The sequence below is a fragment of the Mesocricetus auratus genome, unplaced genomic scaffold (genome assembly GCF_017639785.1).
Source record: "Mesocricetus auratus isolate SY011 unplaced genomic scaffold, BCM_Maur_2.0 Super-Scaffold_100676, whole genome shotgun sequence".
NCBI lineage: Eukaryota > Metazoa > Chordata > Mammalia > Rodentia > Cricetidae > Mesocricetus > Mesocricetus auratus.
This window is the reverse complement of record NW_024429266.1, coordinates 148,634,370-148,922,727: the sequence shown is the minus strand read 5'-3', so window position 1 is coordinate 148,922,727 and position 288,358 is coordinate 148,634,370. Positions and strand designations below refer to the sequence as shown.

Sequence of the window (288,358 nt, the reverse complement as noted above, 5' to 3'; positions counted from 1 at the left end):
TTGACCAAACCTCATTTTCACTCACCCAGTGTCTACAAAAGCACAATTGGTAAATAAGAAAGAACCAGTTTCTCTATATCCACAGCCTCTATCATCAATATCATATTCTTTCTACAAGTACCATATGACTGTAGGGTTAGCTTGCTGACTCATTTAAAGATCTGAAGTGTAGGAATAACAATTTGAAATTTGTACATCACTTGTCATGAAGACACAGTCACAACAAGATGAACTGTTAGCTGTGTTCTGTGCACTTCCTGGGGTCTTATCATGGCTCATTAAACACAAAGAAGCATTAGAAGAATCTCATAAATACAGTACCATTCTATCAGAACACTACTTAAATGAAGTCACAATTGGAAACTTACTCAGAGTTTGATAGAAACTAACCCAGAATTTGGATGAACCACAAACCCCACATTTCTAATTTCTTTTTATTGTTTTCACCATTTTTGATCTAAGGAAAAGCTGACAAATTTTTATCAACCCCAGATAGAAATCAAGTCCTGTCTAGAAAGTAGCAGACAAGATAGAGCAACAGATCAACATTTACGTTTTTGTTTTGTTTTGTTTTGTTTTTTATATACTCAGTGTCCAGATTAAAACACTATCAAGAACCAGTTCTGATGCCAGAATGAACCATGGGCATTTTGTGGTTTTTTTCCTAAATAGACATTTTATAGCATTTTTGAATTCTAGAATGGCCAGGTGGAACAGTTGCTGTTCTGTGTCTGAACCACGCATTTCCATGAATTCGTTCTCTCCTATATCATCTCCACATAGATGTTTACTAACTGCTTCTTGAGAAAAAGCAAAGCCAACGTCTCATAGGTGAAAACACAAGCCAGCTTACCTTCATTCTTGAAGCTCCGGATGATGTTAGCAGATGGCATGGAGGTCCGGTCCGTGGCGAATTTGTTGTAGAGTTCTAGCATGTACTCTGGCGGATCCACTTTGGCTGTGTCCTGCTGGGGAATGTCGGACAGGTTCAATGTCTTGAGAAACTCGTCTTTCATACTCTGCAGCAGTGTATTGAAGTCCATACCGTCTTGCTCCGTGAAGACATCATCGAAGAAGGGCATGTCTTCTTCCAGGGGAGACTGCTCAAGGCCCATGATGGGGCTGCCAGAAACCGAGCGAGCCATCAGGCAGAAGACAGCGCTCAGCTGCAGGACCAGAGAACCCATGACTCTGCTCAGCTCCCCAGCTCAACCTAGGAAGGCTTAACTCCTCTGGGCTCTAAGTGGCAGTTTTATCTTGTGGAGTGTAAATGTCTTATGTCACTGGACACGACACAAGTATGGAAACTCTTCCTCTCTCTTCCCCTCCCCCTGCACTATTCCCCACCCCCCACCAAAAGTCAGGTTGCAGTAATTGAATAGCAAAATCCCCTATAGGGCCTAGCCTCTTCTTATCTCCCTAGTGTAAACTTGTACACCAGATTTCATTTTTATCTTGCAACCCCTCTTGCTTTTAATGAGCATTTTGTAAACACTTCCACATTCTGACACTGGTGAAGGATAAGACAATTTTCTCTTCACAAAGGCTCTGCTACTCTTTCTCTCACTTGACTTCCTTTTGCTAGGAATGTCTGGATTCTGGCCTTATGAGATTCAGTTTTGCACGTGTGTATGGCAGATATTAAAAATCAACAGAATGCGTATTGATTCAAATGATAGGGGCTTTCATGTCTAAAGATGGACTAAATATCCAAAGACTTCAAGTTAAGTAGATGTAAATGACTCAGAAACAAAATTTGAAGGGTTTGCTTCTAGAAAAAGGAAAGACTAAAAGTCACAGTCATTTTCCTACAGACTTGATCAGGCTGAAGTAAAGCCAGCGCCTGATCATAATGAGGTTTGGAGTGTAGCATTGTGAGGAGCTTTGCAAAATCATATGTGTCTCATCTAATAACTCCGTTTTCATTCCTGTCGTGTGTGTGGACTCCTGAAGTCATAGTTGGTCAGAAGTCACTGAACTGTGTGTGCAGTTGGGAAGCCCCAGGTGAAGCCCAGGCCTTCTGATTACTGTGGAATAGAAACTGACCAACTTTGTAACCAAGATTCCACTAGAACAGGAATTGGGGGTGATAGCCACTTGACTCTAGCCCAGCCTTGGGTAGGCAATGAGAAGGCAGGTAGCTAGGTGTGGATTCGGGTCCTATGCTTGTGGTACCAGATATATACATGACCAAGATCTCTGTCAAGTTCACCTCTAAGACTAAGTCCAAAACTCTATCAGCTTTGCCAATAGCATTACTAAACAGATAAAAAATGCCAAGTATTTTGGTAAGGGGGTGGCGGGGCTGGTATAATTGATTGTGTGTCCACTTTAGGAATAATAAGCCAGGCTGACCATACAGTCCACACTAATTGGTGGTAGCAGGAGTCATAGTGCTGTCACAGTGGCTCTGTAGACAGCTCCAAGGGGTGATTTCCTGCAGGGACAATTATAATGGAATCTCTTCTCCTTGCTCGGTTTGTTCCCTATGCAACTATACAGGCAGCCTTCGGTTCGTTCTGAGGACACTAAGATACCGTCTTAGCTTCTTGGTTAGGTTTTTCTACACTTTTTCTAATAGGCCAGCTATAGTATCCCCATTTACCATTCTTACTGGTTCCCTAAGCTTCTAATCACCTTTTGATTCTATCGCCTCCTTCCTCGTTCTTTCTGAGTTGTCTTAGGAAGAGTCTTATCTTCTTAGCTGCTCATTGTCCACTTGTCTGGTAGTTGATTGAAATCCAATGTTTGATCAATATTTCTGCTTTTGTAGCAAAATGGCAACTGCGGATTAGAAATAGATTGCACCTGAGCAGGCCCACAAACAAGTGTGTCCTAAAGTCGTGGCCCACTCTACCCTGGTTAGTCTTAACCTGAGGTTCCTGTATCATGTGCTGACCAGAACAAGCACCCAGTTATCTTCACACACACACAGAAGCACACACAGACACACACACTCTTACACACACTCACACAGAGCTGTGTAGATATGGGAAAATTAGATGGGAGACTTGTGCCAAACATTAATATCTATCAAAACTCAATGACATTAATAACAGCCTCACATTGAAGGAATAGATCAAAATACAGAAAGAGCCTAGGAAAAGATTCACAAATAAGAAAATTAGTTAAAAAGTAGCTGATATCATGGCTCAATGAGGAAACAACAAACATTTCATAAACGACAAGGGATCACTTACTGGAAATATCGATTGTCTATGTCATTCTTTACACAAAAATATCAAATTCAGATTGGTGGATGATTTTTATAAAAGAGAAATTTTGAATACTCTGGAGAAGTCCCTTTTGCCCTCACATCTGAGGCCACTTCAACCATAGAGGAGAGCAAAGACAGGAATGATTTTCCCAGTCGGCTTAGAAAACGAAGAAAAGAAAGGTCACCTTTAGAGAAAAAGGTGCACAAGAACTCCAAACCTCTGACAGGGAGGATGTCCCTTGGGACAGTGAGCGGGACCCTCCCTGTTGACTATGCTTGCCATCCTTCCAGAAGCGCACGCACAGCCTACGATGAGGCAACCTTCACATGTGACAGGAGGTTTCATTACCTGTAGTTTAAAAGATACTTTTGCTGTTCTTAGAGCAAACACTCATTTTTCAAGTATGCTTTTTAAGTAAAAATATGCTAAAAATGAAAATGCCCACTGATCTAGGATATCCTGGGAGTGAAATGGACAGCCCATCAGGGTGCTCTTCCCACACTAGAGGTGTTTGACAGCTGCACCGAGCGACAGCACAGAGAGCAGTGACAAGGATGCAGGGCGCTCTGCCACCATAGGAGATAAGCCAAGCCCTTTAACACCAGGGACCGCTAAGGGCTTATTCCACACTCCCAGCGGCCAGATAAGCTGCCGTTCGTGCCTTGCAGTACACCCCAGTCAGGAACGCAGCTCAGAGAAAATCTAAGAGAGGCAACTAGGCACAGGCAATCATTTTAGGGATGGAAATAAGCAAACTTCAAGTTGTTTGGCTTTTAGTTGCTTGAGGATCTGTCAAGAGCCTGTACTTCAGAAAGACTGGTGTGGAAGCATGTCATCACCACAGGCCTTACCCAGAGCCTGCCTGCCAGGTACTTTCCACTCAGTCCAAGTCCCAGTGCCTCAAAGGCAGTTTGTTTTCTCATTTTGCACAAGCACCCGAAGCCCAAATGGTTAGATGAAGTGGCTAGGTGATACAAGTTTGGAGAAAGTTGGAGTCACACTTGCCACTAATTCCTCCTGGTTCTCTGACCCACTTTCATTAGGCTGATAGCTCTTAGGGCTGTTCTGATTATACACCTGGGTTGGATACATTAGAGGACTCTCTGTGCTGTCTGCTAAGCTAATTTCCTGGAGGCTAAAGAACCCTCTGTTCGCCGGGCATTGGTGGTGTATGCCTTTAATCCCAGCACTCGGGAAGCAGAGACAGGCCTGGTCTACAAGAACGAGTTCCAGGACAGCCTCTAAAACAATACAGAGAAATCCTGTCTCAAAAAAACAAAAAAAAGAAGAAAGAAAGAAAGAAAGAAAGAAAGAAAGAAAGAAAGAAAGAAAGAAAGAAAAAGAACCCTCTGATCTTCTTGCTCCTCCTCATTCAGATTCAGTTCCAAGTGCACCCTCTCTACTTCAGAACAAGTCGGATTTGAGTCTACTCCCACACCCCTTTCTTTTCTTTCTTTCTTACAAAACATACTGACATTGTCTGTATAATTCAGTGAAAACAAATTTTGGAAGAGCAGCGTGCATCTTGACTTAGAGGAATCATCAGCAGGACCCTGTCCACAGAGCCACAAGGTCAAGACTAGCCACCCTTATTATTACAGAAAGAAAAGACTAGTGGCCTTGTAAAGAGATTCAGTCCAAGTGGATCCGCCTGTGGATGTCAGCGCCGCTGCCTGAGACTGTATCATGGTAGAGGGCATCACAAAGTAGCCTCCACTCCCCATTTCCACATCCCCTGGGCAATAATGTGATTAGAAAGCTTTAGGCTTTGAACGCTGGAAGGAAAAGGAGAGGTCCACCTGGCTAGCCTCTAGCCCCGCACAGGAAGAGGGAAGCAGTAGGAGAAATGAACGGGACCTGCCTTATCAGTTTGAATGCAGACGGAAGAGATGAGGTGGATTATAGATGAGGCTCTTCAAGTAACCTAGTTTTGATCTACCTTATATTGTATGTGTCCAGAAAATCAAAATCACGAATTTGATCATCCACAGGTACTCCCAAATTATTAGCAAATGGTCTATCATGGCTATGTTTAAGACTCATCATTAATTATTTCTGGGACTTGGAAGGGTTGGTATTGATAACAGTACCTAAGAGGAATTCTAGTGAGTGATAACAGCAGAGCTCCTTATATAGACAGCCAGGCAGTGAAACCGTGCTGAGTCACTCCATAATGTGTGTGTGGTAGGGGTCGACTCTTATTCACGAAGATTTCTGCCGTTGCCTTGATCCTTCTATCTTGCTACTCGGCAGTTGTTGGCTTAGTAAGATGAAACCTCCCAGTGCAGTGTGTAGTAGAGCCAAATGGCCAGATCTGTGATAAAAATGATTCCAAATTTTGCTCCCAATCTATTATTCCAGACATGAGAGTGACCCTTGTGTTGCGTGGTTGACATAGTTCTGAGTTGTGTCAGCTTCCACACGATAAGGTTAGAATGTCCGTCTTCTCAAATAACACAGACAACTTGAGGGCAGGAGTGTTTCCATTCATGTATCCCTGGAACCCGTTAAGGAGGCTGGCACACAGAGGATGCTGTGTGGTCAGTAAACACAGATGTTGCGATGCAATACTGTCACTTGATGATTTGCTCTTTGTTCTGTAAAGTGCCTTTGGAACCATCAACATTCCGTTCTGGCTGTTTCTCTTTAGACAGTGTTTTAGGAACACTGGCCAAAACTTGTTTCATGGGATTCCTGGTCATTCGAGTTACTGATGTGACAAGAAGGGTAGAAGAGCACATTCCCTTATCCAAGGTTCCCTCTGAACCGCTTATTTCTTTCCGTGCTTACTCTAACCTCTGTCTTCTTAATTGGACAAAGTACTAGTCTGAAGAAAAGAACCATGGAGATAGCTGCTGCCTTGGTTCTAAGCCTTGAAGTTGCTTCCAGCCAGAATGTAGTTGTTCTACTGTGTGGTCTGGTCCAGGTTACCAGGGGACCACATGTTTGGGGAAAACTTCATAGTAACACAATGACTGCCCAGAGCACCCACTCCGTCATAATGCGTGCTCTGTGAAACCATGATGAGGTGAAGTAGCCCCAAGAAGGTCAGGAATCTTGAGCCTCAGTCAGAGGCGACCTTATCATAGCCAACAGTTTGCCATTCACCGCCACCACTGAACAAATGTTCATTAAGCACCTGCACTATGTAGTGCACAGGGCCACGGGGCTGCCAGGGAAGATGCTCCAATGCCAGCCAGTGTAACAATAGAAAGTCTTCCATTTATTCAGGTCTGCTTTATGCCAGACACCGGAGCTTAGGCTTTGTGTCTGATGCCTCATCCAGTTCTCCTCCAAACCTACGACTTTACGATTAGCATCATCAGAAGGGGATGCTGTAGGAAAGTCAGGAAGGTGAAGAAAGAAGATTTACCAACCCTAAAGGGTTATTCTGTGGAAGGGAGCAGAGCGGAGGGAATGGTTTGGAGGGGGAGAGTGAGTATAGAAAGTGACTCTCTATGGACCTTTGAAGCGATAAGAGAAACTGAGAAACTTCCTTTCTAGTGCCCTGAGCTCTGTGTAGGAAGTAAGACAACTCAGCCCATCTATTGAAAAAAGCAAGTGCAGAAATGTGGAGAAGGAACAGTGGAATCACAGGATGATGACGACAAGAAGTATCAAGCACATGTGCTTGGCTGTGCACTGAACTATTTCCATGTATGTCCTATTAATCCTCACGGTTTCTTGAGGTCAATACTATTCTGCATCCAGGGAAAGTGAGGCTCAATGAAGACCATAAGATGTCCAATGTAGAACACATAATCTGACTAAGATTCTGACTCAGAGACCCAGGGCTTGCTGGGGGGCAGAGAAGGTGCTCAGAGGTGTGGAAACATGGTCCCTAGCTGACTCTTTACTTAACGGGTAAGAACTGGAAAACCCGTGGTCTAAGGAGTGGTTGGTGGGGAAGTTTTGAGTTTGGACCATTAGAGCGGAAATGAGAGAGAGGGAACAAAAAGTCAAGAGGCAGAAATGCAGAAAGTGAGGCTCAAGAAACTGGGTGCAGAACTTGAACAGTAAGAATAATCAACTTAGTGAGAAATGCAGACATGTCACCACTTACAGGTGGTCCTAAAACATAACTTCCCCCAAGCAAATTCAGTACCATATAGCAAATAAATATAGCGTGGGAAGCAGTGACTGCCTGCAATGAGGTTCTCCCTGTGAGTGAAGCAGAGGCCTGGGAGAAGTAGTGTGTTCTCAGAAGAGAAGGTGGGTGTCTGCTCCTCTCAGAATTGCTTGCCTCCAGAGAAGGGAGTGTCTTCCTCTCACTGCCGAGTTGCTTCTAAGGACAATGCTACTCACTGAAATGTCTCAAGTTTGATGAATATCTCGAGATCGCTGGGGAAAGTCTGTAACCCCATCTTCACCATTCTTTAGTTAGCTTTCTAGACTTCTACCCATTCCTCTCCAGGATGCCAATCAAAGTCTGTAACCCCATCTTCACCATCCTTTAGTTAGCTTTCTAGACTTCTACCCATTCCTCTCCAGGATACCAATCAAAGTCTGTAACCTCATCTTCACCATCCTTTAGTTAGCTTTCTAGACTTCTACCCATTCCTCTCCAGGATGCCAATCAAAGTCTGTAACCTCATCTTCACCATCCTTTAGTTAGCATTCCTCAAACTTCTACCTCTTCCTCACCAGGATGTCAATCAAATTCCATTCTCTCCCAGCCCCATGATCTGGCTACTCACCTACAGGACACACATTCCCCGATCCATAGGAGGGCACATCCACAAGGACTGAACTTCAGGTCTCTCAATCAGAGGTCCACTGGTGGGAGCAGGGTGGGTCCTCTAGAGTATCTTTAATGTTCACTGTTCAGGTAGAAAGTGACATTCCCACTTCAGCTGGAAATTGAATGTGTAGATAAATTTCTATTCATTTGCCCCCCAGTAAATAACATGAAACAAGCAAACATAAAATCAGTTTAACAGTATCAAATAAAACCTATTGCCAGAATTTGATGGCCCAACTTAGGGCTCTCCACTGTTTGGATTGTAGCCCTATGGCTAGGATACTGGATCCTTGCTCCAATAGAGTGATTACTTAAAGCTTTCAAAGCCTTCATTCTGTCACCTATAAAGAGGGGTGACATTACTTAACATACATAATGTTTGACTCTGAATACTTCTTACAAAAGCAGAGATCTAGTCAGCTTTGGGTTTTGAAAGTATTCATTTTCCCTTCAGGAGAAGTTTTCTTTTTAAGTTTAATGCCTTCTATATGTTTTGTCATGTTTTAACCCGTGATTCAAAAGGATTTGAAAACTGCTTAGAACTTTAAAAAGAACAATGGTTGAATGACTACGCAGTGAAGTCTCACTCGGCGAGAGGGTCAAAAGGATTTGAAAACTGCTTAGAACTTTGAAAAGAACAATGGTTGAATGACTACACAGTGAAGTCTCACTCGGTGAGAGGGTCCTATTCCTTGGCACAGTCCACTCACTCACACTGACGTGCCATTTTGAGAGAGGGAATCTTCATTAGCTGTGTCCACAAGGGGGAAGACATGAAAACAGGAATTTGAGAAACGTGGAGATACTCAATACCCACCTGCCTGTCTTTTCATGGATGTGAAGACGTGAGTGAAACAACCAGTGTAGAAAGAGGAAAGTGGGAAAGGGCCCAGGAAACTCCCAACACCGATGATAGGGGTTTCCAACAGTCTAATCCGCAAGTCCCACGAATTAATTGTGCCCAGAGAAGGTTTACCAGACACTCCTTCCTAACAGTGGTTGGGGAAATGGCTGGAGCCTGATGGTTAAACCAGGTCTCAGATAGTGAGGAAGTCAGGCAAGAGGTTGTTTTCAAAGGAGCAATGTCCTGGGTTATACTGTAATGACAAAGCCAGTATTTGGTTAATGGGTTTAAAAGTTTCTGATGCCTGGGTCTGGAGAGATGGCTCAGCAGTTAAGAGCTTTGGCTGCTCTTGCAGAGGACTCAGGTTCAGTTACCAGCACCCATGTGGTAGCTCACAACCATCTGTAACACCAGTCTCAGAGGATCTAATGCCCTCTTCTGACCTCTGAGGGTACTGTATATACATGGTGTGCTTTCATCCTTACAGGCAAGACTCACACATAAAATAATAAGTGAAAATCTTTAAAAATAATTTCAGATGGTCAATAGACTGCAGAGTGTTTCCTAATAGTTTGAGAAGCTGAAATCAATAGCTCAAGCAAAGCTAGGTATGGTGTCTCTTGCCTGGAATCCCAGCATCCAAGAGACAGGTGCTGGAGGATGGCCATGAGTTCAAAGCTAACCTGGTTATTGACACTAAAAAGAAGGTTATCAGAACAGCAGCGGAGCTGGGACATTGTTAAGTCTCAGGCACAGAGTTCTTACAAACATCCTGTCTACATCTGGACCTCGGTGCAGCAGCTTCTGGACAGCTCTATAGCTGGGGGAGAGTTTTACATTTTGCTTCTAACATTAAACTCTGACCTTCTGTGGGGCTGCTGATGTGTGGTAATAGAAAGGGTGGAGGACTCCAATTTGGGAAGGAAATCAGCTTGCAGAGCACGCCTGTGCATTTGCAGCATGGCTTTACAAGGCCAGGTGGCAGACTGTTCTTCAGTATATGGCCATGGTCCTCTCTGGTTTCTTCCTGGTAGTGGTGACAAGATTCCACAGTGTCTGTTTGGAGAGTTCCACATTCATTCACCATCAGAATTTCAGGGCAGTTGACATTTAGACCTCTGGTTGGAGATTCTTTCAGAATGGACCATGTATGGGAAAAACTGTGTATGGTTCCAGAGAAGGAAGAAATGAGATGTCAGATTGGAAACTAATTTTAGTCACGATGCACATGCCGGTCCCTGTCACACTCCTACTATCTCCTCTCACTGGGCACACGGTGTCTGATAGCAGTGATGGGCAGCTTCATGATGCTCTTCCAGAATGCTTTGGAAGGACTTAGCATCACCCGGCAGTACCCATGATTTACAAGAATGACTTGTGTCATTCCATTGCCCAAAGGGCAATGACAGATGTCAGGATTCCAAGATAGCTTCAGAAGCAGTTGCCAACACACATTTTCCATTCAAAACTTACAGCATGATGAGTTATAATGTCAGAACTTTGGGAAAGGGTATTTGTCACAAGATGTGGTCAAGGAATCACATGCTGGGATTTTGTCATCTGGTGACTATTGTTGGTAAACCCAAAGTACCTTACCAGACAGAACCCCTTACAGACTGTCTGAATAGATGCATGACAAGAATTCTTACTAGAAAATATTGGGCCATAACCTATACCAGGGCTTCTTATTCCATTTTTTTCAAGTTAATATCTTCAGTAGCTGATGGTGGATAGGACACTATGAGGTCCTGTTAGAAAGAAAGGGATGTAAGAGGGAATTGAGGGGTGTGTTCAGCAAGGTAAAGGTTCCAGGTAGAAATTACTTGATGAACTGAAGGTGAGTTAAGCAGAGGGGACAGCTTCCTAGAACTTGCAAATACAGAAACAGCTTTGAGTCCAGTGAGACTTGTCACAACATACAGGTGATGGGCCTGCCTTTCCTGGATATAAAAGGAAGACACAGAAAGTGTTTCATGGTGATGTGCCTAGTCATTCACCATTTCTTCTGCAAAGGGTCTCAGTGATAAGATCACAGTATTAAGATCATAGGTATACCATATTTGAACTTTACAGAATAATCTCTATTTTAAATTTGGGTTTTTTTTATTGGTTACAAAATTCCAATTCTGATCTTTATGATCAACTTGACAAAGCCATTTTTAAAAAAAACAATGCATATCCACTGTTCATGATCCGAGTCAACTTGCTTGGGTTTAGAAAGGAAAGAGAAATTTCCAAGCCTAAGCTACACAAACCGACAGTGCCATTCAGTTCTCATGCAGCCTGTGCTGGGTGGATTTATATCACTGACACAACACAGATTTAGACCCATCTGAGAGGAAGGAACTTCAACTGAGGAATTGCCACCATAAGATAAGGCTGTGGTCAAGCCTGTAGGGTGTTTTCTTAATTACTGATTGATGTGGGAGAGCCCAGCCCATTGTAGGTGGTGCCATCCTTGGACAGGTGGTCCTGGATTCTATAAGAAAGCAGGCTGAGCAAACCATGAGGAACAAGCCAGCAAACAGCATCCCTCCATGGCCTCTGCATCTGCTCCTGCCTCCAGATTCCCTTTCAGTCTGACTTCCTCTCTGTTTCCCTCAGTGGACTGTAAACCAGAATATGTAAGCCAAATAAAACCTTCCTCCTCAAGTTCCTTTTAGTCATGGTGTTTCTTCACAGCAACAGTAACCCTAAGATACCACCTGGGTCATTACTGATGTAACACTGGCTCCTAATTTGGGGTCACAGAAGAGAATGTTCAGGGTTAGTGGCTTAAAACATGATCATTATATGGGCTCTCTTGAGTGGGTCTCCCAGGGAGAAACCCAGCATGCCTCCACTGCAGTTAGCCCAGCATGACTTTTAGATCAGAACTAGGGGCAATCCTCAGCTTCTCTAAGATGCTAAGTCTATTTTTGCCCATGCCACTGTCACGTGAGCTCTCTGGAGGCTTCCTTCATTGCTAACCTCACAAGTTCCATTCATTTATTTTTAAAAACTAATCTATGTACAGCCTGCAGGCTTTGGACCTGTTTCTCTAGCTTGCAGGAACACCTCTTTTCTTTCCAGCCTCACCCTTGCTTCAGGGCTGAGGTTAGAGGTGGGGGCCAAGGTAACCAACCCAATGCCCAGCTGCATCCTCCTTCTATGGGGAAACTCTTGCCAAGGATCCACATTCTCTGCCCAGATAGAAAAGTGCCATACCTCCCTTCACTCTGACTGTTTAAATGTGACTAGGTTTTTTAATGTGTTATTACTTTATTTTTGTGCTGCAGCTAGATACTAACAAAACTGTATAAGGCCTATGGCAGCTGATAAGATTATAGAATGCTATTCGATACCTGATTTTAAGATGGTGCATATATGTAGATAGGTAGATACAAGGATGTTTGCCAACATTTGAAGGTGCTCTATATTAATTGGCTACCATGCTCTGTCTGTGGTTATGGCTGTTAAACATCTAGATAAACTTTAAGAAGTTTTAATTATAGAACATAGTTGGTCTTTAAAGCAACTGTATATTATATGTAAAATCTATTATATGCAAAATCAAGCCATTAAAATTTAAAAGATATAAAGCACAGAGTTGATAAATGGTTAAAGAAAGAAAATTTCAAGACAAGGTTTCTCTGAGTAGCCCTGGCTGTCTTAGAACTCACTCTGTAGACCAGACTGGCCTTGAACTCAGAGATCCACCTGCCTCTGCCTCCTAAGTGCTGGGATTAAAGGTATGTGCTGCCACTGCCTGCCAAAAAGAAAATGTTTTTATGTAAAATATTTGTATAAAAATTTATGAAAAGCCGGGCAGTGGTGGTACACGCCTTTAATCCCAGCACTCGGGAGGCAGAAGCAGGCAGATCTCTGTGAGTTCGAGATCACCTTGGTCTACAGAGCAAGTTCCAGGACAGCCTCCAAAACAATACAGAGAAACCTGTCTCGAAAAACAAAAAAACATTATGAAGAATGCTTACAATGTAGTTTTAGCTTAACTATTTATAAAGCCTGAAATCAGAATTCTGTTATACCTATGTGAAATGTAAGCACAGCAGCATTTCCTAAGGACTGATCTCTTCTTGCTAATGTTCACCAAATGTTTACTTTTTAGCAATGTTTACAAAAACTGGCTTGTAAAAATTAGGGTTTGTTTTATGCTTTTGCTAAATTAGACATTTGAAAACTAATTAGGTTTTTCTAAATACTCTTTTTAGGTGTTATCATTGAGTAAGTCATACAGTTTGACCACCTTATTTTACTGAACAAGATTTAAGTCTATAAACCCAACCTATTATAGACAATTTCCCTATGCCTATGATCTCCTCTCCTGGAGAGACACTAAACAGCTGCCATTAAGAGATTGTGACACCCTCTAGCTCAGTGGTTCTCAACCTTCCTAATGCTGTGACCCTTTAATACAGTTCCTCGTGTTGTGGTGACCCCCAACCAGGAAATTATTTCATTGCTACTTCATAACTGTAATTTTGCTACTGTTACGAATCAAATATTTGTGTTTTCCAGTGGTCTTAGGTGACCTGTGAAAGGGTTTTTCAGCCTTGTTAGGGATCACAACCCACAGGTTGAGAATCATTGTTCCAACTTAAACAGAAAGGCCCATAATTCTGTATTTCTTGAATAGTGCTTTGTTTGCAAGTTATTAAAATTTTACTAGGTTATCCCTCAGTGATAAAAATGTCTAACCTTGACTCTCCTGAGACTGCAAATAGAGACAAGATGGAGTCTTTCTGAGACAATTGTTAGTCTATGCAGATCCCCTGCCCTAGTTAACATTTTTGGGGGACACCTGATTTAAACTCTTCTGATGTGAATTAGCACATCTCTCCCCTTCATTGGTGACCATTGCTTCTTTGAAACACATTGGTCTTTATTCTTTAATATTAAATACAATGCATCCATGCTACATCTATGTTAAAACACCAACAAGCCGTACCTGTGTTGTCAAAATGTTAATGATAAGTATAAACATTTAAACAGTTACAGGCCAAAAGCTGTAATTATCCTGAACTATCTTCATCTTTTAAAATACAAAATCTATTAACTTTAAAGACATCTATAATAACCTATAAAGCCTGTGTTTTCTCTGGTGCCTTCTCTACAATCATCTTTGAAATCATAAATTCAGATCACACAGACACTCTCCTATTGCTGCCTGTTTTATCATTAGCCATTATGTCATCTTTGACCCTGAAGATGCCAGGTGTGCCCATCTACACGGTGTCTCCCACCCTCACATTCTGGCATTCTCACCAACCTTACTCTGGGTTTTGGCGACTTCTCTGGACTTTGTCCTACTCCTGAGGTCTTAGTGGTCTCTGTGGAATTCTGCCCTACTGTGGGGTTTTGATGCCCCTCCTCTTTCCTGAACTTTTAACCCTGCTCTCAGGACTCTGATGTCCTCTTCCCTGGGTTCTTACAATGACCTGGACTTGATAAGCTTCTGAGTTTTTCTGGAGTCCTAGTCACTGTTCACTATGCTGCTGTCTGAGTCCACCCATTTCCAGGAGGTAAACTGTGACTTGCAAAAGACATTTGTCTGATCTCTTCCCGTTTTCTGGACCCACTTAACTTACCAAACAAATATTCTTTCCCCAATGGGCACCACTCAGTCTTGCCCATCCAAGGACCTTCCTTGGTGGTCTTCTTCTACACTTATGTGATGTTTTTTGGGTGTCTCTATTGCCATGTAATAAGGCTAATGCTTTCCCTATATCAGACAAAGGAGGCAATACCAGACCTTCATGATTGATTACCTAACCTCCACAGTTGATTCGTTTAGCTTTACATAACATATCTCTTGTAATTTAGGAAAAGCGGTGCTCGAGAGAAAGATGCCATGTGACAAGGTTCAAACAGAGAGGTTTTGTATTTGGGAAAATATATATATACATACATATATATGCATACATATTTCTCTGTGTGTGTAATATACACATATTATATAATATATATATATATATTTTATATATATATTGGTAAATTAACACGTACCTTTTAAACTCATAGAGAAGCTGGTTCAGGAATTAGTATTCGATCCTCCCACATCAGAGCCAAGCATATTTGTCCCAAAGTGTTTTCAAAACTTCCTTGTCCTGGGTCAGGGAGGCCCCTGACTCTGTAACAGGAAGAAAATTGCACAAAGTAAAGGCAGTATGCCTTTGAGAGCCACCAAGAGGTAAAATATTTCCAACCCAGGAAATTGCTTTTGATTAGTTATGGTATGAAGTGTTACAATGGGGCTCATAGGAAGCCACTGCAGGTGAGGACTCTGCCTAAAAGTCTCCAGTCGTAGCCCTAGCGTCACCGTGTCCAGGGCTTCTGTAGTCAGCTCTGCTGGGTGTTGTATTCATCAGTTGGATGGTTGACTATTGTCAGGGACTATATCTATCTGCTATGCGTACACATTCACAACTTATTTGATTTACAGATTTATATCTATCTGCTATGCGTACACATTCACAACTTATTTGATTTACAGATTTATATCTATCTGCTATGCGTACACATTCACAACTTATTTGATTTACAGATTGGTAAATTGTTCTACAGACCACACAGAGCACAAAACTCTTTTGATGTCTTATGCTTTCTGTGGGGTTTGCCTAGGTACTTACAAAGATCCATAGTTTAACAATGAACAGGTAATATTAACTTACTACATTACTCTCTATTAGGATTCAGTGCCCTTTTAAATTAGATGGTACATTTATTTCTTGCTGTTACTTTGTCTCATGGTATCACAAAAGGAAACAAAATTAAAAAAAAACAGTACATAGCAGAAAGTGCTGAAGGTGTGTAAGCATGAAGGTGTGTAAGCATGACTATGTGTAAGCATGAAGGTATGTAAGCATGACTATGTGTAAGCATGAAGGTGTGTAAGCATGAAGGTGTGTAAGCATGACTATGTGTAAGCATGAAGGTGTGTAAGCATGACTATGTGTAAGCATGAAGGTGTGTAAGCATGACGGTGTGTAAGCATGACGGTGTGTTAAGCATGAAGGAACTTTGTGTGATGTGACGTTGCCCTAAAAAGACTGTGTATTTTTCCAAAGTGGGAAAGAGAGCTGCAAATCCTAACTAAGCTTTCTTAAGGTCAAAGTTCAACTCAGCTTCTTTTTAAATTAATTGAGTTATCATAGGTTAATGATCTACTCTTGGTGGCACTTGCAAGAACAGAATCATAGTTCTCACCAGGATTTATTCAAACGTGTTTCGTTTCTGTCCAAGCTTTATCTAGATATTATGCAGGACTTCAAACTACCAGATTGGTGTGGCTGATGTCATAGGTACTGTACTGATGTAGAGAGAGAGGTTAAATGTTTTGCCCTTTGCCTTCCAAGGATAACTAATTCCCAGGGACCTGATGTCATGGGCCTGTACTGCTGTGGACAGAGGGGTTAAGTGTTTTGCCCTTTGCACTCTAGGGTTAACTAATTCCCATGGACTTGTGGGGAATAGCTGTTAAGTCACTTGTCCTCTTGTTCAAAGAGGCCATGAAGATCCACTGGGTAGACATAAATCAGAGTCCATTCTACAAACATGAAGGCCAACATAGAGGAAGCCTTCTTCCATTCTCTCAAGTGAAGTCAAACAAGGTAGAAGAAGAAGAAGAAGAAGAAGAAGAAGAAGAAGAAGAAGAAGAAGAAGAAGAAGAAGAAGAAGAAGAAGAGGAAGAAGAGGAAGAAGAGGAAGAAGAGGAAGAAGAAGAAGAGGAAGAGGAAGAGGAAGAGGAAGAGGAAGAGGAAGAAGAAGCTGAAGAATCCAGAGGGTCCTTCCTGAGGACCAGTCTTACCTGGCCTTAACTCTTTTTGAGAAGTGATTAATTTTGACTACTTACATGGTCTTAACCCAACAAGAATGTATAACCAAAGTTTAACTAATTTATATTAATATAAGACAGGCAATTGATCAGGCTTTACAAATATATGAATGGGCAATTGACATGCTAGATGGAAAAATGCAGCCATCCCAGCTTTAATCAAATTAAGGTTTTTCCAATTCCATGATTTTCATAATAATGAACATACTGATATTTGTATATTTCTGATAATTCTGCTGGTGTCTTGTTTGCTTTACAAAGTCTACAAAGTCAGACTAACAGCATCATCCCATTGGTGGATGGCTTTAAACTGGGTCCTCTGGGACTTCATAGTGAAATGAGCCAGATCTAGTATAATCTTAGTTGTAGTGCTATTCCTCTCTGGACCTTGTCCACTCAGTTGCTGTCTTAATTTTTGTCTCCTCTTTTTACACTCGACCATACTAAGATGGTTCTATAGCAGTCTAACTCCGTCCATCTGGGTCACTTAGATTGCTCTCCAATGTGTGAATGTCACATCCCTACTGTCAGCCAGAAGCAGTCAGCCTGATTCAACGTCTATCTCCCAAATGGATTTTAGGGTCTCAGCTCTTGAGTGGAGAATGTCAGACAGATACTAGCAAGCTGGGGGAGCAAAGAGGAAGGCATCCCCCTTCTCCAACATTTCAAATACCAGAGAATGCCTCAAGACCAACCGGTCCCTCCCTACAAGGAAGGGATGCCAGCTACTTCTTGTTCCACAGAAAAAAGCAGTTATAGATTGCTTCTCTACTACTGTACAGACATTACAAACAAAAGCAACTTGGGGAGGAAAGAGTTTATTCAGCTATGATCTGCTGGAGGCGATCAACTGTTGAGGAAAGTCAGGACAGACACTCAAAGAACGGAAAGAGATATCCTGGAGGAACACTGCTTACTGGCTTGCTCTCATCATCAAGTTAGTAATCAAGAAAACACCTCACAGGCATGCCGCAGAGAAATCTGATTTGGGAAATTCTTCAGCTGAGCTTCCCTCTTCCGAACGCCTCTGGGCTACGTCCGCTTGACTGACATTAAGTCCTAGCCTTCTCATAAGCACACAAACTTGCTCCCCTTTTCTTGTGTAAATGTTAGCCATGGCCACCTAGCTTTGAAAAGTGCCATGTTGGAAAGTTCCAGTGACTTCCCCCAACATCACAGTAATTAGCATTGTGTGATTATTACTAAGAATTAGCCTAGATTCCTGCCACACACCATCTGTAGACCCCTGATAATGGCTGGCCTAGAATCCTCCACACCCACCTCTGGGTTCCTGGGGTATGTTTTTTGATCACCTGACTTTATTTTACTCATTACTCACCATTTTTTTGATCACCCCAGCAAAAGCCAAAAAAAAAAAAAAAAAAAGAAAAGAAAAGAAAGAAAGAAAGAAAGAAAGGTTTCATCCTCCTACACTTCAGTCCCCAGCCATGCAAACCCAGGACAGACTCTTCTTACACCCGCCCCTGCAGATGTTACCCCATCCCTGCAGATGTTACCCACATAAATATGCCCCTGACTTAAGACACTTGGTCTTTCTTTCCTTGCCACTGACCCTTTAGGTCGCAGGGAGCCCCTTGATGAGAATCCTGACCTCACCCAGCAGGAAAGAGCTGGCCCCTCCCTCTGCCCTGTAACTACCCCAACATGTAATTCTTACAGAGATGCCCCTCTACAGACTTCCCCACAATTAAAATTTAATACTATCTAAAAATAAGTAAATGACAAAAAAGTATGAGTTCAAAACACAAATCAGGAGTGGATTTAAAAACCTCAAGAGACAGAAAGCAGGTCACCAGGGGGTGGTTAGCAAGGGAGGTGTGGGCAGAGCACCTGCTGAAAGCCTGTGAGATTTCTTCCCCTGGTGACTAGAAAGTTCTGCAAGTAACTGTGGTGGTAGCTGCACAATTCTGTGACTTACACTTGAATGGTGAGGTTTTGTTTTCATTTATTGTACATTCTGACCCCAGTTTCCTAGGCCCTCGTCTCCCATCTGCCTGTCCCACCCACATCTGTTCAGTATGGGAGTCAACAAAGCATAGCACCCTAAGTTGAGACAGGACCAAAGCCACCCAGCATGGGGAATAGGTTCCCAAAAGCCAGCCAAGCACCAGGGACAGGTCCTTGGTGCTAGAAGTCCCACAAAGAGACCAAGCTATACAACTGTCACATATGAGCAAGCTATGCAACTGTCACATATGAGCAAGCTATGCAACTGTCACATATGAGCAAGCTATGCAACTGTCACACATGAGCAAGGGCCTAGGTTGATCCCATCTAGGCTCCCTCCCATGAACTCAGGTCAGTTGCCTCCATGGGTTCCCCTGTCATGGCCTTGACACTCTTCCCTTTCTTCAGGAGGACTCCAGGAGCTTTGTCCAGTGCTTGGCTGTGGATCTCTCATCTGCTTCCATCAGTTACTGGATAGAATATCTCTGATGACAATTATGATAGTTACTAATCTGACTACAGGAGAAAACCAGTTAGGCACCCTCTCCATTATTGCTAGGAGTCTTAGCTGGGTGATCCTTGTGGTGAAAGGTGAGCTTTATTTGTCAGCTTACACATCAGCCCATCTCCTAAGAACAAAAGGAAACAAGAAATTTAGTTCCTAACCTTAAACACTGAAGTGGGAGCACACAGACAGCCTCTGTCAAATGTTAGTGACTTCTGAGCTTCAGGAAACCACTTCATCACGTGACCTGAATATACTTCACATCAGTGTACACTTGTATAGTCTTGTTAAGTGACTGAAGAATCCTCCACATATGTACACACACACCACACACCACACACCACACACACACACACACACACACACACACACACATATTTAGCCAGACTCTTACTTTGGGGCTGGGGCGGGCAGTTGTTTGAGACAGGTAGCTCTGACTGTCTTGAAACTCACTATATTGACTAGGTTGGCCTCAAACTCACAGAGATCCATCTGCCTCTGCCTCCCAAGTGCTGAGATCAAAGGCATAAACCACTACATCTGACCACTTAGCTAGACTCTTATTATTAAATATCTAAGTTATTTCTTAAAAATAAAAGGAGAAAAATTAGCAGAGAAACTGTCTGGTAAACAGAAAAACTAACCTAACACATAGCTAGTGGTTCTAGTAAGAGTCAACGTCAACATCATAGCCAGGTGGTGGTGGCACACACCTTTAGTCCCAGCATTTGGGAGGCAGATCTCTGAGATCTAGACCAGCCTGCTCTACAGAGTGAGTTCCAGGACAGCCAGTGCGACACAGAGAAAGCCTGTCTTGAAAACAAAACAAGAGTCAACATTGTCTCATTCTTGCAGGTGACAGTCTCCAACTGGTGGAAAAGTTGAATCCAGCTCTGCGAGGCGGGAGCATCCCTGCCACAGCACTCACAACTGTCTTCCTGACAGCTAGCCAGAGTGAACCTGTGCTTGAGGTTGTCCTAAACTAAGTTCTGATTTCTCCACTAATTGTTGAACTAGTGCAATTAGAACTAAGGAGTAAATATTATTTTATTTATGTGTTTGGATGTTTGACTTTCATGTGTATCTGAGAACCATGCACATGCCTATTGCCTCAGGCCAGAAGAGGGTGTTGGATTCCCTAGAACTGAAGCGACAGATGGTTATGAGACACCATGCAGGTGCTGGGAATTGAACCTGTGTTCTCTGGAAGAACAGCCAGTGATCTTAACACCTGAGCCAACTCTCCAGCCCTAAACCCTGGGACTTAAAGAAGCGGCTGCTAACAATACTGCTTGCTAGCCACTTTTGTTTTTTGTACAATCTCTGACTTCTGCACAGACAGCGGATACTTATCATATAAGAAGCAGAACCTCGGGGGAGAGCATCTCTTTCTCTAGACAGGACCAGTAAGTAGCAAAGTTTAGGCAATGTCCCCCAGATTTTCAACCACTCGGTCTAGTGCTTTTACTAATACATGATCCAAAAGGATGGGATCGCATGCCTGTCAGGGTATTTTCATTTATTAGTTTAAACTTTCCCTCCTTCTAAGGATAGGTGACAACCCCAGCCCTTCACTTCTGGGAATTTGCTGTTCCAGCCCATCTCTGCTAAGTTGGAGCCTGTGGGTTCCTGGCCCTTCTCCAAGGTCTCGGTGTCTCCAAAGAAATGGCACTCCGTTGAAGCTTTATTTGCATTTGTGTTGTTTTTATGGGAGGTTGTGACAGTTTAAAGTGAATCAGATAGGAAAAGTTAAGAAGAGAAAAACGTGTGTTATACTTCCTTCGAGAACCAGTGAAGTGTGCCGCCCTCCCCTCTGGCCGCCCACATTCTTGTCCTCGGCCATCCCTTGTAGCCCATGGAGATGCAGACCCTTTCATCACCAGGGATCAGCTGCCCTGACACTTCCTGGGTTCTGCTTCTCTTTCTGACCTTTCAGCACCAAATACTGGGCACGCATTCCTTAGAGCCCGCAGCAGCCTCTGCCTCGTACAACAAGTGGCTGCACAGCACAAGCACACACCAGGGTTCTTCCAGAGCAGCTCAGATTCCAGAAGCAAGCCACTTCCTCTGCTTATCACTGGGGTTCTTATGAAGGCTGGGATGGAAGCCCTTCCCGTGCCCTGACTGCATGAATACACTCAGCTCTGGGACATGGCACTATCTGGGGTTTCTCCAAAGAGGGTCGGGCCATTCAGGGCTGCATTTATTCACCCACAAAGACCCCTGGGCTACCCACACTTGCCATACTGGACCAGCCTGTGTGTCCAGACTGAATATAGAGACACTTGTTCTCCCCTCTCCGGTGTCAGACTGTTTGAAAGAGGGTTCCCCAAGAAACAGAATTTCCTCTAGAATCTCCTGCTAGGAAAGGAAATGGAGCCTGAGGCATCCCAAGGTAGAACTTGTCTCCTGGGGAAAGATTTACAAAATCAGCTTTGGGGTGGGCTAATGGGTCTCTTTGTTCCTCTTCCCAGTGTGGATGCATTAAATACTGTTCTCCTGCTTTTCCACTATTAATTTGGCTCCTTAATTGCCTTATTGAGGATGGGTGACCAAACCCGACTTGATGTGGCACAAGCTGTGAACCCCAAGACCTGTTACAGACAGAGCTGCTCAGTGGAAACGCTCATATGAACCCCAAGTCCTGTAACAGACATGAACAGTGGAAACACAGACAAGACCAGCCCCTGCCATCAAGGAGGGTAGGGCAGACAATTAAAACAAGTGTTATGGGGGATCTAGGGCTGTAGACTGTAAGAGGACCGCTTGCAACCAGGTTACACTCTGGATGAAGAATTTGTCTCAAGGCTAGGGAGATGGCTGTTGGTAAAGAACCTTCCAAACAATCATGAAGAACTGAGCTCCTGTCCCTGGCACTCATCTAAGGGTCAGACTTATAGTCATAGAGCTGGTGGGCCTGGGGTGGAATGCAGCTCACTGGCTAGCCAGTCTGGTCAACTTGATTAGTTCTGGGCTCAGTGATACATCCTGTCTCTAAAATAAATGTGGAAATCGATGGAGGAAGATGCTTGACACCCACAGCTGGCCTCCTCGTGCATGAGTGCCTGCAAGTGCACACACAGACACCGGCACACTCATACATCTTCACAACACAACAAACAAACTTTTCTCATGCCTCTCCAGCTATGAGAATTGAGAGCTAACGGGAGCCCTGGTGCCCCCAGAGTCCTCTACACGATCTCATAGGATAGGGGACAGTCCGCAGAGGTTTTCACAGAGTTTGTTCTAGGCCACAGCATTACAGCTTGATGAAGTTGTTCTTGAACAATGAATACCTTCTTGGGAGGGAGTCTTAACTTTTAGACTTAGTTTCTTCAACTCCAAGGCATTTGAAAGGGTTGTCATAAAGAACATTCCCACTATACAATGTGTGGTATGACAACTTATCTCTCATTTAGAGTTGGTGGGTTTGCAAGTCTCTTCCTGAGAAACTTGGTAACAATTTCCTTCTGGGTTAATCATAAGGAGCCCCTGAAGGGCGTTGAAGGCCCAGAACATCAGGATCTGTTGACCCCAGGGGCCGGAAGGCACGTGCTAGAAACAAGTATTGGAATGAGCTCCAAGCATCTGCAGGTAGCTCCAAGTGTCTGCAGAAGCTCGGGCCAGCCACTTCCTCCCCGTCACCCTCACAGGAAGGCTGACAAAGAATGAGCCTTGGTGAATCTTGCTAAGTCACTGAAGAATTAGACCCTCAGACATGCCTCTCAGCACCTCATGGAATTAGAAGCTCCAGCGTTGCCTGATAAGGTCTACCGAGGCCCATGGGGGCCAGTCTTTGGGAAGCAAGCACTGTCTCAGGAGGTCTGCAGAGGGGAGGGAGACCTGGCAGGGTATAGACCGGAAGCTTACACACAAGTGACTGTGTGCCGCTTGTGGAGGGTGTATGGGGGTGGGATAGAGTGAGCATAGCAGCCATGGTGATCCAGAGCAGGGTGTCTGAGGACATCAGACAACGGGGAGGGGACAATGGCCTGGAAGGTCTTGCAGGACAAACAGTAAGGAGGTGTACAAAGAATGGTGGATGTATGTGGGACACTAGAGTTCATATCCTAATACCTGTGTCAACTTACAATCACCTGTAACTCCAACTCCAGGGGATCGAACATTCCTCTGATCTCCATTGGCACATGGAGACACACACACACACACACACACACACACACACACATGCACGCACATGCACATACACAGATAAATAGTACATCTTTGTTTTATAATTACAAGGCTACTTTTCTCTGGAATGGTGCCAAGTTGTGTAAGAAATGACTTCCCAGGCATGCATCATAAAGCTAGGACCTCATGTCCTCTGAGTTATGCGGCATGTCCGGCACAACTCACTGGGTACCGTTTCTTGGAGGATGGGAGCAAACACCTGTCCGGCTCCCCACCACTATCATACTAATAGAGAACCCACACCCTGTGGCTTATTGGATGGCTCTGGGAATCAAACCCAGGGCCTTAAGCATATCAGACAAGTGCTCTGTCACTGGGCTACTTCCTAACCCCTGTTCTGTTTCTAACACGTGCCTTCCGGCCCCTGGGGTCAACAGATCCTGATGTTCTGGGCCTTCGATGCCTTTCAGGGAACCAAGGTAAGTGCTGTGGTGTGTCCTTGATGTCATCAATCACCCACCTAGCTTTTGATGACCCAGTTTCTGACTTAGCCGCAGGGATACCATCTTGAAACACTAACTCACTTTGCTCTTGTTTCCCTCCTGAACAGTAGAAATGCACGCCCTGGTTAAGGGATGGTTTGCAAGGGAAGCTGAGGTCCATAGTTAGCACCCAGAGGGTGGGTGAGGATGACAGCATTGGGAGGAAGACACGGATGTGAGGTTCACACTAAAAGACCAGGCCCAGTGACCCCTACATGCTGCTCGGAGATGAGAGTGGTGCCCAAAAGGGAGTACTAACAATGGTTTCCCTCTTGTTTGCTTTGAATTTTAGCTTCCAGTTTGCTTTCACTTCTTTTGGATACCAAAACTGACACAGGCTTTGCATCTTCTCCAGATCCCCGGAAAGCCTTTTGCCTGCCTGGGCTCACCTGTTAGTCTATAAAATGAAGGAAAATCACCTGTTCCTTCTACCCTGGGAGAGACCATGTGAAGAAAATGTTGTAAGTTGCATACAGTAAGGGTACGATGGAGTCTGCAGGTGCATAGCCAGCCCCTCCTTTTCTCTTTACACCCCTTACTGGGTTTCTCAAATGTACCTGAGGAATGGCTTGCTCCTACACCACCTGGTGGCCACTCAGAGAATGGCATACTACTGTTACAGAATGGTGAGAAGAACCAGGAAACACTAAGGTTTACAAGGAGAAATGATTTGTTAATTCTCCAGCAAGTTAATTAATAAATTCAATGTATTGTCAATCAAAGGTCCTGGATAAGATAACCTAGAATTCACATAAGAAAAAAATGAGCAAGGAGAGAAAAGACAAATTTAAAAACAGGAAAATGAGGAGAAAAACACGGTATGTGGAAACTATGGCTACAAAAACACTATTAAGAGGGTAGACAAAATACAGAAACAACACAATGAAAAGTGTGCAATCAACGTATATGTAGGAATATAACATGTAATGAAGGTAACATTTAAATGATCTGGAAAAATAATTGTATTAATAAATAGCATTGAAAATAAGGCTGCCTGCTAAAACCTAAGCCATACATTTACGAAAGTAAATTTAGTATTTAAACCATTTAGTATTAAAGAAAATTGTTTCGTAAATATAAAAGGCTTTTACCAGTTTGGAGCAATGGCCTCACAACTGCCTGCAACTCCAACTCCAGGGCATCAGATTTATCTTCTACCCTCAGCAGACACCTATACATACATGTAGCATGTACACACACACACACACACACACACACACACACACACACACACACGCAGGCATACACGCACGCACGCACGCACGCACGCACGCGCTTAGGCACAGAGACACCTTTAATCCCAGCACTCAGGAGGCAAAGGCAGGAGGATCTCTGAGAGTTCAAGTCCAGCCAGGTCTAAAGAGAGAGGGAGAGATTTCTATAATAACTGATTTAAGAGGGCACAGACTATGAACACAAGCAATACTCATCAAAGGAAAAGGACCCCTTAAGTATAAAAAGATGCAAATTTTCACTAATAATTCAGACAATGCAAAGTAATTGTGCTACTTTCATCAATTTGACTGACAGAAGCAGTGCTCCTCTGGGGAGAGGACTCTGGCTTTTTGTGGATAAAGAAGAGAGTTTACAAACCACTGAGCAGAAATACAGGAGGACGAAACAGGCCTCACGAATGGCAGCACCCTCAGCATCACGAAGGGAAGGTGTATTGAAATTAGTATAGCATGATTCTGTTAACCTGAGACCCAGAAGCACTACAGGCTACATGGATATGTGTGAGAATGTGTGTCAGCCGACCACGGGGTGGCCTTTGGGTCACAACTGAGGGGCTAGTGAAAAGTCAATTGGAATGATGACCCAGTAGTTAAGACTGCCTGTTGCTTTTGCAGAGAACCTGAGTTCAGTTCCCAGCACCCACAATGAGTAGCTCACAATTGCCTGTAACTCCAACTTTAATAGGGGTCATCCCCTGTACAATTAGACATTTGTTTGAAGACAAGCGATTGCTGCCATAAGTGGCATTTTTCAAAGATAGACACAATAGCTCCAATGTCATCTGCTCTTGACAATATGACCCCACCACCCCTATCACCTTTCAAATGCCAGGGCCAACCTCCAAAGCCAGTGTGACGGTGCCCAAGGCAGGCCTGTGCTTGTGATCCAACACCGATCTTTCTAGTCAGTTCCTAAACAATCCCACCCAGGCAGTACTGCAGACTCACAGTGTCCATGGACTTTTACTTTAAGTAAAAAGAGAGGAGGGAATGCCGAGAGGGAAGGAGGAAGGAAGAAAATGAAGGAGGAAAGGTAGAGGAAGAGAAGATTGTTTTATAGAAATATTTGATGTCATTGGTAATTTTGTTAGTTTCTTCTTGGTTGGACAAGGTCCTGAGCAAAAGCAATGTTAGCTAGCAGATGTTGTTCCCAAGCATGGCTTCAGGGGTCACTCAGTTACTTCTGGGCCTTGGGAGAAAAACAACATGGCTGCAAAACAGTGGGTTAACTTTACATCTCCTGGAAGTCAATAAGGAGAGAGAGGAAGGGGGAGTGAAGAAGAGGACTGGGAAGAGGGGGGAAGGGGATAAAGAAAGGGGAGGGGGAGACAGAGTGGGGACAGAAGGAGGGGAAGCCAGAGAAAAGAAGACTCTGACCTAGGATAGGACACAGCTCCAAAGGAATGACAGGCTTCCCGGGCCACTGCCTCCAGTTGGGCCTTCATCTCCTAAGGTTTCCAATTGCTTCCACCCGCTACTGAAGAAGCCCCAACTCTTGAGACTTTTGATTTCATATCAACATCATAACAGTGATCAAAGAAGTACAACTGAAACAAAGATATGATGTCCCGCCTTCTAGATAAAAAAGAATGAAAGGTAAAATGGTTTTTAGATAAAGTTTTTATACTAATACGCTGTGAGTAAAGGGGAAGATCACTGCATTAGAAATTAGTTGTCGCCGGGCGGTGGTGGCCCATGCCTTTAATCCCAGCACTCGGGAGGCAGAGGCAGGTGGATCTCTATGAGTTCCAGGCCAGGCTGGACCGACAGCCTCCAAAACAATACAGAGAAACCCTGTCTCGTAAAAAAAAAAAAAAAACAAAAAACAAAAAACAAAAGAAATTAGTTGTCAGTATATGGTACATGCTGGCTTGTATCTGCTCTGACTTGGATCTACTTCTGGACTGTGCCCCATAGCTCTGTTTTCACACAACAATGCTAATCGTAATGTCACACTCCTAGGTATGCTAACAGAAGAAGCAAGTCACTCGGGAAACACAAAGGAAGACTATGTAAAAATAACCACAGCATTGTGGTAGCCCCAAAATACTTAGCCATGCCACCATTCTGTTTAAAATTTGATGTGCTTCAGACACTGACAACAATGAATCAATGGGACCTCCTGAAACTGAGACGTTTCTGTAAAGCAAAGAATGTGGTCAACAAGACAAAGTGGCTCTCTAGAGAATGGGAAAAGATCTTCACCAACCCCACTTCTGATAGAGGGCTGATCGCCAAAATATACAAAGAACTCAAGAAACTAGAAATCAAACTACCAAATGATCTAATTAAAAACTGAGTACAGATCTAAACAGAGAATTCCCAACAGAAGAAAGTCAAATGGCCAAAAGACACTTAAGGAAATGGTCAACATCCTTAGTCATCAGGGAAATGCAAATCAAAAACCACTCTGAAATTCCATCTTATACTGATCAGAATGGCTAAGATCAAAAACACAAAAGACAGCTTATGTTGGAAAGGATGTGGAGAAAGGGGGAAACACTCCTCCATCGCTGGTGTGACTGCTAACTTGTACAGCTATTGTAGAAATCAATATGGCAATTTCTCAGAAAATTACGGATCAACTTACCTCAAAACTCTGCAATACCACTGTTGGCCATGTACCCAAAGGAGGCACTTTCACACCACAAGGACATTGCTCAGCTATGATCACAGCAACATTATTTGTAATAGCCAGATCTTGGAAACAACCTAGATGCCCCTCAACTGAAGAATGGATAAAGAAAATGTGGTATATTTACACAATGGAGTACAACTCAGCAGTAAGAAACAATGACACCCTAAAATTTGCAGGCAAATGGACAGAACTAGAGAAATCATTCTGAGTGGGGTAACCCCAAACCAGAAACACAAATATGGTCTGTACTCACTCATAAGTGAATATCAGACATAAAGCAAAAGATACCCAGCCTACAGTCCACGGCCCCAGAGAAGCTTCTGGAGTACAATCAAAGTCAAGGAGCAGCAAAAATATGAATAAAGGCGACAAAGACCATGATGGGGAAACCCACAGAAACAGCTGACCCGGGCTAGTGAGAGATCACTGACTCTGGTCTGACGAAGGTGGAACCTGCATAAGACTGAAGTAGACTTTCTTAATATAGGTGACAATGGTGTGATTGGGACAATATATAAGGCCACTGGCAGTGGGTCTAAGAGCTAACACTCATGCACAAACTGACTTAGTGGAGCCCGTTCTATATGGAGAGATACCTTGCCCAGCCTAGACACAGGGGTGTGGGGGGTGCCTTGGTCCTGCTTCAATGAGATGATGGGACATACTTAGTAGACTTCCTAGGGGAGGCATTACCCTCTCTGAGGAGCAGAGGAGAGGAGGGAGGGGCATCTGGGATTGGAATGTAAAAAATAAATTAGTAAAATAATGAAAAATTTGTGCCCTACAAAAATTTGTTATGATTTTACTTATCTCTGTGTGTGCATGCACATGTGTGCATGTATGTGCATTCTTGTGGAAACAACCCATGGGTCAGTGCTTTCTCTCCACCATGCTAGTTCTGGGGATTGAACTCAGATCTACAGTCTCAGTGTTAAGTGCCCTCCACCTTAGAGTCATCCCTCCAGAATCTAGCTTTTATTACTTATTCATTCATTCATTCATTCATTCATTCATTCATAGACAGGGTCTTTCTATGTAGCCTAACTGACTTGAACTCACTATGTAGACCAGGATGGTCTCGAACTCACAGAGTTTTTTTGTTTAAATGGGCTGAGGATGCTTATCTGCCCCCTCATCTTTCCTTGGGTCACAGGATTGTTCTGGTTTTGCTTATTTGTTTTTTGCCTTTAACAGTTAGAGTCAGGAAATCTCACCCTATGATCAGAAACAATGCTGATTGCTAGTTATTCTCTTGGGATATGATGGCAGTGGGGATAGGGTGGAGATGAAATATTCAGAGCCCTCCTGGTCCCTCCTACTCTTACCATGGGGAGGAGCCAGTCCTGAACTATCTGATCCCTCCTGCATGATTCTGCTGGACCTCAGCAGCAGGGCCTGCCTGACAGTAGCCACTGTAGCAGAGTTCAGTGCCAAGGATTGTTATCTAGATAGAGGATTAACACCTCTATTGGTTTGATGGAGAGAATAGCTCAGAAATCCCCTCTGGTGAGCTCTTGCTTTATCAAAATCACCCACTTGGCCATCCACAGCTGTGTCTGTAGTCACAGAACCATTGGGATAAAGCCTGTGTCTAGTCGCAGGACCAGGCAGTATTATCTCAACCTCCATACACATTCCAAAGCCCCGACTGGGATGGACGGAACCAGATATTCACAGAACCCAGACCCAGATCATCACACTCATGCCCTGAAGACATACCATGTTGGCCACTTTTCTCACTGTCGTAGGATGATCATAGAAGAAAATACCATGTGGCTCACTTGGGCTCAAGGCTTGGTCATATCCAATCCATTATAGCAGGAAAGACAGGAGTGGAGGCAGCTGCTCTTAGTGTGGGTGGTGGGACAGAAGGCTGCTCCCTGGGTTCTCACCTGACCATGAAAGAGAAAAAGAGGAATGCTAACTAAGGCCGCTCATTTCTCTCTCCTCCTTTTTATTCAGTCCTGGGTCCCAGCGCAAGAGCTGGGATGATGTCATCCACATCCAACTTAGGCTTTACCTCATTAGTTAATCCTCTCTGGAAAAGCCTCCAGACACATCCAGAAGTATGGCTTCACTAAAATCTTAGGCATTCCTTAATGCAATCAAACTGACGAGGGAAACTAACCATCATTGAACCACCTCCAATCAATTATCCTTACATAAGAGTAAGAAATGGCTTTGCGCCTGCCACCGAATCCCCCAGAGAGACCTGGAGGCAGATCAGCATCTGCAGCCATTGCAGTCTTGGACCAGAACCCACTGGAAGAGTGAGTGCTAGGCCTTCTCTTGCCTACCTTTCCCTGTTGGAGTCCCCTGACCCATCCTGCTATTGAATCCCCCAGAGAGACCCAGAGACTGAACCATCCAGCATCTGCCGCCATTGGAATCTTGGACCCACTTGCACTGACAGGGAGAGAGCCTTGGGCCTTTACCCACCGGGAGAGGGAAAGACCCTACCTGTACCCATTAGGGATTCTACAACAGCAAGACCTGAACATCCCCACGCAGATGAAGCAGAAGAGAGTGATCTTAAAAACAATTTTCTGAAGATGATAGAGTCCCTCAAAAAGGAAATGAGAAAATTCCTTAAAGAAATGGAAGAAAAAGCAAACAAAAATTGAAGAAATGGAGAAAAAGACAAACAAAAATGCAATAAATCAACAAATCTCTTAAAGAAAGCAAGGAAAGTCAAGAAAAAGAAACAATCAAACAGATGAAGGAAACAATTCAAACAGTTCAAGGCCTGAAAACTCAAATAGAGACAATAAAGAAAACACAAACTGAGGGAATGCTGGAAATAGAAAATCTGGGTAAATGGTCAGGAACTATAGATGTAAGCATAACTGTGGAGGGCCCTAAATAAGGGTAGCATCTTATATTCCTACTGTATTCTAGAGACTAACACTTAGTTAAGTTTCTGTTTCTCTGTGCCTGCTTATCTTCCTGTACAGCATACTTTCAAGGCCTGCAGTCCAGGCTCTCTCACCCTTCTGCCACCTGGCATGCACCACAGACTTACCCAGCCACAGACTTGAGTCCTTGGAACATATCCTGCCAAGGAAAACTTCTGCTCCCCTGCCCTTCTGCTATCTACCTTACTTAAGTTCTATTGGTACTTTCAATAAATGAGACTTGATCAGAATACTGTCTTGTCTCTGTCTCTTGTCCCCTCCTCCTCACTCCCTCCCCTAGGGTCCCCATTGACTGATCCCAAGGGCCAGGGAACATAACCAACAGAAAACAAGAGATGGAAGAGAGAATCTCAGGTGTTGAAGATACACTAGAGGAAATAGATTAATTAACCAAAAAAATTCTTAAGTCCAGCAAATCCTTAACACAAAATATCCAGGAAATATGGGACACTGTGAAAAGACCAAACCTAAGAAGAATAATAGGTATGGGAGAATATGAAGAAGCCCAAGTCAAAGGGGCAGAAAACATATTCAACAAAATCATAGAAGAAAACTTTCCCAACCCAAAGAAGGACATAGCTATGAAAAAACAGGAAGCTTACCAAACACCAAATAGACTAGATAAAAAAGTCCCCTCAAATAATCAAAACACCAAACATACAGAATAAAGAAAGAATATTAACAGAAAACAGTAGCAAAGGAAAAAGGCCAAGTAACATACAGAGGCAGACCTATCAGAATTACATCTGACTTCTCCATGGAAACTCTGGAAGTCAGAAGGTCCTGGATAGATGTTCTACAAACACTAAGAGACCACGAATGCCAGCCCAGACTACTATACCCAGCAAAGTTTTCAATCACTATAGGTGGAGAAAACAAGGTATTCCGTGACAAAGCCAGATTTAAACAATACATATCCACAAATCCAGTCCTACAGAAAGTACAGGAAGGAAAACTCCAACTCAAGGAAGTTAACTACAACCAGAAAAACATAGGCAATAAATAATCCCACTTTACCAACATTAAAAAGATTGGGGGGAAATGGTTTTTCAAAGGTTCTTCCAACTCCTACCCATATCCCTAACCATACACCCCCATTCCCTACACCTCTATACTCCAACTGTACCTCTCACCCTCCATTACTCCCACCCTCAATTTAAGACATTGCCTGAGTGAATGAAGGACAGTCCATCTGCTGGAAGATGGGAAGATAGAGGGTAGCAGGTTGGTGTGTGTGTGTGTGTGTGTGTGTGTGTGTGTGTGTGAGAGAGAGAGAGAGAGAGAGACAGACAGACAGACAGACAGACAGAGAGAACCATTCAAATATGATTATGCTTATATAATTGAATATCAAGTAGAAAGTTAGACTTGTGAATCTGGAGGTCAAGAAGGAGGATGGGATGGGAAAAATATGGAATCATCAGACCAGGAGCTGAGTTGAAAGGCAGACATTGATTGGAATCACTACGTGGGCTACACACAGATGAGTGGAAAAAAAGACCAAGTCTTGGGTCTGGACACTGCTGCACTTTAAGGCTACAGATTTGGAAAAGAGAAGGAGCAATGATGGGTGTAGTGTCTTGGAGTCCTACTGAGGGTCCAGGGGCTCAAGGGTACCAAGTAACTCTGGCTGCTCAGCTCAGAGGAGCCCGAGAATCAACCACTGCACTCACTGTTGTGGGGGTTGTTTAACGTGTAGGATCCACAAAGAGCTACTTCATTGGGTGTCTAGGGATAACCTGACTGGGGTGGGCTCAAGGCAGAGAAGGAAGAAGCATGGATGGTGACTCCCAGAGACTCCATGGCAGTGAGATGAGAGAAAGGGGCAGTCGTGCTGTTGTGGAATATTTGTTTCCACTGTGAAGTCGCATCTTTGACAAGGCACCTTCTGATTGGTTTAATAAGGAGCTGAATGTCCAGTAGCCAGGCAGGAAGAGATTAGGCGGGACTTCTGGAGAGAGAGAACTCTGGGAAGAAGAGAGGCTGGGAGACACCAGCAAGACTCCAAACAAGTCAGTCATACAGGACAGAGGAGACGTAACCAAGCCACATGATAGAATGTAGATTAATAGGAATAGATTAATTGAAGTTATAAGAGCCAGTCAGAAAAAAAAGACAAGCTAAAGACAAGCTTTCATGATTAACAGTAAGTCTCTGTGTCATCATTTGTGGGCTGACAAGAAAGTACTACCACCACATGCTGTCAGGAGAGGGGTTTGTTTTGCTTTATTTCTATCGTGACTGTTATATTTCTTTCTTGGAATGTAGGGGATGTAATAGCGTGGTTTTGCTCACAGGAATAACCCAGGTAAGAAGTGAGAACAGACAACACAGTGGAGATGGTGCTGTGTGTAAGAGGAAGGGGAAGGATGAGGATGAGAACCAACCAGGTCCTGAGCTCACCCTCAGACATGGGAGAGAAGGTGGAGTCCGCATGCTCAGAGGCTGGCTGTGTGTGAACATGGAGGGAGGTTTGGAAGCTTTTATCAGATAGTTTCCACAGTCTTGATGGAGCAAGATCCGCCAGGGTTTGGGAACAGGCAACATTTTCAAGCAGAGAAAAGATTAATGGAAGGAATCACTTGCAAAGAAGCCAATGGAAAGTGGGGTGTTACCTGTAAGGGGATCACAGGGCTGCTGATGGTGCCCCTGTGAACACTGGACAGGAGCCACCGCTCTGCAGGTGCCAGAGATGTTGCTGGGGTTGGAGCCTGTGACCATCCAAAGACAGCTGCCATTACCAGCACCACAATCGGAGTGAGGGCTCCTCCTCCTGCTTCCTGCCCTCTACCTGTTCCTGTTCCTGACCTGAAAACATTCTAGGGGATGTAGGGATGCTTGTTTGAATAAAGAAGCATTCTTCTGAAACTTTCTCTGCTAGAGGCTCTGTCCCCAATACAGGCCCTGGATGGAAGAATCAGTCAAGGTTGAGTGTGCCTTTGGATGGGCATCTTGCATCTATCTCTGCTTCCTGGTTGCTATGGGGTGAACATTTCTCCACCACCCCCTTTTGTCACAGTGTTCTACCTCACACAGGCTAAGACACAATGGAGCCATCTGACCATGAAAGAACCAAAATAAATCTTTTCATAGGTGAACATCTAGCAGATGGTGGTTTTGAAACTCCGCGTCCACTAAAACACTAGCACACTCTTCGAAGGTGAGGAATAGTCAGACACTTGCTTCCTGGAAGGTGGTGCTGTTTTAGGCGACTGTGGAACTTTTAGGAAGTAGGGTCTAGCTGGCAGAAATAGGCCATCTGAGCAAGGCCTTTGAGGGATATCCCCACTCAGGATTCTAGTTACCTTCTGATGTGCTTCTGACCCACATGACACAGCTTCCACCATGTTCCACCGCCATGGGCTGGGCTGCTCCAGCTGCCTTCTCTTCCATACTGAGGTGAACTCTGGAACCGTGAGTCAAGATGAACCTGACTTTCCTTGAGTTGTTCCCACCAGGTCTGCGGCGACAGCAATGCAGGGGTAACTAGTGCAGAAAATTGGTTTCAAGAGTGGAATTACTGTGGCAGCTATACCTGATCATGTGCTCTTGGCCCTTTAGAACTGGTTTGTGGGAGAAACTGGGAAAAGATTGGAAATGCAGAATATAGACACTCTAGAGTGTTGTGATCAGGGCTTAATGTGTGATCTGCTTAGTTTAGAAGACTTTGAGGCCAAGAGAAATATGAACGGTGAAGGCCAGGCCCTTGGGGTTTCCAATGGGAACAGGGACTCTATTAAGAACTAAGCCAGGAACCATGAGAGGCATTTCATGACAAAGATTTTGACTATATTTCTCCTGGGTCCTGAAGCTTTGCATGAATTCAAACATGAATTGATTAATCTGGTTGGGGAGATTTTCAGGCAGCATAGTCAGGTGTGGTTATTGGCAATTGCTTTAACCAGGACTAAAACGAGAAGTGGGGTAAAAAACAGAGGAGAAAGTTGTGGTAAATTTATAATTTTTTTTTCAGAAAAGGAAAGTGAGCATGTTTAAAGTGGCAAGAGGACTCTTGTCGCTAATGAGAGATTCTTGTTGCTAAGGAGAAGCTGAACATCGGTGACTGCAAAGGCAGGAAATGTACCTCGAGGGCCTTTCAGGAAGTGATGAGTAAAACCCGAAAGAATTTCCTTTTAAAGAGGGTCCCAGGGTGCCTTATCAATATGTGGCCATATAAGGTGCTCTGGGTTCAGCCACCACCTGGTCACTCAGAGGCTGCAGCCACAGTCCATAGGGCCAGACAACTGCTTGAGCCGATGACACAACTTAGCAGCACACACAGTCCTGGTTTTTTAGGTGTGCAGAACACAAGAGCTATTAAGTCATGTAGGCTTGCATCCAGACTTTTAAGGAAAGCTTGGAAACCAGGCAATAACTACCTTGTCAGATCCCTGCAGGGGGCCCTGGCAGGGTCATTCCTGTGAGGGTGAAGTCTAAATTACAGTGGAAGCCCCAGGGTGTTGGAGATGCCAGGAACATGGCATGTCCAGGGGGAAAACTGCAGGCCTTGACTGTACCATCCCATGAAAGTGGTCATTGTATACTTCAAATACAGGTGTGGCTGCTCTAGCCTTAAAGCGGAGGGGAAGGATTTAACCTTTGCCCTGCTGGGTTTGGGTCTTGACTTTGGTCCTATCCTTCGCATCTGTGACCCCATTCCTCCTTTGCAGAATAGGAACATATACTCTGTGCCCTTGTGCATTGGAAGTATGTCACTTTCTTTTTTATTTTACAATTCACAACTCGGAGTTGGCCTTGAGTCTCAGAAAAGATTCGGGTGTTTGTATTCTTGAGCAGTGTTGAGAATGCTCCAACGTTGGGGACTCTTGAAGTTGGACTATGTGAATTTGTGTTATGAAATGGCCATGGGTCTTTGGGGACAATGTGGAATGTTGTGGGTAGCATCGGCGGTCTCCACAGTCACACTTTCCTTGTTTCCTGGTTGGCAGAGCTGTTTCAGACTGGGGAATCTTTGGGAGGTTGGGCTAATGTGAGTGGTCACTAAGAACATCAAACCTCATCCTTGTTTGTGTCACTGCCTCGGCTTCCTGGTTCACAGTCCCTGCCACCCGCTTTCCCGTGAACTGAGATGCTCCACCATGTCTTCCCCGATACAATAGAATGAGCCCTAGAAGAGACCCTTTCTCCATTAAGGTGTCTCTGTCAGGTATGGTGGTCTTAGCAAGGCACGAACATCGTAGCCAGCATCTGAGAATAAGGTGAGGGAGAGATATTGCAGGCCTAGGGAGAGACAGAAGTCACACAGCAGCCACACAGTTGCACATTTGCCCAGGGTGTTACGGGCCACACCGGAAGTAAGTGGATGTGAATTAAAAGTTGAATTACTGAGCATGGTTGTATGGTCTCTATCCAGCTGACGGGCAGGCAACAATGTGGTTTGATCAAGAGAGTTCTCCAGAACAAGGATAGTAATGGAGTTAGGGGTGCGCTCAAGAATGCGATGACACAGATTGGCCACTATGGGGGGCTCAGAGAGTGGAGGAGCACTAGGGTGCTGTAAGCCCAGCAGGTTCTAGTGGCCGTGACGTGAGGGAGGAGCAGACGACAAGTTTACGTGTTAAGTTCCTATCTGCCCCACCAGTTCAAGAAGCAGATCCACCATCTCATTGCTAACACCTGGACTCCTGCTAAGCAGCCAGCAGCAACCCAATAAATGTTGGTTGCATAAGTGACCAACTGAAGAAGTGGATAGATGTTTTCTGTGCTGTATCTCATCCTAAGTCGCCAACCCCACCAGGTCAACCACCACGTCCAAGCTGCTCATTTTTGTCTCTTTAGTACTAACATCTTGCTAAACACATTGCAGATTCTCAAATATATCTGTTAATGTGACATAAGTTGAATAAATTCGAAGAAAAAGAAAAGTGAACTCAGCACAAACCAAAGCAAGTTATGTCATTAAAAATGTAGGGCCAGCCACATATAATTCTGATGAGAAAGGAGAGGGAAACTAATCAAGGTCTGCTGGTAATTAATTAGCAAGTTCAATTAGAGCATCTGTTATAATCCCCAATCCTGCATCAAGGAACAAGCAGAACTGCTCAGCATAGACAGGCGGGGCCCAGGACTGTGCTGATGCCAGTGAGGGAAGTCTGACACGAGCCCAGCTCAAGTTTCAACCTGAGAGTTGATGGGGAGAAGCTCCCCCAACTCCAAACCTACACTAAGGAACAGTGGGTGTGCCGGCAGCTAGACTGTCCTCCAAGACTGGCAAGCAGGTAGATCCTCAGAGGAGCATGTGCTGAGACGTGAAGACGAGCTGGGAAGCCACCAGCAAGTGTTCTTGGGTGTAACTGAAGTTGAAACCCTCATTTCATGAACTCTCAGAACCTTGGCTCTTGGATCCCACCCATGTCTTACATCTTCCTTCCTCGCGGGAGGCCAAACCCTCTAACACTGCAAAGCTGCTTATGGTAGAACAGACCTCGAACTTGTGCTGAGTGAAACATCTTACGCCCTAAGCTGGCAAGAAGCTGTCGGTGAACAGCTTCATCTCACATCCTGTGTGGTACCCAGGGCCTACGCTAGGAAGATAAAGAAGATGATCAACGAATGAGTGAATCCATGGCCGGACACACCAGTGTGTTAGTGCTCACACAGAAAAAGTTCACACCTCAACAGACCATGTTTTAAACATATCCCTTCATTAGTAAAATGTAAATAAACACGTCAGCACAGATGAACGGAAAACATACTAAGTAGTAAATACTCTAGACACAAAAGTTACGGAGTGCCAGGAGTCATTTGTGTGGGACATCCTAAATAAACAAGCCCTTATAAACAGGAAGCATGCTTGTAGTTACCAGAGGCTTCTGGATGCAGGGAGGAGAAGCTTCATGGAGGGCACAGAAAGAGGAATACAAACCAGGCGGTACTCCTATGAAGGCAAGCTACACTGTACACCCCGGTCCCGTGGGGGGAAAGTATTGATTGAAGGAAAACCGCAAACAGTGTGCTGGTGGCGGCGGGACAGGGCCGGGCTGGAGATTTACACTGCGCTCTCTGTGAGGAACTGGGGAGCAGTGCGCACCAATAACATGGGAAAGCCTCGCTGGCGATGACTACTCGGGTTTGCAAAGGTGAAAAGACCAGCACGGGCAGCACGGCAGAGGCCAACGTAGAAGCCAGGATGGATCTGGAAAATACGAAGCGCAGATGAGGAAGTTTCTGGGTTTGCGGCAGGCAGTGAGTGCATCAGGGAGAAGATCAAAGTGTGCTGAGCAAACACCACACAGCATCAGGGATCCGGCAAAGGAGTCTGGCTCCTGCCAATGCTCCAGGATGCAAGATAAAAGGCAAACAGCTCTGCAGATGCCTGGCCTTCCCGGCCTTCCCCCTTACTTCCCACCCGCGCGGCTACAGACAAAAATCTTACTGATGGCTCTCAGATAACCCGGACTGAACCGTGGCTGGAGGCTACAAAAGAGGGCTGCTACATTCAGATTTTAATTGCCTTCTTTGTTCACATTGTCATTAAATAATTGATTCCTTTATTTGCCATCGACTTACACAAATATTTGCTCCATTCCATTCACCAGACGCGGCTAAGAACGCCAGGAGACGGAAAGATGGTGCCTTAGAGTTTCTGTTGCTGGGATACAGCGCTGTGACCCAAGCTTGGGAAAGAAAGGCTTTGTTTCGCTTGTTCTTCCCCATCACAGTCCATCATCAAAGTCAGGGCAGGAACGCGAACAGGGCACGAACCTGGAGGCAGGCGCTGATGCAGAGGCCATGGAGGGCTGCGGAGGAGTTCCGCTTACTGACTTGCCGTCCAGGTTTTGCTCAGACTTTCTTATCCCACACGACCTGCCCAGCAGTGGCATTGCCCACAATGGGCCGGACCCTCCCATAGTCTCTGATTAAGAAAATGTTCCATGGGCTTCCCCCAGGTCAACTGAGGCTCCTCTTCCCAGGTATCTCTAGCTTGTGCCACACTGGAAAACAAAACAAAACTAACCAGGACAGATGGGTAATGAATCTTACATAAAACCCGTTTATTTAACTATATATCATATGGATTCCCAAATACCCCCTCTGGGGGTAGGTATTGCTCTAAATATTTGATGCTGCATTTACATCAGAAAACAAAATTGATAACTTTATGGAGTTGGCCGTTGAATGACATAGGTGTACAATTTAATGGCCTGGTTGCACAACTATACAAACAAATAAGACTCAATGGAAACATATACAGCAAAGAAGATATTTGCCTGGGAATAAGGGAAGGCTGGGGGAAAGGATACTGTTCAAATTTAACAGGAAGAAGGCAGAGAAAGAAGAAATCAGTGTCTCCAATCACAAACTAGGGCTAGCCAGGAAAGCCAGGGGTGAACACGGGGAAGGCAGAGGGCCAGATGTGATTAGTGTATGTGACTCACCAGAAAGAGGCTGGAAACAAGAGGTAAATGTAGCAGGCTTTCTTTTGGGCCACCAACCAGCTCCCAAATCGTGACACGCAGACTTGGTGTTAGTTCTGAAAGTTTGGCCTTATCTTATAATGGTCCCATTAGTTCTTATAACTTAAGTTAATCTGCTTCTCTTCATGTGTGTTTGTCTCGGGGCTTTTGACCTCTCTTTCATCCTGTATGTCGCACTTTCACTGCCTCCTGTGTCTGGCTGGCTGGTGGCTGCATGGCTGTCATGTATCAGGTGTCTCCCTCTCGTTTCATTGTGAAGACATCCCAATCTTGTTCCATTAGTCATCAGTGACTCCAATCAGTTAAGGATTGAAAACCCAGAAGCTGGTCTCACTGAACATTTGAGGAGAAAGTTGAATGACTGCCAGACACTCCCATAGCTAGAGTCCCTCTCTTGACAGATCCTGCATGGTTTTCTGAGCCCCGGAGGCCCTTTCTACACATCTCTTGTGGACTAGAACCTCTTCACTCTCTGAAACCCTGCCTAGGTGTCCGCTCAGATCTTTCCAGAATAGAACCTCATTTGGGATCATCTACTGGTTCTCCCTCTAAGACACAGCTGTCTGTAATTTTGTTTGTTCTTTGCACCCAGATTTAGCATAATGGGGGGGTACCTAGCTGCCTGTTGAAGGGCTTCTGGTCCCTATTTTCAGGAAGAGAGACTCAAACAAAATTAGTTGTTCACATAGTAATACTAGAAACAGAAGGCCTTGCGTGCTGACATAGAAGTGGAACCGTTGCCCCCTCCCCTTTTGGTTATTCGAGACAATGTTTCTCTGTGTAGCCTCTGACTGCCCTGAAATTCCCTTTGTAGACCAGTCTGACCTCAGACTCACAGAGATCCGCCTGCCTCTGCCTCCCTGGGTGCTGGGATTAAAGGCGTGTACCATGAAAACCTGACACCATTACCCCTATTCAATCTGCAGCTTGATATAAATGAACTCCAAAAGGCAACACAGTTGGAAAGAGATGCATAAGTTAAGCCTTTGGGGTCCAGAGATTTGAGCTCAAGTTTTAGCTGTGCAGTCATAGATCTGGCTAGTGCAGAGGTAGGAGTTGAACTTGGTTTGCAAAATGGCCAACAGTACTGTTGCTCCTGACCCATGCAGTTGGCAGCAAGAAACTGAAATCATAAATGTGACAGTGATTTATAAGTTCTATGGAACTTATGAACACAGATGATTATATTTCCTTTTAATCATCTTTAATCTATTTTACTGACTTGGTGGTGGCTGTGTTGTGCTTTGTCAGTGCTGAGAACACTGGAGTTAGGATTTTGGTGTTAGCTAGAACTGTGCCCAGTCAGGACTGCTCTGCCTGGCCCTCCTTTGATCACACTGGTGCCTGGGGTCATCTGTGTAATTCCTCTCAGAAGAAATGTCTGACTCGTTCTGGCCTTATGGAATTGGAATCTCACACAGATGTCTGGGCCCCCGCCTGTCAGAGTTTGAGAGAGTATGATGCATGGAAACACCTGCATTGGTGTTGCTGTTTGGAGGTCAGGTATCTCATGTCTCGGTAGTTCTGGGCTGGTCAAACGGTTTTTGTTTTCTGTTTTTTCTGGAGAAAAGTGCTCTGAAATGAAAAGGGAAGTCATAAAAGCCATGCAGAGGGACTGACTGAACATCAGAGAGTTCTTTGGGACCTGAGCTAAATCTGCCAGAGTGGGTGTTGGGTGTTGACGCGATGAACAGAGGTCATCTTGGTGGAGACAGAGAGCGGTGCAAAACAAACTTAGACTAGATTTGGATGAAGGGACTAGACTGCTTGTCAGCCAGTCCAACCTTGTCATTCAGTTTGTCTCTTGAGGTTTTACGAGGTTTCTTCTGAACCACCCTCACTGTTGGAAAACAATACTTTTCAGAAACCAAGAAGTAAAAGTGACGAGTGTCTTGGTTTTGTATCAGGAATATTTTGTGGGGTCTACAGCTGACAACTCCTTGCATAATGGCTAAGGTCACCAACATGCCAACCACAAAGAACTGTTCTTATCTGGTGTTTGCCTTGGAACCTGTAGGGCTGTTGGGAGAAAGGAAAACACTCAGATGTAGTGAAGGGAACTGATAACTCTAATCACATAACTAGCTTTCCCCCCTAATGGTTTCTGGGTCATGAATAACTACTCCCAAAGTCCCTTATCACACTGAGACCTGAGAGACTGAGAGCTATATAAACTGGGCTTAGGAAGTCAAGGGGTCATAGAAAATCCTATTATGCATGCTGTTGCATAAAGCCCAAGAGACACGACATGAAACGCCTTGTGAGTACATTTTTAATTTTGAATGTGGATGATTATATTCTCAGAGTCAAAACAGCCAAGGAAGTCTGTTTTCTCCCCTCCCCTAGGAACTCTTCAAATTCAACCCAAATAGGATTTTCAAACTATGATTTGGCATATAATCTTCTACTGGCAATTGCCTATTTTGCAGAATCTGAGTGAATGGTGTTTTCAACCAGAATCGATAACTAATTTCTTAAAGGTCAAGATTCTTTTGGGACTAGGTGGATATTCACATTTTAGAGTCCTGTCTTCAGTGGCATTTCTTACTTATGAATTGTTGGTGGAAAAAAAAAAGGCAGATATATGTGGCGCCAGCTGAAATAGTGTATTTTTGTTCCTTGGATTTTTGAGACTAGGTCTCATTCTGCTGTCCGGGCTACCTTGCACTCCCTGTGACTTGCCTCAAACTTTTGAAATCCTTTATCCCAGCCTCCTAGGCACTGGCATTAAAGGCACGCATGGCCAGTCCGGCTCCCAAGCAGCTCACACAGCAGTCTTGCCCTCAGCTGCTCCCGGGTCTTGAGGCAGGTTCTCATTGCACAGTGGTGATCATGATACTGTAGGACAGCCATTTCCTTTGCCTCTGAGGTGCAGCTCACCTTTTATTACTAAACGTGAACGCAGACTTTACGTGGGTGCACAGAGAAGGGAAGATCTTGTTAGTTCCGCTTGACATGATGGCTGCACTTGAGCTGGGTGAGCCTCAAGTACGTGATAAGCTATGGCTGACTTATCCCAGCCCCCAATTCTTTCGTTAATGACTAATCCAGAGAATTCCCTCAATGGGCAGGGCACAGCACACAGAAGAAATGAGCAACTCAAATATTTTAAGGCCTAAGTATACTCATTTTCTAAGATTTATTTTATGTATGAGAGCTCTGTCTGCATATGCACCTTTATGCCAGAAGAGGGCACCAGATCTCATTACAGATGGTTGTGAGCCTGAATCATGTGGTTGCAGGGAATTGAATTCAGGACCTCTGAAAGAGCAGCCAGCGTTCTTAACCGCTGAGCCAATTCTTCAGCCCTGGCCTAGGTATAATCTGACATAATTTTTCCCCAAATAGTGTGGGGATGGTGGTGAGTATCTTTTCTTCTTGGACAAGGAAAGAGACTCTGGAGGAAAGGAAACTTGGCAGGAGTCAGTCTCCAGAGGGGTGGAGGGTGGGCAGGGGGTAGAGCATGGCCAAATGTGAGCTTTGGGGTTTGGGTGAAGAGCTGGAGCAGGGGCCATGTGCAGCCATGGAAGCAGAGAGGATGGGCAAAAGGAAAAGTGGGAACCCGTGCTATCACGGCCCAGGCTGGTCCTGTCCTGTGTGCCGACCAGTCCCCAAGGCTGGCTAAATCCGTCCCAGCGGTTGACGCTGGACGACACACAGGAAGTATCCTTGAATAACTGATAAAGCTTTGCCTCCTGAGCAGCGGGCATGCCCTGTTTGAGCATGGTAAACTGTGGTCTCCTGGCACACTCAGGGTCCCGGAGGGATAAGCGAGGGCGAGAGCTGTGGACCCTCATCAGAAGGATTTGTCCCACAAGGCAGACCCTGCAGTCCAAGCTCATCCAAGGCTAAGGACAAAGCACACTGACCTTTGTGTCATTTCAGATTGCATCTTCCATTCTCGTCAGCATCTTTCTAGTTCCGTCTCTGGCCCTGATGGTGAGTATGGTGGAGAGGGCCCAGTCTGCCTAACTCTCTTTTAGCGCAAGCATTTCGAAGCTAGCAACCAAGGTCGGCATTCCCATAATTCCTCATGGATCCCCCTTGACCCTACCAGGAATAGATAGGTAGACACTTGGGGCCACTGACTTTTTCCACTGTTGATTGTGTTTTTCTAGAACGCCAGTGACAGTCATCTTCTGGATGGCTCTGTGGGGACCCAGACCATCCATGTTGATCCCCTCCGAGGTGTGGTCAGCATCCAAGACAACAATGCTTTGAGTGAATGGAATGGAATCCTGGACTACAAGAATGTAAGATGTGAAACACACTTATTGCGATGCCAAAGGGACTCTTGTGTGGTCCAGGTGCACCAGGGTGCCTGTCCATCTTCCTCATCCTCCTTTGAGCCCGGGGTGTGCTTCAGATGCTATTTTAATGTTGACTTCTAAAGGAATATTGGCGGAACTCTAATAGAATGTTCTGTGACCACAGAGATATTTTTCTGCCTGGAATGCCTCAGTTACCATAGCTGTAAAACAGCTCCAACACTGCCTTCCTACCTAGTGGGACCTTGAAGGATAAAATGAAGTCAACTCCAACACTTTCACTCTGCCTGTCGCTACACAGACCCTCCCCACCCAGATGTCACATTCCTGCCATGTCCTCTTCCTTAAACACTTTCTCTCTCTTCACCTCCCCACTCCTAATTCCCCAAGGAGATTCCCTGGGTCCTCCCAGAAGGATCCCAGTTTACAGATTGATTGCCTCTGACGGATGCAGGTGTAGCCCAAGTAAAAATTGCCTCACACAACATTCCACCGTAGACCACTAGGTGGCGCAAGGAAGGCAAAACTCACTAGAGGTTTAGCTTCTTGAAGCAGCAAACCGCAGCTCTGATCTAAGCCAGGAAGGGACAAATAATAGGCTTTAAGGAAGGGACTTCCAGGACAGACCTAGCTCTAGAATCCAAATATCCTGGTCATGATGCAGGCCTCCTGACTGCCCTGGGTTTCCGGAGAACGTCTCCAGCTTACACAGCATTCTCCCAGGAAGTGGGGAATCTCAGCTCTTCCATCATCGCCCTCACACCTCTACGGAAGAAAGGCCATTCCCCCCTGCTTTACAGATACAGAAACTGAGGCTCAGGGAGGCCTTTGAGGATTCCAAGAGCTGTTGAGTAGCAGGCCAGGCCCATAAGGTCGTCAGTATTGTTGTGTTGTCATCCTGCCCGTCAGGATGTTAGCATCCCTGAACACCCTGGGAGAGAAAGCCTTCACCATCAGGAGCAGAGGAGAGGATAGCACGGGGGGCCGGGGGCGGCTAGGGAGCAGCAGGGTTCAGTACCACAGTGCTGCTGATGCTGCCGTGTGCTCTGGCATCCAGGGAGCGGAGCAGGTGTGTTAGTGCTGAGACTGATTGAATGCCATGTTTCTGCTCTGTTGTTTTAAGGCCCTCCTGGCAGCTAAACTGTTTAGTAAGATGGCCTGTGTCCTGGCCAAGATGGACCTAACAGTCTTCCCAAGTTTGGATGATATTAGCCAGGCCCTGGGCAAACAGGTGAGTCCAGTTCTCTCTGACACACATCTTCTTTGGGGGTTTTGAGCTTATAGTCAGTGTCCTGGGCAACTCCTCACTCATCCATACCTGTTCTTCATGCAATGAAATCACACCATTTGCAAAGAACCCACGGACAACAGGTGCTCACTCAAGGTAAGTCACAGTTGAATCAATGGCCTCATTCCCAATGGGTTCAAGCTATGCTAGAGAAGACAAACGGTTGGATGCAATGGTTTCATGTGCCTGCTTTCTCTCCTTCCTGCCCCTCCTGACACACGCTCACACGCACGCTCACACACACACACACACACACACACACACTAGTACGCCCATACACACTGCTATCATTATCATCATCTTTAATTGCAATTAATCCCAAAACTGTTGAAACTCTTGCCTGTGAGGCAGGAACTATTAATAGGAATAAATTTAAAAACCAGGAAGAAGTTGGCAGCTAATGGAATCTGCTCAAACTTTGCTTAAATATCCACACATTTGCACAGCACTCAGGACAGTGGTGCTAACTCTAGGAAAGAAATAGAAGTGCGTTAAAGTAATGCTATTTTTAAAAGAAGCTGGGGTGAAGCTGAAGAGATGGTCAGAGGCTAAGAGCACTTTCTGTTCTTGTAGAGGAACCTGGTTTATTCCCAGCCCCCACAAGATGGCCCATGCCAGTCTGTAACTTTAATTAAACACTCATACACAATACACATAAAATTAAAATACATAGATCTCTAAAGGAGAAGTTGAAAGTGTCAAGTTCATCTAAATTGACGAAATATAAACACGACAAATGTTTTAAACTACTCTCTGTTCTGTTGTTCTGGTTCAGAAAGCACCTAAGGCTAACAGGAAAACATAATAACGCTGGGACCCATACAGATTTTTTATTAGAGTCTCTTTCGCCCTCTTGTGGCTTGATAAGATATTGCATGTTGAGGAAAGCAAGTCTGGGTTCACAGTGGGTACTGTTACCCGAATCGCCCCCACGTACCTTCACAACTTTTCTGTGAACCCCTTTTTGATATGTCATGTCTGAGACGCCCCTTCTTCCAGGCTTCCGGTCATTATCCACCCACCCGCGGACTGACCTACACGGTTTTACCCAGTCGAGTCAAAAACTTGGCCCAATACGGAGTGCCTGTCAAGGACCTGTGCAGAGCAGTCCCCGCCTACTTTGCCCAGCAGCAAAAAGAAGGTGTGTTCAAAAAGCAAAAAGAAAGCAGTGTGTGAATCAAAAGATGCAGGAGGAGTTTCAGGACCTATGAGCAAGCTGTAGTGACAGCTCATTCCATTGCTTCCGCGGTGGAAGGACAGTCTGCGTGGCCTGGGATGTATTTCCTCGGCTGGTACAGGGGATTCCTTACGGGGCTTACGTGGAAGGGAAACAGCCTTAGCCTCATCAGAAGGCCAGTTGTCTCCTCATGGGTCTGACGGCTGATGGCCATCCTGCCCTGATTCAGGCTTTGCCATGCCCATGGTAGGGAAAGGTCTGTGACTTTGGAGTCCTGGGTTCTACTCTTTCTCAAGGCACCTGGAGCCTAACAGCTTTAGACCACACTGGGGAAAGATGGCTGGCAGTCCTGCTGCGGGTGTGAGGGGGATCAGTGACCGGAAGAGCCTTGCTAGTAGGGTTAAGACTCCAAGATCTGCCTGTGAGTCCAGTTGCAGTCAGCAACATGGCTGTTGCACTCTCTTATACCTTGGTCTAAGTTTCCCCACAAGCCAGAGTTCTTCAAAACATGAGGGGATTAAGATGCATAATAAAGGAGAAGGAAAGAAAGAGAGAGAGAGAGAAGGAAGGAGGGAGGCAGAAAGGAAGGCAGGAAGAAAGGAAGGAAGGAAGGAAGGGAAGGAAGGAGGGAAGGAAGGAAGGGAAGGAAGGAAGGAAAGGAAGGAAGGAAGGAAGGAAGGAAGGAAGGAAGGAAGGAAGGAAGGAAGGAAGGAAGGAAGGAAGGAGGGAAGGCAGGAGGTTGCTTTAGGTACTGTAGAGAGGACCAGGGTGGACCTGCACTGTCCTGGGTATCCACACAATGCAGGCCTGATGTACCCGGTGACTCTAGCCTTGTCTCTAAAGTAGAGTTCCCTCCTCTTGAAGGTACCGCCCTGGCGAGGGACCCAGACTCCTGTTCTGAGCTCCAGCTTCTCTCCTTCATGGGACTGTCCATCTGTGGTGAGATTCCTGGGCTCTGAGCCTCCATGTCAGCCATGTGAAGACTGCACATGCCTGCTCAGTCTCCACCTATGGGAAGCAGCTCTTTCCAGGCCTGGCTTTCCACACAGCAGTAGCCCTGTAATCGGGAGGGGGGGGGTGCATTTTCTACCTTCTAGGAAGACATAATAAAATTCCACGTCACTGGTCTAGCAGATCCCCTCATCCTCTGTGCGCCGCCAGCCACGGGGCAGCACAGAGCACCCTGCAGCATGGAGGTGACTCCACCAGAGCCTCTCACTCTGAGTCTCTTTAGGCTATCCCTTGAGGAGCTTTGGCAACAAATGATCAATGCTGCCCAGTCTGGGTGGGCAGGCCTGGGGCTGCACTTACCTCCTGAAAACTAGGACTGGGCTCCTGGGATGTCTCTTTCTTATGCCAACCCAGCTGCACAGTGACAATCTATAGACTGGTCTTGGAGCCTCCTTCTAGAACTCTCCGCCAGGAGCAGCATCCCTTAGATAAATGTCCCCGTTGCAAGTTAATGAAGATCCATATATTCAGTCCTCATTCTGCAGCTGTCCCCCTTGTGAAGACAGCCTTTTCCCTATCATTAGCCCCTCTACCCACGTGGTGTCACCTAACTCTCCCCATTACTCCTGCTCCTTGGGAACACAAGTTCCTTCTAGAGTGAGGTCCATTTCACAAAGCAGACCTCTGTTGTTCCCAGAAAGGGACTCCCCACAGTTGTCCACGGCCACAGCCTCCTCAGCTCTGTGGAAGGACCGGAGCCTGAGGCCTCCAGTCCTGACTCCGATCAGGGAGCCAGAGCACAAGTTGCTCAGGGCTGTTATGGGTGACAGGAATGGCAGCTCATTTCCTGAGACTGCAGCATTCCAGATGGCTTCCTTTTCACTCAGCTGTATAAGTGTTGACAATAGATCGAGATTTCTTTTGAGGCTTAAAGTGAGGCATAGCCCTTCCTTTCCCGTCCTGGCCTTCCTGAGATTGTTACCTCATGATCCCAACATGGCAGGGACAGCTCTGGACATCAGTATCACATCCCCTCATAGGAAGGAGAATAGGAAAAAGCAAAGAACACACTTTCCAGCCGTCTGAATCTGTCTTTCTTTACCTGGAAAGAACATGGTTCCTAGAAGCCTCATGTTGAAACTTCTGCCTACATGTAATTGGTCAGAGCTTTGGTCACCTGACCAGCAGAGGCCAATCTGCTCCTTGCATTCTTAAGAGAAAATACAAGCTTGTTTTCTTGGGGGAGACAGAACTGACTTAGCTCAGACTTTGTCCACATTTAACTGTTGACACTTGGGGCCAGGAATTCTTCACTGTGGAACCGTACTGTGCACTGCAGGGTGTTGAGCACCACCTGTCCTGGCATTGCCGGAGGACAGGACCTTCTCTGGCTGTGACAGCAATGATTGCTCATCTCCTGGGGACAGGAGATAAGTCGTATACCGTTGAAAACTAACTTGATGACCATGGTTAGTCCCCTACAACTGAAGGAATACACAGAAGTAATGCTTAACCTCTACTCACATCACCAGGGGTTATGCTGGTAGAAAGAGGGGTCTGGGGAAGACGGGTTGTCAGTGAGCTCCTTTTGAAGAGGAATATTAGGCATCTGTGACAGGCAGCAGATAAGTGACCCTTTCTCTAGGTTTTCTCTGCAAGAGTCACCCCCATGCCTTTAGAAGTCATTTTTCATATTTTGCTCAGGTGCATAACTGTAATGGTAGGAGAGCTAGACAGATTTAAGTTATGTCATCATTATCAGAAACCAGAAAGCTCGCTCAATATTAATTTTATTTTTTAGCTCACCATGAATTCATTATTTTTGCTCAAAAACACTGAATTCATTCACTGAGTCAATAATACTAGCAGGTAATTCTGCAATGAAATACTGGGGTCTACATCTTCTAATGTCAGCATCTATGAAAAAATGCAGTTTAACTCCCTTAGATGAGCAAATGAGTGTGTAAGGCACATGGGGTTTTATTCACTCTGAGGAGGAACATGGAGGAAATAACAGTCCTATCTAGCCCTCCACCCAACACTGGCTCCTTCAAGGACTCCCTTGGCAGGCTGGCTCCATGCATGGCTGATCTTTCTTTCCTTTTGAGACCTCTTGAGACCGTTAGTCCAGGCTCCTTCTTCTTTGCTCTTGGCCCAAGGAGGGCCTCAGGCTTGAGCACCCCAGAGTTAAAAGGTTGACATTTATTTCCCTTAGAGCTTAGAAGAGGCTAACTATGAGGAACTGTAGCAGGGCCCCAGCCTCCCTAGGAGGGAGGGGAGATTTAGACAAAAAAACAAAGTGAGGAAGCAGACCTTTGGCTCTGCTTTAAAAATGGAACCAATATGGTCAAAGCAAGAGGAATCATATGCGCACACCCCCAAGGAGGCCGCCAGTGCTGAGGCTCTCCCTGCGCCAAGCCGCCCATTCCGGCCATGGAGCCAGTCGGGGTCATCTCTAGAGACTTTGGCGCTAAAAGCATCTCATAACCAGAATGAACAGAAGCCCCTGCCTCTTAGGCAATGAAGCTGAGATGGGGACCCGGTGGCCGACCATGGTGCTGGTTCTCACCCCTCATGCAGAAAAGCCCTGAGGATGAGGAGGCTGCCATAGAAAGAACACAGCTGAGAGGCAGGGAAAGAATCTAGTCACGCTCAGCTTACCCTCAACTGCAACAGATGTGGTTTGGATTCTGTCACTCGCAAACACCTAAAACACTGTGCGCTTTACTTGGCAGTCTATAATACACTCAATGCTACTGTCATCAAACTCTCTATAGACATGTCCCATTTCCCCACCAAGAAAGTAGCATCGGTGACTGGTGGCTTGAGCGTCTTATCCCATCATGCCCTGGTGCCGTGCACACAGAAGGCAATTCTGATACATCTGGGGATGGACCCGTGTGAGGGCCAGAAAGACACAGTGGCAAAGAGGGATTCCTGTTGAAGTCTCCCTTGACGCTGAACTTGCATCCAGCTGCCCAGACAACATGAGACCTGGCTAACTGGTCTGGGAATTGGTCCACACGATGTGATTCATTTTAAGCCGTGGATGCTTTTCCTGCAGTGAATAAGCAGTGAATTATCTTGGATTCCCATCTTTACTGTTTCTGTTCCTGATGTTACTGCCCCTCCCTCCCTGCTCACTCCAGGCCAGCACTAAGAGAATATTGCTCCCTGTGGCTAAGCTGCCACCTCAGCAAATTAAAACACATGCCCTAAGAGGCATCTGAATGGCCCTCACAGCCTAAAAGGCATCTGAATGGTCCTCACAGCCTAAAAGGCATCTGAATGGTCCTCAAAGCCTAAAAGGCATCTGAATGGCCCTCAAAGCCAAGTCATTGGTCAGAAGAGGGAACTTCCTTCATTAGAGCAGTGAGGTTGTTTGCCAAGACTATGCCAAGAACCACTCTCTTTCCAGTCAAAGCCATTGCCACCCAAGTCCCTGTTCAAGCCTGCTGTCTTGAGATCACAGGCGAGCAGCTGATCTGCAGGCAGCTACAGAGGGAAATAGAGGCTCACACCCACTGGGTAGACTGCACGTGGCTCGTCCCAGCATCTGAACATTTTCATACATTGTATTTGAAGTCCTTCTATATCTTAAGGTCAACATTGTTTGGCTCTCCACTGTGCCCATGAAAGGAACAAACACACAGATATTTGTAAATATATCATTTATGTGTTATTGTTGAATCTCATAAGTAGATGGAATGTTGGCTTCTGAGTGTAAACCAAAGGTGTATTTCTTTGCAAAGATGAAGTCAGCTGATGGACCACCTTAGATGTGAGCTCCTGCACAGATGGAGATTCCCAGGATCCCCAGGAGGCCAACCTTTGCACAGGCTCCAGTAGCTACCTCATCTGCAAATGAGAAAAATGTGAAGAAATGGTATTAAAAATGCATTCCAAAGCAGCAAGCCAATCTTTTCAAAAGGTCCTGAAGGGGAGGGGCTTGTAATTTCATAGCACCAAGATTTTAGCCAAACTATATTACTACTACTGCCACCACCACTACTACTAAGTTTACATAAGACCGACAACTCTGCAAGTGTTGGTCTGCTGGACCTTGGTGTGTTCATTGTCTTGTTGAGTTCATTGTCTACTAGTTCTGGACACTTTGCCATAGACAGTGCAAAATCCATCAATGATCACAGCGCCCCGTGGCACCTGACTACCATCCCCTGATTGTCCACTCACCCTAACTTCTCTATCCTGGACCACTTCCGCCGGATCCCGGCAACACTCCTAAACATCTCCAGAGAACGCTGTTTGAAAGATGCTCTGGAGGCGTTTTTCCACATGGAGCATTTACATGGGAGAAACAGGGATCCCAGGGCTTTCCTTGAGGGACCCTTCCTGACCCCATTTATCATTTCCACTCCTTCACATTCCCACTGCACTGAACCCCTACCCATCTCTGCACTCCTGACATCTCTCACAGTTCGTTCACATAGTAGGACTTCAATTCCTAAAGTAAACTTAACTAAGTCTTGTTTTCACTCATGTGTATTTCACACAGCTGCCCCACCCCCACCCCCACCCCCGCCTGACCCTGACTGCGTGGCACACAGCTTCCAGAGCTTGCTTGGCCTCCTCGGTACTCACTTGGCTTCGCCACCACCTCCGCCTCATACAGGGGGACGTGCTTGCACAGCTGCTCAATAGGCGACCCAAACAGGAACCAATCCACCTTCATGAACAGAGACTTCAAAGGGTTGTACTTGACCCAGGTGTACTCTCCGGAGTCCATGGTGTTCATTGTCTAGGTGACGTAACAGAGAACAGTGCTGAAGAAGCTGGTGATCCCAGTGGACCTTACTCTAAGTTGTGAACGGCTTTCTCTTTCCAGCTGTTAAATAAAGGGCATCCAGAGATTTCAAGTCATGGTTTCCTGTGACTACTCTGCCTGGAGGAAAAGCTCATTGTTTTACCCACAGTATTTCACTGCAATGAACCCACAGAAGGTAAATCTCCTGAAAAGGTAGACACAGATGGGGCAGCGTAGACAGGGCCAAAACTATGTGTCTAGCCTCAGTGCACTGTGTGGAGACTCCCGTGCTTTGGAATTGGTCTGGATCTTTTCATCCTTGAACATTATAAATGTACTCCATTTTCAACAAAACGCTGCATCTTAGATCTCACCTCCAAGAAGAAGGGTTCACCAGCTCCCTCTCCAAAGATAGTTCGTTTAAGTTCTTATAAGTTCATGTTTTCAGGGCTCTATGATGAAAACTGAACCGAGAAGAACTTCTACTCCTCCTTCCCCCAAATGTGAAAACACATTAAAAAGTTGAGTGTCATATGCATGGAAATATAAGTTATGGTCTACTGTCTCATTCACATCTCTCTGTAGGCAGCAGCATGGCTGCCTCAGGAGCAGACTTTCCAAGGAATCCCAAATTACCTGCTTCTCGTAGAGGAAGCGTTGGAGTTTGTCCAGGGCAGGGATGGCTTTGTGGTCCATCTTGAGGACGTAGCAGGCTCTTCGAGAGAGCACCCGGGATGCAATGTAACCCTGAGGGAACAACAGCAGTTACCGACCGTGAAGTTTCTGGGCTTCTGATTGGGTGAGATTAACGTTGAGACTTAAAAGAAAGGATTGAGTATTGTCTGTCAGTCTGAAATTCTGTCCACTCATCTGTCCTGAGGAGTTTTTTGTTCCCCTGCTTCTCTTTGCACACCCGTGAAGATGGCCCATGTTCTTTGTGCTCTGGAATCAAGGTCTACATCAGCAGGTTTAAAGACTGAGGAGGAATAGCTCTCTGCCTCTTCCTTTGCGTTCTATCTAGCCTGTCCTTCAATTTCGACTCACTACAATATCCTTTAGAACTGCATAGGTCAATACCATAAGGACTCCACATGTGGCTGTTTAAATTCAAGTGCAATGAAGTTTACAATCTATTTTGTGATTTATTTTGGGTACACAGTAGCCACAATGACTAGAGGCTTCCTGGGAAATTCAAACACAGAGCATCTCAACCTGACTCGACATTCTAGAAGTCTTCTAGGCATGCGTACACCTACCCTCTTCCCACATGCTTTACCTGTTCTCCCCTCCGTTTCCTCTTCTCCATCCTTCTCTACCTTAGACACTATCCACCACATGGAGGGGGTGGACTGAGGAAGCTGGAGAATACAGGTGTGGGGGAGTTTGACGTGAGGAAGGCTCGCAGGCCATCACACTTTGACCTTGAGTGGACATTTTCTGTGATGATTCAAACACTTAAACAAGATTATACTTGCTATTTTTCAATTCTCAAAAGTTCTTAGTACCTAAAATTTAACACTAGATTGAGGCTCTGAGGCTGATGAGAGGGGAAGGGGCTTACACAAAGTCTCCACAAGTCAATTTATTTCAAAGCCACTTCGGGGATTTCCATGAAATCTATTTAAAGATAATTTTAGTTGCACTTCTGTAGAATATTTCAAAGATTGTACACTCAAAAGTAGCATGGAGTTCCCAGCAGCTCCAGGAAGAATGCATGTGGGGAGTTTTGAGAAGAAAAAGGAAAAAACCAACTTCAGATACCCATTGTTGGTGTCCATGCTGGGTACCTCTGGGTAAGGCAGCCCATAATAAGTGCTGGAGGAAGAAATTAGTAAATTAATCCAAATCAGTAAATGGATGGAGGACAAAAGGCTTTCAGAGGAACTTTCTAAGACTTGTTACTCTGATAGTGAACATTGGGAAGGCCTTATAGCAAGTATACTGTTGTCAGGTCTAAAGAAATAATTTAAGCTTGTGCATCGTTCTGAGTTTCTGCTCATTTTCTGTATGTTTTGTATCAGAAGTTCTCATTTATTCATCCAATAGACACTTTCTTGTTTATGTTCTAAGCATCGCTTTGGATCATTCTTACAGTCCATGTCTGGGCCAGGAAAGGGGTACAACATCATCACTGTTGAGTAAATGTATATTTCTTTTTCTTAGAGATGGTTTTATTTGCTTGCTTGATTACTTCAAGGGAAAGGAAGAAGTGAGGAAAATTTGAAGGACATGTAAAGATGGATAGATAGTATAATTTAAATATGTACTAAATGGCTGGCCCCTCCCTTTATAAAACCAGTCTTATATAAAGTTGCCCTTGCTGCTTACATGCTTGTAGTCAAAAATAGTGGTTGAGGAGCATGACCCTGCATGGATATTGATGGTGGCAGTGTTCTTCTGGTTGTCGATGGCCACTGTCTCCTGGACACTGGCACCATTGCTGCTTGGTGTGAAGATGTTAAAAACCTAGAATTGGCAACAAAGACAAAATGAGTTTTCCATCAAAAGCAGCTCCTTCACTGGAAGCCCGTGGTTTATTATGCTGGGATAAAACTTTCACTGGGAGCCCGTGGTTTATTATGCTATGCAGGAGAGACCTGAAGTGATGCCATTGCAAGGGAAATGGGACTCAGTCTGTTGTAGTGCGGTGAGTTACATTGTGAAGGCACTGCAGGCAGAAGTAAATGTCCCCCTCATCTTCCCTTCACCCGGATTCCATCTCAGTGAAGACACGAGGACTATCTAGTCCTTGGGATATCCAGGTCTCTCAAAGCTCTCATCTTCCCCCACAGCTCTAAGAAGCCAACTCACCTCATCTGCCTGAGACTGGATTCCAAAGACGGTCAGCACCACCAGAAACGCCACCTGAAAAACACGTCAGTTCTCTGTGGGAGCAGTCGCTCAATGAGGGGCGGTCAGAGGGAGACAGTGGGCACCTAAGGACAACAGCCAGCTATTTCTTATAGGTGGCCAGCAGTCTGCTTTTCTACTCTAAAAGGTAGAAAACACACATCTGCCCACTCAGCAGGCACTTGCGAATTTGTGTCATTAGACACACAGTGGGCCGGTGAGCAGAGAAGGACTCTTGCCAGGGGAAGATCTGGTGGGAAGATCTCCCCCTTTGGCATTAGTGGATAAGTTATGTCCTCTAATCTAAGGGGAAAATGTCAATCTCTTGAGCCTGAGGTAATGAGCCATTTAAAATGAATCTGTGAGTGTCATGGTCACAGTGGGCATTTTAGGACAGTTACGGAAGGAGGATACTGGGACCACAGTTAACCTTTGACCTCAAGGAAGGCATCCATCTGCTCCCACAGTCCACATCTCAGGGATGCTGTGGACTCAGCGGGGCCAGCGGGCCATGGGCCTACATGCAGCTCTGATGCTGAGCTAGCTTGTTTCCAAGTCTGACCTGACATCGTCTACAGGTGTCTGCTCTCTGCTGATCGCCGTAGTGAACTCTACTGCCAGTTAAGTTACTGGTGTGTAGGAGGAAGATCTCGTGAGGAGGGCAGACACTTCCCAGACCTGCCTGCGGGGCTGCTACCCTCCTTTGCCCCCCTTCCTCACATCTATCTCCTGGTGCCTGGGGTGGAGACTAACACCCGACATGCAGACAACCTACAGTCCATTTACACGGGGCTCCCCCACCCCACCTCAGGCAGCTCAGGAGCCTCAGACTACAAGTTGGGACACGTAAGTCAACTAACCATCTCAGTGGATGCCTAGGAAGCACAGGAAGTGTCCTTGGCCCCCAGACCCCTCCTACCCACACCAAGGTTGGTACAGCTGAGCTGTAAGCTTGTACTGCAGGCTTAGATCTCCTTCTGCAAAATCAAGAGGCTTTGAGAGAGGACACTATTCACCTGACAGTCTTTGACTCTTTAGGGCTGACACTTGGTGTGCAGCTTTCTCGATTAGCTGAGTGGAAACAAGAGGCAGACACTGGGGGAGGGTTTCCATCCTGCATCCGAACACGCAGGGTGGAACCATGGAATCAGGTGTCTGATGGGGAAAATGCAGTCTCTAAAGGGTCGTTTTACCTTAATAAAGAGTTTAGACAGGGGGTCGGGGGCACTCTGGTTCCTTGAAGTTTACCTAGTTACTACTGCACACAGGGCCCTCGACAGAGAAACCGTGTCCTGAATCCCACGTTTACAGACTTGGAAAATTCAATCTCCTCAACTTCACAACCAGGGCGACAATACCTGGTGTGCACTGTGGGCACAACAAGCAGAGGTGATTGTCCGTGACAAAAGCTGGGGCTCAGCACGTTTGGGGGCAGTTGCTATCATTCTTATTAACGTTGATTTTAGAGTACCGCTTCTCTTTCAGATGGCAAATGCAATTGCTCTCCAATTCCTACGCCCCTCACAAAGCAGGGAGAAGGGATTACTATTAAACACCCTCCAAATAAAATCTCTACATATTTCCATTTTTTCTTTGTGCATCTTGAATGAACCCAAGAAATATAGGCAACAGACACACAAATATTCAACATTATTCCCGCCCCAAACACTGTGAGTTCTATCCCAGAAGCATAGAAGTGCACAGTGCTTGTCTAAGACCCTTGAGATCCGCGCACATTGGGTACAAGCAGCAGCAGCGAGGGCGCGGAGAACACGAACAGATACTCACAGGGGTTTTCATTGTGCCTGAAGAGAAGGAGCTGGAGTGAGCGTGGATGCCTGTGCAGCGTCCAGCCTTTATATGGGGCTTAAGATGTAGAAATCTCTCTCCTGAGTGGTCATGTCAGAAAAGAGCAAGTCTATCTCAGACACACCCCAGCAAACTCCCTTATCAGGACGGAGACCTAACCACATCCCAGGTATCAGTGAAGTTTGTTAGTCAGTGCTGAAAACTCCCCATTGGTCACTCTGCAAACACTCCCAGCTTATCCAGCCAGCCTGGGCTCCCGCCCTGTAACAACACTGTAGACTCTTGCTCTTCCCACATAGACACCGAAGGAGCATGCTAGCCCTCTCCCCAATGTCTGCATCGGCAGCAGATAAGACAACAGAGGTGAGGACAGTGACTGGGAGCTTTGCTTGGAATATGAACAGCCCGATGGCTGTCTTCCCTTCCTTTAGAGTCAGCAGCAGTCTGCAGAGGTTCACGAGGAACAAGGTTTGGGAGTCTACCAGCACCAATGAAATGTTTCCGGTGGGCCTTGTCTAGGGCACCATGAACACTGGGTGACACACTGCCTCTTACCTTAAGAAAGTCTCAGATTTTAAAAAACATTGCGAGGGAGAATCAGAGCTTAGTTTGAGTAATTTTTACTGCACAGTTAGAATTTGCTAGTTGGATTTTGATGGGGTGGGGAAGGAGTTTTTTTTAACACAACTGTGAAATATTAAGCAAGGAGCTAAAATGAACAATGTTTTAAAGAAGAGAGTTTTTAGAAGTGGGCCACTTAAGGGTTCCTCAGTTCTGTGGAACTCTGCTGCCTTGGTTGCTTGGCTGGGATGAGGGGAAGGGTGTGTCTTTTTTCTAGGTCACTGTGGCGGCAATGACGACAGTTTTGTAGGACATCTGCCAATGCTCTCTCATCCCTAACTCCAGTGACACGAAGAAGGCCACGGATCTCGACAGGGTTGCTTCCAAATGTGTAGGTGCCCTCTGCCACATATTGTCCATCCCCAGGAGCTCCATGTCCACAGGCCTAATGAGGACACTGTTACCATTTATGGAGCATATCCCAGAACTCCATGTCCACAGGCCTAATGAGGACACTGTTAGCATTTTTATGGAGCATGTCCCAGTGCTTTCTAAACACATTGTACGTATTAATTCAGTTGTCCTGATGGTCCTGCTCCCATTTCCTGGGGGCAATGTCAAGGCGCTGGGAAGCTAAAGTGACTCCTTGCAACTACTCAACTTCCAAAGGCAGGAGCTGAGGCTTGAGCGTGGTCTGATGCCAGAGTCCACTCTCTTAGCCCCAAGTCCTCTCAGAGTGTGTGAGACAGCACAAGTTCTCACCTTGATGAGGAGGGGGCATGAGCAGGCTTCTGAGTCTAGATTGCTCCCAACTCAAAGACATCCTTGGAAATTGTGAGACTTGGCCACAACTCAAGTGAAAACTTCACTAGGGGAATGTGAAGCTAGCTGCATTGAAAAACATTGCTAAGAATGACACCCCTGCCTATGCTTCCCGGTTTCAGAGGGAGTAAAATCACAGACACAGAGGGACCAGTGCCAAGCACATCCTGGGATCTGCTGCAGCTCAGCAAGTCTGTGAGGAGTGTGGGCGTGTGGGCCTCCAAAGCTTGTACTTACAGAGTTGTTTCAATTCCTGCAGGCATCATTCTTTATAATTTTTACTTTTGGTTTTGCTTTAAAAATGTTTCCAATGTCCTTAATGCATTTTCCCACATTTTCTTAAAGTCCTGCTTTTCACATTTAATTTTACTGTTACTTCTGAGTGTAGTGTGAGGTTCCAATAAAATTTTTTTTCACTTAGACATCCAGAAGTTCCAACATCTTTTAGTAAATAGTGTAGCTCTTTGCCACTAACTTCTAAGGTTACGAAGTTTCCATGGAAATAGCCCAGGCCTGCTACCTCGATGCTTCATTGGTTCATTTATTACCCAGAGATGATGACTCCCAGATCTACAGATGGGTTCTGACACCCAGTAGTCTGGATCCCGCAATGTTGATACTTCTGATGTCCCTGTCTGCTCTGTGAGCTTCCTCAAGTGCCTGCTTGTGTTCCTTTTTGTTGTCTCTACCTTGGTTGTGACAGAATTGCTGTGTTCTTTGTCTGACGTCTTGAGCTGGACATTGTTCTGTCACAATGAGTCTCTTGCTATGTTAAATGGAAGCATTGATAAATAATATGTCTATCACTAAGCACATTTTATTTTCATCATGTAACTATTTTATCTTTTAAAAATTTTTCTTAATTCTTGCTGTGATTTCATTTTCTTTAACCCAGTTATTAAGGTATTTTTGAATTTCTAATATAAAGTTTTGTTCTCTATTTTCTCTCTCTCTCTCTCTCTCTCTCTCTCTCTCCTCCCCTCCCTCCCTCTCTCCATTTTCCAGCTTCCACAAAGTGAAGAGAACTCATCTCTTCACAATGAACTGGATCACAACATTTCTAAAACAAGGAGGCAGCAGCATGAACCCATGTCACAGTGTGCTGAAATGACCCTTTCTTCCCTCCAAGTTATTATCTCAGGCATTTTGTCACAGTGACAGACAACTGAATAACACAGAAAGAAATATTCTAAATAAAGGAAAGAAAAGGAGCCTGTAGGAGCAGAAAGAGGCTCCTGCACTGAGCTGGTCCCCAAAGCCACGCCTTCATGCCCTTTCCCAGCATGCTGTGGGCTCTGATGGCCTCTCACTGTCCTCCTCCCATGCTCCGTCTGTCATTTGCCTTTCCTCTCCTTCTCTCCATCCTGCATTTATTTCTTTCCATTCTCCAATTCCTGACAACTATCCGTCTAGTGATAATCACTGAAGAAATGGTCTGATGCCCCAAAACAAGGATATCTGAGAATTTGCTGCCTACCAGAAAATATAAATAACTACTAAAAACAGCAGATGTGAATGCATGGGAGTAGAATTCCACAAGCATCCAAAACATAAACTGTACTGGCCGGATGTATCAACTATAAACAAGGAAGATTACATTTATAATGTCCATTGTTTTCTATGAAAATAATAACTCATTTCTTATGATGGCCATAGTCTCTCTCCTGACCCTCAGCTGGAGAGAAAGAGCAGAGAGTTCCTCAAATCACCTTCAGACATTGACAGGATGACCAACAGAATGCACCAAGAGCATCCGGCCAACATAGTAAGCTCGGAATGGAGCCCCCTAGAATCATTACTATTATTGTAGACAGCGTAACCTCATAAATCATTAGAGAATTTGGGACCCAGGCAGCATTATTAACATTAAATAAAAATAAGATGTCTGGAACAATCTCCAAGTATGTTAATTTTAGAAATCAACTTTATTTATTTTATTTTTATTTATTTTTTTGGTTTTTCGAGACAGGGTTTCTCTGTATTGTTTTGGAGGCTGGGCTGGAACTTGCTCTGTAGACCAGGCTGGCCTCGAACTCACAGAGATCTGCCTGCCTCTGCCTCCCGAGTGCTGGAATTAAAGGTGTGCACCACCAACGCCCAGCTAGAAATCAACTTTAAATAAGTCATGGGTGAAAGAGGAAGCCATTAAAGAAATTAAGGAATATTTTGAATTAAATGGACATAAAAATATGATGTCAAATGCTTATGTCAGAATAGTTGTGTTAAGGAACTTGAGAAGGGGTGCCAGAAAGATGGCTCAGTGGTTAAGACCACATCACTGTCTGCTTTCCCAGAAGACCCAAGTTTGATTCCCACATGGCAGCTCACAACTGTCTAAAACTCCAGTTCCAGGGGATGCAGCGACCTCTTCTGGTGAGTGGGGTTCAAGGCCAGGATCAGGACAGGTAGCAGCTATCTTCTCTGGGAGGTTTTGCTGGTTCCCTATGAGGTTCACAACTGTGAATCCTGGTGTCTTCTCCCAGCTTCCAGGCTCTTAGAAACAGGGTGTGAAACAGGATTCCTGTTCTCTGATTTCTGGCTCTCTTTACTTCTGGGGATATGGATAGAACATACCACATTTAAAGTTGGATATAGTCATGTAACTTGGGTTAATAAATACCAGGAATAAAAAATTAAAAAAAAGAAATTTGAAAACAGATATCACAGTTACTCCAAAATAACCTCAAGCAGAGAGTAAGGGAGAATATCAAAGACAAGAGGGGAAGCCAGTGCGGCTAAAAATGGAAGGAAGAGGATGGAGCATGAGAAACGCTGTGACTTGTTTAAACTGTCAGCGAGGCTGAGACCCTGAAGCCAAACCCTCCATGAGAATAAAAGGGGAAGGTATTGACTCTTCCCGCCAGGAACGAAAGGAAAATTACTTACAAAAAAATCTACACAGAAATGAGGTACATACTTAAGGAAGATTCATTGCGGGGGGGGTGTTGTGGAATGTAAATTAAAACCGTGATGTGTGTGAGGGTAATCTTGGTTGTCAATTTGATGAAATTTAGAATCACCTTGGAAACAAATCTCTGGCAAGTCTGAGGGCTTTGATTATCCAGGTTAGGTTAATTAAGGTGGGTGGGAGCCTTTCACGGACAGAGGTCCCAGACTGAATAAAGAGAAAGTGAAGTGGGCAAGGGCGGTCCCAGGCTGAATAAAGAGAAAGTGAAGTGGGCAAGGGCTTTTACGACCCTGCTTCTGCACTGTGAATGCAGTGCAACCAGCTGCCTCAGGCCCCTGCTGTCCTGCACTCCCTCCATGGTGGACTGCATCCCCTGCAACCACAGGGCAAAATGAACCCTTCCATCTGTTTATCAGCAGAGCAATGAGCCCTTTGAGCATATGCCGAGGACTGAACTAGGAAAGGCCACATTGAGAGAGGTGGTTCAGACCCAGGAAGACAAGCAATACGTGTGCTCTCTCTCTCTCTCTCTCTCTCTCTCTCTCTCTCTCTCTCTCTCTCTCTCTCTCTCTCTCTCTCTCTCAGCTGTGGTTCCTAGCTCCAAATATTCACTATTTTACCTGGAGTCTGCAGAAACAAGCAAAATGAAAAGGGACCATGGGTGGGGTGGGGCTGGTCAATAGAAAGGAGAATGGCGGGGTTGAGTGATTTGGAGGGGAAATGAGGATGCAGGGGAGGGAGCCTTAATTAGGGAAAGGGGACATGCATAGAGAAGAAGGGTAAAATAGCAATAAGATGAAACAAAATAAGGAATCATATTATTTTCTACCTAAAATTACATATATGTCTGTGTATTCATATAATATATAGTTTAATTGAAGGATTTCCATCTGGGCTATCAATGTTTCCCCACAAGATCTGTAAGCCATCTAATAAAAGCACCATGCATAAGAAGGCCCCTTTTGAGTGTTGGTCAGAGTTGCCCAAGAGACATTATAGGCTTTTGCCATTGCCCTTGGTTGCCTGACTTCCAGAAGTTGAAGGCAAGTCCCTATGACTGAAAACTCCATGTACCTGAGGCACAGGACTCACAGAATCCAAGTTGGATCTGGCCTGACAGCCTCCTCCCTGAGGACTAGTTTCCATAGCACCAGAAGACAGCATGCAAGCTTCCAAAGGAGGAAAGTGACCGATAGTCCTACCCAGCCTATGAACTAAAACAACAACCAGCCTGAAACAATATCCCTGAGGGTGCAATAGTGGTATACATGCTTTGGTAGTGGTAACCAACAGCACTCTAATTGGATTTAAAGCCTTATCAAGAGAGAAATCATGTTTGGTATGGGAAACCCAGCCAATTACCATGAGCACTGGAGGAAAGCCTACAACTTCCACTTTGCTAAACCAGCACAATTCCTAACTTCATTCTAAGTATTTATCCTTATATTCATAGATAAGTATAGATCTCACCCCTCATCAAAGAAATCTGCTTGCAATAGATGGAGACCATTAGAGAAAACCACAAACAATAAAATGCAGAGAAAAGTGACTGGGTGGTGCGTGGCCCTAACAATACATCGACAAGACAACAGCCTAAGGTTCAGATGTCATAGTGGAAAAGGGGGCAGAAAGATTGTAAAAGTTAGGGGAGCAAGGAGTTTTCTATGGCATTTCATCTCCTAGAAATGTCAGAGAAGCTACATCCGTGAAGTCTAGTCAACATAGCTGCCTATGTAAGACTGGAACAAGGACCGTACCAACAGATATGCTGACCCGAAGGGAGAAATCTCATGGGGCCTCAACCCTAGACAAAGAACTGCAGGCAACTAAAAAAAATTGTTGAGACTGGGAGAAATAATCTTTCCCAAAGAAGAGTCCCCAAGTTGATTATCCAGTACTAAACTCTCAACCCTGAAGTCATTTGTCTGTGTGTGTGTGTGTGTGTGTGTTATATGGACTGAGAAATTTGTAGTTAAAAATTTAGGGGTATATATTCCTGGCCAGCCTGTACTGCATAGCAAGATCCTGTCACCAAAAAACAAATGAAAGAGAGAGGGTGCGTAGATAGGAGTGACTGAACAAATTTTAGGCAAAGCAGATTTCATAGTATTGTCAGCAACAGAAGAACTTTGCTGAGTTATAGGCGAATCATCCTCCCACAAGCTATAGTAATCCTGAACATTTATGTGTCTAACAATTGGCCACATATAGTCTTTTCCATCTACATCTACATATACATCTACATATATATCAAATATACATATACATATGGGAAACCAATATAATTAGAATTTTGCTATACTGTCTCATCATTTTTTGCTATTAGACAAACCATAGTTTGTTATTAGACAAATCATAGTTGGATATTTCAATACTTCATATTCTGTCATAGATAAATCAGGTAGTCAGGATGTGGTAGGAATACAATTAAACTACACAGCACTATCAATAAATTGGTTGTGGTTGACATTTATGGAATACTTCACTCACCAACAATAGAACATCCATTTTAAGTTCCTTTGTGGAAATGTTTTTCAGTGCAAGTTCTGGAACCCAAGGCCATTTTCTTCCTTGGTAAGTGTACTCTACCCCTGAACATAACACAGCCCTGAGTGCCTATAAAATATTCACCAAGGTAGACCACCCTAGAACCCACAAAAAGTGTATACTTAGACCACAGTAGAATTGTTGGAAGTCATTACTAGAAAAATAACTGGAAAACTAGGCCTAAAGAGTTGGTGTGGTGGTTTGAAGGAAAGTGACCCCTATAGAGAGTGGCACGATTGGAGGTGTGGTTCTGTTGGAGTATGTGTGGCCTTGTTTGAGGAAGTATGTCACCGTGAGGTGGGCTTTGAAGTCTCTCCTGCTCAACCAATGCCAGTGACACAGTTTGCTTCCTATTGCCTATGGATCAAGATGCAGAACTCTCAGCTCCTTCTCTGGCACCATCTCTGCCTGCATGCTACATTGTCCCATCATGATGATAATGGGCTAAATCTCTGAAACTGTAAGTCAACTAATTAAATGTTTTCCATTATAAAAGTTGCCATGGCTGTGGTGTCTCTTCACAGCAATAGAAACTCTAACTAGGACAGAAGTTGGTACCAGGTACTGGGGCATTGATGTGATAGGCCTGACCATGCTTTCGCATGATGGTATATGGAACTTGGGACTGCAGGTTAGAAAAGTAGTTAAATGCTTTAAGTGCTGCTTCATGGAAAATACTAGTAGGAGCATGGATGAAGTCGTGCTGGGTGTGATTTGATGAACTGTGGGGGCCTGCTCAGAAGTTTCAGGGAAGAAATTTAGTATGCTGCCTAGCGATCATTCTTATATTTTGGTGAAGAGCACAGCTGCTTTTTGTTCTTGTCTGAAAAGTTTGTGACTAAATTGAAGAGTTTTGGATTAATGTTGTTGGTAGAGGAAATCTCAAAACAGTATAGTATATACTCGGTCATGTGGTTATTGGTATTAATTCTAATGAAGATGTATAATAAAAAGGAGCAAACTGAATAAGTAAAAATACAAAATGCACAATTTGAGGAGAAAAGGAGCACCAGGAAGTAGAATGGAGTTAAGTCCTGTGTTCAAAGAGATAAACAGATCAATAAATGGAATAAAGGGAGTGGTGACCTCAGGGCAAGATCCCATGAAGCTAAGTTTCCATCTTGTGAAAAGGAATTAAAGAAAAACTTGGCACCAGGCATGGTGGTACATGCCTTTAATCCTAGCACTCATAAGGCAGAGGCTAGTTTTAGGCCATCCTGGTCTAGAGAGAAAGTTGCACAACAGACAAACTTAGGCAGTAAAGGAAGCCATCAAAAACAGAAAGCTGGTGAAAATGTAATTGAAAGTTCTCTGGTCTACAGAGCAACTTCCAGGACAGCCAAGCTTAGGCAGTGAAACCATGGGAAAGAGAAAGTTGATAAAGACGCAATTGAATGAGGGAGCCAGGCTCCATCCGTAGCAAGCAGCAGACTTGGCAGCTTTAGCCACACAGTTCTGGCTTTAGAGTTAAGGGGTGACTAAAAGAAGCTGGTGAAGCCAGGAATGTGTCAGTGATGTCCCTGAATGGAGGCCTAGAGAGGCCAGTGTGTGAAGCTGTGAAGGTGAAGCCTGGATTGCTTTGAAGACCCCAAGATATTGGGGATGCCAGTGCCGTGGGATACATAGTGAGGAGAGTTACTAATAGGGAGTGGAGCCAGCCCAGGAGAAAGAAGTGTGTTACAGTCAACAAAGCTGAAAGGAGTTGGAGATCTAAAGAGTGATTTGACATCAGAGATGCAGTGTTTAGAGTTTGCACAACTGGGTTTTGGTCTTGCTTTAGTGCAGTATTTCCTCACTATGCTCCCTTCCCTACATTTTAGAATAGTACTGTGTATCCTGTGCCATTATATGTTAGAAGTATGTGATTTTTCTTTTTGATTTTTATTTTACAGGGTAAAAAGTTAAGGGATTACATGAGTCTCAGAAGATACTTTGAACTTTAGACTTTTAAATAAGTTTGAGATTGTGATAGACTATGAGAACTTTTAAAATTAAACTCAATGCATTTTTGCATTATGATATTGCTACGAGCCTCTGGGGGCCAGGGAGTGGAATGAGGTGGTTTGAAAGAAAATGGCCCCCATAGGCATGGAGCTATTAAGAAGTGTGTCTTTGTTGGAGTAGGTGCGGTATTGTTGGAGAAAATGTGTTGCTGTTGGTGTGGCCTTTGAGGTCTCCCACACTCAAGCTATGCCCAGTGACACAGCTCACTTCCAGTTGCCTACAGATCAAGATGTAGAACTCTCAGCCCCTTCTCCTGCACCACCCATCTGCCTGCATCCTGCGTTGTACTACCATGATGATAATGGACTAAATCTCTGAAACTGTAAGCCACTCAATTAAATGTTTTCCTTTGTAAGAATTTCAGTGGTCATATTGTCTCTTCACCACAATAGACACCCTAACAAACAATATACTTCTAAACAACACACATAGATTAAAGAAGCCTTAACAGAAATTATAAAGAAATAAGCTCAGAAGTTATTATAAATATTTCTTTCTAGTAGAATATTACATATCAAATTTTCTCGTATTTTCTACAACTTTCTATGATTTCTTTCTTACCAGAAAGCAAGTGTTATTTTATATTGCTCTTTACAAGTAATATTTAAAAGATAGAATTGAAGGCTATGGCAAGCAATTGTGCTAGAGGAGGGTGTGAAGACAGAGTTTTAGGTTGGCAGAAGCATCTTTTGTGATCAAAATTCATATTTTAAAATCCATTAACATAAATAGAAACTACAGAAAAATCAGCACATTTGAGAGCTAGTGAGGATGGTCTGGTTTGGAGCCTGAAACATGGTGGTGGGATCTGTTTCTTTGCTGTGTTGAGTGACTCACACAGGATGAAGGCAACATGTACAAAGAAAGACCAAAGAGAGAATCCAGTGGCAACATTGAAGGGACCACCGGAAGAAAAGAGTCAAGTTGTTCATGGGAAGGGGGCGGCAGCCACTGAAGGGAGGAGACTGCAGAAGTCAGAGGAGCCACAGTGTAAGAAGATAGTGAGCAGGGGGGCAGAGAGGACACCACCTTATCAGGGATTCCAGGACAGAGTCTCCCCACTGCAGCTCCTCTGCTTACCCTGATGCTACACTGCAGTAGATGGAACTATGAAGAGAGGAATCAAAAGGCATGGTTCTTTTGAAAGTCTTAGTGTGTGTGTGTGTGTGTGTGTGTGTGTGTGTGTGTGTGTGTGTCTGTGAGTGTGTGTTGGGGTGGGGAGGTCATCCATTTATGAGGAAGTTAGAGATAAGGGATGGTTTCTCTGTTCATTCTGTTTTCTTAGAGTTGGGGCTCTTTGACCATACACAAACATGAAGAGATGGAAGTTTGAAAAGGAAGTTATTGGACAGAGAAAGTCAAGTCGAAGATGGAGGTACTGGTCCAGCAACGATATAAGAATACATTTCCTGGAGAAGTTGTCATGGAGACTAGCTGAATGGGGAGGCTGGAGAGGTGGCAGCTTAAGCCTGATGCTTTCTATTACCTTGGGGCAGTGGCAACTGGACGGGGGTAGGGAACACCAGTCATGAAAAGAAGAGGGGAGACCTGGGCTACAGGTGGTGAAGGATGGGTTCTGCTGGTACAGTTGCTGGTCTTAAGTCTACTTTTTCTTTTCTATTTTAATCCCCCCATCCAAGAAGAGTGAAGGGATTTTTGGAAAGTTATTTGGTCTAATGTAGATGTGGGGAAAATGGACCTAATGCTTTGGGTCCATTTTATTTCTGCATGTTTGATGAGAGAACCCTTTATTGAGCTCTAAGCATGCAACAGCAGGTGTAGGCTACAAGTCAAGCCATAGGGACTGTTGGGGAAGTCTTATGCCAATAAAGCACTGTCTGGCCAATAAGGAATCTAGATAGGAGGGGCTAGGAGTCCAGGAGGATTCTGGGAAGGAGAAACAGAGGAGAGTCGAGATGTAACGCCATTGGGGTAGGAAGCCCGGAAACTTCTCCGGTAAGAAACATACTTAGATTAACAATTATGGGGTAATTACTTAAGTCAGAGCTAGCCAGTAAGAAACAAGCAAGGCAAACAGCTTCATAATAAATATAGCCTCCTGTGTGTTTATTTGGGACTGATGCCGCTCTGGAACTAGGCGGGCGGGAAGGCTCCTCTCAAGGAAAGCTTCTCTTAACAAGGGACCCTCAGCCTGGGGACACTCTAGACAGCATCTACACCTTTGTTCCTCACTCGGGCAGATGTACTTTATTCTGTCTACTAAGGTAGACTTCCCTTTATTTGGTCCTGACATCCCCTTATGACATCTAAGGGTGTGTCATTTATGAAAAGGTTAAGCAAGATTGCTTCTTTCAGAGGTAACACCCATGGCCATAAACTAAATAAAATATTAATTTAGTGGGAGGAACTGCAGCCTGCCAGAACACGGGTGTGGAGAAGAGGAAGGAGGGAGCCACACTTGGGGTGGCGCTGAAAGGAAGGGCAGGATGTTGGCAGAACTTAGATGCTGTAATGTCTCTGGTTCGATGTTTAGGGAACTGTAGGATCTTGGTAAGTTGAATAGTTCTGACTCCATTCCCGACCCCCTCTCATGATTGAGTGAAATAGTTAAAGGTTATGAAGTTGAGTCTGAGACAGTCACGAATGTGATGCTAGGTCTCCTTAGGGCCGTTGAGCCTGGTTCACATCACTGGCTCTGTTATTACTCCATGGAGCTGTGCCACAGGCCTCAACCGCAGGTTAATGTGCTGCGTGCAGCTCTCTGAGCACACCAGCGCAGGGGGCTACATCCCTGTGAGCCTTTGTCTTACAGCGCATGTGAAGGAGCTCTGAGGAATAAGGGGAAAGCATGGGTTTTGTGAAAGGCTGTTCCAGTATTATCTGCTGTGTGCCTTGTGCAAGTTAGAAGGGCTCCCAGGATCTCTTCTTGTTCTTGCATTTCAGTAACCATCCTATGCACATGCTCCGCCTCTCATCAGGACCTGTCTGTGGGGCCCAGTGCTTGATGGGAGACACGATGCTTTGTTGGGTGGGGGTCTTCTATCTCCATTTTTTCTTGTGTGTGTGCATGTATACATGTGTGTGCATGTGTGAGTGTGTCTGTGTGTCTGTGTGTCTGTGTCTGTATCTATGCCTGTGCCTGTTCCTGGAGGTCAGAGGTCAATGTCAAGTGTCTCCTCAATTGCTCTCCACTTTGTTTTGCATGGCAGGGTTTCTTGCTGAGCCTGGGGCTCACTGATTGGCTAAACTGCTGGCTAGAAAGCACCAGAGTGTCTCCTGTTTCTGCTTCTCTGGTGTTGGAGTTGTAGGCATGCGTTGCCACTTCTTGTACTAGAATATTGGCCCTGGAGGACCACCCTGGCCCTGTGGCACTAACACAGCACAGACTTTCAGGCACATCTCAGTGTGGAGTGATGTAAACATGGGTCGCTTTACAACTTGAAATCTTTATAGCACTTAGGCTTACACAGGGCTTTGCCTCACCAGAGTAGAGTGAATCACTAGTCAGTGGCTTCCAACACAAGCATGAAGTTACCAACCCAGAAACCCACTGTGGGGGCAGTAAATGGAATTGCTTTCTAGAACTAGATGAAGGGAGTTGCTTTCTATTAGAACCCAGTGGAAAGTGTGAGGGAAAGCACCTCAGAGTACAAACCTGTTTCACTAAGCACTTTCAGGAACTGGAGACTATGGAATGGGGATAGGAGTAGGAGGAGAACATTGATAAATAACTGCAAATGTCAAGATTCCCTGAGGCTCTGAGGTCAGTATAGATTCCTCCAGAAGTGAAAGCACACAGATATGCATGTCTAGTGGAGATGAAGAGAAGGAAAGCAATGCCAACCAGTCATCCTGCAGAAAACTGACTTACAGAGCCATGCCTCGCTGTTGCTGTAGCACTGGGGTCCTATCCTTCGTGTTCCTCCACTAGGGAAACTGTGGAAGGCAGACTGCTGTGGGGCACCTGACTCTGGCTGTGGCTCTGCTAGCTCTGGTCCTTTAGATCTAACAACAGATGCTCATCTTTCTATGACAGGCTCATTCCTCTAGACCTGATGGCTAAAACTGGGTGAACACACTTTATTCATGAGTTGTTTTACACGTCATCATTAAACTGTTCCAATATGAATGATTGGGGAATTGTGATATTGCTTCCAAATGGTCAAGAGGTAGTTACAAACAACACCCTTGACACTGTGGTGTCCATTCTTCACATGGGCATCTCATGCTTTCTTGAAACTTCTTTTCAGAATCCTTAAGTGAATGGCCAGCTTCAAGCGGTTTTCACAATGATGAAAAACAAGGCTATTGACCAATGTTCTCTTTGTCTGTATACAGATGATGAAATTACTCACAAGACCTTTCTTTGCCATTTTCCCCCATAAATCCTTGTGTACAGCATTCAAACACTCCAGTAACAACTAATTTGAGGCATGCATAGAGGCTTTCAAGGACACAGATGATTTGGCAAATGCATCTGGATGGACTAAGACGAGCGGCAGTGGCGGCAGAGCTGTGCGTATTTGGAAGGTGACAGTCCCAAGAGAAACAGCTGGAGATGCCTCAAGAAGGACCGTCCCAACACTGCCGTAATTTGGAAAGAATTTCCCTCCTGTACAAAAACAACTATGTAATAAGTTTGGATCTTCTGGAATTAGAAACTTTCTAGAAATAATTATTCAAATGTTATTTTATACTTCCCTGTTACTGTTTTCTGGGTGTATTCTTCTTGGTCAGAAGTACAAATGGAGCAAGCGATGAGTGTAGACCATCCCACAACACAAAGGCTATTGGCACCTGAGCTTGTGTTAAAGTCTTAGCAACAATAGGGTAAACAAAGGCACAGTATAGCTCTTTCACAGGAAAGCAACGTGTTCAGATTTCACATAACAGCTAATTTTGGGCTGTCACAGGACCCGTCTATCGAGCCAGCTTCACAGAGAAACAGCAAGGAGCCAGAGACAGAATGTCTACATGAAGGGCCATTCCTCACCCAACTAATACATAACAGGATTGTCATTTTCATCAACAAGTCCTAAGTCCCAGAAAATAAGAACATGTCAGTTGTAGGCTTCTAGGGTGCTAATAACATGAACTAGTTCACACAGAAAGGGGGGGCTTGAATATTTAAGAATGAAAATGCGTCCTGGTGGTAAGCACTCCACTCAAAGAGGAGGGAAAGACACATGCAAGAAGCCTGATTCTGTGTGAAACTCTCCCTCCTTGTGGGAGCGTGCTGTACACAGAATGCATCTAGATTATTCCAGACAAAGAGGGTTTTCATTCAGCCTCACGTGGCAGGGTGTGGGCTGGAATGAAGCCATGGGTGTGTGCACTGGATGATAAGGGATGATAGGGGCTTGCTTGGGGGAAAGCCCAGCATTAACCTCCACAGGAGGGCAGACTCTATTTACCCATGACCTGACTTGCTGCACACTAACCTCAGGGTAATGGGGTCACACTATCTCCCAAGACTCCCCCATTGTGTCACTATGACGAGCACACAGCAGCAGTTCTCCAGATACGGATGAATATGGTATACACTGTAGTCGCTAGCTAGGTCATCTCCAGCTACTCAAAGAATTTAAAGGCACCTAGAAAGCATCGTGTATGTGTCACTCTTAAGTCCTACGGAGGTGGCAAAAAAAATATCGCCATGCCTTCCTCCCCTGAGGAGATACAAGCCTCAGAAAGCATAGCTCTCAGGCCGAGAAGGAACAAGAACCTTGCTACTGCTGAGGAATTTAGGTCTTAAAGGAGACCAGAATTGAGGGGAGTTCGTGTGTGTGTGTGTGTGTGTGTGTGTGTGTGTGTGCACGAACAGAAAAAAATTGGTGAGACCAGTTCTCCAAATCCTAGCCAAAAGAACACCATCACGCAGTAAAATACTATTTATGTGTTCTATAAGCTGGCCTGCAACAAGGCAAACTACCTTTGCTACAGCAGGACAGTGTTTTCTGAGACAACAAGAATCCCCATAAGGGCATCGGTAGGGTACCCTTAAACACAAAGCTTTCCCAGAGTCTGGCTTTGTCCATGGCTTGTGTTGTCTGAGCCTGCTGTCACCTCTGGTGTCCCAACATAGGATAGCACTCTGAGCCCATACATGAATTGATTCTGACGCAGACTCACAGTCTTATAAATAAGCATGTGGCTAGAGAGGTGACTTCTGGAAATTGTGGTTGTGCATTCACCCACTGCTCCATTAGTAACTCCTGATAAAGCCGTTTTGCTCATTGGGATGAACTTGTATGAGCTGCTTAGTTACTGGTGCCATCCCAGATGGGAGGTAGATAGCAATTTTACATCTCCCTGGGTAGCCACACACTCACACCACAGAGGCCTCGGGAAGAACATCTTCTGGCTTTGAAGCTAGCTGATTAACAATACTGCATGAGAGGGGAATTCCTTCTCTTCTACCCATGGGAAGGGGAAAGCCCAAGCAGGAGGTGATGGGAGCAGATCTGAATCTCCTAGCTCTTAGCTCCAACAGTAGCTCTCCACACAGATTTCCAAATCCAAGGTACAACCTAGGGACAGCGCTTCCCCCAAGAAATGAATCTTTATAGAGGCTAAAGTGTGTCTGGAAAATAATGAATAAGACATGAAGTTCCATTCCCATTTACGTTTAGGATGTTATGATGTGGAACAAAATGTATACATAGAGATCATTTGGCTCATTTGCCATGTGAATATAAATTGTTCTTATCCAAAAGAGAGACCCTGAACATCTTTGTCTGTCTGTCAATCTATCACCCATCATGAGCATCTACAACACCAGCCTTTCACCAATCCACATGTCACTTTGGGTCCTTAGTAAGGCATGACACACAACAAAATGTGTGCTGGGAATTGGACAGGTACCCCCAAATCACCATCAGAGGCCTAATCTAAAAGCAGGGCAGACATTGCCCCTCTGACCTCCACAGAGCTGTGACTGCTCGAAGTAGAGGAAGACCTCTCCACAGCTCCCACACCAAGCCCCAGGCTCCTGGACCTTGTACAGTTAAAGAAAGAACTTGAAACGCTTTGAGGATGAATTAAAACAGCAGGTTATATTTCATCCAACTGTCCTGATCTAGCTGTTCCAGCATTGTGGAAGACATACTGAGTGAAGTGAGCTTCAGAACCATGCAGCAGCCTCTTAAGCTCTGGCCCGTGTAGGAGAGAAAGGTGGCACAAGAAGGTTTTCAGAGTAGAAACCTGTGGATCAGTGCTGATGAAACACACTATTCCTCTTTATCAAATCTGAACCACCAGCTTCAGCTGTTGAAGACAACAGTGGGGGGCAGGGATTAAGTGCTAATTCGCCTTCAAAACTACTTAGACCATTTCCTCATTTTCCCAGGTGACAATCTTGTTGGGATTTTTGTTGTTGTTGTTGTTTGTTTGTTTTTGTTTTTTTCAAGACAGGGTTTCTCTGTGGCTTTGGAGGCTGTCCTGGAACTCGCTCTTGTAGATCAGGCTAGTCTCGAACTCACAGAGATCCACCTGCCTCTGCCTCCCCCCAGGTGACAATCTTTACTCTCTCTCTCCTTATAGAAATCTTACCTTATTTTAATATGATATCCGAAAATGTCCTTGTCTAGAGGCAAATAAGTAGACAGAGTTCTTTGATAGCACCCATCCACAATGAAAGAACTTTCCATGTGGAAAATGAGGAAGGTGTGGTGGAGGCAGCAGTATGGAGCCTAGACAACAAAAGCATTCCCAAGCCACAGTCCAGGAGAAGAGGCAGGGAGCGAAAAGGCTGAGTACCCGTGGGATGATGGCATGACAGTGTGGGAACTTTGGTGCCTGCAGGGCACCCAGGACACAGGCAGCCAGGGGAGCTGGAAACCCATTTAGGAAGTCCCATGGAGGCCATCCCAACACACTTGAACTTTTCCTTAAGGACTGCCAGTGACAGTTGCTAAGACCTGGAGACTAATGTCTGTTTACTTTCCATGCTCTGGGAAAAGAGCCCTGGGGAAAATGAAGGGCACACATTAAAACATCAGAGACCTGGGGTGAGGCCAGCTGGTCCTACAATGCTGGCAAAAATTCATTAAGGAGTGCCTGACAAAGGCCAGAATGAAGAGGCATGGCAATAGGATCAGGTCAAGGGAAGGAAGAGAAACTGTTCACGCATTCCCACAGGCGCCAGTATCTGACAGGGCAGATATGCACACAGACCTCATCTGTAGTGGTGTTTGGTTTAGGGATTACTCTTTTCTTGAATCTGAGCAGTGGCAATGCATAAAATACCCACACCCATGGCTTCGATTGGACCAGAACTTATCATGGATCACATTAAGTTTACTGAGGTACCTTCAGCAGGTGATGAGTCAGATTGCCTCTGGGCCAAGCGCTGTGCTGACCAGGCAGCTAAAGGTTTCCAGGGACTCTGCTGCTGTGCAGATACAGGAAGGGGCATGAGATAAGTTGTGGACTCCACCTGAGCACACCTAGCTTGAGCAAAGCTGATCAGGTACAAATACCAGAAGGCTGCGTGTCTGTAGACATTCCTGCCTGTTCTCACTCCACCACACCGCTGCCAAGATGAAGTTCACAGTAAGTCGGATCTTCCTTTAAACCATTAGTAGGGGTGAGAGAAGGGTCTGATTCTTGTGGCACTGTTACCATAATGGAAAGAATTCTTTCCTTCTCATGTACTCATGGCGTTTATAAGTATGTCCACAGAGAAGAGTAACTGCACTGGGAGGGCTCAGCACAAGCTAATTGTGATAGACTTGCCTTCCACAGCACTTACTCCGGGGTTCTACTCAGGACAAACAGTCTCTGGGCTCCAGAAAGTGTCTGATCTTTCTTATACTTGATTCTACTTTTGTCAAGAGTCCTGAGCATGTTCTGGTCAGCCCAGAAGGTCACTGTTGTCAAAACCAGTCTTCACCGCTCTTGGCTGTTAACTGACCCTCCAAGAAATGAGCGTCCTCAGGCCCTATCCAGCATTTCTTTGAGAAAGGGTGTGAGGATGAAACAAGCTCAGTTTTTCCTCCAAAGTCCTAGGATGCAGAGGAGCTGAAACCAAATGGACATTTTCTATTGCAGCACACTCCATGTATTTTGATGGAATCATAAATGCAAATTATGCAAAGTATGACCTGCAAGTGTCCTCCCCAGAACAGGTTGGACAAAAGCAGGCAGATCACCAGCACAGGCCAGAGGGCTATATTTCTCGTCTAGTTCTACCCTCAGCAGGGGCATGCCTTTGTCTAGAGCAGTGGTTCTCAACCTTCCTAATGCTCAACCCTTCAATACAGTTCCTCACTTTTTTGTGACCCCAACCATAAAATTATTTTCATTGCTACTTCCTAACTGTAAGTTTGCTTCTGTTATGAACCATAATGTAAACATCTGTGCTTTCTGATGGTCTTAGGTGACCCCTATGGAAAGGTTGTTTGACCCCTGAAAGGACTGTGATCCACAGAACGAGAACCACCGGTCTAGGGCCCTTTAGTCCTTAGCAGCCACCTTGTGTACAGGGGACGACACTTCTTCCACATCTGTTTTTTTAAGAGACAAATTTTAACTCTTTGTAAAGCTGACAATAAGAATAATAGAAACACATAACCTACTGAGAATGGCAAAAGGTTTCTTTCTGTTGGGAAGAAAGCACCCCAGGTCAAAGAAAAGAACAGTTTCCAGAGCTTTCATTACACTGTGTATGCACCCATTTTATATTCTATTAGTCAGTTTTCGGTGTCTAATTCAAAATTCTAAAACTACATATTAGTATACTTACAATAAATCAACAAGTCTATATTATTATTAAATTCTCCTGTAGTTAAAGACATGGTGGAAGGAGAAAACATGGGTGGTTTGGGACACTGGTACAATTGGTAAAGATCTCTGACAAGCTTGGTGGGGGGAGCGGGTGCTGTAAAGAGTGTGACCCCCAGCCCTGTTGTCTGTGATTTCAGGTGGTCTTCGCTGGCCTGCTCGGGCTCCTCATAGCATCTGGCTTTTCTTACGTAAGTCTCGTTTTCTGAAGCCTGTTACCAAAATGCATTTACAAAGAAGAGTGATCTTAAACCAGTTTCCACTTCTTATGCACTTCAGATAATCAACAGCAACAATGAAAACAACGTGGGCGGAAGTGGCTCGCAGACAGTAAGCATCAACAACCAGCACAATGTGGCCAATGTCGACAGCAACAATGGCTGGGGCTCCTGGAATACCCTCTGGGACTATGAAAACGTAGGTATTGGACACAGGGGGCTAGGGTATTGTGCATTCACCAGCCATTAAAACCTTCAGTGTGAATTCTAGCTGTCCATGAGCACAGCAACCAGTAACAGCGCCCATGTTGCCCATCCGATTTTATTTCTTACACTTAACTATTGGTGATAAATGTTACACACTAGGCTAAAATTCAAACCAGCGGGCAATAAGGAAACTATGTTCAAAGACAAATACAAGGATCCATTGGCCTTCCCTGTAGAGAGCCTCTATGATATGAAAAGTCCAACATTTCATCTTTAACTCAAAGAGACTAAGTGAAATAAGAATGACAATATTAGTTGTGAAAGGAGGGAAAGCTAACACCACTTGATCCCACTCTGCAATGCCTACATTTGTATTTAAATTTGCACCTTTGGAAACAAAGTCTATCTTCTCTGCCTCCTACAAACGTCACGGATGGAAGTAGACTAACATGCGACAGCCAAAAATGTTTATTTCAGCAACACACACATGTGCATGCATGTGCGCACTCACACACATGCACTCACACACACGCACGCACACACGCACGCACGCACACAGCCTCCTACCATGTTAGAACTGAAGCCAAGGCAGTGCTAGATCCCTATTTCTAAGAGTTTGCAGGACTATCTCTACGTATTAATCACAGGCATAACTGCAGGCAGCAGGATCCAGATCACTCATCCCAGCTCCTCATGATCTTGGAGTTCGATTTTCCTCAGCTGTGACTTGGGACAGAGCTTCTGGGGAACCTGTGTCTCACTGCCTTCTCCCTTCTTTAACAGAGTTTTGCTGCGACCAGAGTTTTCTCCAAGAAATCATGCATTGTGCACAAAATGAACCAGAATGTCATGCCCTCCCTTCAAGAACTCGACAGACTGGCCAAGGAGCAAAAGGTAAAGGCAAGCCTTGTCATTTGGAGTGAGAGGTCTTCTGGTCTTCAGTAAACGATGAAGTCACGCCTACTCCTTCTTTGCACAGCATGCCAGCATGTCTGTCATGGTAAACGGCATGGTGTAAAGAATGCTAGGTGACTGCCTGAGTGGAGGCAGTTTCCCCTATACCAGATGCTACGGCTCACACCTGCCTCTTCAGGGTCGAGCCAAACAAAAGGTCAGCACACCTCAGTGCAAGCCCTCATCACTTCAAGGACACACCCCTATGGTAGCTATGGTTACCAGAACTGGCCAGCATAGAGACTGCCTAGTTAAGCTGGATTTCAGATAAAAAGAAATCATTTTTAAAGTCTAAGTATGTCCTATACAATGTTTGTAATATTCTTAATTTTATCTTTTAAGATTTATTTATTTATTATATATACAGTGTTCTGTCTGCATGTGTGTCCACAGGCTAGAAGAGGGCACCAAATCTCATTACAGATGGTTGTGAGCCACCATATGGTTGCTGGGAATTGTACTCAGGACCTCTGGAAGAGGAGTCAGTGCTCTTAATCTCTGAGCCATCTCTCCAGCCCCTAGATATTCTTAATTTTAATGGGATTTGTTGCTTTCTTGAAAATCAAATGTAATCAAGTATCCTCTATCCTCTGTCAATCATAGCTACAGTAGATGCAAAGAGGGAATCCATGGTTTTCACAGAGATGCCTGGGATAAATTGGTAACTATAAGCCACAAGGTAGAGAATGTAAATAAGGTCCATCCTCAGAAGTTATCACATAGTCCTCCCCTAGAGTCTAAGGAAGTTATCACATAGCCCTCCCCTAGAGTCTAAGGAAGTTATCACATAGTCCTCCCTAGAGTTTAAGGAAGTTATCACATAGTCCTCCCTAGAGTCTAAGGAAGTTATCACATAGTCCTCCCTAGAGTCTAAGGAAGTTATCACATAGTCCTCCCTGGAGTCTAAGGAAGTTATCACATAGTCCTCCCTAGAGTCTAAGGAAGTTATCACATAGTCCTCCCTGGAGTCTAAGAAAGTGGTTGTGCTTCACATTTCAGGATACATTTTGTTTCACACTTCTGTTTTTATTTCAAATCACCTAAGTCCCTCAGAGCACTTAGAAATACCAAGACATTCAAAGCTAGAATTCTCTATTCACCTTGATTTAAAAAAATGGTAGCCAAGAAATACCCCTACTGTCCTTGTCCCCTTTAGACCAGCAAATCCCTGGACTCATCGCACACTCATTTTCTTTCTCTCCTCTTCACATTCAACCTCAGGATAAGGAGCCTGAAGGGGCGCCTCCCAAGGAATTGATGTTTTCCATCAACCCTACCAGAGTGGAGGACCTGAGTCCCTTCGGGGCCAAGATTGCTGGAATGTGCCAGGGCATCCCAACCTATGTAGCCGAGGAGATTCCAGGTGTGTACCCCGACGCTGTTCACCCCAAGTCAGAGCTGGTGGAGCGGTCAGGCTCTGAAGTGTGACCACAGATGGTACCAACCGTGTGGGGTTGAGCATCAGAGCAGACATTCATCAGTGCATGTTTCAGAAGCGTTAGTTCATAAGCTCCCCAAAGCAATCTTAGAATCCACAGGCTCTACTACTTATGAGTCTTACTTCATGGAAACTGAGGCACAGAGAAAGGGCCCAAAGCCTTTGTTGGGGTTAATCCAGGCATTTGGCTCAGGTTCTGTGTTTAAACATTACAGAATACTGTCTTCCTTGGGTGGGTGGGATGTAGAAAAAATGCCAAATGTGATCAAAAGAGAGCACAAATGTATGAGTGGCTAAATGAAAGGAGACTTCCAGTAAAATCTTTGACTTCCTATAGCTCCAGTGCTTATTTCTTAGCATTCAAAGAATGCTGACCACAAGGTAAGAACTTAATCTACCTGCAGCTTTCCAGATCTCTGAGGTGGGCAGAGAGACAGAGACAGAGACAGAGACAGACAGAGATACAGAGAGACAGAGAGAGAGACAGAGAGAGAGGCAGGCAGACAGACAGAGGGAAACAGAGACAGAGATACAGAGACACAGACAGAGAGAGAGACAAAGACAGAGAGAGAGATCTTGAAGCTAGTGTGTACCTTAGAAATTATGTGACACTCCCCACAGTCCCCAAAGAGTTCCAGGACAGCCACTGATCCAAACTTTTGTTTTCTCATAGGCCCAAATCAGCCTTTGTACTCACAGAATTGCTTCACTGCTAACATACTGTGGATCCTAAAGCTGTCCTTCTGTGGAACATCAGAGGAAACTTATTAGAAGTCACCATGGATTTGATCATCAGAGAAATAAAGTGTGGGCTCTGACCATTGCTACACCCGACTATAAGAATGCTCTCTGAGAGTTGATTACCTTCTTTCAGGCTCAATAAACCCACCCAGCACTACATACAGTTTGTACTGACATTCCTCATGGTTTCTACGGGAGTACAGCATGGTGTATGTCAGACCCACCTGTCAGGCTGTATCTAAGACCTCTCCCCTAGGAAGAACCCTTTCAGAGGCTTCAGATACCACAAACCACAGCCTTGAGGTTGGGCTTAGATTATGCCATCACTCTCTTGCTGGTATATGAAATGCCATTTCACACCAGCAAGGACAAACATCTACTCAAAGTGGCCATAATCAGAAAGGGAAGTCTTCTACAAGGACCCAGGAGCATCTTTAATAACCCAGAGAGATGCTGGGAATGAGAGCTAGAAGCACACTCCTGCTGATACTGAGAACCTCAGATTGCCTCTTTCCCCAGAATGGCATGCTCCATCCCTGTAAACTCTGCCCCTTTCCTTCATCTGAAGATGAGCTTGCTTTTCTCAGAGGACAGAATAGCTAGACCAGAAAGTCAGCCTCAGTTATCATGTTCATATGCCTTCCCAGATCAAGAAACATTGCCTAATGTTGAATCCCACTTCCATATTCATACCCTTCATCATATCTTGTTCAATAGTCTACAACCTCCATTCCTTGACAGACCAAGAGTGAGATCATATGGTACCCAACCACAAAGGTATCCACCAAAGAGAAAAATCTGGAAGAAAATAGTTTCTCCGCATTGTGTGTAGTAGCAACTTGCACTTCATTTTAGAAGTTGCTTCCATACATTTTTGTATAGTTCCTGGAACTCATCAGAAAATCCTTACTCCATTCCTTTATCTTTGTATGAGAGATCCCTATGTAAACCTAACAAAATTAAACAGGATACTGAGTTCCACCACGTAGACATTATCTATATTAGTTAGTGCTTACTGTGAGGAAGTTATAGTAATTATTTTTACTATGTTGTAATTTCATCACTTTTTGTAAATTAGTGTTACTTCTGAAATATTCTGAAGCCCATAAAAGCAAAAACCCTGTCAAAGATCCATCAAAGATCACAGTTGTAGTGGGTTGGAGAGATGGCTCAGTGGTTAAGAGCTCTTGCTGCTCTGCCAGATAACCCACGCCCAAGTCTCAGCATCCCCGTGGCAGTTCACAATCATCTGTAACTCAGGCTCCAGGGAATTCCATACCCTCTTATGACTTTGGTGTGCACCAGACATGCACATGGTATGCAGACAGACATGCAGGCAAAAATGCATACACATAAAAAGACCACACTTGGAGACTTTGCTTTGATGAAGACAACAAAGAAAGAAAACAAAGTTCCAGAAAGTGTTCAGTGTCATGCGCCTGACTTTGGGAAGTGGTGGAGTCAATGTTTTATAGAAGAATTATCTAGTATCTATTTTAGGATTAAAAACAAAACCTACTGGGAAGATAAAAATTCTAGATTATATAAACTTACCAAAATATACAAAGGAAAAACTACAAGAACTTCAAAGAAAAACAGTTTTACTATCCTAGTTGAATATTTTACATACCTATCTTTTAATTGCTTATGTATGAAGAACTAAGGACAGTGATACTTAGATAAATTGCCTTATTTTAATAAGAATATATAGGATACCACAAAATACATATTTCCTCTAAGTACATATAGAAGTTATGTAAACACTATGTGCTAAGCCGTAAATCAGATCTGATTTATTCAAATCATTAGCATCATACATGACACATTTTTCTAGTTTTGGCTTAGTTGAGACAAAGAATATTTCCCCAAATGAAACAAACTAATTTCATTTGTCCTGAAATTGTGCGGTATGTTTCTTAATAAGACAAGAACTGAAGAAAAGTTAATGATTACAAGTAGAGCATACATTATAGCATGAAATAATGAAAGCCCTACACAGAAAACCATGTGAGTAGTGTCCATAGCCATGCAAAGAGGAAATCTAGAGCCTTAAATCTTCATTCTGTATAGGAGAGAAGGTTGACCATTGACTCGGACAGTCACCATTAAAAACGAGAGAAAAGTGAGGCTGAAGAGACGACTCAGCAGTTAAGAGCATTGCTTCTCTTCCTAAGTACCCAGCCCCAATTCCCAGCACCTACAAGGCGGCTTACAACATCCATGACTCAGGTTCCAAGAGATCCAACACCTTCTTCTGGCCTTTGCATACACTGGACATGCACATGGTTTGTGACATTCATACAGGAAAAATACCCATACTCACTAAAATAAATAGTAATTTTAGTGTGGGAAAATGTGCTATATCCAAAGCAAAAATAAAGATACTCACTAATATCACAAATAATTAAAATAGAAATCAAATATAAAATTCTGAAAAATCAGACAGAGCCTTGTTTAGGTCTACTTTAGTTGTATAGTTAGCCTAGTTAGAATGAGTCCAGGGTTTCTTCTCACATAAACTTCCCAATACTATTCATTGATAAGGCATGCATGGATCTTGGAAGACAGTGCTGTGATTCCATCAACATTGCAAACTAAGCCTTAGATCACAGCTGTATCCTTTAAGCTTATTGCAAGGATGATCAAAGGGCAGAGTTGTAGGACACACACACACACAATCTCATTAAGATCTATGCCTGCCCAGAGTCTCTGAATCCTTTAGCTAAGCACACAGGGAGACCAAATTGACAATACTGCCTTTCATGCTCCAGGGAAGCAAGTGGCTCCTCCTTTCTCTGTTAATTCATTCCATGGAAATTGCTCAAAGAGACAGTGAGATTCAGCGCAAACATCCCTCCAGCAATTTGCTAAGAATCTCCTAGAGAAGAAATACAGAGAAGGGGACTTCCCACGGAGAATCTCGCCCCTTCCTGCCCCCTCCCCACAAGGTTCATCTGGGCAGTGTCAAAGCTTGGGCACAGCCAGAATAGTCTGTCTCCTGTAGTAACCACTGAATACAATAAGCACTGGTGTATTGAGCAAAGCTGGAGTCACAAACTGGTTCCTGCATAAATGAACTAACCGTATCAACCTCGTTAGTCAACTACTAAAGCCATCACAGAATCCCAGCAGCATTCATGACACAAGTAAGCGTCTTCAACCAGGCGCCATCAGCTAGCCAGGAACTGGCAGACTGAAGCCACACGGTCAAGCTGAAGTACAGATGAGGGATGTGACTCTCTTTGCCCTTCTCAGGTGACAGGAACTGAACAGTGTGCTCATCACTGGAACCAATGGTGAGAAGAACTCGTGTAACTTTGTTCTCAGAATCTCGCTAAAATCAAAGTGGGGGCAGTAAGAGCAATTAAATTCACCACAACTGGAGAGGTGTGGGTTTATTAAGCTTACACCTCAGGACACCAGTTAACAGTCAAGGAAGTCAGAGCAGGAACTCGAGCAGAAACCACGAAGGAGCACTGCTTGCTGAATTGCTCAGGCTCATGATTAGCTGGATTTCTTCTGCAGCTCAGGACCACCTGCCCAGCGGGATAATGCTGCCCGCAGTGGGCTGGATCTTCCTACATCAATTACCGATCAAGACAGTTCCCCACAGACCAACCTGACACAGACATCCTCCAGCTGAGGATCCCTGCATAGGTAATTCTGAGCTGTGGCAAGGTGACATTTAAAACCAACCACCACACCTCCTCTACCTGATGCTGTGTGTTGGTTTATATCTGCTGCACTGTGGGTTTTTCTCCCACACCATCCATCACCAAAGAACTTGTAGTTCTTAAGTCTAATGAAGACCTTACAGGGCCCTGCCTCTGTGCTCCAACTGACACACATGACTGTTTTCTCCTGTTTCTTCTCTTTCTATACCAAGTTCCTTAAAAAACATCAGTGTTCTCCTGGGTTCCTCCCCCAGCCCCTCATTTCTTACTCCTCCTCATCACCCAAGGCAGCACTTCAGCATACACATAGCTCCAGTTCTCATAAGTCATGAATTCCAAAGTCCTTCCACGCATGCATCGCTCCCAATTGTAAAATACACAGAGCTAGTTTCTTGATTATGATTTCGTAATTAAATGTGAAGCTGTGGTATTAATTAGGAGGGATGGAGAATGTATTGGAATCTTTGGAAAGAAGATAGATGAAGGGACATCTTAGAGCAGGGGCAAGTCAATTCAACCGGGGAGCTATACTGCAGTTCATACAACTAGATTCAAGTGCAATGAAGACTAGAAAAATTTAATTGTAACAGTCCTATGTTAGGAAAACATGATTTATGGGGAGCTATCAACATGTGGGGAAAGCATTACAAAAATATCTACTGTATGTGCCTGAAGCGCCGCTGCTTCGCTAAGCTTCAATGTTCTTTCCCCCTCTTTCCCACAGTTCCTGCATTGAGCGCACGATCAAGAATTGTGCTTTAAACTGACCCCATTGCTTAGGAAGTATGTAATGAATTCCCATCATGTTTCTGCTTTGTAAGTTTCTGTTCCATCATTAAATCACGGCTCCTCCTTATCTGCCACCCAAGGTTTTCCTTCTGCCTCTGGGTGGATCTGACTGCTAAGAGACAGTTTTCTGACTATGGGTCTTTGTTTCTTCCTTATTGGCTCTCAGATTTGTAACAATTCCATTGAGTGTTCTGTCTATTTCAACACAAAGATAATAATTCCCCTTGGCTTTCTTTATATGTTTATTCATTGACTCCACTGTTTTCTTTGGGTTTAAGGCACAAGTTAATGTGCCTAAATTTATAAGATGATCAAGATTGCACAGCAATCATCCATGATGAGAAATACAATGGAGAAGGAAACAAAGGCTGGAATCACAGCACCCTTCCTGCCTTGAGTTCTCCATTTTGACAAGTGTGCTCTGGCTTCAGAATTGATCCCTACTCAGGAAACTAGCTGACCCTCATGCATAACAGGTGACATGTGATATCTCTGTTTTTACTTTGGCCACGGGAAAGAATGATGCTTTCAAATACGAGGATCCAGGATGAGTAAAGTCTTTGCATATTCACAAGTTGATAATATGAATAGCCTACATAAGAATGAGCTTTGATTCATTGTTAGAAAAACCACAGGATCTGTAAGTGGCTCCAGGAGAAGGTCAAGGCAATTTTTCAGACTCTCCCAATAGCAATAAAACCCCAAATCCATTGAGTTCTTCCTGAGGTTATGGATGATATCTTGTTGAACTGTTGAACAACACAGTGAGGTAGACAACATTATTCTCTATTATGCAGGGAATTGAGCTAAGGGTAGGCCAAGGAGCTTGCACAGCCATCATGGGAAGAATTGCTTTGAGTTAAGGGTTGACCAAGGATCTTTCACAGCCATCATGGGAAGAATTGCTTTGAGCTAAGTGTTGACCAAGGAGCTTACACAGCCATCAAGGGAAGAATTGCTTTGCCTGAACAGCTTGGTTTGAGACTCTGCTATTCACTTGCACATCACCCTGACTAGTTCTAACTTTAATTCTGCCTGTTTTGATAGCTTTCATCAGGAAAGGAAAGGATATCTGCCAAGGAAGGAAACAAAATGGGACACTAGTATTTGTACTCCTCAAACCCCTAAGCCTGTTCCTGGTATTCTGCAGATATTTCTACCTTGAAGGGCTCCATGGGATTGTTCTACAATGAGCAAGCCTCCTTTACAACATCAATCCACACATCCCATCCATACATTGGCCACGGGTGTCCACACACTCTGGGGGCCACTTGCATGCAATTTAGAAGGCAGTATAACAGGCCCCCAGACCTTAGCACAACTGATATCATGATGGAAGCATCATTCAGGCCTTGAAACCCAGCACAGAGGCAGTAAAACCTGACAAAGGAAGAACAAAGACCCAATAGATTAATGCCCATAGTTCTAGGAAAGTCTCTAAAGGAACTACGCTTGCTTATTGACTTTCTGTAGCTCCAATTCTGGCTAACTGTTCTTGCCGACTGATGTGTGTCAACCCAGGGTGTGGCTTCTGTGCTTAAAAGCTCACTCCGAGAAAGGCTCTGGGCTACACTGGGTTATTGAGCACCTGGTGTAGTCACCTGCTTGCTAATAAAGACTTTCTATCGGCTTGAACCCATGTCTCTGATGGAGAAATTCACAACATTGGTCATTACAAGGATCAAAACGATTATGGACTGATGATTATGGTATGGAGAGATTTTCCCTGCTCTCTCACCAGTGTGGACTGGTCTGGAATCTGTGACTAAGACCCTTAAATATGCCAAAGTTGAGCAGAATTGGCACTGAACTGACCTGGTTTGCGATTAGCTTTGTGTTGGCTTCAGCTTATCTAAGATAACTTTCCCTCATTCATATGTAAGTTCCAGGCTTGTCAGGACCCTGCACTGTACTGACCTATTTCAGTTTGAGTTTTGAGTTTAGCTGGCCTGGTCTCTACATGAAACGAACTGTTTGTTCAGCGAGGGCCGGAGAATGAGTTCTTAAGAAGACTGGGTTAATAATGACGGTCAACATTACAGAATTACCTGGTAGCCAAACCTTGGAGTTAATCTGTGAGGGAGTTTTTATATTAAGTCATTTGGAGTAGGAAGCCCCGCCCTGACTGTGGGTGAGACCTTTCCACAGGCTGGGGACCCAGCCGGGTCCTGACATTTATTGCTTTCTGCTTCCAGACCTTAGATGCAATGTGACCAGCTGCCTCAAGTTCTCACCACCATTAGAGACTACATCCCTTCCTATTTAAAGACCCCCCCTTGCTGCTTTCTTGTCCTATTGGTGAGAGAAGTAACTAATATATAGATGGTGTGTAGCCCTAGCAGAACTAGCTTGTGAATCGGATTAAATAGGATCTGTCTTGGACTGATAATTGACCCATCTACAATATGAGTTTATTCTTTGGAGGGCTCTTGTTCAGTCAGCGTCGGGTTCCATTACATCCTGAGTGGGCCTCATCCCTTCATGGCAAGGGTTGTTAGCAGGCCCCAAAGGCTGGGGCTTTGGAATGAATCAAAATCTATTTTATACTGAACTTACTTGGAGCTAGACCTAGCTTGGCTTTGGTGGGAGTATTAATGTTCCTGAGTTGAACAGCTCTGACCATTTCTGGGCTAAAATTGAGGGTTGCCTGGCCTCTGGGATACCATCATGACATCTTCTTCAGATGACTTCAGCGCCTGGGCTTTGCTTGATTACTGGCATTTTTGTTTATCCCATCCCCAAAGCCAACATGGCTCAGATTCTTCAGAAATTCTGTTGTTCAAGATAAATACTCTCCTGACCTTTGTACACACGGTGTGTGGTCCGGGTGACCAGGGAGACATCCAAAAGCCTACAAATAGTGGGTTTATCCGATCGACATGAAATGTACTAGAATGTATCAGATTGTTGACAACTATTTATTAGGGAAATAAATTTTATTTCGTCTGCATTGTCTGGAGCCTTTTTCAGAGCCTTGAATAATAGCCCAAGGAGCACTTTGGTGCCCGGTGAGTTTCTGGGAAGATGAGATGGCAGTGGGATAGATGGTGTGATACAGCACCTAGCAGGTGTCTGAAGCTTGACGGAAGGACCTGGATCAGGGGAGGGTAGTGTCAACAAGGGAGTGAGTCAGTAAGAAGCTGATAGGCAGGCATGTCACATTTAATAACTACTGTCTCAATGAAGAAAACTCTGGTATGGTGATTGCTGTGTCAGACTGAAGTCTTGGCATGTCAGTCTAGTGGCAAATTCTCTAATCTCTTGAAAACCAACGAGTTTGAGATATATGGAATCCTTAAATATCTTGGTCCTTTTCCTATTGCAGATAGACCATCTGAAGAGTCACAAACTACCTCCTTATTCTCTTGCTTCCCAGAAAGGAGGTATTCCTTTGCTAGTGACAGGGCGCAGGAACACTCCTTAGTGAAACTGACACTTGTCAAAGCAATGGGGGCTTCCTGGGGCTTATTCGCCTGACTTCCGCAGCATGTGGTACTATTTAGATTCCTTCACACCCTGGTTTCTACCTGTATAGCTGCAGTGGCTGAGGTGGTAGCAAACTGGAGATGAGCAGCTTGTACCAAAAAAAAAAATGGGGGGAGCTCTTTACAAAATCCCGGAAGAAAGGCAGGGGCGGCTGGTACACTCCACTACCTGAGTGACTCCAGCTACTTCTCTGCCCTCTTGAGGGCCATATTTGTCCTGGGAGTGGGGGGCATACTCTCCTACCCTCCCTGCTCCTCTGTGAGCATATTTTAAATGGGCCCTCCTCCCACTCTGGTGAATATGCCTCTGCCTGTGCTCCATAGTGGTGTCTTTAGCTTTAGAGAGCTCTGTCACGACCCAATGCTCTCTCCCAGGTTGACTTCCTAAACCATTGTCCTCTGCCACCCAAACACTTAGATACCTCAGAGGATCCCGAGGGCGTGTAGATGAGAGGAGACGTTCCCTCCCTGGTTCCTCCTGTCCCTCAGTTCCCTGCAGGGGCATTAAGCTTTCCCTGCCAACCTCACAAACATGTTCTTTGTTACACTGTCCTCGAATTCTTTCTCTTCCTGGACCAGCATCCCCTGGTTTTCCAGACTTCATCGGTCCAGCTGGTTTCTCTAGACTTCCCCTCCTTATTTCTTATCACAGAGCTTGGTGGGGCCAAGATGGGTTTTCCTCTTTTGAGGCAGGAGAAAGTACCGAAAAGGCAAACTTAGACTAGTTAGAGTATTTTTACTCCCCCTAATTATTTTATCTCGCAAACAGAAATTTCCAAAATATGGGTGCCAGTAGATGTTACCCGAAAACAGCTTCATAGACAAGCAAGTCTGGGAAACTGTCAAATCACCTTTGTCCTACAGAAATTCTCCGAGGGTTAAAGTGACAACAGGCAGTTGTTAGTTACCTATTGTTGCATAACAAACTGCCCCCAAAGCTAGCAGCCGAGAATGCAGCAAACACTGTCTTCTGCTTGCATGGGCCAGGAGTCAGGGGAGGGCCGGGTTAGGTGCTTGTTTGGGTCTCAAAGGCTGCAGTCACCCGAAGGCTTGACAGGCCCTGGAGAATCAGCTCCCAAAACACCAGGCTGGTGACTGATGTTGGTTGTCAGTAGGGATGGCAGTGTCCAGCCACATGGCTGGGGTCTGGGGTTTCTCATAATATACCAGTGTATTAGTCAGAGTTCTCTAGAGTCACAGAGAACTTGTGGAATGAATGAATGAATCTCGCTCTCTCTCTCCTTATATAGATATGGAACTTATTGGAATGACTTACGGGCTGCAGTCCAACTAATTCAACAATGGCTAGCTGTGAATGGAAAGCCCAAGAATCTAATAGCTGCTCAGTCCATGAGGCTGGGCATCTCGGCTGACCATCTGTATATGCTGAGACAAAGGCAAAAAACGAACCCTTCCTTCTTCCATTGTCCTGATATAGGCTTCCAGAAGAAGGTGTGGCCCAGATTAAAGGTGTCTTCCAGTTTAAAGATCTGAATTAAAGGCTCCGTGTCTTCCTGCCCCAAGATCTGGATCACAGGTGTGCCCTTAATTCCTGGATTGTAATTCATTCCAGACATAGTCAAGTTGACAACCAAGAGTAGCCATCACAGCCACTGAGCCCCCTCAGAGTAAGTGATCCAAGAAGCGGGGAAGCCTTAAAACTCAGATGCCATCAAATAGGCACTAACAAATAAGTCACTTCCTTTATGTGGGAGGAGTATGAACTGAGGTGGGGGTCACTCTGGAGATCACCCTAGAAGGGAGCTCGTGTGATCCGCTAATAATGTGCTTATTTGAAAACACAATCAATGGTTAATAGAGCATTCCAAGATGCTGGAACATGATTTGGAGGAAAAGTACCAGGATGGCCATGGTGGGGAATAAAAGTCTGACAGGCTCTTGAGTGGAGGGCAAGAAGTGTGCCTGCCTAGAAGAGCCTTGAAGCGTTGACAAGAGTGTGCATGGACCGGTGACTTCTGGAGTGGTGGAAAAGCTAGACCTTGTGTCCTGTGGGAACTGGGACTCAGACTAAGGAAGACCCACCAGTCCAGAAAGGCAAAGGCAAGACTTGTAGGACAGCGCCTAGTGACTTGAACTGTTGACAGCTTTGAAACTGTTTACTTCCTCAGTGCTTCATCAAAGATGGGGAGGGATAACGTTCACAGGCACAAAGGAGGACCTGTCATCACAGACTCACTGATCCATGAGGCAGAAACAATCCCGGGGCCTCAGCCATTCCAAGCCCGTGCGAGGCTCAAGGCAAGCCTCACATTTGGTGGCCTTGTGTGTGCAGAGTTCAGCCCTAGCAATTCATGATAGGAAATAAAACGATGCAAGGTTGCCGGATGGCTCAGATCACAAAGACCTTGTTCTTCCCTGCCTCGTTCGCACAAAGGCTCGTGTTTGAAAAGTCCTAGTCTGGGATTGGAGCCACCCTGCTTGAAGAAAATGAGTTTTCATCAAATGTTTACAGTGACTGCATCCGCAGATTCAGAAGAGGAAAAAAAAAGAAAAAGAAAGTTTGGAAATGCTAGAGAGAATACAGAGGTGGCCGTGCGAAAGGCAAGGAGCAAGACAAAAGGGAAGGATTAATTACAGGCTTACACCTCGTCTGAAGATTCTGAGATGTATTTATCCCCTGCCACCAAAACTCCCTTCACACTCCGGCCTCAGTCTGCCAAGGTCTAGGGGACCCCAACAACACTTTCGCCGCCCTTGGCCACAAGGTGGCACTCTTTGGACTTTCTTCCTCCCGCCACCACCCCTCCCATCCCCCCCCCCAAAAAACCCAAAAAACTAAGAAAGGAGCGGAGAGGGGAGGGAGCAAAGACACCGCACTGCCCCAACCAAGAACAATTTGAAAACCCACCCCATCATACTTAAAATCTAGGACAAAGAGCCCTCGGGACGGAACTGCTTCGACTGCAAAGCTTCAAGCTTAGCCCGGGATCGGCCTGACGGCCGGAGCCCAGCCCCTCCACGAAGTAGAGCGCCCTGGGGTCCCTGAAACCCGAAACCCCAGCGCAGAACCGGCGGAAACCAGAGCGAAACCCTTGAACTTTTCTGGACAATTGCTTCCGGGCGTTTTCAGGCAGCCAGGGGACCCGACGGGAACCCGGGCCGCGTATGGCGAGCCCCTGAGGTCCTGCAGACGCAAGAGAGGCCAGCTCTCCGGCTGCAGCATGGACCGCGCGGGGTGTCTGGGCGCGGGCCTGCGGGGACTCTGCGTGGCTGCGCTCGTGCTCGTGTGCGCCGGCCACGGGGGACGGCGCGAGGACGGGGGACCAGCTTGCTATGGGGGATTCGATCTCTACTTCATCCTGGACAAGTAAGTGCCTAGAGGATGCTGCTCTCTGTCGGGTGGTCCCCAGGGACGCCACTGCTGGGATCCTGTCCCCAGATGCGGACAGTCCCTGCTGCTTTGCCCGATTTCCTTGCTGTCCCTGGTCCCAAGCTTGAGAGTCCCAGAAGGATGCAGTTGACTCTATTTCTCTGATTGCTTCCCACCTTGGTGATAAGGGATTGCAACCAGAAGTAGAACTTACAGACACTTCCAAAGTAAGAGGCGAGGGTATTCTTCAAAGCTAGCCATCTCCTTTTACAAATGTCCGGCCACAAAATGCAGTCTTTGTTCTCGTGGCTTGATGACCCTGGGCACTTAGTGGAAGTCCAAGTCACGGAGTCTCTACCTCTGGGACTCCAGCTGGTCCTTTGTGGGGACCTCAGCCTTGTAGGGGCTGAGTACCATCCCTGCCCCCTACCCTACAGACAGATGTCAGTCTACTGTCACCCTTCCTCCTGAGTGGTGTCAACTGGCAAATGTCCTAAGCGCCCTTTGCCTTCAGAGCTGAGATGTAGGTAAATTTGGGCTGTTGGCTTTTTGACGGATGGGCTGCCAGGGAAGCCAGCATGGTTGGCCTTCTGACTAAAATGGACTTTGCTTTAAGGGAGAAGCGAGTTAAGACCAGTTCGACACTTTCCAGATCCCCACAGGGCTGCCAAGCCACAGTCACTCAAGTTCACTTATGTGCGCTCAAAAGCAGCTCCAACAATAAAAGGTCCCTCAGGATCCGGGCTCCTTAGATCTGCGCCAGTGCCAGGAGAGGCGCTTGCAGTTACAGTGGTGGGGAGATGAATTTCACAGACTGGAAAGTATTTGGGAGCTGGAACAAGAGTCCTGAAAAATAAGCTGGCCGCTGGACACCAAATGTGCTTCGCAGTTGCTGCTGGGGTTTGGTTTTTCCGTAGGGGCTGTTTTGAACTCCAGATTCTTTGGATAAAAAGTGAGATCTCTTTCTTACAGATTTATGAGAAGGTGGATACTTAAAATTCAGGCCCAGGCTAAGAAATGGAAAATCTTTTTTTGCTTTAGCAGGTGGGAGCCGGAGCTCCTGGATCAGAGAAACTCTGGGATTCTGTCTGAAACCAAGGGTGCTCCCCATTGTGCTCTTTAAAGAGGGCTTGGGGGCTGGGCCTGTGTCTCAGTAGGATCCTTGCCCAGAATGCCCAAGCCCTGGCCTTGTTTCCCAGCACCACAGAAACCCATAAACTGGGGGTGGTGCATGCCCGTAATCCCTGCAGTAGGGAGGTGGAGCCTGGACCATCAGGAGTTGAAGGTGATCCTGGGCTCCTGGGCTACATAGTGAGTTCGAGACCAACCTAGGTTACCCTAGACTGTGTCTCAAAAGAAACAAAAACCATAGCAGCACAGTTTCTAAGGAACTCATGAGGAAACTTGAACAACAACAACAAAAATAACCATTTCCCCAGAGGACTGCCACGTGCTGTGAACATGACCAGGTGTCCTAAATCTATAATTTGAGCTCAACTTTTGGTCCAGTTTATAAACGAATTTATTGAGGTGATAGAGGAATTTTGGCAAATCATCTTAGAATTATTTCTAAGGTGGGGGGAACCAAATCAAAGGCTATACAACATTTTGGGGAAAGAATAATGAAGACAATTTCTCAGCAAATACAGAAATGTATTAAAAAGCAAATTAATGAAAACAGTTTGGTGAAGTTCAAAGTGTGTGTGGACAAAGCAGAAGACTATATAAGCAACCATGAACACTTGGTGGGATTTCAGATATGTGGGGAATGAGTTTCTTATTTCTAAGGATGTTCTTTGGCAAATGGTGAAGAATGTCTATATAGCCTCAGGTTTACACCTTATACAGAATGACAGGAAGAAGAACAGAGGGGGATTTGAATATATAAGCACTTTAGGGGGTAAAAGACAGCATAAGTGAAATATGGTAAGCTGAAAAAGCTTTTGCAACCTAATTTACTCTCTGAAGTCTGACCTTAGTATGGAAAAGCTAGTTAGAAATTAGCCTTATGTCATAATTTCCCAAGAAAAAATATATGTGAAAGTTAATACACAGACAAAAACATTCCGTTTCACTAGTAATTAAAGAAATGGAAAAGACCAAACACGATACTGTTCTTATTAGGTTGGCAGAGACTTTTAAAACATCACAGTGTCCAGTATTGGCCACCTGTGTCTTGTCTTGCTAGGGACAGTGTAACTGATGGTCTTTGTGGACTTGAACTGCAGGTAGAATTTTCTAGAAGGACAGAAGTGCTCTGTGTTCCTGCTGTCCAGAACAGTAGCTACGCGCCATATGTGGTCCCCATGCAAATGAGGACGTGAACTTTTAATTTTGTTTAAATTTAATGGTCACATGTGGCGGCCATGTGAGTGGTGTGGGTGAGACGAGCTTCGGCAGGAAGTAGACAGGCTTTTTAACACAGCTAAGGGTTTTCTTTTCCACCCAACAAGGCCTTATCTTAGACAGACAGACAGACAGACAGACGAAAGAAAGAAAAAAGAAAGAAGCGCAACTGAGAAGGAGCCCTTACTATGTGTCTACGGTGTTGTTGAGGTTTAGAGTAAAAAGCTGAGAATTACCTAAATGTCTAACGATGGGATTTAAGTAAGGCATGAAATATGCAGAGTACTGTTTATTCATTGCAGATTGTGCAGGTTTACAAGATATTTTAGGAGAAATATATAATACTTATGCTATTATGTTTCCAAACATTGTATGCATTCCACCTTTGTAAGCAGTGAGGCCAGGCTTGATGCCAGCATCTGGGAGACCAAGGCCAACCTAGGCTCAGTAACTAGATACCATCTCAGAACAGAGCAAGACAAAGCTGCCACCTGCATGTGCATGTCTGGACTTCCTATTAGGCCAGAATTCCTCTCTAGAAGACAAGAGTTTTAACTTCTGAATTTGCAAATTTCTTTTTCTGGTTGTTGTTGTTTTTGGGGGGGTTCTTGCTTTCTTTTTTTCTAGAAACAGGGTTCCCCTTTATAGGCTTTGGCTGTCCTGAAACTTGCTCTGTAGACCGGGCTGACCTCAAACTCACAGAGATCTGCCTGCCTCTGCTCTCTGAGTGCTGGGATTAAGGGTGTGTGCCACCACCAGCCAATTTTGAATTCGGAAGGAATGTGTGGAGAGGAGCTCTGGCCAGTGAACTGAGTTCCCAGCCCCTCGCTGTTTAATTGTAAGCCTCTGCCTTCCCACCAGCATCTTTCTGGGATATCTTTGTGCTGAATGAAAAGCTCATTAGAACTTTTACATTGTGTGTACACCTCCAGCTTGTCAGCTACACTCAGGCAAGTTGATGTGATTTCCAAGTCCAGAGCTGGAGGATGGGCCACCAGGCAGACATGGCAAACAGGCCGCAGGGTAGTCCCTCCAGACAAAGTCCTCTGCCCTGGGAAGGAACTCCTCAGACACCGCTGTGCATCACCAGACCACAGCAAAGTGGGAAGCAAGGAATGCTGACTTGGTTTGTGCTTGGGCTTCTGAGCCCCTTGGCTTCTGGGGTGCTAGCTACAGGCAGAAAAGCCGGTCACAGGGAACCCAGTCTGCGGCTGCTCTCTCCACCCCAGCAATTCCCTTCCCTCCTACAGTCAGTTCACTTTCCTGTGGCGTTAAAGCTCGGCTCACTTCAGCTTTGGATAGGGTGCATCTCTGGCCTGGAGAGAGCCCAGACTGTATAGTTAATGGAACGTCATGTTTCTTCAACCAGGAGCAAAGACTGTATAATGATAACCCAGAACACCACAGTAACACAATAGGGCGTTATTAGCGGCTCTGGCAACTGGGCTGCACAGGCTTTACACTGATGGAATTTCATGTTTATATAAACATGCTTTTCTGGTTATAGCTGGGAAGAGTAATTTGCTGGGAATTCAATCAGGGATTTGAAAAGTCAGATTTGGAAGGCCCCTGCCAGGAGAAGAACAGTTGAGCATCTCCTAAGTCTCCCCGGGGGTCTTCAGTACCCACCATGGACATGGTTGTATTTTTCCTTCCTGGCAGGGTTCTTTGTCACTGCAATGTGCATTTACACACCACGTATTAATCTTTTTATGTAGAAGGAGAAGGAAGATTTTTCCAGCTCCAGTCTCAGGGAGCTGTTGGCTATGATATGTGTACCATAAGGACTTCAAAAATAGAACAGTAAGAAAAGAGCAGGGCGGGGGGCTACAGGGTGAGACTTAGTTTTTGCTCAACCTATGTCTCTATCTCCTTTCCCCAAACAAAGGAAGCCCATCTTGGCGCTTTCTCAGACTTACATTGGGTGTTCTGAAGTGTGCTGATTGCACGGTTGTGAGGGAGTGTAGCACCCGGGAACGTAGACACTTGAGTAATGGATACAAAGAGATATTTGTCATCCTAGACTGGAACCTGCCTACATAGTGTATTGTTTTTCTGGAGAAAGATCTGGGTTCCTAACGATTAACTTACAAAGGAAATTTTGAAAGTCCAAGTTCAGGTGAGCACCCCAGCTTCTCAAGTGCTTTCACAAGGCCCAAGGTAGCCGCTGGTAGGTAGATGGATGGTCCCTATTTTGTAGATGGGAGAAACTTTTGTTCATCCCCCGACCGACCCTCGGGTTAAAACTGCCTACAATCAGGACTAGATCTTGACGGAACTGCAGAGCAGGACCTTGTCTGCTCTGGCCTCCCAGCCTGACCCTTTCTGCTCATCTTTACCCTGTGCTCTTGGGCTGAAATGAGAAGCACATGGCAGTACAGCCAGTGAGATCCTGTAGGTTCCAGAAGTTCAGTAAATCATGGAGCCCAAGCAGTTAAGACTGCTTAATTATAGAGCAGCCACTGGACCACTGCTCATCAGCTACTGCTGGTAGGAAATTCACATGCTCCTGCCTCCACCCCCTCCCACCTCCCAGAGACCTGGGGCTAGCGACTCTCACTCTGGGGTGTGATCAGTGCCTTGGAGTGTTCTGCACTTCGAGGCCCCATAAGTTAGTGGTTTGTTCAGACTGAATTTGATGGAAAGGGGAAATTCAAACTTGCAGATGTGTCAAGGCACACAGATGTAGCTTGTTTTCTGGAACGCCTTGGAAAGTCGTTTACAGTGGTGAGAATGCAAATCTGGCACCGTGTGAAGGAAGCAGAGTGCCTTAGGGGATACCTTGAACACGCCTCAATAGTCACCTTAAAAGACACCAGGACAACCATTTCTCAGGGGCCAGGATTCTGTTTTGTTCAAATGTTCCAGCAGTTTGGTTCCAGGTTTGAGGAGGGCCTATTGGGCCAGGCAATAGCTGGTAGGACTGCCTACAAATAGGAAGGCTTGGTGTGTAGACAAGAACCAAGTAAGATGAAAGTGTTCGCTTTGTGTTTCTGTCTGGGTGAGTAATTTATCTCTATGTTTACCAAGTAAATTACGTCTGCTTTTCTTTACTCTGGAGACCTGGGAAAAGTCAGTGTTACACTGAGACTAGAGACAAGAGTGGGGGGTGGGAGCGTGGGAGGGGCTGGAAGAAGGCATCTGTCCTATAATTATAACCTGCGATTACCTCCCAATGTCTAGGGACAAACTGTCAGCCCTTGGACAGGCAGAGCTGACACATACATACAAATTAGACTTATTTTATGCTAGTATAAATGGGTGTCTGTTTGGGTGTCAGAACTAGAGGCCAGATCTAGCTGCTTGTACTAATTTAGTTATTCCCTAACACAAGACAAAGAGGATATTTAGACATTTTGACATGTTTCTCAGACATGCCAAGTTCTCATTGAGAAAGTCACTCGATTTCCTCCGTTACACTTGGCTTATTCTTTGCATGTACTTGGCATAGGTATGTTCTCAATAGTGATCAAAGTGATTGAAGCACTTGGCCCCCGCAAGGAAAACCCGGACAGCACGGTGCCTGCAGCAAGCCATGTCCTGTCCTGGGAGGTTCGAAGAAGGCTGAAGCCGGAAGCCGTCTGGACTGGTGGCCTTTTAGGCAGAGGACATGAGATGGCCTCTGGGAAGCCAAAGCTGAAGAAGGCTCCAGTGAGGATCTGGGGCAGAGCAGGCAAAGTCAAGCAAAGTCAAGTTTAGGTCAGCAGGAAAAATAACAAGTGGCTGTCACAGCCCTGGCTCCCTGCCAGGAACTATGGTATAAATGGTGCCCGTACAAGCCTGTTTAGCCTTTGCTGTCCCGGTAACATCTGTACAGTCACCATCACTGCTTCGGTGGTGGGAAGACTGAAGTGTAGAGAGGCTGGCCGAGACCACTTTCAATGGTAAAGCCAACCTCAAACCCACGGTTTACTTGGAAGATGCAAGACTGAATAGTCAAAAGAACATGAAATTAGTCAGGGCAAGCTACCCTATGCTGTGGCGACAAGCAACCTTCAAGTCTCAGTGACAGGCTACACTCATGGCTGTCCTGGGTGCTGGGGCTGTAGGACAGCCAAAGTTGTTTCTTCTCTGTCACAGCTACAGAGGAAGCAAATGCTGGAGGGGGGAAGTGACTCAAATCCTTCCACTCACAGCCCACTGGCCCATACTGGTCATGTGCCCTCACCTTGTGGAAAGGGATAGAAGAAATGTATGCCACAGGAAAGAAGCGCCAGATATGTGTGGGCACTTGCTGCCTCTACTGCAAACATAATTATACACTCCAGTGGCCTGCGTAAGCAAGAATAGCAACTGAGTGGGACAAGGAGCCAACACATGTGGAGGGGGTCAGTTTGGAGCTCATCTAGAGCATGTTAACCAATCAGAAATTACTACAAGGCGTAGCATTTCAGATCTACCTGGGAGGTGGTGCCACACTCTCCTTTCTTTCCTTCCCCCCTCCCTCCATACTTGAGAGAAAACCTTTAATGCCATGTGCAGGAGTAACCCTGAATATATTGAAAGACAAGAATTTCTCTTCATGTAGTTGGTGGAACCCTAAGGGAATCTGACAGGATGCACAGTGAATACAACCCTGGTACACTGAGGCAGCTGGGTTAAGAGTTCCCACACAGAAGCAGACCCAGAATGTGACTCTGGGGTTTTAGACTCGCACCAGTGTTTCTTGAAGGACATGAGATCGTTGTATCGAAGGAGACAGGTTTTCATTATGAAGAGCGCTTAGCGTTCCTAATCTTGTTATCTAAATATCATGATTCTTCCTGACCATTGTGATACCCAAAAATTAATAGATGCCTCTACATTTATTTTTAAGAGCCACTAGGGCTGGTTCCACTTTGTTGGTTCCATTTTGTTGAGAATCCCTAATAAAGGCTGTAGAGTACAGTAACACATGCTAAGCTTGTTGCGTCCGGGGCTGGAGAGATGGCCCCGTGGTTAAGAGCACTTGCTGCATTTCCAGGGGATCTGGGCTTCACTCCCAGCACCCACATGGTGACTCAAAGTCACCCCCAACTCCAATCCCAGGGATTCTGATGCCCTCTTCTGACTTCTACAGGCACTACTCATGGGGCACAGACATCCATGCAGAAGCAAACCCCCCTCAGCAAAACAAATTAATTAATAAAATTTTAAAGTTTGTTTATTCCTAGTGCCCAAGGATCCATCCCAACAGAAGTGATTGTTGAGTCGTGGGTGGTGGGTGGGGGGTGGATAGAGAACCAGTGAGAAGCACTGACCTTGGCAGTGGATATGCTAAAGCAGTAGTTCTCTGTCCAGGCTGGGTCCAGGCTTCATGGGGACAGGCACTTATGTTTAACAAACACTTCTCAGATGATGGTGGTGTTACTCTTACAGTAAGCTGTGAGGCCAAATGTAATGACAAGAACAGCTGCCATTCTGAGACAATGGCCTTCCTCCTCCCTGGAGAACAAATGGTAGCTGGGGTAGCATGCTCCTGCAAACTGAACTCCAGGGAGAGTCCTTGCTTGGGTGGTGATGAGGAAGCCAACATGATGTGGAGGACGGAGAGCTGAGGTAGCAGGTGGACCACTTCTTGTCCGTCAGTATTGACAAGTATTATCTTGTACACACACATACAGGCTATGATGCTCACTAACTAGGACAGACTTTGGCTCCATTTCCATCAAGACTCCAGAATGAACTGTGCTTCAGTGATGTGTAGGGATAAACCAAGCCTCAATCACAGGGTCTATGAATGCCAACTTTGGGGGTAGACAGCCCCAGTTTTAAACCTCAGCCAAGTACTATGAACCTAGGGAAATGATTTTAAATCAGTTAGCTTCTCCGATGCTTCTTGTTAATAGAACAGGCATTAAAATTTATGCTCATGGAAATGTCCTAAAAATTAATATCTTTAATCAACATTTGGCAAGTACATACCAGACAATGAGAGAGATGAAAGTGGTGGTAACTGATTGTGACCAGGATGATAGTGACAGGGATGATGGTGATGGTGACAGATAATGATGATGGTCGTGATAATGACAAGGATGATGGCAGTGGTGGTAGTGATAGAGTTCATGATGATGGTGATGATGATAACAGGGATAATTGTCAAGGTGCTTTGACGGCGACAGGGATGATCATAATATTGGTGATGGTGAAAGAGATGATAGTGGTCATGATGCTGACAGTGATGGGTGATGGTAATAGTGATGATGGTAACAGAGAGGATGGTCGTGGTGGGCATAACAGTGATGATGACATTGGTGCTCATGGTGCTGGTGGTGATTGCTACCCCTAGAGAAATGTTGTGGTCCTCTAACAAATGATGCCTCCCTGTCTTCCAATGAATACTATCTGGCGAAGTGAGGTACATATCATATCTGTTTATATCTCCTCCTCTTCTTCCCACTCCTGTGTGAGTGTGTGTGTGTGTGTGTGTGTGTGTGTGTGTGTTGTGACAGGATCTCATGTAACCCAAACTGGCCTTCAACTCCTTCTGACGTGCCTACCTCTGTCATTCAGGTTCTGGGTTTCAGGCATGTACCATCATGAACCTGGCTCAAGTCAGTATTTATGAAACTGTGCTAAGCCTTAGGAATTATAACGAGGTGTCCATTTCTTAAGGACTCAGGGTTCAGTGTAAGAGACAAAGCAAGAGAAATGCAGTGAAACAGTTTGGGAGAGAAGTTTTTGCAGTCTTTAAAGAGGCAGTAACTTTCAGCCAGGAACTTGGAAATTGAGCAAGATTTTGCCAAATTATAAAGAAACAATGTACAGGAATGCCGAGTGACATTATCTGCGTGTGAGTGTGGCAGGGAAAGACCTTAGGAAGAGTTTGGATTTTATCCCTCTAGCAATAAATTTGTAGATTAGTAATTTCTTTTTTTAAGATTAAGAATTTCTGAGAGCAATGGTGGCGAGCTTCTGTCTATCGGTTTTATATCAATCACCTGTTCTTGTGGTGGGGATGGAGACAAGAGAATGAGTGAACCCAGAAGCGTTTTGTTGTGAGAGGAAGGCGAGCAGTGGACTGAGTGTGTGGGAGGGGGAGGGGAAGCCGCCTCGGGAAGAAGCAGGTTGCAGGATGCTAGAGAACCTTGTCGTGGATGGGGAGCGTCTGAGCATGTTAGGGCATTTGGGTGGAGGCACTGAGTAGGTGACTTCATTGGAGCCTTGGAACTGAAAATAAAGCCCGAATATTGTTAGCCCAGGGGCAGCAGTTGAAAATGTAGGCATGGCTAATGACTAATATAAAGATAATGATACAAGGATTTTAAAATGTCAAGAAGAGGTGGGGTTTGAAGAGGAAGATGGCCAAGGTCCAACCCAGAGGACTTGCCAATAGCTGTTGTCGAGGCAAAAGAAGAAACTGCACTCAGAAGAGCAGAGCAGGGAGAGGGGCATTGCAGGACTGTAGCCCCCGGGAAGGAGGGGGAGAGAGCCAGGGGAAGGATGATTATCTGCACGTTTGCTCTAAAGCCATCTGGATTCAAGGTATGATGCTTCTGTAAACCCGGCACTTCCACTGACCAATCCTTCCTCGTGCTGCAACACCTTGTGTGTGTATACCTACATCTGTCCTGGGTCTGCCTTCTCCACCTGACCATCACTTTAGCTCAGGACTCCACTGTTTTTACCAGTTCAGTGAACTCTTCCCCAAACTGATCTCTTTTTATACCTCATCCATCTTGTCTTCTGGCACTCTGTCTTCTGGAACTCTAATACCAAATCAATATTTAAAAAAAATAATGAAAACTAAAAAAAGCCCAAACCCACAGATCTAACCTTGACACCAACTTCCACCTCTCATGCACACTCTGAACACAGTTAAAAGCTCCTTCAGGACCGAGTGTGGATGCCTTGGTAAAATACTCAGGACTTTATTGCTGTGCACACTGTGTAGTTCCCAAGTTTCGCTTCTGACCACATTCCACACCTTTTGAACTTAAATGAAGCCACTGTGTGTGTCCTATAAGTAAGCCACACCCTTAGCTGCAGAGCGGTCACCCACCCCACCCCCACCTAAGTGATGCCCACGTGAACTGTGGGCTTCTTGTGGCCCCCAACCAATTAAGAACCATCGCCCCTCTGCATTGCATCTTCACCTAAAATCCTTCTCTTGTTCAGAATCTCCCAATCCCAAACAACGCCTCCCCTCTGACAGCAGTGGGTTGGTCCACGGAGGAGAGGGAAAGTGCTTAGTGATGGCCATGAAGCATCTCATGCAGACCTTACCTTGTCCACTGTCCTCTGTTCGTTGATGTAGAAGCCCCGTTGGTGTACAAAGGACCTCCAGGGATGGCAAACATTTATAAGCAGCATGCTGATCAGTTTGCTGTCACCCTGCCCATAAACAACAAGCCCAGGGTTGCAGAAATTGTAAAGTAAATGAGAAAAGAGCAAGACATCCAAGTTAGAGCTATGACACTCCAACAGCCAAGCAACAGGGCAAAGGGAGATACAAGGGTTGAATCATCTAGCACATCTGAGGTGGTAGGGACCCTTGGATGACCAAGCATCCTGGCTTGTCCAGGAGAGGCCTGATGTGTTTCTGTTGACACAGTGTAATGTAATTAATAGCTTCCTCTTTGTCTTTCAAAACTGGCTCCATTTGGGTTTTCAGTTATAGGGTAATTGTGATTAACTGTCCTCAAAGAGGGAGCAGATGGACGTCAAAACTGCAATTAGTCTTCCACCCTTTCTTCTGTTAACGCGGACAACCGTCAGCCATTTTCAGTGCCCCAGGTTTAAGCCTTTCCTGGGAGCTCCACTCCCACAATTCCCATATCAATGTGTGGAAATTCCCCATCCTCACCAGGAACTGCAATTGTACATTTCCTAACCCCACCATGGGGAGGCAGTATTGCATAGTGATCACAAACACAGGGTTAAATGGTGACGACTTAGGATTTGAGGCAAAATTGTGGATTGTAAGGCTAGACTAACTGGATCAAATCCCGAGTCTACCACTTATTAGCTGTGCATCCTTGAAGAAGTTACTTGGTTTCTCTATGAACTCAGATACCTCCCCTGTAATCGGGGAAACGTATGGATCACAGAGTAGGGCAGAGGGAGCAGAGCTGACCACACCCAAAGTGCCAACTGCCATTGCCAAACGACAATTAATGCCAAATGCCAGTACAGAGCCCGCCGTTTGTAAATACTCAGAACACAAGGAGTCTTGAGTATTTACGTCTGTTGATTCCAAAGAACACATTAGGCATGTCTGACTGGCTGAATGAATGTGTGTATTCTGTAAAGATCCTCAAGAAGATGAAGACAGAGAAGATGTTTTAGCAGAAATGAAAGCATTGGGGCCCGGAGAAGATTCAGTCTGGCCTGATAACCTGAGTCTGAGTTTATTCCTTGAGACCTACAGCAGAGGGATAGAACCGACTCCAGCAAGTTGTCCACTGAACTCTGCTCATGCACTATGGCATGCATGTCCTCCCACAAATAAGTAAATGTAATGCATTTTTTAAAATGAAGATATTAATGGCTCTTAGGAGTGTTATTTGGGGACATCACGAGTGCAAAAGGTAAAATGCCATGATCTGAGGAGTTTGAGGACAGGAGACAGGGAAGAAAGTTGTGACTTTAGGACAGGAAGTTAGACATAGACAGCTTCACCCGGCTCTTGCCACCGTCTAGAGATGCCCCATTCTCTCCACAGAGGTCTTGGGAGGTGACTAGGGAAGCCTACATCACATCTGGGGGAAGGTGACTCGCAAAGCCTATAAAAGCCTATAAGGTTAATATGAGACACAAAGCAGATGAACTGAGTTTAAAAAAGGTCTGCCAGCCCTGTGGCCATCTTCAAAAAATAGAGAAATACTTCCAAGGGTTTCTTGAACAGTTTCAAAGCTACAAATGCATTTCAAATATGGAATAATAAAGAATGGAACCTGAGTATGACAAACTATCCCTTGGAGCCCAGATGCCACTGCCTGCCGTCACTGCACAGCACAGCTGGATGGGAGAGCTGAGGGGAGGTCATGGCACAGAGGAAGTGGCCTGGGCATCACTAAGTCAGGGCTTCTATACAGTGTGGAAATGGGAGCTTCTGTCTTTGATTATGTGGCTGTAATAAGATCCCAAATGGGGCCAGGTACATCCTGAGAGAACCTCAGGCAGAGACCAAGAAAACAAGGGAAAAAGTGGGAGTGGTGTAAATGTGTCCAGAACCAACCAACAAACCTAGCAAGGATGATGTTTCCTTGTATCAAGGCCAAGGTCAAGGGTCAATTCCATCCCCACCTCTCCCTAACCTGACGAAGACTGTCATCAAGACCAGTTGCATCACCTAGATTAAGTTCTCAGTGGAGCTTAAAGCTGTAAAAGGACACAAACTCTTCATGTACAGTCACTTGTTGTGTTTTGGAGTTCAGTTACACTTCACATTCAAGGGTGAAGATGGAACCTAAAGAGTTTAACACCTTAAAATAGGTGATTAAATGAAGTTGTTGAGGAAAAAGTAGTTAAAGAAAGTCGGTTAGCACCACCTGGCTTTAGTGAAATAAATAAAACAAGAATTTGTGAAGCAGATAAAATATGAAGTGGGAAGCAAGGGATCTGGGACAATTAATAAAGCATAAAACAATAAGGAAACAGTTAAAGGCACCCAAGAAGTAATGCAGGGCAGAAAGTGAAACTGTGAAGGCCGCTTGAGGAGGCTTCCTTTGAGGAGGCAATAGATGTCCTTAGATGAAAGCAATCAGGGGGAAGATAATAACAAATGACAGGAATAGACATCCAGAGTGCCAGATAGTTCTCACTGCTGAAGAGCATTCTGGAAAAATCGTTTAGAACTTAGTGGGAGACAATGTTTCTGGCTTAAGGAAAGCTTGAAAATACAGATTGGACAGGTCCCTGAATTAAGAATCAAAATTAATCATTTATTGGAAGGGACTAATATGCAGACATTTTCTGGCTAGAAATTAATTTTCAAGGAAAAGGAAGAAAGAAAACACAGGTTACCCACAAGGGCTCCCGGACATTAAATGCAAAGGACTGTGATTGCTAACATTCATCTTTTATAATGGGTAAAATTATTTTGGTGTCACTTGCAAGTGAAGAAAACATGAAAGTATTTTCAGATAGATACAGATTGTCCTAAAAGGGGAGTTTTATTGTCTTTTTTATGAAGATTGTCCAATAAGTTAATTGAGATTTACAGAAACATTTACACTATAATATTGCGTAAAAGAATAGATGATGTATGTGGGGGCGTGCACCTGTGGTTGTAGCTCTCAGAAGGCTGTGCCAGAGAACTGAGAATTCCTGGCTGGTCTGGGCTGTACAGTTAGACCCAACTCTCAAACTAAACAGTAAATAAATAATGAGAGAAAGACAGACAGACAGAAAGACAGACAGACAGAATGAAAGAAAGAAAGAAAGAAAGAAAGGAAGGAAGGAAGGAAGCCATGCCCTTTGAAGTCTTTTAAGGGAACAAAAGGTTCACTGATATTTTCAATGTTGAATTGACAACTGTATCGACAGACAAGAGCAGTCTATCATGAGGAAGAAAATAGGAAGTCTTTGGGGTGGGGGAAGCTTACACCGTATCTAAATATTAAAATACTTGGAAATAAAAACCACTCCCTTGAAAAGTGCACAAAGTAGGGTAAGTTCATCTAAAGACAGTTTGAGAAACTTTTCCAAGAACGTAAGCAGAAAGTATTCCAATACTAAAATTGTGAGGGAGGGGTTTAGAATACTAATAGTGAATGAAGTATATTGTGAATGTGTGTATGCATGTGCATGAGTATACACATGTGTATCTGACATGAGCTCCTAGGAAGAGAAATTATTTACAAATAGTACAACAAATAAATGGATAAATATGATCGAAGACAATTTCCTTGAGAGAGAGATTGACTTCTTCTGTCTATGATTCACCAGGTACTCTGCCAAATTAACTTTTCAATGGTCTTCAGATTACCTGATCTTAGACAAATTCTTAAAGCATATGAGTAGGTAGAAAAAGCCTACAGTCTTCCAAAAAGAGAACAAAAGATTTCCCTACCCCCCCAAAAAAGTAAGACTTGGATTGACATTTATTTTTTAACTCTAGAACAACAATTACTCTAAAAATCTCAGTAATTATAGCTCTTGAGTGAGTGTGGCTTTTAAATTCCTTAGCTAGCCCTCTCAGACGTGTAGTTTTCAATGTGTGCCATTCATGGGTACCCACTGAAAAGATTGTTTGAAGATAGTATCAAAGTGGAAAGTACATTTAAAATAAGATGTAAAAAAAGCACAGTCCGCCGGGCGTTGGTGGCGCACGCCTTTAATCCCAGCACTCAGGAGGCAGAGGCAGGCAGATCTCTGTGAGTTCGAGGCCGGGCTGGACCGACAGCCTCCAAAACAATACAGAGAAACCCTATCTCGTAAAAACCAAAATAAATAAATAAATAAATAAATAAATAAATAAATAAATAAATAAAAGAAATGCTGTTGTCTTCTTGCTCCCATCCTTCTCTTCCCAGACTCGCCTGCTTGGGTCAGAGATAACTAGAATACCATACATTTTTATGATAATCACCTCGTGTTACAGGTTTTGTTTGGTTTTACCCAAGACCCTTTCAAGTAAGATGCTCTACCTTTTATACATGCATTTCCTCGAGGGAGACCTGGAGACTGGGGCCCTCTGGTCTTGGACACATTGGCTCATGTCCTCAAGGACTGCGATTTCTGTACTGAACTCTCACAGACGACACAAGGGAAGATGGATGTCTTCTCAGTTTGTTTAGGGATCTACTGAAGATAGCGTGATCGGGGACAAAACTTCCAACCAATTTTGAATAAAAACCTTGAAGTCAAATAATAGGATCCTGACCCTGATAAAATCCTGGGCTGCACAAAGCTTTTGACTCTTACAAAATGTGCCAAGATGGTTCCTGCTTCCTGCGTGAAATGGCATCCTCTTATCTGAATCTGAAAGATGTCTCTGAGTACTTACACCTTCTGAAGACAGGATATGAATAATAATTAATGAGGCTGATTTAATAAGTATATTTTAAATCCTATACCCCATGGAGAATAAGCTTTCCTTTCAAATGCCCATGAAATATTTATTAGGTCACAGAGAAACCCTTATGTATCTATCCCAAGACACAAGGTTTTACAATCGCATCCTCAGTAACAAAAAAAACAGAAAATGAGCAGCAAAGTACCCCAGAACTTCAGCTATGAGGAAGATATTTGTGTTTTTCTTACCAGTATGAGGAAGACAAGACAATAAGTTCACAAAAATTAGAAAGATCCAGAATGGAAGAAAGTGGCTGTCTAGGGCAGAAGTTGGCAAATTATGGCATAGTCCCTATTTTTATAAATAAAATTTCGTTGTAGTATAGTCATGTTCATTTGTTAGAACTTGATGGTTGCTTTTATGCTTACACACAAACACACACACAAAATGAGTCATTGACATGAAGAACATACGTCACCCCCCCCAGAGGGCCTAAAATAGTTAATTTCTGTCTCTTCACAGAAAAAGTTAGCTGGCCCCTAACTAAGAAATCATCTGAAACCCAGTAGGAATGTGCAAAGAATATCATTAGTGAGGTGGCTTTCTGGATGTTTGCCTGTGTGGCTGGGACCCGTGCCCTAGGTGAGAAGGGCTAGCATTTGGCCACATGCTCTGTCTGCTATTACCATCTTGAAATTCTTAGTAACTTTCCAACAAGGGCCCTGAGTTTTCGTTCTGCACTAGTCCTAACTGCTAGCAAAGGAAATCAAGGGAACAATAAGCATTTCTAAAGTTTTCTGGTTACTAACTATTTAAACTATAATGAAATCTTTGACCCTCTCTTGTCTCACTGCCTAACACCGTGAGGTGGGTGCCTGATAAAGGGTAAGGGCACTTGCCCCCATTAGACCCAACATAACTCCTCCTTTTTAGCATCTGCCCTTCTTTTCTCTGAGGTTCTCAAGGAACAAAGGGAGGCTCCATCAAACTGCCTCTCTCAGGTGCACGTTTTTTTGGGGGGCAGGGGAGGCTCAAGGCAGGGTTTCTCTGTGGCTTTGGAGACTGTCCTGGAACTAGCTCTTGTAGACCTGACTGGCTCAAACTCATAGAGATCCACCTGCCTATGCCTCCCGGGGGCTGGGATTAAAGGTGTGAGCCACCACTGCCCAGCAGGTGCACATTTTTTAAGCAAGTGATGCAAAGAGGATCACTTCCTGTGCAATTGCAGAAAGAAATGCAGTGCAGAAAGAAAATTCACATCTTCCGTTATGTGTAAAGGACATTGTATAAAAATGCTCAACTTACTGATGCTATAAAAATGAAAAGGAATGGAAACCGGCCAGTGTGCAAAGTGAAGAGATTCTATTACTGTCTGATATTTGTATTGCATGGAGAAGATGCGGACATGACAGATGATGTGGGCAATGTTATTTAAGGAAATGAAAATGTGGTCATATGTGAAGAGAGCAAGGCAGTGCCCATGTCTAACAGTGGGGAGAATATATATATATATATATATATATATATATATATATATATATATGCCCGTGTCTAACTGTGGGGGTGTATGGTGGGCAGTGCCCGTGTCTGACTGTGGGGGTGTATGGTGGGCAGTGCCCGTGTCTGACTGTGGGGGTGTATGGTGGACAGTGTCCGTGTCTGACTGTAGGGGTGTATGGTGGGCAGTGCCCGTGTCTGACTGTGGGGGTGTATGGTGGGCAGTGCCCGTGTCTGACTGTGGGGGTGTATGGTGGACAGTGTCCGTGTCTGACTGTAGGGGTGTATGGTGGGCAGTGCCCGTGTCTGACTGTGGGGGTGTATGGTGGACAGTGCCCGTGTCTGACTGTGGGGGTGTATGGTGGGCAGTGCCCGTGTCTGACTGTGGGGATGTATGGTGGGCAGTGCCCGTGCCTGACTGTGGGGGTGTATGGTGGGCAGTGCCTGTGTCTGACTGTGGTAGGAAATGAACCTTGTGGTGATCTACCATTTGCTTATCTTCCACACCTGCATTTCTGACAGTGATGCTTTGATGATGTTGTATTTTAAAGTCCTGCCCTGTGGACGCTCAGTATATGCCACTTCCTCACAAGAGACAACATACCACAGTAGCAGTCTTTGAGTGACATTGGTCCATCCCATTTTAGCCTTCTGGGGGATCACTGCAACTCTTGACGGAATCATCCCTGAACCTGAATCGTGTGAGAAATGGATCCAGGACTATGAAGTTTGGCCACTGAAACACCTTTTAAGACAATTTAATACTTCTGTCTTAATTAACAAGGATGTCACTTTTGTGTTGAGTCTGTGCCAAAAGTACCAAGAGCTTATGTCAAGAAAATGTGTGTAAGCTTTTTTGGTTGTGTGCATATGTGTGTACATTCATGCGTGGGTGCTTATGAGTGTGTGTAGTGTATGTGCATGCATGTCTGAGTGTATGTGTATACAGACATGTTAGTGTGTGTTATGTGCATATATTTGTGTGGGTCTGTGTGGTGTGTGTGTGTATGTGAGTCTGTGTGGGGTATGTGTGTGTGTGTGTGTGTGTTGGAAAGGCAGAGTGGAGGGAAAGGGAGTGCCTCTCTGGTTAAGATATCTTCTGAATCATGATCCACAGAAAACCCTGATATCCTAACGTGGCGCCCGCACGATGCTTACAATCCACCAGAAGTTCCCTGCAGCACTGTTTTCAGTTACTTTCAACAGCACATTCTGGTTTTTCAATCTTATTTTGTTTCATTTCTTTGAGGAAGAAAAAAAGCTGGCAGTATCCCACTAGCTGATTTCCCAACTCCCTAAGTGCATTCTGCAGTGTACACGTCATTGTTTTCAAAGCCATCGGTTGGACTGACTAAGGGGAAGTCATGTGGCGTAGAAGAGAACATCACGACTGGTAGAGGCTTCACAGCACTAGAAGGAGGAGCAGGATGGGTGTCCCCGGACAAAGGACACAGAAAGATGTTCAGTGACAGGGCTTGGATCTGAACTGTGTTTGAAGAAGGGCAATCAAGAGTCAACAAGGTCCGGGAGGGAGATTTGGCTGTGGCCACAGAAAGCAACGGATAAGGCCTGGGCTGGAATGGGCTCCAGCTTCTTAGGAAGAGGAGAGGAGAAGGCGGGGAGGCTGGGAAAGAGTACAAGTGGCAAGTGGCCTTGGCGCTAACTTTGGGTCCACCCAATGTCCCTGAAGTCTACTGAACATATCCATACCCACCCCAAGAAGGTCACTGGCATCAGTGTCTTAAGTCAAGTGGGGCTAAGGATGAGTGGGGCCTGACCATTTTGTAATCTCTATCTTAGTTACTGTGCCCTCCCCGGGGAAGCGGTTGCTGGTGGTGGGTTCAGCCAGACGCTTGCTTGCTCTCCTCTTTCATTATCTTTTGGTTGCTTGTATAGAAAATGTGTTTTCTAAGTCATTTCACCACAGGGGGGTTAGAAATTCTCAGAAACAGAAAAGAATGCAGTTTTGTTCAGAAAACAAATGATAAAATTTGAGGTTCTGCCTTTGCCCCCTCTTTGCCTATGACACCTTGGAAGTGACTGAACAGTCACCTGAGAGCAATTCCAGGTTGTTCTATATAGAATCCCCCACGGAGGGCGATGTCAAATATTTCTTGACTTCTTAGCATATCTCAAATGCTGGAAACAAACTAGAAAAACAAAAGTAAATAAGGAGCCTTGATCGTTCTCTAAGAGTGGACGTCGGTGGCTTCTCTCCCCAGGGGATGGTGAGCCCATTTGCGGAAACCCATACTGGAAGAGGACACTGATCTCAGCTCTGAATGGATCCCAAGTGTATCAAGTGAATCTCCAACAGAGAATTCTGTCAATGCTGCCTCCAGGCAGAACTCCTGGGAGGTTATTTTAATTCCAAATTTTGATGAAATTTGTACTTGCAGAATAGACACACAAAATGCTGAGAAGAGACCCTTCACTAGTCCCCAGCCACTCAAACCCAGCAAGTCTGACAGAAAACGTCTTTTGGTACTGTTTATATTTGAGGTTAGAAGGAAGATTTTGTTTCTACCTTGTAACATGGATAGCAGTAGCTAGGTTAGTCCAACACGGCTGGGATTTAGGTACCAACTCTTAACCAGACCAGTGTGTGATGAACAACACACAGCTGGGTGGACAAAAGCTGATTTGAATGCGCGCTGCCATGTTCCCAGCCAACACCTGCCTTCTCCTTGTTGGGATCCGTCTGAGCTCTAAGAGAGAGTGACCACTTCTGAGCTACCAGGGGTCAGTTATGCTGGGAGTGGCCAGCCTCTGTGGTAGTTTCAAACTGGAAAATCAGCCAAAAGGCCAAGGGCAGAGGCACAGTAGGCAGCCTGCAAAGTCAAAGAATCTGCATTTTGTACTACTGGAGAGGCAGGAGCCCCCTGCCACCCTCACTCCCACCCCCGGGTTCCCTTTGGGCATTTTCCAGAAGGGAGGCGGAAGGACAGTAAGCTATGAGTGCTGCGGGCTGGGGGGGGGGGTTGTGGCAGGTCAGCCTCCTGAATTGGAGTTTGGGTTCAGCTAGGGTTGTTAGGTATGAAACCCTGTTTTGCACAGTGTGTACTGAAGGGCTCCTCTCTCCAGAGCCTGACTCTCCACTCTCTCGTGGCCCGGTTTCTAAAGGAGGTCTGATGTTAATGTGACACACTGGAAAGATTTCCTGGGGCTCATGGTTTAGTGGCCATTCCTGGGGCAGCATGAGAAGTGATGGAACTTTAACAAGAAAACATCTAATTGGGGCTGGTTTATGATTCTCATCACAACAGGGAAACATGGCAGCACACAGGTTGAGAGTAGCTGAGAGTTCTATATCTGGATCTAAAGGCAGCAGGAAGAGAGTGTGACATTGGGCCTGGCCTGAGCATCTGAAATCTCAAAACCCACCCCCAGTGACACACTTCCTCCCGCAAGGCCACAGCTCCTAATAGTACCACTCCCTGTGGACCTATGGAGGCCATTTTCATTCAAACCGCCAGTCATTCTGCTAACTTCATTCAGTGGAGTTGGAATAGGGTCTCTTAGAGGAGCACACAAATGTAACAATGCCATCAAGACCTGGAGCCTGGAGCCAGCCTGTGATCTGTTTGGGCCCCAGGTTTTTTTGTCTGCTTGCTTCATTGTTAAGAGTTTGGAGTGGAGGGCAGGGTAGCAATGGGAGATGGAGTTGGAGGAATTCTTCAAAAATTTTAAAAGAGCCTTTTAGATAATTTCCAAATTTGCACTAGTTTCATGTAATGAACGAACCCAGTTATTGGGATTGCTCTGCACAGAACTGAAAAGAAACGGCACAAAGTGCTAACAGGAGGCTGCTTTGTCTCATAGGTCAGGAAGCGTGCTGCACCACTGGAATGAAATCTACTACTTCGTGGAGCAGCTGGCTCATAGATTCATCAGGTGAGTGTCACTCCGGAGTCCCTTCTCTCACTGCTGATAGTGAGTCTAGCCCTTCTACTGTTCTGATAACTCCCAGACACTGTGGGAGTGCACACTGAGCAGACTTGTGAGTAAGGTGTCATAAAATGCCAGGTGACCAGCTCGTGCCAATATACTTACAAACCTTCAGGTTTTAATATGAATACGCCACAGCCCTGAGCAAGCCATGGCTGGTCACATAACCCCTGCATCCTCTCTCTGTGGGCTTGACCTCCTCTTCCCAGATGGGTTTGAACAACTCATTATGAACTGTGGAGGTGCTACTTAAGGACACCCATTAGTAAAGGAGGTGACATCATACTGTGGGATCACACAGCATTCATGGATGCATCCGCAGCACATTGCCAAGGTCATTGTGGGTGTTGATGCAGTCTCGCTGGTGGTAGATGGTTTCCATGGAGACCAATGTGAGTGAGCCAAAACCCTTCGGTCCATTTCTATAGTACAGGGTCCTCTGAGCCCAGGGTAATGGCACAGTCTCCTCCCATACTTAGTTATCAAGCAACAGATTCTTACCTCCCTTACAGGAAAGGAATGGTGGCATCGAATCTGCTACAGGAATCACCTAAACCCAGGTGACTTAGGAAAGTGGGTACTGAGAGGAAAACATGGAGAATTACAGATGGGAGAGACAGGTTATGTGTGATGTTACACAACATTTAGACAGATCATTGAACTTCGAATTGATAGGAGAGACTTCCTAGTCTATCTTGAGAGCCATTCAAGAGCCTCATGTTGAAACACTTTGGTGAGAAACTTCTGCCTTTTGGATCATTTCCGTTTAAAGCCTTTTTTGTTATGGAGCCAAACATCCTAACCTGCACTCATACCCAGTGACCCTTTGAAGTGACGTAGGCAAATCTACATCCAAGTCCTTGACAGCTTCTGCTCTGTCTCCGCTTGCTGTCCTCATTTCTCCCTGAGCAGAGGAACCAGGGGGGAAGGATCCAGTTGGGAGAGATAAGTTTTGAATCCAAGCTTCCTGTGCAACCCTAGCCATTGGCTTAACCTTGGCTGAAGTTGAGGTGTCATGAAAGGAACATACAAAGATTACATGTGTGTACACACCCAATTGCCCAATATCTGTGTAGAAGTGGGCCCCCAGCACTGTCCACCAAGCCCATCAGCAGCTCCAAACTCTTCACTATATTAAAATCAAAGACACAGGTGAGGCTGTTGAGAGACCACTTACCCCAGCCCCTGCTTTACAGATGAAGAAAGAAAAAATCAGGAACATCTATCTCCAAGGTTTACTCTTAGACCTCAAGGTGCTCTCCTGTGGTCTCCCCCGTCTAGATTCCTTGGCTATGGACTCTGTGGCAGTCATACTTCTTGTCTCTGTGACAAACTCCTGGAGAACAGCCTAGAAGGAGGGAAGTTTGTTTGGGCTCATAATTGCAGAGGTTTCGTGCCATGCTAACTCACTGTTCCCAGACTATGGTGTGGTAGAGCTTCCTCAGCCAAGCATGTGGTGTAGCAATGCTGCTTCCCTCATGGTGGGCAGGGGCTGGAGACCTAATAGAACTTCCAGGGAATGCCCCCAGTACCCACTTATTCCACCTTCCACAGTTTCCCTATCCCTTCACAGACTGTTCAAATGTTGAAGTAGGATCGTGTGATCCAGCCCAATTGATTCTCTGAAGCCCCACCTCTGAACATTGCTTGCATCAGCTTCAAAACATAAGTTTTCTAGGGAGATACTTCATAACCAGACCATAGCAGACCCTTGTGTGCAGGGGCCAAGACTGCCATCAAGTTTTGCTTCTGCAACAGCTCAAGGGCTGTTAGCAGTGCCAGGTACAGTCTTGAATAAGTGCAGGGAAAAATAGCATTGTCAACAAATGATTCTGGGGAAACTGGATCATCTGCATGTTGAAGAATAAAACTAGATCCAAATCTCTTACTCTGAAAAAAAGTAAACTTCAAATGGATCAAGGACCTCAACTGAAGACCTGAAACTCTGAAACCACTACAAGACATAGGCGTAGGTAAGGACTTTCTGCACAGGACTCTAGTTACTCAAGAGATAAGGCAAATAGCTAACAAATGGGACCTTGTGAAATTAAAAGCTTTTGAACAGCAAAGGAAGCTGTCAGTCAAGTGAAAAAGCAATTGATAGAATCAGATAAAGCTTTTGCCAGCTACAGGTCTGAAGGAGGATTACCATCAAAAGCATACCAAAAAAAACCTCAAAAATTAATCATCAAGAAAAAACTAAGAAAAATGGAATTGAACAAAGAGATCTCAAAAATCAGAAAAGGTATCAGGGAAATACAAATCAAAGCCTCTTTGAGACTCAATCTCATCCTAGTTGGAATAGCCATTACCAAGAAAACAAATGCTGGTGAAGATGTGTGGGAGAATCTGTGAATACTGTTGTTGGAGCATAAACTGATACAGCTACTATGGAAATCGGTGGGAATTTCTCAAAATGTTGAATGGATGATTTTATTTATTCCTTAAATAGCATATTGTGGAGTAGAGGGAATCTAAACAGCAACAGTAGTTGATGCTATCATAAATATGTCACTACTGACTGCAGAGGATCCTTCTGAGTTGAAATCCTTTAATATTCATTTATTCTGACTTCTTTACCTTCCTAAGAACAATTATTTTTCTTCACCCTTTCCTTGGACTCCAGACTAATACTCATGTCCATCACTCTCAGAAAATAACCCCATTTCCTGGTCACTGAGAGCCTAGAAGGAAGCAGACAGATGTTCCCTCAGCACCCAGTCCTGCTCCTAAGGGTTGCATGCATGTCCTTCCTGCCATCCATGAGGGCCAGCTGGCCTCCCTTGCTTAAGGCCATTCTCCTACTTTGTCCATCCCATGCCATTGACGCTAGACTCTTGGATGTCTTTGTTTCTCTTCTAACTTCTACTTTCTTGCTGGCTCCCTCATCCCTGCTCCATTGCTTCTCCACTCTGCTAAAACAGTCACAGAAAAACTCCAATCAAAGATATGTCAGGCACATAGAAGTAATGGAAGTTTCATCCTAAGAGTAGGCAAAGCTTTTATAGCAGACCTATTTATGTTTCATAAGTAATTTGGGGAGTGGCATGGAGACTGCAGCAGAGTCAGCACTGATGCTAGGAGACAGCTGGGATGGTCAGGTGATTGAGACTCAGGCCCAAAGCTAAGTGATGAAAAGAGGTCTGTGTGTACAAGAATCAGAGCCAGCTCAGCTCTGTGAGGTCAGTGCCTTGTGAAGACACAGGTTGGTGCTATGCTGGTTGACCAGTTGGCCTCCCCATGAGGGCCCACAGGATGGCAGTGAGTTGCCAAGTCCTGTGCAGATTACTGGTGCTTCTTGCCAGTCCTCAGATGAGACTGCCCCATTACCCAGAGAGTGAATTTCACACTGAAAGCTTTTGAGTACCAATTAAGCCATGTAGCCACTGAGCAGAAGAGACTCTGTGGTCCAGCAGCCCCTCTTCCCTCAGAGGCAGCCGAGAAGGAACTAAGTGAGCAGTGAGTCTTCTGAGATACTCCCTTCTTTTGGAGATGCTCTCATACTAATGTGACAGGTTTCCCCATCTCAAAGACACTTTGTAGACAGTCTTGAGTTGGGATAGAGTTAATCTTTCTTACTGTGATATATCCACTCTGTGACAGTGTCCTAACAGAAGGGAGACACAGCAGGCACCTTTGGTTCAGAGCTTCAAGTTGGCCATTGGCTAAACTCTTGCCATACCCTCTGGGACTCTGAGAGCTATGATACAAAGCAGGAAGGAAGCTGGGAAGGGACTGACATGCCACCAATGTTCTGTCTGACTTAACAGAGTTTCCCTCTTTTCCAGCCCACAGCTAAGGATGTCCTTCATTGTCTTCTCTACTCGAGGGACAACCTTAATGAAACTAACTGAGGACAGGTAAGGAGACTCCACAAATGTCATTTCAAAGTCTGTTTTCCTGAGTAACCCTAGTGTCTCAGCAGTCCATCACTCATCTAACAGCTCTCTCTTAATTTTAGCTTGATCTTTGCATCTGGGCCCTTCTGTGGGCTCACTCTGCAGTGACTTCTGATGACATTTCCTGACACTGGTGAAATGTTTTAAATGACTAGACCATGTTGAGATGAACCTTGTGTTTGAATGTTAACCCCATCTGCTGAGTTGGAGGAAAATATTGGTAAATTAGGTTCTTCAGGGATTGTGTTTTCACCTATTTGAATTGGATTTATTTTGTAAACTAGAGATTTCAGAAATGCTGTAAACATTTCACAAGGGAGATAGGAGCCTGAAATGTGACCTTGTGTGATTATCAAGGATGGGAACAGGAAAGGAAAATTGTGGCACCAAATCAATAGAAGGAAATTTTAATCGAGTATGGGAAATGTCAGCTTTCACAAGCATTCTCTGGAATTTCACCATATCCCACAGCACACATGAAGACCATTGGTGACAGGCACATGCCATTTGTTCATAGTTATCATGACACATGGGAAGGACAAAGAATTATCTTCTTGCATTTGTGTCCCTGCATGCTGTTTCTGAGAATTGAGGCATGGTTCATATGAGGGAAGCACTGTAGGAATGTGGGTATAGGTATATTGGAAAAAGAAACAAAGTGGTACTTTATGAAGAGGTGAGGTTTATTTAGCTCACATTTCTGGAGAGTCAGGACTATATGCTAGTGTCTATATAGACATCAGATGTGACACACAGCTTCACAGCAGCAGAGGCCACATGGTGAGATGGGACCCAGATAGTCAACTGCTAGGCTCCATCTTCATACAGTTAAGTTGGTGAAAAGTCTGGGTCCTGCAAGTTGGGAAAGAGTCTGGGTCCTACAAGAGCCACTTTAATCTCCTCAAGGCTCATCCTCCAGTGATACAGTTACTTCCCCTAAGCCCTACCTCCTGGTGGCTGGCTCTCAGTGGCACCATACTAAAGACTGAGTGTCCAGGTCACAGCCCTCAAGCCAAACAGTAGCAAGGGTGAGAAGGCTGGAAGACTTCAGCTGATAACACCCTTTTCTAGAGAAGACAATAGAATTAACAAGCTTTCTGGCTCAGACCAGCAAGTCCACACCAGTACCCATGGCTCTCCATCCTGTGTTTCCATCTACAACTCCACTTTCAAATCTTCTTCCTCCCTCCATCAGTGTGCATGCTGCCAAGATGCCCAGAAAACCCATTTCACAGAAGAAGTAAGACCGTGCCTCCTTCCCATGAACACCAAACAGAACCCAGACTAGGCCCTGGCTCCATTGTTTCCCCTTCTCCTTGCGCATTCCCTCTACAAAGAGAACTCTGAAGTCCGAGAGGCCTCCTTCAGGGTTGACCAAGTACTTTGAGAAACTCTGAGGAAGGACCTGGCCTTGTGTGAGAGTCATGAGCCTGCCCAGTCTTTGTATGCCATCCTCCAGCAGACCTGGCTTCTGCTCAGAGATGAGGAGATAAACAAAGAGTCTAGCTGATCCTGCTACACCCTTTCTTCAACACTAGACCAGGTGCCTCTGAGGCACACAGCTAGGACAGTGTGATGTAAATGGTTCATGGAGTGTGCTGAGGGTTAGTACAGGAACCATAATGAGAACAATGACATTCTCTTCTCCAGTTTCTCACCGTGTGTCCTTAAGTTCTTACTTTGCATGCAGTTTCAGCAGGGATTCCTTGTAACCACTGTAAAGGTTTCTCATCTTTAGGTCTCAGCAGTCTGGTTATGATGTGTGGGGCTGGGCAGAACTGATTGAATCTGTAAATCCTAGTCTTTCACTAGAGTTTACTACCACTGCTGTGCAAGGTTTCTGTTTGTTTGTTGTCTGTTCTGTGGCATTCACGTTCTGCTTTCTGGGAATCCCACAGTGCAGGTGAAGACATCTCCATGTTACCCCACATGGCCCTGGAGTGGGTTGAACTTTTCCCCAATCTTTCTGTTCTTAGTGGATGTTTTCTGCTGCCATCTCCTGGGTCAGTTTTCTCTGAGCTACTTTGCTTAATTACAGATATTTACACTTTTGGTTCTAAAATTTCCATTTGGTTCCTCTTGAAACTTTCATGCCTCTGTCAAATAATGTTTAATCTTTATCTTCGTCCCAAGTGTCCCTGTGACCTCAGAGGGTGGTCACTGTAACTGCATTCATGTCTGTCTCGGGCCCAGGCTCTCGCGATTGGTATCACAGTCCCTATGAGAACTGATCATACATCTTTAGATGTATGTATTTATTGACTTAAGTTTTTAGGGTATGGCTTTATGTTTGCATTGCTTAAACCTTAGGGTTTCTTGGTTTTTTTTTTTCCTTCTTTTGCTTCAGTTTGCTGTAACCCAGGTTCAGGCCACTCTTCTATCTCTAGTGTGGGTAGGCTTCAAATGATCTCTTACACAGGCTGTTTTGGAACCACCCCTCTTCAGCACGGCAGTGACCTGAGACCTCCAGCCTTTGGCACAGAATTGGGAGCTTCCTTCTGCAGCCTCTCCAGAATCACCCCCAAGAATCTAGCCAGAGGGGTGTCTGCTGGCATTCTGGTCAGATAAGCTGCCCAGAGGCAGCCCCTGTCTGAGCCAAAGTCAGAGTAGGAGGGGCCCTTCTCCCCAGGATTCCCAGAAATGGGGATTTTTCTCAGCCTTTTGCAACACCATGAAACTTGTCCCCAGGTTAAGACCACGAGAGAAAAGAGGGAGTGAAAATTTGGAACTCACTTGTGTGGTCCACCTTCAGGGATTTGACTTCTCACAACTTTGTTAGATTTCTAGGCCTTCCTATAGCTGCTATTCTGTGGCAGGCCGCGGCAGGTTGGACTTTCCTTCCCTTACACAAATGAGGACACTGAGATACCAGAAGTACACTGAGGTCCAGTGACAGACCAATGGCAGAACTCATTTCTGATCTCTGGATTCTGAACTTGGTTGAGTCAGTCTTTGTCAGATCATGTTCCCTTCCATGGTTTCTCAGTTTATGTAAGCTGAGATCTGTGGGCCACTTCATTAGCATAGTAGAGTGTATAATGCTGGCTGAAGCATCATTATAATACAGCAGTGTATTGTGAACTACTACAGATGAGTACCTGAAAACTCTAAGTCTTAGTCGTGATTTATTGTCTGAATATGAGATCAGAGTCTAACCAGCACTCTATGGAAATCCAGAGAGTTGATGGTTTAACCAAGTGTCCATGCATCGTCAGTTAACGTGGTCATATATTTCTTCTTTGTTTTTACATACCATGGGAGCAGAAACCACCAAAAAGATTTTAAAATGCTGGCTGATTTTCATATTTCTGGTTGTATTTGGTTATGGTGTATTCTTTTCATGTGAAAGGAAATCCTGTTTTCTGTATATTATTCAGAAAGTTAGCATTCTTATTCATAATTGTCCTGTTATTACTACTTTTGCTTATGGCAATTTGTATTTTTTAATTTTTAAGTATTGCCACAAGTTATTACCATGTAAGATATGGGGCCAACATTTGACACTTCCCCTGCGCTGGGAACTGGTTTTTCCAACGCAGCTGTAGAACAACCTTTTAACCACTCACGTAAAAGAGACCTGGGTGGATTCAGGCACTGCTTTCTGCTCTGTTATGGTTCCATTTTGTTTTTCTACAGTTCTACACTCAAAACACATTGTTTTAATTAGCTTCAATATCTGGAGGACCAGTCTTTCCTCATTTCTAATATTGAGCAAAAATCTCCTTGGTCTTGAGTGGATTTTTCCAACCATGTGCTTTTAGAATTTTTTCTTTAGTGTCCCAAATATCCTTGGGGTTTTCATCCGAGTCCTTGGAAAGGTTTGGCCTTGGCACTGATGGCACCTCATTCTTATTGCTCAGCACTCACTGTTACTGGAGGCGCTTATCTCTTCCGTGCTGTGTACCTCAGGAAGGCTTGTTCTTTCCCTTAGTTGCATTTAATGTTGGTTAACTCTGTTCCCTCTGTGAATGGAACATCTCCGATACATCACCTAGGTTGTCAGCGTTCACAGGCATGGTGGCTTGGTATCTGGAGCCCACAAATTTCTATTAAGCATCATAAAATACTCATAAGGACTTCAACATGGGTAATCAGCTCAGTCCGTGACTCCAGAAGTAGCTGAAGAAACAATGTTTTGGGGGAAAATTACTAGTTTTTACAGAATTTTTTCCTCTGTCTTCCTCTGTCTCTTTGTCTCTGTCTCTCTCTGCTCTCCCATCCCTGTCCTTCACTCTTCTTCTCTCCTTCTCTTGGGTATTATGTGACTGGAACTCAGGGCTTGGTCACACTAGCCAAATGCTCCTTCACTGAGCCACACCCCCAGCCCTGTAGAGTTGTACACACACACACACACACACACACACACACACACACACACACACACCATTTTAATAAAATATTTTATTAGTTCTAACTTTCTGAGTTACTTAATGGTTTATGTCTTAAATTTATCAACATTTCCAGTTGTATGTTTTCAAATTTTATGACTCATTATTTTATATTACCATTATGGATTCTCATTCCTTCTGAGTTTTCATTGAGATGAAGTGTTTTTTTGGGGGGTATCTTATCTTTTTGTCGTAATAAAAACTGCTGTTGATGTAAATTGAACTTCAGATCTGTTGAAGTTGACGCTCATTCTCACTGATGTGTCTTGTTTTCAGTGCTAACTTCTGACTCAACAGTAGTTAGAACTTTACTCTTGCTGTAGAATGATTCAGGAAGGTGTTTCCCACATGGTTTTTATTTAACCTCCACTCAGTTTTCAGAATCAGCTTTTTAGAAGAAAACCGTTAGGATAATTTAATTTAGGGGTGTTAGTTTCTGGCTTTATTAGTTTTGCTGACAGACTGCCATGTGATCTGTGAAATGTACTCCCCACCCCCAAACCCCCATGATTTTCTTTCTTAGAAGTTTTGAGACTTTTTTCTTTATTTTAAATATCTTAAAATTGTTAATGTGATATATGTGGGTATGAGTCATCTCATTGATTCCATAAGTGACTTTGTATAGTATCTAAACCATTCTATCTGATACTTAAACTTCTCCAACTTAACACCGTTTTCTTTATCATTACACCCCTTCTATTTGCTTATTAGCATTCTGACCTGCTTAAGCTCTCTTAGATGGTCTCAGTATATGTTGAATCTGCTTTTTTATGTGTGTGTGTATGCACATGAATGTAAAGGTCGGGGGGGCACTGGGTGTCCTTCTCCGTTTCGCTCCAGTACTATTTATTTAATTTGTTGAGATTCTTTTTATTTTCTGTGTATGGGTTTGAGACAGACCCTTTCCCTGAATCTGGAGCTGGTTGATTCAGCTAGTCTAATCGAAAAATCCCAGGCAACCCCCATCCCCCCATCCCCCCACCCGCCACCCCACCTTCATGGAGCTGGGATTACAGCTGCATTTCAACATGCCTGGGTCATTTTTTTAAAAAAAACTCATGTGTTGCTGGGGTTTGAACTTGGGCCCTGATGCTTACATGGCAATCACTTTACCACCTGAATCACTCCAGTCCCAGTCTATCATTTTTACTGAAGTTCTCTGAACACATTTCAGACTGATCCTGTCATCATGGAGTCATTGTTGTCATCATCATCATCATCATCATCATCATCATCAGTGGCTGTTACAGCACTCAGCTTTGTTTGCACTTTCTCCTTTGCATTTTTCAACTACAAATATTTTCATCTCTGTGGATGCTTTTTGGGGGCTGTAACCTTCCATTTTAGAGACAGGGTACCTGCAGCATCAGTAGGAACTGTGATATTCTCCCTGTACCTCCGTTTCTCCTGTGAGCTATTTCACGATCCCTAAAATTGACGCTTGTCTTTCTGAGATTTCCTCTGAGCACAGAGAGGGAGAGAAGGGATTGGAATCAAGTGGGTTTTCATCACTGAAAATGTTAGGATCACAAGACAAAGAAAATTGTGAATATTGAAGTAATGTTTTTAAATCTACACACCCTCCTCCTTGAGTAAGAGACCTTGCAGTCAGTCATTCTGAAGAAAGGAAAAGGCAAGTGCCAGAAGCAGAGGGTCTGCTGCAAGTGGCTGGTTGCTGACTTAGGTTTCTCTTCCACACACTACAGGGTGGCTGGGTTAGGGTCCCCTCTCCCCACCCACCACTGGGTGACTGAGTTAGGAACCCCTGACTCACCACTGGGTGACTGAGTTAGGAACCCCCGACTCACCACTGGGTGACTGAGTTAGGAACCCTCTTGAGACCCCTGACTCACCATGGGGTGACTGAGTTGAATCTCTCCCATGACCCACCACTGGGTAGTTGGGTCAGGACCCCTCTCCTGGCCCCTCACTGGGTGACAGGTTTAGTATTCCCTCCCCTGCTCAGGCCATTCTCCTGGTGACCTGGAATGAGAAGATGTGTCTTCCTCCATCTCAGCAGCTGTTTTCTGCGGGGATGTGAGGTCTGGGCTTGACACCGCTGCTTGCTTACCTTCAGGAAGTGAAATCCATCGCTCAGTCCTGGTAGCTCAGCTGCATCTGGGATGGTTTGGAAAGGGCAGTGAGAGTTAGATGTGCACTCCCGAAGGACTGATTTGGACTGGAAATTTCACCTTTCTTCCAAACTTTCCAAGATTCAAACACAGAGCCAACAAAACAGCTGTGGGTCAAAGGATTATCATATCTTATTCAACCCACTGACCTCGTTTCCCTAGTAAGGAACGGATTCCCAGAAGAACCCGGTTGTTTGTGCTGATCCATTCATGTACTCAGTACAAGATTTTATGCACAAATTTAAGATTTTAACTCAGATATTTTCCCTACTTCACTTCTCAGTCTACCTGCATCTGCTGTGTACTGCCTTCTTTCTGGTCTGCTGTCTGTGAGACACTCACATGGAGCCACATATGTGCATACATGCGAATATGTGGGGTGCCTGCATATATTCTCTAGTAAGGGCTTACCATGCACCAGTAAACAGACTTTCTTCAGCTATGACGAAGAAAATAATGACTGCCTGTCGGGCTCTGTTTAGAACTGTATTCTTTATTATATCGTATTGTAGGTGGGGATACTCAGGCAGAGAAGACTCAAGGCCACTCTGCTGTGTAACTGTGGGAACCTGGATTGAAGCCCAGGAAGCATGGCCCTTGTGTCCTTGTATTTGATGACTATACTTGAGAATTTTCCACAATTTTACTATTACGTACAGTTTTAAATTTGAGAAAAGAGGATTACACAGTTCACCACCCCACACCCCTGACTGCTTCGGGGAAACAGTTCCCTGAAGCCTGCACACTCATTTCCTCATGGCCCTGAGAGCTCAGTGCCCCTCAGAGGGAAGAGCTGCATCACTGAGTCAGTGGGGGTGTGAGGAGGGCAGGCCGAAGGTCTTGCTGCTGCTTCTGCAAGCAGGAGAGATGCCAAGAACATCCGGCGTGCAGTGTGAGTGGAAATCTAGACCCCTCCTGTGCCCCTCTCAGTTACCTTCGCTTGATGTATCAGCTAGCTTTGCCATGTTCTGGAAGCACGTCTTGGTCTGGAGCTGACTCCACATTGCTCTTCCTGAGGGACAGGGTTCTAAACCCCTTTATAAATTTCAAAATAAGAGGGGAGAGGAGGGGCTGGAGAGATGGCTCAGAAGTTGAGAGCGCTGACTGCTCTTCCAGAGGTCCTGAGTTCAATTCCCAGCAACCACATGGTGGCTTACAACCATCTGTAATGATACCCTCTTCTGGCCTGCAGGCATGCATGCAGACAGAACACTGTATATGTAACAAATAAATAAATAAATCTTTAAAAAAATAAAGAGGGGAGAGGAGTCTCGGATATTTAGTGTTTGGAAGAACTTGAATATGCCTCCTTTTTTCTTTCTTTAAAATGCTGGGAGGATTCACCATGCAGATGTGCCATAAGTGCTTGGTGAACAGTGGTTACTATTGTGAGTGCTCAGTCAACAGTGGTTACTATTGTGAGTGCTCAGTCAACAGAGGTTACTATTGAGAGTGCTCAGTGAACAGAAGTTACTATTGAGAGTGCTCAGTGAGCAGTGGTTACTATTGTGAGTGCTCAGTCAACAGTGGTTACTATTGTGAGTGCTCAGTCAACAGTGGTTACTATGGAGAGTGCTCAGTGAACAGAGGTTACTATGGAGAGTGCTCAGTGAGCAGTGGTTACTATTGTGAGTGCTCAGTCAACAGTGGTTACTATGGAGAGTGCTCAGTGAACAGAGGTTACTATTGAGAGTGCTCAGTGAACAGAAGTTACTATTGAGAGTGCTCAGTGAGCAGTGGTTACTATGGAGAGTGCTCTGTGGACAGTGGTTACTATGGAGAGTGCTCAGTGAGCAGTGGTTACTATTGTGAGTGCTCAGTCAACAGTGGTTACTATGGAGAGTGCTCAGTGAACAGAGGTTACTATTGAGAGTGCTCAGTGAGCAGAGGTTACTATTGAGAGTGCTCAGTGAGCAGTGGTTACTATTGAGAGTGCTCAGTGAGCAGTGGTTACTATTGTGAGTGCTCAGTCAACAGTGGTTACTATGGAGAGTGCTCAGTGAACAGAGGTTACTATTGAGAGTGCTCAGTGAACAGAAGTTACTATTGAGAGTGCTCAGTGAGCAGTGGTTACTATGGAGAGTGCTCTGTGGACAGTGGTTACTATGGAGAGTGCTCAGTGAGCAGTGGTTACTATTGTGAGTGCTCAGTCAACAGTGGTTACTATGGAGAGTGCTCAGTGAACAGAGGTTACTATTGAGAGTGCTCAGTGAGCAGAGGTTACTATTGAGAGTGCTCAGTGAGCAGTGGTTACTATTGAGAGTGCTCAGTGAGCAGTGGTTACTATGGAGAGTGCTCAGTCAACAGTGGTTACTATGGAGAGTGCTCAGTGAGCAGTGGTTACTATGGAGAGTGCTCAGTGAGCAGTGGTTACTATGGAGAGTGCTCAGTGAGCAGTGGTTACTATGGAGAGTGCTCAGTGAGCAGAGGTTACTATTGAGAGTGTTCTGTGGACAGTGGTTACTATGGAGAGTGCTCAGTGAGCAGAGGTTACTATGGAGAGTGCTCAGTGAACAGTGGTTACTATGGAGAGTGCTCAGTGAGCAGTGGTTACTATGGACAGTGCTCAGTGAGCAGTGGTTACTATGGACAGTGCTCAGTGAGCAGTGGTTACTATGGAGAGTGCTCAGTGAACAGAAGTTACTATGGACAGTGCTCAGTGAGCAGTGGTTACTATGGATAGTGCTCCATGAGCAGTGGTTACTATGGAGCGTGCTCAGTGAGCAGTGGTTACTATTGAGAGTGTTCTGTGGACAGTGGTTACTATGGAGAGTGCTCAGTGAACAGTGGTTACTATGGAGAGTGCTCAGTGAGCAGTGGCTACTCTCATGAGGGCTCAGTGATCAGTGATTACTAACATGAGTGCTCAGTAAACAGTGGTTACTCTCGTGAGTGCTCGGTGAACCGTGGTGACTATTGTGGTTGTTGCTAGGAGTTTGACCACCAGCTAAAGGTCATCTTAAATCCTCCCCACCTTCCATCATCACAGCATGTCCAAGAGCAAATTCACAGTGAATCTTGGATCTCTCTGGCTTATCCTTTTCTGAAGCATTGAACTGGTCTATCTCTGTGTACAGAGATACAGGTAGAAAATAATTCATCAGCATAAGGCAAGATAAGCACCATTGTTTCCTTGCCTAATGGCTTTAGTGGGAGTTCTTCACGAGAAGAATGCACAGGCCTTGTCTTCACAGCATGTTTGTCTACAGTTCCCCCAGTCTGAGTCGCAGGGATGCTGAGTGGACAGAGTCCACCTTGGAGCCACGAGACAGACCCTCAGATATGCCTTTGGGAGTACCATGGACCAGTGTTTCCCGCTCTCCTTCTGGAATCCTGTGAATAGGAGAAAGTAAAATCACCCTCTCCAACCCCAAGTTGACATTGATATAGCAAAACATTGCCAAAAGCAAGACATTCTTCCAAGTTTTTCACCTAAAAATGTAATATGCCAATGCTTGAATCCATATAAGATTATGGTGGATAGCTTTTCAAAAATTGGAAAACCATGCTTCAGGGGGAAAGTAGTGTTCCCCGTGTCTTGGCTGCAGTGCTCTGGGATGCACCCAATCACGGTACTGGAAGTGAAATCAGGAGAATAACTGTGCCCAGAGCCTCATCTCTAGGCCCTAGTGTGTATCTGCTAGCATCTGCTTTCTCCTGTGCCCACCGTAGGATGCAGCTATGGTGCTACTATAAATTCATATATAAAAAAATTCCTATTGGGGATTCTAACACGTTACAAATACTCGACAAATGCCACTTGTCCCTCATGTCTGTAAATACATAAAGGCTAAAAGTGAACAGGAACATTTCTGATGCCTGGATGAAGGCAGGAAGACCATGTCAGCATGGTCAGGGGAACCTGAGAATGTCACACCCCAAATCATTCATAGTCAGACACACTATCCATTGTGTCACTGACCCCAGCTGTGGCTTCACTCTCATATTCAGGGACAGATGCTGAATCAAGGAGTTTCTCTGCCCCACACCACCTCACTCCCCCCAAATCCTGGTTACACCAAGCAGTGACGCTGTCATCTGAGCTGTCACTCTTGCTGCGGTTGGGAGACCTGCTGAACCTTGCATTTAGGGCTGCCTCTGACAGGACCCGATCACAACCCCCAGGTTCTTCTTCTGCTGCTCATCCCAGCAAGTGTTTAAATGGTTGAACATTTGGGGTAGGAAAATGTATAGAGAAAAGGATCATAAACACCAATGCCATACCTCTAGGCTTGTGAATAGAATGTCACAGGGGATACGTTCTGAGAACACAATCTCTGTCTCCTTCCACAGAAAGAATTGGAGTTTATCATCTCCATGAACACATGTACTTTTATATCCCCAGAAACAATATACTTTCATATTGAACTACTTCTTTAATAATAAATTTGTGTGTGTGTGTGTGTGTGTGTGCGTGTGTGTGTGTGTGTGTGTGTGTTTTCTGTTTTGGGGGTGGCAAACTGGATACACATGTGTATGTGGGTCCAGGCCAGAGGTCAACTTTGTGGGTCCTTCACTGGTATCTGGAACTCTAACCAGTGAGCCCAAAGGACTCATCTGTTGCCGCCTCCCCAGCATTTGGATTACAAGTGCATGCTGCCATGCCTAGCTTTTGACTTCTGTTCTGGGAATCGAACTCAGGGTCCTTATTTGTGTAACAAGCACTCAATCAACTGGGCGTGCTCTTCTCCTTGTGACGGCTGGGCTGGACAGAAGCAGGGACTTTTGTGCTCTATGACAGGGGAGGGAGTGAATGAATGGGTTGCTCAGTCAAAATGGGTTTTTGGCATTACTAGTTGTTCTTCAAAGGCGATATGGTGTGTGAGTCTAACTCACACTGTGATTTGAGATCTCAATGACCCATGTCCCTTCGACATCTTGGTACTGTCCTCTAATTCTGTCTTTGCAAACCCTTCCTGCCCACATGCGCCTTGTGTTGGGTTATCCAGTATAGATCTAGCATACCTCTACCCACTCCAGCTCAGCATTGCTATAGAGTGTGGACAGAAACGTACTTTGTATGGTAGAGAACTATAGCATTCCCTGTTGAATAGAAAATTATACAAACAATGTGTAGGATTTAAGTTGTGTTCATTTCTCAGTACTGTGACAGAGTCTAACAGCAGCCTCTGTCTTTCCCCATGAGTCACTGTTCACCCAGTGTGTCTGTGCTGTGTACGTTACCCATCCACTGGCCACCTAGTCAGTGGTAGCTGTCTCTGTCATGGCATGGCTGGAGAAGGACCATCTTGCTTTTGTTAAAATAGTTCCTGTTTTATTTACTGTGGCCCCAATGGACAGAAATGGTGATGCAGCTATCTGAATATTCCAAAGAGAAGATCAAAGACAAGAACAAATCAATGAATTGTGAAGAAAAAAAATGTTGCTGGTTTTCTTATCATACCTCAGACTTCAAAAGTTATAGTCCTGCTTACAGTGCACTGAATGGGGAGGACAGTGATTTTGAGGGTGGCCGGCTAGACCTGAAAGGTGTTCCAAGCAATAAGGATATGCTGTGCCAAGAAGCGCCACACTTCTATGATGACTTCAGCAAAAGATATCCTCAGGCCAGCGTCACCACACCTCACAATTAGGAAGGGATGATGTCAGACTGGACTGCAACTGTAAATGTCACTGGGTGATCTGGGAATTGCACACATAGGAAGTGACAGTGCACAGAGGGACTGGAGTTATCTGAGGTTTCAGGCATCTCCTGGGAGTTGTGACATATCTCAACAGAAGTAAGGTATCTGCTATATATATAAATGAAGTATCTTACAACAATAGCAAAAGATGGAGTGGGAAAAGGCATAAGATTAATAAAATGAGGATGTGTATTGAAACCCAATGGTCAACTGGGGGAAAAATGCAGATGATGGAGAAAGAGATACCCACAACAGATAGCTATGTTTTTAAGGTGAATGGTGTTTGCTGACATAGCTGGGGATACTTGATCAAACAAAAGAGTGTAGAAGAGAAACCAAAGAACCAGCCATTGCAGATAAATAACAAGACAGCAGACCTCATCCCAGCTGTGCCGATGTTTACAGTAAACGAAAGATGACCAACATATTCAACCAAAAAACCAAGAATGCCACACTAGAGAAGGAAGGGAGAGCCAACCTACCATTAAACGTGCTGCGTGTCCTAGACTGTTCACGCAGCTGCATTTGGACTGAGGAGTGGCCTTAGTTGCAAAGGGTAACACATCTAGCTTTAGTTATAGTTTCCATTGCTGGGATAAAGCACCATGACACAAAAGTGTCATGGAGAGGAAAGGATTGATTCCCTCTGAGAACCCTTGGGTCATACTGCAGCACTGTGGGAAGTCACAGGAACTGGGGAGGGAAGCCGGAGGCAGGAACTGAGGCAGGGTCCACGAAAGAAAGCTTCTTACGGTTTGCTCAGCAGGCCTTCTTATACCCTCAGGACCACCCGCCCAGGATGGCACTGCCCACAGTAGGCTGGGCCTTCTGACATTAGTCAAGAAAATGCCCTACAGACTTGCTTGCAGGGTGGAGACAGTTTCCTCAGTTGAAGACTGAGGCTATTCTTCCCCAATAACTCTAGGTATAAAAATAAAAAACCAACCAGGATCTGGGACATTCTCTAAAGGCTGGGAGATCATATGCTGTCCTCTGAGGCTGCAACATTTGAAGATGCCAAACGCACAGAACAGAGCCCTGGGTGTTGTGCTTGCTGATGTCTTCCAGGCTAAAGAGAGTCACAGAGCCATGTACAAAGCAGAGTGGAAAGGGACATGGGAGCATGGGGTACCCAGAGGTTGAGGACATCGTTAGAGCAGCCTTCTATACACAGTTCCATAAGACTCACAAGAGATGCATGAAATAAATAACAGCACCAGACTAAGGGAAAAAATAGAAAATATGCATTGTATAAACATTAATCATAAAACTTGTGGTAGCAATATTAATATTACACAAAGTAGACTCCCGAAGAAAAACTGTTTACTAGGCAAAGTCCAAGACCATTATGTCAAAGGCGAGCTACTGATGAAGAAGGCAGCAGAGGGGAAGTTAGATGGCGTTGTCAACGGAACCACAATGAAAACCCAAGTATCAGCAGTTGTGGGACACAGCTAGGGTCAGTGTGTGGGAGGAGAAGGCAGCAGCAAAGGTGTCTCTTAGAAGAGGTAAAGGGATTGACAGCAGCAACTAGCTTTCCGTTTTATGAAGCTAAAAGGCAAGCGCTTGCCTAGCTCAAATAGAAAAAAAAAAGTTAAAAATTCTGAGTTGAGAATACTAAAAGAATGACCTGCTAAACATTTGACAAGCTTTTGAGAGTGGAGAGAAAATATACCTTACAGGCATCATCAGTAATGAAAAGAGGATCTTGCTGTAGAGATAAAACAAAGGGATGTTGCCCTTTTTAGAAATAAACTCAGCAATAGACGGGAAAGACCTTTCTTGAACAAGTGTTTCATAGCTCACCACCAACCCTCACAGATGCCATGGTCTTGTGCTCTGTAAGCAAATTGTTACCGCTCACTCTAGACCTTGTGGTGCCAGAGTAACAGCAGAGTGTCTTGACCTGTGTGGGTCTGTTGGTCACACTGCAGCCACAGGCCACCTGGGAATGCTGGGAGAACTATTGGGTAAGGCACAGTCACATGTGTGGCCGTGTCCCTGTGTCCCCAGAGCCAACCACTATGAAGCATTTGAGAAAAGCCCAGTTCTATAGATTTTCCTTCACAGCCAGCTGCTACACCGACAGTGCAGACCTCGTATGTTGGGTTATCTCTGTGTGGTGGAGGTTATTTTTACAGCACAAAAAATAAGACAGGCAGAGCATAACCCCAAGGAGGATTTCCTAGTGGAGACATGGGAAGTACATCCTGGTGTGCTTGTGTGTGTTGTTCCTTAATACTTTATCAGCAGACATTATCAAAACACCACAGCATGACTACGGCCCCAGAAAGTCAACCTCACATCCACAGGGCACTGTGACTGAGTCGCTCCCACCATCACCCTCCAGGCCACCACTCTGCTGCGTGCAAAGACTCACTGCACACTAACAAATCGGTGTAGGAATGGATGATGTATGGAAGCTAGACTCGCTCACCTAACAGTTGCCAGCACTACACCCGTCCTTCAGTGCTATGTGTTGCAAAAGGAATGTAAGATGTGTGGCTTGAAAACCCCAGCTTCTAAGCAGGAACACTGGAGGACAGAGAAACCACCAAGGAAAAATAACAGCCTCTTATGGAGGATTCCCAGCCTCTCTTTTCCCAGGAAATTAATGTTGCACCAATAATTGAATTTCCAGAGGTCTTCAGCCTATACAAGTCTGGCTCCCTACTCCTTTAGGTTTCTAAGATGACATTGCCTCCTTAGTGCTAGCTGTCCCTGGGTCAGAGCAGACCTATGGGTCCCAGGCCTCTGTTGCTTCTCAGATTTCTAGATGTTGTGGGTACTTGGAGAAGGAAAGGGAGCTTTGAGAAGGCAACAAAACAGGTGCCCAGTTAAAAAGCCAGTGTATCAGGGAAGTTTCTAGAAGAAGGAAAGGAGGGAGGGAGGGAGGGAGGGAGGGAGGGAGGGAGGGAGGGAGGGAGGGAGGGAGGGAGGGAGGGAGGGAGGGAGGGAAAGAGGGAAATCACTAGATCAGGAAAAGAAATGAGCTTAGAAGAAAAGTTCCCCCGGTTCCCGTTCCCATACTTTACTTGGCAGAAGAAAAACACGGTAAAGCCAAGGAGCCTTTTCCACACCCACAACATGCTATTTTTTAAACTTTCTTTTTAAAACTCAGTGTTAACATAATATTCCAGTTTTAATGCTACCAAGAATATTCCAGGCTTTACTAGCGCATGACCAAAGAACAAGATCACATTCATGTTTCCATTTGCATTTATTAAGTTTAAAGTGACAAGCTTCGTCAGGACATTTTCTTTCTTGCATGCAACACACCTTAGCCATGTGTCCCCTCTATTGTGCCTTCTGATCTTCCTCCCCCTTTACCTTTATCCCCTTCCACAGCCCTAACACCCACATTGTTCTGTGTTCAATTTTTTTCTCCTCCAGCTTCCACATAGAAGCAAAACATGCAGTGTTTATCTCTCTGGACCTAGCTTATTTCACCTTTTATTGTAATCTCTGTTTCTGTCTGTTTTCTTGGTCGTGACATCGGTGTTTATGTATTTGCATGTGTACACTGTGTCTTCTATGGACATCCATCTCTTGGTGCACATCTGAACTCGTTCCCTCTCCTGGACATCATGAATGGCTCAGCTATACGCACGGCTGCACACGCATCCCTGCTGCAGGCTGACGGGATTCCTCCAGGTGTTACCCAGGTGTGATCTGCTTTGTCACTGGCGGCTCTTTTCAGATACTGATGTCCTTGGTGGCTTCAGCCGTTACACTCCCACAGCACTGGAGGAGGCTCCTCTTTTCCCACATCGGCGTTTGCCGTCTTGGAGATAACCATTCTCTATCTGTGGTGAGATGGAATCTCAGTGTAATGTCATTTGTATTTTCCCAGGGGTTGAGGGTGTGTGCCTTGGCCTTCTGAATCTCTTTGTTTGTAAAGTTCATTTGCCTGTTTTTTGTTTGAATTATTTGTTATTTGGGTGTTTTGTTGTCCCTGTTCTTTACAGATTCTAGATATTCATCTCTTCTCCCACTCATAGGCTTTCCCTTTGTTTGGTTGTTTCCTTTGCTGTGAAAATTTTTAGTCTTGAAACAATCCCATTATCCAGTTTTTGTTATTATTTCCCGAGGTGCCGACGCCTATTTCACAAGGTTCCTTGTCTTGCTTATGCTTAAGTGTTTTGCCTCTTCCTCTAGTAATTTCTGAGTTTCAGGTATTACAATTAAGTCAATGTGCCATTTGGGGTTGATTTATGTACCAGGAAAGAGGTAGGGATCAAATGACATCCTTCTATATGTGGATAACCCGTTTTCCCAGCATCATTTGTGTAGAGGCTGTCTTCTGTCTCCAGTGCATATTTATTTTCTTTTTAATTGTATATGTGGAGGTGTGTGTGCAGGTGTCCTCAGAGGCTTGGAGATGTTAGATTCCTGGGAGCTGAAGTTACAGATGATTGTGAGCTGTCTGATGGCAGCGCTAAGAAACCAAACTCCAAACTCTTAACCAGTGAGCCATTTCTCCAGTCCTCCAATGTATGGAGGTTTTTTGTTGTTTATTTGTTTGTTTTAACACAGTCAAGAATCAGGTGACTGTATCTCTGAGGATTTATTTCTTAGTCTCCTATTGTATTCTATTTTTGTCACTATGGCTCTGTAGTGTAGGTTGAGGTCAAGTATTTGCTTTTTTTGCTCAGGATTGCTTTAGACTCCCAAGATGTTTTCTGTTTGTGTATTTTAGGATTGTATATTTACTTTCAACACCAAATCTAATTTTCAGAGAGTCTTTGTCCCCATGGTTGCCCCTCCTCCCAGCTATTTTGAAGGATCCTGGCACTGCCATCTGTGTGTGCTCAGGAACAGACTCTGATTTCCCATCCCTGTCTTTGCTGCTGGGAACTCATGGATTGCCAATCCACAGGACATTATTCTGCCAGGTGGTGACAGGTACCTTCCCCATCCCTGCACCTCCTGTAGCCTTGTTGGGGAACAGCATTCTTGTCTTTTCTCTTTTACTAAAGCATATGTTACTTCTTTCTCATCAAACAACCAAACAACACAGTTGAAATTGTGTTTCTTGACAGAATGTTGAAATATGGGAGGTGATGGAAGAATTGTAGCACAAAGAATGGCTTCCGTCCACCACAAGGGCCCAGACCTGTCCTAGGGTCAGTGACCAGGCCAGGCCTTCCGCTACATGGTCAAGTGAGGCCATTGTCTTCCAGAGGTGACTGACAGAGATGGTGCATGTTCCTCTTCCTACTTCACAAGAATCTGTTGAATGTCAGTTAAGTTCCAGTCACAAGACCCAGAAGACATAGCAGGGATCCAAACAGGCCCAGCCCAAGGAAAAGTCAGGCTGTTGGGGTTGATGGTGCAGAGAGGGTCTCCAAGCCTAAGAAGACAAGTGCAGCTGAGGCTGGGACAGTGGAGGCAGGCGAGTGAAGGTGAGGTTGGACAGGGAGGCAGTGGTCATACCTGTAGGTGTCGCAAAGCCACAGGGAGGTGCCTCGGACACAGTGACTTGCTATGGGAGGGTCTTGAGCAGAGGCAAGAATGGTATGATTTGATCTTCACTTTAAGAAGACTCTAGCAGCCTCACACACAGTGAGTGGAGGAAGTCGAGGTCCAGGTGTTATTCCAGTGGCCTCTGCCAGGTCAGACGGTGGTGTAGCCCCTGGTGCTGCCTGGGTTGGATGTGGATCCATTTCCAGATTTTTTTGGAGATAAACAAAGACAATTTACTGATGAGTCAGGTAATGGTCCAGTTAGGTCTCCAATTCTTGAGGCCACCTTGGGCAGCTGGGTTCTGATGGGATATCCAGATCATAGTTTGCACTTTTCCCAAAGTTTGAGTGGTGTGGTGTTGAGTGGGAACCTGTGCCAAGCTCTTTCAGCGTGCCATTAAAATGTTCCAACAGCCTGGTGATCCACCCCCCCCAACACCAACCAGGCCTCCTGTCACATCAATTTTCATGCAGGATTGGTGCTTTTCATTAGAACTCCTACCCAAACAGTTGCTGAGATAAACAGGTTCATTAGTTAGTCCATTCAAGAAAAAGCCTGGCATGCAGCTATAATAGTAGGACCTCTAGGATCCTAGTGATGGGGCCTTGGACAGGTTCCCGGGATTTTTTGTGATTCAGTGTCCTTAGCTGTGGAATTGAAGAGCCGTCACAAGGCTTGAGTGCGTGGGAACGTCATATCAGCCTGTACTCAGCAGTCTGTCCGTGGAGAGCTCCTGGCAGGTGTGCGCAGTGGCCGTCGAGGCAGCACCTTTGACTTCCAGTCTCTGCTCTCCCTCTTGCCCTCTTTGAACCCAAGGGACAAGAGCACCCACTTTGAGAGGTTATCAGGAGGCAAAGTCAGCATCCTTGAACCAGGCTTGGTGTACCGTGTTCCCCAGGAATGTTAATCTCTTCTGACTTGAAGGCTCTTTCTTCCTGGTTTAAGTTGTGCATTTCCTCCTCCACCACGAAACCAAAGCAGGAGGAAGGCCATCCTGAACCTCTCACAGGCTTGTGGTTTATGAGTGAGGTTAGGCCTCAGAAGTTCCGGCAATAGCGCAGTGCTGTTGCTGCTGCTGCTGCTGCAGAGCTGGGAACATGGATGTGTGTGTCTTACCCTGCAGAGAGCGTAGTCTGCAAGACCACGTGGCTCCGAGGCCACCCCAGCTCTGGCCCTCTTCCTATTCCTGCCCCCACCGTTACCTTGGCCAAACAGAGGAACAGCACACAAGCATCAGCCACCACTCGCCCCTGCTTGCGTGGGAAGTATGGATGTCATGCGTTTTTTGCTTTCAAAGCTGACTGTGCGGTTTCCTTTGGCATCATTTGCTCGGATTCCTCCCAGCTGCAAGCTTAAGGTGGCCTTCCTTGGTTCTAATGGTTTCTTGGTGCTCATCACTCTCTGGCTTACGAAGCCACCTACCTCTCCACCGGTGTGGCTGTGTGTCACATTGGGAGCAGGAACATTGCAAGGCTCATTTCCAGTGTAGAAAGAAAGCTTTGTCCGTGTCACCAAATCTTAAAAGCAAGTGGAGATCCTTGTGAAAGGTTCCAGAAATCTAACTCATCCCACTCTAGCTGTGGCTGAACCCGGATGGATAATGTAACCCACAGACTTTCCCACTGGTGGCTTTGGGGAAGTGCTGGAGCAATACAGTATGCACAAGAAAAGCAAACTGGTGTGCATGACTGTCACCAGCAAGGGGAAAATACTCTCATGTAACACGATACTTTTGGGTTTCAGGGAACAGATCCGACAAGGCCTAGAAGAACTCCAGAAAGTTCTGCCAGGAGGAGACACTTACATGCACGAAGGATTTGAAAGGGTAATTAATTTCAAGACAGTTTTAAACTCTCTGGTATAGTCACATTGGAATATCAGCGTAGAGATGGCTGAGAGACAAAGCATGTGTATTAAGGGGACTAATAATGCCCAGTGGTAAGGGAACACGGTTTCCCCCATAAGGATTTTTCCTTCTTAACTGAAACACACAAAGGGTTTGTTAGCCAGGACTTAGATGCCACTCAGGACTGTGCCACATGCAAGTCCCCTCATTCTCCCAAGTGTCCTTTGTGACCGGCAGCCACAATGGCTGAAGTGGAATTTCAGTACCTTTGGCTGTAAAGAAAAATCTTTCCAAGTCTCTGAGAAGATCTCCACCCATGTCAACAGTCTGTGAGAGTCACTTTACCTGAACATCAGCACTGGCATTTTGAGTGAGACCTGTGCAAGTCATATTAAGGATCTAGACAGCCCTAGCTGCAGACAAGCAACAGATCCTCGGGCCTGCATGCATGCTACTGGACTGGCGAGCAGTGTTGTGTGGCTAACGGTCTAATGGCTTCTTTGTCTGTTTTTCAGGCCAGTGAGCAGATTTACTATGAAAACAGTCAAGGTAAGATTGTAACATAAAGCCACATTATAAAGTGTTTCATTTCTCCATGTTTGCTTCTGAAAGAGAATTTTTACACTTCAAAGTACATGTGTGACATGGTTCATAGGAATATTAAGGAGTGCTTTGAAATGTGGCTTTTATCAGGCCAAATTCTGCCATGCTGTGCCAGGAAACATTATCTTAAAACAATTAAGATCCAATTATGGCTACAGTTTGCAAATTGCATGAGTAGTTTTGCATGATGAATTCATTAAATTAATAAACACTTGAATGGGCTAGTAAGGTCTTGGATTTTGTGTCAGATTTAATTGTCTTGTCTCTCTCTGAGCTCCTGTGGTTGAATCTGATACTTCGATCAAGTTTTAATTAAATATCCCTTCACTTAAATATAAATGCATCAGGTGTGGTTAAGAAAGTCCTTAGAAAGAGGAATATAATGCCATCATTGTTCTAGTTACTATTAGTCTCCCTCATGGAGAGTGTTGCAGTATGTCACACTAGTCTCTTCAGTGGGATTCCACATAACTGTGGGGACTTTCCTCCTGATAGTCACGTCCTGTTTGATTGTAATTAAACTGCTGCAAATAGGTCAGGCCCCAAACTTGCTGAGCAAAATCAATTGTAAATACTGTTACTGGAAGTCTAAGTAGCATTGGAAGTTCCAGGAGATTTTGCCAACAGTTGTAACACTTCTGGTCATCTTGCAAGTTCTGATAAATAGTATGTTTTGGCAAACTGTCTTCCAAGTGTGGTGTATGTGGTCAGCTATGGCATTCAAGGACCAATACAGTCCAAGTGTGGAATTTGCCCCAGGCCTGGGGACCGTTGGTCACTGGAACTGTTCGCAGTGACTGACTGGTTCAGCAGACATGTCACGGGGTCGGCCTATATGTTGAGATGAGGTTGAGAAATCCAGAAGTCTGACCCTACAAAACTCATGCTGGAGTCGCTTCCACACCCCAAATCAAGACTGGCGATTCTCACCATGTTCGTTTTCAGTGATCGAACTTATGAGAGATAGAATCTCAGGGATTCATGGGGGTGTCCAGGGGGCACAGGGCAAGTGAGAGGGTCTCTGTGGGGGTGTCCTGGGGGTATTGGACAAGTGAGAGAGTCTCTGTTGCTTTGAACAGGATACAGGACAGCAAGTGTTATCATCGCACTGACGGATGGGGAGCTGCATGAAGATCTCTTCTTCTACTCAGAGAGGGAGGTGAGTAACAGCCCCTGTGTCTGTGTGGAAACGAACTGGGTGTGCAGCTCAGAGTTAGAGTGTGTAGTGTGTGCCTGGGTGTGTGAGGAGAACAGGGCCTTTCTCTGACATGATCCAACTCGGTATTCAGGCAAAACAATAGTCATTCTTGGAAAAAAAAAACCTGAATGGGACTGGTTCATGTGTAAAAATAATCATAATGATTCATTTTAAAGTGAATTTTCATGTTTCCTACATGGTAAATGTTTTTCTCCTTTCAAAATAAAATCTACTATGCCTTTATTGAAGGTACTGTATTACTTTAGCAGCTTAAAAACTATCATATCTGTTTTAAAGAAAAAAATGTTGGTACCAATTTTCTTCCTTTTTCACTCATATTTTCTACTAAAATGTTAGATGAGAAAGAGCTTTTTGAGGTATATAAGAACCAGTCCACCAGAGTGAAAATTCAGATTCTCAGTCCAGCTGGGGGTGTGGGGGGCAGCGGTTGATGCACATCTTTAATCCAGCACTCTGGAGACAGAGGCAGGTGTATCTTTGTGAGTTCTAGGCCAGCCTGGTCTACATGGTGAGATCCAGGATAGCCAGAGCTACACAGAGAAACCCTGTCTCGAAAAACAAACAAAGCAAATAAACAACAACAAAACAGATTCTCAGCCAAGGAGACGGAGCTTCACAGAGATGGTGGAACACTTGCAGTCTTCTGTATTTCTTCTTCCCTTTCCCTTTCTAAGGGTTGTCTTTACCACATATCAGAAAACAAAAACAAAAAAACCACAGCTTTATTTTCTGTGTGCATGTGTACTATGTGTGTGCCTGGCACCTGTGGAAGTCCAAAGAGGGTGCCAGATGCCCTGGAACTGGAGTGATGGATGCTTTGAGCAACCTTGCGGGTGTGGGTGCCCTCAGAGGCCAAAGGCATTGATTCCCCATGGAGCTGGAGTCTCAGTTGGTTGTGAGTTGTCTGGCATGAGTGTTGGGAATCAGATCAGGGTCCTCTGGAAGAGCATTTCACACTCTTAACTGCTGAACCATCTTTCCAGCCCTCCTTTCCTTTATGCTCTCAAAAACGATTCCCCCAGAGGAGGGATGCCCAAGGCCTCAACCCCCCCCCCACGCTGACCCAGCTAAGGAGATATTGGCGTCAATGGTTGTTTGGAGAGAAAGTTATTTTTTTCCAGAGGTGTGGTTATTGGTAGGTGGCCTGTGTCCTGGTGCATGAGTCCACAGACACACTGAAGTCTTACTGCAGACACAGGCTCACTCAGGCCCAGGCAGAAATTCACACAGAAGGAAAAAGATACAAAGTGGAGGTGGGCCAGATGCTGGAAGACATTAATGGCAGCATTGCAATTGCCTGGGTCTTTTGACCACTATTTAGTTTAAACTGAACTCCATCCACAGATGTGAAGCAGTGCGCTTGTTCATTATGAACTTGGACTTGGCTACACCCTAGAGGCACACACGAGAGCAAGGCCCAGCTGCTGGGCTCTGCCATGAAATGCTTTCCTTTCTTCCCTCTCCCACGAGCACAAGCCTGGCATGGGAAACACAAGCTAACATGACAGATGCCCTGAGCATCTGGGGAGTAATACGTTTCTGTATTCTAAACTTAACACTATGTGATGGAATGTGCAGTGGCTTATTTAGGCACTAAATAACCATCAAATAAAGTAAAACCCCTAATAAGGAAAGAACTGGAATAAAACAAATGATGAGTGTGAGGGACTTGAAGCAGACGTTAGCTGGAAGCAATTTTAGGTATGGCACATACAGACTTAAGCGCTCAGCATCCTGATGCCAACAGAAGAAAGCGTTCCCAGAGAAGATGCAAAGAACATGAACCCTCCCCTGTCCGTGACTCTCCAGAAAGCCCAGCTAGAGGATAGGAGTCTGGAGTTGATGGAGATGAGTGAGGGCTAGACTGTATCTCAAGGTTCATCTCATTCTGAGTGTAGCAGGAAATACTTATTCTGTCCCTGCTGGAAGTCAGTGGGAGAAACAAGTGGGTTTGACTTCTCATAGCGGGAGAAATTACAACTCAAATCAGTATGCTTATATTGGGCGCTTTATACTTACTGTTCATTAGTTATTGAGCACCTGTTCCGTGAGCCAAGGAGTTCCTGTGTTCTGGCCTGAAACACAGGAAATCTGGAAAACAAATACCAAAGCAAATCAAAATACCTTTAATACATCAAATATAACACCAAGCCAAAACCTGAATATTTTTCAGTATGTTGCCTTCTCAGTGTAGAAAAGATCCTGGGATCCTATTCAGATATGGACTTACCATCAAACTGCTTGGCTCTGTGTCAGTGAGGTAAAGGCTTGTAGTTCACAAAAGATGCTGACAATAGGAACATCACAGTGCCAGTGAGCTCTGCACATATGACCACAGTTAATTCCCCAAACACTTTACAGAGTGAAGTCAAGCGTCTGCCCAGGGATATCTGGTGCCAAAGGCTGCATTCCTTTGTAATACTGTGTTATCAACCCCCAAAGATGAAAATACGCCAATAAAACCTGCTTCACGAATAGCAAAGGTGGACATTTTTCCCGGATGTGCCATGTGGTTTATCTGCCCTGTCATCCTTCCTCCTCCCATAGCCTTCCAGGACTGTCACTGAAGTCTGTTTTGGTGGGTGCCTCCTAATCTAACCACTGCCCTCTGAGCCACACGCTTCACCTAGCCTTTCATGGTCACTAGAGCATGGGCTCCTTGGGATCTGGATTGCTCCTTCACTGTGTCACCTGCCACAGAGTAGGTACTCAGGAAACACGTCAAGACTGGTTGATAGCAGTCTTGAAATCAAGAGGGAGATACTACACCTCTGTTTAATCTCCTTTGTCTCCTCACCCAGGCGAACAGATCCCGAGACCTTGGCGCGATTGTTTACTGTGTTGGTGTGAAGGATTTCAATGAAACTCAGGTATGGGCCTGGATCTACCCCTGTTTGGAAATGTGCTGAGCTCAGGAGCGATGGACAGCAAGTTCATTCAGCGTAGCGGGGTCATCTGTGGAATACATGCCCCTTAAAGGATGTTTCTCTGGGAAGCTAGGCAGGAAGAAACTTTTGGCTGTGTGAAGGATTTGACATCATCTTTGAGCTTTCTGGGGTCTTAGCACAGACCACCCAGGGCACATCTCTTTTGTTTAACTTTCTGGGTATCATTAAGTCGCCAAGGTGTCAACACAGGTCTCAATTAACTTAGAAACCTTTCTAAAAATTTTAATTTGACAAATACAATTTTCTTTTTTAAATGACAGACATCCTCTTTTGCTTATTAACAATGTAATGCACTTTCAATATAAAACTGTAGGGCTAGTTGGAGAAGTGTGCCCAGAAGTAGAAGCGTGCCAGCGTCCTTTATAATAAGAGCTCTTCCGTGTGTCTTGTGCTTGTTTTGTTATAGCGACACAGAGTTCTCAGTAAGTCATTGAGTGAAAAAAGATAGGGTTACAAAGCGGTGGGAGTAGTACCTGCCCACTTCTGGAATAAATGCATGTATGCTTGCATTGAAAGAGTACAACAGTTTATACATAGCCAGTTGTCAATAAGAACAAAGTACACACACACAGGTACAGATCTGTTATGAACAGGCTTTGTTTTTCTTCCATTTTAACTTTTATATTTTTCTAAGTTTTTTATAATGAGTATGTTACTTTTGCAATCGGTAAAAACGATGTAAATCAATTTTAAAACTGGCATGGCCTCTATGGCAGTCCCAGAACTGTGAATGTTAAGGGTCATTGGTCAGCCACTCCTTGTCCTCTGTCTCCTGCTTCGTGAAGGAAGAAGCAATGAGCCTGACCCTCATAGCATTTGGGGTGAAAGGTGGGACCCCTTTCATCAGCCTGGTGCTATAAGAATGCCTGAATTTGGCTCTGATTGCTTTGGAAGGACTCCAGTCTGTTCGATTTCGATAAAATTACCAGCAGATATCTGGGTGAGAAACAAGCCAGTGGTCGCCCAAATCTACAAATACATCAGCCCAAGTCATGTGTTCATCCAGCTGAGCAGCCTTACCTCTGCTCCGAAACAAAGGCAGCCTGCTCCAGGGGGTCCCTGGTTAGCTTGTTACTGCTGAGGGGCCCTCAATGAGGCCCTGAGCCTGGTGAAGGCTCCAGATTCCTCTGGGTTCTGAACATAGGTGCCACAAAACCATGCAGCACAGCATTGCTTTCCTGAGTCTCCCGTCCGTGTCTGACACGCCCCTTACATGTTTGTGTGTCTGTCTGTTCTCAGCTGGCTCGGATTGCAGACAGTAAGGACCATGTGTTTCCTGTGAACGATGGCTTCCAGGCTCTTCAAGGCATCATCCACTCAGTGAGTAGGACTCCTTCCAAAGGGCTGATCTGCAGTTAAGGCTGCTGTCTCTCCCCTGAATCCCCTCCCCCGCCATGCACGCTCTGTTTTTTGTGCTGCTTGAGAGAACATTCCTTCACTTATCTTTTCGTCTGCTATGTCCTGGGTCTGCCTTCAGCCTTTCAATCACGTTTCTTTTCTTTCTCCTGTGCCAACTCCATCCTACAAGTTGAAGAGGACCCTGCCCTGGCAGCACGCCAAACCACAGGCAGCCTCTGTTCTCAGAGTCTGCACTTGACTGACTCCCAGCCTATCCAGCCATGACTAAACATAGCTGCTTTCAGAGACATGACACCTTTTTTTGTAAAAAAAAAAATCTAACTCATAAATTACAAATTAAATAATTACAAAGTAAAAATCAGGTAAGAGTTCCACTTGTGGTTCTAGTCAGCTCTGAGATCATCCCTCAAACACCCCACTGTAGTCAGCCAAGGTGCATCCAGAAGCAGAAGTTTGGAGAATTATGAAAAACTTCAGGCTGGGAATTCCTGTCTTGGATGTGTACTGAAAAGGCAGAAAGAAATAGGAAAACGGAAGGGTATCAGACCCAGCTAAAGTCCACAAAGGAAGAACTCCCTGCATGTTTGTATGGGCCAGCAGGATGGCTCAGTAGGTAAAGGCACTTGCTGCCAAACCTGACTACTTGAGTTCAATCCCCAGAGAACCCACATGGTGGAAGCAGAACCAGTTCTTTCTAACTGTCCTGTCAACTCTGCACACGTGTGTAAAAATGTCTGGGGTCGCTGTGACATGCTTGGTAATACAAGACCAGAACTAAAGCACCACATGGACCAGCAACCTAGCACTGTAAAACGTTAACAGTGGGGTTTGGGCTGGCCTTGGATCCTGTGGAAGCTGTGTGGGAGGGAACGTTCCATGAGAAGGCGGACTGACCTGCTGAAAGACCCTGAGGAGGTGGTTGGCATAGAGGAGAAGTAGCTATAGAAGTGTGGAATCTATCTACAGGATGACAAATGATAATGCTGACTGTGGGTGGCTTCAGGAGAAATGGAAGATAAGCTAGCACATTGGCCTGGATCAAATTTGCAAAAGCTTCCAAAGGGTTCTAACTGTACCTACAGGCAGTGGGTGGTGTCACTGAAACACTTGTTTTTATTTTAAATTAGCATGTAATAATTGTATGTTTCTGGGGTCTAATGTAAGATCTATTTTCTGAGTTCTAACCAAGTCCAAGCCTGCTTAGCTTAGGAGATCAAGCACACTCATTGTGGGGTGGCTGTAGGCATTCGGTGTCTCAGTACAGACACAACTGTAGACATGTGATGTCTCAGTACATACACACGACTGTAGGCAGTGTGATATCACAGTACATTCACACAGTGTGCTCTGATCAAGTCAGCATAATTAGCATCCCTATCAATTCTTTGTGTTGGGGTCTTTGAGCTCTTCTCTGTCCATGTACATAGGAGCGTAGGGACACCAGAGACAATGTCCAACCAGAGACCCAACAAGGACAGCTTCTGGACAGGGTGGGATTCTTTTCCCTGTTAAAGCTCTCATGAGCCACATGCCCAGGGTCCTTCAGGAGTTAATTCTTACTCAAATAATTGGCCCTTCTATCTGTGTGAATCAGCCTTGTCCTTGAATATCTCAGCTCTAACGACTCAGTGTGAGCCAGGGTGTTTGTAACCCACTCCCAGCCCCAAACTGGAATAAATCCAAGGGTGTGTTACAAGTTCTAGCAGGACAGTGACCCCCACTGCAGACTCACGTCTCCAAACTTTAACTGAATGGTGGCATTCTTATGAGCATTTATTTGGGAGTTACATTGGGTTGGATCCTCCCAGGACTGAAAACCCATGTTTATGGCTGTGTTAACTGGTTCACTTGGACAGAGAAAGAGACAAATATGGCAGGGTTCATCCTTCCCAATTCAGACAGAAATAATTATGGCCTAAGCTGACTGGCTGCTTTTAAGAGGTGGGTTCTGTTCCCTTTCCAGTATCAGAAACGAAAGCCATCATTTCCCCCGACCCGAGGAACCCCCTCCCGCTCAGTCCCATCTCTGGCCTGTGGCTGGTTATCTTGTAATAAAATAGGACTGGACTTAATTATCTAAAATAAGATTGCAGAGCAGCTTCTGATGGCTCGAACAGGTCACAAAGGTTTCTGCTTTCCTGAGCCCTCACTAAAGGTGCAAGAGCAATATTGATTCATGAATCCAGTACTCACTGAGAGACTGGACAGGTGGCTCACAGCTGCTTGTCTGGCATTTGTGAAGCCCTGGGTTCTGTACCCAGCATTGCTCCCCACCAAAAAAGAAAAGAAGATGCTGACTGGAAACCTCTTATTGTAGATTTTGACCATTCAGTTATAAGTGAGGTAGAAAGTGACTCTGTCCCAACAAGGCAGGAAGTCTGTGGGAGAGGCCCATAAATATATGAAGTTAAATTGTAACAAATGGTAGGAAGAAATAGCGAATGCCTCGGGTGACTACTGAAGAGGGTGGCAGTGATTCAGCATCCTTTAAGAAGATAACCGGGAAGGTAAAACGCAGTCGTCCTTAAAGTGCAGATTTGGAGCTGCGGAGCACGTGGTCCAGAGATGGTGCCCGGTAGAATGAACAAGCAGTATGTAAGGCAGAGGTTAGCACATGAGATGAAGCAACAGGTAGCCTTGAAGGCGGTGATGTTTGCTCTAAGATAATCATGTGCAGAGGCTGAAAATAGAGTAGCCATTCCCCAAGGCTCAAGAACCAAAGTCACAGTGGCATCTTACCCACAATCCCCTGGGAGATGACTAAGTACTCAGAACCAGCCGTGACAAAGTCTGTGCCTGGGTGAGGAAAAAGAGATGTCACTGGCTGCTGAGCTTCCCAGGGACCCTTTATAACTCTTCTCTGGAGGCCCACCTCTTATCCTAAGTTACAGGCCAGGGGTCCACCGGCAGGCTGGATAAACTGACATATGTCATACTCATAACGCCGCTAGGGAACTTGAACCCAGTGGTGTCTCTAAAAGCCCCACCTTCTCCATCTGAGAAGTACAATGGACACTGGATGCCCAGGAGCTCTTTGCCCAGAGGACAATCATCCCCAGGTCCTCTGATGCCTCTCATGCCTAATTTGGTCATTTCAACACACTTCAAGCCTCCTAATACTTGCCAGAAGTGCTACCTGCCAGACTTACAGAATCTGTCGTGTCCATGTGTGGGAGAAAGAGAGCAGAAGGAAGTCAGCAGTCGAAGTAAATCTACTTTAACAAATGTCCCCTTTCCCCCCTTAATATTACACCCATTTTAAATCCTATCCATTTAAAAACCCTACCATTGCCATACAGTACATATTCTGTTACCATTTACAGATGATGAAGCTGATGCCCAGGTAATGTTTCCGTGGGCACAGAGCTGAGGTAGCCCACAGTTCTTCCTCTCTCTATGACTTTAAGAAAGTAAAAACAAAAGCCTCTCTGTGCAGTCACTAGACTAATTATGTCATTCAACCCTCACTGGAACCGTCAGTAAACTGGATGTCGTGTGGTTGGAAAGGTTCAGTGAATTGACCAGAACCATACATCTCAGCAAGTGAGCGGCAGTCCAGGAGATGCTGCCGGTGTCTACTCAGGAGAATGGTCCCCAGCTCTGCTGAGCAGTGTAAGCCAGAAACAGCTCCACTTCAGACTGAAGACCAAACACAGGAAATGTCGCAACATAACTCTCATGGCTACACTAAAGCAACAGAACCCGTGGGTCCCGATCTTGGAGCACACTGGTTGGGTGGGGAGTCCTTTGCCTTCTACCACTGCATTAGGAGTACCTCCATAAGCTCAGCTGGTGTTCAGTGGCTCATGAGACGGGGACAGGTTGACAATTGGACTTTGTGGTCCTTTCGGGTAGGCATTCCTCCTAAGCTATTATTTCTTCCATGGCGTTTCAGACAGCCGCAGCTCTGCCTAGCCTCCGAGGTCAGGAACATTTGGATTGTAGGGCTCAAGATGTAAACTATCACTTCTACTCAGTATGTTTAAAAGTCCCAAGGTAATAAAATCCCCACATCCTGATGAAAAGTGCAGGGGGAGGAGCCATTCGGGTGGAAACGTTTGAAACCTCACACCTAGGCAAGACTCACTCTCCCAGGACCCTCGCAGCATTTCCACTTGCTATTTCAGAATATGGAGATGAAATGTAAAGAAAGAGCCCACTCCTTCGTTTTCTTTCAGTGTGGTTCACTGGGGAATTTCCACTGGCCACCACTTGAATTTGTCACTGGTTTCCAGTGAAACCGTGATGCAATGATCCGACCGTACCCCTGGACCTTCGTTTGCCTTTTCAGAATGCTGTGGGCAATGACACCAGAAAATGCAGGAGAGCAGGATTCCAATAATACTCAAACGGTTGACAGCTTTGATTCCTGACACTTGACCCAGTTACGGTGATGTTTTGTCCCCTGCTGTCCCCACTCGCTGCAGCTGAGGGGGAGTCTGGATGGGAAGGGGAGTCCAGCTACTGGCTCCTCAGCATCTGCTCCTCAGAGGTTTCCCCTCCAATAGATGTTGAAGAGTCTGCCTGGCTTCCTATTAGTGGGAGTGAGTCAGCGCACACAGCCTGTGTGTTTGATCAACAATAAACGAGTGTTGAGCGAATGTTGGCAGGAACCTCCTCTGAGGAAATCTGTAGGATCAGCAAACTGGGGACACATCTGCCCTATAAGTATAGTAAAATTTATTCCTATTTATGGCAACCAGATCCTGTGCTGATTTCTCCCTCTGTTCATAGGAAGGCAGAAGATGTAACCCCCAAACCTGGCCTGGAGCCTAGCAACTATGACAAAAGGCAGAGTTTGTCTTCTAAGCCCCGACAGGGAACTAAGGGTTCCTCTCAGTCAGAGTCCACAACGCAGCCCTGCAGTCCTTGTCCTGCTTCAGGGAGCTAAAAGCTTTTTCCAGAGCGAGTGTCTCCACAGCAGTAGCCCTTTCCTTAAGACAGCTCATTTCTCATCTTCAGAGCTGCTTCCCTTCCTGGCCCCACCCAGCTCCTGCCTCAAGACTCATCCCAACCCCAAGGCACTGTGGTGTCTCTTCCTGGAGACTGCCCTGGTGTCTCCTGCAGCATGAGCTTTCCCCTCCCGAAACCCTAGTGGCAGCCATTCTGGGAGCCTCTCTCTGATCTCTTCCCTACCATAAGCCAGCCCCTCCCTCCACAGATGCTAAGTTGTGCGGCCCCAGAGGCTGCCGGTCTGTCCTGTTTCTGGCACCATGCCTTACATATTTACCCATTATAAAGCTGCCCAGATGGCTGCATGACATCCGTGACCCATGGAAGACCCACACTGAACAACAGATGGACATTTTGTGGCTGAGCAGAATGCCCTCAGCCCTTCCCCTACCCTGGCATCCAATAGTGCAGCTTAAAGAGACAAGAGACAGCCTTCTCTCCCCTGTTCATACTGACAGGCTGGAATACAAAATAAAAATAGGATCAAACTATAGTCGCTGGAGTAGAGCAGAAAGACTTTTTAAAAAATCACTTGCCTCAGCAGTCACTAATTACAGCAGCTTTGCAGACTTTGGGGCCAGGCATTCCCCTGCTATTGTTTTTATTCTGCTTATTAAAAAGCCCCAAGTCACACAGATTCCCACAGCTGCAGAGGCTATAGGAGCCCTTAGCAAGTCACAGCTACCTCCCTGGCCTCTGCAGTTTCCTCTCTTTAGGAAACAGCCGTAATTTCATAGAAAAATGGCTTCTGAAAAGCAAGCTTGCTGTACTAGTGGGGTGCTCCAATGGAGGGGGGCGATAGTGAGCAGATTCTCCTGCTGAGCAAACTGGGATCCAGTGGTCACAGCTATGTGAGCTTTCCTCCTGAAGACATGGTGGGAACACGGGTTAGTGGGAGAGCTAACAATGTCCTCCGTTTCCCAGGCTTGCCCTGTCTGCCTCCAGACCAGATTCCCACTGGGCAGTAAAGTTACAAAGAATGACATGCTTACTTATACAGGCTGGAGATATGTCCCCAAACTTCCACATGCTGTAAGCTTATGCTTTCTTTACTTGGTATATTGTATCAGAGCACATAAAATCACTGTGTTCCAGAAAGACACATGTACAATACTCAGCATTTATTTTAGAGATCGACATGAACCCTGGCCCATTTCTGCTGTTACCAGATATGTGGCCACTGGTTTAAAGTGTGGGGAGGAATTTGATTAGGAATGGTGTCTGGCTTTGTTCATATTTAGCTCATAAATCATGGATTAAATCATCGGAGCTCACAGAATGATCTAGAATTCATGAATGAACCAGTTTGCATGGGTCAGGCTGTCGGCTCTTTCTTTTTTTTTTTTTTTTTTATTTATCCGAGGCTGGGTTTCTCTGTGTAGCTCTGTAGACCAGGCTGGCCTTGAACTCACAGAGATCAGCCTGCCTCTGCCTCCTGAGTGCTGGGATAAAAGGCGTGCGCAATCACCACCCAGCTTGTCGGGCTCTTTCTAAAAGCAAAGAGTCCCAGGCTTACCCGACATGCCTTCTGCCATCAGCTGTGACACTGTATGACCCTTCTGGGGAAGCCCACCCTCTAAACATAGACCTCTGTGGTCTTCCCAAGCAAAGAGAGTGAGGTCTTTTAAAAGTAAGCTACCCTAGATCAAACCACCTACAACATTATGATTTGAAGATCACCCATTAAAGGGATGGAGGTGGCAGAGCCGTCTCCTGGGAGGGACTCAGTAAGCAGTGATGGTGTAGACAATGGCCTTGTATTCAAAGGTCCAGGAATTATACAGAGAACAAAATGAGAGCACATGACGGGTTGCTGTATTAGGGGCATAGAGAAAGTGTTCTTGAATCCCCTTTTTAAATCTAATATATATTTAGCTCCTCCTATGTGCCAGGTAGTCTTTGTGAATATAAGCATGGGTAAGAACAGATCTGATCTTAACCTATGTAGTGCATATAATCGGAAGGCAGCAGCCTATTGCAAACAAGCATAGTTATAAAATGTGATACATCTGTGAAGGAGAGCAGCTGATCTACATTGTGGGTAGGCACAGATTTGTTCATGTTCGGGTCGCCTAGATTCAGCCAGCCAATGGGAAGTTATCCTCCCACAGATCCACCAAACTGGACGGCTCCATGGGTCTTAAGAAAGGTTTATTATAAATATCAAGCTGCATGGCTCTTTCTCTCTGGTGGTAGAGAGAGAGAGTAGTCAGAGGCATCTAGAGGAGCCTGTAGATAGTCATGGCTATCTCCCAGGAACAGAGAGGAGCAGACTGGCTAGTGCTAGGGCTATCTTTCAGGAGCAGAGAGAAAAATCAAAGCAGGGAAAGGCCTCTCAGGTTATAAAGAGAGCCTTTGGGAAGCCTGTAAACTGAAGTAGCCTAGGAGCTAGCATAGTAGAGGCTGAGGGAGGAAAGAAGAGCCAGGAATATAGCACGGGGCCTTTGGTATGCATAACGATGTGTGTTCGTAGGGAGCCAGGTGCCCTATTTGTCCAGGTAAGAAGGGATAAATGAAGTGGGTTTTCTTGGCAGGAACCCTTTGGCCGATTTCTGAGGAATGCTGCTTGTAAGCTTTTGTCTGTCATCCAGCCATCCCTCTGTGTCCAGCCTGAACTGAGTCCAGATTGTCATAGTTAGTGACACTGCCATTTTAGGGAATATGGAACTAACAATATATCCATATATTCTCCATGGCTACTACTGCCTGTGCGGAAGGGGGGCCTCTAGCTCCTACCTTTAGCCTCCAGTCTCTGCACTGACCTGCTGTTGGCTACAGTTCAGGCAGACTGATGACAATAAAGTCTGGGCTGCTGATAATCAAGGGGTCACCACACCCCCAAGAGCCACCAGTACTATTAAGACTTTCCTATCTTTTGAAAGCAGAGATTTCAAGCTAGCAGGAGCTATAATCCCAAAACAAACCCTGCCTATCTCCCAACTGGTGAATTTTACTCTACTGGCTGTCATGGCCCCTTCCAGATGTTTTAAATTAAGGTTGGGAAAGCTGTGTTTTTACTTGATTGGGTCACAGCGCTTGGCTGACATTTTTTGGCCTTTTATACGCTCCTTAGAGTTATCAGCTAATTGCAGACACTTCAAGGAAATAATAAGGTGTGTGTTTATTATGACAGACCCTGTTAGTGTGTCTGTAGTCAAAGATTCATGGAAATTACTTTTTACCAAATTCTGATTACATGTTACAATTGGTTACAAGTGTTGATGGAAACTCAGGAACTTACATGAGCAGACATGTTATGTACTCGTTTTGGAAAATGGGATAAAAAAGACAGACCCAATAACTTGGCTTTATTCTTATACTGTTTTGAAATAGATCTTCAGTTGTGAATGATTAAATTATTGATATGACTTTCTAGAGAAAATCTGAGGAATTTTTGCAAAACATCCAAACACAGCTCTGTGTTGTTCTGATGCCACTGTTTACTGGGGCATCCCTTTGAATTTGTTCCATCTCTTTAAACGTGGTCTGTTTGGAGATCTATCCCTGAAGACTTGTAAAGTGATCCAGGAGGTGGGAGAGCCAGCAAGCAGTATATAGTAGGGGAGGGTAGTCATTACATTCAGGTAGGGTGCCAGCTGAGGAAGATAGTACCTTGTTCTAGGATACTACTAGGCCTAAGATAGATGGACCATAGGATGGGGAAGCCACATGCCTGTTCCCCAGATGTAGAATTGGGGTTGTCCCTGATGTCAAGTCACACTGATGACAAAGGGGAATTAAGAGTTCAGCATTGAAACGAAGTGTCCAGAACCAGGTATGTAGGGACTTCTAACTCCAACAGAGATGCATGAGAGAGAGATGTGACATCCAAAACATTACATGGTCGCTGCAGGGATTAACAGGGATGAGGCACTGAGGCCACACCTGTGTGGGTTGGGGAAAAGAGAATAAATGAATGATTAAAAATAAAGTTGACAAAGAAATGCTGCTTTTCATGACTTGCAGGTGTAGCATTTCCTAAGAGTCACACTTGTAACTACTAACATACCTAAGCAATTTTACTGTTAAAAGTCACCCTTGTAACTACTAAGGTATCTAAGTAATGTTTACTGTTAGAAGTCACACTTGTAACTAACTAACATATCTAAGTAACTTTTTTATCATCTGCTCTCCAGATACATTTTAAGCTTGTTTGTTCATTTCCTTTTGTACTGCTGCTCTTTAAGGACGCCCAGATTTCTCCCTGGAATGGGTAAATATTGTCTTTCTTGAGAAACTGGTGTGCTTTTATTCCATGGACTGAGTGGTTCTTGAGTACCTCTTCGGCCGTTACTACTGGAAGGCTTGGCGCTGACTCCATTGCTACAGGAGATAAGCCCCTCCCTGCACATCTTTCCTGAGCTCACTCCTCATGCCATCTTTCATTCATTTACCCTTGAGTCCATTCTCTGAACTGTAATTTATTGTCCTTTTGATCATATATTGGGGAGGGTGGATTGTGTATGCTGGAATAAGAAGTTTACCTAAATAAACATCCATGCAGACAAATAGGCATCTCCCAGTTCTAAAAGACACTTCCGTCTGTCTTTTACAAACTGAATTCTATTAATTACACCATTAGTTGATTTAACATACACCCTTTTACAAGTTCAGAAATGGTACATTCCAGCTCTCCGAGCCATCTCAGCTTTCATGTTAAGTAAACCCCAACCATATTTGACTGACAGATTAAATCAGTGCCCCTACTTCTTTAAAATACTTGGTTGAAGTGTTAGTCAGTACTCAGCAGGGGGGTAGAATGAGTAGATGGTGGAGAGAAGCTTCCATGACCCAGTCAGAGCCTTCAGAGTTCCCCAGGCTCTCCTTCAGTCCTGCCTGACTCAGCTAGAGGACATGTTCCGTGTAAACAAGGCAAACATGCAACCTGAAAAGCACACCAGGTCAACTTTCCAGACTTTGTCCATGAAAGGAACTCTGAGCAGCGTGACCACCATGCCTGTGGCAAGAGGGCCATTCCATATCTCTCCAGCCATGTCTGTGCTCACACTTACTCCTCTCTGCTGTTCACTCTTTTTGTGCCCTGTATTTCCACTGTGCTCCCTACTTTCCCCAACTGTACCCCTGCTGAGCCAACTGCTCTCTGTTAAAGTCCCATGCTCAGCTGCCTTTTCTGGGAACCCTTAGCATATTATCCCCACAAATGTCTCCCCATAAACCCTCTGGTTTGTCCCCTACCAGCTGCCCCTTTAGCTTTAGTCCTACCTAGGACTGGCCATTGTTTATTATGCCCCATGAAAGTCACATTTAGTTGTGAGAAGCTATATCCTCTGAGCAAAACTGCGGCCATCTTCACAAGATGAGCTATGCCTCCTTTGAGAATTCTTCTTGGTAGGGTCTCCCAACTGTTGACATGCTCACATCTCCCCCAGAGAAGGAATTGTAGAGATAACATTTGTAATGCCATATTGAATCTCTTGGTTCAAAACGGGACTCCTGTATAATAGGTTCAATAAAAACCTAAAGTAAGTACTGAAGGACCAAGTGAATGAATGGTTTTTATGTCTGTTTGGGCTCTCAGCAGTACCTGACACAGCTTGGCTTATTAATGTGTGGCATTGACAATAGTGTGTCACCCACAGTTTCTCCTGCACTCTGATGTCCTTGAACTTCTCTTTCTTGTATCTGAGAGCACTGTCTTAGTTCTCTCTTTTAGTAAAACAAGCCCGTCATTGACTGTTTTATTTCTTCTCCACCTAGATTCTAAAGAAATCCTGCATCGAAATTCTAGCAGCTGAACCATCTACCATATGCGCAGGAGGTAAGTTGAAATTAAGTGCTAATTGCTATCATCCAGTAGGTGGTATTTTTTAGCTCAAGTCTATATTTGCTTTAAGGGGATGGGAGTAGGAGTGGGGCAAAAGGCAGTTATGCTTTAAAAAATTATAAATTGCTAATAAAATCTGCTGTGGGGAAAGGAAAAGGGAGGAAAAACATGTCAGTTGCTGGAAAACCTGAACTAAACTGTTGAAATCCCCTTCTCTTGTGGGATATGAATATGAGGAAAGTGTAGAAATACTGGAAATACCTTGACGTAAGGCTGATCCCAACACTGTCCTGTCTGTGAGTGGTAGAATTGTCCTTCCTTGTGACAATCCAGATCACACCAGAAGGTCACAGTTAGCCTTGGGTCTCCCCTGAAATGTTGCTCTTAAGTATTCTGTGTGCTTCATATATTACTTTATCTTAATTGTTCCATCTACCAGGACTTACAAAATGTGGTATAGAACTCCAGGCATCATTGTAAAGTCTGTTAGAATTTATCATCAGGGGGCTGGAGAGATAGCTCAGAGGTTAAGAGCACTAGCTCTTCTTCCAGAGGTCCTGAGTTCAATTCCCAACAACTAGATGGTGCCTCACAACCATCTGTAATGAGATCTGGCGCCTTCTTACAATGTGCAGGCAGAACACTGTACTCCTAATAAATAAATAAGTAAATAAATAAAGAATTTATCATCAGTGGAGGACATGTCTAGAGAGCAGCCTTTTCTTTGAGTCACAATATAATCTCCAAGCGATGAAAACTGGGGCTTTGCCCAGCCTTGTGTTATAATGGCCTGCCTATGGCTTCAACGTTTGCTTCTCTCGTACACAGGTGTCAGTCTTCTTTCCTTTAATAGTCTTTTTAACCTGCAGAGGGCCAGGCACATTGATGGGTGCTGGAGACACAAGGATGGACTCTGTGAGTTCCTGTCACTCACTGTTTTGAGTCCCTGTCAATGCTCCATCTTTAGCCTCTCTCAACACCAAATGCCAGTCATTAATTATCAACAGAAATATGTCATCCAACCCAGATGAGACAGTAGATCCTGCAGGAAGAGCTTGCTTGTGGCATATTTCACTGGTATAATCGAGGGGCTTGCTCAAGGATTTCCTTCTCAATTCTTGATTGCATTTGAGAGCAATTGAAAATAGCCAAGAAGGTAGACACTAAATCTGCATCAGCATCACAATAAATACAAATGAACATGTTAGTGAGATTCAATGCCTATGTGCATGCCTCTGTGCATATATATGTACATGCATATGTGCATACATCTGTGCATATGTATGTGCATATGTATTGCATGCCTATTGCATACCTATGTGCTTGTGTATGTGCATACATGAATATATATTAATGCATATGTGCATACATGAATATATACATACAGGTATACATACGCATGTGTGTGAAGTTGTTAGCAAAATACATGGTGGCTATTCAGAGACATGTGTTAATTTCCCAAAGAAAAGCAATTTGAAAAGATTTCCATCCTATGTTCATATAAATTATTGTTTGGCAACACAGATGGCAGGGGAATGTGTTCACCACAGGTATCACTCCAGGAGAACATCTCCAGAGAAAGCCTGGTGTAGTAATTCACATGTACAATCCCATCACTTGGGAGGCCGAGGAAGAAGGATGGCCAATCCAAGGCCAGCCTGAGCTCCATTGCATACCTTGTAAGAAAAAAGAAGTGGGTGGCCCCGAGAGACATTCAGGGGTTAAGAGCACTGACTGTTCTTGCAGAGGACACTGGTTCCCAGCAACCACGTGGTGATTTACAGACATCTGTAACTCTAGTTCCAGGGGGTCTGATGCCCTCTTCTGATGAGATTCCAAGGATATCAAGAATATATCAGTTGCACACACACACACACACACACACACACACACATACATATATATATATATAATTAATAATTCAAAAACACAGGGGAGAGAAATTTGTCAGATATGACCAGGTGAACTCATGCCAGGGCCATGTAAAGGGCCTGTGCAGGGCAGAGCCTAAGCTGGATTCGACTTTACTGACTTAAGGTCAGTCACTCCTGAGCTTTGTGAGCTTCCCGTAAGGAGTGGACTATGCAGAATACTTAAACTTCGTGTATCGTGTGTGAATACAATATGTTTTTTGTAATCCTGAACTTTGGAGCAATTAGAAGACAAGGAAGTCCCTTGATTGTGCAATTATCTCATGCATGAAGAAAACCAGGCTTTGGCTTTGCAGTCTTGGATGTGTAGTAACCCTGCAAAGCATCAGAAAGCATCAGAAAGCATCAGAAAGCCTGCAGGGGATGGGCACTTTCCAATTCTCCAGAACCATTAGCTCCTTCCCCTAAGCACCTTAGTGCTCTCCATGTCCTCCTGCCTAGCAAAGCACCTGGCACTAAATAGGCAATCAATAAAATCTGATGAGTGTCTTCATTTATGTATTCCTTTAAAACACAATACCATTGACTTTTCTATGTTTGATCATTTTTAACTCCTTCCATACAACTGTAAGAGGGTCTTACACTTTTTTATCTGTTTAGCCAGAACAAAACACAGTTAAAAAGCAATAGCCATTTAGACAATAGAAAAAAAAACCTCCTCAATAATTCTAGACTCAACAAATTATCCAGAGTCTTCCTCAGATACCGCTAAGGTGTTGGAGACAATTTGAAAAATTATACACATAAACTTAATGTGTACTAGGGCCCACGAGATCTGCCAGATTCTCTGGGTGGGTTGTCCAGTGTCAGGAACTGTGTGAGGCAGCGGGGTGTGGAGAGGAATAAGGTTCTCACAGGATAAATACTAAGGGAAGAATCTGGGCTCAAATAGCCAGCTTCATATACAAGCAGGTTTAGGGAGAACCTGATTTCATTGATGCAGGAGAATGAAAGTACGTGTCACTAAAAGGTGTATCACTAGTCAAAGTATCAAGGGAGCAGAGCCTTTGCAGAATGCCACCAGGCTCAGAGGCAGAAACTGCTGGCCTGCAGGCTTTGAATGACAGTCACATGCATTCTTTTTTATCCACACTGCAGTTGAAAAAAATACAGTTATTGTTAATATGCTAAAACACCAGTATACTTAAAGATTCCAATTTTCATACTATCTTGGAAAAATCAAGTCTAGTGACGGTGGAGCTGTATTTGCTCAGAGTAACTGTTGTTGTGAATGAGTGACTTGAGATGCACGTATTCCCTCCCATTCTATAGTCCCTTTCCATTCCCTGTTGTCACCCCCACCTCAGACCAATATGTGGTGGTCATTCAGCATGTTGCTTTGACTTGTCCCTGTTACAAAGCACACAGTAGTCACCTGCTGTGTGGTAGCTTTGACACCACCTTCACTTAAATAGCTTTGCTTTCTTCCTTTAAAAGTTCATATTAAACACCCTTGCATGTCAGGCTCTGTGTAATTAGGAAAGTTGACCCTTCCATAGGCTGGCTCCACCTAGCTGAACTCCTGTTTAGGAAACACATGTTGTGTGTGCTGAGCTCAATGGGCCTCAGACTCAGAGTTCACCACGTGCTCCATAAGCAAGGACTCCAGGCAAGAACTGATTGGGATCAAATCTGGTCTTCATTTAAAGTCCTTAACAGCACTTCCAGAAAGGAAGTCATACTCAGTCCCTCACACGACATTTCAGAGGCAGTTGGAGTATCCCACTGTTTGCCACTGCTTCTGATGAGGCAGGAAAGGTTCATACAAAAGCAAGTCATACAAAAGCCTTCACATTTGCTGTTGAAATGTAGATGCTTGAAATAGACTCATTCGGGAGAAGTCAGGCAGTGTTTTCATTTCTTGACCTTCTCAGTGTTTTGCAAGCACTCGTGTTTGCTGCTAGGCCTTCTTCTGAATGGAATGTTTCATGGTCTTCTAGACACACACACCCTTAATTTAAGATAGTTCTGATTGGAAGAGCTCTCATATACTGTCGGTGAAAATGCACAGCAGGAAGCCCACAGTGAAAACCAGTTTCTCAAAAAATTAAATACGCTGACCAGATGGACCAGCCTTGTCATCCCTAGACATTTACCCAAAATAAAAACGGAAGTGAAATCTATGACCAGCCAAAATTAATTATAGTTGCTCATATGGCTCTATTTTTAATAGACCCAAAGCTGTAAACCTCTCACATATTCATGAGCAAGTAAATGGGCATATTTAAGTTTTCTGTATGTTGGAATAATACTCACCCCTGAAACAAACCTGTGTGAACCTCAAAGTAATTACAGGCAAACCTTAACTACACTAATGGAAGCACCAAGAAAAACAGCTTGTTTGTGTGATTCCATTCCCATGAATTTCTAGAAAGTTCTAACTGATGCTTTATTAGAGAGCAGACCAGCAGTTCCTGAGACAGAAGGAGGAACAGAGAGAGAAGTCAAAGGCAACAGAGGGGAACGTTGATGGTGGCCAAGAGGTCACCATCCCGTCTGCTCTCCTGAGCCTCTCATGTCAAATGCTAGCAAATGCCAGTTATGTCTCACAGACCTTGTTCTAAATCAGAATGTTCTAAAGTTTGTTACATGGTGCAATGAGCATTTATTAGGAGAGAAAACACGAACTGACTTACAGGATGAAGTAGTCCTGACCATAGTCAGACACAGCAGTGCTGAGAGAGCAGAGCAAGGGAAACATATGCAGATGTCTCTATTTCAGTCCAGTGAGTGACAGAAAACATGTGCTTTAACTGAAAACACAAAAGTAAAGAAAACTGAAGAAAGAAAAGGAAAGAGTAGAGGATGGAGTAGGTTTGCCACACCCTTTATTTTTTGCTCTTTTTAATTCACAAACTATGGAATTCACTTTTTTAAAGAATACAATTTATTTGTTTTTTTTAACATATCAGTGTTGTGTGACCACAGCAGCATCCTAATTCCACAATGCTTTCAGCATCCAGAAAGAAACTGTACCTAGTGTGGGCAGTCACTCCCATCCTCCACCGCAGCAGCCTCTAATCTGCTTCCTGTCTTTGCTAACTTGGGCATTTCACAAGAATAGAATCCTGTCGTGTGAGGCTTTTTGCATCTAACTTCTCTCATTTAGCATAGCTCCTGTGTCACAACATGCATCAGAACTTGGTCTCTTTTTATGGTTAGGTAATATTCTATTATGTAGAGAAATCTTATTCATTAGTTAATGGGTATCAGCTGTTTCCGTTGTAGGCTCTTAGGAACAATGCTATTGTTAGTTCTTGTGCAAGTTTTTGTGTGGACAGAGTATTCATTTCTCTTGGACAGATAGCTAGGAACAGAAAGATTGGTTCATGGAGTAATCATATTTAAAAATTTGAGGAGTTGCCAGATTATTGCCAAAAAGTTTGCCTTTCCCCATATTGTTCATCCAATGAGCTTAAATGGAGGTAACCCCACTCCAGGTTAGCACAGGCAAGCATCTAGAAGAAATAGAAATGCTAACTTCTGTCATCAAGAACCTTAAATTATCATTAGGGAGAAGAATTACACAAGGATATTAATGTCTTGAGGAAGCATACCTTAAAGGGTAAATATCACAAAAGAATAATCAAAGACCACTGCACACAGTCCCTGAAGGTCCACAGTCCATTCTGAAACTTCCTGAAGGAGCTGGGATCCTGCAGAGGATCCTGTATTCATATTTCCTGTAGCACTGAACTATGTAGGCTGTGAAGGGTAGATTGTAGGACTCTGGGGATAAGGGACATTAGAGTGAGATGTCCTAGGTGGGGTATGTCCTGGTTCCTCCTTACTACAGATTCCTTATACAGAGCTGGATTACATAACTTCTTTGTACAAGGATCTGACATTTCAGTGAGGTTGCTGGGTCAGACGTTTGAGCTGTTCTGGAAACCAAGTGTGTGTACTGACATGGAAATTTTGCCAGGCAGGGTAAGAGCCTGCCTCTCACTCCAGCATCTTCTCCCCAGGCCTAAGTGGTTGCATGATTTGGTTCCCATCATGGGTCCCTGCTGTCTTCCTTCCTCAACTTCCTGAAGCTGGGCCAACCAGACATGTGGGGAGCTCCTTTTATAGAGGGTTCAACAGCTGAACTGGCAGTGCTGAACATGGTGTTAGAGAAGAGAGCTTGGCATGCAGCCTGTTTCCAGCATCCCCACTCTCTTTGCTGATCTGTGAGGAAAGCAGGGGGTGGGGGGGGGCAAAGGCAAGGCAGAAAACATGTGGAATCGGCCGAAGTGTGGACCAGATGTCTATATGTCTGGTGTTCAAACTGGAAACACAAGATAGGCTTCCCCAAGCTTTGTTGAGGAAATGCAGTGCAGTGAGAATCTTCCCACCCATCGAACCTGCCGAGGATCAGAGATGTGCCAGGGAGGGAAGCATCTAAGGTTTTAAACCCAGTTCTCTAAACTCAGCAAATGTGTGCAGCTATCAACGTGCTTGTATACATCCTCACTGCCGTGCCTGCAGCCCTGGGAAACCACATTGGTTAATAAAGTTCCCAACCAAGGTTCTGACTCTGAGGACACCAGTCCAGCTTTGCTGGTCCTGGGCAAATCATCCAAAGGTCAGAATCTTAATCCCCTTTCTCTTCCGGCCCCAGTTCTTCTGAAGCCTTCCTTCCTAGCTGTACTCTCCACCCATGGCACTCCTGACTTCCTCACAGCTGGTCTCTTGTTTGGTGCGTAAGTCAGCCCAACACGGATGACAAATGAGCATACCTGTTCAAAATTAGGATAAGATGAACTTTAAAGAAATCATAGTCCGGGCTCCTAAAGGACTCCAGGTCACAACACAGGGAGCGTCCATTTTCTGTTTCAGCCAATTAGTGGATGACAGCTAAGCTAGTGGCCCTTGGCGCCTGACTGACTGCCCTGGATTCCAGATCAGGTCTGAGGGTTTTATTGGTGTGATCTTGAGGAGTTACATAACCTCTCTGAGATCACTTTCTCAGCTACACTCCCTGGCCTGCAGGGAGATGGAAATTACATCAGATCCATACACCGCTCACCACTGGGCGGGCATACGAGGGACCATTAACTATCAGTTATAGCTTTGGCAAACAAGGTCTCTGAATTCCATGGAATGAAAGTGACATAAGCTCATGGCATTTAACTTTGAAAGAGTCCCATATGCGAGCTCTTCCATTCCCCATCCTGTGAAGTCTCGATTTGGATAGTTTTTACTTTAGATCCACTTTCACAAACACTGCAGTTTTTCTTCTGGATTAGAGATCAATCCCCAGGACACAGGTTGAAGGAAAATAAGAACCTTTCAGACAGTATGGTGTCATACACATTAAATTTTAGCAGCTGGAAGGCAAAGTCAGGTGAGGCTCATTGGCCATCCAGCTCAGGCTACTCAGCAAGCCTAAAGTCAAAGGTGACCCTGCTTCAAAACTCAAGGTAGACAGCTCCTGAGGGAAAAAAAATGCCAAGGTTGTCCTCCGGCCGCTGTAGGCAGGAGCACAGTGTTAGATAAAGCGAGTGGGGAACCTTGGTGGACTCCATGGCAGGCAAGGGTGACCAAGGCAGGGGACAAACATGCCAGGCAGACAGAAGTTAGAAAGGGAAAGGGGGAAAGGAAAAAGAGAGAAAGAGACTCAGAGACACAGAGATAGACAGAGGATAGGAGAGAAGAGGGAGACAGGAAAAGTCCTGTTGGCCCCAGGGGAACAGCAGGGGGTGGTAAGTGGGTGGGGATCTTTCTTTTAAAGGGATCCTTTGTACCTGCCTGCTGACCAGGGTACTGCCTGGGTATATTCTGCCAGGTGTGGGGTCAGGCCAGCACAATGCCTGAGTCCTTACACATAGACTCACATAAATAAAAGTAGATAAACAGAATGAATCACTTGATATCACCAAACATAAGTAGGCATTCTTAAGCATTTCACTGATTGACTTTTTTCCTTGGTAGGACAATATAATGAAGAGTTTTTAAACCTATAATAATGTCAGTCATGCATACTAACAACTGGACTTACATTCTACCAGTGTGCAGTTGATATGCAAGCCCCTGAGGTGTTTCCTAGTCATAGAAAAATGGCCCTGCCCTGAAGGCCCAGTGTCAGTTCAAGCATGACATCTGACCTCCACAGAGCGCTGTAGCTGAGTACAGTGACTCGGGCACCATGCTACACAGGACAGCGGTGCACCCGGGAGAGAGGAAAGCTGCAAAAGTGTCACACCACTACTAACTAAAGGAATACTTTCCTGGGTGAGGGAGAAAGACAGAAGGACACTACCAGACGCTACGAGGCTGCACGCCCAGCAGTGATTCCCCGTAGGCTCTGAGTGCCACGGCCCATAGTTCCTAAAGTTTATGCGGCATCTTGGCCTAAAAAAAATTCTTTCAGGAGGTTCCAAAATGAAAATCAGACTGAAGGAGGGATGTGGGGAGGAAGTGGAAGACCCTTCCCTGGGTCCCCTCTGGCTGTTTTAGAACTGTCTAGACTTGAAAAGTGGGTAAGATCTGAATAGAGAGGGGAGGAAGACATTGCAGGCAGGAGCAAAAGTCGGGAGAGGCAGTTCTGAGCAGGAAACCTCGAGTCTTCCCTGATGACATCGGAGAGAAGGAGCCAGCGAGTGGAAAGGAGCCTAAGGGTTGCTCTCATTCCTGGCATTCTGAAGCCTATGGAAACAGCCGCCACAGGTTCTGTAGTGAACAGAAAGCAAATTCACACATGGGTAATGATCAAGTAACGTGCGCCTTTCTTCCCCGTTTCAGAGTCTTTTCAAGTGGTTGTAAGAGGAAATGGCTTCCGACACGCCCGAAACGTGGACAGGGTCCTCTGCAGCTTCAAGATCAATGACTCAGTCACACTCAGTAAGTCCTGGTGATAGTGTGTGGGGGGGGGGTACCAGCATAGCCACTTACAGTGGTCCTCAGAGAATTGTTCGGTGCTAGTGAGGCCTCCAGTGAGGAACAGATGCTCCTGTTGATGCTCTTGCTTCTGACCTGAGTCTGGACTCCACTGGGTAGGAACAGTCCAAGGACACTCGGCTTGGGGATCAGGACAATCCTTGACAAGAGCTTTCCGTGTCCCCCAGCACAGAACCAGCCCTAAAGAGGCAGGGAGGGCCTGTTTCCTTCCTATGGTCTACCAAGTCCCTCACTCCCTGTAGGCCCTGCTTAGTTAGGACCTGTGGAACTTCAGGCTTCTCAGCAAAGCACTAGAGATTCTGAGGTAAGAATGAAAACAAGATGCTCTAAAGTGATTAATCCTGAATAAAGCAAAAACCAGAATCCTGGGCTTGCATGTGTGGATTCTGGAACTTTCTTCAATCTGGAAGGTTCTTGTTTAGAGTCGTCAAGAAACTCTCACTGTGGTGAGTACTTTACATGAAATAAGGACGATGGAACTAAAACTAAACGCATTTCATAAGAGAAAATGAACTGCCATAGCAGTGGAACCTCCGGGAGACGTTTGCAGCAGGCAAGATCTGAATTTAAAGACGTGTGACTCTGGCTGTCCAGGAGAGATGGGAGGTCTGGTTCCAGAAAGGCAGATGGCGGCAGCCTGGTTATTATTTGCATCTGGCGTCCATCACATGGACAATTACTGGCTCCCTGTCTGCGGTGATAAACAACAGCCACACTCTGCTACATTTTCCATCGTGCTGCGCCCTCCCCGGCTTTATCCTTTCTGCTCTGCAGCCCAGAGGCTTAGGAGGGAAGGAAGGCAGACCCCTACCCACAGGCAGCTCACGGCTCACTCTGGAGTTTCTCCTTAGAGCCCCAGAAGACCGGAGGTCTGAACCTGTTTTCAAATTAGGAAAATTGAAGGACACACCTTTTTTTCTCTCCTTGACAACTTTGAAACCCTCTTGATAGTTTAAACACAAGTGGTGGCTTCCTCACAGACATCTGGAATTTCTGGCTTGGGATAATATCAAACACTGAAAACATTCAGTTAGCTTTATTAATGTCTAAGATGCGTGTGCTGTTTGAAACCATTTTCCAGTGTCCCTGAGCAGGCACAATGTGGAAGCTTCTTCTCAACCGCTGTAAATCCCCACTTTCTCTTCAGAGCCCAAACCCCAAGAAGTCAAAAGCTCTGAGGATTTCCAGTCTTTGAACTTGCCTCTGTGGAGCAAACCGTGTGTGTGTGTGTGTGTGTGTGTGTGTGTGTGTGTGTGTGTGTGTGTGTGTGTGTCTTACAGGAGGGCACACAACACGCAGTCAGACCCACCCTGCAGCCAGCACTTGCCAATTGATGGTTCTAATGTCACCATCTTGTAAATGGTGGGAATGTTCTGAAGAGCTAACCGATGTGGTTCCCACATGCAGAAGGTGGCTCTTGGTTCTTGAAACCTGGCTAGTGTGATTGAGAAACTCAATTTTAATTTCACTTGGTTTTGTTTAAGTGTTCAAAGCTGCACATGGCCCATCTCTGCCACATTAGACAATGCCGTGACATCATTAAAGACATGAGGACCTAATGATAACACCAGCACTTTCAAATGCTTTGGAATGATCTTGCATTCCTAAAAGACTAGGCTTGTTAGTTTATTGCCAGACAGTATTGCTAGACAGTAAGGGAGTCATTGAACTTAATATTTCAGAATTGGCACCTCAGTTATTTTTTTCTAATTTTCAATTAATTTTTTAGTTAACATACAAAATAATGGGCTTCATTGGGACATTTTTCATACCCATCATTATTCTCTGCTTGTGTCCACCCTAACCACACTATCCCCAGTTATAAACAATTCGACTTTTTTTTGGTTTTTACAAGACAGGGTTTCTCTGTATTGTTTTGGAGGCTGTCGGTCCAGCCCGGCCTCGAATTCACAGAGATCCTCCTGCCTCTGCCTCCCGAGTCTCCTGAGTGCTGGGATTAAAGGCGTGTGCCACCACCGCCTGGCACAATTCGACTTTTTTTGATGCCCTTGTCCAGAGTTCAACAGCAACCATTAGAAATTATTACAGGGGATTGGAACGATGGCTCAGCAGTTAAGAGCACTGTCTATTCTTCCAGAAGACCTGAGTGCAGTTCCCAGCACCACATTAGGTGGCTCACAACCATCTGTAACTCCAATTCCAGGGCATCAAACCCCACAATCCCCCCCTCCAACATGTACATATAAAAATAAATAAATAAAAACTTTTTTAAATAAAAATATTCAGGGAAAATGTCACAAACAAAACCTATTGAGAACAATTTATACAAACATGCAAAAATGGCATATGAGTGGCATATAAGAATCTTTTGAAGAATATAAAGAAAATGAGAATAAATACATGGTCTAGGCTCCCGATACAGTGCAGTATCTGGAGACAGACACCAGGGTCCTGGCTCAGTCCCCTCCAGCTGTTGTTACTGTAACAAGTTATTCAACATTCTGTGCCTTGGTTTTTCTCTGTGAAATGCTCATGACAATAGCATCTGCGTCATAGGCTGTTAACAGACTTAGCGTGGCAGGTGGGACTCATAACAGGCATGGCCGAGGACAGTTGCCCAGTCTCTGCTGCTGGCATTGTTTCATGATTACCAGTGACCGTGGCACTCTTACTAAACAGAGAAGTAAATGAGCATTGTAAAGATATCACTTGTTTTAAACTTAACATTGATTTTTTAGTACAATCCCAGTGAAAATTCCCATGGAGCTTTTTAAGTTAGCAAAATAATTTTATACTTCATGTGGAAGAATAAACTGTAAGACTAAACCAAGTAAAATGCAGAAATTGCCCAAACTGACTTTAAGATGAACAAAAAGAAAAGTCCTGAGCATGCAAGTAATGTGTGGCTGGATTAATTGGCCCCCAGCAATGAGGCAGAGCCCCGAGCTGAGCCAGACTCCAGTATGAACTTAGTGTTAAATTAAATGACCGTTCAGGTCATGGTGCTGGAACAGCTGGCCAGCTGATTAGAGAAATGATTACATTTGATTTTTATCTTTCACTTTACAGTTAAACAAAATCCAGATGACCTGAAAACTTTAATGTGGACATGAAAATATAAAATTTCTAGAAAAGTAAATGTTTGCATAATTACCCAGTGGATAAAGATGTTGAGCAAAAAGGGACTGGGCACCAAGGAAAAAACTGATAGTGTAAGCACACAGTTTTAAATTCTCCTGTTACCAGCCCCAACAAAAAGAAAAAAGAAAAGGAAATAAAGGAAAAGTATTTATAAGACATATCAAATAGGGTCAAAAAGCTTAGTATAAAAGTATCTGCTGAAGTCAGGCGTGTTAAAAAAAAAAACAAGGTAGAAAAATGAGCTAGTGCGGTAGCTCTGCAGGTAAAATTACACGCCTGCCAGTCAACCCCTGGGTCCCACATGGAGGGAGAGAAAACTGCTCCTCGGAGTTTTCCTCTGACTTCCACACACAAATAATAAAATAGTTTACAGAAGTAAAAACAGAAACAGGTGAAATTATGGAAAGGAAACTTACAAGAAAAACGGTGGTCCATAACCGCACAGAGAGTTCTCAGTGTGAGCGTGTCCAGGTAAGCATGGACATGCAAGAGGAGGCTGTCTTTGTTTCTCCTTTGCTTCTGGTCTTGCCACAAGTTCCCATAAGCTCAAGCTGGCCTCCAGCACACCCCGTAACTGAGGGTGGCCTTGAACTCCTAATCCTTCAGCCTTCCAAGCACTGGGGTCACAGGCGTGTGCCACTGCATCCAGCCTCCATCGCTGATTTTGCCTTAGCAAACATGAAACCTCAGTGCCCAGAATGGACAAGGACACAGGCGAATGGCATTTTCATCCATGGTCAGTGAGACACCGTCAGAAATCTTAGAAGGCAATTCTTAACATGAGCCGACTACTTTTACACATTAGTTTTTATGAAGCCGTCCAGGTTTAATAGAGATATCTTCATACAGACATAAGCAGGAGGGTTAAGAGATAGAGAGATGCTAGAAAGTAAGACACCCTTGCAAGCATGGAGGTGGGCTTCTCAAGGGAGAACCTCAGAAAGTGAGGCACACACCCGAGTGTGAGTGTGGATGGGCTCCTTCCTGACCCACACTTTAATTAATCCAGGTCTTTCAAAGGAAATGGTTGGGAATGTCTATTGTAGCAGTTCTTACTCTGTGGGTCACGATCCCCTTTCACAGGGATCGCCCAGGACCATTGGAAAACACAGATGTTTACTTTACAGTTCACAACACTAGCAAAATTACAATTATGAAGTACAAAAATATGAAGCAATGAAAATGAAGTTGCAAAAAAATAACGCTGTGTAGGGTCACCACACATGAAGAACTGTGTTAAAGGGTCACAGCATTAAGAAGGTTGAGGACAGCTGGTCTACAGAGACAAGGGTCACATGGCTGCTTATCATGCTACTGCTCATGATGGCAAAGGAAGACAGAAATGGGGGTAGAGGGCATTTAACTAACAGCATAAAGGTTTCATGGTAGAGGAGCCACATGTAAATTACAAGTCAGCCTTCGTAATTAGCTAATATTGTAGAAGAATGACTACTGCTGTGGGAATGGTACATCTTGTGTTAAAACAAAGTTACAAGAAGCACATAACATAGAAGCTGTGTTTGGATCTGTTTTTCTTCAGACACATTCACATGCAAACTTGAAAGACACAACTTGAACTGTTAGCATCAGCCACCCCTGAATAAGACTACAGTAAATTTATATTTTCTTCTCCCTGTCTGCTTTCACAACCACACTTGCCCTGTGATTAGAAAGAACTCAGTAAGGTTATTTTTAAGCTTAATTTAAATTGACTTAATTATTTAGACATAGCATACTTATTAAATTTAGCATTTGGTTGGCTTTCTGATAACCAGGCTAAGGTCCCTTCTGGCCAAGAACATACCTTGGAAATACCACAAATGTTATCAGTTTACCCTGGGTGCACAGTCTCCTACTTCAGCATTCAGTGTACCATGCCAAGAGAAGGTCTGATTCCCCTTGCATAGAGATTGCGATGCTGAAGTGGAGATACTGGGGTATGAGCTGAGAAACGACCCATTTATGCATGTTAAATAAAACATGCACAGTTTACTAATGTAATAATAATAATACATGTTAGCCTGTCCTTGTGCTGTGTAACAACAGCTAGGAACAAAGACTGATATTTTTACAGTCTCACTGCAGTTTACAAGGCTCACTGTATGGTTTCACAGCCATGCTTTATGTTTTATATAAAAAGTTACTTCCCAGCTTGATTTCTTATTTAACAGGCCTGGCTATGGCTTACTTTTCCATACACCCCCAAAGGATGGTGCACAGTCCCCTTGAAGATACTTTCTCCAACACGCAGTTTTGAAAGTTCCCCTAAGATACTCGGCTTCCCAAAAAAAAATGCCCATATCGGGATGTAGATGGACCAGGGTGTTTGCTTTTTAAACTTTGTCTTATTATCCAGAAACTGTACTTCACCTTAGAAGACATCTGGGAGCCAGAGCCGTTGTGGGCACCCAGACGCCATCACCAGTGTATCTGTGACAGTAGATGGAGGGAAAGGCAGAGGAAAAGGAAACCTTAAACTTCCCAACAAAAGCCTTTGCTGTGAGTGAGAATATTGCGTGTGCTGGTCAAAGGCACTGTACACTATTTGGATGAGTTCCTGAGGACCTGACGTACCATGAGAACGTCACTGTGTCACTCAGAATGAGGAGATATGGCGTCTTGATGCTTCCCCCAGGAAGCTTCGTCTAAGAGGTAGCAGCTCCTGAGCGCAGAGCACCTAGCTGGCCCTGTGCTGTCTGTCCAAGGGCTCTCCTATGGCATCTCCTCCCCATGCCATCCCATTTCCGTGACAGCCACGCTGTGAGGGAAGACTTATCCGTGTCCTCATTCTTCCTGATGACTAAACAAACTCAGAGAAAAGAAGTGTCAGGGGTCACCAGATGGCACGGTTAACAACTTAAGCTTGGGAGATCTCACACCAAAGCTCAGGACCACTTCTCTGCTTTGCTATGAAACACGGATTCCCCAGGATCCCAAAGTCCCAGCTCTAGTGCTCAGATGCCTCAGAGGGATTGAACTGCCCATATCACACAGAGGAGAGCAGACTTGAAACCCAGTGAAGGGAAGCCAGATCCCAGGGTGCAGAGCCTCATCTTGGTAGCTGGCCGTGTGACCTCGGCGAGGTGGCACCTCTTTCCTACATGATCCCTTGAGCTTGAGCCTCGACAGCCTCTTCCTTTCTGCTTGTGAAATCCCATCACTCCTGCTTTCAAAGGGAGGGTGGATTTTGTCCCAGTTTTGAAGTGGCTCCTTGAAAGAGTATGTCACCACTCGTTCATGTCATTCAACTCCAACAGCAGATAGGTTGGAATCTACCATGGGAATGAGGACTGGTGAGATTGGCCACCACAGACACTTTCACAGAGGCAGGTTGACAGAGTTATCTGCAGGGGCCTGTGTGCAGTCAGACTTCACATGGGACCACCAAGTGCTCAGTGGTAATCCCTGCATGGACTCAAGCACAAAATATTCTTCTCTGTAGGCAGTGTTGAGGCAAATTTATGAGTGCCCCGAACCCTGCCTTCATCCTTACCCTTCTGCTCTGTGTGTGAAGTTGGCATCCCCTCCACTTCTGCACCTTTGTGGACGCTGCCCATATGTATGTAGTGATGGATGAGGACGTGGTGCAGCTCTGCCCCTTTGTCGTTTCCATAGGATGATTTGCGAGAAGATCCTGAAAACAGAGCCCCAGGCAGGCTGTTAGTCTGTGCTGTTTACATGTCTATTCAGCATTCACTTGGAGAGGATGGGTTGGGTCTGCTGAAGAGACGGAAGAAAGTGCATTGGTGCCTGGCTCCCTGGGCAGTTTAGGCAGCAACCCACATGCCACGGCGGCACATGCCATGCATGTACATGCCACACAGCTCAAGTGGGGACTAGGGCCCTCCTTCCCTCCTCTGCCCTGGGTTTCTATGAAGAGTTCATCCCTCAAGATCTTGCTGTGACATGTGGTTCATGGCTTCAGGCTTTTGGGTTGGGCTTGCCTCTTAATCTCAACTCTGAAGGTAAACATTTTCTGAATCTAATTACGCACAGCAAGAAGAGTTTGTGTATCACAAGGCACATGCTTTGGGCATGAATCCTCGATTGTCCTTTATGGGGGAAAAACAAGGTTTTTAAAAGCATATTTATTCTTAGCAAATTACAGCTGTTTAGAGTGCAACAATGATTCTGACCTCAGGATTACAACATTTTAAAAGGCTGATTCCTTGTTGAGAAGATAATTTGTATGTTTTACAAATGTCAAGAGTCAAGAATTTTTTTGGTGTGGATTTATAGAGAGGAGAAAACGCTTTGTGAGAACACTGGGACCCATTACCTTCGTTTAGTGTTCTTGCAATACCCAAAGCTGCTCTAATAAATTCAGAGAGACATGAGTGCCAAATCCCACAAAGTTATGTGTAGTATGATCCTAATTCTATTAAAAAAATACTACACAGAGAATGAAATATTATGCCCAAAGACCTCCATGATGTTTATCAGCTGGCTGTGGTGGTTTACCCCCTTAATAATTCTAGCACTCAGTAGGCTAACATGGGATAGCCAGCCTAGGCTACATCAAGAGTTTAAGGCCAGCCTGAGATGTATAGGGACAACTTGTCTCAGGTACATACAAAAAAATTTTATCACTGGGAATTAGGATTATCAAATATTTTAAGAGTTTTATCAACTCAGAATTTTTACACTGCACACATTACTTTTGTAATAGATAAAAATAAAATTTTATCCTGAGAATTCAGGAGAAACATTCTGACAAGCAGTTTTGAACACTGATGTGTCAATAGCTGTGGAGACCAAAACTTGTGCATAAGGTCCGTGGGGACCATCAGAGACCATCGGAGCATCTGACTCTTGCCTGGGTCACCTGGCTTCTTTTGCCTCTTTCTCTTATGAGGCAGTGATGTAATCGAGTCACACATCCCTCTTCTCAAATGCAGTGACCATGGCAACCCTGATTCCTTCTGTAATTCTCACCTTGAGCCCTGTGTGGGTGTTTGTATAACAGGTGCCAGATTCACAGCTCTCCCACCTCCATTATGTCATGACCCGGACAGCAGTACAACACCCGTAAGAACCACACTTATATGATGCACAGACGCTGTACCACCTGCCTGGGCCCCACTGAGCCTACTTGAGAAACATGCTCCCTCTCCCTCCTCTACTTAACATCTTATACAATTCTGAACTTTCTGGACATTGCGCAAGCAACCCAGAGGCACTGAACTCTGCAGTGATGCCTATAGCCTTGCTGCCATGGACTGAAGAACCACATTGAGCCACATCAGACATTAACACCAGACATTTTCCCCTCAGCAGTGCTGAGATTCGGAGCTGATAATTCTTGTGGAGATGTTCATGCCATTCCTCATCCTATCTAAGATATTGCCAACTGTCCCTTATAGAGCAGATCCCCCTATTTGAGACATATTTCGATAGGGGGGTCTCATATATGTACATGCACGCATGCGCGCACGTGCACACACACCATAACCTGCTATAACTTGGTGACTAGGTTGCAAGAGCCCCTCAGTTTAGAAGCACTTACCCTGTGGTTCACAGATGGAGGACCCGGCAGTAGTCCACCTTAGTACTGCAGATAATGTGTTGAGTGTTTATCAAATGCTAAGCTTTTAATAGTGATTCCCAATCAGATTTATAAAACAAGAGCCGAGTACTGTTGCAATCTAAGTTGTGAACAGGGTAAAAGGCATTGCCCAGGGTTATATCCCCACAAGTGTCAGAGCTGTGCTGGACCTCTGCAGCTCAGCTCTTCATGTGCTTATGACTCTGTCCTGCTCCAGTCTGCCCCACAGAACAGGATGGAGACATAGCGAGCAGAGCCTTACCCTGGAGACCCATGTGCTGGAATGACTGACTTTGTCATCTGTTGATCCAGGACCTGTGGCCAAACCCATCCTCTGGTCTTACAGCATCTGGCTATTGAGGGCTCCATGAAACCCTCCAGCTCCAGGCCTGGGGGGTTAGATAGCTCTGGGTCATGTGTAAGCACAAGGTTGGGCTCCCACTTCTACCTCTTGGAAGGTGTCCCCCTGGTTCCTGATGAGCACAGGAGGACATTACAGTGAGGGACACATATGAGGTTCTGAAGTCTTGGCCCACATGCAGTTACGGTGCTCCCCACATTGGGTTTTGACTCCTCTTTCCCTTGACTTCACCGTTACTGCTCAGCCTTTCTCAGTAGAAGTCACGCCCTACTTTTACAGTCTCCACTTTGTCCCATAAAGCAGGACTGATGTCCTCTGTTAGAATCCTGAGCTGTTGTCCCCATCTATGAAAACCTTCCAGCGTAGGGCCCACACTCAACACTGCCCTGTAGTGTACCCCTCCTCTTCTCAGTAGTGGGTCCCAGTGAGCACCGTTGATGCCTGCCTCCCAGACTGTGCTCAGAGTTCAAAGTAATGGCATGGTTCATAAGTGATAACTGAGGCAGCTAGACACTTGGCCACCTCTTCTCAGCCTTTGGCTCCATAAAGCTCAACCCAGATGTTTTGAATTTCACCAACTTAGGGTTTCCCTGCCTGTAATTTCCCTCAAAACTGTTAGCTCTTGAAGGCAGAGACCAAGGGAGGTGTTTAGCCCAACGCTAACTTCTGTTCCCCCTTAATTTGGACCAGTGTTGACAAAGCAGCTGATAATTTGGTACTGAACCCTTTTACTTGGCTCAGAAAAGCCTCATAAATGCTTCCTAGACCCAGGGGGTTTCTGAGAGCAACAGTCTGCAGCCCAGCTAGCTCTTCAGTCCTCCTGCCTCGTGCAAATAGCACAGCAGGAATGTAAACTCCTTTCAGGGGCTTATGTCAGTTCTTTGAGAGTTAGATAAGACTAGGGACTATTTTTCTGTTTATTTGTGCCAGAACACACATTTATAGCAGGAAAAGTTGCCAAGACTTGAAAAGGATTCGAATTATTTCATCAGTCTTAAAAGAACGCACTGATTGTTGTTTGGGTTGGCTAACGAATTTTAATCTTGGTTTTATCCCAAATCCATAGACAGTCACCAAACTGTAGGGAAGAGTACTGGGATCCTCTCCCCCAACCTGAAGAATGTTATGTTGTTGTGAGATTAGAACCCTGAGACGGGCTCATTTGTGTGATTGCAGATTCTTAGTTCATTGCCTTTATAGCAGGGACTCTAGGGAGACTCCTGAGGCCACGGGTTTCCATGGAGACTCCTGAGGCTCGCTATGGTACTGGACCCCTCATCCTCTGCCCTGAAAGGTGTGCTCACTGCTGGGGGCCAGTTTTGCCTATTCATTTCAACAAACAAAGATTCAAATTCCAGCTCTGACCACTCTGGTAGTGTAGCACCAACTCAATTAACTAGCATTTGGGATAATTAGCATTTGTGACCACCAAACTATTGTACTAGTATCTATTTCCCTTCTGGATGAGTGTGGAAACATTTTATAAGACTATGGCTGTTCAGTGTTGAACAAAATCATCATAAACACGTTTGTGTGTATACAAAGGATGGATGAACCCTTATTCATATTTATTTAGACACACACACACACACACACACACACACACACACACACACACACAAAACTTCTCCATAACTCCTAATGTCTAAACGATGTTAGTATGGCCAGAAAATGTGAATAAGCAACCAGGCGTTTTGAAAGTTGTGGTCCTCGCATTTGCAGTGGATTGTAAAGTCTTGGGTGTCATGTGATAAAGTGGAGGGAAGCTTCTGGAGTCCTTATTGAACCTCACATACTGTACTTTGTGCTTTAATTCATTCTTACTTATTTGCACACAACAGCGCAATGATGTCATAGTTACCATGAACCTGACCCCAGTTACACAGAGAAAACCTCGGTTTTGAACCTGAGTCTGTTGGGCCAGCATCTCCTCTGTCTTCCTCACACCTGTAACCAGCTCCCAGGATGTCTGCCTCCCAGATTGCATTCAGCACATCAATGTAGTGACAGTCATTGATACTTACATGTCTAACTTAAGTCAAATTTCTGTCTGATTATCAGACTCCTGTGACAAAGGATTTAGGCTAATATGTCATAGGTGTGCTTAGAATCCTTAAATACTTGTATTTTGAATTCAAGAAGAAGAAGACCACCTCTGGTCTCCAACGCCTACCCCTCTCTAATTTTCTCCCTGGTTGCAAACGCAACCGTGCAGAGTGCCCCAAGCTCCTGGTCTCCATTACCATTTCCGACTTGGTGCCAGTGAGTGGTGAAGTGAAATGGCCACCCAGTGAGCAGAGAAGCAGATCCTGCATTGTCCTCAGAATGGACCGTGGCCCCATAAACAGCGCAACACACTGGCATTGGCAGAGGCTACAGTGAGGCTGGCATGGCCCCCAAAGCAGGCACGGGCCCCTCTGTGGCAGAGGACTGAGTCTATGCCCTGCTTCCCAAGTGGCCGTTCCAGGAAAGAGTCAGATGACTTGAATTATGGAAACCAAATGGCCCTCCTTTGTTTAGAGAGAGAGGGAAAAAAGCCACTCATTTTTGTGGTAAAGTGAAAACAGTCTCCAAACCAAACAGTCCCTCTCAGAGCAGAAAATGCCAGCTCTTCAGAGCTAGGCCACAGCCTTCCAGCCTGGGTTCAACCTCAGGGACATCAGAGCTGTACCCCCAAGCAGCCACAGCCCTCTATCCTCCCGGCTGCTTTGCCCCAGAAATATTTGGTCTCCCAACCGGGAAAGAAAGATGAAAAGAGGAGGAGAACTAGAAATGCCTGCTGCCAAGGCTGAGGTCTGCCTCCCACTTCCCGCCCCTGGCCCTTGTTAGCTAGGACAGGGAGATGAGACAGGAGCTCACAGGACCAATGTGTGGAGCCCTTGCAGGGCTCTGACTGCCTAAATGGCCACCTCAGAAGCCCTCCAGCTCTAACCACGGCATGCAGCCTAGAGTCACAAGGCCATTTTATGGCTGCCTGTTGTGGCTCTGTGGATGGGGCTGCACCACAGGTACTGTGTGCAAAAGTCGTGGATAAAACCGCAGCCACAAGGAAATAAGTACAGGTTCTAGTCAGGCATGGTTCTAGTCAGCCATGCCTGGCAGTTAAGGCTTCTTCCTTCAGACAGACTTCCCTGCAGCAAAGACAGAATGCTGCAGAGTTTGGGTCTGAACTTGGCTTTGCTTCTGTTGCTGTGCAGCTGAACTTCCATTTTTGCATCTGAAAAATAACTCTGGGATGGGGAGGTGGCTCAGTTGGTAAGGTGCTCCACAGAAGCATGAGGACCCAAGTTTGAATCCCTAAGCACCCATATAGGAACCAGAAATAAATAGCTGGGCACAGCAACATGTGCCTATCATCAGTCCAACACTGGGGAGGTAGAGCCAGGATAACGAGGGCTGGCCAGACAGCCTTACTGAATCAGGAAGACCCAGCTTCACTGAGAAAACCCATCTCAAAAACTAAAATGGAGAACCATAGAGGAAGACAACACATACACTAGTGGTAGGGAAGAAAACCCAAGATCCCTCGCTGCCTTGGTTTCCTAGGATGTCACTAGCAGAGTGCTATCAAGGTGGCAAACAGCTTATTTATTGGATAGGCACCTAGACCCTGCAGCCATCTGCCTACATGCCATCCAAGAAGGAAACAGTGATTCAACTAGTCTGGTGAGTTAGGGAGCTCCAGGGATCTGTCTGCCTCTACCTCCTCAACAATGGGATTTCAAGTGCCCACCACCCTGCCTGACTTTCATGTGGATGCTGGAGATTTGAACTTGGGACCTCATGCTTGCACAATAGTACTTTATTACTAGCTGCCTTCACAAGGGCTATACTTTGTACTAAAGATGAAAGTATTGAATAACTTTCTTCTACAGTCCCTACAATGCATGCTGACCTTCTAACCTAGGGCACACTACCCTAGGGCTGAGCCAGGACCCACCCCTTCCTAGTTCCCCAATTTTCCCAATAAAGTACAATTCCTGTTTAGATTTTCCTGAAACCTGACCACAAGGTCATGGAAAGGAAGCTGCTTGTCTTCTAAAACCCAAGGATACTTGGTGTACCTGCTTTTGTTTGCCTGCACATTTTCTCCCTGAAGATGGCCTCTCTCAAACTGGATATAGATGTGTATCTCCTTAGAACCCCTCAGCTATCCCTAAGAGAAAAAGAAACTCAAACTATGTTGAAGGGCTATCTCAGCTGGACATGGGACCAGGAGACTAGCATCAGGAAAGAGGCCTTGAGTTCTCATCTAGTGGACGCTGCTCTACACGTTGGAGTGCTACTGTGGGGGGGGGTGTCTAGCACATATGTCAGCTTTCTGCTGCTCTGACAAATACACGAGGTAAACAAGGACAGCAATCAGTTCTTAGACATTTCAGTCCATAGCGTTGAAAGGGGTGAAGGAAGAAAGGTCCTCACCTCTTGGCAGTCAAGGAGGGCGGGGTGGGACATGGGCAGAGACAGACAGACAGACAGACAGATAGAGAAGAGAGAAGAGAGAGAAATGGAGATAAGGAGTACACTACCAGAAAGAGGAGAGAGATACCAGAAGGGCTATGGCAATATCTAGCCTTAGACACAACCCCTCAGTGACTGCTTCCCCAGCTGGGCCCCACCCCCACCAGCATGGTACTTGGTTGCAATAGCAAGCCCTCCAGGGACATTTGATATTCCAACCATAACTCAGTGCAAGAGGAGTTTTTGTTTCACACAGTTCTCTGCTTTCATCAGGTCCCTCTGGACTTGGTTGATGACCTCCAAAGATGCAGAATTGGAAAGCATAACCTTGTGACTTCCTTCTTTCAGATGAGAAGCCCTTTGCTGTGGAAGACACTTACTTGCTGTGCCCAGCACCCGTCTTGAAAGAAGTTGGCATGTAAGTTTTCATCAGCCACAGAGCTCTACAGCCCGGGAAGAGAAGGCAGAGGGGATAGAGGGGGCAGCAATATCTTTTGTTGTTGTCATTGAGGAATCTTCCTCTGCCAGTGACAATGGTGACAAAGCTGTGGCAAAGCAGTCACCAGGAGTGTGATTGAACGTCCTCTGTGGTTCACAACAGAGGAGACGCTCCCATGCAGGCCAGCTGAGGTTCACAGCAGAAGGGACACTCCCATGCAGGCCAGCTAGAAGGGTTGGAATACCTTGCTCAGGGTCACACAGAATCTGGGCTCCAGCCTGGGTCTGCTGACTCAACCTCAACCACATTTCTAGAAAGTTTTCACATGTATTACCTCACCCTGTCATCATCTGTGTCCTGGAAAGTGGCTGTTATCTGTTCCTTCAAGACAAGGAAACTTAGGCAAAAGAAGTGTCATGGTTGGTTCATGACCTTCAGCACCATTCTTAGTCCTCCACAGAGCCCTGGTGTTGGCCTGTGTTCCCTGATCTCACAGGGACATCTCATGATGCCATTAAAATAGGTGCTGGCGAGATGGCCATGAAAGAGAGTCAACACCGTGAGCTTGGGTAGAACTATGGGGCACAGATTGCCCAAAATGTTACAGAGAACAGAACCATGCCTACCAGTCAGGAGATGGCTTCCAAGGCAAACATTAAAGTCTTCTTTCATCATTTGTTCCAACTGGGTGTCTGCAGTCAGATCATGACACTGGGTCATGCTACCTAGCCCAAAATCATATAGCATGACATGAGTTCTTATCTCAGTGAGACTTGATGGACGGAAGCTTGGAGAAGACAAACAAATCTGTCCATGGCTGTATTTCCATGAGTCTTACAGGGCCCACAATTCTGTTGCATCAGATCACTGAGTCCACATTACCAAGAGCTGAACATGCAGCCTACAGTTTGTTCAATTATCCCTCTTGACTTGGATGGCTCTTGAGAATGCTTTATCCAATGGGATACAGTAGTGTACAACTTTAATCCCAGAACTCAGGAGGCAGAGGCAAGTGGATCTCTAAGTTCAAGGTTAGCCTGCTCTCCAGTGCTGCGTTCCAGGACAGCCAGGGCTTGACAAAGTTAAAGGAAGGAAGGAAGGAAGGAAGGGAAGGAAGGAAGGAAGGAAGGAAGGAAGGAAGGAAGGAAGGAAGCTAACTTTATCTTATCACAGAGTATAGCAAACAGGTCAAATAGAGACAAGTTTCCTTGTCCATTGCAGTTCACTGCAATGCAAAGCTAACATCCTGCCTTGACACATCAGCTGGGCACATCCCAGCATCTCCTGGATGTCACAGGTGTGTGGCCCTGAGACTGTCCTCTCTATGTTGCAAGGAAGACTCTCAGGCCCCACAGGGAAGTAACCAAGCTCTGTCTGGCTCTGAAGCCATTGCTCGCAGCACTGCATGCTAAGGGTATCTGGTTCTCTTGTCACTACAGGAAAGCTGCACTGCAGGTCAGCATGAACGATGGCCTGTCCTTCATCTCCAGTTCCGTCATCATCACCACCACACACTGTGTAAGTCAGAACCTCCCACCTCATCGCCATTTTATCTTTTCAACTGCTCTTCCCAAACCCCAGTCATCTCCAACGTCAAACAAGAAGTGTTTTCTGATTCTTTGTTCTGTCCATTGAGCCCTCATGCCAACTGGGTTGTGTCTGTGATACATGTGTCAGGTCCTCAGGCTGTCTGTCCCAGGTATTGGGAAGGAGCCCTGGTTGTATCAGCCTGCACAGGTGATACGATTGGCTGTAGTGAGGGTAGGCCCCGGGTCAGATACGCATGACCAGGGAGACAGGAAGGAACTGGGCAACATAGAAAATGTGTCTTAAAGAGTTTTGGTGTTTGGCTTTGTGTTGTTTTAAGGAGCGGTAAATGGGTACCAACTAAAGAAAGGTATATAATTTATAGAGGATTTATTATTTAAGGATGGGAAAATTGGAAACTTGTTTATGTGATTGTAGAAATAAACTACAGGAAAATGGAAAACTGATGAAGTCAGAGAGAGAGATCGAAGGACACAAAGTATTCTCTGTTGGCTCCTACCACATGGATCCTCCGAGCAGTTTTCATTTCTGGCTACCCTAAAGTCACCTGAGGATCTGGGTTTTGTTGTTGTTGTTGTTTTATGTGATGCCCAATGAATCAAAACCGTATGTTTAAAAGAGAGGGAGTATATGTGTGATGCCTTCACCCCATGCTACATAGACTGAGCATGAACCCTGGTGTTGTTGAACCCAAGGCCTTCTTGAGGAGATAATTTGGGGAAGGGAGACTTGACAGGGAACACTTGGGCCTATGAAGTCCCTCTGACCAGGGTCACTTTCTCAAAGCTCAGCCTACCTGGGCAGTTGGGGCTCAGTTCACTCATCTTAAGAACCCATCCCCCAATAGGAGTGTTCCTAATACCACCTTTATTTGTATATTTTCTTTCTTTAACTAAGTGCATGCCCTCCATTAGATCTTTCTAGCAATGAAGTGAGTATATTGACAAAGGTCCTTCCTGGTTAGCCACTGGGAAACACGTTGGTAGTATTCTTTAGTAACTGGTGTTGTTTCCTTAGTAGTGTCACAGGTAAATGAGAGATAGCAGTTGTGCTCTAAAGCCAAATGAGGTAAAAATGATTTGCCTTGTAAATGCACAAGAAGCCGAGTTTCATGAGGGACATGACTGTCCTTCCTAATTCCTGCCTAGAAGCACTCTCCATGCTGTGGAGCTAAAAATTTTTTTTACGTCTGACCACACCACAGACAAATAGTCCACAAGGACAAGGGAAGTTGGAAAGCGAACAATCTTAGGACTGACCTAGCTTGTGGTATGAAAATACAAGACTACTAATTTAAATTTGAGTTTCTGAAGAAGAAGGAGTAGCCTTACCAATGTTTTGCAAGCTTTAAATAATTCCTGGGGAAAGTTCACTGTATCTTCTCAACTCACTCCAACCTCCATCTACACCTCCTATTGCCTTTGTCCGATTATGTCACTAAGTTTCCTGTTCAATAGACTCTTGATTAAAACAACCTTCCATTATATTCTGCATTGCTTCCTTTTCACTTGAGATTGTTCTATTAGTCTATAAGAAAATTATCACCACCCTAATATTTGAGATACAAGTCCATTTGTTCACTACTCAACAAACAGTTGTTGATCGTAAGATGTTCCGCTCTAGGAACTTAGGGTGCATCAGTAGACAGAGGGTGGGGGATACAGAATGAGCAATAAAGAGAAAACAGATGATTCCATGCTATGTTAAAACATAATATATGTGGTAGGGGAAAACTAAATGGCAGAGTTTGGTACTGTCTCGGTGAGTGGGCTCCAGGGTAAACACTAAAGGGGACACACTGAGAAGGTGGCATCTGAGTAGAGCCATGGATAGTGAGGAGGTTAACTGTGAGGACACAGGAGGGTTGAGGAGAGTGGAAAGTTCCAAACCAAGAGCCCTAGTTGTAAGACCCTGAGGCCAGAGACTTCTGACATCTGAGGCAAACTGAGAAGGCTAGCAGAAGCTCTCTGCAAAGGATTAGATGAAGACAGCAACAGTCAGGGAGGTGACCAGGGACAGAGGATGTGGGATCTTGTGAGAACTTGGACTTTGGAGGGGTAAGCTACAAGATCTGACTTACATTTGAAAGCCTGCTCTGTGGAGCTAGCCAATGAGTAGACTGGGCAATGGTTGGAGTACATGGCTGTTGAGGAAAGTTCTGTATTGACTCAGTGGCATGGGAGGGAAGCAATGGGTTTCCTGAAATGTTGAATATGAAACTCAAGAAAGGAATGATCAGGATGTCCCCAAGAGCCAGACCTTGTATCAGAAAGGATGGCATGAGCTCTGGCTGGCAGCAGGAAAGCTGAGGAGGAGACTGGGGGTGAGGGGAAATTAGGACATCCATTTTGCCAGTTACTTGTTGTGTGGCCTTGACTAGGTTTTCTGTCCCTCTTGTACTTCTGCTTCCCAACAAAGAAAAGGAAGGTGGTTAAGAGTTTACACACTGACACTATTGCCAGTGTTATAACATGCAGTGTTATATGTTGGTAATGTGCAGAAGGCCTGACAGTCAGCACTCTAAGTGTTTACCATGGAAACTTAAACAAAACTTTGGAGCTAGATGGGTGTGGTGGTCATGCCTGTAACTCCAGCTCCCTGGAGACTTAGGCAGGAGGATCTTGACTTCAGCATTAACCTAAACCACACATGCAGTGTGGATTAACTGATTCTCTCTAGAGAATTGGGTCCCCCATCCTGGGTTCCATCGTAACAGAGGGAGAAAAGATACCTCTGTGTTGTACATGCTTGCCACCCAACACACTTAAGTGGTAGGAAGGAGACAAATGACTAAAATCTCCTAGTTCAAACATGGAGCTCCAATCCCCATGAGGCCCAAGCAAAAGCTCAGATCAAACACTAAACTGCCTGAGGCGAAGCCGAGGTTTAATGGAAGGTGGAAGGCATGGTCATCTAGGGCTGACGAAGTCTCAGGCTAGTGCTTGTCTGGAGGACGTGGTTTTTACATCAGAATGGTCCCTGGGGCCTGAGCAAAGGGTTAGCCCTGCCCGTGCCTGTCACAGCCTGCCCAGCCCGTCACCTGGAAGCAAAACTCATTTTAAAATATGAAGCTAAGATTTTTCTCACTTTATTTGGTGCCCATTTGGACAAGTGTATCCCAACATTTCAAGAGCCACCGTGAATAACCAGTGCCCTGGCTAGAAGCAGAAATTCCATGCAGTTTTACAGGACAGAGATTTTTTTTTCCCACTTGGCACTAAAAGAGTCTACACTCAGGGTGAACTTGGCAGAGTTGCCCGGCTATAGAAAGCGCCGGCATTCAGTCCCCTTCCCCAGCGTTTCCAACACACCTCAGTTGTGTTGTCTAGCTAGACACTCTTTCCTCCCCAAACTGTAGCCTACGGGTGAGGGGGAAAACCACAGATTTGGTACAGTACAAAGCAAGTTTTGGAACCTTGAGGAGCTTTCCTTTCAAATAAATATTTTCTTTAAGTCTAGCATGTTTTGCCCAAAGAGGACAGAATTCAGGATGTTGTTCAACCAGCATTTCTTAAATGCTTACTGAGTATCTGGTACCCTGTGAACAATCCACAAGGTTGCTGTTGGAGGAAGGAGCCCACCAGGCTTGTGTGTAACAAGGAACGAGGATGGGTGGGGAGTGGAAGACAGCTCAGCCAGTGCTTGAATTTGATCACCACAACCCAGCTTAGAAAGGCTGGGCGTGATAGCGCACACTTGCAATCCCAGCTTGGGGAGGTGACACAGGCAGACCCCTCAGGACCTCTCACGAGCCAGCCTGGCCTCATTTACAAGTTCCGAGTCAATGAGAGGCACCTTCAAAAAGGATGAAGTGGACAGCGCCTGAAATGGCCCCACACACGTGCATACACAGAGAAAAGAGGGTTGCATGAGTCAGGTGTAAATGCTGGAGGGTTTCTGAAAGGATCAAAGAAGAGGGTCAGGAAGGGTCATAAGTGTCCGTGGAGGAGGTGATGCCACGGGGGTGATGAGCAGAGGCTCTGTTCTGAGGAAGACAGCCTTGGCAAGGGCTCGGGGCCCCTGGCAGACGTGTAGCTTGTATTTTCTCCCCCCTCTGCTTCTGTTTCTATGTCCGATGCCTTTTGATGGGGGCCATTTCCTGACTTTACAACTGCTCTTTCCTGGGACACATACCCACCCTTGGTCTTGTCGCCTAGTAAGTGACGCAAGACCAGATTCTCTTTGATCACACTGTGAGGCTTTGTTTGCCTTTCTTACCAGGGTTGTAAAAATCATAATCTTCAAGGAAAAGTAGGAAACATAAAATTATACCTAAGGCTCTAAGTCTAATTTACCACTAAATAAATGGAGAATACACTTTCATTTTTCTCCCTAGTTTATATGTAAAAGAGCCTAGCTGTAAACAATAATTAATAATTCAAAAAAAACACATGTGGTGTCACTGGTCAGATAAATTGTTTTTAATGAAAAAAAATCAATGCTTTCCAACTTGAGACATCAAAGCAAGAAACCCTGGGTGTTGTGGATATGGAGGGATTCATTCATGCTACTGAGTTAGTAAGTCAGAAGATCAGCCTCCAAAGTCAGGCTTGGTGATGCACACTAGTCATCCCAGCTCTTGTGAGACTGAGGCAGAAGGGTCAGGAGTTCAAGATCATCCTTGGTTACGTAATGAGTTCAAGGTCAACCTGAGCTACATGAGAACACGTTTAAAACAAAACAAACAAACAAAAGAAAAATAGTCCCCGCCCCTCTGGAGTGTGATCAGGGTAGGTAATCTGTCTGTTTTCAGACCCCACACTGTACGACTGTAATCGAGATAATAGCTTAAGGGACTGGAAGCCGCAATCATCTATCAGAGAACGAAGGCCTCATTAGTTCATTGACATATCTCCCTACCACCTTACAGGCTCTGCTGCACATTCCCCATGGCAGCTTCTTCTCCGCCTGATAAAGAGGAATACTCCCTCTTGTGGCATAATAAGCCTGGATTTTAGGATCAGGGAGGAAAAACCTTTGAAGATGTTGTTTACAGGATAACTAGGAGCAGGAAACCAATAAGTCCTGTTTACTGATAAGTCAAACAGGGCTGGGCTGCAGTCTTCCTTTGCTACTTTGGTATAAAAATGTTTCCTCTGCAGGAATAAAGTAAACCGTAGCCTTAGGGCAGCAGTCAAGCTGCAGAAGCATGAGAAGCTGTGTTCTCTAGTGCAGAGGGCTTCTTTCTGTCTGCTCTGAAATCCCAGCCAGGCAGGTAACATCTGTGTTCCTACCTGTGTTGGCACCACAGGTCGCTGTGGCCACACTTAGGGTACAGTTCCCTTTCTGTGAATACAATCCAGCTTCCAGTCTGTTCTCCAAGAACTTTTATTAATAAGGAATTGTCTGGCTCAAAGTGTCCATAGTACAATATTTGGAAAACTCTAAGAATCAGAGTTAGCCAGGAGTCCACGTTTTTAAAAGCTACCCAACTAAATCTTAAACAGGAAAGACTCTTACCTTCTTATCCACATAATTCTTACTTTTTCATACAAAGTTTACAAAGAGAAAAAGCCACTAAAGTCCATTTAAGAAATAGGAATTCTTCTCTTGACTTAAGCCTAGTGCATTCATGTACCAGTCAATGACCCTCCATTCAGAGCCCATCCTGCATGTTCCTTTTAGAGCCCTCTATCTGATGTAAATATAGATATTTGCCTGAGTGGACAGTCTGCCTTGCTGATCAGAAAGTGGTGTGCCAGACAGGCCACCGTGGCTTCAGGCATGACACAGAAAGGACAGGGTCCACCACCCAGCTGTCTGAAGAGTTCCATTCAGCTGCAACCACCCAGGCCCATTTCCTATGTCAATTCCGATCTGTTACCAATGGCTTTAAAAGAACTTGGGAACACACAAATTCAGCTTGGTTTTATGGTCAGCTCTCTAGGTAAACAGATGCCTGGCATGACCACTATTGCCAGAGCTTCTTCAGTTTCACCAGCCGGGTGGAGAGTGAGTCCAGTAGCCTGGGCTGAGTGGCAAGCTCATCTTCCAACATAATAAAAAATAACTGCGCTCTTCAGAGTACAAATGAGAGCAGACAGTTTCCCTTCTGTTTTCCAAGGTCGCATAAACAGTCCATATATCAAAGTCTGCCTTTGTGATGGGCCGTGCACACTGCAGCCAGCAGCACGAGGAGCCCCTGGTGAAGAAGCCGAGTCCAGGGTAGAGGCCACCGGGGCACATGAAACCAGAGATGTCATATTAGGACTGGTGTGTGTAAAACCAGTACTGTGGACAGTGGGTCAGAGAGTCTGGAAACAGCGGCCAGCCCCTAACCTCCAGAAGCTAAGACACAAATGCTCTGGTGGGAAGACCCCCAGAGGCAAACACTGTACAGTCTGGAGTGCAGTAGGACACAGGGCCTGCAGAATTCCCACATTACTTCTAAAGACTAGAGGCTCCCACGCCTGTGCATCTTTAGATGAATAATGAGTTAGCACAGAGTCGCCACAGCAGGGGTTCCTTTCCAGCCAGCCACTCCGTGCCCTTCCTGCAAAGTAAAACTGGGCTGCTCCTTCCAGAAGCACTGGGAGAATGTGCCAGAGCACATATGCAGCTTGCCTATGAGTGCCTTTCACCCTGTTAAGAGGCTTCCCAAGTCAACACCTCTGAAGGGGGGAGGCCCTTGTAAATGCCAAAGAAAGGTAGGACCAGGGCTCAAGCTCCGACCTCCCCACAGGGTTTTACAGGCCAGCACCATCTCCTCTTGGGCCCAGCTCTCTCCCACAGCCACCCTTTTCCTTAACCTTCAGCTCATCTGGAAGAGTGGGGCAGTTCTGCACTGGAGGAGAGGCAGAGAGGGGTCTTGGGAGGGACTCTGTGACAGAATGTGGAATTTTGGCAAAGGGAAGCCATAGAAATCAAGCCCAAGGCATCGCCTTTGCATGCTGCAGATGTACAAACTGTAGCCAGGAGCCATTAATGTGGAGATCCCAGGTTTGTGCACTTTGTCAAAGAAAGAATGAGCCCTCATTTACTTTCCATTATTTAGCCGAAGGAGCTTAGTGCCTAGGGTGACCAGGAGCCCTAGGATCCATCTTCAGCCTTGAAAAAGGATGACCAGTGATACGCTTCTCATTGCTATATTTATAGGTGGTGTGTCCTCTAAAGTATTTTGGGAAAACGGGGAAGACTTGCTTGGAGAGGACAGTAAAAATAAATGCAGCCTTGGACCAGATGGATCTGTTGCCATCCTGATACTGGGTGTGTGGTGTTAGACTCGGGATAATGTGTTCTTGTGCTTGGGCTGTGATCTCTGTGAGACTGGCCTAGTCATGGGGTTTATGAAGACATTCTGACTTCTGGACACAGTAGTGAAGTGTGCTTCCTAAAACTAAGGTGGTGATGGGCCCCTGGAACCTGACAAAAGTAAAACACCCATTTTAAGTTTAATGTTCAGTGTCCAGAGTGTTCTTTAGAGCCCAGAGAAGCAAATGTGAGAGAAACATTGCAGAATCTATTGTATTGTGCAGAATATGGACTTGGAGCTCATTAGCTTGGAGACTCATCTGGCACAGAGAGAAAGGGCCGTTCTAAAGCAGGTGGAGATGCCTGTCTCATGTGGGAGTGAGTTTTCTGTCGTGGTTCTGTTCTAGCCATTTAGCATCAGATTGGTGACTGGGCTGGCAAAACCTAAATATCCCTTTCACAGCTGAGAGCCTGCAATTGTGGATCTAAGCGCACGTGAGCTGAGGAGGGTAAACACAGCCCTTCAGAGTGCAACCGATGAGCCTGGCTTTTACATGTAGGAAATAAAATTGAGAGACCTTTGCTGTTGCTGTTGGAGGGGGTCCCCTGTGAGATGCAGGTCAGCCAGCCTCCACCTAGTACAAGTGAGGTCATGTTTCAGCCACAATGCTCCAAGCACACCTTCTTGTTTTCAAGGTATGCTACCCGCTTGGCTGCATTTCTGTTTACTCAGTTGTCCCCCGAGAGTCACCCAAAACTCAAAAGCTTTGTTTGGTTAAGCAATGTCCTTTCTTTTTTTTAAGTTACTTTAATAATATACCTGTGGTCTGGTGCACCGTCATCAAGAGAGGGCAGAGGACCGCAGGAACACAGGAGTGCAGAGCTCGGATCTCAAATACCGCTTACAAGCTGAAACATAAGGAGTTTGCCGGCTCCTCTGTTTTAATAACCCTCAGATGCATAAAAATATATCTTAAGATGCTTGGGACGACTCATGCTGGTTTATTTTTCTTGGATAGTTTAGCAATTGACTCTTCACTATTTTATCTCTAAGTATTTTAAAGAATGTTTGCCCTGACTTTGAAATTTCCTTGTTTTGAGAGTTGATGAGAGGAAAAAAATGTTTTTTCTGAAACTATGCTTTGGAAAACTCTGAGATACCCACACAGAGAATGGTAGACATGCAAGTTAAATTCAATAATTCAATAGTCTATAAACAAAATGGATATGGTGGGACAAACTTAGCCACTAAGAAACACAGAGAGATGGCTTGTATGGCCAACCCATCCGACTATCTGCTGTTTAAAATAAGGCCACGTTCCATAAATCATACGAAAATAAATGTTGAAATGAAAATATGAGAAAAGTTATAATAAGCAAAAAGCAAAAGGAAACTAGTATGGCTATCCAATGAAGGGCAGATTAAACTGTATAGCAAAAGGAAGAAGGAGAAGAAGGAGACAAAGATGACGTATTACTGTCATGAGGACCACAGCATGATGTGGGTGGTAGTGGTTCACCCGGAAGTTCCCATGATCCTAGTCCACATGTAATGACACACCCACACCACGTAGAATATAAATCTGAGACAACGACAGAGAGAAGTTTATAGACACATACCACCTTCTGTTCAGACAGAGTTATATGCATCTCTCAGCAGTTAATAGGTCAACCATAAAAAAATTAGTAAAATGTAAATGATATAATATAAATGAATATATATATATATAAATGAATAATGCAGTGAAAATAGCTGCTGGATAGATTATGGATCCAGAAAAAAATCCTAAATAGTGATTAGAATTTGGGGGCTATATAAGAAGAAAGGCTGAATAGTTAGAAATGACTGCTTTAGTTAGAAGATACACACACTGCTTTGCCCATACTTCAACTTCTCTGAAATTAAGACTATTCTGTTAATCAATAAAACATTGTGAATTAATGGGCAAATGTTTTCTTTTATGGCCCATAAGTAATGAGGCATCCTAGAGTGAGTGACTGGGATCCTGTAGAATCTTTTCCATTCATCTGTATTATAAAGGCAAAAGTTAAAAAAAAGAAATATACTTGGAGAAGATTCTGTTCAGTCACTTCCTCTCTACTGTACACCTGAGGACTGGCATCATACAGAACACATTCATGTTCTGAAATAAAACACAAATTTCAATAGCCAATCAAGTTACCAACCAATTTTTAAAGTCTTGTATGCTTCAAAATTCAAAACACGCATCGGAGTAATTTGTGAGCCCATGTGAGTTAAAATACACTTAGGACTAATCGATTACAGAGACATCACATATCAAAACTTCAAGTGTAGCCAAAGTGGCTCTCAGAGGGAAACTCATAGTCCTAAGTGTTTGCATAAGAAACAAAAAATAGTTATAAATAATTTCTGCATAGAACTTGAGAAATCAAAGAACAAAATAGTAAGAACCTAGAAATAGTATTTTTTTTCAAGGGCAGGAGCTAGGGAGATAGTTCACCTGTTGGGAGCACTTGCTGTTCTTTCAGAGGACCAGAGTTCAATTCCCAGCACCCAGGTCAGGCAGCTCACAACCACGTATAACTCCAGTGCCGGGAAATCTGATGCCCTCTTCTGTCCTCCATGGGCACCCAAAAGCATGTGCACATCCACACGTGTGCACATAATAAATAACAAAATAAGTCTCTAAAGCAAGCATGACAAAAATAGTAAGACAAGGATGGTGCAGAGAGCAAGGTAGCTATTAGCTGAGCACAGCAGACATGAAAAGGGAAGCAGAAATGTATCCTCAGAGCTGTGTTCTTCCTGCAGGGGTCCTACAGGAAGATGAGCCAAACCTAGTGCTGTCACAGGCTGGGCTGGAGTGAGGTCACTAACACTGCGGACTGAGAGAGCTATGCATGCTGGGATCACTCCTCCCCTTCTCAGTTTCCTCCCTTCTCACGAGGAATGTTACAAAATATTGTAGTTTACATTTCATCTCCTATTTTCCTCCCCAACTAAAATTTGTCAAATTGCTCTGAACCCCTGGAGTGGGGAGCCTGTGTGGGCCTAAAGCAGTCTCTGACTACTGTGCTTTGTTAGGATTTGCTTGTCTTAGCGTTGGGGAGTCAGAAGGCAGGACCTTCTGCATGCTAGGCCAAGGCTCTCCTGCTAAGCCTCTGCGCTATTTTAGCTTCACTGGTCCTTGTCTTTTGTTTCTTGGTCTCTCCCCTGTTCTACTTTGATATATTAAGCTTTCGGGGGTCCCGATCTCAGATAGCCAGGCTCGTGTAAACTGTGTATTTAATAAGCCCAGTCTCTGGGTAAGAGCCTGAGGGGCAAGTGTGCATGCCACAAGTAGACAGGTCTTAGTGAATGACCAGTGTTCCATTCACACCTGCTCCTGGGTGGCCCAGGCTGAGCCAGAGGGTTGAGTCTTGGGTTGAACATTCTGGATTAGTGACCAGCTATGAAAGACTGTTGATTACATGGCATGCACAATTTATAGAGAGCTCAAAAGCCGGATCAGTGGGAAGAAACATCAAAAGAAATAGGAGGAGAAGGGGAAAGAGGGGAGATTAACTGTGAGAAATGGGATCAAAGTGGAGGGAGCCTGAGATGATCTTCTCCCAACACTAAGATAACTGACTAATATTTAAACACAAAATCAGTAGGCTTATTCAGAGGCTGGTGAGATTTTTATTATTATTATTATTATTATTATTATTATTATTATTATTTAGAGGCTGAGATGGCTCGGTGGGTAAAGGTGCTTGCCACTGAGCCTGATGGCCAGAATTCCATCCCCAGAGTCATCACAGAGGAGGAGAGAACCAACTCCTCAAAGTCGCCCTCCACCTTCACACACATAGACACATGCACATGTGCTTGCACACACATACACCACACTACACACTGCACACACACTACATACACACACACCACACTACACACTGCACACACTACATACACACACACCACACTACACACTGCACACACACTACATACACACACACCACACTACACACTGCACACACTACATACACACCACACACACATGCACATACACACCATACTACACACTGCACACACTACATACACACCACACACACCACACATACACAACACACACCACACCACATACACAGCACATTACACACACCACACACACACCACACACACCACACATACACAACACACACCACACCACATACACAGCACATTACACACACCACACACACACCACGCTACACACACACACACACACACACACACACACGTATTTTTTTAATTGTAAAAAGATCTTATGTGGGACTGATCATTCTATTCCCCCAAAGCAAGCAAATCTTCCCTTTCTCCCTTACAGAATAGCTAGCTCTCACAAGGGTAAATAAGCACCTTTTAAGGAGCAATGGTCTCACCATATTAACTATAGCACCAAGGAAACTCAGAAGGTGAGAGTTCATTTCTCCCTAAACCCAGTGCCACAGCGGCAGGACTCCAGCCAGAATTCCTTTGCCTTCATCATGGTTGCTAAAGCAGATGTTCATTTACTCAGTGCCCAGAGCAGTGACCTCAATATTTTGTTCAGTTTCTTCCAAGATTAAAAGGCACTTGAATAAGTGACAACCAAAAATATTTCCTAGGATTCTTTTAAACACACCCAATACCATGAAAGTGGCTTCGCTCTCAAGCCTGAAAGTATGAAAACAGTGTTGTTCTGTCTGTATCACCTGAATTCATGGGCTTAGAAAAGGTACCCGGAACACTGTGATGTTCCTAAGATCATCACAGATGGTTCAAGGACAACCTAGATATATGTCAATCTGTTTTCAAGAAGAAGACATGGTGACCCTTAAAACTGTAGAGAGTCCGATCTCCAGCAGAGACTGTGTGGTGAGCTCCTGCATTCCATACGCCCCCACTATCCTACCTGGATCTTTGATTATGGTCCATCTCCTTCTGGAATGCCCTCCTCTCTTTCCACCCACCCAGTTTCGCTATGCCTCCAGGGCCAGCCAAGGACTGTCTGAACATGCCACAGATTGTGCCCTGGCCTCGGCTAGTGTCTTATCTGTGTCACTGTGCTGTGAGCTCTGACTTAGTTATCCTCTACAATTGAGCTGCCTACAACCTGGTGTTTCTCTCTGAACCAGGCCTGTGCCTCTTCCCTGCCTTCCTAGTGGGCTAGGATTCATTTCAGGACAGATAGATAGATAGATAGATAGATAGATAGATAGATAGATAGATACATACATACATACATACATACATACATACATACATACATAGATACATAGATAGATACATAGATACATAGATAGATACATAGATACGTACATAGATACGTACATAGATACATACATACATACATAGATGGTAGATAGATAGATAGAAATATTAAACTAGAGTTTACACATCTGCATGATTTCTGAGTACTTAGAAAGCCACAGACTTCCTTCAAAATACTGAAAATATTGTCATTATTCTGGGCTCCTCTGCTTTGCTTAGGAACTGCTAGAATTTAAAGACATCCTATTTTAATATCCTTGGTAAGGACAACAGAGAGGTCGTCATTGTTTGAGTTTTAAAAACTCCATCAGTTGGGGAGGGAGGTGGTGGCTTTCAAGCTGGGAATCACCCGGTAGAAAGCACATGGGGAGAACCCTGTGGTGGGTTTCAGAGTCTCCAGTAGCTGTATCCTAGAGGGAGTCTCAGCTTCCAAAGCACCTAGCTTACGTGACATCCAAACCATTGGATATGGGAGTTCTCTTGTGTTCCCATGGGAACAGCCTCCTGATTCCCAGAACTGTATTTGAAGGAATTCTACAAGGACTAAAGTAATATACCCAGGGAGTTTCTGTGCTGCCCACTTTTCCAGTTGAAGACCATGGTGTCTCCAGTGCTGTCAATGGCATTGTCATTATTGCCTCTCAGCTGGCATGAATGAATCTCCCTGTTTAGTTATGCCACGCCCCACTAGTATGCAGTCAGCCTCCACAAGAGCCCTTAGGTTTACCATCAGAAATCCCCTTGGGTTGTGTTTTCATGGACACCTGGGTGGCAAGCTAGGGAGGATTTCTCAAATATGTAACCAAAGACCCCCCCAACATACACACACACACACACACACACACACACACATGCGCCTATGCACACTGTAGTTCCAGTCATAGTTAGCATGAGGTTGTTCACAGGAATCAAACTCGTCCTCCTGAGCCACGCCCAGGCACAGCAGTAGAAGCCCGTGGGCATGGACGCGAGGAGAGCACAGGAAAGCCAGCCATAGAGACTAAAGGACAGCTGTGGCACTTGCACAGACTTGTCTCGGGTAATCAGTCAGGCCTGAGAAGGAGTGCTTGTCTTGGTTTTATGTTTGCAAAGAAGGTAGAAGGGGTTGGATGGCCGGCCAAATCCCCCACATTTATTTGAGGGGATGGTACAGCATTCCCAGCAAGAGTCTGCAGCAGGGGCACAGCTTCAGGAGACGCTGTAACAGGCATTAACCTGCTACGTTCTCATTTCTTCCTATCTAACCAATAGTTAAGTGACCATCTTGAGTCATTCCTTTCGACAGGTCCTTCCATTTGAAGCACTGGACTAGGCTTAAAAGTAGAAAAGTGACTAAATCAGATGTATGCCCTGGTTGCTTACGGTCAGTGAATGAGGGAGACAGGCCCCTGGAAGACATAGGAAATTCTCAGACAGAGCTGAGGTGAGCACAGACGCACAGATTTAGCATTGACACCGATTGCCCTGTCTCCTCCACCCAGCTACATGGTTTGGGGCTGCAAAAACTATAGCCATCTTTGTGTTTTTGCTGTTTCCTGAGACGGCCAGGCACATAGTAGGTGCTTCATTAGTGTCGGGTCTGAAAGTCCTAGGGCTCAGCTAGCAACGAAAATCAGTCGCCCAAGCAATGAATGTTAGAAAGGGTGTTTCAGGAAGAAACAGCGCCCAGTGCCACTGAACATTGTCAAAGCACCAAGTAAGGAGGGAGCTGGGGGCATTAGAGAAATGGGAAGGGGCTGGTGAGGAGTAGCCAGAACCATGCACCTACATGTTCAGGACTGGGTCCTAAGGGTTTGGTGGGCTCCCTGAAGCTTTAATAAGAAACTTGTGAGCTTGTATGTACACGAGATGCCCTTTTCTGAAGGAAGGGGCGTGTCATTCTCCCACATTAGAAACATTTGTAAGCATTGACAAGTGGCTAAAGAGGAACAGGTTAGGTGTCATGGTTCTGAGTAGGGTGGAATGCTGAAACCCTGGGGTTATACTGTATCTGTGAGGCAGGGCCCTTGGAGACTCCAAACCTCTCCTGGCAGTGGGAGGGGCAGAGGTAGGCTGGATTAGGGTGTGGGTCAGAGAGGCAGGATCCACTGACAAAGGGCTTGGTAGTCGGGGAGAGGAAAGGGTTGAAGAAGATTCACTTGACTTCAGGTTTGCGGCTGAGGCTGACAGAGGAGGAGAGCAAGCAGGCTTGAGGGGCAGTACAAGCTCAGCCTGGACCACTCTGCTTACGATGTCAGCGGAAGGTAAAACGGGACCAGTCTAGGCTCACGATAACGACTTGTGTGTCTATGTGTAGATGAGGGTTTGAACCAGGAAATAAAGCGAACCACTTGTGGAGAGAGCTAGAAAGAAAGCAACAGCCCAAGACGGGTCCATGAGTCACACAACACTATAACCAGACTCCATGCCAACCCAACGCCACCAAATGAAGACGAAGCTATGGTTAAGCTAACGGTTAGACGTTTTCAGTGGGGACAGTGGGGAAGGATGGCTCCACAGGACATGCCAGCTTTTCCAAAGCCACATGCCAGTAGAAGCCAGTGAAGAAACTGGGAAAGAATGATCAGCGATGGGAGAAGGGGCAGGGCTAACCGTCGCAGGTGCAGGGGAATAGAGTTTCGGTGAAGTGAGGAGACAGGTGTGGCAGATAAGCCAGAAATAATATGAGAAGATACAAGCTTCAGGCAAGAGGATTTTATTCTCCAGCCTTGCCCATCCAGAACTTCTCAGCGGCAATAAAAGGACTTAAATTTCATCTTTCAAAATAAAGCTTGCCCATGCTCCACTGGCTCTGTCTGGGCAGGAAACAGGGTTCTAAGCAGCCAGCTATCAAGGCCCTACATTCCTCAGAACCCTGGAATGTGACTGTTCCAGAGCACTGGCCAAAGGGAGAGGAAAGCAGGGTGCAGCCCTCCTGCACCCCTGCCCTGCAGCCCTCCGCCGCTGGTTTTTCCAGTGTACCGCTTGAAACAGGGATAAGCTGACACACTCAGCCCCTGACTGAGAGCAGGCTCCTCTCACCAGCAACAGCCCCATTTACAAGCAGTGACATCACAGGTGGGTGACCAGAGTGCCCTTGGCTGGAGGGTCTCTTTCCCTTCAGGGCTGTCAGCGTGTTTCAGAAACAGCTGGCTTAGTAGCAGAGAACGGAGGGCTGTGGGATGGAAGGGAAGAGGGGAACATTGGAGCCCCAAGTCATTGGCCTGTCCCCAGATGCCCTGTGGAGAGCCTGGAGATCAGCTGGATATCCTTCAACCAGTCAAACATTCAGGGATAAGAATCGTATCGATTTTGAACATTAGGTGTTTGCCGGACAGCCCAACCCTCTGAAAACACAAGTGGCTTCAATGATTCTGAGCATCAAGACTGCCCAGCTTAGCAGAGACCACAGAACTGCTGCAAACCACGGCCCATGAGTGCAGGCCCTTGCTGCCGCATCTTTCCTACAGAACGCCATTGCTGCAATTACCAGGACTGGTGCTAGGGTTAGAGATGCTAGGGACAATAAAGTGTGCCTTTCTCCTGCCTCAGTTTGTAAGTGAACTGACATAGGAGAATCTCAGTGTTGTCTTTAGGACTATGGGGTAAGCTTGGCAGGATGTGGCCCAAAATGGGCTGGAACTGTGTTGAACACGTTTATCAACTTGAGCTGGACATGGTCCTGGCCAGAAAAGACACTAATCAGGGGGTGAGTTAGCCAAAACTGCTTAGTTAGAATTTGGGGCCCCTTGCTTTCTAAGGTCCTAGGGAGACTTTTCTTCTCTTATTTTAGAGAGCCCTTCCTCAGATGGTGGAAGCATGGTTCACAAAACCTGCTGAAGTAGGGCGGCCTGGGCAATCCACCCTGGGGCGCACACGCCCCAGAGACAAGGCAGGGCAGACCCAAGCGTTCCCTGTGCTCTTGCACTATTTGCTGAGTGAATAGAGAGGAAGCGACAGAACTGGAGTCACACACACTCCAACATGGGAGGAAACCTCAAGAGTAGGGAAGGAATGGTTGCCTTAACTGGCACAGCCCCAGGGCCTGCAGGGAGATGCTTTCTCCTCTGCACCCCAGGCCAAGGCCATCAAGCAGATTCCCAGCACAGCCCAGCTTGAAGACTGGGTTTCACATTTCTTTACATTGAACAAACCCAGCCTCCTGCTAATTCCTCCTCCCTTCACTATGGCAACCCCCAAAACAAAACAGAATAAGGCAGTGGTGTTGGGGTTTGTATCATCCAGAGGCCTCTGTCTCCTATAGCAAACAAGCCCGGGCATGATCCCACACTCCTCCCCCATGCCGTGCTGTGTGTAAGAAATCCAAAATCCCGGGACTCCACCCACCAAGACACTGTTCTTTTTTTTCTTTCTTTTTTTTTTTTTTTTTTTGTTGTAAATCTTTACCTTTGAGTACAGTGCCTTCCTTGTCTTAAAGAGAGAGGATGCCCTCATTTTGTAAGCCTGGAGAGGCCAGATGAATCTGACATTCAGAGAATGCCACCCCAACCACTGTGCTCCTCCCTCTGAGAAGGAACAGGGTCGAGGACCTCTCACCTTCGGAGTTAATGCCATCTGTCTGCACGTTCAGTAGCAGCTCTGTGTGAGTGTAGGGTTGGGACAGGCTTGAAGTTGCTTACTGAGACTCAGCACTCTCCAGCTGCACAGTATACCCTACAGGCTGTCGCCTTGACCTGCCTTGCTTAGGCAAACAGTTTTGTGTGTTCCCACCGTGTCAGCATTTATTGAATAACAATAATTCACATGGTTTAGCTGTTTCAATGACAGCAATTTGTCCTACCATCTGCCTACCCTGGTGGCCTGGGTGAGACAAGTTCAGGTTCTTTTACGTCAGTCTTAATGACTAATATTAACTCTCATATCACACAGCACACAATCTGCATATCTACATGCAGATATGTGGTTTACAGAATAAACACAAGTTAAAGAGCCCGCAGCAGCCTCCGGGAGGTGTCAGGAGTGAGCCAAGAGAGAGTCTCTTGAAGAGCAGGACCAGTGGTGGGAGGAGGCTGCTGCCAGCATCAGGCTGTGAGAGCAACAGTATTGCAGCAGTGAGTGAGTGACTGAGCGAGCATCCAGAGCTGGAAATGGTGGGTTTAGGTCCAGGACCAGCTGGGTGAACAGGTGGATGGGCAGTTGTATAGACAGTGTCAACCAGCTCCAGCTCCAGGGACAGTCAGGGAGTCCTTCGCTTGCCGGTTTGTGATACTCTCAGCAAATATTAGGTAACAGGTTGGTATGGAGCCATGCCATCGAAGTATTATGTGTTCATGGCTTAATGGGGTCCGGATGCAGGAGTTACACCCTTTGTTTGGTCTGGTGTATCTAATAACTTCTTGGACCTGGTTTCCATGATATGATTTTAATCTATCCATGTGCCTCTATGGTCGCAGTTCGCTCCCAATGAACTTATAGGGTGATTCCGTCCCTGCCCAGGAAGATGTCACACATTGGTCTGTGCTGGGGGGGGGGTGGTGCCGTTCCCCATGGTGCAGTTCACGATCTACCCAGGAGTTGCATTCCTCCTTCTCCCTCAAAATGAAGTAAGGAGATACATGTAAAATGGAGTCTTCTCAAGCAATGTACAGCCTTTTAACAAGTACAGTTGTATGCAATATGTAATAACTTATGGTAGGGCATAGTCAAGGACACAGCTAGCCAAGACAGGGCGTGGCAGACACAGTTACCAAATGGCCTCGATGAACTGCAGGCTATGTCCACATAGGCCTGGTGGACAGGCAGGGCAGAGGCCCAGCACACACTGGTCCAGAGTCAGATTGCAATGGCAGCCCATGAGCCTCCTGGATGCCCACCCAGGAAAAAGTCTTCTGTAGCTGGTGTCATTTAAAACAGAATGGGCCTAGAGGGAGCTGGGAACACTGAGGGCTATTGGAGGTCAGACCTAAAGGCAGTCAGGCAGTCTGCCCCAGAGCGAGGCACAGAGCACAAGACAGAGCACCTTCCATAGTGCCAGGCCACAGTCTGGTGTGTATTCTGGAACATTTCAGACAACTCTTGGCCACAGACAGAGCCTGCCCCTTGGCTTGTGGGGAAGAGTGGAGATGCGAGGACTTCCTGTGGGACATTGATGAAGATGGAGAAGGAATGACTGGTTTAGAGCAACTGAGATAGTTCTGAACCTCAGGCACTGAGCCCCATGACAAGAATCTAGGAAGCACAAGGCACTGGCCAGCCACGGTCAGTAAGGTGAGCACTGAGCACTAGCTTTAAAAGGCGAGCAAGCACCTTGGGAGTGACCTTGTCCAAAGTCACCCATAAGAACCTGGCAGGCTGGGATCCCTAAGCTTCTCCCCAAACTCTAGAACCCTACAGATTAAACAATGTTGATTTCGCAGAAAACAGACTTGACCACGGGGTCACAGAACCCCCAGGTTAAAGCAACCCAGAGATCCCCTTGGGTGTAGACAGAACCCATAGACCTCCATTTGCCCTGAGTGGCCTCTCACGGCCAATCCAGTTGTCTTCCACCTGCCCCCATGGCCCCTGAGTTCCTGCTGTATGAAACCCCACTCATACCTTCATGAGCAAACTTTGTGCTTGCCTCTGAGCAGGAGTGCCAGCCTCTCCCTGCCCCTGCAGCGTAGCTACTCACCCAAGAGTCACCTCCTGTGCGTGAAGTACTGTCCCCCAGGTACTGTCCCCAGCTAATGGCAACAGCTGTGGCTTACACCTGGGAGCCCCACTGCCCACACTTGACTGAATTCTGGCTTCCCTAGCACTCATGAGGCTGAGGTGGGAAGACAGAAATTTAGGTCAGTCTAAGCTACAGAGAAACTGTGAGACTACGACTCTGTGTAAAAACAAAACAGACAGACAAAAACCCGGGCCTTCTTGTAAGCCTTCACAGTTTCTCTGGATCTCCCTGCTTCAGTATATTTAACTATAAGGGAGGGAAGATAAAAAATAAAGTTTAGATTTCATCCAATTATTGATAAGAATGAAATGTACTAGTCTAGTACACAGAAAGAATAAAGATAATCCCTGCACATAATTGCCCAATAAATATTAGCTATTGGTAATTATTATCACCATTATTATCGTCAACCCATCAGAATGTGAGAAGAAGAGTGAATGTTTAGTTCAATGCCAGGTATTCAGGCATTGAGCAGCCATGTCCTCCTGTACTGTGGGTTAGATCACTTCACAGAATATGAGCACTTGGGGACTGTCTAGTCAGTTGGTCCCGGGTCCCTCTGCTCTGTCCACTAAGCACAGAATAGAGACACAACACATGCTTGCTGTGCATGTCAATTCCTGATGAACCATTAGCTCCTGGTCTGTTTCTAGAAAACAAAGTGCATACTTTCTTATTTAGTAGTGGCATTTATGAACGTGGCACCGATGACTTCAGGAAGCCAGGCAGCAACTTTCTCCAAGGCACAAGAAAACATTTAAATATCTCACCCTGAGCCTTGGCATGTGTGTAGGGCTCCTTGCTGAACCACCTCCTCCTCCTCCACTACAGCTATGTGGAATAGACTCCTAAGGGCTGCAGCAGAACCAGCCGACAACGTCCACTCCAGATGTCTCGGAAGCTTCTTCCCCTGGCTGCCCACAGAATCTGCCCCATGAGAATGTAGAAGCATGCTGCACAGCGTCTTAGCCTCTGCTTCAGTTTATCTGAGACAATAAGGGAGGAGGGTGTCCTGTACAATGTGACCAGCTGTAGTCTGCAGTTTTATAAGCCTCTTGGTGACCAAACCACTTATTATTCCAAGTGCAGACAGGTTTACGATCTGAAGCATTCACTGTGTTGGTTGCTATGGGGAAACCGAGGAAAGTTCCAGCTCAGAGTCTGAAGTGCTCACTTGTATGGGATGGTCTGGCCTTCTCCTCTCCACTATCGGCATGTGCTCCTTCTGTCATTAGTTGATATAGGGGAAGCCTCTTTCTTACTTCTCTCTGTCATCTAGAATACAGAGACAGACAGGCCACGAGACTTATGCTTAAGTAACACGAGACTTCTCGAGACACCACTAACTGTGTGCTCCATTCCAGACTTCTGTGCGTGGGTCCAATGGGCCCTTTTGCGATGGCCTTGTCTGCTGTTGGACCCTTGCTTGCCCCCAAACCCACACTCTGGCTGCCCAGCCCTGCACCTGAGCCTGAGGCCTGGCTCCCTTGAGGGCCATCCCACATTCCCAAACCTTGGCTTCTTGGCTAGAGCCAAGGGTGTTTAGTTCCCTGGCTTTTTGGTCAAAGACATTCCAGAGAGTTCCAGGGAATGAGAGTTGCCTTTAAACCTCTTCCAGAGCCCTATTGAGCTTTCAAAGTGGGAGTGACTCATGTCCTGGCTCTGCCATTAGCTTGGGGGGTCACCCTAGACAGGCCACCCAGCCTCCCTCCTGTGTAGCTGTGGGAGGGGGACATCCCGAGAGCCTGGTAGAGCTATAAATGGTCTCCCTGAAGATCATGGTGGTGATACGCCTGGGTCACAAGCCTCCATCCTCCTGAGTCCAACTGTGGATCCCACAGACCACCTTCCACATGTTCCCACTCTCATGTCCCAGAGGAGACCACCACATGAATACTCTAAAGAGGCCTCTTGGGATATTTCTCATTAGATAGAAACTTTAAAGGAAAGAGAAAATACAGATTTTAAAAAGAAGTAAATCGTCCTACCAGTGAAGGTACTTTATCATTTCAGTACACACCAATAAACTGTCAGTGGGGCAGACACCTGTAATCTTAGCACTCTAGCATTTGGGAGATGTGTAAGTATTTCGGGCGGATCGGGATGGGTCAGGTATTCTGGCATTCGGGAGTCACAGAATACTGAGCGTTACACAGCTCAGGTGGAAAGGTATCCTGGAGCTCGGGAGCCAAGGATACTGAGTGTTACACAGCTCAGGTAGAAAGGTATCCTGGAGCTCGGGAGCCAAGGACCACCACAGGTTGCAGTAAGCTTAGCAGCTTACAGCCTTGCCTCAGGGAAAGGCTTTCACAGTGTATACGCTCCTCTCTGGCAGGACAGGGTCTTCCAGCTGGGGATGTTTGCCCAGTGTAGCAGTTTTGCTCGGGGCAGGAAGTTGCTACAGTTCAGAGTTGCTACAGTTCAGCTCTGCTCCTGGAGAGCCGAGAGCAGAGAGAGCAGGGAGCTGAGTGTAATAACTCGAGCAGAGAGAGCAGGGAGCTGAGTGTAATAACTCGGCTCTGCCAAGGGAAGGTTTCCCCAGCAAAAGTGTTACAGCCCTGCTCGCTCTGCCCAGGGTGGCCTCTGCTTGGTCGCCACCTCTGCACAAGAAGATCTTCACCCAAAGCTCATTGAAGGGGTTTATTGAAAGGGAAGAATCCAGAGTGGCAGAAGACAGCCTGGTAGCATGAACAGACACCAACTGAACAGACACAGGGTTTATATAGGGCTTCCAGGGTAGGGATTGGTCAGATTTTAGTGCTGAGCTCAGATTGGCTAGAGCTCTGCTCGAAGATTGGTTAGTTTTTTGCACAGGATTAGGGTCAGATTTGCCAAAGTGTGTTTCTTTCTCTGGTCCTTTTTAGCCTTTTGGCTCCAATTTTAGAGCCAGGGTGCATTTCTCTTACTGACTCAGATTCCAGGGACAAAGTGTATTCTTTTGGCACTGGTTTCAGGGTTAGGGTACATTTCTTTAGTTCTGGTTGCAGGGCCAAAGTGTGTCTTTGGCTGGTCCCTTTTCCCTACAAGATGGAGATGAAAGGATCAGGAGTTCAAGACCAAATGCTGAGTTCAAGGCCAGCCTGAGCCACATGAGACCCTATCTCTCTCTCTCTTTTTTTTTAAAGATTTATTTATTATGAATACAACATCCTGCCTCCATGTATGTCCGCATGCCAGAACAGGGCACCAGACCTCATTATGAATGGTTGTGAGCCACCATGTGGCTGCTGGGAATTGAACTCAGGACCTCTGGAAGAACAGCCAGTGTTCTTAACCTCTGAGTCATCTCTCCAGCTCCCCGAGACCCTATCTCAAAACAAACAAAAAGCTACCAGTGAAACTGTTAATAAAGAGCAGAGACAACCTTTCTTCCCCTCACTCTTGACTAGACTGTACAGAAATCTCTTTATACCAGGAATTGTTACTACTGTTTAAATATTATTTGACAGTGTATTCCAGCATTATAGCTGATAGCTTGATATTGTATATTAACAATTTGCACAGCCGTCCTTTTTAATTGTATTATTTAGCTAAGCAAATATCTCTGATGGTTCTTAGGTCAGATATGAGGCTACCAGTTTCACCCAGGTGGCTGTTGATGTACACAGCCGAGCCCCATGCCCCCAGGATGCTACGGTGCTGTGTAGCTGGTAGGGAAGGACTTAGACTCTTAATCCCAGGTGCTTCCCAAATCAGCAGTCTAAGAACCTGACAGCTGATGACAAGTGGGATTTGTGTCTGCTGTACCTCAGGCCGTGCAAACGTTGCCTTCTGCAGGTCTGGTCTGTGAACGCGTAGAACTGACCTTGGCTACCTGGCTCCCCCAGTACACACGGCCACGTGAGCTGACTGCCAGTCTCTCAGCCACTCTACCCTCACCTGCAGGTTGGCAGAAGTGGCTCTGTCCCCTTTCCTATGTGGCCTCTCATCAGGGGTTCTAGACTTCCACCCACAGCCGAGGAGGCTGCTGCCCACACTCCTGTGCAGGGTGTGGGGCTGAATGCTAGGTGGGATTGCTCTGAATCAGCCCAAGTGGTGGCTTGGGGTCTGAAATCTGTCTCCAGGGTGGAGACTGTGCTCAGAGAAAAGGGGCCGTCTTTAGCCACCTCTGCACCTGTAAGCTGGATCGTTCAGAATGGTCCCACAATAAAGAAACATCAAACCCGTTTCTCTTGAAAATCAGCCAGAGAAACTGTGTTGACCCTGAATGATGGGCAGAGCCTTACTCGGGTATGCATTGCACTGTGATTTTATCTAGGCCTCAAATCTGCCATCCTTGTGGGGGAGGGGAGCTATGGAAGGGACGACTCCAATCCGTCCACCTGTCACTGACCGCCCTCTCTCCACCCACAGTCAGACGGCTCCATCCTGGCAATTGCCCTGCTGATCCTCTTCCTGCTGCTGGCCCTGGCGCTGCTCTGGTGGTTCTGGCCCCTCTGCTGCACAGTGGTAAGTGGGCCAGCCTCAGGCCACAACAGGCAAGGGTCACATGAAGACCCCAGCTACATCAGTGTGTGTGTGGGGGAACAGGCAAGGGTCACATGAAGACCCCAGCTACATCAGTGTGGAAGGGGCAGAGTACCAGGAACTGTAACAGTGGGAGATAAATCTTGCATTTTTTAAAACAAATTATACAAAAGCAACATAAACCAGGCGTGATCACTTGGACCTAAGAGCACGAGAGGTCATCACGAGCTGGGGCAAGACCACCGAGGGCAAAGCCTTTGGGCACAGACGTGTAGAATGCAAAGATGAAAGCATATGTGTTCGGTATTTGAAAAGCACACAGACAGTGCTGGGTGTTGTCACTATCCAAAAGCACTTTGCTGGAGTTGGGATTTATTGATACATTGTATGATACTGGGTTTATATCTGTCGGAAGTGTTTACCAAAATAAACTTTTCATGACAGGAAGCAGCAGCATCCAAAGCAGGGTTGTTTTGCAATTTTCAAAATAATTTTAAATGAATTTATCTGGTTTTTGAGTGCCCGTTGGCTGGGAAGGTAGCCAGCGTGTCTTCTTCGTGTGGTCCCATTCTGTAAGTCTGAGGGTTCCTGTGTGAGGAGAGATCCTGAAGACAGGCAACCTCTGCTGTTTGTGATGCTGTTGACTGCCCTGCCCCTTATTGCTGACCCTTGGCCTGCACCCCAGTGTTGGACGTGCCCTCCAAACTCTGTCCAGGGATGCTGACTGGGGCTGGGTGAAGTCATGAGTTTCCGGAATGGGAGTGTGGTGTGCAGGAAAGAGGGCCTCCCCACAGAGGCCCATTGAGAGGATTCTGGAAAGTTCCTCCACCCTGAGAGACTGCACCCCACAGTCTTCTAACTAACAGAAGGTGTCTTTGTGAGCCACAGTTCCCAAACCTCCCTCTGTCATTCTCCTTGCTCCTCCTCCAAGTGTGAGAAATGTCACTTGACCCAGTAGCTAAGCTGCATCCATGTTAAGGAAACAGCTAGAGCCGTGGAGGACTTACAAAGTGTGTGCACATGAGGCCTCTCCCTCCCCAACAGCAGCACTCTCTCCAGGAATCAGATTCACAGTGTCCAGCAACCCGCAAGGTCTCCACCCCAGACTGACCAATCTTAACCTGTTAGTCACTGCTTATCCAAGGTAAGGACATAAAGTGGGACCAGACATCAGGCCCTTGAATTCTCTTTCTGAAAACACAAATAATGCACCCATCCATACCTGACCTCCATCCCTGCTGGCCAGTGTCCAGTGAATTTACTGCCCCAGCCCCTGCTCTCTGTTCACAGCTCCCATGGGTCCCTTGTCGAGTAGGCGTTGTGTTCCCCGGTTTCTGCTCATGCCTCCAATGTCTCTGCCCACTTTTGCTGGTACCCTGTGTCTTTTTCTCTCCAGGGTACCTCCAGCCCTTCTCTCCCCAGACAGTGTCACTAAACTCAATGGCTGGCTGCTTCATGTGATCACCCATCCTCAGTGCAACTGCAAGCCACCAGGCCAGGCCCCATTACAGGGAATCACTGGGCAACACATTTACAGGCGTCTTGTTCAAAACGTCCAAACTAGACTCATCACATTATCTTTGGACCTGCTTGTCCCCAGTGGCTGTGCCAGTGACCTCCAACTGCCCAAAGTGAAGCCTGCACTGGCCTCCTATGTCCCCCATAGGCTCATAAGTCTGAACATTTGGTCTCCAACTGATGGCATTGGTTTTGGGAACTTGTGGAATCATGCGTGCAGATACATGTGTGTGTATGTTCATGTGCATATGGAGGCCAAAGTCAACCTTGAGTGTCATTGTCAGTAACATCATCTCTCTCCTTTGAGACAATCTCTCATTGGCCCAGAACTTAGCAATTAGGCTAGGCTAGCTGGCCATGAGCTCCTTCTGTCCCTACCTTCCCAGCACTGGGATCATCAGTACTTACCTCAGTCTTTTTGAACGTAGGCCCTGGGGATGGAACTCAAGTCCTTGAGCTCTCAAGTCATGTGATTTTCAGCTGAGTCGCCATCCAGCCCCACGTGTTCTCTCCTACCACAACCACCATGACCATCCTGTCGCCTCTTGCTGAGATTTTTTTGGGTTTTGCTTTTTAGATTTTCTTTCTCCACTGCCATCAGTTCCTCTGCCTTCGAAACATAGGTCACTGGTGCTCACTGCATCATAGACCCCCCATATCCCGCTGCCCCTCAACCTCTGCAGCAATGTCCCCTCTGTCCTCCCATCTCAGGGCGGCATCGTTCGCCCCTCCAGTGCATACTTACATGTACATTTCCCCCACTGCATCCAACCAGAAAAACAGCCACAGAGAGTAACTCCAAACAGGAGAGCGGTGCCCAGCACATGATTTGCCTATTTCCCAAACTGCATTATAAAAAGCTGACTCATCTTGGGGGGAGGGTCCCACCCACAATCCAAAGAAACTGCATTGGACGGTGGCTTCTTGAGTGTTCCAGTTATCATACCATACTTGTATGTTAATATCATATAACAAATGATACATTAGTTTATGGGGAATGTGTTTGTAACTTTGCTGATACTGTAACAAAACTCTCAACAGGAAGTGGCTTCCAGAAGGAAAGGTTTATTTTTTTTTTTTAATTTCCAGTTTAAATTTAGATAAGAAACGAAGTTGCTTCACAAGTCAGTTCCAGGTCCCTCTCCCATTCCCTCCCCTCCTCCCGTGCCCTCCCCCCAACCCCCCCCCCCCGTTATCCCCTCATTCCCCCAGGGAGGGTGAGGCCCTCCATGGGGGCGTCCATAGTCTGTCATTTCATATAGGGCAGGGCCTAGACCCTTCCCCAAGAGTTCAGGGTGAGAGTGCACCTCACATTGTTCTATGGGAGTCCAAAGTCCATGTGTATACTTGGGATGGGTACTGATCTGCTGCCCAAGGCTCAATAGATTCCCTAGGCCTCTTCACTGACACCCAAATTCAGGGGGTATTGATCAGTCCCATGCTGGATTCCTGGGATTCAAGAGTTAACCTTTGTCTGGTCAGCTGTTTCTGGGGGTTAAACCAGCCCAGTCTTAATCCCTTTGATCACCAGTCCTCCCTCTCTGTTACTGGCTTTCTTGAGTTCAGCTCAGTACTTAACCAAGGGAGTCTGCCTCTTCTTCGATCAGCCACTAAATGACGTTTCTGTTTCCCAGACTCTCTGGCCATAGGATTGTAGGCTGGCACTCCCCAGATCTATGTCTAAAATCCATATATGAGAGAGTACATGCCATGTTTCTCTTTTTGTGACTGGGTTACCTCACTCAGGATGGTTTCTTCTAGTGTCATCCATTTGCCTGCGAATCTCATGATTCCATTATTTTTTTCTGCTGAATAGTACTCCATTGTGTAGATGTACCACATTTTCTCTATCCACTCTTTGGGTGAGGGACATCTAGGTTGCTTCCAAGTTCTGGCTATTACAAATAAAGCTGCTATGAACATAGTGGAACAGACATCGTTGTTGTATGAATGGGCATCTTTTGGATATATGCCTAAGAGTGGAGTTGCTGGGTCTTGTGGTAGGTTTATTCCCATTTTTCTGAGGAATCTCCATACTGATTTCCAAAGTGGCTGAACCAGTTGGCCCTCCCACCAGCAATGGAGGAGTGTTCCCCTTTCACCACATCCTCTCCAGCATAAATTGTCATTGGTGTTTTTGATTTTAGCCATTCTGACAGGAGTGAGATGGTATCTCAGAGTTGTTTTGATTTGCATTTCCCTGATGGCAAAGGATGTTGAGCACTTTCTCAAGTGCCTCTCAGCCATTTTAGACTCCTCTATTGAAAACTCTCTATTTAGTTCTGCAGCCCACTTTTTAATTGGGTCCTTTGCTGTTTTGGAGACTTGCTTCTTGAGTTCTTTGTAAATTTTGGAGATCAACCCTCTGTCAGATGTGGGATTAGTGAATATTTTTTCCCATTCTGTGGGCTGCCTTTTTGTCTTGCTGACTGTGTCCTTTGCCTTACAGAAGCTTCTCAGTTTCAGTAGGTCCCATTTATTAATTGTTGATCTCACTGTCTGTGCTACTGGTGTTATGTTCAGGAAGCTGTCTCCTGTACCAATTCGTTCAAGGGTACCACCCACTTTCTCTTCTAAGAGGTTCAGTGTGGCTGGATTTATGTTGAGGTCTTTGATCCATTTGGACTTAAGTTTTGTGCATGGCGATAAACATGGATCAATCCGCATTCTTCTACATGCCAGTCTCCAATTATGCCAGCACCATTTGTTGAAGATGCTTTCTTTATTCCATTGTATATTTTTAGCTTCTTTGTCAAAGATCAGATGTTCGTACGTGTGTGGGTTAATACCCGGATTTTCAATTCGATTCCATTGGTCTACCTATTTTTGTGCTAATACCAAGCTGTTTTCAGGACTATAGCTCTATAATAGAGCTTGAGGTCAGGGATAGTGATGCCTCCGGACGTTGCCTTGTTGAACAGGGTTGTTTTGGCTATCCTGGGTCTTTTGTTTTTCCATACAAAATTGATTATTGTTCTTTCAAGGTCTGTGAAGAATTGTGCTGGGATTTTAATGGGGATTGCATTGAATCTGTAGATTGCTTTTGGCAGGATTGCCATTTTTGCTACATTGATCCTACCTATCCAAGAGCATGGGAGATCTTTCCATTTTCTGAGGGCTTCTTTAATTTCTTTCTTTAAAGATTCAAAGTTCTTACGATACAGGTCTTTCACTTGTTTGGTTAGCGTTACCCCAAGGTATTTTATGTTGTTTGTGGCGATTGTAAAGGGTGATGTTTCTCTGATTTCACTTTCAGCCCTTTTATCATCTGTATATAGTAGGGCTACTGATTTTCTTGAATTGATCTTGTAGCCTGCCACTTTGCTGAAGGTGTTAATCAGCTGTAAGAGTTCCCTGGTAGAGTTCTTTGGGTCATTGATGTAAACTATCATATCGTCTGCAAACAGTGAAAGTTTGACCTCTTCCTTCCCAATTTGTATCCCCTTGATCCCCCTTTGTTGTCGTATGGCAATAGCTAGAACTTCAAGTACCATGTTGAAAAGGTATGGAGAGAGTGGACAGCCTTGTTTTGTTCCTGATTTTAGAGGAATTGCGTTGAGTTTCTGTCCATTTAGTTTGATGTTGGCTGTTGGTTTACTGTATATAGCTTTTATTATGTTTAAGTATGTCCCTGTTATCCCAGATCTCTCCAAGACCTTTATCATGAAGGGGTGTTTGATTTTGTCAAAGGCTTTTTCAGCATCTAGTGAGATGATCATGTGATTTTTGTTTTTCAGCTTGTTTATATGGTGGATTACGTTGATGGATTTTCGTATGTTGAACCATCCCTGCATCCCTGGGATGAAACCTACTTGATTGTGGTGAATGATTGTTTTGATGTGTTCTTGGATCTGATTTGCCAGTATTTTATTGAGTATTTTTGCATCAATGTTCATGAGGGATATTGGTCTGAAGTTCTCTTTCTTAGTTGTATCTTTGTGTGGCTTGGGGATCAAGGTTATTGAAGCCTCATAGAAAGAGTTTGGCAAAGACCCTTCTGCTTCTATTGTGTGGAACACTTTGAGAAAAATTGGTATAAGCTGTTCTTTGAATTTCTGGTAGAATTCTGCACTGAGGCCATCTGGACCTGGACTTTTTTTGGTTGGGAGACTTTTGATGACAGCTTCTATTTCCATAGGGGTTATAGGTCTATTTAAATTGCTTATCTGTTCTTGATTTAGTTTTGGCAAATGATAGCTGTCCAGGAAGTCATCCATTTCCTTTAAATTTTCGAATTTTGTGGAGTACAGGTTTTCAAAGTATGACCTAATGATTCTCTGGATTTCCTCAGAGTCTGTTGTTATGTCCCCCTTTTCATTTCTGATTTTGTTAATTTGCGTGTTCACTCTCTGCTGTTTGGTAAGTTTGGACAAACTATCTTGTTGATTTTCTCAAAGAACCAACTCTTCATTGCATTGATTCTTTGTATTGTTTTCCTGGTTTCTACTTTATTGATTTCAGCCCTCAATTTGATTATTTCCTGGCGTCTACTCCTCCTGGGGGAGTTTGCTTCTTTGTGTTCTAGAGCTTTTAGCTGTGATGTTAATTCTCTGGTATAACTGTTCTCCTGTTTCTTCATGTGAGCACTTAGTGCTATGAACTTCCCCCCGTAGCACTGCTTTCAAAGTGTCCCATAGGTTTGGGCATGTTGTGTCTTCATTCTCATTGAATTTGAGGAAGTCTTTAATTTCTTTTTTTATTTCCTCTTTGACCCAGGGATGGTGCAGTTGAGCATTATTAAATTTCCATGAGTTTGTATGTTTTCTGCAATTTGTGTTGTTGTTGAATTCTAATTTTAAGGCATGGAAAAGTTTATCAGGTTTATCTTGGCTCATAGTTTGAGGACTCAGTCCACCATGGCCCCTGGCTGCAATGTGAGGCAGCTATCACAAGGCATTCTCTGTCGGGGAGCAGAGAGAGATGAATACTAGTGCTCGACTCAACTTCTCCCTTTCCTCGCTTTATTCAGCCTGAGGCTCCAGCCCATGGGATGGTGTGGCACACATCCATGTAGATCTTCCCTCCTCAGTTAAAATTCTTTGGAAACACACCCAGAGTGCGTCTTCTAGGTAATTCTAAGTCTACTCAAGTTGACAATGACTAGTAATCATCACAGTAGGTCGATGGTATATCAGGAATCTAAGGAAAGAGATCTTGCTATATTCTTCAAGATAAACTCAGGGGCTGGTGAGATGGCTCATTGGTAAAGGTACTTTACTACCTGGGTTCCATCCCCAGGACCCACATGGTAGAAGGAGAGAACTAACCCCACAAGCTGTTCTGACCTCATACACACACACACACACTCAGTTTTAAAAAAAGAAATTCTGAAATGAGTTGCATAATGGTTTGAGTATATAAATTGCTGATCTGTGCTCATAAAAATACAGTAACGGAGAATCTTATGTCTTGTGGTACTTACCACAATTAAAGAGACAAACAATAACTCTGTACAATTGCAGCTCTTCTGCAATTACTCATTAATTACATCAGATGTCCTTTAGATCAAAGCAAATCATTACATTTGGGTCCAGGTAGGAATAAAGATAAAGACTGTATTATTTGGTTTGTTAAAAGAGGGTGGGGCATGTTCATTCATCACGTTCTTTGTACAAAACCTGTTCCCTTTGGTTTCCAAGTGACCTTGTGAGCACTTTTCTAGTAGTCTTGTAAAAGGTCACATTTAATTCACTTTCTTGAATCTCAGGGACATTTAACAAATCTCAGGGGCATCTCTAGTGACCAATTAGAACTTGATGTGCCTTAAAGTGAAACAAGAATAAAGTCTTCAGATACTGCTCTCCATCCATATCATAACACTGAATTGTAGAGCCAGACACTCACTCCCAGCACCACCAAGGAATTGTCTAGTGGTTTGTGTGATTGAAACGCAGTGTAAACAGACAGTGTTGTGGACTTGGACAGGTGTATTCTCTGATCGCTCTCCAGCCTACGCCTCCATCTGGATCTTCTCACTCTGCTACTCAGGAAATTAGTTTTCACTATTCAGGTTCCTGCTTTCCCCTCTGCATCTCTTCCCTCCCTTCTACATCCCTGCTTTTCACTGCATCCTTGCCCTCCTCTCTGCATCCCTGCCCTCCACTCTGCATCCCTGCCCTGTACACTGCATCCCTGTCCTCCACTCTGCATCCCTGCCCTCCTCTCTGCATCCCTGTCCTCCTCTCTGCATCCCTGCCCTCCCCTCTGCATCCCTGCCCTCCTCTCTGCATCCCTGCCCTCCTCTCTGCATCCCTGTCCTCCACTCTGCATCCCTGCCCTCCTCTCTGCATCCCTGCCCTCCCCTCTGCATCCCTGCCCTCCTCTCTGCATCCCTGCCCTCCTCTCTGCATCCCTGCCCTCCCCTCTGCATCCCTGCCCTCCTCTCTGCATTTCCACCTTATCCTGCCAGATTCCTTCCACCTGAGCCCTCCTCATTGCTTACCTTGAAATCCACCCACCCATGTTTCTCCTACAGGTACAGTGGAAAGAGGCTGGCCATCACACACTGTCAAAGCCTAGTCTTCCCCTGTCAGTTGAAGGAATGGGGAAATCCTTTAACTTCAGATCCCCATGCAGGAAACCAGGAACTGGGAACTGTGCTGTTTCCCATTGACCTCCTTGCATTCCATCTCCTCTGAGTCCCTCTGGAGAGTCCCTGGTTCGGGCTCTTAGATCAGGCTGCATATTGAAACCATGTGAGGATTAGATGATTAGGAACAGCTCTTGTAAACTGCATCCCCTGGACAGTAACGCCCCTCCAGGTGGAAACGACACACCTCAAAACAGGAGGGGTGTAGGCAATGGCTTGAAAGATGCCATTTTGAACTAGGCTGAAGAATGCCTCCATGGGCCTTATTATAATGATGTGTGTAGTGAATCTCCAAATATGCCAACCCTGGAACTCTTCTTCGGCCCTTTTTTGTCTGCAATCCCCAATACCATGGCATGCTCACACCAAGGACACTGGCATTCTACCAGAAATAGTGAAGAAATACAATCCCAGAGAAGGTTGAAGCAATTCAAAATGCAGAATCTGGGACAGTGAGGATGGCCTCTGCCCTCTCTCCTAGGAGGCTGCCTCAGTGTCTCCCAGCTTAAAAAAACTACAGCATCATCAACACACTGACCTCTGTGGCCTTGCTCAGACTCCACTGACCATGCTGGCAGCTGGAAACAGCTGGCCCATAGCCCAGGCAGAGGCCAGATATACCCCTCCTCCAAGCCATTCTGAGTTCATGGATTTCTTTTCCTCTGCCACTTCTCAGAGTTCCTCAGTGACCCTGACACCCTGCTGTGGCCACTGTGCCCAGATGTTCTGCTAAATCACCAAGTCAGTCACTTAGACCTTGTCTACTCCAGTTAGCATTCCTACTGTGGCTATCACTTTAGATATCGATAAACATGGCCTCTTAAATAATCCAAGCCATAGCCAGGTAAAACTGTTTCAAGTTAGAATTCCAAAAGCAGAAAGAAACCCAGAAGTTCTCATTTCTTTAAAAAGATCTCATATCTTTGAAGATGTGTTGTGTTTCCTTCCAAACACCTCAGCACTGGCCTTTGCTAGACTTGTGTGATGTGAAAGCTTGAGGCTATGCTAGCCAGCAGTAATAATTTCACAATCAGACATGAGGTTCATGTTAAACTCAGCTAGTCTGTATGTATTGTGGGAGGGGTCATTGATCTGTCTGTCTGGGTCTTGCATATAGAGTTCCCCACTTTCCTATGGTTTCCTGGATTTGATGGGAATACTTATCTTAAGGCTTGGGGATGAGAACAGAAGGCGAGAATGTGAAAGGCAAGCGCCCCTCCCATCTGTAGTGTTAGTCCTTGGGGATGCCTTTCTAGTTCCAGTTCAAAGGGATCTGACACTCTCTTCTGGTTTCTTTGGGTACTGCACACATGTGATGTACATACAGACAAGCAGGGGCACATAAATCTTAAAAATCAAATGCACAATCTTATGGAAACAATCTTATGCTAAACTCAATAAGATTTTCGTTCTTTTCAATATCTTGAGTGCTTTAATTTTTTGTTACATTTTTTTAGTGTGTGTGTGTGTGTGTATGTAAGCTAGCTAACGACATGCAAGAGTCAGTTCTCTTTCCATTATGTGGGTCCTGGAGATCAAATTCAGGTTACCAGGCTTGGCAGAAAGCATCTTATCCATCTTTCTGGCACAAGATAACACAAATTATTACAGAAAATATATATCTTTGATCTGGTGTATAAAGAGTGAGCACACATGCTGTGGCTTTGAGCATGAACATGACACAGCAGTGCTCATTAGGGCAGAGATTAGCCAGCAAGAAAAACATAATGGCTGGGGATCACTGTCTTCATATTGCCTCAGCATTGTCTGAGATACAAAATCTGTTGTTATATTGTCTGGTTATTCAGTCCATTAAAAAAAAATCACCAGACGTTATGATGCATGCCTCCAATCCTAGCACTCAGGAGGCAAAGGCAGGTGGATCTCTGTGAGTTCAAGGCTAGCCTGGTCTACAAAGTGAGTCCCAGGACAGGACAGGCTCCAAAGCTACAAAGAGAAATCCTGTCTCAGAAGAAAAAATGTGTGTGTGTGTGTGTGTGTGTGTGTGTGTGTGTGTGGTTCCCTTGAGGCCCAAGATTCACCCTGCTCTCAGCACTGTACCTTCACGTGCCTGTGACCCATGGAGAGCAAAAGAGAGCTGCAGACCACCACTGTCTGAAGCCCCCATTGCCCTCTCCCTGGCAAGGTCTCCCATGAGGCCCCGTTGGGCTTCTGCACAGCTGTGGCTCTCCCAGTGTCCCCCTTCTTTTACCTCCATCTAGGCTCCTTTCCCACGTGCTAAAGGTTTCCTTCTTCGTTCAGTCCTTGGTTCATATAGCCAGGACACCCGTCTCATGGTGCTGCACACAATTCTCCGTAAGGAAAACAGCACACTAACAGGACCGCTGTCCCTGCTTGATTGCACATGTGTAAATGGAGGCAAGGAAGCAGATGAGGTGGGCGTCCCTGTGTGGGTTGTGCATTTCCTGCCCAGTTCACTATCAGCCAGTCAAGCACTTCCCCTCAGTAACACTAAACATCGTGACGTATTTCTCTACATCTGATGGTAAACATTCCATGAACTCTGCTACCACTACCACACACAAAGCTGAAATAATGATAATTTATCTTGGCCTTTGAATATCATCTCCTTGAAGCTAATATAATTTCTTAATTTTGTGATTTATTTATTATTATTATTATTATTATTATTGGTTTTATGAGACAGGGTTTCTCTGTATTGTTTTGGAGGTTGTCGGTCCAGCCTGGCCTTGAACTCACAGAGTGCCTCTGCCTCCCGAGTGCTGGGATTAAAGGTGCACACCACCACCGCCCGGCTGTGATTTATTTGTTAAAAAAGAACTGTTGTGCCTACTACACATAAACAAATATGCATGTGACAGACCTGTATTGTAACAACACAGATTGTGTAGGCAGTGTTCAGTTTGTCAGTTCACTGTCCAGGAAATCAGTTTGGGACCCAGGCTGAGAATGGAAACATCAACCCACAGGGCAGTGAATGGACTTGGAAGCTGGGATAGAGAAACAGAATGGGCCTGAGTGGGGTCTAGAAAAGCATCAGTTAGCCCTCAGTCCACCCCAGATGCTAGATTTCCCACCACACATCAGGGTCCCAGGCTGCTGTGGTATAAGGAGAGACTTTGAATATCTTAATTACCCCCCCCCCCCAAATTACACCAGAGGATTGACAGGCCAGGAGCAAGTCTTGCAGCACTAAGTGTCCAGTGTTTCCTTGAGAACAAAGATGTTGCAAGCAAGAGGAAATGCTGCCTGCACCTTCTCCTTTCGGGAGGCACGTGCTCACACTTTCCAGAAACAGTTCCTGAGTAACATGCTCAGAGCTGCAGGGCAGAGACAAAGCTGCCTGCGCGTGTTGTGTCTCCTAGATCAGGGTCCGCTGTAGTAAAAAGAGGTGTGAATGCAGCTCGGAGCTCACCTCCAACAGTGTGGACCACAACCTATGAGATCTGAGTCCCAGGAAGCCACGGAGATGACTTGGCCCAGGCCAAGTCAGTTTCGTATGCAGATGAGCCCAAGAGAGGAGGCAGAGGCATGCCTTCAAACGGAGCCAAGGAGGGAGCTAAGGGTCTTGTGTCCTCACCCCTGAACAGTAGAGGCATTTGAGAGGGGGAGCAGGGCATGCACACTGGCACTGTTAAAGCCGAGTATCTAAAGGCTGCTGGGTTTGGGTTTATGTATTGGTTAGTTCCTGCCCTAGTTAACTTTAGTTGTCCTCTTGAGGCAGCCTAGAGGTGTCTGAGAGGAAAGTCTCAACTGAGGGCTTGCCCAGATCAGTGGCCTATGGGCATGTCTTGACTGTTAATTGATGTGGAGGGCCCAGCACACTGTAGATGTCACCATTCCTTGGACAGGTGATCCTGAATTGTATAAGAATGCTCACTAAACATGGGATTGTAGCCAGCAAGCAGAGTTCCTCCACGGTTTCTGCTCCAAGTTCCTGCCCTGACTTCCCTCAGTTAGGAACTGAGGCTTGAAAGTATAAGCCAACTCAACCCTTCCCTCTAAGTTGCTTTTGCTCAGAGTATTATATTACACCAACAGAAAGGAAACGGTTACAGTTGTTTTTGAGACAGGGTGTCACTGTGTAGCTCATACAGGCCTCGAACCTGAGATCTCCTTCCCTTGCCTTCCAAGCACTGGAATTACAAACCGAGTCACATGGGACTTAGTGCTGGTGTTTCTGTTCGCCATAGAAATCCACAGCACAGCTGTGGGAATATCTGACTTAACACAAAACACACCCCTGCCCATTGCAGATTGATGCACACAAACTGCCCAGAAATCCGCTGACTCATGGTCCTCAGACACTGGGGTCAGTATTATTTGGGAGCCTGCTAGAAATGCATCTCTCCCATCACCATCCTTCCCTGTGCCCTCCACCCTCTGTAACCTCTTTTCTGCTTTTGTGTCACATGATCCCTATTGCCCCTCCTTCCTCAACACCTCTGTCCCCTCTAACATAAACATACTCCTTTTAGCTTCATAGCCAATACCCACACTCGCCCTCTCTCTCTCTCTCTCTCTCTCTCTCTCTCTCTCTCTCTCTTTCTCTCTCTTGGTTTTTCAAGACAGGATTTCTCTGTATTGTTTTGGAGGCTGTCCTGGAACTCACTCTGTAGACCAGGCTGGCCTTGAACTCACAGAGTGCTGGGATTAAAGGCGTGCGCCACCAATGCCCGGCCTTCGCCCTCTCTTATATATGTATGCTAACTACATAAAGGCATGAAAAGCTACATCCACCCCAAGACAGAACATGTACTACTTATCTTTCTGGGTCTGGATCACCTCATATAATGTAATTCTTTCAAGATCCAGCTACTTTTCTCCAAATTTTATTACTTCATTTTTCTCTAAAGTTGAATAAAATTTTATTGTGTAACAAGGGTTTTCACGAAGCTATGAATAGCATCTCCTCCAGGAATAGAGTCTCCCAGTGGGGGAAATACAAAAGGATGGGCATTTCTCTGCTCAGAGCAGTGCTCAGGGTGGCCCACGTGCTGCTCTTGGCATAGGATGCTGCTCTCTGGCTATCATGTCCCAGGCCAGGCTGGGCTCACCAGCTCAAAGCAACTGGAGGACCGCTGCATTGTCCCTGCCAGTCACTCAGCAGGCAAGGCCAGGTTAGAGGACCACTTTCTGTTTAGCTGAACACAGTGGCTTGATTTTCAGAAATGGAGGTGCCAAATTTACTGTGTATTCATGTGGAATCTGCATTACAAACTAGTCCCTTGTAACCAATATTAGTGAATCATGTATGATGGAATTGTCTTTGGGGCTCTGCTCATATCTGGCCCTCTGTAGGCTATGGAGTAAATATTCAATAAGTGTGGAGTAAACTAAATCAGAATCACTTTGAGTGGTGGGTTCCCTGTGCTGTGTGTCCTAGCCATTGTCATATGTTGAGTGGTGTGTGTGTGTATGTTCATGTGCATGTAAGTATGTGTGTGTGTGTGTGTTCATGTGCAAGTAAGTATATGTGTATGCATGCCTGTGTGCATGTGGAAACCAGAGTTAGATGTTGAGGGTCTTCCCCAAAGGCTTCCCACTTTATTTTTCGGACTAACCTGGAGCTTGTGGATTAGTCCGGGTTGACTGGCCAGCAAGCTCCAAGGATTGTCTCATCTTTGCCTCCCTAGTTCTGAGATTACAGGCACCAAACGCCACATCTGACTTTTACAGGGGTAGATGGGATTGAACTCATCAATTCGCATGCTTACACAGCAAGCAGCTCATCAACAGAGCCATTTCCCCAGCTTTGGTGTGTACTAATTCACGTGTATTGTGGTGCCAACCATACAGCCACCTGGCTTATGCAGGGGATTATTAAAGATTCGATAAAGGAAGAAGCTGACGGGGGACGGGGGTGCTCTGATCCATGCACTGTCTTCACAGCACTGCACGTGCAAATCCTCAGAATGGCTCAACTCCTGCCAGGTTTATGTCTTTGGCTGTGCTTAGTTGATGGGGCTCCAGGAGACCCAGAGGCTTCTTAGATCCTCACAGTGTGACAAGGCAGGTCGGGATTTACCTTTGACAAGGTGCTAGGCTTCCATGCAGTGAAGGAGCAGCCTTGAGCCTCTTCAGAGCTGAAGACTTTGTCTCATCCGCTGTATCTGCCTGTTTGCAAACATCCTGCCATGCCCCCACCTCCTCACCCCTTCCTCCAACTTCCAGCCATTTCCTGTTTTAAAATAATTCGATGTCTCTGGAATGATGCAAGTCAGCCTCCAGGCAGTAGCGGTCTTCCCCAGAGGTTCCCCGAGAGGTCTCAGAAGGGAGTTGAGTGGGTGAGGACAAACACAGCTTCCCACAGCAACAGGAAGTGGAAGCAGATGAAACAGTAGTTGTAAACCCCAGGGTACCTTCAGCTCTGCCTCTCCAATTAGCTACTATTGTGCTCAGATGCTTGGAGTCTCTTCAGGCCCCTGGCTGCTGTTGGTAACTGTCTAATCAATGGGGATAACACTGCAGATTACAGTAGGGTGGAGACAGAGATGGGGACCAGAGCCCTAGTGAGCACTAGGTATTGTTAAATTAGAAAGGGCACCCACTTAGTAAAAGCTGAGGGATGCTCAGTGCTCCTAGGGGAGTTCCTGGGCTAAAGGTTGAAAGGCGGCTGAATGAGCAGCCCTGGTGCTGAGACAGCAAAGGTTACAGGACAAGCTTTGTATTCGCTAGAAGTCACCTAAAGAAAATGCTCTGTGTGGGGCCCCAAAATTCCAACAGTAAGCTTGGGTGAGGGTAGCAGGTCCCCAAGGAAAAGACAGGATCACAGTAGTTTATCGCCAAAGTGCCCTGGAAAGGAATTCAAATCTAGTTAACTGCCAGACTATCCTTTTCTGAGTGCAGTTATTAGGCCAATCACAGTGTCGGGGAAGGGACTCCCAGCAACTTGATGGAACTGTGTCTGTCTTTCTCCGCACAGCAGACAGAGCAGTTGAGGAATAGTCTTATAGTTACTGAAATATGTTTGCCTCTGCATTGTCTGTACCTGGGAGAGACCCCTCGGCCTTCCTCCTCACTGCCTTCCCTCAGGGGCTACTCAAGGGCTACCCAGGCCCCTTCCTGTCTCTGCATGGACCCACTGGGGCCAGTGATAGAGGACCTCCTGTCACATAAGCCTGGTCTGAACCTAGCTGGTCTCTGCAGCACCCCTTACCTCACGTGCATCACCATCCCTCATCAATGTGTAGACGGCTGGGTGGAGGGAGCAGTGACTTGAGGCTTGAGTGACCAAGGGAACAGATGAATGGAACGAGATGCCACCCCCGTGAGATCAAACAGCTGTGGGACATGTTTCTTTACACAGGACTATGACACTGAGGTCTCATCCCAGTTCCTGCTCTCATTGGGCTACTCTGTCCAGCCAGGTCATGGCACAAACTTCAGTCCCCAAGCTCGGGACTGTTCCTGTGGTGATTGTGGCAGACATCTTAGGAGGCAGGAGGCTAGAGCCCCCCACTGACCCATTCTCCTTTTCATTTACAGATCATCAAGGAGGTCCCTCCGCCCCCTGTTGAGGAGAGTGAGGTAAGTGGCCCAAGCAGGGTGCCTGGGGCGGGAAGGTGACAGAGTGGGGCAGCATTGGCCGGTTATGTAGCCCCTTGCGAGCAGGGCTGGGCGCCACTACATGTGGAACAGAGTCTTTGGGCCTTTCCTAACCAGGGTGAATATGAATTGAGCAACACAGGGAGCCAGAGACCGGGTGATTTCTTTCCACAAAAACAAATTTTAAAGTGCATACATCCGTCTGCTCTATTGTTTTCAAGGATTTGGGAAGATTTTCTATTGAGGCGATGTATTTGACTGTTGGCTTTTTTCTGTGCTTAGATCCAGGAAGTCTCACATGCTGCATACACTCCCCACCTAAGCCACAGACAGCCTGAATCTTCCTCCCCACTCCCTTTTGGGAGACAGATCCTCATGTGGTACAGGTTGGGCTTGAACTCATGTTGCACCTGCCTCAACCTCCCCAGTGCTGGGATTGCAGACATGTCTCACCACACTCAGTATAAATGTTTTTTATCCGTACAATGAACAATGTGGGGTTTTAAGGGTCTAATTTTTCCTCTGAAGCGTATTAGAATTCTTGTCTTCCTGCAGACATACACCTCACATGTATAGGTTATGGCAAGTTTGCCACACTCTGCAAATAATCGCTGCCTCTAAGGCTGGTGCCAAGTATCCCATTTTTCTTTAATTTGAAGCAGTATTACATAAAATCTGCCAGGTGGTCATGAATCTATGCTGGAGCAGGATATACTAATACCCTGGCCTCACTCTCAAATCCTCACGGTCTACAGACAAACTCTCAGACTCTTCCACTCAGTGGGCCAGGAAGCCTCCGTGGTGCAAGGGCGGCTCTAATAAACTAGCAGAGGTGTTAACAGCTGCTGGTAGGCGGGAGTTCCCAGCAAATGGCTTTCCCAGCCTGGGGCAGCAGGATCCTTAGGAGTAACACTACCAGGGTAGAAGCCCTAGATTTGAAAACTTACTGGGACAAAGAGGTGCTAAGATGGGGTTTCAGGTTCTTAATTGGGTCCCTGTAATCTGTCCGTATGTACCTCAGATACCACCTCTCAGCCGTCCCTGTCCCAGCTCAGCCTCCCTACACAGAAAGAAAGATGATTAGGTTTAAAATTCCATGTGTCTCTCATGTGCTGAATGGTGCATGAATGCTAAGAGACTTAATAGCTGCAATCAATTAAAGCGCATCTTGCAGGAATGCTAACTCTCTGCCCAGAAACTGAGGGAGGAAATTGCATCTCTGTGCAGAGAGGAGAGAGAAGAGAACCCCGTCTCTGTGTTGAGTCTGTTATTAACCCTCTGAGAGCAAGAACCGCAGCTAGTCCCGCAATTCCATGCTGCTTTGCCTGTGTGTGTGCGTCTGTTTCTTGGGATCCCAAAACAGAGAGTCAAGCTCCCTGATGGGCTGCTCTGGGGTGGAAAATGTCCCCTCCCTCAGTTGCTCTTTTGGTGCTCATTGCTCTGAGTTGGCCTTTAGGAGAAATGCTGGAGATCGTGGTGCTGGGGGCCTGTGGGGTCTGATGTGCTTTACATCATCTAGTACAAGGGTGCACAGACACCATGGGTGCACAAACATGGGCTGAATGCAGGGGTGGAGCACAAACAAGGAAGAATGGATAAAAGCAAGGGAAAGGAAGAAACTGAGTTGTTTTAGTCTTCACTAATATTCTTTATGGAGATCGTACTTGGACTGAAAAAGGCAAACGTAGTTTCTGAAACATAATGATGACCATGGACACTTGGGACCTGAAGGCTTGTGGGAGGCTTAAGGCAACTTCTTCCTGCCAGGAAGATTACTTCGGCATGTGCATTGGCTCTGGAGCCCTTGGGGCCCTGGTCCCCTTCCTAATGTGCTCTGGCAGGAAGAAAAGAGAGAAATCCTACAGAAAGGAAAAACTTAACTTAGACCATGTTAGGTATTCTATTCAGTGCTCTGAAAAATCACAGTTGGAATCTAGATGCTTCTCCAATCCAGCCCCATGTGAAGATCCCGCTGAAGCCTCAAGTACAGCTTGTGTGCCTGTCTTCAGAGAGCGCCCTGGAAGTCCTCCTGTCAAAAGAAGCTGTCCTAGTCAGCATTACTGCTGCTGTGATGAAACTCCATGACCAAAAGCAGCTCTATAGAACAGGTCATCATCAAAAGCAGTGAGGGCAGGAAGCTGGAGGCAGGAGCTGGTGTAGAGGCCATGGAGCATGCTGCTGCCTGGCTGGCTCCCCATGGTTTGCTCAGCCTGCTTTCTTATAGGACCAAGGACACCAGATTAGGGGTGGCATCACCCACAATGGACTTGGCCCTTCCCCATCAATCACTAATTAAGAAAATGCCCTACAGGCTCACCTGTAGCCCAGTCCTGTGGAGACATTTTCTCAATTGCGCCTCCTTCCTCTCTGATGACTCTAGCTGGTGTCAAGCTGGCATAAAACCATCCAGCACAGAGGAGATCACTGTATAAATAACTAAAGTAGGATGAAGGCAGCTCAAGGACTCTGTATAGTGATCCCCTTTCCTGTGGAATCCCTCTTTAACAGGAAGTACAAAATGCAGAGTGCAAAAGGCATCCCTTTCTGGGATTCCCTGTCACTGGAGGTGAAGTCACCACCTGAGCCCTTCTTTTCTGACCACCCCCTGCTGATTTCCTACAAGGCCCTTCCTGCTGCTTGATATTATGAAACAGTTAGGCTCAGTCAATCCTTACCTCCAAGAACTATGAAGGTCACCAAAGTTCATTTACCAAAAAAAAAAAAAAAAAATCTGTGCTAACAGTTCCTCCTTCCATCTTCAATGAGATGTTGAACTGCACCCTCAGATACAGCAGCCTGCCAAGGGTATGTGCTGAGCTCTGTGAGTTTACTCAACTTTTGCCCAAGTGAAAAGGCACATCAAAGGTTCTCCTGGCTCCCTGGGATTGCGCAACTCTGCAGGCTCTGGTGCATAAACAGAGTGGTGCTTACTGCAGGGAAACACTGACTCTCCTTTGCCCAGACCTTGGGCTCAGTGTTGACTTTCTTCGTGGCTGTTGTTTGAGTTTGGAGTGAAAGCTCAGGTCAGGCACTAAAGTGGGGCTTGGTGGAGCTGAGCGTATTTCCTGTTGTGAAACTACATGGAGTGGGGGTGCACCTGTCACTGGATAAACCGCCCTCCTTTCCCAGGGTCCCCACACACAAGAGTGGAGAAGTGGAGAGAGGGGCGCCTGGAGCATGCCAGGAAGTCAAGAAAAGGATAGAGAGGAGTTTTTGTGTGTTCTATACATAAACATTCAGAGTGTCTCCGAATTCTGGGTGAAAAAACAAACACAGATGTGAATCAAGTTCTTATACTAAGGGGCGGGTCATCCAGTGGACAGGGTACCAAGACGCCAAATCAGAACCTCACCTCCACTGCTCCCAATATGACAGCCATTTTATCACAGGACAGCTGGAGTAGATGGTGTCCAGCGTTTGCACTTCTGTAATTAACAAATGATGACACTCATAAAACCATCTCCTCCTAATGCCGACCTTCTATAACACAATAGCCAAGGCCGGATGATTTATGGGGAAAAGAAACTAGTTTCTTACAGTTCCGGGAGGTCCAGGGGCAAGGGGCCTGCAACCTTCTTACACATCATCCAGAGCAGAGGTGGAAGGGCAAGGAAGTTTAGCCAAAGAGAGCGAGCGAGCCACGGCTCCCCCGTTGCTGCTCACTCACGACAAGGCCAGTCTCCCATAACTCCCTCTGTGAGGACACAGCCAGCCCTCAGACCACTCACTTCTTTTCAGATAGCATCTGCTCACACTGTTGCCTTAGGGGTTACCCTCCTGACACATGAGGTTCAGTGACACATTCAAATAGTGCCCTGCTGTGAAGGAAGGACCTACTTCTGGGGCTGTCCACTCCCATTCCCTGGATCAGGACCATGGACTGAGAGAGGCTGTGTGACCCCCAGAGTCAGTGAGCGGGAGGACTTAACTGTGCTCTGAAACTGTGTGGTTTGACTATACCAGCTTGCTCCTGCCCACCTCACCATAGTAGACACACAACCTTGGGAGACTTTGTCTTTATTGTCACTATCTCTCGGCAGGAAGAAGACGACGATGGCTTGCCAAAGAAGAAATGGCCGACGGTAGATGCCTCTTACTACGGAGGACGAGGTGTCGGAGGCATTAAAAGGATGGAGGTAAAAACTTGAACATCTCACAGTTGTCTGTGTGGCCAGCCACCTGGTGACAGACCAGAGCAAATGCTGGTGGTCCATGCTTGAGGGCCAGGGAGAGGTGGCTTATGAGATACGAAACTGGGGAGGTGGCGTGGTACAGCCTTTAGCTGCATGCCTGCATCGTGCCCGCCATGAGTCAGCAGAGGTCACTTGTCTGCCAAACCCCCACCCCGTGGTTTCTGCTTTCATTGGACTAAACCCCACTTCTGCACCCCACCCAGACAGTTCCCCCTCTAACTCTTCCGGCCCATGGCTCCCACTTTCCCGCGCACACTACTTCTCTGGCTCACGATCCTAAAGGGACCGAGGAGCTGGTGGCGTGCACATCCCCCGGCACTCTGCTTCTTAAGGACAAACTGTGCAATCCTGCAACTTAGTTTTGGGGGATTTCACTTCCATTAGGTTCGCTGGGGAGAGAAGGGCTCCACAGAAGAAGGCGCCAAGTTGGAAAAGGCAAAGAATGCAAGAGTCAAGATGCCAGAGCAAGAATATGAGTTCCCGGAGCCCCGCAATCTCAACAACAACATGCGCAGGCCTTCTTCCCCCCGGAAGTGGTACTCGCCCATCAAGGTGTGTCTCTGCCCGGAATCCTTTCAGCTCCCCCTCTTCCCATCGTGAGCCAGACTTCTTTCTTCTCCGTCATCTCTCTCCTCTCAACCCCACCACCAACTCCAGGCCATAATCGACTCTGGCTTCTTGAGAAGTTACAACCCCGGGAGGTGACACATGCAACTAAGCCTTCTGTCACATGGGTGCACCTGGCTTTGAATTCCTGTCAGGGGTGAGCCATCTGCTCTGTGCCCTTCCCCCTTTGTACCTGCACTATGGCAGCCATCAAAACACCAGAAACTTATAGCTAAGGACTCTGCACAAAACCCATCCCAACTCCTGCAGTCTTTTCCCCACGGTTCCAGCTGGACCCACTCCTAGCCTCAGGTAGAAGTGGGAGAACCAGCTAGTAGTCTCCTTTCCCGAGCACACACATGCCTACAGCCTTGACACCTTCCGGAACGTTTTTTTCCTCCTCCTCCTCCTCCTCCTCCTCCTCCTCCTCCTCCTCCTCCTCCTCCTCCTCCTCCTCCTCCTCCTCCTCCTCCTCCTCCTCCTCCTTCTTCCCTTTCTGTGTATTTCTTAGTTTTAGAGCCGCCCTTATACAAATCAAGAGAAAATGTCAGGGTTGGGGAGATGGTTGAGTCTGGAAAGTGATTGCTACATAAACGAGGATCCCTGGAGCTCGCTGGAGCTCACTGGATAAAGAGTCTAGCCAAACCAGCGCACTCTGGGTTCAGAGAAAGACCACGTCTCCAAAAGTAAAGCAGAGAATGACTAGGAAGGACCCACAAGTCAGTCTCTGGCCTCCACATGCACATGCGTACGCTTCTAGATCGACTGAGACTGGACGCACATGCGCGTGCTTCTAGGCAGACTGAGACTGGACGCGCATGCGCATGCTTCTGTAGAAAGTGATCCGACTAGAAGCTGCTGTTTCTCAGCGGAAAGAGCTCAGGCTCACACGAACTCCGGAGCAGTTTCCATTTAGGCTCGTTTAAAGCCATGAGTTTCTTTTTTTTTAGGATAAGCCTCCCCGAGGCAAAGGGTGAGCTGAGGGTGAAGCGCAGCTGACTGGAGGAACGGCTGTTGCTGCTAATTCTTTGCCAGGGAGGAACGTGCAGTGGCGTGCAGACATGTGCAGACAGGAAGGAGCCGAGAGGATCCTCGGAGATGAGCCGAAGTGGGGTTTTCTGTCCTGCCGTTTTCAGGAATCTACCTTGTGACTAACGCCACATCCTTGGTTGTAGCTGAATTTTCATTTCTGGAATCTTCGAGGTTGGAAGGGCATGTTGTTTCTTTCTTAACTGGTGGCTTCAGACTGAGTTTTTGCTAAATGAATCAGGATGTGGACAAATACATTTAGAAATCTGAAAACGTTGCCAGCACCCTCCTGGAATCTGCGTCTGCACAGTGGATCTTGTCAAGTCCCTTGTGGGCCGGGCACAGATACTGGATAGTGGGGCTTCTCAACCCTGTATGAGCCAGGTAACGGTGGGAAGAGGAGGTCAGAATGAGGATCCCAGGCTTGGAGGCCCAGTCTCACAAAAGACCTCCAAGATGCCCCCGAGCCTCGCCTATTTCATCTGCCAGCTCAGAACTACCCCACCTGCCAAGCCTTAAGATTCCACACCCGTCCAATACCTTTCTGTTGCCCCAAGAACTTAATGGCTGGTGCTCCTTCCTCTTTGAGAAAGAGGCTCCCTAAGTTACACAGGATGCCCTGAAACTCATGGCAGAAGGATCACAGGCATGGTCACAGTATGGTCCCCAAACCATCGGTATGGGCTACACTCATGAACTTATTAGAAACACACATTGAGGGATCCCATCTAAGACTGGCTGTATCAGAAACTCCAGCATAGGGCCGGCCCAGAACCTGGGTTTTAATAAGCCCAGAAGACAGGCTGTCACCAGAGGTCACTGACAGCATTGCCTGAGGCAGGGCTGGGTCTCAGAGGATAGGAGCAGGGCAACCTGGGTTATTGCAATGAGCAAAGAGCTTGACCATTTCTCTGTGGTATGTCAGGAGCCTCAGCAAGGAAACCCCAGCTGCATTTCACATCATTTAACACCCACCGCATTGATATAAAGTGACTTGGAATCCCAGTCTTGGAGACACCTTACGGGACAGATGGAGGAAGCCTGTGAGACTGGTGCCTCTTGTCTGGGCATGATTCTGGTTGAGTGAAACAGCTAATGGCAGCCCTCGCACATGCCCGCTGCTAGATAGGAGACGGATGGGTCGCAATTAAAGGAGATTATTAGGTTTATGAGCCTGCTCACTGCATCTCACCCACTGCGGGCTTCAATTATGCTTTGAAGCTCCAGTGAACAGCATGGACCTGACACAGAGCAGGGACTCCACCAGCTCCCACTGAAGAGCTTAAGCATGGGTTATGGCCAAGAAACCACTCCCAAGCCTTATAACGTTAGGCCGCACAGTTCCATTGCCATGCTCTGTCCAGGAAGAGGAGGATATTTAGTGACAGATTTGTGATGGAGGCCAGAGTGCAGAAAGGACGTGAAAATTCCAGAGGAAGAGCCGCTTTTCCACCAGTGATCCGTGTTTAACGTGCACGCTTCGTGCTGAGCCTTTCCTAGCTAAGATGCCGGTGGGCATCAGCAGGACCTCACTAAGTAGTAAGTCCCAGGGGGCGCTCTCTCATGGTGTCTGTCACAGTTCTGCACTGACACAGAAAGCACACTGCAAAAGGTAGGGCTAACAAAAGGTGACCTGGGCTCAGCGGCCCCACAGTGAGGCCACCAGGGACCAGCTACAAGAGGAATTACTACGCCCCTAGGCCTGCAGGGGCCCAGTGACAGGAGTGCAGCCGTCGAGAGCTGTGGCGAAGGGGCAGAGTCAGCAACCCTAATCCACCCCTCCACCTGTTTCCTCACAGCCCAGGAGCAAAAGATGGCTTTGACATTTGTTTCATTTTTAAAAGTGTTATAAGACATATTTTGACCATTCTCTCTCTCTCTCTCTCTCTCTCTCTCTCTCTCTCTCTCTCTCTCTCTCTCTCTCTCTCGCAACTAAAAAAAAACAGTAAGACAAGAAACAAAAGAAAAGGCACACCAAAAGCATGTGCTGTGTTTTGTGTTGGCCAATTTCCAAACCTAGGGCCTGCCCTGGAATGTGGTTGATAGACCCAGTGACATTCCATTAGAGACGTTTTCTGATTTTCCCTTTTCCAGCAGCTATCAATTGCAAATGCTTGTTGGCTAGGGATGGGATTTGTGCCCACTTGCCCTCCTCCATGCTGGAATTTTGGCTGGTTTGAACTTGTCCAGGTCCTGTGTGTGCAGTCACAAGGGCTGTGACTTTGTATGTGTATCAGCTCTGTTGTGTCTGACACACGTGTGAGCTCCCAGAGACTGGGCTTTGACAGTATTAACTGGTTCTATAAGTTCTTTCATACCCTCCTCAGTTTTCCTCTTCCTGAAGCCTCCAGTTCTTTGACCCCTTCTAGAAGGTGTGTATAGACCCCTGCCCTATAGAAATGCAGTTACTACAGGGAGACAGGGAAGTAGGAAGAGGACAGGGGAAACAAACACCCCCACTCACCCTCATCTCACTCTCTCATATCCGTATGGTTCCCCTAGGGAAGCTAGCTGGTGCAGAGGCAAAGAAAGGCACACAGTAGGTGAGGACAGGCAGCTCCTAAAGGATGGTCAGTCCACACTGTGTCCGCTGTGAACAGGGAGACCCCTGCAGCCAGTACAAAACTCAGCAGATCCTGGGGCCATGTCTAGGTCTCCAGCAAATTGGCTGCAATCGTCTACACAAAGAAATGGACTGCAGCAGCCCCACCTTCTTCCTCCGTTCTTGAGAGCCGAGAAGCAGGTGGGCCTGCTTGCTGAGCAGTCCTGCAGGAGCCGAGGGGAAATGGTTCCTCTTCCTGCGCCCCCATCGTATCCCATGCTATATTAAGACACTGACCACACCAACCACACTTCCCCCATCCTCATTCCAGGCCCGTGCTGGGGGAATTTCCCCTGGTATTTAGCTGATTTTCCTTTGCTTGGTTTTTACTCCCTCAATTTACAGCACCCCGTGCTTCTCATTAAACAGAATTGGTCATTTCAGACAAGTTAAGTCATGCCCAGATACATGGCCACCAGCTGGGTTAAAACTAGGACTGACTGCAGACTGCAGAGAAACTGCCCATCTCTCTTTCCAGTAGCTTCTCCACATGTCGGGAAGTGAGAGAAATGACAGCTACAGGGCCAAGCCTTGAAAGACAGACAGGCTGCTCCCTGCGAGTGGCAGGCTGTGAGTGATAGGGTTGTGGATTAAACTATGTTGTATTTCAAAGCATAGGAATTCAGAGCAGCGCTATAAATTGAGCTGTCTTGAAGTTCCCATCCCAGAGCCAAATCCACTATCCCCAAAGAACAGCCAGTGAAAGAAGAAACACAGCAACGCGCTGGGGTGTTTAGAATGGTGATCCACTCCTCTCACCATTATAGAGGCCAAGCTGCAGAGACTTTTACCTGTCTCCATGCATGTAAGTTATCATCTGAGGCAGAGGGACGTGTGCTTGTGGGAGCCCGGCACTGGTAAATTTCCCATTTTATAGTCAAGCTGTGTCAACTTCATATGGAAGAAGCTATTTTTAAATGTCAGCTAACACAGCGCTGGCTGGAGCTCCGGGGTTTGTGGTGGAGTCTTTGTCATAGTTTCACAGAAGCAGCTGGCATTTAGCCTAGGGGATGAAAACCAGAGTCTAAAGCACACGTTGTGTACAAGTTGTGCCTGATGGAAACACCACACACACACACACACACACACATATACAACATACCCCCTCCACATACACACACACACACCCCACAGAAAAACCAAGTACCAAGAGATTAGGTGATTACTTGAGTGAACACTGCTTGTAAGATGGTCTGAGATTTATTTTATTAGCCACCATGCACCCATTTGGATTAGTAGGGAAATCTTACGTCAGCACACACAGAGAAAGAGGACAGGAACCTGAGGTAAAAGACCAGGCAGGGAGTGTTTCACTGACTAAGTGGCATGTGACAAGAGCCCTGGCAACACCAGGGGCTGTGGGAATAGTGGGATGGGAAGAGGTGACCGGGGAGCGGGGGCTTGAGAGCACTCCCAAAACATGGCTGATGTTGGGCCTGAAGCAGTGTGGAGAGGGCAAGCCCATGCTGTATAGCTTATACCTCCATGAACTTAGGGTGTAAAGGGCGGGGCACATGTGGGTAAGAGAGCTCACTCATTCACCATGCTTGCTTTTGGCTCCTGTTCCGAGTCTGTACGTCTCCATCATAACTAAAATTTGACAGGTCATTCCATGCCTTGATCTGGACCTATATAGGTCATGCTGTGCCTAGATCTGGACATCGAGGGAGGCCCAAGATGAAGACAGAACGCATGAAGCCTAAGACTAGATGGGGGAGTCAGGCCAGGTACAACACAGATGGGGCCAACAGGAGCACCATGCCCAAGTCAAACACAGGCAGAGGGGGAGGAACAAAGAGGCGGAAGGGACAACGCAGGAGGAAACAGGTCAGCCCTTCGAAAGCCAAGGCCAAGGGAAAGGAAGGCCCCTGGGAGACAGCCCAGTGATCTCCAGGATATGGATGGGTCTGACCATCAAGATGTCCTGGGTAGCCTAAAAAGAGCCGTTCTGAGGGAGTGGCTGGAGCCAGAGCACAGCTGGGGTGTGATGAAGAGGTGTGCGCCTATGGACGTCCACGAATTGGATACACTCTGACTTACCCTCCTCCATCTTCGTACCAGGGAACCAGTGTCACTCTCATGACTTTACTTTGATGACAGATAGCATGTTATGAGTACTTCTCCTGAGATAAGGAGATAACTTCAATGCTTAATTTATAATTTAATCTATAGAGGAGACAGGAGACAGTATTATTAACTCCCCCCCCCAAACACACACATTAAGAAGAACAAGCCCTGGGGAGTTGGGACAGCTCCGTGTTGCAGGCTGGGGGAGAGAAGGCCCAACTACAGCTTCCCAGGGCACTTGAGCACTCCGTGCTTAGGCTCTGTGAGGCCACCAGCTCCAAGGAGCGTGGTTCACTTTCTCCTGGACTGCATGGCTAAGCTGCTCTCGGTGTGCATGGAGCTTTCCCTTTCTGCTGAGCTCATTAATTCCTTTCTTCAACAGCCACGCTTTCATGCCCTTGTTCCTCATCCGTCAGGGGTTGAGTGATTATCAAATAAGGGGATATAGGTGGGCTGATGCTCCCTCCTAGAAAACAAAGCCATTCACCCACCTAATATCCTGAGCTGTAAGGACTTGTCCCTAAGAACCTTCAAGGAAACACTTAGCTGACACTTAGCATAGCCCTCATGCAATAAACTGTTGTGAGCACAACGCCAGTTCTGTCCAGCAGCAGACTTGGTTTCCTATCTCTCTCAGTTATCATAAATTATAGACTCCAAGAGGTTAAAACAGCACAGATTTATCTCACAGTTCTGAAAGAGAAGCCCATGGGTCTCACTGGGCTAAAATCCTAGTTTGAGCCAGGCTGTTCTTCTTTTGGAGTTACCAGAAGAAAATCTGTTTCCTTGATCCTGGAGGCTGCCTGCACTTAATTGGCTGGAACTCCCTCCCTCCCTAAGGCCAGTGTCCCTGGTTTGGGTCCTCTAAATGAGTCACCCTGAGACACATCTCTGATCCTGGCCTTCTTGTCTCCCATGCTGAAGGACCTGTGTGGCCTTCTGGAGCCACCCTGGGTGGCCCAGGCTGGTTTCTCATCTCCATCATTAGTTGTGCTTTTTGAGGTGCACTTTTATCACAAACTGAGCACTCTATAGCTACTCTACAGCCTGGCCATGGGCCTCCTCTAGAGGCCTTTTGTTATTGTTGTTGTCGTTTCTCCTGATGGGGAGGGCAAGAAATTGTCCTATAGTTGTCATCATCATCTTCTTTTTTCGGACCACCAAGTGGTTAGTGAAAATTGAGAGGATTCCTGTGTGATGTGAAGATACAGCCCCAGGAATACAGTGAGAGCAAAATCCAAGAGACTGGATGTGCCTCACTGTGGACTGACCTTTTCCCCACCTCCATGTATGTCATCTGTGTATCTGTGTGTGTCTCTGTGTATACATATGTCTCTGTATGTGTCTGTGTGTTGTGTATGTATCATGCGTGTGTGTCGTGTGTGTGTGTCATGTGTGTATGTAGGCAGAAGTTGACACTGAGTGTCTTCCTCTGTCACTGTCCACCTTATTTATCAAGGCAGAGTCCCTTGCTGAACCCAGAACTCATGGATCAGTTAATCAAGCTAGCCAGCCTGCCCTCCCGTACACTGGGAAGACTTACCTGTGGGAGACATCTGCACTTGGGTCCTCAGACTTGCAGGGCAAGCACTGTATCCTCAGACTCATCTCCCCAGCCCTATTCTCAGCTCTTAGAATGTATCTCTTGCACTGAGGATGGAGAGTCCCTAACCCATACTCACCATGTCACCTGAACCCTGCTTCTAACATGGCGGGAGGACCTGGAGACTTCTTCATATCTACAGTGGCTGGTTTTATATGTAATCTTCTTACATTTGTTTTGTTTCAGGGAAAACTCGATGCCTTGTGGGTTCTGCTAAGGAAAGGCTATGACCGAGTGTCTGTGATGAGGCCACAGCCGGGAGACACGGTAGGATGTGCTAACGGTCTTATTCTCTCTCTCTCTCTCTCTCTCTCTCTCTCTCTCTCTCTCTCTCTCTCTCTTCACAATAACTGCTCATGTACAACTCCAGCTATTGCTTCCTGTGATGACAAATCAGATGCTAATTTCTTAACTCCTGGTTGTTGCGAGACCTTGTGTTTGGATTTGCTTTTCTGAAAAGGACTTTGACAGCAATACACCAAGTTTTGCTTCCTAGAACTTGAGATTTTCAGTCTAGAGTGAAGTGAGTAACAGTTCCAGGTAGGCTCACAGGCAGCCTCCAGTGGGAGGCCTGTGGTTGTCATCTACACAGAAACATAGAGGCAGCTCCCCAGGAGAGGCCCAAAGGCTGCAGAGAACTCCAGTCATTTGACAATGGGTGTTGGCCAGCTGTCCAGGACTCTAGGGGGATGGGCTCTACTCTGATGGGGTTTGACCAGGATCTATCAGAGGCCAACCTGACGAGCCTCCCACTAGGGGAGTTATACGGGTAGTGCCACCCTATAAAACCAGGCAGCCAGCGTCTTTTCTTTGTTAATGGAGACAAAAGAAATAAATAATGCCCCGTCTTAGGAGAGGTCTCACATACAGGCTCAGAACAAAAATTCTCTATCTCTCTCTCTCTTTTTTTTTTTTTTGGTTTTATGAGACAGGGTTTCTCTGTATTGTTTTGGAGGCTGTCGGACCAGCCTGGCCTCAAACTCTCAGAGATCTGCCTGCCTCTGCCTCCCGAGTGCTGGGATTAAAGGCATGCGCCACCACCGCCCGGCTAGAACAAAATTCTCTTAGCTTCCAGCCACCTGCATCTTCCTTGGGAACCTGTCCCATTTACCCACACACAGAATAAAGGTGTCTCATTAAGGACTCCTTTGAGTCAGGCAGATTGATTGTGAAGTAATTTCCTGGCAAGAAAAGCCTCAGGCAAACCCCCAGCCTCTGTGTTTCATCTTTGTAAATTTGATAATGGTAACCATGTCATAGTACATCTGGCAGGTATTGGTAACCCCTTGTCTGTATTAGTTTCCCTGTTGCTATGATAAAATACCCCAAGAAAAATGACTCAGTGTGGGAGCTAAAGAGAAGGCTCAGCAGTTAGAGCCCTGGCTGTTCTTTCCGGGAATCAGCGTGGCTGCTCACAGCACCTGTAACACACCACGGCCCTCTTCCAGGCTCTGTGGGCACCAGGCACACATGTGGGTGCACTTACATACATGCAGGCAGAACACCCACACACATGCCAAAATAAATAAATAGCAAGTTAGGAAAGAAATCATGTATTCTAACTTGCAGTTTGAGGTTAAAGTCCATCATAGAAGAAGTCATGGCAGCTGGTCAGATTGCACCCACAGTCCAGAAGTGGGGAGGAGTCAATACTAGAGTCAGCTCACCCCTCCTTCTTGTGCAGGACTCAGAGAACTGGGCTGCTCATCTTTAGTGTGGGTCTTCCCGCCTCACTTAACCTAGTCAACATAGTCCCTCATAGCACCTGAGGCCAAGAACCCCCACAGGTGTGCCTGAGACTAAGAACCCCACAGGTGTGCCTGAGGCTAAGAACTCCCCCACAGGTGTGCCTGAGGCTAAGAACCCCACAGGTGTGCCTGAGACTAAGAACCCCACAGGTGTGCCTGAGACTAAGAACCCCCCCACAGGTGTGCCTGAGACTAAGAACCCCCCACAGGTGTGCCTGAGACTAAGAACCCCCCACAGGTGTGCCTGAGACTAAGAACCCCCCCACAGGTGTGCCTGAGACTAAGAACCCCCACAGGTGTGCCTGAGGCTAAGAACCCCACAGGTGTGCCTGAGACTAAGAACCCCACAGGTGTGCCTGAGACTAAGAACTCCCCCACAGGTGTGCCTGAGACTAAGAACCCCCACAGGTGGACCTGAGACTAAGAACCCCCCCACAGGTGTGCCTGAGACTAAGAACCCCCCCACAGGTGTGCCTGAGACTAAGAACCCCACAGGTGTGCCTAAGACTAAGAACCCCACAGGTGTGCCTGAGACTAAGAACCCCCACAGGTGTGCCTGAGACTAAGAACCCCCCACAGGTGTGCCTGAGACTAAGAACCCCCACAGGTGTGCCTGAGACTAAGAACCCCCCCACAAGTGTGCCTGAGACTAAGAACCCCCCACAGGTGTGCCTGAGACTAAGAACCCCCCACAGGTGTGCCTGAGACTAAGAACCCCACAGGTGTGCCTGAGGCTAAGAACCCCCCCACAGGTGTGCCTGAGACTAAGAACCCCCACAGGTGGACCTGAGACTAAGAACCCCTCACAGGTGTGCCTGAGGCTAAGAACCCCACAGGTGTGCCTGAGGCTAAGAACCCCCCCACAGGTGTGCCTAAGACTAAGAACCCCCCACAGGTGTGCCTGAGACTAAGAACCCCCACAGGTGGACCTGAGACTAAGAACCCCCCACAGGTGTGCCTGAGACTAAGAACCCCACACAGGTGTGCCTGAGACTAAGAACCCCCCACAGGTGTGCCTGAGACTAAGAACCCCACACAGGTGTGCCTGAGACTAAGAACCCCCCACAGGTGTGCCTGAGACTAAGAACCCCCACAGGTGTGCCTGAGACTAAGAACCCCACACAGGTGTGCCTGAGACTAAGAACCCCCCCACAGGTGTGCCTGAGACTAAGAACCCCCCCACAGGTGTGCCTGAGGCTAAGAACCCCACAGGTGTGCCTGAGGCTAAGAACCCCACAGGTGTGCCTGAGACTAAGAACCCCCACAGGTGGACCTGAGACTAAGAACCCCCCACAGGTGTGCCTAAGACTAAGAACCCCCCACAGGTGTGCCTAAGACTAAGAACCCCCCACAGGTGTGCCTGAGACTAAGAACCCCCACAGGTGTGCCTAAGACTAAGAACCCCCCACAGGTGTGCCTAAGACTAAGAACCCCCCCACAGGTGTGCCTGAGACTAAGAACCCCCACAGGTGTGCCTGAGACTAAGAACCCCCCACAGGTGTGCCTGAGACTAAGAACCCCCCACAAGTGTGCCTGAGACTAAGAACCCCACACAGGTGTGCCTGAGACTAAGAACCCCCCACAGGTGTGCCTGAGACTAAGAACCCCCCACAGGTGTGCCTGAGGCTAAGAACCCCACAGGTGTGCCTGAGGCTAAGAACCCCACAGGTGTGCCTGAGACTAAGAACCCCACAGGTGTGCCTGAGGCTAAGAACCCCCCCACAGGTGTGCCTGAGACTAAGAACCCCACAGGTGTGCCTGAGACTAAGAACCCCACAGGTGTGCCTAAGACTAAGAACCCCCCACAGGTGTGCCTGAGACTAAGAACCCCCCACAGGTGTGCCTGAGACTAAGAACCCCACAGGTGTGCCTGAGGCTAAGAACCCCCCCACAGGTGTGCCTGAGACTAAGAACCCCCACAGGTGGACCTGAGACTAAGAACCCCTCACAGGTGTGCCTGAGGCTAAGAACCCCACAGGTGTGCCTGAGACTAAGAACCCCACAGGTGTGCCTGAGGCTAAGAACCCCCCCACAGGTGTGCCTGAGACTAAGAACCCCACAGGTGTGCCTGAGACTAAGAACCCCACAGGTGTGCCTAAGACTAAGAACCCCCCACAGGTGTGCCTGAGACTAAGAACCCCCACAGGTGGACCTGAGACTAAGAACCCCCCCCACAGGTGTGCCTGAGACTAAGAATCCTACAGGTGTGCCTGAGACTAAGAACCCCACAGGTGTGCCTAAGACTAAGAACCCCCCACAGGTGTGCCTGAGACTAAGAACCCCCACAGGTGGACCTGAGACTAAGAACCCCCCACAGGTGTGCCTGAGACTAAGAACCCCACAGGTGTGCCTGAGGCTAAGAACTCCCCACAGGTGTGCCTGAGACTAAGAACCCCCCCACAGGTGTGCCTGAGACTAAGAACCCCACAGGTGTGCCTGAGACTAAGAACCCCCCACAGGTGTGCCTGAGGCTAAGAACCCCCCACAGGTGTGCCTGAGACTAAGAACCCCCCACAAGTGTGCCTGAGACTAAGAACCCCCCCACAAGTGTGCCTGAGACTAAGAACCCCACAGGTGTGCCTGAGACTAAGAACCCCCCACAGGTGTGCCTGAGACTAAGAACCCCACAGGTGTGCCTGAGGCTAAGAACCCCACAGGTGTGCCTGAGACTAAGAACCCCACAGGTGTGCCTGAGGCTAAGAACCCCCCCACAGGTGTGCCTGAGACTAAGAACCCCACAGGTGTGCCTGAGACTAAGCACCCCCCACAGGTGGACCTGAGATGCCAGACGCTAATATTCCCCCACAGGCATGCCTTCAAGAGTTCAAGGACAGCAAAGACCACTGTGGCTGGCCATCCTCCTCCCCTGCTTTGTTTTGCATAACCTCAGGACACTCACTACAGATGTGCAGTGGTGACTGCACAAGATTTATGGGGCTGACCACATTTTCCATCAACTCAAAGTCACTCCCACCAGCCATGTGCCTGTGAACAAGAGTCACAGGTTCTGAATTTTCCTAAAGCAAAACAAAAACAAGTCTCAGCCACACTCGGAGCTGCTACAGTGTTGTAACTCTGAAAGCCTGGCGGCTCCTCCTATTGGCTTCTGTCCAGCGCTTCTCCAGTCAACCCACCTGGAAAGACAGACAGGTGTAGGCCCAGCCTACCAGTGCAAGGACTATAGAAACTTGAGCCCATCACCTCAGAGCTGGTCACGCCCCACAGAGCAGATATGACTGCATCCCCACCTGACACCCTCTTTCAGCCCTGGGGAGGCTCACAGTCCATGGTTCCTTGAATCCCACCAGGAAATTTCTAGGTCAGTGTAAATGAGAAAGTGACAGAACTATTTAATAGCAAGCCAGTGCCCCAAAGGGTCCTAACATTTTAAGTTTACTATGTAGGGGTCCCTTGCTGGCAGCAATCCCTGCTTCCAGTAAACAGCCACGGGGCTGCCCTTACTAAAACAAAGCCTTCCTTTTTGACTTCTGACTTGCAAGAAGTGGGGGGAGAGAAGCTTCAATATCTTGGATTGACCGAGAAAAGTCTCCTTTCTATTTCATCTGCTATTCACCCTCATTCCCTGAGCAACCCCAGATTCCAGTCACATGGCACTCACTGAGCCCTGAGCATGCTAGGACCTTGCTGGCTTTCCAACAGTCCTGTTTCTCTGTTTGCTGTGTCTTCCCATCCCCTCCATTTAACAAACTTCTGTTAGCTTAGCATCACGGTTCACCATCTCCATGGTGACCCTCTCAACACAGAAAGCTAGACCCATGCTTCCAACATGGCAGTGCCAAAGCAGAACCTATGTGACACACAATGAAGCATCCCTTGCACATTTGGTAGATTGTACCCAAGGCTTCCTGCACAGGTGAGCAGCTCACCTTGCACATTTGGTAGATTGTACCCAAGGCTTCCTGCACAGGTGAGCAGCTCACCTTGCACATTTGGTAGATTGTACCCAAGGCTTCCTGCACAGGTGAGCAGCTCACCTTGCACATTTGGTAGATTGTACCCAAGGCTTCCTGCACAGGTGAGCAGCTCAGACTTCAGGAATTTTACTCACCTTCCAAGGACAAATGGTTGGAGGAATTCAGAATGTTTAGCCTTAGAAGAAAAACTTAGAAGGCTCATGAGAGATTTTCTTCGTCTTTATGTCCCATGTAATAAACCTGTTTTTAATCCCCTTACTATGTCCACAGAGTGACCTTTCCATACAATTAATCTCTCCTAAGACTGCCTTAAAGAGCCTGTGCCATCTTTAGTTGTGTGTTTTTCCTTCTGGGATATTTATTCCCAGGTAATGATTATTATACTGAAACTGGGAAATAATTCTTTGGATAAGTGTCTGACTCTTGACCAGATCAGTCGCATGCACAGTACTGAAGCTGTCATAGGCAATCCCAAGTCACGGCCCTAAAAGTTTCCATGAATTTATCTTACTGGGAGCATCTTCAGCAAATTCATGGGACTCAGGAAAGCCACCTATTTGATACAAGCTCATTTGAGAACAATTTTGCAGATGGTACCTTTCTCTTTCTTTAATTATCTGTATGCACTTTTGATCCACCTTTAAGATTCATTTTATTTTTGAATTAATGTATGTGTGGGGATAGCTGTATGTGGCTGAGGGGTGCCCCCAGAGGAGCATCAGATCTCCTGGAGCTGGAGTTACAGAAAGTTGTGAGTTCGATGCTGGGAACTGAACCCAGGCCCTCAGCAAGCGCAAATAGTCTTAACCATTGAGCCATCTCTTCAGCCCTGTTGATTCAATTTTCTATTGAGCATTTTAAGGCTGACTTTTCCAAACATACTTTCTTGAGTGAGGTTACTTAAGGTTGGCACACAGGAATAAAGCAAGGTGCATCAGCAAGTCACCATCGATCCAACAGAGCTGGGGGTCCCAAACAGACCAGTGGCTCTCAGAGGTGGGCTTCAGAACCACTTTGAAAGTTTAACAGGTTGCTGGGTCCCATCAACCTGATTCCCACTCAGTCCCTATGACAACACTGGGAATTAGCATTTCTCGGGTGACTTCAGATGACACTAATGCTGCAGGGCTGGGGTTCACACTTAGCGCCAGGGAGATAACAGAATGCAGTGCCATCAGAACCCCGTACCTCTCTCAATCCTGAGAGCTTGGATTCTAACAAGATATCTATACATATGTGACTGCCGAGTCATCGCTTCCTGTATTTCCCCACGACCTATTTCCAGTTGCAGAATATCTTATCTAGATTAATAAGAAATAACTAAGTCCTGATCTGCTGCCAAGAAGTCTCCCTAGCTGGGAGTCCTGTGCCTAAGTCACTAATTTCAAACACATGGGTGAGAAAGGCTTGGTGAAATGTAGGTCAGGGTCTCTGACTACTGATTTCCAGGCTGGCACCAAGGCACATGGGTCCCACCCAGGAGTCTGTTGAATTGCTCTGGCTATAGTCTGGGCTCTCTGGGTGGTTCTAACAGGCATCCAGGGCTGAGAACAAGTGAATCCATTCCGCATAGGTGTCATCCTTTCTTTAGGGAACAAAAGGCAAGTCTCCACATTCTGAAACTCAAGTGTGCCGTAACTAGGAAGTAGACAAGTCACAATCTCCTTCAATCTCATAGCCCCTTTCCTCCCAGGAATGGGTGGCTAGACTAGATTCTGGGGGCTGATGTTGTGGTGTTTGGGTAAGGATAACCCCACCTTGAGTCTCTGTGGATGGAAGCCATTGCATATTTCTACAGCCTAAGCTCCCCCCTTCCTTCTGCCCCGATATGAACTCCAGTCCCTCACGTGCTCCTGGATGACCCATGGAGCTAGACCTTTGCTTTGTTTTTAGCTCCTTGGTTGCTCTCAGATCTGGCATTTAGGGGCTGGTACATTCCATTACTCCAGCAAACAACACACTCTGAGCTTCTTTGGAACTGGGAACTCCTTGCAACCAGAATAGGTAGGAGGAAACGCACATGTAAATGCATGTAAACAATGTCTGCCACTCATCGCAAGTGCAGCCAGCCCTGGAAGTTAAGCAATCTGAGCTCCAGCCCCAGGGTTGTCTTCTGCACAGCTGTTTGCAACAAGGGACCAAGGTTGGTTGTGTGGGCACTGTGTCTGCACTGTCACAGAGAATAGAATGGGCTGAGTAGGATGGTTCCCAGAGTGTCCTCAGCCTGCTACCTTCAGAACAGGTGAGCCTCCAGTGCAGACACTGGGCAAGCTTGCCTGCCTTGTCTTCTTGTTTCTTCTCCATGAAGCCTGCTTTCCTTCCTTTTCATCTTTCCATTTTCTTTTTAACATTATTTCTTTCACTTCCAATCTCTAATGTTTTCCATGGCTGCTTTTCCTCAATTAAACAGCTGCCATATTTCCACAAAGGATTCATTTTGGGGATGGGCACTGGTGATGCCCAGTAGAATAGCACTTCATTCTGGCATCTGGAGTTCAGTGCATGGTCACTGCTCTAACTGTAAATGGTTACCGGAGCACAAAGCCGTTCATGGTCATGTGGGCACCTGTGACATCCATTCACAGGGCGGAAGCTAAAGCTCAGGACAAGGGCTCAGCTCTCAGGCACAGCTGGAAAGAGCATCTGGAGGATGAATTTAGAGCTCCTAGATTTAACATGCACTCGGGTCTGTGTTCCTTCTCTCATTCAGCAGTTGAGCCCCTTCTGTGAGTTGAGTAGGGAGTGGGAACAAATAGGCTGTCCCCAAGCACAGCCTGGTGTGAACGGCTCTGGGATGTGCCCGAAACTTAGGAAGGCATCTTGTGTGCGGTGAAGTCAAAAGTGGCTGCTTAAGGTGACATCTGAGCTCAGAAGGGATGTGAGAGAGACGCCAGGCAGAGTGGAGGACAGTGAGCCATGTAGGATAATGGTCACTCACAGGACCCCAGCCAGGGACAGTGGCAATTCCCTGCAAATGTAAGCAAGTTATGTTCATAATTGTATCTAAGGAGGGGCGCACGGCAGTGGTATGTACACAGGGGCAGAGAGGGATGACAATAAGGAGGACTGACTCTCGATGTAGGAGACTCTAAGGCAGAGTCGTGAGGTACCAACTCTGTGTGGAAAACAGAGGACCAGTGTCAAAGGCTGGCCCACATGGCAGAGCTGCCTCTGCTGCCAGCTCCAGGAGAGCGCTGGGTAGAGGTAGATGCTAGAGTCCAGGTGGGAGTAGGACAAGGAAGATTCAGGGAGAAACAGGTTAAAGCTGGAATCCTCAGGGTCAGCACATGTCCTTTAAGTGAGACAGAAAAAGGAAAGGAGAGGGATCATGGAAACTAAGAAGGAGGGAGAACCAGAGGAGAAGACTCTCTCTCTCTCTCTCTCTCTCTCTCTCTCTCTCTCTCTCTCTCTCTCTCTCTCTCTCTCTCTCTCCCTCCCTCTCTCCTCTCTCTTCTCCCCCCTCTCTCAAATAAGTAATTTTAAAACTTTTTCTGAGAATTATTTTCCTACTTTCAAATCAGCAATAATGAGAATAATCATGTTGTCTGAATTAGGCTGTAGTGGCGCACGCCTTTAATCCCAGCACTTGGTGGCAGAGGCAGGCGCATCTCTGTGAGTTCAAGGCTAACCTGGGTCTACATAGCCTGGTCTACATAGTAAATCCCCAGAAAGCCATAGCTACACGGTGACATCCTGTCTCAAAAACAACAGCAAAAAGAATCTTGTTGGTGAAAGTCAAGTTTTTCTTGCACAATAGATAATATGTGTATGTTGCCTGAGACTGAAAAGACATCTTGAGATTTTCGGTGAGTATCTGAAGATCTGAAACAAAAGTCCAATGAGTTGGCAGCTGGCTCTTGACTCTTACAAACTTTTGTGCGAAGTGGGTCACTTTAAAAAAAAAAGGAAAGAGAAATGCAAATTATGGGAACTCTTCCTAGAGGGCGTGATTTGCTTTGGCTTGAGATGTGCTCTGGAAGCTGAATTCTCAGGAGGATGGCTTGGGTTCTCACCCTTGGAAATCTTTTCTTCTGTCTTCGGAGGGGGAGACAAGTACTTGGAATTCTTGGCTTACTTTCCTGAGTTTAGAAAGAACACGATCAAAACATTCTCTCCCCACAGTAAAAACCGGACTGCACACAAAACCTGCAAAGTTAGCTTTCTTCAGAGAAATCAGCCCAAAGTTGGCTGAACGTATTCCATCTTTGGATTTTTCTGTGCCAACTTCCTTCCACAGTAGCAAGTATCTGAATGTGTGTGCCGAGGGCTTTCTGTCGCCCCCCTTTTCTCCTTCCCTTCCAGTCCCTTATTAAAGCTCCCCTCTCCCACAAGCCGGTCCATGGACACTCACACCCTCTTCCTCTCCGTCCTCCAAGCTCCACCCAGGACTTCAAGTTCACATTGCCTCATCTCCCCAGCAGCTGCAACAACAGAGGGTGGATTTCTAGCTTCAGGTTGCAGTCAGCAAAAAGGGAAGGCGAACAAAGGAGACTGAGCCAGAAAACACCCTCCAAATTCTCTGACCTCGTGTCTCCTTTGTTGCTTCCTTCCAATCCGAACCGTACTTAAGGGAAATGGGGCTTGACTCTAGGGTCAAAATTTCACCCCAAGTGCACAGGAATTCTGGAAGTTTGATGCTTGATCTAAGCATACTGTGTCTGGCAGCTTAGCTCTCCTGGTTTCCTTCAGCTAATGTCACTGAAAAGTCCTGTCTAGGGACATGCTGGCCTCTGTGATGGATCTCAGTCAGGAGTCACCGGCAGGAATCTCTGCTCTGGCTTAAAGGTATTGGGTTGGATCATAGATGGCAACCCCTGACTTGGGAGTTGGACTTCCAGAACTCTCTGTGGAACCAGCCAGGCCGCTATGGACAGCCCATACAGCCCATTTTGTCTTGTGTCTCCATGACCATGTGTCACGGCAACCTGACCCTCAGTCTCGAGGAGGGGCTGGCTGTGAAACCTATCCCAGTCCCTTTCTTTTGGAGGAGGGAAGTTGAGAGCTAGGTAGTTCTGGGGTCTCAGGTCCCCAGCACCCCACACAGTCCCAGCTCTGCCTTACCTGGCCTCTGCAGATAGGTAAGATATAAGAGTCCTGCAATGTTCAAATCACAAAGGGTACAAGAAGAACCCACTCGTTCTGCCCTTCCCAGTCCTTCTGGAATCTTCCCCTCAGACTGAGGGAAGGAGAGGGCTTGGATATCAGTATTCATACGTTGAGAAGAAGAAACCTGGACCAGTTTTGGAAGACAGAGTGAATTCCTTCCTGTCCTGCTTCCTTCTGGCACCTTCTCATTTTTTTAGCCTATCTAACGTGCCCTTCCTCCTGCAGGGCAGACTTGGACCTGTTCTCATTTGCTGTGTTTCGAGGCTACACACTGTCTTTTTCTCTCCCTGGTTCCCACCCCTCGCGGCCTCTCTTCTTACCACAGCACTGTCTAGGACAGAGCATATCCATTCATTCAAAACACAACTCTAGGTCCCTCCTCTCTGGCAGGCAGAGACCAAGCAGACAGCGGGACAGGAGAGCCCCTGCCTTCTGCAGTGTACAGTGGAATAGTTGGGAAAGCTCATGGAATCGCAATTCCAAATGGCAAATGGTGTAAGCTGAAGCTTGGGGCTCTTTGAGATCATAGGATATGGGGATGTAGCCCAAGCCAGGGGCTCAGGGTACAGTTTGAAAGAGAAGGCCTTCTGTCTGGGACTTAAAGATGAACTTGCAGTGAAGGGAGGGGGTGACCTTCTGTCTAGAGAGAACGGGGGCGGGGGGGCAAGTTGGCTTGGAGCTGGAGGAGGAGGCACTGAAGGGGAGAGAGAGCAGCCACACTCTGCTGCAAGCTCTGCCCTCTGCCCTTAGTCCCTTGAGCTCCTCCAGCACTGACTGCGTGGAATTCCCACCCCTAGGATCCCATCCCGCTCTCTGCGCATGGGTGGCTCCTCCTCCTGTACTTGCAGCTTAGGCCACAGTGCGGCTTGTTTCCTCAGCTTGTCTTCCCTGAAGCAGCCAAACGCCTTTTGAAGGAAGAGATCGCAACCCATTTTTCACTCTCCCCACACTCCCCTGTGGAAATAGCTCACACTGTTTCCTGTCCTGAGGAAGGCTTTGCAACACCCCCTTATATGAGACCCTGCATTTCTGTGGCAAGCCAAGGAGAGACTCTCACACAGGGCCCCGTGGGGCAGCTAGCTCTGGGTGTGGGGTTATTAAAGCACAGAATGTTCATTATAACCACTACTGACATTTTTGTAGTGTCGGTTATTAACATGACTTATTTAAGTTTGTAGTTTCTAGTGTTTTCCTTGTTTAGGCCATACCTCTGAGAACAATGTCACATCCAGAGCCTTCCAGTGATGACAGTTAGCCTTGGGGGTGCTCACCCGCTCCTAGACTTCAGCACCTCTTCTATTTGTGAGCTTCACCCAGCGTCTGGGCTGAGCTGCCCGCCTGGCTCCCTGTGGTGTGGCTCTAACAGCTGTACCGGCCCCTGGTTTTAGTCCCTGACTCCGGGCTCCCCTGCATGCAGCTCTTTGACTCTTGTGTGAACTTTGCCAAATGCCATAATCCCACTGGGAAATCCCACAGTCAGTCTAGAGAAACAGTCTCAGTGGTGTCCCCAAGAACACGGGCCAGACAGCAAGTCCACAGTCCACAGAGGGCTTATTCCTTGGTAGGACAATGGTTCTCCTTTCTCCTCCCATCTGGGGAGCAGTCCTGGCCAACCTAGACTGGGGTTCTCAGGTGTGGGAGCGGGGAGAAACGAAAAGAAACAACTGAGCCCCGGGCTTCGGGGCTAGCAGCTCAAAACCCACTCTGCTGTGGGCCTCACCCAGCCCAAGGCAACTTCAGAAAGAAGGCCACCTCCAGACAGTAAGCCCCCCAAACTAGCGCAAAAACCACAGAAGCCCCCAGAACCCGCGGTCTTCACTGTGCTGTAGGCTGCCTCACCTGATCTGAACCGGACCTGTGCTGGGGGCAGGGCTGTGTTGCAAATAAGTCTGCTAATTGCTCAAAACAATCTCCTGGCAAAAGCATGTCCTTGCATATGATTGGCATCACACCAGCACCCCATGTGGGCCACTAATAAGCAGCACTGAGGTTTCCAGACGAGCCGGAGTGCCTGCGTGGTTTCACCAGAAATATGGCTCAGATTCCCTAGAAACCAGTGATGAGGCAAATGCTTCGGCCATCAGTGTTGCCGCCACTAGGCTAAGAGCCCTGTCCTCTTAAAGCTCACCCAGCCTGTGTCCAAAAGTAGGTTGCTAATAGATTTATGAGTCAAAGGAGAGCCAGCCTTTTCAGACTTAATTCTATAACAATTCTCTTGCCCTCTGCAGCCCATTCCTTTGACAGCACATTCTGTTCTCATCCAGCCCCAAATCTGATTTTGTTTCAATGGCAATAGTTTGACTATTAAAATCCTTGCACTTTGTAAACCTCTGGCAAGAAAGTTGTTCCTCCACGGAGAAACAACTTCTAATAAATCTCTCCAGAGATACTGAGGCTACAGGAAGAAGACAGTGTTTGGTCCTAAGTGAATGATCTCCCTAGCCATCACTTCCAGAAGATGGGCACACAGGTAGGTAAGTAGATAGATTTGTGTTTTAAAAATCGATTGTGGGCTACAGCAGTGGCTCAGCAGTCAAGAGCTTGCTACTCTTGCTACTCTTGCAGAGGAGCAGGGTTCAGTTCCCAGCACCCATAGTTAGCTCCTGCTCCAAGAGATATGATGCCTTCACAGGCTCCCGCACACATGTATCCACACGAACACATACAAGCATTCACACATTACACATAATTAAAGCTTTTTATAGATAATTTTATAGAATTACAAGAGATGACTGAACACTTCAAAAGAACAGTCCTACCACTTATGAGAACCTACAAAGAGCTGTTGGCTCCGAGGTAGCATGCACTATGGATGCAAATGTGCTCTGGATTGTCAGAGGTAGATATATTAGGTGGGTATAAGATATTAGGTTAGATACAATATTATTTAAATGTATTTTCCTGTTCTCTATATGTTTTATAAATGTTAACCACTACCATACTGGAAACCAACCCTGTGGCTTACGTTATGTCTGCATTGGATGTCACAGGTCCAGATAGCCCAGGTGACATGATTTTAATCTCTCCCCTGTTTATCTTTTGTGAACACAATGAGAATTCCAGAAGTTTCTTCTCACCCTCTCAGATTTCTGCTGAGTCAGCTATGACTTTGCTTTTCTGGGTCAGTTCCTACCCGATTTTCAGTCCCAGCCAGAAGCCCTTCCTGCATCATTGTTTCAGAGGAGAAAGCATGTATAGCCTGTTAAAACTTTGCTTTACACATTTGTACATCTACTAGAGCCTGTGCTCTATTTCGTCTTCAATTTTTTTTCCCAGAAAGCAAGTGTCTTCACTTACCAAACGGAAATCCACGTGACTCAAGTAATTAGAGAGTTGTGTTTATAAGGGGCCATGGACTGTGGTTCTCTAGTAACTCACTTCCTCTTTCTCTATGATGTAGGTATTCTCATTCCCATATTACAGAGGAGGGAAGTCACTCTGTAGAAGGTTCCAGAACTTTTCCCTATAGCTGATCAAAGGAAGAATTAGCAAGGAAGCGATCTCACACTCCTTTAATCCCAGCACTCAAGAGGCAGAGGCAGGTGGATCTCTGAGTTCAAGGCCAGATTTATCTACAGAGTGAGTTCCAGGACAGCCAGGGTTACACAGGGAAACCCTGTCTCAAAAAAGCAAAAACAAAAAAAGAAGGACTAGAGTTTACTCATTCAATATGCATTTATGGTGGTTCTCAGCATTGATGGGCAGTGTGATCCTTCCATGAAGTTCAACCCCTAGGTTCACAGCACCCAAATTCTGAGTGTTACACTAAGAATTGGAATAGTGTAATGGCAGAAAGAAAATGGATGTCTAGCCCATATGGTCAGAGGAACCCCCACTAAAGATGGAACGTTGTAGACAAGCTCTGGGGGACAGAAAGGAGCTGACCATGTCAAGATCGGGACAGCCAAGCAAAGCTTGAAGGCTCGAAAGAGCTTGACTTGCTGGGGATTAAGGGTAGTGGAGCAAGGGAAGCGGGACGCAGAGAGGCAAAGGCAGGGGCCAGCGTGGGCAGGGCTCCTGAGCCAGGGACAGTTGTGTGGCTTTTCTTCTATGGCACATGAAAGTGGCACACAAAAGTGTTCAGAGTGGAAGGCAGCAGAATGTGATTTAACTCTAGATCTGCAAAGGCCTCCCTGGATATTGACAAAGGGGAAAGCCAACGACAAGGAAGCTGGAGTGGGAACCAGGAGTCAGGAGTTCAGACTGGCACAAGTGATGGGCAAGGGCCATGGTCATGGGCCAGCGTGCATACAGCAACCGTAGGCAGAAATGGATGGGTTCTGGAAGTACTGCGGAGACACTGACTGGTGGGTGGCTCGCCCCGCTAGACACTTGGAAGTCTCTTTGGCCCCCTTCTTTCCCTGCAGTGTCTGTCCCCGGACATTGGATCCCGGGTCATCTAGTCTTCCCTCCATGGTAACTCCTGAAGAGCAGGAGGAGCCAAGGCCAGGCTGAAGGTTTGTGCCCTTTGGTTGTGCTTTGTTAACTCATTTCCTGGAGTCATTGCCTTCTTAATCGACCTTGAGAAAGATGTCTGTCATAAACCCTGAGACTCTGGTACCCAAAATCATCTCCATAGAGATCAAAGCAAAGGGCTTCGTCTTTGCTGGCAGGAGCTGGCCGTTCATATGTTCAGTTGTCCACCTCCTCTGCTCCTGTTTGCCACACAGGCTGGTTATCAGAGTGCACGTGCACCGAGAGGTATGACTCTTGAGCAGAGGACATGGAGGAGAATCGTATTTAGGAACCAGGTGTTGTATCAAAGTGATTGCTTAACCCTGACAGTAAGACGAGGGGACAGGGGCTGGACACATGGCTCAGTGGTGAAAATCACTTGGTGCTCTTGCCTAGGACCCTGGACCAGTTCCCAGCACACACCTGGCAGCTGGCAGTCATCTATATAACTCCAGTTACAGGGGATCTGACACACTCTTTTGGCCTCCACAGGCACCACACATGGTGCACAGACATATGTGTAGGCGAACACTCATACACATAAAAATAAATCACTTTTTTAGAAAGATAGGACAGATAGTTCATGGGTGGAGGAAGAATGCAGGTCACCCCAAGGCCTAGCTGTGGGAGCTACAGAAAGGAGGTGTGGCTCAAGCTTGCCCTTGGAGGCATGTGCTCAGGCTTTGGCTAAACAAAGGAAGCAGGGAGGGTCAACTCAGAAGGCTGCCAAGCATCAGAGGCTGTGTGTGCTACATATGCATTTGCAGCCCCTCCTCGGGCCAGCTCAAACAATTCTTTGGCATATGGGCTAAGCTTCATAATCCCCATGGGCTGTAGATGTGCTCAGTGGTAAGGAATGAGGGCTCACCCTTCTGCATGCAGCCAGCACAGCCAGTTTCTTAATGGAAGGAAGAAAGGGATGAGCCGTGGCTGCAGGTGTGAGGCATATCTGTGTCCATTCCACACCCTCCTCTCTTGGGCCTCAGGGAGCCTCCACTCCTAAAATCAGCCAACTTCATCTACTCCCTCTGAGTCTATCTCTGGCTCCCTCTGTCTGCCCACACAAGGTGTTTTCTTGAACACCTGTTTTACAGTTGCTCACAGGTGTCAAATGAATTTGGGGAATGCCACACTTAATAGAGTAATATGTTCTCTCTCTCTCCCTCCCAAAATGCTCTAATGAGCTGATGTGCATTGGAATCCTCAAGGAAAATCTATTACACAGTGTTTCCTAAGCAGGCACATTTCTGTTCTCACGGAGCATCACCTAGGACTCATGCTCTGGGGAAGGCACTCTGACAATCATTGGGCTCCACAGTTAGTCCATCAGTTTGGCTCTGGGGACTCTGCCTCCTGTGACCCTGCTGCAGCCTACAGACCTGTGTAGTCCTGACTCTTGACTCCTGAAACTGGCTGGAGTCCCTTCTTCTCTCAAAAGCTTTGCTGGTCTGGTCCTGGGGCTGAAGATGTTAGTGCCTTAGAAGCATCCTCAGGTGACTTCAGGTCACACTTGCTTAGGGTTGGACTAGGCTGTTCTGTCTCTGACACCTGGAATATGGCGTCATCCAAGAAGTTGTTTTTGAGGCAGAGAAGCAGGAGGGCGGGGAAGAAGGAAGGAGCTGGAGAGGTAGGAAGGAGGGAGGAGAGAAGAAATGAGTGTGGCAGAGGAAAGTAAATTGTCAGGTCTTAGACAGCCGACCTCGGCCAAATGTAGCTGGGAGGCAGAGCCCAGGGAAAGCAGGCTCCACTGCTTTGTGACAGAACGGGTCCCGGAGGTTCTTCTCATAAAACCAGTCATTTCCACTTCCTGGAGTGGACCTGGCCTCTGGCCATGCTCTACTGATAGGCAGGGCACATTTGCAGGGCACCAGCTCTGAGGGGTGGGTATGCTAAGACCATGACCCTTAACATAATCAGAGCTTTTTAATAATTATACGCACATTTATACTATTATGAGGGTAGCCCAAGTATTGATTTTGTGGGTTTTATAAGCAGTGTAATACACAGTGTACAGTGGTACTAAATGTGAAAGTAATTACCTGAGGAATACAAAGAAATCAACTAGGAGCTGCTGCTGCTGCAAAGGCTAAAGCCTGGCTCTGCCTTTCTCAGAGCCGAGGCCCAGAGCAATTTGGGCCAGAGTGCGCCTACGTGGCTGCCTGGAGCTCTGCTTCTCAGGGCTGACTGGGCAGTCCACAGCCTCCTCCTCAGCCAGATGGCCAGCTGCCGGAGATGGAGACATGAGAAGTGTCCCCACACTGGCTTCATGCTGCTAAGGCACATGCAAGTGGCCATCCCTTTTAACAAACCTGGTTTCCTAAAGGGGCCAGGCTTCTATTCCTGTTCATTTATTTTTAAAAATACCAACAAAAAGCACGTTGTCAACAGGGCTAGGCAGATATCCTCTGGAGGAGTGCTTCTTTGCACAAAGTCAGTTGACGTCTGTTGACGTGGTTACCTTCTGCACAGGCCAGTACCCCTGCCAGGGTTCCACCCTGGAAAAGCTGGTCCTATGGAAGCCCAAGCTAGGCGGGTCCCTCACTCCTTTCTCCAGCAGTCCATTAAGTGCCCAGATGTATTTCTTTTATGCATATGCATAAATTCCATTTCAGGGTGTCAGAGCAACACCTAAGTCAGTCTTCTAAATTTGGTTTATGGAAAACATTAGGGCCTGGTGTCAGGGGCTAGTTTCTAATCCACATTCCCTATAACCTTTACAAGCAACAATCCAATGGCCACAGCTCAGGTGCCAGCAGTGGACAGCAGCACTGAATGAGGGGACAGGGCATGAAGAAAGACCAATTCAATTCCAATTCTCCTGGCTTGCTCATCCCTAGAATGACCCGCAATCATGTGCGCTTGGGGAGATGGCTGGATGGGTAAAGTGTTTGCTATGCAAGCATGGGGACCTGAGGTTACATCTCCAGCGCTCACAGAAAAAGCCACCCCAGGTGACATATGTCTGTAACTGTAGCACTGGAGGAAGTGGAGTGGAGATTGGAGGTTCCCTGGAGCTCACTAGCCAGCCAGGGTAGCCAAATTGGTGAGCTCTGGGCTCAGTGAAAAACCGTCTCAAACAATAAGGTGAAAAGCATAGAGGACCTCTGATCTTCACAGGCATGCACACACATGTACACTTACAGCCACATGCACACACGTGTACACTTATAGCCACATGCACACATGTGTACACTTATAGCCACATGCACAAACGTGTACACTTATAGCCACATGCACACATGTGTACACTTATAGCCACATGCACACACACATGTACACTTACAGCCACATGCACACACATGTATGCTTAACAGCCATATTCACATGTGCACATAAAATGTAAATTTGTGGGACAGACCAAAATATGACCTGAGGCCAGGCAGTGTTGGCACATGCTTTTAATCCCAGCACTTGGGAGGCAGAAACAGGCGGATCTTTGTGAGTTAAAGGCCAGCCTGGTCTACAGAATGAGTTCCAGTACAGCCAAGGCTACACAGAAAAACTCTATCTTGAAAAACAAAAAACAAAAGCTTAGTTTTATTCATGCCTTATACACTTAATTCACTGAGACAGATTTTTTTGTCCCAGTTCTGAGCAGGATCAGCTCAGATGTATCACCTCTTCCTTGGAGGACCACTGTTAGAAGCAGTCTGTATTCGGTCACTAGGAAAACAAAACCTCAACCTTGACCCAGTGTTAAATCTTCACTCCTCGGCTGGCTGGGCTAGATGCCCATGTGAGGAAGGCAGGTTGGCCGGCCTATCCTGTCTGTGCTCTCCTCGGCCCTGCCACTGTCTGATCTGTGAGCACGGCCCCTCCTGCTTCCAGACAGGCAGGTAGTGGAAGGCCAGCTAGCTGAACAACAGGCCAGCCACAGTTAACCCTGCCTCTTTTCCTGTGCTCTGTAGAGCTCTGAGATCCTTCTGGGCGTGGGCAAGTTCCCCCTAATGCTGCTTGTGACCACTTCCATAGCCTCTGGGTGCAGGACTTACCACTTGCTTCTGGCTGCTGAAGCTCCTGCCCTACTTAATACCCTCTTGGCCAGTTCGACAGTGCCGCCCACTGGGTCCCCTTCCACATGGCCTACATGGGCCCACAGGTGTTCACTCTTACAACAGGCAGGTGGCTGTCTCGACCCTGCCCCTTCTGTGTCCACTCTTCAGAGCACTCATTCCCAAGTGCTCTGAGTCGCTGGGTAGGTGCAGTCCCTCTAGTTCAGGTGAAGCTCATGGAGCTCTCCTTTGCACCCCTGAAGGAAGAACCATTGGAGACACACAGCCTGGCAGTGCTGTCCCTGCAGATCCACCCCACCTACTTCCCAGCCTTCCCCGAGCCTTAGAGGCCATGCATTTTGGGGCCAGTTGCCAGTTGCTTAGTTCAGCATCTCGTTAATGCCTTTTACATCGTGGAGCCCAGTCAAAATGTCCATTTTAACATTCATGACATCCATCTCAGATTTCAGTTATTCACATTTAAATACAAGTTTCATGGGGGTTTAGCTTCAACCTATTTGTTCCATATTCCAGCATATAGTAGGCACTCACTGCATAATCACTGAATTCATGAATCAACAGTAAGTAGAGAAGTCGTGTGTCCTCAGCCTACAAGCATTGGACACAGCCCTGCCCTCAAACTGAGAAAGGAACTTGCCCAGGGCGCTTGCTAGGCAGGCACTTTACCACTGAGCTGAATCTCCCACCTCCAAAACCATTTTTATTCAACATTTGCTGTACCTCTGAGATCTGGCAGAGTGCTGGCCACAGTCAGGGGCTGGAGACTGAACCCCAGGCTTTGTGCATGCTAAGCAAGCACTCTACCCGCAGAGCCACACCTCCAGCCAAAGTCTAGGCAGGATCCAAGACACCACAGTGCCTCTCCTGTTCTTCCGAACCTTCATTTGGCCATATTATGTCAAAGTGCCAATCACAGATCCTCTCTGCTTGATGAGTTCTTCTTGGTAATTCAGATCTGTCTACCCAGTACAAGGCAGCCATCAGCCACTACCCTGGACACAAGAAAGAGACAAGAAGGCTTGTCTAGGGCCTTCAAGTCCCAAGCAAGGAGCTGGCAGGGAGGGGGCACCCTGAGAGGTTGGCAAGAAGGTAAAGAGAAAGGCAAGGTAAGGCCAATGTATCTTAAGAGCTTCCGGCTAGCACTTTAATACTCCCACGCAACTGTTAAGACCCGGTTTGTTTTCAGAGCTAGATGGAGTCATAAATGTTATCAGAGTCTGTGGTTTTCAAACAGATCTGAGCCAAAGAGAAAGATGCTTGTTTAAATGAGTCTTTACCAGGCAGCCAATAAGAAAAACAGATAAATGATGTTGATCTAATTCTAAGTGGATAATGAACGCACATACAAGAACACACATATATACATCATCTATGCAAATACATACCTACACACTTAGACACACATATATAATACAAACATTCACATATACATATCCACATATACCACCATATGTATGACACAGTTTTCGTACAAGGTCCTGGGTACTCATGAAATATTATGTCCAGACATGGTAAGTAGGCCGCCTTGAGTGCCCTCAACCATCACCATGACCAAGGGATATGCAGAGGTCAGGAGGAAATGAGCAATAGATGCAAACCTACCCCCTTGATCACAGAGTAACTGTCCCCTCCACTTCCCAAAGGTCATCTATTCTATAATCATTTGCTGAATCAAAGAAAGAACCCTTTCATAGGGCCACTAAGAGCTTCCCCATAGATTTAGTGCTACGAACAGCTATTTACCCGGCTCACAGAACAAATGCCCATTGTCATCAGTCACTCTTACATGAACCAACAACACTCAGGCAGTGCTGTTGTTGACCCTCCCCAGAGCCATGTGGGTTGTAGCTAATCGTGCAGCCGCCATCACTGTCCTCCCCTAACTGTGCTTTGCAACAGTGTGGAATGATTTGCTGAGGTACAGATAAACTACATCTGTCAGCCAGTCTGGGAATCCAGTAAGATCTGCAGGAAAAAAAATGAGGTTTGGCACAGTTTGTTCTCTGCAAACCTTTGCTCGCAGGGCGACCACCGCTTCCTGTCTTTGGGACTTAGGAGCCATCTGTTTAATAATGTGTCTCGGCTCTTGCCAAGGACTCCAGTCAGCAGTTCCCACCAAAATTGCTTAAAGTTTCAGGACCTCCTGCCCTTGCTGCTGGGCCGTGTCCAAGTCACAGACATGGCTTCTTCATCTCTGCCTCTCTAGGTCTTATCAGAGGGATGGGTTATTCCTGCATAGAGAGTTCAGTTCCATGTAGGTATTTCTGTATTGGCAACACCCAGCCAGAGCTCCAGGTGGCTCAGAGAGTGTAAGAACAGACTTCCCAATCAAGCCGACCTCCTCACTGTGTGCCATTCTCTAATTACCTCCCTGATCCTGAAAGATGCGCTCACGGGAGAGCTTCGAGGAGTCGGCACAGTTCTGTACAGGAAGTGTTCGCGTGGCGGCTGGCGCATCTCTGCATGGCTGCTACTGTAAGGAAGAGATCTCATCCATCCACTCCTATAAGTCAGAGCTGGGAGAAGGCAGGGCAGGCATGGATGGCAGCCCACATGTAAAGAGAAACATTCGTGGGCACACAATTGGGTTACTTTTCTAGGTCCTGGGAAGCATGAAGCCAAGACTGTCCACTTAAGACAGCTTCTGTTTTCATAGAAAAGAAATCCTGAGAGGTTATCTGTCCCCTTCAGCCTCCAGGACTGTGGATCTGCAGCCCCAGGTCAGATGCAAGTCTTAGAGGGCAGCCCCTGCTGGTTCCTAGAGGAACACACCTTTCCTGGTATGCGCCCACTGCCCACCGAGTGTCTCGTGGGCAGAGATTTCCAGGCAGTTGCTAGCCCTTAGGGAACTAACTCACCAGGGGAGGCTGGTGTTCCCTGAGAGACAGGAACAGGTGTGAGGTTACCATGGAAAAGACAGTCCTTGTATGAAGAGTGCAGAAATACCACCCCAGGCATTTCAGGCTGATTTCTAGAGCCAACTTATTTTTAAAGTTCTTGAGTAAGGGACTGCCTGGGAGTTCTTTTATTTTTCAGTTCTAATATTGTGGTGATATCTTGTTTGTACAAATAAAGCCTTCTGAAGGTCAGAGAATGGAACTTTCTGTTAGCTAACCATAGAGGTCTGGAGGTCTGTACAAACAGACAGGAAGTGAGATAGCTGGGTGGAAACCAGATATAAACAGGGAGAAACTGGAACTTGCTCTCTTGTCTGCTGAGACTCTAAGGAGGTAAGGTGTGGCCATGGCTTGCTCCTTCTCTCTGATCTCTCAGCAGTTTCCTCTATATCTGACTCCAGGTTTTTATTAATTAGACTAATTAAGAACTCCATTTATATAATATGTACATATATGGAAGTTGGGGTTCTTCTCATAGTCTCATGTTAAAGATTTGTCAGCACCAACATCTGAAAGCAACCATTCCAGTGTGCCATGGGTTCAGACCATCAGAGAACTCTGGCTGAATACTAAGCAGGGACTGGGTGGGTGGGGCCAGGTTGCTTTTTCCTAAAGTACCTAACTCCTGTCTGGATGATCTGGCCTGACCCAGAAAAGGCGCCATTCCTTGCTCTAACCCTGACCAATTTTCAGTTCTTGTGTCACATTGAGAATGAAACCCAACAGCCAGGAAGCCAGCTCCAGAGATGAAACCCACCCAACACATATGGCCTCTGTAACTCACAGTGTTAATAAAGACTTAACAGAAACCCACAGCTTGTTAATTATCCTACCCTACCTACACTCTACTTCTAACTGGGGCAGGGACCCTCAAGGCAGGAGCAGTGTAATAAATGGTGCCAAAGGCTGGAAGGCCCCAACTCAGGTAAAACAAGCCAGGCACCTTACTAGCTGCTCAGTTTTGACATCCGAAAGCTGCCCTTGGTCTGCGCATGCTGTCGTACAGAGACTGTGCATGGACACAAATCCTCTCAGGTGCACGCACTCAAGGCACAGCACAACCTCCTCACTAGCCATGGCAGGTGCCTCCCCCACCAGCCTTTAATGGAAAGAAACCTGGTTCTTACCAGGTCCTGATGATCCTGTCATTGCTCTGTGTTCATTCAGAAGGTTAGATTCTCTTGCTCACCCTGACTGACCACGGCGCTCTGGCCTTTAGCAAGCAGTCCAGAGGAGGTTTGTGCTCCAGTCACTGTTCTGAGAGACTTCATAGTTTGTGCAAAGCTCTCTTGACTGTGGTACCCACCTTGGGGAGATGCACTGATCCCCCCTCAGGGTGTCCTGAGAAGACACTTGATGCATGTGGGTAGTCACCCCACACAGCTGCTCTTAGTGCAGGCTGCAACAGGACATGGGTTCCCCATGTTTTCCCAGGGGTTACTTCAACTGATTCTCTATGTATACACCAGAGCTGGCTTTTCTTCCTAAACACTGTTGTGTTAATGAAGCCTCTTGTCCCACCCCTGCCCCGTGCTCCCATGTGGCAGGCACCCGTAGCTAAGCAGGTCATTAGCATGGGAAGTCAAAGCTAGCCCTGCAGTCTAGCTGAGGCCAGGGCTGCCTAGACAGAAGTAAGCTCATCCCAAACCCCACCATGGGACTTGTGGTATTAATACATTGAGACCCTCAATAAGCATCTTAGTGCATGTGTCATTTATTTGGGAGCAAAAGTGGAGGCCAGAGGACAACTTGTGGGAGTTGGTTCTTTCCTTCTACCACGGGGATCAAACTCGGGTCACTGTGTTCTGCAACAAGTGCCCTGACCCACGGAGCCATCTCACCAGCCCAACCCTGTGTGTTTTTCTAAATAGGCTTTTTGTTGAAAACAAAAGCCAGATATTAGAAGGAAATTTTTATTGGTAAGTTGTCTCAAACTGTAGACAGAATCTGTTTGCATTTTATTAATCCTAGAATTAGATCCTTGGTTCATAAATGTGTGCAGCCAACACATTAGTATGTTATTGTTTTGCCTATTAAACAAGCATCCAATTTTAACAGATATTAATATAAGGATCTCCAATAGTGTTGTAAACTTCATGCTGTGCCTAAACTATCTTCTTAGTGGCTCAGCTCATAGATACAGGAGAGTTGAGTTTCCTAGGAAAATATAAGCAGTTGCTATGGGACCATTATCATCTTCTGGAAGTCTTTTCTCATCCATCAGACACTACCATCAGCACCTGGAGGAGTGAGAAATTAGTAGGGTGTGGGCAGACAAAGTCATCTTCCTGTGGGTGGTGAGTGCATTGAAAAGTATTGTTTGAAATCTCTGGCACTGTGACAAATTATAACTAGAACCTGAAAAGGCCTCTTTGCCGTTTATGCTTATTACATATTGGGGTCATTGTTCTTTTTTAACATTCATGTGTTAGTGTGTGTGCATGTACACTCGAGCACATGCAATACATAGCAGCCTGTGGAGGTCAGAGGACAGCTTACAGTAGTAATTCTAGGGAAGGAGTTTCAGTCATCAGACTTGGTAGCAAGCACCTTCACCCACCGAGACATCTCAAAGGCCCGGTCATTGCTATTAAAATATGCATGGGTGCTTTATTCTTTACCTCTTTGAAATGACTTTTCAGAATGAGCATTCCACATCTTAGCTTAAGTCAAATGTACACCATAGAATGAACGTATGCAACACGGTCACTCTCCTGGTGTGTGGTAGTGACAGAGCCCATTGTTCTGTCTTCTGAACAGGGACTATTGGGAGCCTATTCCAACCAACCGTGAGACTAGAGAATGGAGTAGTTGACCCCAGAGGATGCCTGTGTAGCAATGATTCCTCTCCTGCACCACACAGGGAGAATACTGTTATTGCAAATATAAAGTGTGACTTTATTTGCTATATGCCAGGCACAGTTCATAAGAATGGCCTCGATAAAAGGAAGACCTGTTAAATAAAGTGTCACTTAAAGGATTGAAATGAGGCTGTGAGATACTTGGTCAGTAAAGCGCTTGTTGCATAAGTAAGAGGACTTGAACCCTGAAACCCATGTCAAAGCATGGCAGTGGTGTGAACCCCAGCACTGCAAAGGCGATGAGAATTTGAGGCTTTGGGGGCAGATAGTCTAGCTGAATTGTCAAGATACAGTGAGAAACCCTGTCTCAAAAAACAAGGTGAGCAGGAAAAGGGAAAGATACCTCAAATTGATTTCTGGCCCACACATGCACATGTACTTAGCATGTACCCATATGTACCCACAAAAAGAGCAGAAATAAATGAATGTCACAGACATGGCAATATTTATTCACTGAGAAGTGGGAACGTGAAGGAGACACCTTTTGCAGGAGTATTGGCTCTAAGACCTGCTCCTAACAACAGCCTGTGGAATGAGGGCTATTCAGGGACTCTCTGATTAGAAGACCAGAACTGAGTGAAAACAGTCATCACCAATTGAGACACACATCTTTCAAAAGTAGCTGTGCAATTTTATGCACCTGAAATATAGTCAAATGTCACATAATGCAGCACCACACACCTGTATGACAGATGATTAATTTTGTATATGCTTGGACATCTTACCTGCATGTATGTCTGTGTCCCATGTACATGTCCGGTGCCTACAAAGGCCAAAAGAGGGCATCGGATGCCCTGGAACTGAAACTGCAGATAGTTGTGAGCAACCACATGGGTGCTGAGAATCAACGTTGGGTCCTCTGGAAGAGCAGATGGTGATCTTAACTGAGCCGTCTCTCCAGCCCTCACAATTCAACTTTTAATGTAAGAGCAAAAGGAGAATCTACAGCTAAAATATAAGTGAGTCTTTAGTTCTGATTATGCATCAGCTCACCAAAGAGAGACATCCTCAGTCAATGAAATTCTTCCTGAGGGAAAAAATCATGATTCCCACTCCATCACCTGGAAATGAGGGGCCCTGAGAAACCTGGGGAAAGATACGGGGATTCCAAGCACTTTCCACAGCTGAGCAGTGAACACGGCTTCCTTTTTCTTCCCTCCATAAATGTTTAATGCCCTTAATTGCTTTTCTCTGATGAAAGAAGTGGTCATTTAAAGGGAAAGAGGAAGAAGATTCGGGCTTACAGACATGGTCTAGATCCAGAGAGCTGATGTCTGCGTTAGACCCTGGAGGATGGAAGATCTCAGACCAAGTGAGGGGTGCTGTGGGGCACTGGGGACGTGCAGGGACCTGTGCAGTGACCATGTCTGCCTCCCGCCTCGCTTCTGCAGCCAGGTCCCACAGAGAAGGCCACATCTCGCCAGAGACTTAGTGCTCCTCTGCTCTGGCCACTCTCCTTGCTGAATGACTGCCCAGGGCATGGGACTCTGGGGGTTTGGTATGATGCTGTCTTCATCTGGTTTATGATCTTGCTCTTCACCCAGTGACAGAGCACCATGAGGTAATACTTTTGGAGCACCATGAGGTAATACTTTTGGCAGAGGGAAGATTCCATGTTCACTGTTCCTTCAGTGGTCTTGAATAGATGGTGATGTTTCCCCAGATGCTAGCTCCTGTGTGAGAGGCCATCACTGTCCCCAAGTGTCTCTACTGCAAGGTTTATGGCTTCTTGTTCTCTGAAACAATGGTGACAATTCTCTAGTTACAAAGAGACAAACCTAGGGTACCATTATTTTCCCCAGAAACTGTTTGGGAGGCTTCTCTAGGATCAAGCAGAATGCCCAAAAGCCAGAGGGGTGACAATGACCTTGGAGTTAATTTCAGTGTGCAATGGATGAAGGGAAACAGGCCCTGGGGATCAGGCCCCAATCTCTAGGCTCAGAATAGGGTGAGTGCCCTGCACAGACCCAGACGGTTCCTGTTCAGGAGGATTGGCTGAGCTCTGGAATAGTGGGATTGGACTACTTTGGCATGTCTAGAACCTTCCACATGGTTCCATTTTGTTTAACTTACAATTTTATAGTCACTTTTACAACTGGTTCTGTTCTCACACTAAGACATGAGGGGAAAGGAGATCCACTTGTATATTCCAAGAAAGCCTCTGTGACTAACCTTTGAGAGGAGCCTTGCTCTGTTAGCATGCTCCACAACCTGCAGACCCTGTGGACAATGAGGAAAGGGCTCTAGGAGCTAGCACATACTCAGTTGCTAAAGTCCCTGCCTAGCATTCATAAGGCCCTGATGCCATCTTGAGCATTGCATAAACCAAAATTTGTAGCACACACCAGAGATCTCAGAACTCAAGAGGCAGAAGCAGGAGGATCTGAGGTTCAAGGTCATCCTTGGCTACATAATGAATTCAAGGCCAGCTACAGGAGAGCATGTCTGGGAGGGAGAGAGGCAGGAGAGAAGAGAGGAAACCTGTCTTCCACTTAGTTTAGGGCAGCTGTGAACGGGCATCTGGTCCCTGCAGAGCTTGAGTAGGTTAGGACATAATCCGGAACTGAGTGACTTCAAGGGTGCAGGGATATCAGGGAATGATGTTCACAATATTATGTGACCAACAATGTGGACATTAACAGACCATTAACATTTAAGATTTTCTAAAGTGAAAAATGTTAGTTTTCATTACATGTTGCATTCTTAAGATAGGAATAACCACACTGAATTGTTGAGTAAAACCCATCTAAAAATCAACAACTTAGCCCAAGAGGAAAGAACTGAAGTTCACAGATGGTTTGTTTAGCCCGGGAGCATGTAGGTGAGCCCAGAGCTGTTAGTACTGAGTAAGCAAAACCCATGCTCTGTGCCCCTGTGAGCTTTAAACCCTGGCACATGAAGACTGAGGGTCATCACCTCCACCATCACTATGGCTGCTATCGCTGTGACAGTATGGCCAGGGTCTCTGTCTCTGCGGTGGCAAATACGGTGATAAAAGCAGGCCACTGTCTGCAATGTTTCACAGATGACCTGTGTCAGCAATGTTTGACTCCGGGTCCTCTCTGCAGTAACAAGCCAAAACTAAATACAGTAAACTATGCTAAAATAAATCAGGATCTCCTCAGAAGATCTGCCAATGCCTGCAGACTTTGGAGATTGTCCCTTAATTCCCATTTTAAAAAAAGTCATCCGTGGGCTGGGGAGAGGGCTTAGTTAAGTACTTGGCATACAAGGATGGAGCCTTGAGTTTGATTTCCAGAGCATGCATGTTTGTTCTTTTTGTCTGTTGTTTGTTTGCCAAACACAGCAGTGCACACTTATAATCCCAGCACCAGGGGATGTGGAAACAGGTAGATGCCCGGGCCTAACTGGCCAGCCAGCCTCACTGAGTCGGTCAGCAAACTCTAGGTTCAGTGACAAGGTCTCAAAAAGCAAGGTGGAGAGCAAGCGAGGAAGTCAAGAGACTGGCGCCCACCCCTGTGCACATACAGATACCGCCCCATCGGGAGTCAGGTTGTGTCTGACTAGTAAAGAAGCAGCACACTTTATATGACTCTCCTCCCTGAGGGCTGTACCCTGAAACTGCAAACCTGGCTTGTTCTGCATCCCAGTGCCCACGGCCCCGCTATTAGATTAGGTTCTCTGCACAAGCGTGCTAGATGGTAGGATATGCTGGACAGCTATGGAGCAGTGCTCAGACTCATGCAACACCCAGTTCAGATCTCACACAGCTGCTTCTCCATCCCCCAAAGCATATGCCTGGCGCTTCTGGAACCCTTAAAAGCATCCCTTTTCCAGGCTGGCAAGATAGCTCAGCCCCTGTGCTAACCACCCAGCCTGCCTTCAGTGCTCCATATACCTTGATCTCTTTGCCTGTCCCATCCCTGTGTCCCTCTCCAGGGACCTCTGCCATCACTAAATCTGAGAGTCCTCAAAGTCCATGGCATGGCCTCAAAAGTGTGGGTAATTCCTCTGATAGCTCCCCCACTGGCCGATGCCTGTATCTAGGGACTTGCCCTTGCTAATGTCTGGCACCTTAAGAGGCATTTCGGTTAGCTTCCCTAAAGGACTCTGCAGTTTGTAATTATCAAACCAAGGGGTGGTCAGAACCCGTCATATGTATAGGGATGGGAAGAGGGTGTCTCAGGACAAGAGTCTGCTTTCATTGTCACGACAAAACACCTGATGAAAACACCTTAAAGGAGGAAGCGTTTGTGTTGGCCCACTGTTTCAGAAGTTTGGATCTTAATTAGGCTGTCCCTGTTGCTGAGTAAAACACTGTGGCCTCTGGGGCAGGGCAGGCTGTACACCTTCTGAACAGGGCTATATGAAGGGACAGGACGGAAGTGGGGCCCAAGCTGAGGGCCCTGAGGGCCCTCTGCAGCTCCATAGCATCGTCCCTCAGACGGCCTATAACTGCAACCGAGAGGCGCCTGGTGCTGTCCCGGAGGCTTCTTTAAGGCCAGATGCCATGCCGAGGTACCAAGCTTCAAAAGGAGAGGCTGGAAAACACAAAGGCACCAGGTGGAAATAGCTATGGCCCACAAGGAAGCCAGGCGCCCACTTTGCTGTTCATTCATAGTTTCACCTCTTCACAGCAGAAGCTTCCAGATAGCCAGGGAGCAGCTCAGGACCATCATGCCCTTCTCACACCGTCACACAGCTGCGTTCCTCTGCCTCCTCCCCAGACACATCTGTCAGCCTCAGGAACCTCCTCCTTAGTTAGACAGGAGGGAGTCAGTGACCATAGCCTCAGCAGGGACAGTGGGCCAAACCACTCCCTCCCCCAGCGGAGTCTCTGGAGGCTGAGCAGCCTTGGTCTCAGGAAGCATGAGGTCACCTTTCCTCTCCCAGGAGTCTCGGGGTTATTTGGGTTCACTGGCTGAATTCACTTAGGGCTGATCTCTGTGAAGCCCTGTGAGGCCCTAGCTCTATCTCTGTCCCTTGTGAGTCAGAGCCTGGTGAAAGGCCAGTCATTTGAAGAAGGCTGTGGAGTTGGACATAAAGGCAAGGAGGACACACAGGTCACACTTGTCCCAACATCTTGGCTCACTGGAAGAGGAGAGTCTGGGAGCCAAAACAGTGACCAGAAAACATGGGAAACTGGAGATTAAGGGGGGGGGGGAGTAGCCACAGCCCAGACAGGCGCCTGGATTGACTTCTGCCCTCCTCCTAAGGCCTTCTGCAACTAGGAGGGACCAGGCAACACCACCCGTTTAGGTGCATTCATTTAAGTTATCCAGACTTAAAATTGTTTTCAGGCCTCCACTAGGCTCCAATATTCTTCCTGATTATGAAGCCAGGTAAAGGGCTGGGCCTGCAGTGAGCCTGTATCGTAGTGCCCTCACTTCTGTGGTACAGGAGACGCCAGCAGAGTCCTTTCCTGAGTCTGGTACTAATGAACAAATCAGAGTAATTAGGGCTGGGCCCCTAGCTCAGCAACTGAGCCCTTGCCTAGCATGCCTGCAGCCCTAGGCTTAAATTCTGCTACCCATCCACTCACCCACCACCACCCAAACTGTTTTTATTTAGTAACTATAAAGACTGTTTTCAGTTTTAAAATAACTTTACCGTCCTTTACACCCTGCCCCTTTCTGAAGGGTTTGAGTCAGGTCCTCCTTTGAAAGAGACTTGGTGTAATCTAACTAGGAGTGTAACGAGTGAGTTCTCCCCGGGCTCATAGGGAACATCAGCTCAGCCTGGGCACCACAGCTTCTGGACTGGTGAGATGTCTCCTAAACCACAGAAATGAGGCTGGCGGGCACCAGCGCAGGTTCGTTCCAGGCCCGCCTTTACATAGTTTCATATTAGAACCTAGTGGAGGCCTGAAAACAATTTTGAGGTTGGATAGTTTAAATTAATGCTCCTAAATGAATCCCAGATTCTTGGTTCTATAAATTTTCCATTTCTCTGACCATGCAATTGCAGATGTTGTCTGTGAGCCTACAGGGCTCTGGAGTCTTGTGTCTTTGGTTTCAGTGTAGGAGGCAGGCAGGGCCACAGCAAGCCTCACCTGGGAACAGATGAACCCATGGGATAGTCAAGGGCTCCTGCTCGACAGCCAGCTACCTGGTCAAAATTGGGAAGCACCCCCAAAGCTCTGCCTAACCCCAGGGTGTCACTGTGAGAGACGGCCATTGCCCCCAGATATCTAGTGCTATGGGCTCTCCTCTGCAACAGAACATTTTCTTTAGGAGTGTCTTTCTTGAATTGTATAATTTCCGATAGAGAGTCAGCTGATCCAGCAAAAGCTCAAAATAACAAATCCAAACAAGATGGTCAATATGGGGTCCCTATGTGGGCAGGGGTCCAGAGGCCTTCTGCCTTCCATCCCAGCAGCTCCTGTGTCCCTTATTTTAAGACACCGCCTAGAGTTGTATATCTCACTTCTGCTTTTATCCATATGTTGTAAAGGAGGCCACACCCATTCACCACCAACTAGGTTAGTTTTCTTGGCATCATTTACTCCGTCTTAACCACCTTGTACAAGGCAAGCTGGGAAACATGGTCGCATGCCCAGTGCAACTCAGTCTCTACTGTTAAGGGAGAAGAGGAAAAGAAACAGTAGACAATTGTCCAGCTCTGTCCTTGTAATCTTTTGTGTCCACAGAAAGATTAAACCTATGAAGAAACCACCAGCATCAATCTCGTGGACCAGTTTAGGGACTTGACATAATGGAAGCACAGAGGATTGTGAGGAAGAGGCATGGGGGGGGCAGACAGGTTTTTATTTAAAGTGCCCAAGGCTCTGTTCCAGAAAAAGTATCTGGAGTACACTAAAACTCTTAAGGAAGAGCAGTGGCGTGAATAGCTGGGAGAGGAGGGAGGAGGCTAAGAAGCTCTGGGACCAAAAGGAGACAGATTACTCAGGGTGGCTGTGCGGTCCCTTCATTCCAGTCTAAAAGATAAAAGATTACTCAGGGTGGCTGTGCGGTCCCTTCATTCCAGTCTAAAAGATAAAAGATTACTCAGGGTGGCTGTGCGGTCTTTCATTCCAGTCTAAAAGGAAGATGGTGGAATCAGAGCTGTATTCAATCAGACAGAGCTGTATTCATCCGCTCGTGTGCCCCTCACTCATGCAGAGACCCTGGCACGTTATTTAGGCCTGCAGAGACTTTTCTGCCCTTCAAGTCAGGATAGCAGTATTTACCAACAGCCAGAGGGACAGACGCCGTGGGAGACTGGTGCCAAGCAACAAGGACCAAGCCTGGCCCAGTGTCGAGACCTAGTGAGTGGAGGGTCAATGAGACTGTAACTCTCTATCTCATGCCTGGTCCCTGTGTGGGGCTGGACATTGGCCTGTGTGTGAGGTGCCGAGACCTTAGCCAGTACATTCCCACCAAGAGTGCCCATCTCTGCCCCGTCCACCATAGCAAAACATTGTGAACTGGGTGGAGTAAACAACACACATGTATTCCTTCCCATTTCTGGAGGCTGGCAGTCCAAAACCAGGATGCTGATGTGCTCGGATTCCTGTGAGGGCTTCCCTTCAGGCTGTGAGCTCACATGGTCTTTCTCCAGTGTCACATGTAGAGAAAGAATAGACTTTCTGGTGCCCTTGCTATCAAGGCACTGAGGGCCCTGCCTTCAAGACCTCATGAAGCTCTAATTGACTCAGGAACTCCATCTCCAAATGTCATCCTATTCAGGATTTAGTCCTTCATTGTGCAAGTTTGAAAGGAACAAACCCAGAGTCCATACTGAAGTCATTCACTGACAACAGTATAACAATCACAAATGCAAATGTGTTCTTTTTCTTTTTAAATCAGTATTATCACTGCTTTGGGAGAAGTGTTTTTTATATCTACAGGCATAGGGAAAGGAGCTATCCTAAAGATGGCATTGCTCACCCTGTGAGAAGGTGAGGGAGAGGGAGGAGGAGGAGGAAGAGGAGAAGAAGAGGGGGAAGAAGAGGAAGAGGAGGAGGAGGAAGAGAAGAAGGAGACACTACCTCCCTTCAGACACAAGAACATAAGAATGGGAACAGATCTGAGCTATGTACCCAATGAATCACAATTTTATAATTTTACATTTTCATATCCAAGCTAAATAATGCTCTTGGCTAAGCAATCTTAGTTTATCTCTGGCACCAACATTTTCAGGCAAATACTGCAACATAAATAAAATAATAAATAGAAACACTACACTAATTATGGGTCTAAGCAGTTAGAGGCTGTCAACTGGACCATAGGGGAAGACAGGAGAAATAGCAGAGACACTTGACAGTGAAGAACAGAAAATGAGAGAAGGAAGACAGAGCAAAGTCCATGCATCCTGGCTCAGATTCCACTTAGTACACTGTGCCATGGTGTTTTCTTAAATTGTAGAAAAGTACATTAAAGCAATGGCATTGCTGAGACCCATCCAAATGACAATCAGAACCAGACTCTTTGGCAAAGTAATCTCTGCGCTGCTTGGCAGGACCGATGGAGTTCACATTGAACTTCTTGTCTCCAATGAATAGATGATGGTTCAATGCCAGTGCTATGTTTTACAAGAGCAAAGTTAAGCAGTGTTTAGGGTGTACCATGCTGGGTCACCATTCAATACAAGTTCCTCCCTCCAGCAAATGTTGTCAACCTAACCCTCCTCCAAAATACTGCCCACAAACCTGCCCGAGCCCTTGTTTTCCTACCCTGAAAAGTCTGAAGTTTTAGACATGATCCCTGTTTAGTGGGTCTCCCTTTGGTCTGTTGATCACAATCCCTTGACGACCTCTATCTGATGATCACGCTCAAACACACATTCACACACACACACACACTTTTTCAGAACTAAGATCTATAAATAGGACTGGAAAGATAGCTCAATGAATAGAATGTTTGCCTTGCAAGCATGAGGACTTAAGTTCAGTTCCCAGAATATACATTTTAAGTAAAAATCTGAGGGGCTGGAGAGATGGTTTATTGGTTAAGAGCACTGGCTGCTCTTGCAGTGGACCTGGACTTGAATCCCAAAACCCACATACATGCTCACAACTGTCTGAAACTCCAGTTCCAGGAGATCTAGTGCCTTCTTCTGCAGCCAGTCCCACAAGTGGTGCACAGAACTACATGTAGGTAAAAAAATGCCTATACACATAAAGTAAATATTTTTTAATCAGACATGCTGGTGCACACTTGAAGACCCAGGGTTACGAGTGTAGAGACAAGTAGATCCTTGGGTATCACTAGTCAGCCAGCCTAGCCTACAAGTTGAGTTCTGGGCCAGTTTTCAAATAAATAAATACGTAAAAAGGTACATGGCCTGGCTCATGGGAACTCACAGAGTCTGAACCGACAACCAGGGAGCCTGCATGGAACGAATTTAGGCCCTCTGCATACATGTGCAGTTGAGTAGCTTGGGGCTCCTGGCAATGGGAGTAGGAGCTGTCCCCAGTGGTTTGGCTGGACTTGGGAACCAATTCCTCTTGCTGGATTGCCTTGCTCAGCCTGAATACAGGAGGAGCTACTTGGTCTTGTGGTAGCTTGATATGCCATGCTTTGCTGATGCCCATGGGAGGCCTGCCCCTTTCTGAGCAGATACAGAGGAGGGGTTTATTGGGGTGGGGGAGGGGGAGGGAATGGAGAGAAGGGAGGGGAGGCTGCAGCTAGGATGTAAAAAGTTAACTTTTTAAAAAGGTGCCTGGATCCTGAGGATGACACCCAAGTTAGTCCTTTGACCTCAACAACATGTACACACACGTGCACCTGCACACACATGAATACACACACATGCACCCACACATACATGAATACACACACATACACCTGCACACACATGAACACACACACACATGTACCTACACACACATGCACCTGCACACACATGAACACAGACATGGGAGACTCCGACTACAACAGAAAATGCCACAGTTTCATGTATTAATGAGATTTGGAGAGTCTAAAAACATTGTATGCCATTTGATACATTTTATCTTTCTTGTTTACAATTGTTTTCTGGCTGTCCATCAAAGTCCTTCGCAACTTGGGCATATGAATACTTGAATTTATATGAGAAGTGATTTATTGTAACGTAGGCATAGGTCAGACATGGATAGGCCAGCCTTTCATAAATCTATGACACAGCTCACTTGCCTGCTTTGGGGTACCATAACCTCTCTCTCTTCCTACACTTCCTGTACTTCAGCCAAGCTGGCACTTCAGGCACAAACGCTTCCCATGACTACAGTATTGAGGGAGCTGACCCTGAGCTGCTGCTGTGCTGGTGACATGGAAGTGTGGTGCTGAGTGCCTCAGGCTGTTTAGAAGAGTGAACTTCCACTGGTAGGTTTCAACATCACAGCTTCTTTTCCAGCCCTGCCTGGGGTCAGTGTTCTTAGCTTCCAAATGTGCACTGCAAGGTGGCATCAAGGGAGCAGGAGGAATTTAACATGATTACTGTCAGGGTTGGAGCTTCCAATTATGGTCAGGATTGCATCTTCTGTTAATCATTGGGTTTGTGTCTTCTGGAGACTATCAGTGTCAGAGTCTTCTGTTGCTGCCAGGGTCACACCTTCTGGTCATTGTCAATGTGTCTTCTTCTGTTTTCAGGGTCACACCTTCTGGTCATTGTCAATGTGTCTTCTTCTGTTTTCAGGGTCACACCTTCTGGTCATTGTCAACGTTGCATCTTCCTTTGCTGTCAGGCCTGCATGCTGTTTATTGTCAGGGTTGTACTTCATGGTTACCACTGGGTTGTGTCTCCTGATTACCTCTGGAGTTGTATTTTCTGGATCTGTTGGGATTGTCTTTTCTGGTAACCTTTAGAGCTGTGTCTTCTGGTTACCATCAAGGCTGCATCTTTTGTCGTTTGACAATCTTACCTTCCTCCCAGGGATCAGGGGTGTAAAGTCCCACCTAGTCAGGCAGTGGTACCTTGAGAAGTGTTGAGTTCAGAGTCCACAGGAAAAGAGAAGCCAAAGATATGTGACACCAGCTCCCTGCAGCTGTGCCTGTGCCTGCTAGGCAAAGATGAGTGGCTGTCACTTACGTATTGCTCCATGATTAACTATTCTAAACGGTACTAACCTAACTAAAGCTTACAATTGTTTTATTCAAGTTGTCTGGTTTGAGCAGGTGTGCATTAGTTAGATAACTGTCCTCTGAGATTTCGTGTGAAGCTGTGACCAGATAGTGGCTGGGACTGTTCTAAGATACCTGTTCTAAGAATCCCACGGGGTGTCTTACTCACCTATCTGTGCCTCAGTGTGCCTCATATGGCTACCTGGAGTAGACTAGCGCAGAGCTAAAGCCCAGTATGCAGAAACCAGGAAAAGGAACTTCCAGGCCCTTAAAATCAGACTCAAGACTAGCACGACACTTCCATCACATGTCACTATTCAGGTCTGCCAAGGCAATTAGGATTTGAGGAAGAGAGGTGTGGTGGCATCGGGCCTTGAAAGAGTGGTAGAATATAGGAAGGGAAAATAAGGGTAGTGTCTTCTCAGACAAGTCAGCACCACAGAGAGCAAAAGGAATCCTCTGCCCAGTTGGCTCTGAGAAGTCCCTCCCTGCTATTCTTGGGTGGCCCAGTGATTGGAATGACAAAGTCAAGTTTGAGCAAGTGTAATTGTGTAAAATATTAGGAGAGAAAGTTGCTGTGTCCTTACCACCCCTGACAGAAGTGGAAAGGCTTTCATGGGGGAAAACCATTTGCCAGCACCCCTCAAGTAGAAAAGAATACACATTTTTAAAAACTTATTAAAATTGACTATAGCATAAGCCATACAAGAAATCTGAAACATAATTTTTATAAGCCACATTTTCCCACCATAACACATACACACACACACATGTACACACATTCACACACAAAATCAAAGGTTAGTGTTATGATTCTAAAACTTTTAGTTTACTTCAAAATATTCAGATAATTTTCATTAGAAAAATTATAAAATTTATTAGTAGATCAAAATAAAGAAAAATATGAACCTGAGTCATCTCAGAAATATTTGATTAAATTTTTATTACTTGTTGGTGGCTTGTTTCAAGATAAGGTCTCACTACACAGCTCTGGCTATCCTGGAACTCACTATGTAGACCGGGATGGCCTCAGATTCGTAGAAATCTGCCTGCCTCTGCCTCCCAAGTGCTGGGATTAAAGCCATGTGCCAGTATACCAGGATTAAATATTTCTTTGAAAATCATCAGTTGAATAGAAAATTATTTAATGTGATTAAAATATAAATATGATTATCTTGCTTTATATCAAAAATCCTTATTTGGACATTTTTAGACTCCTCAAACTAGGACTTAAAAGATACTGTTCATAAACTCATAAACCTGTAGCTGTGGTTACCTGTATACAATCACATCAGTCCATGTTCTAGTACAGCTGGAGAAGAGCACAGAGCCTATACCCCCAACTTGTCAGTGCCAGTGTCCATGGCCCCCAGGGGAGGACAGTTGTTTCCTTGAGCTCTGCAGGACTGACCAGGCTCTAGAAGATGACCCTACACCTGGGCACATGTGGGTAGTACGATCTGGACTCAGTGAGTTATTTAAAAAAAGTTAAGGGAACAACAGCCCATTAGAGAAGTGAGCAGGGCTTGTGAACGGCTAGTCACTAAGGGTGTGGATAGGGATATAGCTTCGAATGTATGAAACAACCACCATAGAAATGATTCCGTTCCCTCCGACCCTTACCCTGAAAACCTTCCCCTCAGAAAACCGTAATTGAAATAATCGTTTCTTATCCATTTTCTAGACAAAAAGTCTACAATCATATCAAAATCTAACGTACATTAGCTAATTCAGTGACTTCCTTTCATGACTGATGAGTAAATAAAAATATGCCTACCACTTAACCACAGCATCGTTTGTAGTAGAGATAGTTGGGTTCCAACAGCCTCACAATAAAGACCTTAGTACCTGTTGCTTCTGTGTGACAGAAGGTTGAAAACGTCAGAGAAACACAGGACCTGTGCAAGATGAGTAAGAAATCTCAGCATGGGGGGGGGCTCTGGAGCCACACCCACGGCTGAGGAGTGATTGGCTCTGGGGGAAGGTAGACTCACTCCTTTTCAGAGGGGAGGAGGGGCAGATATGGTTAAGGTAAGTGGTAGACATCTATGGAAGTTTCCAACAATAAAGCAAGAGAATAGCAGGGAAGCAAAGGGCTGGCCACCTAGGTCAGTGGTGGAGCCCTTGCCAAGCATGCGCAAGAGACAGGAAAAGGAGAGAGAACCATAGCGTGGTATTTAATTTTTACACAGCCTGATTCGGCTGTTGTAAATACATGCATTCCATGGGTGTCTGTACTTTCTAAAAAGGAAAAGCACAGAGATGATTTTGAATCCTGTTACCCACGTCTTTTTCTCCCTTCCTCTTTTTCTCCTTTCTTTCATGTATTTTCCAAGTTTTCAGCAAATATAGAACACATAAAGAACTTTGTAATCGGATGAAAAGGGGATTTATATTAAATTACTGACAAATCATATATGTCTTGCTAAAGATAGGCCAAATTTTATTTCCACCCTTTCCTTCATTTCTCTAACTTCCTTGTGTTACCAACTATTTCCTTCATTCTTTCATCTTACCCTTAGTTTTGGCATCAGAAGACCTGATTACAGCGAGCACGCCAGCTTGTGTGTCAGCAGAATGAATCAAGTAACCAAAAGAGTTGACCTTGGCTCCTTTTCCCGGACAGCACATTAAAAGCAGGCTAGGAGAGGAAATGTGTTACAGACCAGTAAAGTTTGGGGGGTAGGGGTGTGAATGTCTGCTTCACCCTGACAGCCGGGGCTCATGCAATACCTGTACTGTTTATCTCTGTCACAGAACTGAACCTATGATGTGAATGTGGTCATGAGAAAAGCCAGTGTGTGGTGTCATCTTTTGAAATGATGGATCAACATTAAAGTGTAGAGTTCAAAGACAGAGAAGAAAGTAGGCCAGAGAGATTCAGAGGAGCCAGCCACAGCTTGTGCTAAGAGCTTGGATATCCTGTAGGCAGGAGACACTGAAGGTTAAGTTTAAGCAGGAAGAAAACTGAATGTGTGTGCACACTACTACATGCACATTTTATACGTATGTGTGTGCATACATGTATATGTATATTTATATATGCAGATTTATATGGAAGTCAGTATATCAAGGAAAAGGCGGGCCCGGGAGACCTGTCTACTACCTGATGCCAATTTTAGAGGTGCAGTAGTAAGAATGGGGGAGAAGCCAAGCATTGGTGGTGCACGCCTTTAATCCCAGCACTTGGGAGGCAGAGGCAGGCGGATCTCTGTGAGTTCGAGGCCAGCCTGGTCTACAGAGCGAGTTCCAGGACAACCTCCAAAACAATACAGAGAAATCCTGTCTCGAAAAACCAAAAAAAAAAAAAAAAAAAGAATGGAGAGTTAGAGGGTTTTTAATGTCCTCTCTGCTTCCCTCTGACACAGAGAGACATGCCCCTACATACCCCATCCTCACTTCCCTTCACTCTAATATCGGGGTTGGTTCTACCTGCCTGCCTTTCACTACTTGGATGTTCTGATTCTCAGGAGAGAGAATCTTACTGACCCAGCCCAGGTTAGGTGCCTACCTCTGTTCCAATCAATGATGGCAACACCGTAGATCGCAGACATGGCTGCTAGGGTCCATCTGTTTGTGAGTCTTTGACTCTGTCTCCACCTCTAGTCTATATCCTCATGAGGGCAAGATCTTGATGCTTGTTCAGTGCTATCTGAAGCCCCCTGTGACTGACAGACAATACAGCCACTTGGGGACGAGTGCAGTGAGTGGAGAGAGGCATACGTGGGAAGATGTCACTCTGATGTCATCTCTCCTAAGGCATCACTAGAGCACCAACTTCATCAGTTACATCAGTGAACCAACGAGCTTTGTGGTCTAGCCTAAGAACCAGACTTTCTTTACAAGATTGATTTTCCCCAACCCCCGTCCCAAACAGCCAGCTCCAAACAAACTTTGGAAGGTTAATCTTTTTGTAACTTGAGGAACACCTTCAACCCTCCCAACAAGACCGTGCATGTGAGAACTAGATCAGAGAAAAGGTATTTGTAGAAGAAACTTGGCTTGTATGTTATTTTCCATGATTGCTTTAGTATTCTCTGTGAAATCCAATTTCCTTGAATGACCTCTGTTCATAGGAAACTATTTGGTTTAATTTGTGGGAGCCGTGGCATATTTTTAACCATCTCCAAAGGCCAGCTCCATCTCTGCTGAGCGTGCCTGATAGCCAGATGTTTCCTAACACTCAGCACACATGAGCTCACCCCTGGCGCATTCTTTGCTCACAGTCACCCCAGAGCTCTTCCCCATCTCCCCAGCATCCCACAGCTCAAACTCAGAACTCAGGGGCCAGCTTGAATTCTCAGCAAAGCTGCCTAAGAACAGAAGGTGAAGCCGCCAATGCTTAAATGTCCAATTTCCTAATATTTCAGAAACCTAACAAACAGCTGGAAGATATGCAGTACAAAGGACTGGAGCTAGCCAAACTAAGCAACATAAAAAGATGTGCAAACTGGCTGCCCAACAGATTCCAATTAAACATGGAATCATGGAGCCCCAGGATAAGGACCCTGCAACACATCTAGCCAGTATAGAAGACCAGGGAAGTGAGGACCTCAGAGATGGTGACTTTCCCCAGGTTTCACAGCAAGAGTGTGTTAGGGACAAAACAAAGCCCCTGTCAGACCACAGTCCCATACTGCCAGCTTCCTGTCTCCATACCTTCTACAGGTCAAGGGAAAACCTGAATGTGGCCAACAAGACCTTAATCCCAACCACACCATAATTAGGCAAAGGGATTTGTTAGGGGGACAGTTACCATTAAAAAATTAAATAAGCCCTGGGTTCCATCCCCAGCATGACAAAAAAAAAACTGAGTGTGACTGTACATGCTTGTAAGCCCAGTATCTGGGAATAAAAACAGAGTCATCCATCCTTGGCAATATAGCAAGATCAAGGCTAGCCTGAGCTACATGAAACCCTGTCAAAAGAGGTAGGGAGAGACCAAAGAAAAAGAGTATATAGGATCCTCAGAATGTCTCCCCCAAAACTGGTGAGAGCCTATGGCAAGGTAACTTAAGGATGTCTACGTAGCCCTGTTATCATAGCCTGCACTTCTAAAAAGCTAACTTATGAGGGCTATGTGTCATTTTAAGAATATCCTGCTCAGAGACTCATGGCTATATAGGGATAACTTGTCAAGAAACAACTTGGACCTTGAGATCTTAGTAGGCTCCCTGGCTTCAAGGAGAGACCATTAGGCTGCCTGGGAGATATTTGAAAACAGCACCAAGTTCTGTGCTGTTCATGTCAATGAAAAGCATCCACAGAACTTAGGGCAGGACCAGCTGGATGTCCGCAGGTAGAGTGAGGCCAGCATCACAGGACCTCATGTCATTGGAGGCTGTGGACTATCTTGAGTGGAGCCATTGAAGAGCTCTGTACTAGAGATGAACTGAGCAGACAGTCTTGCATTCTGGAACAGCTTCTCACACTGTGTAAAGCTAGCCATTGGTTCTTTGAGAATCTTTTTGCACTTATTATTTGTATCCAGAATAATAGTAAAAAGAATGTATTCCTGGGTCATGCAGAACTAGGCTTTAGTCCCACCCAACCTGTTGCTGCCTGGGTAGTTTTGAACAAAGTATTTAAATAAGCCTGAGCCCTCCCTTTCATTTCTCCCCATGGAGGTAATGATGTCTAGCTCATAGGATTTTGAAGTGCTCATGGATTCTTCATAGATAAAGATGATGGGGGGGACTTCTGATAACTGTCCCATTGTATTAGAGGATATTGTCGCATTTTCCTGTTGGACTTTTTGTGTGTATGGTACTGAGGATTGAGTCTAAGATCTCATGCATGCTAGGCAATTGCTCTACCACTCAGCTTCTGCCAAAGGGACTAGAGAGGTGGCTCAGCGGTTAAGAGCACTGGCTGCTCTTGCAAAGGACCCAAGTTTAATTCCTAGGACTCATATGGCAGCTCAAAACCATCTGTGACTCCAGATTGAGGAAATCTAACAACGTCTAACCTCCAGACATACACATGGTACAGAGACATGTGCAGGCTAAATACCCATGCATACAAATAAACTTAAAAAATAAAATTCTACCAGAGCATGTGCTACTAGTGTGTGAAAAAAAAATGGCACTCTTATTTTGTTAATGAAGGAGGCAAGGTAAACTAAGGTCAAAGCCAGCCTTGGACATGACTCAAACCACCCAGAAACAGCGCTGTGGAGAATTAAAATGACTTGCAAAGGGCCAGTATCATGAGAGAAAGCTTTGGTCACCATAGCAACCTTTTTAACCAAACACTGGAGATCTGCTGGCGTGTACAACGCTAACAACATCTGGCCTTTCTATTATCCCCTCACAAGCAAAAAACTAAGAGTGAAACGGGAAAGAAAATGCCCTGTGAACTAATCTTTAGGCCAATTACGCATCTCGTGTTTGTGTTGGCGCCTCTGGCCCAGGTTTTTAGAACTCTCCGGAGCCATGCCGCTGTTTGAAGAGCCGTTTCTTACTGTAAATGCCCCAGGGCACATTTGTGCTGAGTCTGCACCTTTTCTCAGTAAGATAAATCCAGATGTGTCATCTGTCAGCTGCATGAGCAAAGCACTGTGGGAGGTCCTGCATGAATGAGTGACAGCGGTTATGTAGCAACAGGAAGACAGGAGGGGCCGCTGAGGCTGCTTCCATCACCTCCTGTGCCTCGTTTATTCCTGTTCACTAATGTTATCATAGAAGCCCGGTGTGGTGTGCAACTCAGCGCTAAACCAGAGTCAGGCCTGATGCTACTTCCATTGTCTACCACAGGCGAGGCCAGTTCTGTCTCCGACATGTTTCCCCATGGTAGAGGGCAGCCCTAAATTCAGCTGTTTCCCAAATGTGATACAGCACCACTATTCTAGACCCTTCCCTGAGGGTAGTAAAGGACTCTCACAGTGCCTGTAACTGGCCAGTGTTCCCAAGAGCCCCAGTCCACATCACAGATTTGACCTCCCAAATGGGCTCTGAGCAGACATTGGTGGAGGGCCAGGAGCTCCTGAGCCTCTAGACAGAAGAGCCTCTGGGGACAGCTGTATGCTCAGTTTCTTACAGTGAGCATGTGGACCTCTGGACTAATTGACTCAGCGGCAACTCTAAGATCTGAAGGCAGAGGGGACCTCGCCTCATCTCCCGCAGCCCAGAATCTCCATCTTTAAAGGGACCAAGGTTCCGGATGCCATTTGTGCTTGTTAGGTGTCTAGGAAGGAAGACAGAGAAGGTGGACTCTGAGTTGTCAGTGTGGGATTTTCTCACAGACGGCCATAACAGAAAAGAGCCCTATACACTGTCATTGGAAAAATCAACTGGAAAAGAGAGCTGCCTGGCCAGTGGCGACTGTACAGTTGCATGTGTGGCCTGCAAGCTGCCTGGAGCTGGGAGCTCTGGGAGGGAAAGTGAGAAGATGCCAGGTGGTTGCTGTCATTAGTGGAGCCCCAAAAGAGACCCAGTTAAGCTTGGCCATGGCTTCATCTTGTGACATGCCCACACCAAGGACCCCGGTGCTGGCACCTGGGTAGGACATCATAATTCCTAAACAGATACAGTCTGGCTGGGTCCGGCCCTTTCCGACCCAGACACTCTGGCTAACATGATGTTTCAGAAAGGCATTTCCAGACAATTGCTAAATGCTCCCAAAGCCTCTGCTTTTCCCAGGTGGCTTCAAACAACTCCATTCTGACTGTAACTCTCCTGACCTCCCACGCAAAGCACCCTGGGAGGTTTCTTCTTGTAGAAAAGCAAAAGTGTCTCCTCTGTCATGAAAGGCTAAGCATTTACAGATAAAACAACTGCAGTGTGCAGGCTGCAGTGTGTGCTAAAGACAATGACTAGAAAAATACCCAAGAAAGCAAATAAAGCGCGGAGGCCAGCGTTATCCGGAGGATGGACATAGGACCTGAAGGATGGTTCTCTTGGCCTCCTCATCTCCCAGCCCCCACAAGCTTTGGGCTTGTTGATTCATTACAGGCCAAGTGTCAGGGGAATCACTTCCGTGGCCCCTCTCTCTCACACACACACACACATTGTTCCTTAAATTCTACAACCTGACCCTCCGTGTTCCCCTTCTGGCCCTTCCCTGGGGTCTAATGTGGGGAACTGGGGGCTCTCCAGACACGCCTCCACCTAGACACACAGGGTCAAATTACAGGCTGTGTGTCAGTGTGGAGAGAAGTCTAGGCTGTGCTGTCTGCCAGCAGTGGATAAACGAACAGCAGGAGAAAGACAAGGGCATACTCAGAGGTGTCACCCCCCCCCAGATGATTCTGTGACACACGGAGGACACAGCCAAGGATGCCCATGGGAAACCAAGGGAGGCCAGGAGCACACAGGGCGGCCGTATCCTGGCCTGGCTGGGGGCGTGGGGGAGCTTGTCAGGGACATGGAGTTCATACAGCTGGTGACATGCAGATGTGGGGTGGGGTGGAGTGGAGAGGCTGGGCACAGCAGGAGATGAGCTGCCTCAGGCTCTGTACTCTCCAGAGTCTGTCTGGGGAGAGAATACAGGGGTCTCTCAGCGTTGCCCTAATAAGTCCCTAGGAAGCCACACATGGAAAAAAGCCACACATGGAAAAAGTGGGTACATGCCCACTTAGCAACAAAACATCTCTGTTGAATTTCTTACAAAGGCAGGTGTGGGGAGTCCTGTGACCAGACCCCCCCAAAAAAAGGCAGCATGATGTGAAGGCCTGGGGAAGAGGTCTTGTTTCTCAGCTTCAACCTGTTTCCAGGGAAGGGAATACACGTCACACCCTACTGGCAAGGCTAAAAGTCAATGTGATGCCCTCCATAATGCTGTGGTCCAGCTAGTGTCAGCCCTCTTTCCTCTCCCCACCCAAGAGGGTGAGAGACTATAAAGGAAATGAATTGTGACATTGTGAGGCCCAGCCAGCCCAGGAAGGGAAATGAATTCAAAGGGACCTGTGGCTAATGTGGTATCGGGTCACCAGGTCAGCAGCAGCATGTCAGTATGTCCCTCACACATTCTTTCAAGGGTCACTGTGCTCAGCACCTGCTCTGTCTGAAGGTGTTCATTCATGGTCCTCCTCTGATTTTCTTCCAGGGACGCTGCATCAACTTCACCAGAGTGAAGAACACTCAGGCAGCCAAGTACCCACTTAACAACGCCTACCACCCCAGCTCCCCCCCTCCTGCCCCTATCTATACGCCCCCACCCCCTGCTCCCCACTGCCCTCCCCCAGCCCCCAGCGCCCCCACTCCTCCCATCCCCTCCCCACCATCCACCCTCCCCCTCCTCCTCAGGCCCCACCCCCTAACAGGGCACCACCTCCCTCCCGACCTCCTCCAAGGCCTTCTGTCTAGAACCCAAAGTCTGTGCTCTGGGCTGCCTGAGAAACTCCAAGGGGAGGCTCCTCTACTGTCAGAAAGATCTTCCCAGCCCAAGGTGGTGAGCGGTGACTGACTTGCAGGATTTAAAAGTCATGATGGGCAGAACAAAACGGAAATTTTGAACTGCCTAAAGACAAACAATGAGACAATTGAAGTCACATTTCTAGCCCTCACCTCTAGAAGAAGGTTCCAGAGATGGCTACACTGCCAAGATGCTCTCAACCAGATCGTGTCCCATGGAGACCAGGAAGAAGGTAATTTCCAAAAATGGAATGCAGCATCGGATAAGAAATAACCTGGTGAGATTCTGAATGCCGCCTTCCTCCATGACTTGGCTCTTGACTCTTGGACTGGGAACCAGGCCATCCTTACCCCTGGACACCGCCCAGCAACTCCAAAAAGGTGCGGTGTCCATAGGATGCATCAAGCAGGTATCCGATGGGGATCTGCAGGTTGTCTTATATAAGAACACATGCTCTATTCTCCTTCCCAAACCTCCCAGTTTCCCAGTGAGGAGGGAAGCATTGTTTGTGATGGGGAAGGTGTGTTGCCATGCTGAGACATTAGTGGAGTCTGTCCTTAACATTGATGGGGAAACGTTGATGGGAGCATCCAGCTGTTACATCTAGAGATGGTTGGCTTCAACCAGGCACAGACACTAAACCACCAAGTCATTGTCAAAGGCAACCTCCTAATGATTCACCTTAAATACTGAGCTGATCACATGGCGCCTTCCACGTGAGCTCACAAGGTCCTTCTTCATCAGTGAAGGACCAGATTCCAAAGTTGAGGGACAGTAGTCCTGACTTGATAAGAAAACTACTCCCAGTTGATTCACTCTGGAGCAGGCCACTGTGTGTAGAGGCTGGTGTATTTCTCCTTGGCCCTCAGTCTACTCACAAATATCACCAGTTGTTAAACAAGGGGGAAACACACCCTGTGTGTAAGGAAAAGCTCTGCCTGAAACTGTCACCCCACCCCTCCATGTCATTCTGAAGCTGCCTGATCAGCGAGCCCTTTAACCTCATGTAAAAGCTGCACATTGTCGCCCACGAAAATCGAGGTTATTGTCAGAGGCAGTGTGCAGCCCATCCACAATCATGTTTCCGCCCTCAGTCTCCCACGGGCCCTGAAATGCCTGTCTCAGGCTCCTAAAATCTCAGCCCTCCCCTGGATCAAAAGATAATACAAGATTTTTGTGCTTTGGGCTCCAGTCTACAAAGATCCCTTAAGAACTGAAGTTAGCCTCCTCCTTTCAGCTTGCTTAGAACAGAGGCATCAGGTGTGGTGCACTCCGTAGGCACCAGTTCTTGTTCCCAAGGCAGACATTGCTAACCAGTCTCAGCGCTACTTCTCAGTTTAGCCCGAGGATGCTTTTCTACAGTACTTCAAACCACAGCTCTAATGACCTGTCAGTCATCATTTGGAACTAACAGAGTTCAATACTATTTGCAATCCCAACCTTAGAGAAGCAGAGGAGAATGGGGGAGTCACCAGCATAAAAGGTATTGTCTGGGGAAAATTGACCTGGGAGTGCCTAAGCACCTGTGGTGCCAATACCAAAGTGACACTTTCCCAAGTGTACCTCAGACTTCACCCTTCTCCCTTCTCCCTGTGGTTGCCATTCCCTTCTTTTCAGGACTTACGACAAGTGACCTCCCTCACTCTTACTGGGCCCTGCACCATCTAGTTGTAGAACCAAGCTTCTTTAGTGTAGTCCCTCATTAAATAAGGACCGGAATGTCTCCGCCACCTGTGGTGACATTGCTGGGCCCCAGAAAACCATTCCTAGGAGAATGGACTCCCTAGGCTCACAGCATGCAGACAATGAGCCCTCATGGCAACTGTTTTGACTGCTGGCAGTACAAAACAGGCCACCCCACATCACTCCTGCACCATTGTGCACCATTAGAAAGTCCAAACCAAATGCTGGCATTGCTGTTCAACAAAAGTGGGCTCCAGGGAAGGCAGCCTGCTCCCAAGAAGAGGCCACCCTGTGCCCTGTGCAGTTTTCCAAGAGGTCGTTGTGAAGTGTATAAGGAATAAGGAATGTTGATACATGGTGATTCTGAGAAGAATTTGCAAGGTTTGACCTTAGAATTGATCCAGTATGTCTTCCCTGGCCATTCAGAATTATGGTTAGAAGTTTCTAGAAACTGAACAAGGTTACTACCTTTCATAGTAGGTTACTTGGGCAGGAAAAGTCTACATAGCTTAAAGTCCATCGGTTCTGTGTCATTCCCTGTAAGCAAAAGGAGATAGTGGTTGTAACTAGGAAACTGTGTGTTATTTGTTTGACCCCTTGTTATTGTCCTCATGAAGTTTTTTTATATAGAAACCAAATTTTGTTGTATATATTCATATTCCACATGACAGATGGAAACACGTCCTATAGGTGTGAATAAAACGAACAGTTGTAGTAAATTATTAAAGCCAGTGATATTTCATGGCAGGCTACTCTACCAAGCTGTGCTTGTTGATATCCCGTGACCATACCGCTTTAATGTACAAATAGTCACTGAACTGACGACGCCCTCGTTTACACAACATCAATGACACCTTGCTGGGAACTGCAGTCAGTTCCTGTGCTGACAGCTCGCTCACAACCAGGGTCCTGCCTGGAGCTTGGCACACACTTCTGTGAGACGGATAAGAGTGGTCTTTCCCCAGCATGGGGAACACAGCTACCCATAAACTCATGGAAATGCTGGCTCTCCAGCCAGGGGTGGGGTCTCCCCAGGACCCTTAGGAGGAGCAGACGTGGTCCTCACTTACCACCTGCGCACAAAGAATAATCTAACAACAGTTCAGGAGCAGAAGGAATTAATGCTGTGTAAAATGGGTGGAATTTGTTTGTAAGCTATATAAAGCCTGTCCATACTCACCAGGAGGAAGGGAAGGGAGCATTCTGGTCAGTTGTCGTCTTAGTTAACTGAGTCTGGCTACATTATCAATTTAAAAGAATTAGAATATGATTTCTGAATGCACATAACATTAAACTCTTCTCTTTTTCTATGGTAATTTAGTTATGGATGTTCACCGTCTCCATGTCATTGTATGAAAGATCTGTCATCACCATACCATGCTGTAGGAGACTGGGCTGAACCTGTACAATGGTATACCCTGGAAGTTGCTTTTTTTTTAAATAATAACAATAAATACCTAAACCCAACTCTTTTACTTGTTATTTGTGTGCTTGTCGTAAAAATAAAGTACATGTTTTTCAGGTACTTGCCAAGGGGTCATAAGAAAATAGTTAACAGGCTGGTGGATGAGGTGGCTCAGCTTGTAAAAAAAAAAAAACAAACCTGAGTTCAATTCCCAGAGCCCACATGATAGAGGGAGAGAACCCACTCCTAAACGTTATCCTCTGACCTCCACATGCACACGGAAGCATACAAGCATCCACATACACGCAAGCACAGACACGAAATGAATGTAAAATACCTTCAACAAAATAGCTAGCATTCTGTATACTGAAATAACATCTTTCTTCAAATTAGTCTCTATCCACTAAAATTTCTACTGCTTTCTTTAGCTCTAAGATTCAAAATGGTCTTCATTTCCAGTAAGAATTTTCAAATTTAAAAGTGAATTCTTGGTAAATGAAAAATAAAAAGTGAAGACAGAGAAATTCAGACAAAAAAAATAGACTGAGGCAGAGACAGGACGATTGCTGCTAGTTAATGACTAGCCTGGGTCACATAGTCAGCTCCTGTCTCAAACAAACAAACAAACACACATAAATACTGTGTTGGTGTTATGACTTGAGTCTGAACTATGTCCCCATGGGCTTCTGTGTTTGAACACCTGGTACTCCAAGGTTTTGGAGGGCTCCCAGACATTCCGGAAGTGAGGCATGGATGGCAGAGATGAGTCACCCGACAGCATTGAGGGTTAAAGCTGTGGGTTTCCCCATGTGAGAAGCCACCACGTCCCTACCACCATGGATTCACTCAGCCATGCCCTCCTTGCTATGACAGATGTGACTGGACCCAGTCTCCCTTAAGTTGCCCCTGCCAGGTACTTGACCTCGTAGGGAAGTAACCAATATAGCCAGGGAGTACTTGACCTCATAGAGAAGTAACCAATATAACCAGGGAGTACTTGACCTCATAGGGAAGTAACTAATGTAGGCAGTGTGTACTTGACCTCATAGAGAAGTAACTAATATAGGCAGTGAGTAGTTGACCTCATAGAGAAGTAACTAATACAGGCAGTGAAGATGGATTTGGTTGCTGAGGCAGAAAGGAAATGAGTTCTTGTCACAGAGCAGCTGACTAGAAAATGCTGTGATGATTTCATGTCCATCACAGAATATGTCACTGTCTTTACCCTGTCTCTGCTCGTGGCCCCAGGCATGCTGTTCCCTCTAGCCCTCCCAGTGCAGCTGCTTGCTTTTAGGGAGATAGTGTTTTCCTAGGTTCCTGGTTTATTTCTTATAAGACTTCATTGGGCCTAAATTAATCTTAATCAGAATAAGAACATCATGTAAACACAATCAGACCACCATTTTTCCCAGGTTTTCATTAATATTCACTTTAAAGTTCTGGGTAATGTATGCATTTTAATTGCATCCTTAATACAAAACCTGAGATAATTAACTAGCAATATGAAAGGAAAAAAGGAAAGCTGGAATCCTATCTTACTCCTTACACCAACATTGAGTCAGCAGTTAAGAGCACCTGCTGCTCTTTCAGAGGATCTGAGTTCAGTTCCTAGCACCCATGTCAGGGCATCCACAAGCACCTACAACTCCAGCTCTAGTGGGATCCAACGCCCTCTTCTGGCCTCTGAAAGCACTGTACTCAAATACTCACAGACACACAGACACACACGCGCACACACACATAAACATAAATAAAGGCAATAAAAATAAATCTTTTTTAAATGGAAAAGTGTCTTCTGTATGGTACAAATAATTATAAATTTTTACATTCTACTTACATGACCTGTCAACTTTCTCCTAAAATCGCTTCTAGTTCTCTGAATAGTGTCACAACGCATTGAATTGAATAAGCAAAAGAATCATCAAAACAGGAATGAGATTATGGACTGTGAACAAGAGCTTGGGTCCCAGGGGTGCTCACTACTTGATCCCATCTCAACCTGTCTGAGTTAAGGTTTCATTTGCTGTGATAAAACACCATGCTGAAAGCATGTTGGGGAGGAAAGAGTTTATTTCATTTTATACTTCCTCATCAGAGTCCATCATCAAAGGAAGCCAGGGCAGGAACCTGGAGGCAGGAACTGAAGCGAAGCCATGAGGAATGCTGCTTGCTGGCTTGCTGAACTTGACTTGATCACAGCGCTTTCTTTACCTGACCAGAGGTGGTACTGCCCCCTATATGCCGGGCCCTCAATCATTAATCAAGAAAATGCAATGTAGACTTGTCTGTAAACAAATCTATGGAAGCATACTCTCATTTGACACTGCCTCTTGCTTGTGTCAAGTTGACAAGAAAAAAATAGCCGACACACTCTTTTGAAGTGTTTGTACACAGGTATAAAACAATGAGAATACTGTAATACATACATTATAATGTAAATAATATAAAACATGTACTATATTTTCTGTTGCTGTGGTAGAATATCTTAACAAAAAAAACAACATGGAAGAGAAAGGATTGATTTTGGCTTGTAGTTCCGGGGGCCATGCAGCCTATCCTAGTGGGGAAGGCAGCAGGAGCATGCGACTAGCCTGGAAGGGAGGAAGCAGAGAGGTCACACTTCCTCTGCACACAGGAAGCAAACAGAGGGAACAGAAAGTGGGGTCAGGTACAAAACCTCAAAGACTGCCCCAGCAAGCCTCCACTTCCCAAAGGTCCCAAAACTTCCCCAAACAGCACCACCAACTAGGGACAAGTGTTCAAACCCGCGAGTCCATTAGGGACATTTCTCCCTCAAATCACCACATGTGATATACAGGCAGGGTTGTCATACACCGAACACGTGGTTTTCATTTTGACGATTGCACTGTGATCGTTGGAACCACCACAGCTCGTGCCAAAGCTGAGCTGACCACATCTAAGAAGCCTTGAGCTTCCCCCATGTGACCTGACTCCTCTCTTGTCCCCTCAACACTCACATGGCCACAGAATTAGAGGTGCTGTCTTCTCTGCTTGGTAGGACATGTTATTTTAATATTTGGAAGTCAAAATTGCAACATTTTCATCATTTTTCAAGTGCCACTTCATGGCATTCTGGTAAAGCAATGGCAGCAGTCCACAGAGCTTTGCCAGTCCGAAGAGAAGGCCAAACAAAGCTCCTTTGAAAACTGCCCAACTAACAACAATCAGGACTTCTAACACATCCTTAGCGGGGAGTTTACTGTAAACATTAAAATAGGAGGGACTTGTAAAAGGCGGTTTCTCTCGTGTAACCGTTTGCATTTTTGTAAAAGATTTTAAACGCCTGGGAATTGTTAGCTGTGTGTGCCACAAGTGCAGAAAGTGTGCTTTCTTCTAACAGAGAGTGCCACAAAGCAAGGGACCTGTCTGTTATCCATGCTTCAGTCCCATCCAAAACTGTCCACCCTGAGAAAACCAGAGCCTAGTCTGCCCCCTTCACAGTCTTCTAGATGCAAGCATATTGACACCCCCGTCTGTAGATGCTACCCCAACTCTGCAGGATTCACAGTTCATGGGCTTTTGCTTAGTTTTACTCTTTATATTATTTACAGGATACCAGCAAATGCTACAAAAGATTGGGGGTTAGAATCATGGCTTCCTGCTCTTGCAGAGGATGGAAGTTTGGTTCTCAGCACCATCCGTGTCAGGCAGTTCACAACTGCCAGGGAATCTGATGCCCCCTTCTGACTCCTTGGGCATGTGCATGCATGTGTACTTTTCACACACATACACACCTGCAGGCACATGTCAAACACACAAAGATGATTTAAAATAATACCCTTTTTAAAAAAACGATGAACTGTACTTAATGATAGTCTTATGTTTCCAGACATGCTTTCATGTAGATAAGGGTTTCAGGCAAATCCTGTGTGGTCCATCTATAAGGCAGAGCTTAGCCATTCCATCATCTTGGAGACTGGCTTCTGCCTGGGCTCCACTGCACCCCATTCCCTGGGTTCCCGATGACCGAAAAGACTGCAGGCCTCAAGCATCCAGTGGGCAAATCACCTTGCAGGGGAGTGGTGCAGGTCGCAGTTATCTCTCCAGCAAGAGAGGATTTCTTTGGCACTTCAAACTGGCACGTGGTTGCTACAAACAACTCTCCTAATGCCAAACCCTGGGTTGTCTTCTTCCCTCCAGACAAAAGCTGGTGCAAGGAGCAATCCTAGGCCAAGTCTAGCATCTCGTCTGTCTCGGTGCTATGATCACATGGCAATTAGATATAAGGTAGAACCCCCATCTCTGCTGCACTGAAAATTCCAGATGTACTTAAGCTGCTGCAAAAGAAGATTTCTTCTAATAGCAATAACTGTCCATTAGCAAACCATCCTGTGGACGCAGAGTCTCATCATCTTGCCAACCGCACAGGTCTTGCCTCCCAGGAAGAAGCAAGAAAAGGGTAGAGAGGCTGGGGGTGGTGGCGCACGGCTTTAATCCCAGCACTCGGGAGGCAGAGGCAGGCGGATCTCTGTGAGTTCGAGGCCGGGCTGGACCGACAGCCTCCAAAACAATACAGAGAAACCCTGTCTCGTAAAAACCAAAAAAAAAAAAAAAAAAAAAAAAAAAAGAAGAAAAAAAGAAAAGGGTAGAGAGGAGTTGCTTTGTCTGTGGCTAAAATGGGAATTCAGATAAGGCTAGATCCTGCTGCCGCTATCTGTCCCACAGTTGCAGGACCTTGGTGTGGCCCAGGCACCAGCAATCCCACACACAGTGCCTGTCACACAGTTACTGCTCAGTCAATATTAGTTGAGGAACACCTGGGATAGGAGTTCCTTTCGGGAACTAAGAGACATCAGGTGTGGTGGCATATGCCTTTAGTTTCAACAGAGGTAGGGAGATCTCTGCCAGTTCCAGGACAGCATGGTCTACAAAGTAAGCTCTAGACTAGCTAGGGCAACATAGTGAGACTGTTTCAGGAGGAAAAAACAAAACAAAAAACAGACAGAGAGTACTTGTCATGCAAGCATGGACCTAGGTTTGGATTCCCAGCACCCACATAAGATCTGGACAGTGTGTACCAGTAATTGGGGTACCAGACAAACAGAATTAGAAGGCTTACTGGTCAACCTATCTAGCTGATTTGGTGAATATCGGGTTCAATAGGGGACCATATCTCAAAGAAAAACATGGATGATCTGGTGAGATTTCTCAGTGGGTGAAGGTACTTGCCACCAAACTGGACAGTGTAAGTTTGATTCCAGGGACCCACAAAGTGGAGGAAAAGAAATAACTCCAAAAATTTGTCTTCCAGCTTTCACACACAGGCTCTGGCAAGCACACACATGTATCTGCAAAGTAATAACATAATTTTAAAAATAAGATAGAGTGATCGTGAAAGACACCTATGTTGATCTCTGGCCTCTACAGAGGTACACAATTGTGCACACACACAATGAGAGAGAGAGAGAGACAGACAGACAGGCAGGCAGGCAGGCAGAAACAGACAGACAGAGAAAGACAGAGAGACAGAGAAAACGGGAATACAGAGGCAATAAATAAGATCTCAGTGGCCACTTCCCCATTCCCTCCAACCAAATAACCAAATATTGTAAAGTGTGTGCTCTCCCTGGGTGGTACTGAATGGGTCCCTCTGGCAATTCAGTAACCCTGTCCTCTGTGAGTCACTATCAAACTGTACATACATTCTGTGTCAATTGGGCTCAAGTCCCTTTCTGCTTTTGGCTTGGAGAAAAAAAATGAAAACAGATTTAAGGGACTCAGTGTGGATGGCAGCCAAGAATGCTATCCCTGACCTTCACTAGAAGAATCAACTTTATTTTGCCTCATTGTTTACCGAGCATCCTTGTCACGGGACAGGATCCCTGTTGTCCCCTAACTGAGTAGAGTAAGCTGCATGTCTGTGTCAGTCATGAACCAAGCTGTGGTACTGACAAGCATGTTTGTGTGTTCAGAATCTAGCTGTCCACAACTGCCAGAAAGGACCCCTGTCATCTGCAGCCGTTAATCCGATCACATGACTGCTTACAGACACTAATGCACACTTGCTCTCCGTTTCTCTCTGAATCAATCAAACTCAGTTTTGAATATCTTCAGATATGCATAAAATTAAGATGGTAGAGAGAACCTGACGTCGGTCACCCCGACTATCCCTGTAGTCCCCAGCCTCCATGAGCCTGGTATGTTTATCATCCTTCACCTGCTGTCGGTGCCCTGTTGTATGCTAATGCCTACAGTTACAGTTTGCCCTGCTCTCTACAGTTCTGTGGAGCACGAGTGCTCTGGTATGCACAGGCACCCACTAGGAGCCACACAGTGGTAGGTAGAATAATGGCATTGCCCTAAGGAGCCCCCATGCTTCACCTGTTTATCCGTCTTCCTTTCCCCCACCCCTCAGCCCTATAGACAAGAATTCTCCAAAGGGACAGAGTCCATATGCATGCAAATGTGCGTCTATGTAGAGATAGGACAGGGATAAATTTCAAGCTGGCAGGTGTTCGCTACAAACAATCCTTCCTAATGCCAAACCCTGGGTTGTGATCTTCTCTCCAGACAAGAGCTTAGGGACTCCATTCATGCTAACTATCTATGATGACTGAGAAATCCATCTGTCCTAATTAGGTTTCTATTGCTGTGAAGAGACACCATGACCACAGCCACTCTTATACGGAAAGCATTTAGTTGGAGCTGGCTTACAGTTCAGAGGTTTAGTTTATTATCATCACGGTGGGAAGCACAGCAGTGTACAGGTAGACATGGTACCGGAGAAGGAAGCTGCCACATGTTAATATGCAGGCAACAGTTTGAAATAGACTGTGACACTGGGCAGTATATTGAGCATAGGAAACCTCAAAGGCCACCCCACACACTTCCTCCAACAAAGTCATACCTACTCCAACAAAGCCACACCTCCAAATAATGCCACTCCCTGTGAACTTATGGGGGCCAATTACATTCAGACTACCACACCATCAGCCTGAAGACACAATGGAGGCCTCAGAACCAGGAGAGAACCAAAGTTGATCTCTGAGTTCAAGGACAAAAGTCTGAGAACCCGGAGAGGCTGTGCTAAGTCCTGGAGTCCAAACTCTGGGGTGCCTATGGGATACTGCTGCTGAGTACCAGGAGAAAGTGGAGCACTTTCAACACAGGGACCTCGTGGCTCCAGGAGTACAGCAAATGGACAAGAAAGGCCACACCGGCTTGGGGAAAGAGCTCAGAGCCTACAGGCATAAGGATCTGAGCACTTCATCAGGATGTGGATCTAGACAAGTCGAGGATGCTGGCTGCAAGTGAGAAGGTAGCAGAAGATGAGGGTAACCAAGACGCACAGCAGCTGCAGCATCAGCTACGGCAACAACTGAGCGCAACCCACCAATTATTTCTCACATAAGTTCCCAAGAAATGGGACAAATTAGAACCTAGAAATAGAATACGCACATTCAAAGGTGTGACACCCAAAGCATCCGTAGCAGAGTGGGTACTCTGCTCGGGACCCCTCTGCAAAGCCAGCGCATTGCTCCCAAGCTGCTGGGACTATCAGGGCTAACGGCTCCTGGCTGAGCCCCTTCTGAGACAACTCCCTCCCCACCACAGAGGACTCCTTAGTTGCATTCGCATCCAGGAAGACAGACAAAAACCACAGTCTAGCTGGTCAAGTGCCACCAAGACCTCCCCCGTGTCTCAGTTTCAGAACTTTCTGAAAGGCTCCCAGCCCTGGAACTCCCCTGCATCAGCCGTCACCTCTTGTACCTACATTGCACATCTACTGCCCCTTGCTTGTTTATACCAACAACCTAACGAATTACATACCAGCCATATTTTAAAAACCGAAAATATAAGATTGCCCAAACTTTTATCATTTCAGTATATACTCAATATTTTAAAACAAATTTAAAAGAGACAGTTTAATTATTTTCTATTAACTACTCACAGCTCATTAGGTGTTTTATATTTACAGTGTTTCAGTGCTAGCTAGATGCATTTCACAGATTCAAGACCCACATGTGGCCAGCAGCTACCACATTACACAACAGTGGTTGGGAACATTCCAATAAATAGAATTGGGTCATAAGACACACACTTTTCAACATCAATCAACGTTGACTGTTTTTTTCCAGATTTTGTACCAATTTACACTTTTGCCAAAGCCTTTGAGAGTACTGTTATCCACACCCTAGACAAAACATGGCTTCACTCAGAACCTTTAAGCTCTGGATAGGGGTGAGAGGGAAGCAAAGGAAGAAAGAAAAACATCTAGAAAATACTGCCAAAGCTAAATGACTGAATAATGGTTGAAAGGGCAAACAATATCAGGACAACCTGTGTTTCAACAGAACCTGTAAGGATTTCTCTCATTATCTTGACTGTGTCCAATAAATACCACCTCGTGGGTTGTCCTACTTAGGGTTACAGTGCTGTGATGAAACACTGTCACCAAAGTAAGTTGGGGAGAAAGGAGTTCATTTTGCTTTCATTTCCATAGCACTGCTCACCATCAAAGGAAGTCAGGACAGGAACTCAAGCAGGGAAGGAACCTGGAGGCGGAGCTGAAGCAGAGGCCATGGAGGGATGCTGTTTACTGGTTTTCTCCTCATGGCTTGTTCAGCCTGCTTTATTATAGAACCTAGGACCACCTGCCCAAGGATGGCTCCACCTACTTTGAGTTGGGCCCTCTCCCATCAATCACTAATTAAGAAAATGCCCTACAGGCTTGACTGCAGCCCAATCCTTTGGAGGCATTTCTTTAAGGTTCCCTCCTCTCAGATAACTTTAACTTGTGTCAAGTCAACATAAAACTATCAAGTGTAACAATTTCTACACTCATGAACACTGTCATCACAAATATGACTATCTGAGAAAAGTATCCTATGATTTCAAACACTCAGTAAAGATCATAAGTACAAGGCGCTAGAGAGACGGCTCAGTGGTTAAGAGCACAGTGGCTGTTCTTCCAGAGAACCTGGGGTTCAGTTCCCAGTTCACAACTGTCTGTAACTCCAGTTCCAAATATATATAAATTAAATAAAAATTTTTTAAATGATCATAAGTGCTATGGTGGGAAAGGGGGGGAACTCTGTGACACTGCATGGAACATAATGGTGCAATTGGCAAAGCTTAAATGAGGTCTTCAAACTCAATATTAATTCTATGGTCTGTACCACTGCTGTATAGTTACGAGGGAGAATACACCTGTCTGAGGGTTCCACACACATTCTTAAAGAGGGCTGTAGACATGATCATGGATGGAGCTGTGTCTGTAGGCATGGGCATGGATGGAGCTGTGTCTATAGACATGATCATGGATGGAGCTGATTATGTAGACATGATCATGGATGGAGCTGTCTCTATAGACATGATCATGGATGAAGCTGTGTCTGTAGACATGGGCGGGGATGGAGCTGTGTATGTAGACATGGGCGTGGATGGAGCTGTGTCTGTAGACATGGGCATGGATGGAGCTGTGTCTGTAGACATGGGCATGGATGGAGCTGTCTCTATAGACATAGGCATGGATAGAGCTGTGTCTGTAGACATGGGCATGGATGGAGCTGTGTCTGTAGACATGGGCATGGATGGAGCTGTGTCTGTAGACATGGGCGTGGATGGAGCTGTGTCTATAGACATGATCATGGATGGAGCTGTGTCTGTAGACATGATCATGGATGGAGCTGTGTAGCTGTGTCTGTAGACATGGGCGTGGATGGAGCTGTGTCTATAGACATGATCATGGATGGAGCTGTGTCTGTAGACATGATCATGGATGAAGCTGTGTCTGTAGACATGGGCATGGATGAAGCTGTGTCTGTAGACATGGGCGTGGATGGAGCTGTGTCTATAGACATGGGCGTGGATGGAGCTGTGTCTATAGACATGATCATGGATGGAGCTGTGTCTATAGACATGATCATGGATGAAGCTGTGTCTGTAGACATGGGCATGGATGGAGCTGTGTCTGTAGACATGGGCATGGATGGAGCTGTGTCTGTAGACATGGGCATGGATGGAGCTGTGTCTGTAGACATAGGCATGGATAGAGCTGTGTCTGTAGACATGGGCGTGGATGGAGCTGTGTCTATAGACATGGGCGTGGATGGAGCTGTGTCTGTAGACATGATCATGGATGGAGCTGTGTCTGTAGACATGGGCATGGATGGAGCTGTGTCTGTAGACATGGGTGTGGATGGAGCTGTGTCTATAGACATGATCATGGATGGAGCTGTGTCTATAGACATGATCATGGATGAAGCTGTGTCTGTAGACATGGGCATGGATGGAGCTGTGTCTGTAGACATGGGCATGGATGGAGCTGTGTCTGTAGAGAGCTGTAGACATGGATGGAGCTGTGTCTGTAGACACGGGCATTGATGAAGCTGTGGCTGTAGGGATACTGGAAGATGCAGATATTAATAGGATGGGGAAAGAGTGGAGCAGACACATGAGTAGCTTCCCCTGGGCAGCTGGATTGAAGAATCAGAACTGAAAGAACTAAAGGCTTGAGGTGTGGACCAAGGGAGCAGAGGTGGGGGCCCTAGGCAACAATGGGGTATAGGCAGCTGGACCAACAATGCCTGGTGCTCCACACCTACAAAAAGCACAAAGCTTTGCTGACTACACACAACAGAAGAAGACTCTAGAAGAACAGTTCTCATGTAACAGTATCCAGAGGAAGCAAGGATCCAGGCTGTGCAGTTTGCAGCATCTACTTTGCATGTGGAATAATGGAGCAGACAGTTTAATGGGAACTCATCTGATGTGAGACTAGAAATTCTGGCAGCAGGTACTGGTATAATGCCTTTGGACCCACACTATCCAATACAACCTCACTAGCCACATGTGTCTATATTCTAACTTAAATATGTAAAGCTTTAAATCAGTCCCTCAGTCCTACTAGTCACATGGCAAGTGACCATCAGTGACTATGCTCACAATATAGACAGAGAAATTTCCATCATTGTGGAAAATTCCAGACATTCTGCAATTCTACAGGAAACCCTGGACATCAAGTTTGCAAAGGACATTTAACTATTTTAACCATTTGCAGATGTAAGCAATGTTGTCCTCAGAGGGTCCTTGAAGCCTCAGAGTCATCCAGATAAGTCCCAGAGAAATCAGAGAGCTCCATAGGCCAAGACCTCCATACAGGTGAAGCCAGGTTCCTGTGTTTCTGAATCAGTGTGGGGCCCTGCTGGAGTTTACTGAAAAGACAGCTTAACATCAGTCCAACAAGGATGCTAACAGAGGAAGGGCACATGGGGGAAACCACACACCAGAGTTGAGTATGGCTTCTCATGGAGACTCTCGAAGCTGCTTTCGCCTTTTGAGTGTTTTGTAGAAGTGGCCAGTCACATCATCTGTTCCTTAGGTTTCCATCGATGAAGGATGTGTTGTTATTACCAATTGAATCTCTTCTTTCACAATCATTGGCCTATTAAGATTTTTCCCCTCACTTTCCATTTTGATGAGGTGGAAGTCAGAAAATCACCCATGTCTTTGAGGCTATCCAGTTTATTAGTGTATAATTATTCATAACTCCATCGTGATAATTAATGTTATCCTTTTTTGCTCCTGAGACTTCTGTATTTCTTAGTTGGTCTAACTAAAGGTTTGTTGACCTTGAAAAGAAAAACAATTTTACTGGGTGTGGTGGCACCCACCTTTAATCTCAGCACTCAGGAAGCGGAGGCAGAGGGATCTCTGTGAGTTTAAGGTCAGCCTGGTCTGCACAGTGAGTTTCAGGGCAGCCAGAGCTAAGTTAGTGACTCAAAACACAAGACAACCCCCCAAAAAAAACCCTGAAAGAAAGAGGAAGGAGACAGGGGTATAGAGAGACTGAACTTCAACACTGTACTAAGAGTTTATTGCTGGTAAAGATGGCTATAGATTTTTATTTCATAGTCCTTGATTCATGGAAAATATCAGGCAAAACATGAGAAACACCATTCCACAAAACCCAAACATTCCACTTCCTGTTGGGTTCATACCAGGAAAGTTCTTTGTGCCAAATGGGAGTGCTCTCCTCGTTGAGGAGAAAGACGGGCAGAGAGAGCCTCGGGAGCATCCCAAGCTGTGGAGTCCTGCGGAACCTATGGTGGAGCTGTGTGTTCCTCCCTCTCCAGCCACCCCACCTCTGCACTATGGAAAATATTGCTCACAGTTTATCCATTACACAGAATGGCTTGGCAGGAATAATTCTTGACCAAGACAGCTTCCAATAATACAGCCTGTAATATTATCCGCGGAAGTGAGGAAATTGACCTAAACATCCATGTTCAAAACTAAAACGTTGGAGCATTGACTCATGCAGACAGAACTGTGAGACACAGAGCCCTCCAGAACCTGTGACCACCTCATGACAGAGCTGACAAAGGCTGATGGCTCGGCCCAAGTTGAAGATGACACCAGCTACATCGCTGGGGTAGAGACCAGAGATAAATACAAAGCTTGAGGCTATTTAGTCACTGTTTGAAAACATGAAAATGACCCATGTGCTGTTTCTCGTGTGTAGTCACTTTAGCGGGAAAGACGGCTCCGTCAGCAAAGTGCCTGTCACCCAAGAATGAGGCCCTGATTCAGATCCCCAGCACTTATGTAAAGCAGGAGGTGCCAGCACAGGTCTGGCATCCTGGCACTGCAGGGGGGGATATAAGCAGGTCCCTGGGACTCACTGGCCAGTCAGCTCACCTCAATCAGCAAGCTCAGTGAGAGACCCTCTAGAGAGCAGTTCCCAACTTGTGGGTCACGACCCCTTTGGTAAACCTCTATCTCCAAAAATATTTATATTACAATTCATAACAGTAGCAAAATCACAGTTATGAAGTGGCAATGAAAACAACCCTCTGCTTGGGGATCGCCACAACACGAGGAACTGTATTAAAGGGTTGTGGCACTAGGAAGGGTGAGAACCATTGAGCAATCAATGTAGACACCTGACACTGATGTCCAACCTCCATGCATATGGGTACACATACACACACAAACGTGTACCCACAATACACAAACATACACATAAATAAATGTTGACACATTCATGGAAAAAATTAATATCAGCATTGAATAGTAGCAATTCCTCAAGAAAAGAAGCATTGGGAAAGGGATTCAGAGCCTGCACAGGATAGTTTTACATCAACCACATAAGTTAAAGTCATCGGAGAGGAGGGAACACCGATTGAGAAGATGCCTCCACAGCATCAGGTTTTAGGCAGGCCTATAAGGCATTTATTAATTGGTGATTGATGGGGGAGGGCCCAGCCCATCATGGATGGACTCTGCATCAGTTCCCGCCTCCAGATTCCTGCCCTGCTTGAGTTCCTGTCCTGACTTCCTTTGATGGTGAGCAGTGCTGTGGAAGCATAAGCCAAATAAACCCTTTCCTCCCCAGCTTGCTTGGTTATAGGGTTTGATCCTATAACCAAGCAATAGAAATCCTACCTAAGGCAAAGCCTCCAGCTGTGCATGTTAATATTTCATTCTCCCTTAAGAAAATCTCATGCAGAAATGACTTCACGTTGGAGTCTTGTAAAGCTATTGGTAGGTAAAGCTGTACCCGTTACCACAGTCATTGAATGTTTGTTTAAAATATTTCATAACAGGGACTGGAGAAAGAGCTCAGTGGTTAAGAACACTGTGTATGCTAGTAACAGAGAAGGCCCAAAGGGGGATGCATGGATTCCCCTGGGAAGGGGAAATAAGAGATCTCCTGGGCAAACTGGGGGTGGAGATGGGGGATGGGAACTTGAGGGATTGGGTTGGTCGAATTGGGGGTGGGACAGAGTGAGAGAGTAATGAAAGAGATGTCTTAATGGGGGGTGGGCATTTCAGGGTTA

General features: G+C 46.0%; 5 protein-coding genes across 6 annotated transcripts in view; 3 read left to right on the top strand and 2 right to left on the bottom strand.

Annotated features, from left to right (window-relative positions):
- The window catches only part of Bmp10 (bone morphogenetic protein 10), a 9,141-nt gene extending 7,931 nt beyond the window's left edge, over window positions 1-1,210 (bottom strand). Inside the window, exon 1 of the mRNA XM_005071121.4 lies at window positions 854-1,210. Coding sequence (XP_005071178.1) covers window positions 854-1,187 — 334 coding nt within the window. The 5' untranslated portion in view covers window positions 1,188-1,210. The remainder of the gene's footprint in view (window positions 1-853) is intronic.
- Window positions 1,211-41,169: 39,959 nt separating this feature from the next.
- LOC101833840 (gastrokine-3) lies at window positions 41,170-46,873 on the top strand. Of its 2 annotated transcripts, none has more exons than XM_013114159.3 (6): window positions 41,170-41,272; window positions 42,898-42,951; window positions 43,131-43,265; window positions 44,404-44,511; window positions 45,568-45,709; window positions 46,610-46,873. In XM_013114159.3, the coding sequence occupies exons 1-6, from the start codon at window positions 41,261-41,263 to the stop codon at window positions 46,702-46,704; spliced, it is 546 nt and encodes a 181-aa protein (XP_012969613.1). In that variant the 5' UTR covers window positions 41,170-41,260; the 3' UTR covers window positions 46,705-46,873. The 2 variants fall into 2 exon arrangements, with proteins under 2 accessions (XP_012969613.1, XP_021083389.1); XM_021227730.2 differs by lacking the exon at window positions 41,170-41,272 and adding an exon at window positions 42,260-42,373.
- A 3,479-nt stretch (window positions 46,874-50,352) lies between these two features.
- On the bottom strand, window positions 50,353-56,200 carry Gkn2 (gastrokine 2). The gene is made up of 6 exons (XM_021227729.2): window positions 56,100-56,200; window positions 54,273-54,326; window positions 53,790-53,927; window positions 52,098-52,208; window positions 51,299-51,455; window positions 50,353-50,554 (listed from the first exon to the last, which is right to left on the bottom strand). The coding sequence occupies exons 1-6, from the start codon at window positions 56,109-56,111 to the stop codon at window positions 50,472-50,474; spliced, it is 555 nt and encodes a 184-aa protein (XP_021083388.1). The 5' UTR covers window positions 56,112-56,200; the 3' UTR covers window positions 50,353-50,471.
- Window positions 56,201-73,361: 17,161 nt separating this feature from the next.
- Gkn1 (gastrokine 1) lies at window positions 73,362-78,423 on the top strand. Its single transcript, XM_021227728.2, has 6 exons — window positions 73,362-73,476; window positions 74,847-74,897; window positions 74,986-75,123; window positions 75,915-76,025; window positions 77,307-77,448; window positions 78,197-78,423. The coding sequence occupies exons 1-6, from the start codon at window positions 73,465-73,467 to the stop codon at window positions 78,292-78,294; spliced, it is 552 nt and encodes a 183-aa protein (XP_021083387.2). The 5' UTR covers window positions 73,362-73,464; the 3' UTR covers window positions 78,295-78,423.
- Window positions 78,424-89,014: 10,591 nt separating this feature from the next.
- Antxr1 (ANTXR cell adhesion molecule 1) lies at window positions 89,015-274,615 on the top strand. Its single transcript, XM_005071117.4, is given in 19 exon segments — window positions 89,015-89,540; window positions 110,149-110,220; window positions 114,063-114,134; window positions 133,548-133,629; window positions 134,166-134,199; window positions 135,333-135,412; window positions 138,274-138,342; window positions 139,660-139,740; window positions 150,451-150,511; window positions 159,175-159,273; window positions 173,148-173,217; window positions 174,678-174,756; window positions 198,243-198,338; window positions 213,934-213,975; window positions 218,034-218,129; window positions 218,571-218,738; window positions 226,280-226,360; window positions 271,157-271,337; window positions 271,340-274,615. Coding segments are annotated over 19 exon segments (1,686 nt in total). The 5' UTR covers window positions 89,015-89,394; the 3' UTR covers window positions 271,417-274,615.
- Window positions 274,616-288,358: the final 13,743 nt, after the last annotated feature.

Coding starts and splice junctions, on each gene's coding strand:
- Gkn1 (XM_021227728.2), top strand. Junction 74,898..74,985: donor TAGCATCTGGCTTTTCTTAC/GTAAGTCTCGTT, acceptor TATGCACTTCAG/ATAATCAACAGCAACAATGA. Junction 76,026..77,306: donor GACTGGCCAAGGAGCAAAAG/GTAAAGGCAAGC, acceptor ATTCAACCTCAG/GATAAGGAGCCTGAAGGGGC.
- LOC101833840 (XM_013114159.3), top strand. Junction 44,512..45,567: donor GCCAGGCCCTGGGCAAACAG/GTGAGTCCAGTT, acceptor CCCTTCTTCCAG/GCTTCCGGTCATTATCCACC. Junction 45,710..46,609: donor TGCCCAGCAGCAAAAAGAAG/GTGTGTTCAAAA, acceptor CTCCTCTTGAAG/GTACCGCCCTGGCGAGGGAC.
- Gkn2 (XM_021227729.2), bottom strand. Junction 53,928..54,272: donor TCCAGTCTCAGGCAGATGAG/GTGAGTTGGCTT, acceptor TGCCAATTCTAG/GTTTTTAACATCTTCACACC. Junction 52,209..53,789: donor CTATTTTTGACTACAAGCAT/GTAAGCAGCAAG, acceptor TTGTTCCCTCAG/GGTTACATTGCATCCCGGGT.